This window comes from Muscardinus avellanarius, assembly GCF_963383645.1.
Source record: "Muscardinus avellanarius genome assembly, chromosome: 18".
NCBI classification, from domain to species: domain Eukaryota; kingdom Metazoa; phylum Chordata; class Mammalia; order Rodentia; family Gliridae; genus Muscardinus; species Muscardinus avellanarius.
This window is the reverse complement of record NC_137804.1, coordinates 30807314-31061339: the sequence shown is the minus strand read 5'-3', so window position 1 is coordinate 31061339 and position 254026 is coordinate 30807314. Positions and strand designations below refer to the sequence as shown.

At 43.2% G+C, this 254026-nt stretch overlaps 4 protein-coding genes and 2 pseudogenes across 17 annotated transcripts; 2 read left to right on the top strand and 4 right to left on the bottom strand.

Annotated features, from left to right (window-relative positions):
- Window positions 1-19071: 19071 nt before the first annotated feature.
- On the bottom strand, window positions 19072-31529 carry EAF1 (ELL associated factor 1; the record flags this gene model as incomplete). Its single annotated transcript, XM_080715734.1, has 6 exons — window positions 19072-19118; window positions 21629-21874; window positions 23643-23830; window positions 25740-25876; window positions 28615-28709; window positions 31427-31529. The coding sequence occupies 6 exons, from the start codon at window positions 31527-31529 to the stop codon at window positions 19072-19074; spliced, it is 816 nt and encodes a 271-aa protein (XP_080571860.1).
- Window positions 31530-32696: 1167 nt separating this feature from the next.
- On the top strand, window positions 32697-51569 carry METTL6 (methyltransferase 6, tRNA N3-cytidine; the record flags this gene model as incomplete). The annotated part of the gene is made up of 4 exons (XM_080715279.1): window positions 32697-32921; window positions 33635-33769; window positions 43419-43589; window positions 51522-51569. The coding sequence occupies 4 exons, from the start codon at window positions 32697-32699 to the stop codon at window positions 51567-51569; spliced, it is 579 nt and encodes a 192-aa protein (XP_080571405.1).
- A 10286-nt stretch (window positions 51570-61855) lies between these two features.
- On the bottom strand, window positions 61856-64558 carry LOC308276549 (translationally-controlled tumor protein-like; annotated as a pseudogene). The gene is made up of 4 exons: window positions 64162-64558; window positions 63556-63916; window positions 62507-62534; window positions 61856-61980 (listed from the first exon to the last, which is right to left on the bottom strand). The product of its transcript is annotated as a translationally-controlled tumor protein-like (transcript).
- Window positions 64559-110728: 46170 nt separating this feature from the next.
- SH3BP5 (SH3 domain binding protein 5) lies at window positions 110729-190586 on the top strand (the record flags this gene model as incomplete). Of its 7 annotated transcripts, none has more annotated exons than XM_080715039.1 (9): window positions 110729-110869; window positions 112330-112392; window positions 143336-143464; window positions 174596-174760; window positions 184563-184693; window positions 186779-186821; window positions 187470-187689; window positions 189207-189467; window positions 190381-190586. In XM_080715039.1, 9 exons carry the CDS (start codon window positions 110729-110731, stop codon window positions 190584-190586), a joined length of 1359 nt encoding a protein of 452 aa, XP_080571165.1. The 7 variants fall into 7 exon arrangements, with proteins under 7 accessions (XP_080571165.1, XP_080571164.1, XP_080571163.1 ...); XM_080715038.1 differs by having other exon boundaries at window positions 190378-190586; XM_080715037.1 differs by having other exon boundaries at window positions 184539-184693; window positions 190378-190586.
- A 6587-nt stretch (window positions 190587-197173) lies between these two features.
- CAPN7 (calpain 7) lies at window positions 197174-253824 on the bottom strand (the record flags this gene model as incomplete). 6 transcript variants are annotated; one of them, XM_080715271.1, is made up of 21 exons in its annotated part: window positions 197174-197318; window positions 197405-197497; window positions 199157-199287; window positions 199816-199878; window positions 200931-201076; window positions 205097-205172; window positions 205797-205932; window positions 206225-206324; window positions 207196-207340; window positions 215186-215306; window positions 217953-218059; window positions 219603-219749; window positions 222245-222338; window positions 224058-224143; window positions 224375-224501; window positions 228683-228769; window positions 231819-232019; window positions 234816-234883; window positions 236095-236252; window positions 252117-252225; window positions 253723-253824. In XM_080715271.1, the coding sequence occupies 21 exons, from the start codon at window positions 253822-253824 to the stop codon at window positions 197174-197176; spliced, it is 2442 nt and encodes an 813-aa protein (XP_080571397.1). The 6 variants fall into 6 exon arrangements, with proteins under 6 accessions (XP_080571397.1, XP_080571398.1, XP_080571399.1 ...); XM_080715272.1 differs by lacking the exon at window positions 197405-197497; XM_080715273.1 differs by lacking the exon at window positions 231819-232019.
- On the bottom strand, window positions 246008-248099 carry LOC308276896 (eukaryotic translation initiation factor 5-like; annotated as a pseudogene). Its single transcript has 3 exons — window positions 247889-248099; window positions 246955-247416; window positions 246008-246596 (listed from the first exon to the last, which is right to left on the bottom strand). The product of its transcript is annotated as a eukaryotic translation initiation factor 5-like (transcript).
- Window positions 253825-254026: the final 202 nt, after the last annotated feature.

Sequence of the window (254026 nt, the reverse complement as noted above, 5' to 3'; positions counted from 1 at the left end):
GACTTGGGTTAGCACTGTCAGACACATGTCCATCTGCAGGGCTGGTTTGATTTGTTTTCATCTCATTTGGGAAGCCTGGGGTACGGGCTTCTCTGCCCCTCAGAACTCCAGACATGGAAGATTCTCACCAAGGGCAGCCAGCTGTCAGGTTTCTTGAGGCCTGAGAACCATAGCACAGGGAAGTGGACACGCTCTCGCGATGTGGTGCAAAGCTTTGGACCCACTGAGGGACCTTTTAACTGGCCAGAGCCCAGCCCAGCCTCTTGTGGATATGACTTCCCCACGAAGAGACCCAACTGTGAACGTACTGAGGAAGGCCAAGAGAGCCATGCTTGCCCCAGCGGGGAGCGGACGCTCAGCTGGGCGGCTTACCACGCGAACAACTGCACACCGCCTCAAAAAGTGGCCTGTCTTTTTTGGATGTTTCCCAAAAGGATAACCTCATGGCTCTCTATTCTGAGCTCTGTCTTACCATTTCCTGTTCAGGACACTCACTCCATCGTCTACACCTGGGCAGGCATTGGTGTTTCTTTGTCCTTGGGAAGATACAGTCCCGACTTTCCCCATCCAGGGCCCCACTGCTTAGTACACTCTCGGTGGAGACAGTTTCTGCCTGGATTTCATCTCCTTGCTCCTTGCTGTGACCCCGCTTTTGCGTCTGCATCTTGCACAGCCTTGTCCTTGTGTCTGTGTGCTGAAAGCTTCGTTTTTGTATAGAATCATTAGTCCCGCATGTCTGTGAGCTGCCTTTCATCACCATCTTTCCCAAGTGGGACTTGGCTTTATTTTGGAAAGACATCTCCAGGATTCTCCTGCTCATTACCAGATGAAAGGGTGTTTGTACAAAGATGTTCAGCCAGCCTGAGTCTTGAGGATTCCGGAGGTAGGAGCTGCTGGCCCGGCAGCCTATCCAAGGTGGTCTGCAGGTGTGCCTCGTCTCCCAGACACGACGTAGCCCAAAGGTGGTGTCTTCACGGGCAGGTGCACCGGCAAGCCGTCCCTGTGGCAAGTCCTGGGGCGATCGCTTCAGTGCTGTGTCCCTCACCATACTGGGATTTCCGGGTAGAAAGGATATCAAGAAATAAAGGCAGTTGCTCACCATGGCGCTCTTTTTCTTGAAGGATGGAGCCAGTATTCCAGCACTGCTGGATAGAGTGAGGATTCTGAATTCAATTCTGATTCCTGGATTCTGCAGAGAGTTCTGAAATGTGGAAGCATTCCAGATCACCCGTGGCCAAGGAAAGAAACTGAAGTCAAGAGTCTCAGTTTGTGGGACTTGCCAATGGTCACCAAACTCAGTCTTGGCAGCCCAGCCCTGCCTCTAACCTTAGAATCTTGGAATCTTGCTTAGAATGGGATGTAGATTATCACTGCTCTGAGACCTATGGTTGAGGGGCCCACTCCTTGGAGGGCTGCACTCTGGTCCTCCTCTGCCCCCACGTGCACTCTGGGAGGGGAGCCTGCGGAGCCCTGGTTAAGGACCTGCTGGAGCTTGCACACCTCTCTAGAACATACTCTCCAGATCCCAGAAAACCACAGCTCCCTAGCCAAGATGTCCTGAGCCTGTGCAGGCCTCTTCCCATGTCTGTTCTCCTTGGTATGACCTGCACGCACCTCTAGGTCTGAGCCCGAGGAGCAGCCAGGGAATAGCTATTTGTAGGGATTATAGGCAGAGCTTGGACATGCAGGCTGGGGTTTCCATAGGTGCATATGGGGCCCCTCTCAGTGTGGAATGGGCCAGAGGATACAAAAAGAATAGGGGAAGACTCAGACCTGGACCCTGTTCTCCATGCTCCCACATGTTGGCGCTGGACTGTAGGGAATTAAATATATATATATATATATATATATATATATATATATATATATATATATATCCGGGCGTGGTGGCGTGGTGGCGCACGCTTGTAATCCCTGCACTTGGGAGGTGGAGACAGGAGGATCGTGCAGGTTCGAAGCAGCCACGCTGGCTTAAGAGACCCTGTTTCCAAATTTAAAAGGTATAAAAATAGGTCTGGGAGTGTAGCCTGAAGGTAGAAGGGTTTCCAGGAACCCCAGTACCACACACAAAAAATTATATATATATGAAAGATTTATTATCTTTCTGGTCTTTATGAAAGTATATTTCTTGAGAAGCAGTTAGAACATATAAAATTAGTTTGCTAATTTGGTTATGTGAATACTTAGGCATCTGGGATGCAGGTAGCCACCTGCATTCTTGTTTCCCAAGATAATTGGCCATCAGGAAGCTGAGGTGCAGAAGAAGAGAAGAGCACGTTTCTGGTGTCCAGGTACCTGAGCTGGTACCTGGCTCTTCACTGCTTACAGCCTAAATGTCTTCACCTGAAAGAGACTTTAGACAAGGGCTGGATTTTCTTCCAACTCTAATAGCTTGCAAGTGTGGGCCCTGCCCTCCGCTCTGACAGGGCACTCCATAGGAGTGGTGATGGCCCCTCAGGCTAGGACTGTTAGAAGGAGTAAATGAGAATATAACAGAGTCTTCAGAGAATCAGCTAGTAACCCCAATGAGGCGGTGCCAGTTCAGATACCATTACAAGGTGGTATTTACTGGCTTACACAAATTAAAAGTCTAGTGGGGGGTGGAGCCCAGGCATAGTCCCACTCCCTTTCTCTGCTATTGCATCTCTTTTATTAATTTGATTAGTGTGGTCCTGCGCTGACTGCTGCAGTTTCAAGCTTGCATCTGTACCCTTCAATACACAGAGGAAGAGAGGATGTCTACTTCTTTGGCTCTTAAGAAATTCTTTTCCCAGAATTCCCCAGTAAATCTGGCTTTGAGTCCTCCTTGGTTTGTTTATTTATTTATTTATTTATGTGTGTGTGTGTGTGTGTGTGTGTGTGTGTGTGTTACTGCGAATTAAACCCAGGGGTGTTCTACTTCCATGCTATACCTCCAGCTCTATTTTTATTTTTATTTTGAAACAGGATCTCCCCAGGTTGATGAGAGTCTCACTACTTTGTCCTCGAACCTGTGATCCTCCTGTCTCAGCTTCCCATACGAGGATTACAGGCATGAGCCACCACATCTGACTCCCTGGTTTATTTTGGATCACATGCTTAATTCTGACTTGTCAGAAGAACGGCTTCTGCTGATAGAATTAGCTGGTGTCCTGAACTCGGGTGGCAAAGGCTGACTATAGCTCTTAGCTTATCCACTGCATAAGCAGAAGCACTGAGGCCATGTGAAAACAGAGCAGCCACTGGACTGAATACTGGGAGCGTGGGACTAGGAGGGATGGGTTCTGGGTGTGCACAGTGTCCATTGCACTAGTTGCCTGTCTGGTTTTGTTTATCTTGTGGGCAGCAATAGGTGTTGAGCCACTTGGGCATGCAATTGGAAAGACTGCCCACCCCCAGAAAGCTCTAGATTGATTCCAATAGGGACATACAGAGAGCTGGACTTAAGAAGGATGCGGTATAGTTCAGGAAAAAAGAAGATTGTATTCTCACTTCTGGATTTGAAGGCTGGCTCTGTCACTAACTTCTGTTTAATTCCCCTGCAAAGTTAACTTCTTTAGGTCTCTGTTTTCACATCTATAAACTTAGATACTATGGTTAAAACTTCGAACATGTAGAAACTCTGTAGGAGGCGTTAGATTTTATCTGTGTCATTATCATTTTTAGTGGCTCAGGCCAAATCAGTCATCTCTTTGGAGATCTAGGTGTATTTTTCTTTCCTGTTCAAGGCTGGTTACACCAGCTCACTGTCGACAGCAGTCTGGACCTCAGCCGTGATTGCACAGCAGTAAAAAAGGAGCAGTGGTTCTCACACTCTGCTGTGCTTACCACCAGGAAGAAATAGACTCACAAAGTTAGGTTTGCTGAGTAATTGCAAGGAGATCAAACATCAGAGGAACAGTGGGCATCTCAAAAGACCAAGAAAGACAAGATTAGGACTGGACTGGGGACGGACTGATATTCAGTAGGATGTGCATAAAGCAATAATGTGACGGGATTAAAGCAAAAGGGTGTAGAAAAGGGTGGGCATCAGATGTGTGATGCAAAGCAAACCCAGGACCTGATTCCTTGGAGACTTGGAATTAAAATAAATATGGAATATTGCCCCTGAAAAACCCTCTCAAAAATTCTGCATCTATGCCGGAAATTGAAACTGATTCTCTGTGTCAAAGTGACTCAGGAGGCTCAGATCTTCCCTGGAAAACTCAAGATATTCTTTTCTAATGAACAGAGTTTCAAACTGCAAAGTTCTAACAGCCTGTGGTTTTAGTCACAAAGTTTTAGCCAGGTGTGGTGGCGTACGCTTGCAATCCCTGCGCTTGGGAGGCTGAGACAGGAGGATCACACAGTTTTGAAGCCAGCCTCAGCTACTTAGTGAGGCTCTCAGCAACTTAGTGAGACTCTGTTTCCAAATAAAATATAAAATAGGTCTGAGAGTGTAGCCCAGAGATAGAAGGCCCCTGGGTTTTACCTCCAATACCACACACACCAAAAAAAATCACAAAATTTTACAGTGATTTTTTTTTTTCATGTGGTGAGAATAACAAAGCAAGGCTGGGGAAGTCATTGGAAAGAAAGCAGTAGTCACGCAGAAGGAGGTAGTCATGATATTCAACAACTGTGGCTGTAACCTCGTGAGAAAAACTGCTTTCTGTTAACTTTGCAGCTGGCCAGTGCCTGTAGCAAACTGCATAGTCTGATGAGTAGCAGTGAGACATGGCTGAATTTTACTCTCCCAGCCTGGGCTGATTGTTTCAATATTGAACTGGTTTTTATGTTTTCACCAGTAATGGAGGCCCAAGCCCATCACTGTGATTCTCCTGGCCATCCCAGGACTCTTCACTCTCCACCTACAATAAGCAACAAATCTGTAAGCAGAGTAAGGTCTTTGGAGGAGACGTGGTAACTAGTACCAAGGACCCAGTGCCTGAGAATAGGCTAAGAGACAAGGTTTCTGAGTCTATCTTGAGACAAACACTCAGGTCATCTACTCTAATAGAGACAAAGAGAGCCCATTGGACTAAATTGCTAGAGAGTCTCCAAAATGCATTATGGACCAACCTGTGCCTCAATGACTGCTTTACAGGAGTTGTCTGGCCCCATCTTTATCCCAGAGTACAGTGAACCAATTCAAGTCTTCACTGAAACTCAGTTCTCTCATTGTGCAGTAACCGTCAGCTCATAGATCAAGGACCTTGACCGTCCATCAAGGAGACGGTGACACATGAACTGCCCACCAGTATCACTGTGGGCCCAGAGGTTCCAGCAGGTTTATTCTCCTGCCACTTCCTTTGTGACCATTCTGAGGGCTGTAGATCACACATGACTACGTGTCTCCCCACCCCCACCTCATCCAGCTCCACTTGAGAATAAAGAGAACTCATCTAATCTTTGTGTGTGTGTGTGTGTGTGTGTGTGTGTGTGTGTGTGTACCTCTGGGCTATACTCTCAGACCTATTTTATACTTTATTTGGAAACAGGGTCTCACAAAGTGGCTGAGAGCCTCACCAAGTAACTGAGGCTGGCTTCGAACCTGTGCAATCCTCCTGTCTCAGCCTCCCAAGCACTGGGATTACAAGCGTACGCCACCACGCCCATCTCTCACCTAACCTTCTGAAGTTTCACTATAAGTACTTCTCAGCCCCAGACAACTCCCAAGAAACACAATTTTACCAAAAGAAAAAGTTAGCTATTTCTCCTACCCTCGGTTTTCAATTGCTCCATTATAGAAACAGAAAGTAATACCACATGTAATACTAACATCGGCTACAGGGGCATTAGTATCTCAAGGCTATTTAGTCTGGAGTCACTCTGGCCTCTAATTTCTTCAGGGAGGATGAGGAAATAGCTTGCCTTGTCCTTCTCCCTCTCTCCAGTTTTTCTAGATTTGGTTCTTTGGTGTTCTGACCCACAAACAATGCCACCCTCCACTGCCTGACCCAACCCTAGTGACCAGTAGAATCCTGTGGACATGACCCTACATGGCTTCACAGACCAGCTCATGACAGGTCGTGCAGGTTCTTGGAATACTCATTCTAGCAGAACAACTGGAACAAATCCTACCACTTTGAGACAGCCATGTGGGTCCCATGAAGATGGTCCCCGAAGAGCCTATTTCTAGCCATCCCCACCCCGGTGCCAAATATAAATGGAACCAGCCAGGACACTGCAGCACAGACCATCTGCTGGCTGAGTACCAGACTCACCTCAATTGCAGCCATGAGGAGCCAAGTCTCCTAGCCAAGCCTGGTCCTAACTCTACGAGGGAAAATGATTGTTGTTTTAACCTGTTAGATTCTGGGGTAGTTTGTTACCTAGCAATAGATAACTGAAATTGTGTTTTTAGGAAGAAAGGTAGGAGGGAAGCAAACTACACACAGTATAAAGGAAGTGCCACTGAGAGGAAGCTTTGGCTCACATTTGGCGCCCTCTGCAGGAACCATGATTACAAACTTTGCTACAACATACCAAGTGTTTTACTCTGGCAGAGCTGGGAGCGCCTTAGAAATCATATTGCCCGATGTTCTTGACCATGATGGAGAAATGGGTTGTGTAGATATTGTAGATGGATGGCGTTAGTGGCCCCAATTCTTCCCACCGTCAGGTGTCCATACCATTTCAAAAGTACACTGCGACGCCCCTTGTCGGTGGTGGAGTATATTTTCCCACCCTTTATTCTGAACATGGTCCTGTGATTCCTTTGGCCAATGCGATGTCAGCAGTTGTGACAGAAGCGCTTGGCGCTTCTGCTCTCGCTCTCCCACCTCTGTGTCTTGGTTTCGCCATGACAACATGCCTGGGCCAGGGGCCTGGGAGCAAGGCACACAGAGCAAGAGCTAAGTTGTCCAGGTGTAGTGGCCAGGGCCATCCTGGGTCAGCTAACCCTCAAACTGGCAGGCATAGAGGGAGACAGTCAAGACCACTCTAAATTGCCAATCACTGACTTGTGGGCAAAATAAATGCTTATTTTAATCCACTGAGTTTGAGAATGGTCTGTTACATGCCATTATAGTGGCAGTAGTGAACTAAGGCTAAAACTCCGTGAGGAGATGAACACTGCCACACTTTCCCACTGAACTGGTTCAAGTCTCATTATTTCCACCTGAGAATATAGGTACCAGATACGGAATAAACAGCGGAAGACTGCTGGCCTAGGTCTCAACATAATATCTTACTCAATCCAAATTCAGTCTAGAAGGGGAGTCAGGACCACAGGGACTGGACACTGCCTCAGAGGTGTGGAGGGCAGCAGAGGGCACGATTACCCAGCCAGTTGTCAGCTGGAGTGTGGAATGACATTCCAGGTGCAGGGAATTTGGTGTACTAAAATGATAATAGGACATGTCCAGGAATTCAGTTTAATGTTTGCCTGGTTTTCAAACCCAAAGCTAAACTTGCCTTTCCAGACCAAGTAAAATGGTGACAGATGTGATGTGTGTTGCCAAAGTCACCCTTGAGGTTTTTTGGTTTGGTTTTGCTACCAGAGATTGAACCCAGGAGCGTCCTACCTCCTGAGCTACACCCTACTTTCTTTGTGTGTGTGTGGTACTGGGGTTCCTGGAAGCCCTTCTACCTCCGGGCTACACTCCCAGACCCATTTTATATTTTTTTTATTTGGAAACAGTCTCTTAAGCCAGCGAGGCTGGCTTTGAACCTGCGCGATCCTCCTGTCTCTGCCTCCCAAGTGCGGGGATTACAAGCGTGCGCCACCACGCCCGGCTACACCCTACTTTTTATGTTTATTTTGCTACAGGGTCTCTCTAAGTTGTTGAGAGGCTCAATGAATTGCTGAGGCTGACATTTAACCTGAGATCCTCCTGTCTCAGCTTTCCAAGTACCGCCATTACAGAATTGTACCACCACACCCAGCCATCCTTCACTTTTTTTTTTTTTTTTTTTTTGCGGGTCTGGGGATGAAACCCAGGGGCATTCAACCTCTGAGCTATACCCCCTGCCCTATTTTTTTATTCTTTACTTTGAAACAGGGTCTCACTAAGTTGTGAAGGGCCTCACTAAATAGCTGAGGCTTTCCACGAACCGCGATCCTCCAGTCTCAAGCGTGCGCCACCACACCCAGCTCATCCTTCACTTTTAAACTTCAAACTTTTAGCTTGTTGCTTCATACTTTTGTCTGATTTTAATTGTTTTATTTTAACTGGAACACACTGTACATATTAATGAGGTAATGCTCAACATGTGTACATTAAGTAATGTTTAAATCAAGTTAAACATACTTATCTCCTCAAATCATTTCTCTAGGTGAATACTTTCGAAATCCTTTCTTCTAGTGTTTTGGTTTGTGTTTTGGTACTAGAGGTTGTGCCTAAGGGGCATTACACCTTTGAGCAACACCCCAAGCCCTTTTTATGCCTTTTTTTTTTTTTAGCAGAATCTCCCTAGGTTGCTGAGAATTTCACTACATTGCTGAGGCTGTCCTCAAAACTGCCATCCTCCTGTTTTAGACTTCCAAGTACTGGGATCACAGGCATTTACCACCATACCCAGCTCTTCTAGTTGTTGTTTTTAATGTACAGGACATATTTGTTATCTATAATCACTACTGTGTAGTAGTACCCTGGAGTTTCTTGCTCCTAACTGTGTCTTAGTTCTCCCTGATCGACCTTTCCCCATGCCTCCCCCTGTGCCGACTTTCCTAAACACCACCTACACTCAACTTCCATCAGATCAGCGTTTTTAGATTCCAACATATGAGTGAGATCTTTCAGTGCCTGAGTTATTATACTTAGTGATCTTCAGTTCCATTCTTATCTCAAATAGTATTTCCTTAATCTTATGGCCAAATAATATTCCATTCTGTCAATGCACCACATTTTCTCTATCCATTTGTCAGCTGATGGGCACTTAGGTTATTTTTCTTGTCTTTGCAAATAATGCTGCAGTGAACACGCGCGTGCAGGTGTCTTTTTGACATATTGATTTCATTTCCTATGGATGTATCCAGGAGTAGAATTTTTCTGGGAAGCTTTGTATTATGTTCTACAATGGCTGTTTTACATCCCCATCAACAGTGTGCAAGAGTTCACTTCTCTCCCACCCTCACCCACACTTGTTATCTTTAGTCTTTTTGCTATTAGCCATTCTTACTGGGATGAGGTGGTATCTCGTGTGTGTGTGTGTGTGTGTGTGTGTGTGTGTGTGTGTGTGTGTTTGGGGATTGAACATTCTACCTCTGAGCTACAATGCCACCCTTTTTCATGTTTGTTGTTTATTTTATTTTGTTTTGTTTTGAAATAGGGTATCCCTAAGTTGACGAGGCTGTCCTGGAACCTGAGATCCTTATATCTCAGCTTCCCAAGCACTGGGATTATAGACACGTATCACCACACTCAGCTTCTCCTTGTGTTTTTTTTTTTTTTTTGTTTCTCTGAAAATTAGTGATGTTGAGTATTTTTCATGTACCTGTTGGTCATTTATATGTTTACTTTTGAGAAATATCTATATCTGTTTCACAGTTTTGGTTGTGTTATTTGATTTTTAATACTTTTTGGAGTTGCTTATATGTTCTGATGTTACCTACCCCCTTGTCAGATGTACGTATCACAAAGATTTTCTCCCATTCCTTAGGTTGTCTCTGCCCTGTTGAGTGTTTTCTTTTCTGAATAGGTTGTTTTTTAGTTTTATGTAATTCAATTTGTCTATTTTTGCTTTTGTTTTCCTGTGCTTTGAGGGTCTTGTCCAAAAAATTCTTGCCCATGGCAATGTCCAGAAACATTTCCTTATATTTTCTTCTGGTAGTTTCATGTCTTATATTTAAGACTTAAATACATTTTGAGTGATCTTCGTAACTGATGAGAGATATGGGGTCTATTTCACTGTTCTGAATGTGGGCATCCATTTTCCTAATACAATTTATTGAAAAGATTGTGTTTTCTCCAATGTGTGCTTTTAGCTCCTTTGTCGAAAATCAGATGGCTGTAGATATGTGAGTTTTCTACCAGACTTTTTATTCTGTTCCTTTGGTCTTTATGTCTGTTTTCATGCCAATACCATGTGTTTTAATTAGTATGTTTTGAAGCCAGGGTGCATAATGCTTCCCACTTTATTCATTTTGCTCAAAATGGCTTTGAATAATTTTTGTGGTTCCATGTAAATTAAATATTTTTCTAGTTCTATGAAGAATGCCATTGGTGTTTTGATAGAAATTGCATTGACTCTATAAATCACTTTGAGTAGCACAGACATTTAACAATATTCTTTTAGCCCATGAATGCAAATGTCCTTTCATTTTTTTCTGTGTCTTATTTAGTTTCATCAATATTTTATAATTTTCATCATTGAGATCTTTTACATATTTGGTTAAATTAATTCCTGGGTATCTTTTTGTAGTTATTTTAAGTGGGATTACTTTCTTAGTTTCTATTTCAGATAATTTACTATTGTTATATAGAAAAGCTACTGTGTATATTATTGTATGTTATTTTTATATTCTGTAACTTTCTTGAGTCCATTTATTAGTTCTAATAGTTTTTGGTGGAGTTTTGGGGGTCATCTGTATATAAGCTCATGTCATCTGCAAACAGTGACAACTTCTTTAACTTTTTTTTTTTTTTTTTTGGTCCTGGGGATTGAACTTTGGGTGTTCTACCTCCAAGCTACATCCTCATCCCTCATCATTTTTTATTTTGAAACGGTCTCATAACATTGTGGAGTGTCTCCAACTAAGTTGCCTCATATCTGCATTCCTCCTGTCTCAGCCTCCCAAGTTCTGCCTGACTTCCTTAACAATTTGATTTCTATTATTTTTGGTTTGTGCAAACTAATAAGCATCTTTTGATTAGAACAAACTATTTTGACATGATAGCAAGTTAACATGATCAAAAGGTAGAAACAGAAATGAACAAAAGAACAAGAGAAAACATGTCTATAAAAACACTCTGCAAACTGGGCTTGATGGCGCACGCTTGTAATCCCAGTAATAGGGAGGCTGAGACAGAAGAATCATAGGTTCACAGCCAGTCCTCAGCTACTTAGTGAGGTCCTCCACAACTTAGTGAGACCCTGTTTCAAAATAAAGAATAAGAAATAGAACTGGGTGTGTGGCTTAGAGGTAGAATGCCCCTCTGAGTGGGTATGTGGTCCTGGGTTCAATTCCCAATACCACAAAACAAAAACAGAAACAAGCCACTCTTGGGTTGTGTTTTATTCCTCCTTGTGTTTTGATTTTGTAGAGGGTACTGGGGATTGAACACAGACATTCTACTTCTAAGCTACTCCCCAGTCTTTTTTTTTTTTTTTTTTTTTTTTTTTTTTGCATTACTGGGGATGGAACCCAGGGGCACTCTACCTCTGAACTACATCCTCAGCCCAATTCTTTGTTTTGAAATAGGTCTCACTGAGTTGCAAAGGGCCTAAGTAGTTGAGGCTGTCCATGAACCACAATCCTGTCTCAGCCTCCCAAATGCTAGGACCACAAGCGTGTGCCACCATGCCCAGTTCCCCCAGCCCTATTTTATTTTTATTTTGAAGCAGGGTTTCACTAAGCTGCAGAGGGCCTTACTAAGCTGTTGAGGTTGGCCATGAACCTGCAAACCTCCTGTTTCAGCCTGCCAAATACTGGGATTACAAGCGTGTGCCACCACACCCAGATGCATTTTCAATTTTTGATTTACCATTTTATATCTTCTCATGGTGATTATTGCTTAGCATATTAATGCAGTTATTATTTTTGTTTTAGTCTACATAATAAATAAAATATATGGTTTACACATCATGTTTACAATATTAGAGCATTCTAAATTTGTTTATATAATTACTCTTGCCAGTAAATTTCATGCCTTCTTATACATTTTTCTTTTTCTTTTTTTTTTTTTTTTTTGGTACTGGGGATGGAACCCAGAGGCTTTCTACCTACGAGCTACACCCCTAGCCCTATTTTTTTTATTCTTTATTTTGAAACAGGGTCTCGAGTTGCAAAAGGCTTCACTAAGTAGTGACTGAGACTGTCCGCAAACCTCAACCCTCCTGTCTCAGCCTCCCAAATGCTGGGATTACAAACATGCGCCACCACACCTGGCTCTCATTAACATCTCTTTTAGTTTGAAGAACTGCCTTTAGCTTTTCTGTATAACAGGTCTGATAGAGACAGATTCTCTCAGTTTTTGTCTGAGAAAGTGTTTATACCTCCATTTCTTTTTTATCTTTTTTTCTTTTATTTCTTTTTTTCCTTTTTTTCTTTTTTTTTTATTTTTTTGGTGGTACTGGGGTTCCTGGAAGCCCTTCTACCTCCAGGCTGCACTCCCAGACCTATTTTTACATTTTTTATTTGAAAACAGGGTCTCCTAAGCCAGCTCGCGCGGCTGGCTTCGAACCTGCGTGATCCTCCTGTCTCTGCCTCCCAAGCACGGGGATTACAAGCGTGCGCCACCACGCCCGGCTATACCTCCATTTCTAAAGGATAGTTTCGCTGGGTACAATATTTCCAGTTGACAGGTTCTCCTCCCTCCGCCCCGCTCTCAGTAATGTGAAAATCTGATGGCCTGTATGTTTTCTGCTGAGGAATCAGCTGTCAGGTGAATTAGGGAACCCCTCAACATGTTGTTTCTTTTCTTGAGAATTTTCCTTTTATCATGGACCTGTGACAGCTTTATTGTAAGTTATCTCTGGGTTGAAATGGTTGAGTGAAATTTGACTGATGATCTTCCTGTACCTAGATATTCATACCCTTCTCTAGGTTTGGGGAGGTTGCTGTTATTATTTCTTTGAATAAACTTTCTACCCCTTTGACATTCTGAAGCTTTTTTGTGAACTGCAATAACCCAAATATTTTGTCTTTTAATACTCTTCTAAAGACCCTGTAAACTTTCTTCTTTTTAAAAAATCTTCTCCAACTGTGTTTTTGTTGTTGTTGTTGTTGTTTTGTTTGTTGGTAGGTTTTTTGTTTTGTTGTTGTTGTTTGTGGTACTGCGGTTCCTGGAAACCCTTCTACCTCCAGGCTATACTCCCAGACCTATTTTTATACCTTTTTCTTTGGAAACAGGGTCTCTTAAACCAGTGCATCTGGCTTCAAACCTGCACGATCCTCCTGTCTCCGCCTCCCAAGCATGGGGATTATAAGCATGTGCCACCACGCCCGGCTCCAACTGTGTTTTTAAATAGTTTTGTTTTTGAGCTAATTCTTCTGTTTGATCTATACTGCTATTGATGCCTTCTATTTTTATTGGGAGTCTGGCTTAAACAAGCGTGGCTGGCTTCGAACCTGCGCGATCCTCCTGTCTCCGCCTCCCAAGCCGGGGATTAAAAGTGTGCGCCACCACACCCTGCGATGCCTTCTATTTTTAATTTCATTGAATATATATGTGTGTGTGTGTGTGTGTGTGTGTGTGTGTGTGTGTGTGGTACTGGGGATGGAACCCAGGGACAATCTATCTCAGAGCTACATCCCCAGCCCTATTTTTTATCCTTTATTTGGAAACAGGGTCTCACTGAGTTGCAAAGAGCCTAAGTAGCTGAGGCTGTCTCAGCCTCCCAAATACTGGGATTACATGAGTGCAGCACCATGCCCAGCTTCATTGAGCATATTTTTCAGCTCAAGAATTTGACTTTTGCCGGGCGTGGTGGCGCACGCTTGTAATCCCTGGGCTTGGGAGGCAGAGACAGGAGGATCACGGTTTTGAAGCCAGCCTCACTGGCTTAAGAGACCCTGTTTCCAAATAAAAGTATAAAAAACAGGTTTGGGAGTGTAGCCTGGAGGTAGAAAGGCTTCCAGGAACCCCAGTACCAGAAAATTTTTTTTTTTTTTTACTTTTTATAATTGCTTCCATCTCTTTAGGTTTCTGTTAAAAGTATTGAAATATTTGTTTTCTTCAAGCTCAAGCAGGTTCCTTAAAACAGCTGTTTGAAATTCTCTGCAGTGTCCCATACTTCTCACTGCTCAGTTTCTGGCACCTTAGTTTTGTTGTTGTTTTGTTTGGGTACTGGAGATTGGACTGAGGGACGCTCTACCTCTGAGCTACATTCCTAGCCCTATTTTTTTTTATTCTTTATTTTGAAACAGGGTGTCACTAAGTTGTTGTAGAGGGCCTCAGTAAGTAGCTGAGGCTAGCTGTGAACTGCGATCCTCCCGTCTCAGCCTCCCAGGTATTGGGATTACAAGTGTGCGCCACCATGCCTGGCTCGCACCTTAGTTTGAGTGCTAAGTGATGTCATGTTTCCTGAAAGCTCTTGATGCTTGTTGGTATGCAACGTTGTCTGTGCTTTAACAGATCAGGTATTTGTTCCCATCTTCCGAATCTGGCTTTGTACCTCTTTCATATACTTTAAGCAGGCTGCTTACTAGTCTCTGAGCCTGTAGTCACTTCCACTATTTCAGCACTAGATGGCACCCACATCCAGATTTGCCTGGAGTCCACTTGGTGTTTTAGTACATGGTTGTCTGGGTGTGCATCGTTCAGAAAGAAACAGGAAAGTACTTAGAGATAGTCTTTCCACCACAAGCTTCTCCCTGAGGCCAGGATAGGCCCCAGATGCCTTGTCCAGTTACCAGTCTATGGTTAGAAGCTGCAGGATTCTCCTGGCAGAATTTTGATGGATCACTCCCAGGCTCTAATGTAACGTTTATGGGGACCAAACCCACCAACCCGTGACACTCTAAGCCCACAACCTACCAAGACCAGCACAACACTGAAGTATGCCCAAAGCCCACAACACTACGGTCTGCCTATTGCCATGGTGGACTCAGGGCCCGACTGCTGCAAGCAGCTGCAGGCAGCACTAGCTGGAAGGGATCCAACAGTGGAGAAGGTTCCCCAGCATTGTTCCAGGGGCTCTATCCTCAAGCAGGTTTGGGTATGGGACACTAGGATCTTCCCAGTATTAGATTTAACCAGCCCAGCACTAAGTTCCAGGGCAACATCTATGCTTACTACCCTGCCCTACTCCCAGTGAATGGGGTCTTGCCCTTTGTCAGATTCTAATCTGCCCAAGGTTGGGGTAGTGTTGGTGAAGGCAGACCCTTGGCCACCTGTGCTGATGCTGTCAGGTTGGACTTGAGTCTCACAGCTACAAGGACCTGCAGAGTATAAAAGGTACACGGAGACCTACACCACAGCCAATGGTGATGCAGGCCAAAACACTGTGGTACATGCAGGTCTCTGTCTGGCGCCCAGGCAGTTCTAGAGCCCCATCTGTGAGCACTGGCAATAGCTGCGCTGCCTGAAATTCAGGAATAGGTGGTGGAAATAGTCACTTGGCCACCATGGCTGGTATTAAGGTGGGTTGCACCTGACTCTCATAGCCACAGAGACATGCAGTCCCAAGAAGACAAGTGTGTTTAGGCTCTCTCCACGGTGTGCCCAAAACTTGTGTCTATTGTGCAGGTCCACAGGTCTCTGCCTGATCCTAAAGTTAGGCTAGAGGCTGTGGGTTCAGACTAAGCCCTGTGCTACCTTTCACAACCTGCTCCCTAGCAGGCAGGGTCCAGCTCCTGGCCCTGCTGCCCAAGTTGGAGGAAGGTGGCAGAGTCTGTCAACATCTGGCCTGCCACAGTTCCCCCAGTTCAGTCCACAGGGATTGGCCTGGAAGGAAGAGTCTTGGGGCTTTGCCCAGCACTATTTCACCATGGTGGGCCTGGTGCTGAACTTTGAGTCTAAGGCCTAGATTTAATTCTTTCTCCCAGCCCAAGCAGAATAGCTCTGTCTGTGCTGGGCAGCTTAGAGTTGGACAGGGAAGACTCGACAACTCTTTCCTTCCTGCTCCTTCAATAGTTTGCTTTGTTACACTAAAAGCAGGCACTATGGTCTCTCACCTGATTTCCTTAGATCTTGTGCTGATAGTTTGGGATGGGAATAGCTATTCAACTTGGTATGTCCATGGGGAGAGATAGCTGCAAGAGCTTACTCAGCCACCATCTTGCCCTCACTCCCAAATTTCAAACCTTTTTAAAACTGAAGTGTACTTCATAAACACCAAATAGAAAAGAATCAATTTAATTAACTAATTAGGCTTCGGCACAAAGTATTCTCAAAAGAACCCTATACTGTTTGCTGATTTCTATGAATAAAAACCACCAAGACATTAAAGTATATTGCTGACCTTCATTTTTTATTTAAATATAATGATCTTTTAACAGAATGACAAATCTATATAGCAAATATTTCACATAAATGTAAACATGCATGTCTACTTCATAATTAAGCAAAAATAAACTTTTAGGCACAAGATTTTAAAAATCATGAAAGAATAACACAATAAACCCCAAACAGAAATAACAGAAGCAACAAAAACATGTAACACTTCAATTGGTCTTGTCATCCAACCTACTGGTTAAGGCCTGAGTGTCAGAAATCCTATGTTCCTTGCCAAATGAAAATATCAAGTTTGGCTGTAACTAATATATATCCATTTAACAGACAAAAATTATTTTTCAAAATGTAATAAATACATCATTCATACACATCCCCCCCACACACACACACCCCATTCTGCTGAACCAGCCTCAATAAGAACTATGGAATTTTCAAGTTTTCCTATCATTGAAGCACACCACATAGAAAAACGATTCACCTACAGAAATAAATGAGTGGCATTATTAGAAATATCTAGTTTATTTGAATTATATTTCCCCAAATCATAATTTTACTAAGGCTTCCCATGGCTCATCAGACACTTCAGACTTAAGTCTTCACTCCGCCTAAATTACTCACAGCACAGAAGACACTGTATAAAGAAAAGGCAATCTAACAATTCAGTTAAGACTTCAGTATGGATGTTGTCAGCTATGTCCACGCACCTGGAATGTTTCTCCAAGTTTGTCCTCTGTACTTTGCTGGTTAGTTTTCTCTGCCTCCTCCCTCCCCAGGCTGTAAGGACCTGAATGGGATGGAAGTCCCTGCTTTTAAGGAGCTCACGCTGACCAGGGTTCTAGCAAGAGTCAGTTTGCATAACCAGGGCACTCCACGTGAGGTGAGACAGAGGGAGAGTCCATGAAGATGGTGCCTACAAAACCTCAGAAGTGGGGTTTGTAATGGGGGAGAGGAGTAGCACAGGGACAAGGCACAGAGACAGGAAGCAAAAAGTCCTGGCTAACAGGATACCTGTGAGAAGCATTTCCAAAAGGGAAAGATTCTTTACTCTGGTGGGTAAAGGTGGTGGGGACAGCTGGATAAAACCACTGGAAGCTTTGTGCAGAGAACAAAAACTGGAGTAGTGTCCAGAATAATTGTGCAGTGCTGGGTGGGAACGATGACAGAGAGCATGAAGCTCAGAAAGCTTCACTTACCACGCTCAGTACCACATGCAAGTGTTTCCTAACACAAATTTCTTGACCAAATATGCCAAAAACTACAGTTCTGTCTACATAAATCAAAGCTTTTAGAGAAGGGGCATGGTGGGGGGGGGGAGAGCTTAAATAGATATTTTTAGTTCAAGTTTCTGGGACCTGCCCCAGTTTGAGCAAGTTAGGCACAGTGAAGCAATTCCCATATCCAGTAACAATTCAAGTCTCCCACTCATGACCTTTAACTTCCCTGAGCTTTCATTACCAAGACCAAGTAAATATAAAGCAGTTATCAGCTCACTATAAACTATAAATTTCTACCTGCCACCAAATCTACCGAGCCCTCCTGAAGGGCTGAGGCCACACCACAAGTCACCAGCACACACCTACCACCTAACTTGGACAGAATGGTGCAGGTGTGCGGCTAGGCAAGGGCTCCTTGTCCCATCTCTGGCTCACTGGAGTTACCCTGCGGTTCAAACAGTTGACCTGCAAGGGGCACTCTAACCAAAGCACCCGCCAGGGACCATCCCTTTCCTCTAGGTCCAGACGATGTGCCTCTGCTGGCCAAGAGGTGGAGGCCATCTAAGCGATGGGAGGACAATCATCATTAACATCTTGATGTTCACTGAGCCAGACAAAAGACTACAGACATGGGTTGCTCCAAATGAACACTTACTAGTAACCAGATTCCAGCAACAACGCATCCATTTGGAAACTGCACACTGGGAAGGCAATCTTGTGACTTTCTTCTGGTTTTCTATCAAAAATTCAAATCAGTAGTGATATAAAAGCATAAACAGAAAAACCTGGTCAAAGAATGTGCTCCCTCCATATTGCAGAACTCCTATCTAGATTCTGGTTTCTGGAAACTTACGGCTGGTTCACTTGTTCAGAGGTTTCTTTACCACACCTCTCTTCCACTCGTTCCTCTGTGAAAATCCACTGAATGAAGGTCACTTAGGATGGATCCACATGGAACTAAAAGCCTAAATTTGACTGAGTCACACACATAAGCACAGTGGCGGCTGCTCATTCATTCAGGCTCGTGCATTTAGGGACCATCCAGAACTGAATCCAAGCTACAAATACCCAATGCTTTTGTCTTTCGGATTCCAATAAAAGTGCCAATATTTACCTAAAAGTTCCATGTGTTAGAACCTCTTGACTCTAGCAGAGATTCATGGGAAGGCGCAGTGAGAAGACCCTGGGCGGGACGGGACTCTGGCCAGCAACCAGCTGTGCTTCCCTGTCCTAGTGTATAAATGAGGCCTTGAGCTAGCAGGTCTCCAGAGTCCTGCACAGCTGACACTGGAGGACTCGCGGGCTCCACTGAAGTCCATTTCTACACAGGCTTATCAAGCTGAATCTGACAAAACTTCCTTACCACTTTGTGTCAATAGCTGAAAGTGGTTTTAACATATTTCTATGGTGCAGTTTGAGGTTTACCTCTTCCTCTTTACCCTTCAAAGACTGCTTCATCTCACTGATGCAGACCAAACATGGCTGCTGAGGTTTGAAATCAAATCACTGGCCTGGTGAAGACATGGCCTTTTGAGTAATCTAGTCCAGGGCACATTTGTGTTTTTCATTAACAATATTAACCAAATAGAAATATAATTGTTAGTTCTTCTACAGATCTACTTAAACTTTGAAATAAGAGATTGTTCAAAAATTACATGAGAAAATCATCCATCACCACTAAGTTAAAGATGAGTATCTGAGCGCTCCAGAGCCTCAAACTGCTACTCCAGGTGCTGATCCATAACACCCTCCTCCTGACGGTGGACTCCATGTGGAAGCAGCCCGGTCTTGTAGCATGTTTGTGCACCAGAAAGTCGATTTCGAAAGATCCAGCGTTAGTCATCACTATCACTACCAGACTCACTCAACTGCAAGTCATTTCCTATAAAAAGAAAACAATCAAACCAAAAGTACGGAATTTAAGACTAATTTCTTCATGGTTCTTTGGTTGACTGCCTCAGCTACCACACTGTAGTCAAACCTTGCTAATTCAACTTAACCTATTTTGTCCCATCACCCCATATGGGGAACACATATAAAAAAGTAAATAGGGTACATAATCATTACATAATAATAAGTTAGTATATATGAGCTCTAGTGTATGCTCTCCAACCTATTTGAATGTATCTGTGTCAATATGGTTGCAGTATTCATAAAATTTGAAACTTAAAATTTACTGGGTTAATTAGGGAAGAAAATCAATTTGGCTCATGGAAAAAAACTAGTAGAGTCAACATTTTTAAAGAAATGCTATTTTTGGTATCTGCAAAGCAGAGCAGTACTGCTTATTAGGACAGAGCAAGAGGATCAGGCCAAATAGCCTTTGTCCTTTATTTTTTTTTTTTGGGGGGGGGGTACTAGAGGTTGAACCCAGAGCAATGTCTCTGATCTCACTAAGTTGCTGAGGCTGGTCTTGAACCTGTAATCCTCCTGTCTCAGCCTCCCAAGTACTGAGATTACAGGTGTACATCACCACGCCCAGCTGCCAGACAGCATGTGTGTGTCGGGGGGGGGGGGGGATGAGGGGACTGAGCTTAGAGGCATTCTACCTCTGAGTTATACCCCCAGCCTAATTTTACTTACTTGAAAACAAGGTCTCCCTAGGTTGCTGGTAACTGCTAAGTTATGAGGCTGGCTTTGAACCTACAATCCTCCTGTTTCAGCCTCTGAAGTACTGGGATTATAGGCATGTGCCACCATACCTGGTCCTGCCAGATAGTTTTTAAATGTGTTAATGAAAATATAAATAACTGAAACTCATTTAGTAGAACTGTTCACATTAAGTTACTTTACAAAAGCTAAGAAAAAAGCCGGGTGTGGTGGCGCATGCTTGTAATCCCAGTACTTGGAGAGGCTGAAACAGGAGGACCGGTTCATGGCCAGCCTCAGCTACTTAGTGATCACAAGTTAGTAAGACTCTATTTCAAAATGAAGAATAAAAAAATAGAACTTGAGGTGTAGCTCAGAGGTCAAATGCCCCTGGTTTTAATCCCCAGTTCTAAAAAAAAAAAAAAAAAAAAAAACTAAGAAAATAGCAAGTGAGGCTTCTCAATATGAAAGCTGAATGCTGTTTACACCAGTACAATGCCAATCTAATGTCTCCTTTGGTACATCTCTGTCTGGGACATTCAGAGTATTTTATACCTCAAATCTGAACTACTGAGCTTTACAAAACCTTAGATTCTTACTTGGCATACAGAATTTAGAATTTAGGAGTAATTCAGCATTCCATGTTAATAGGAATGTATAGAACCCCAGCCAATTCCACTTGAATTAAAAAAAAAAAAAAAGTGAACTTGCCTAATCTCTAGGCCAGTTCTCAAAATCTATTCTGAGGACTTGGGGTTCTAGAGCCCTCTCATGGGAATCTGGCCTTGATGCCTTCCTATTCTAACTCCCAACCTGTGTGAGGCCAGATTTTCTTCATATACTTTAACTTATGCTGAAGGCAGAGCATATGCGGCAAAACGCTGAGGTATTTTGGGTTGATACAGGGGAGGGAGGCCTGGTACTGGCAACTAGTGGTCAGGGATGCACATACACATCCTTCAATGCATAGAACACCCCCACAACAAAATTTACCCAGCTCCAAACGTCCCCAGTGCTGAGGTGGAGTACCTTTGCCTGGTCCACAGCAGTAAGGTTAACTAGATTAGCTTCCCCACCATAGCTGCCAGACCTCTCAGACTTCCTCAAAGGAAGGTATAACAGAGGAGAGACCATCCATCAGAACTCCAGAGAGAGAAAGGCATAACTTGCTCTCTCCCCATCTCTAAAACTAAGACATTTTTGGTCTTGTTTTCCTCATAGTTTCAACTGCATTAAAAGCCACCCAAGCTGGGTATAGTAGCACACACATGTAATCCCAGCTACTTGGAAGGCTGAGACAGAATTCCAAGTTCAAGGCCAGTATGAGCAACTTGGTAAGACTTTGTCTCAAAATAAAAACGGCTGGGGATGTATCTCAGTGGTACAGTGCTTGCCTAGCATGCAAGAGATTCTGGGTTCAATCCTAGCACTGGGAAAAAAGAAAAAAAAGCTACCCAAACATTTCAAAAACCTTTCTTCTTTCTCTCTTGCCAAAAGCTAGTAGGTTTTAGAACAGAGATAGATGATTCTTTTTATAAAAGACTTGGAGGCAGAGGCAGTGTGGTGGTGGGTAGCCTCCCTTAAGCCTGGCATTTCCAAAATTCACAAAATCCAGTTTGTGCCAGCAGCAAAAGAAAAAGAGGAAGAACCGATTTTTAGTTTTGTGCCTCGCTTACTTTACTATTTGGCAACACACTTCTTCCTACACCAAAGTCTCTCTCTCTCAGGTCCTAAATGTCTTGGGTTATGGATTCTGTATGAATCAGGGCCCTATCGCATCCTCCCGAGGGAGTGCACACTTACTGAGAGTGTTCATGAGCTGGTTGCTTCCGCTTCCGCTTCCTTGTGGCCGGCTGGTCCCATTGGCGATGGCGGGCCTGCTGCTGTAGGGCTGCTGGAGTGGAGGCTGTTGGGGGGAGGCGGGGCCCTGATCCTCGCCAGCACTGCTGGAGCTGTCGTCATCACTTCCTGAGGAGCCCTCAGAGTCCGAGGAGCTGCTCCCACTGCTGCTGCTCATCTGCTCGATAATGTCAACTTCAGCCCTGAGCTCTGGAACAAAATAGTAGACCCGGTCAGCCCAACAGCCATTCTCGAGGCAGAGCATTAAAGCTTCTGTGAACAGCAAACTGGCAAAGCCAACTGCAATAAGGAATAATTTAAAAGAAGCTCCTGCTTCTCAATTCCTTAAAAACTCACAAATGAAATTACCTAAACCAAGAAATAAAACACCTTTCCAGGGAGGAAATGGAAATGTAAAATTCACCCAAAATAAAAAGCAGGCCAAATTAAGTCTACTATTTTTAGAAAGGCTGAATTATGAGATAAACCCTCAAACAAAAGAGAAATACTACGCTAAAGGGATGGGAAAGTATCTGACTAGAGCTGGAAGGTCTGAGTGCTTGTTTTGGATCTATGTCTAACCAGCACTGAGAAACGGGTGGAAATGAGTTTTCCAAGCCACTCTAGAAAAACAAAGACCAGACAAGCTTTGAGGCCCTTTCCGGCTCTCACGAAGACTTGGGAGAAAAAAACATGGTGAGGGAAGAAAAATGGTGGCATACCATTCCTCTTCTCAACTCTTAAATATTTGACCAAAGGTCACATCTGTCATGTTTTCATTTTCCACAGATGTAAAGTAGGAAAGGAAAAACATGTTTTACCTAACCATTTCAATATCACAAAATATATCAAGGATCCATCAAGAAAGATGACAGATTTTCCTTTCTGAACACACCAAATACTCTAAATGGCTATGGCTCCATAAGCATACCTGGCAACAAACCACTCATGGTTTAATTCCTATTCAACTCCAGTGGAAGTTTCCACAGTAGCATTCTAGAATCCATGGGGGCAGGAGGAAATATAACAGTTGCACAGCACAGTGACTTTATTTGCTAAAAGGCAGCATTTCATTTTTGTGTATATGTGTGGTGCTAGGGATTGAATCCTGGAGCATCCTATTTCTGAGAACTACACCCCAGCCCTGTCGTATTTTTTATTTTCAAACAGTCTCACTAAGTTGCTGAGGGCCTAAGTTCCTGAGGCTGGCCAGGAACCTGCAATCCTCCTGTCTCAGCCCTCCCAGTACTGGGATTACAGGCGTGCACCTCCACACCTGGCTAAAAGGCAGCATTTCTACAGGGTAGAAAAGGCAAACCTGCCAAGAAAAATTCTCTATTTTCCCCTCTCTTCTACTATTATAAATTTCATTTTGCCTATAAAACATAAATATGAAAAATAATACTCAGCGTCATAACTCCTAGAAGTCTAAGGGACCAAACCCACCACTCTCTGGTGAGGAAAGCTTGTCTAGGGTTTGCTATGCCAGGGGGCAAGGTCTCTTTAGGCCAAATGCATTCCCACTGGCCTCAGGGACTCTTGCCTGTTTACACACTTTGAGTCGGCACAAAACATTTACTTGGTAACGGTACTTTAAACAGCTTTCTAACCTAGGCACTGTATCAGTATAGAGCTCAGAAACATCGCACATTTGGTGTTCACCCGACTTTCTTTCTCTGAAGCTTAAAGGTGTGCCATGTGGAGCGTTAGATGGCAACTGTGCTCACTTAAATAGGAAGCCCTGAGAAGAATGCATGCCGAGGCCGCCATGCTCAAGTTGCTGCTCCTGGACTCCTCGTGTGAGGGGCGGGTAGAAACCCTACCCTCAGCAGTTTCTCACACAGTAAGCTCTGAGGAAAAAACGTCAATGGCAGTTAGTGTCCACACTGCCACGTCCATACCACGTCTTTGTGATGTCTGTAAGAACCCGGATGAGTTAATCCGTGTTACTGTCAAAGCTTTAGAAAATGTTCTCTACCTCTTTTGATGTCGTCCAGCTGAGGTTCAGGTGAGGGGTTATCCTTCAAGGGAGAGGTTTTGGGTCCACCTGGAGGTTTTGTCGGAGCTCTGAATGGCATGGGAGGTGGCGGCGGCGGCTGTGGTGGCTGTGGTGGACGAGTGGGCTGCTGTTCCATGCGGGCCTGGATTTTACTGCTCCCCTCAGCTCTGAAATGAGATGGACTCTACATCAGATGGGCAAAACAGTGGTTTCCAAATTGGTCCAGGTGACCAAGCACTTGAAAGTCTCTGCAGAACCCCATGCTCCTTCTAAACAAATGCAAAATACTGTTTGTCATTTTATCATGAGAACTACTCAATCTTATTACTGGAAAATACATCTATTTGACATATGCACTAAAGTTACAACGATGAATACAGGAGATTCTGAATAATCTGGCTCTTGAAATACCAGCCAGCTTACAAATTTTTCCATCATTGATTTATTGTTTGCTCATTATATCAGAATTTACTTCAAACTGAGAAAATTCTATTCATTAACATTTATTTTGCAAATGGATAAGGTGAGTTGCTTTTTAAACCTTAGCCTTTGCACAAATCACCTTGTAGTCTGCAGATTCTGACCTGTTTAACAAGCATTCCAGGCAGATGCTGATACCCCCAGATCACACCGAGCAGGAAAGGCAAAGCGCACCACTGCCAGACGATGAAGGAGGAAGAGCCGCACCTGTGTCCCGCGGGCAATGACACAAATACAGAGCAGCACAATGGTGCGGGAGCCCGCAGCACACTGCCCAGGTGGGACCAGCTCTGTAATCCTCAGTCTCCTCATCTGCTTTGGTTTTTATTTTATCTTATTTATTTTTACTTATTTAGTGTGTGGTGCTAGGAATTAAACCCAGGGACAGTCTACTTCTAAGCTACACCCCCAGCCCCATTTTATTTTGAAACAGGGTCTAAGTTGCAGAGGGCCTGTGACGTTGCTGAGGCTGGCCACAAACCCTCCCAAGTACTGGGATAGGGCTGAGCTCAGGGGCATTCTACCTCCAACCTACACCCTCAGGCTATTTTATTCTTTATTTTAAAACAGGATCTAAGTTTCAGAGGACCTTTTAAGTTGCTGAGGCTGGCCATGAACCTGCAATTCCCCTGTCTCTGCCTCCCAAGTACTCAGTATTACAGGAGTGTGTAACCGCACTCAACTAGAATGAATTTTGACTTTCAAATAAACTCTAAGTGGCTTCATATGAGACATAGAATGCTTGTTGAATTAACTATTAAAGTTTATTATTTAAAAAATACAGGCAATTTTATTTTGGTATTAGTCACTTCAAGTGTACCCTATTTTAAAAAGTAATGTTCTTATGCTAATAAATTATTCAATTATTCTTTCATAATTGTATATGTATAAATATAATTTTTACCCATTAGTCAGTACTATGTCAATAGTCACAAGGTTGATAAAACTGGATTAATTATAAACTATCTCACTTTGCTCCATGACTTTTATGTTTTAGATATTAAAATCAATCTTCTTCTCTCCTTCTCTCCGTTTCTTGTACTGGAAATCGAACCCAGGTGCATTCTACACCTCTGAACTACAACCCCAATCCCCTTTCTTTCTTTTTTTTAGAAACTGGTTCTCACTAGGTCGCTAAGCATGTCACTTAATTTCTGAGGCTGTCCTCAAACCTGTAATTCTCCTGTCTCACCACACCTGGATGCAGTATTTTTTTTTTGTGGTACTAAGGATTGAACCCAGGAGCATTCTACCTCTGAGCTTCACCCCCAGCCCTATTTTATTTTATCTTATTTTGAAACAGGGTCTCACTTAGTTGCAGAGGGCCTCACAGAATTGCTGAGCCTGGCCACGCCCCTGCAATCTTCCTGTTTCAGCCTCCCAGGTACTGGGATTACAAGTATATACCACCATCCCCACCGCATTATTTATTGCACGTGACAAAAAGATACATCTATCGATTAATGTGGGAAGACATAGGTGGAGTTAACATTATCAATATAATAATGAAGGAGTAGATATTTACATCTTTATAAAACCAGGATAATACAAAGGTTCAGAAACATCACATAAGTCTGTATCCGGTTTTCCACATACCTTGTTTTCTTGACCTGAATGTTGCTACTGAGCTTTTCCAGCACATATTCACCAGTGTCATGATTAATAATAAGCACACAGTCCTTCTGATAAGGTCGTTTGTTCCCCTTGAACACAGTCATTGGTGGCGTGGATCCCTATTTGCCACAAAAGTTTAGGATGATCAAAATAAACACCTAGTTTTGAATATCAAAACCAACTTTACAAATGACTCTACGTCATCAAATATTTCATCAGAGGTACTCAGAAAGAACAGAAAGAAGCCGGGTGTGGTGGCGCACACTTGTAATCCCAGCATTCAGGAGGCTGAGATGGGAGGATCATGGTTCACAGACAGTCTCAGCTACTTAGGCCCTCTGCAACTTAGTGAGACCCTGTTTCAAAAATAATTAAAAAAAAAAAAAAAAAAAACAGGGCAGGGGGTGTAGCTCACAGGTCAAATGCCCCTGGGTTCCATCCCTAGTATGGAGAAAAGAAAAGAAAAAAAAAGCAGAAATACCTGATTTCTGTTTTAATTCCTTCAGGCAAAAATAATGGAGAAATAATACAGCAAAAATCTGTGACTGGTTCTAAATAATCAAGAAAGGTTATTATAAAATTTTACATGTTTCTAAGGGACTGAGTTAATGTGACACAAAGAATAGTAAAGTGTAAACTGAGAAAAACAGAGCATTCTCCAAGGGCAGGTCGTTTTCTTCAATAAGTACTACCCAACTGCCTATGCCCTTCAACAGCTCCCCTGTTGCTCTCAGACCAAGCGGTCAAATCTTCCTTCCAGCCATCTGCCTTACACCACCAACCCCTGGGCTCTGGGCACTTCTGAATGGCAGCTCCTCCGGTCCTCAAGCTTTTTTTGTCTCAGGGCTTTAACAAGCTTCTGCCCACTCTGTCTTTTTCTTTTAGTGGTACTGAAGGTTGAACTCTATTGTGCTCTACCTTGAGCTACATCCCAAGCCCCTTTTATTTTTTTTTATTTTTTATTTTTTATTTTTTTGTGGTACTGGGGTTCCTGGAAGCCCTTCTACCTCCAGGCTACACTCCCAGACCTATTTTTGCATTTTTATTTGGAAACAGGGTCTCCTAAGCCAGCGCGCGGGACTAGCTTCGAACCTGCGCGATCCTCCTGTCTCTGCCTCCCAAGCGCGGGGATTACAAGCGTGCGCTACCACGCCCGGCCCAAGCCCCTTTTATTTTGAGAGAAGGTCTCACTAAGTTGCCCAGGCTGGTCTTAAACTCCTTGCGCTACTCCTGCCTCTGCCTCCCCAGTTGCTGGGATTATAGGCATGAGCCCTGGTACACAGTGCCTGCTACATCTTGGCCCTCCTCTTTTTTTTTGTAGAACTGGGGATGGAATCCAGGGGCATTCTACCACTGAGCTACACCCCCAGCCCTATTTGTTTTTTTAAACAGGGTCGCAATAAGTTGCTGAGAACCTCACTAAGTAGATGAAACTGGCCACAAACCTGTGATCCTCCTGCCTCAGCCTCCAAAGTACTGGGATTACAAGCCTGTGCTACCAGGCCCCGCTTGTCCCTCCTTTGAAAATATTCAACCTTCTGATAAACTCAAAGATCATCCCCTTAAGGAAGCTTTCCCTGATTTTCAGAATAGATGCTGTATTTGTTAAACTCCAGATCACATGTTCCACAAAGGCAAGAAATATGCTTGTTTTGTTTAAGGTTACATTCATTGTGACTAGTAATGGACCAGTACACAGCACTCAATTCCTATTTGTCAAATGTAGGATTTAATGCCTTCAGTCAAAAACTGCTTGGCTCTCTGACTATTCATACAGTAAAAATTTAGAATGTGAAGGGACCTTAGGGACCACTTATCTCACCCTTCATTTTACATTTGGGTGACTAAGGCCCAAAGGGAGATGATGTAACCTGCCACAGGCAACAAGTAATCAAAGGGCAGTTTGAATGGGCAAATAATTTTTCCCCAGCACAAAGGTTTCCAGGTTTCCTTTTTAAGAGACTTCATTATATTAGCAGCTATCAAAAACTTACTCTGTTCCAGGACAGCTAAGAAATGCAATGCCACATGTTCACTAAAGAGTACTTTGTGTGGCCCTTTGGGCTCTATGAGCAGAGTGCTGCCCTAAACAAGGCTTCACAAAAGCCTTTCTCTACAGAGTGCTCTATGTCGTTTTTTTTTGTTGTTGTTTGTTTTTGTTGTTTTTTGTTTAATTTTTAGTGTAGGGGATAGGCGAGACTGGGATTAAACCCAGGGCCTTGTGTATAAGGCAAATGCTCTACTACTGAGCTATATCTCCAATCCTCTATTAGACAGGATCTCAATAAATTGCCCTATTTGGCCTCAAACTTGTGGTTTTCCTGCCTCAGCCTCCAAGTAGCTGAGTACAGTTGTACGTTTCAATGCAGATTTTAACTGAGTTCTTCACCCCTAAATTGTCTGAATACTCTAGACCTCTGGTTCCTGCCTGAGACTACCAGCCTATACTTGATCCTTTACCAGACATAAAGATGCCAATCCTGCCTCTGCCTGCCTTTTGGCTACCCCATGCTCATAAGCTATTATGGGTATATATCAGCAGGGTATTTAGGGCTTTTCTCTACAGAGTTGCTTGGGAGAAAAGCCGTGCATGTCTAAGAGAGGGACTGAGTTTCCAGATGGAAACCTTGCCTACTCAGTGGCACATAGGAGAAAGGAAGCTTGGGGTGAATGACAATCATTTTAAATCAAGTCCCCAAGCAGCATAAATTCTATCACACCCATGCCCCGAGTCTTTTTTTATTTACATTGGCAAAGTTTTTACAGTAGTAAATTCAAATTTCAGATCATAAGAACATAACATACAAGGATTTACTGTGATCCTATATTAAAACCAACAACAATGGAACAAACTTACAGGGATATGTGGCAATGTAATTGTGACTTCATCTCCTTTGCCAACTTGAAGCTCTCCTTCACAGGAAGTGTCTATAGATGCTGGTTTAAAATCATCTAAGAGAAGAAAAGAGCATTTCCTACAAGGTTATTTAGAATAATGGATTCCTAGGCATTTCTATTTAAGAATTCAACTTTTTACCACTCCCCCCACCCCAGTACTGGGGATTGAACCTGGAGTCTTACACATAGCAGGCAAGTACTCCACCATCCCTAGCCCTTTCTTGATTTTTTTTTTTTTTTTTTTTTTGTGGTGCTGGGGATGGAACCCAAGGGGCTTTTTCCCTTAGGGCTACACTCTCAGACCTATTTTCTATTTTATTTGGAAACAGGGTCTCACTAAGTTGCTGAGAGCCTCACTAAGTAGCTGAGGCTGGCTTCGAACCTATGCGATCCTCCTGTCTCAGCCTCCCAAGAGCTGGGATTACAAGCGTGCGCCACCACGCCCAGCTCCTTTCTTAATTTTTAAAATTCCAGACAAGGTCTCGCTAAGTTGCCTAGGGTAGTCTCAAACTTGTGATCCTCCTGCCTCAGCCCTCAAGTTGCTGGAATTACAGGCATGTGCCACCACATCCAGCTAAGAATTAAAAATTTTATTACTCACATAAAGAGAACATAAAAATGATTTGAAATTCTTTTAAAAACTATTTTATTATGGAAAACTTCACATATGCAAAAGTAGAGGGAATAATACAACAAATCTCCAAGTACCTTCATCCATATTTAATAATTACCAATTCAGAGATATCTGGTACTTTTCCTCCAACTCCCCTTGGATTATTTGGGTGGGCAATCAGAATTTATATATTGTTTTAAAGCAAAGATATTCCCTTCCCCAAAAGATAGATTAATGCCTCATAATCCCTAATAGGGTGTTTTTATTAAGAGTAGCCAGATATGGTGGTCCATGCCTATAACCTCAGTTCTTAGGTAGGTGAGACAGGAGGATCACAGGTTCAAGACCAGCCTCAGCAATTTGCAAGGGCCCTCATCAACTGAGTGAGAACTTGCTTCCAAATCTAAAATTAGAGCTGGGGTTGTAGCACCAAAGTAGAACACTGTTGAGTTCAATCCTCAACACACACCCCCACTCCAACCCCTACACACACACACACACACACACACACACACACACACACACGCACACACACAGGCAACATAGCATATGAAAAATATTCTTGACTATAACACCCTACATGAAATATGAAAGGCCAGAGCATCCTAACGCTGATTTTGTTCTGCATAAAAAAGAATTTGCCACACTCAAGTTTCATAGCTTTGACAAAGATACTTCTGCAGATGTTCAAAACTGGACTATCTCCAAAGGTTATCCTGCTTGTGTTTATGAGCTGCAGTTAAAGCACAACACTAACAGCCATCTTCACATTAACACACACTTGCAACTCAAACTGCGGGCCAGATGCATGCATGAACTGTCTCATTATCATGCCACACAGCCCTTCATTGGAAGAATACATCAACTTAGTAAACTCAGAAAATGATTGTCTTGTCACATTCCAATATCCTCTCTTTGAAAAAGGTGGATCTGCTGTCAGTTTGGAAGCATAGAAATGGCACGGCAAGAGGCCACACAAAGATGGAACCTCATTATCTAACACACCCTCTTCCTATGTATTGAGTCACATCTATGAGTTCCTATGACAAAAACAAGTGTTAGCGCTAAAGGAAATTAGAAGCCTGTGAATCACAGAGGGATGCTTAGTCAGCCAATTCCTAACAGCCAAATCTACCCAGGACATAAAGTAGAAGCGCCCCCTCTCAATGGAGTCTATAATCATATAGAAAAAGTTTACCATAATAACTATTTTAACATTCCTCATCTGCTCTCTTCTATTCCCAAACATAAATAAAGCTTTAACCTATGCCAGGCTCAGAAATTCTAATTTTATTCTTCACCCACGAGGGGCCTAGTCCAGAAGCAAGGATATTATAGGTGATCTCAAAAGACAAAATCAAATGAGGTACGGAAGCCGGGAAGAAAGGCTCTGGTGAGGCGCAAAAATGATCCAGATCCCTTGACTGTAGAGGGGACAAAGCACATTGTCAGGGTGGCCAGAACCAGGGAGAAGATAAAAGAAATTGGGGGAAAAAGAATTAGGAAGGAAGAGATGAGACTCACAGAAACTGGGAAGCGTCTTTAAATGTTGACAGCCTGCCTGGTGATGTGGCTCAGTGTGGCTAGAACACTTACTTGCACAAGGCCCTGGGCTTAATCTCCAGAACCAAATAAATAAATAAATAAATAGAATAATTAGGGGGGCCTCCAGGGAGGACTAAAGTCCAATAAAGAGGAGGGAAGTGTGGCTCAGGGTGGGGTCTGGAAATGAAATTTTAAAAAGGGGCCAAAGACCCTCGGAATTAATATGTGAGTAAAGAATAGTTGAGCCTGGCGTGGGGGCGCACGCCTGTAATCCCAGAAGTTGGGAGGCTCAGACAGGAGGATGGCAGGCTCAAGGACAGCCTCAGCAAGTAGCTAGACTCAGCAGCCTAGCGAGACGGTTTCAAAATAAAAACCAAAAAGGGCTGGGAGTGTAGCTTGGAGATAGAATGTCCCCGGGTTCGATCCCCAGTACCACACACCGCAGAGAGAAAGGCTGGGAGTGGCGAAAGGTGGTGGAGGATCTGGGGTGGGAAAAGAACTGACGTTGTCGGAGGTTCCCCGGACTGTGGAGGGCGGAAGGACGAGAGGGGGGACGCGAGGCTGCATGTGGCGGCTGGAGCGGCCAAAGGGAAGCGAAGGGAGCGTGACTTACAGCGAATGGTGTGGAAAGAGGCCCGCGGCCGCTTCTCGAAGCTCTCTCCCAGCCGCAGGCAATGTTCCTCGCGGTCCAGCAGCGGGTTCGCGGTTCCGTTCATGGCCCCGCACGGGCCTCGCGCCCGGATCAGCTCTGCCCTGGCGCGGCCGCCGCCCGAGCTTCCGGCGCCGGCGTCCGGGAGGACGGTGTTCCCGGGACACCGCTCCGGAGCGCGCGGAGAGCCAAGCCGGCGCGCGCCGTGGGCCGGAAGCAGGTCTCTGCGGCGGGGAGGGGGGAGACTCTGAGGAAGCCAGGCCGAGGGACTTCCGGCCCCGGGGAGGGACTTCCGGAGCCCCGGCGGAAGTAGTGGGGGCGGAGCCATGGCAAGAGGAAACCCGGGGGAGAATCCCGGCTTGAAGTCCTGCGTGCTGGCCTGTCTTGGCTCAGGGCTTCTCAACCGCGGCTTTCAAGTTCTGCCTCCGAAGGATGGGCTTGGCTGAGAGGTGAGTGCGCCCTGCCCCACTCCTGCAAGTGAACCTAGGGACGGACGACGGTGAGCCCAGTGGAGGACGAGCTTCCGAGCTAGGAAGGGCCCAGGCGGTCTAGCTTATCCCGATTGTCGCGGGAGAGATTCGTGCGGTGTTGACGACCCGAGCGCCTCCGCCTCTGGTAAGCGACTCCTCCTGGTCGTGCGACACGGCGTCTTGTGAGTGCGATCAGAGGCTCGGGCCAACCAGACTTGACTGCATCTCCAACGAAAACATGGCTCTCGGACCCTAAGGAACGATGAGCCCACTTTGTCCGGCAGTTCACTACCCACTTTCAGTTCGGGCTGCTCTCGTGGCTGTTTTTAAGTGACCCCCTTTACGGTCACCAAAAGTTGATGAATATTTTCTTCCCAGAATGTCTCATTTTGTTCGTGGGAGCGTTCTTGTTCTGAACTAAACGGATTTATTGTAATAGTTGACTCATTCTGGTTTGAATTAGAATTCAGTGTATGAAGCAGTCCTAGACATTGAATGTAAGCCCTCTGAAGGTGGAGGCCTGTGTCTTGACCTCTTTGTGACCTCTCTTCCTATAGCTGTGTAGTCAACATGTCGTAAATGTTTGGAAAATGGAACCTCGCGTCTTAAAGAACTGTTCTAGAACGACTAATCAGAATCTCATTATTTTTTGCGGTAAAGTACACTATGCTACGGAGGCATGAAAACCACTAGAAAGAACATTTCTGAGGAAGCCCTGTATTCAATGATAGAGAATCTTCAGCAGTGTTAATTCAACTTGGAAGATGGCTTCTTTGCAAAGGAAAGGAATGCAGGCAAGGATTCTCAGCTCTGAAGAGGAGGAGAAACTGAAAAGAGATCAAGCTTTGGTGTCTGAATTTAAACAGCAAAAACTGGAAAAAGAGGCTCAGAAAAACTGGGATCTTTTTTACAAAAGAAATAGTACTAATTTTTTCAAGGATAGACACTGGACCACCAGAGAGTTTGAGGAGCTAAGATCATGTAGGGAGGTAACCTGATATTTCCTATTATCCTACCTATTCTTCACTTAAAAAATATGTAGAAGAGGTGTGCTTCATTGCATTCCTTTAGGGAATCTGAAATAGAGAATTTTTAGAGCTTAGCAAAATGCTTGGTGTGTTAGAATAGAATTAGACTGGGCTTAAGTAATTTTAGCAATTTCTGGGTTTATTCTGTAGGAGAGAGAATATTAGTGGTCGTTTTCTATTTAAGGTTAATCTGAAAGCTGTAAATACTAAATATTCATGCTGAGTGGTTTTCAGTGACAGGTTGAAAATAATAATAGTAGTAGATAATGAACCATGGCCCATATCTAAGAACTTTACCTGTGTTCTTTCATTTAAACTTTATACTAACTCTGGATATAGTAGTAGTATCCCCACTAGCAGGTGAAATTGATGCACGGACCTGCTTATAGTGATTTGCCCAAATAATAGAATACAGGGGCAGAAGAGGATTTGGGGTTTGAATACAAGTAGTGTAGCTCCAGGAACTGTTCAGTAAGTCATTATGCTGGGCTTTTTTTCTCTGCAACAGACTGCTGTGCCAAATGATGACAAATGAGGTTCTACTATTAACTTTAGCATACTCTCTTGTTTATTGTCTGCCCCATGGTATGAGAGGCTTTGTGGACCCTTTAGTTTGGTTTGTTTCTTCATTATGGAAATGTAATATATGGTAATTTTGAGTTCTCTTTTCCCAGTTTGAAGGTCAAAAATTGACTATACTTGAAGCTGGTTGTGGGGTTGGAAACTGTTTATTCCCACTTTTACAAGAAGATTTGAATATCTTTGCCTATGCCTGTGATTTTTCTCCAAGAGCAATTGAATATGTTAAGGTTAGTGTACCGTCTATGTATTCTCCTATGTTTCTATTAAAATTTTGATCTATCCTCTGTGTTCATTTGTCTAATTCCAGTTCTCTCCCGGGAAATAGCTGGCCATGTAATTTTAATCACTGTAAATGTAATTTTCCTTCCACATATAAATAACAGCATAATAGAAACACAGCTTTACTCTAGAAAAACAGGGAAGATACCATAACAATACTGATATGCTTCACATCTTTTGTTTTATAGACTCCTTTGCTGAACTAAATTATAGATACCAGGATTCACTCCCTCCAAAATAGGGCCTTTTCCTACACAGCCATAATTAGCTTATAATACCCAACAAAAAAGCTATATCCTCTAATGTCATTAATACCCATTCCAGATTCAGATTTTCAAATATCTAGTTCTCTATCAACCTTTCATAGTTTTAGCCTTCATTAGATTTAAATATATATATATATATATATATATATGTTATCACATTTAGTATAACTTGGTTTCTTTACATTATTAGATCTTGCAGTTTTTCATATTGATACATATAGATTACAAGATTGTATTTACCTGTTATTGTCTTTATGGCTGTTTTAATCCAATCAAGGACTACCTCTTACACTTCCATCCTTAGCTTAAAATAATTTCTACCGTGCCCCTATATTTTCCCACACTGATAATTGAATTTTTGGACAGACCAAACCAATCCTTCACATTCCAAATTGGTTTCATTGGTTTTTTTGTGTGTTATTTAATTTGTTCCTCTATATTTCCTGTCATCTAATAGGTAAAATATTTTTGGCAAAATATTTTAATAGAAATGTTATATATTGCATAACACATCCTGTCAGGGGGTAGTAAAGTCTGATAAGTGATACTAGTTTTAATCACTGGGTTAAGGCAGCAACTGCCTAATTGCCCTGTTGTAATAATATTTAATTTACCTTTTGCCATTAATAAATATTTAGGGACACTTGGCAACATGCAAATATCTAGTTCTCCATCAACCTTTCACAGTTTGAGCATTCATTAGACTTTTTTTAAAAATAGAGGTGATATCACATTTAGTATAACTTGATTTCTTTACTTATTAGATCTTGCAGATTTTTATGTTGACAGGTAGATTATAGGATTGTATTTGCCTATTATAATATTCCATGGAATGGGTATGTCATACTTTAACAATTATTCTGTTGATGTTCACTTAAATCATTTCTAATATTTTTCTCTTATAAATAAGATTAATGTGACCAGCATCATACAGGTGCTTCCTAAAACACCTGTGTACACATTTCTTCATTGTAAATAATGAATAAAACAATTCTTTAGAAGAATTTAAGAAGACTTCCGGGAAGATGGCGACCGAAAAAAGCGGGGCTTAAGAGCCCCGCTAACAACAAATCTCCATTACCACAAAATCAGCGCCTTTCAAAGCCAGAAAACAACATCACCAGAGAAACAAAAAAAATCACCAGGCTCCAGAGAGAAAGCGGACTGAGAACAGAGCCACAGAGGAGATCCTCACGCCCGAGGACGCGGCAGCAGGGCCATACTGCCGGCGGCAGCGGCGAACTCACGGGACGGCCACAGCAAGCCGAGGGGAGCCGCTGCGGAACAGCCAGGCGGGATTTCTCGGCGCAGAGGGCATCTAAAGCTTCCAGTGGCTGAGCTCAGCACACGCTGCAGGGATTCAGAGTGGAAATCAAAACCAAGAAAAAAAAACGCCAGCCCCATAGCCGAGGGCGTAGCAGCGGCGCCATATTGCCACCGGCAGCAACAGCCCCGAATTCACCGAATTCAGTAGAGCTACATCTGCGTACTCAAGAACAGTGAGTCAAATTGTGGGCCACAGCGGAGAAATCCCAGTACTGTACTCACTGGGACCTGACCCATTGGGAGAGGGGCAGTGGCAGTGATATCACACCATAGGAGAACGTGCAACCTGGCACCCCCCACAGTCTAAAGCAGCCTCTATCTACTCTCTGGGTCGGAGACTCTGTGATACAACCCAGTAAAGGAGTAGTGGGGTCTGAGATACTACTGACTCGAGATCCAGAGCACCTTAAGTGAAGTCATAGTGACCCAAGGGAAGAACCCAGAGAAGGCACAAACTTCCTAAATCATGGGAAAGAGGAATAATACTGGAGCAATGAATGCTCACAACCCCACAACATCAGAACCCGATAAAACAGAAAATCAGAGATTTCTAGAAGATCAAATCAGGAAAATAACTGTAGAAATAATAGAGGTGCTTCGAAAAGAACTCAGAGAGAGCCAAAAAGAGATAAAGGATGCTATTAATGAAGTAAAGGCCTCAATTCAAAGCACAAAAAACTGATTAGAACACATGGAGAACAGAATCTCGCTCTTAGAAGATGATCATTCCAAAAATGAACGCATAGTTTCTAATCTAGAAAAAAATATCCGACAGCAGGAATCTGATATTGAAGAAATATGGGCCCATTTTAAGAGAGCTAACCTAAGAATAATTGGAATAGAGGAGGGAAAAGAAAGTGATACCAAAGGGATCAACAATCTCTTCAAGGAAGTAATAGCAGAAAATTTTCCAGACATAGAGCAAGAGGTCGATACGCAGGTCCAGGAAACGTATAGAACTCCCTTTAGACAGGATCGGAGAAGAGGATCCCCACGCCACATAATTGTCAAAATGACCAATGTGGAAGCCAAGCAGAGAATCTTAAAGGCAACAAAAGCAAAGGGCCAAGTGACATTCAGAGGCAAACCAATCAGAATCACTCCAGACTTCCCAAACCAAGTTATGAGAGCCAGAAGGGCTTGGAGTAACATATTCCCAATTTTGAAAGAAAACAACTTCCAGCCAAAAATTTCCTACCCAGCAAAACTTTCTATCAAATTAGATGGAGAAATAAGAAGCTTCCATGACAAACAGAAATTGAAGGAATTTATGTCTTCAAAACCAGCACTAGAGAAAATACTCAAAGAGATTAACTACAAAGAAGAAATAGGTAACACACATCAGAACTAGAGAAACATGACTTTCCATCCAACAGACAACTAAGATTGGTTATCTGTGGAGATTCATTATATATGTTAGTCTTTTACCTATCTCTAAAGGGTATTGTTTGCCTTTATTGTTGTTAATTTTTAGGATTTCTAGTTGGAATATTAATATACCTTCAGATATAGCATTTGGGAATATTTTATCCCATTCTATTAGTAACTGTTAACTCTGTTTACATTGTCTTTGGATATACAATTTTTTTTTTATTTTTTAGGGAGTTTGTATACTCTTCTGTTGCCTGTGCCATTGTAATCATATCCAAGAAATCACTGCCAATTTCAATGTTGTGAGGTTTTATGACCCAGATTTTCTTCTAAAAGTTTATAGTCTTAAGATTTATATTTAGGTCTTTTATCTATTTTGAGTTAATATTTGTATATGGGATTAGGTAAGGGTCCAACTTTATTCTTTTCCATGTAATTATTATGTTTCAGCAATATTTAGTTAAAAGATTATTATTTCCACCACCAAATGTTCGTGGAAACCTTGTCAAAAATAACTTGACAATATAGGGAAGAATTTAGCTCTAGGCTTTTATTTAACTCCAATGGTTTATATATCTGCCTTTAGAATAGTACTACACTGTTTCAATTATTGTAGCTTTATATGGTTTGAAATCAGAAAATATACATCTTCTAGCTTTGTTCTTCTTCAAGATCATTGTGGGTACCTAGAGTCCATATTCCATATTAGGATAGATTTTTTTTCTGAAAAATAAATATATAAATATATGATAGTTTCACTTAAAAAAAAAAGAAAAGAAAAAAAATATTCTCTGGTAAGAAAGAAAGCAAAAAGAAATATTGAAATGTTATCTTTAAGTCATCAAAAGCTTGGTATCAGACAAATGAAACTGTTATGTGAGATTATCATTTTTAATTTTTGATAAATTGCTATAATACTAGATGTCAATCACTAAGCCAAGCATGGGAGGGAGGGATAGGGAGAGAATGGGGTGGGGATTGGGTGGGGGCTGACTGGGCAATGTGTGCATGTATGTCTACAAAAGTATGTATCCCACTATGATGTATGAATACAGTGCACCAATTAAAAATTAAAAAAAAAGAAGAATTTAAGTTTTAATAGATAATGCCAAGTTTCCTTTCAAAAAGATCAAACCAATATATAATTTCACCAATAATATAAAGATACCTCTTGGGGAGCCACCCGCCGCGGGGTTGGCAGACCAGAGAAGGAGCGAAGATGGCAGAGTGAGCCGCTTGTGGGCCATCTGGCCTCTCTGCCCAGGGAGGGCCGCCCCAGGGAGGCCCAGTTCGTCTTCTGGAACCTGCAAGGATCCTTAACACATAGGAAAAACATTTCCCTCGCCTTCAGGTGCTTTTAGAGTCATCTCACAGCAAAATTATGAACTCAGGATTTGGCAGGTATTTCTGTTGTCTTCTAGAGTGGATGGATCTGCTTCTTGTATTCAGCCACTTTCCCTGCTGAAATGTGGTTATCTTTCTACACATTACCTCCATGATTTGGAACAGAAAAGACTGCTTTTCTTTTTTTCCACCTCTCGGATTCAACACAGAGAAGCCCTTTAAAATGCAGTTATCCTGCTGAAATCTCCAAGGAGAAAAAAGCAACTCACTTGGGTCTTCTGCTGCAGTTTGTGTAATTATAAGAAAATTATATTGCAAGCTGAAGACCAATAATTAAAATTTGAGATAGGTGCTGGGATTGTGATATTTGTGAATTCCTTCCCTTTTTCCAAATAAGAAGATTTAATAAATTGCAAGTATGGATGGCTTCGAGGTTTTTAAAAAATGTCTTCCAGTTTTGGCAATTATGAGCACAGTTGAAACTGCAGCAGTAAATTGCAAATATTGATTATAGTTTGAAAGAGATGTTAACAAGTTACCTGGATCTCTAAATCCTGGCTCATCCTGTAACAAAGATTTACTGGACCGAAGCCTAAAGACGAGATACCAAGATTGATATCATATCTGAATGAACCATCACAGTGGCTATACTGATTCACATTTTTACATGGATAACTACATTTTTGGATCAAAGGAGGAATTTTTCTCTTGGAGAAGGAAGCTTTTGTTAATTTCTTTTTCAGAAGTCTTGGGGACGTTTGCTCTTAAGTTTTTTTCATTCTTCTAGAAGTACCAGATAGATTATGCAGCAGCTAACCCTGTGAGTGCGTGTTTGTATTTAGTTGAAAGAGTGGTAAAAGAAAACACAGTTTTGAGTCCAGTGATGAAGCCCTGTTGACCTCCCTGAGCTGAGGGGCTGCTGTAGTACACAGTTCTTTCTCCTTTCTGAGGAGTCCTATATAGCACATGAGACTTTATTTTCCATGTGACAAGGCTGGAGGAAAAATGACAAAAGTGTTTTTTCAGTTAAGAAGATGTGATAGACCTTTAAAATATCCTGCCTTCAACATTGGACACACAGGAATGGAGGAAAGTTTCCATATAACTCCTTTCTCCTAAGAAGAAGCAAAAATATCTTATGTAGCACCATATGACTTTTTGACATTTTATATTACATAATTACTTGTTTTTAATAAGCATAAATTACTTCCTTCCACCCCCCCCAAAAAAAAGATACCTCTATTTTCTCAGCATTTGATATCAGTCTTTTTTATTTTTGCCAAAGTGTGGGCAAAAAGTAATATCTCCTTGTTTTGTTTTTTCCATATTACCAGAGATCTTAAAGACCTTGTCATACATGTAAATATAAATTATTTTTTCTTCTGCCAATGAGTTCCTTTATTCTACAATGTTTATTAAAAGCTTACATGCCAATACTGTTCTAAGCACTGAAGCTAAGCAGTAAACAATAAACAAAAATCCCCATCGATGTGGAGTTTATATTGATAAAAATTGTCCCTTCATAAGCTTTGCCCATTTTCTATTTGCTTGCCATTCTTATTTTTAGAATATTTTCTGGATACTCTCATATGTATGTTACAGACATTTCTTTCAGTTTATTTGACATTGTTAATGGTAGCACTTTCCTCACATAGAACTTAGGTCAAATTTATTAATCTTTTCCTTTTGAGGTACTGAGGTTTTATATTTAGTTTAGGAGTTCTTTACTCCTAGCATCTACACATAATCATCTATATATTATTTATAAATTTGTTATGTTTTTTTAGCTAATATGGAAATACTTGGCCATTATGTCTTCAGATTATTTTTTAGCTCTTGTTCTCTTTCTTCCTCTGAGATTCCAATTATATATTGTGTCATACCATTTGCTGTGGCCTCAAAACTCTTAAGTATTGCTCTTTGGGATATTGTCCCAGTTTTTTTCTTCTTTTTATTTTCTATTTATATAGTTTCTGTTGTTCTGTCTTCAGGTTCACTGATTCTTTTCTAGGCAGCAAGCATTCCAACTGATGAACTTTTTTAGAGGCATTATTCATTTCTATGGTCCTGTTTTTGGCTTTGGGCATTTATGTTTTCGTCTTTTTATAGTTTTCATCTCTGAAATTACCTACCTGATCTTGAATGTCTTCTGTCTTTTTCCATTAGAGACTTTAACATGTTAATCGTAGTTATTTTAAAGGCCCAGACTTTTAGTTCCATCATCTTTGTCATATCTGAATCTTGCTCTGATGATTGCTTTTTTTCTGGGATGTTTTTTCTTGCCTTTTAGTGTGCCTTCAACTTTTTTATTGAAGCTGGACATATTAGGGCAATAGACACTGAGGTAATAGGGTTTGTAATAATCTAGTCAGTAGTTGGGCTGTGTTTAAAGTTGTTGATATGGTTACCTGTGAGGTTTGTTGTTGCTATGGGCACCAAAAACTTAAAATTCCTCTGGTGTTTTGGCATTGGGTCTTCCCTTTGTCCTTAAGTAGAGTCTAACAAGAGATTTAGTTGGGTGTAAGAGATGGTATTATTCTATACTGCCCTGCCCCTCTTTGAACTGTTCCTTTTTGAACTTGTGTCAAGGGTGTGGCCTTCACCAGTGTTCTACTTTTATGACTTTTCTTGTCTATCCCTCTGACAGCTGCAGGGTATATCTACTTATGTCCTCCTCTATGCTGTTGACATCATTCTCCCTGCATATTGACTGGGTTTGAGTAGAATGGTTCTGTTCCCCCCCCACCCCACACACACACACATTCATATTCATCCCCCCCCCTCTCTCTTCCCCCTGGAATGATATTCCAGTGTCTTAGGCCACAGGCTTTGGATGACCTTTTCCCTGCATATTCAGTCTTTTCTCACAGGGTATGAGAAAAGGCCACCATCTTCAGAGGATAGTGACAGCCCTATCATTTCACACTAATGCCCATCCTAGCTACCACCATACTGGGGATGAACCCAGAGACATCTGCCATCAAGCTACATCCCCAGCCTTTTTATTTTTATTTATTTTTGTGGGTTTGGAGATGGAACCCAGGGGCATTTGACCTCTGAGATACACCCCCTGCCCTATTTTTTATTCTTTATTTTGAAACAGGGTCTCACTAAATTGCAGATGGCCTCACTAAGTAGCTGAGGCTGTCCGTGAACCGGGATCCTCCGGTCTCAGCCTCCCGAATGCTGGGATTACAAGTGTACACCACCACGCCCGGCTCTAATTTTTGAAATAAGGTTCTCATAAAGTTACCACCGCTGATCTCAAACTTGTGGTTCTTCTGCCTCGGCCTCATCACTTTGCCCCAGTAATGCCCACTCTTAATCTCCAGCCATTTGTCAAGTTTCCATATTGTCTCTCCAAGCTAGAGGCTTCAGCCTCAGGTAAGCAAGTTCTTGGGTCTTGTGTGTACCCAAAGACACTTATCTTTCTACAGATTTTGGGATGATAGTTCTATGACCTTTGTTCTCTGATAGGTTCACACAAAAAACTCATTATTTGCTGTCTTTCCAGCTATTTTCTTGTTGTAAGGATGGGAGCTGTCAATCCACTTCTATATATCCCTGAACTGAAACAGAAAGTCTTTTAATGTATCTGGTTAGCCAGTTGTGCCAATACAGTATATTGAATGAAAAATTCATTTTCCTACACTGAAAAGTATCACTTTTATTGTCTACCTTTTTATCTAACTGTCATCTTTGTCTATTTTTGTCATATAAAATACTAAGTTCTGCCAGGTGTGGTGGCACACGCTTGTAATCCCTGCGCTTGGGAGGCGGAGACAGGAGGATCACGCAGGTTCGAAGCCAGCCGTACTGGCTTAAGAGACCCTGTTTCCAAAAATAAAATGGGTCTGGGAGTGTAGCCCAGAGACCCTGTTTCTAAAAATAAAATAGGTCTGGGAGTGTAGCCCGGAGGGGTAGAAGGGCTTCCAGGAACCCCAGTACCACCACACAAAAAATAAATAAAATAAAAATACTAAGTTCTTTCTATCACATGCAAACACATACGCAAACACATACGTCTGCTTTGGGACTCTATTCTGTTCTATTTATTCTGATCTATGTATCATTTTAAGCCACATTGTTTTATTATTATACTTAGTAATATGTTTTGATGCCTGATGGTCTATCTTCCTCATCATTTTTAAAATTGACTTTAGAGCTGGGCGTGGTGGCGCACGCTTGTAATCCCTGTGCTTGGGAGGCTGAGACCGGAGGATCGCGGTTCACAGACAGCCTCAGCTACTTAGTGAGGCCCTCTGCAACTCAGTGAGACCCGGTTTCAAAATAAAGAATAAAAATTAGGGCAGGGGCTGTAGCTCAGAGATAGAATGCCCCTGGGTTCCATCCCTAGACCCACAAAAAAAATAAATAAATAAAAAATATAAAATCTGTTGGGATTCGATTGAGATTGCTTTCGGATAAATGAAATTATGAGTAAAATTGACATATATTCAATATTGAATTTTCCCACCCAATAACTGTATATATCTATTCAAGTCCTCATTTATATAAAGGAAAGGTTTAATATCTTTCTTCATAATACTTTTATATATGTGTTGAAGTCCACCAACCAAAATATACCAGGTACACATTTGTAGCATAAAGAAAGAAATTAAGTTAGATTTATTTAGCATGTTGCATCAAGAGAAAATAAACCCCAAAATAACTATGGAAGCATTCCAGTAGGGGAATTGGAAGGATTTCCCATAGAGTTTAGGTTTGTAGTGGATGGTTCAAGAAAGGATTAAGGAAGCAGAGGTCAGCTTTATATTATCCTTTTTTTGTATGATTTTTTGTGTGGGGGGGGTGGAACCCAGGGGCATTCAACCTCTGAGCTACATCCCCTGCCCTGTTTTTTATTCTTTAATTTGAAACCGGGTCTCACTGAGTTGCAGACGGCCTCACTAAGTAGCTGAGGCTGTCCACGACCAGCAATCCTCAGGTCTCAGCCTCCTAAATACTAGGATTACAAGTGTGTGTCACCACGCCCGGCTTTTTCTGTATGTTTCTAAAATGCTCAATATTGAATATGTGATAATCTGTCTTTTCTCCGCAGTTAAAAATGACTTACTAAAATATCTTGCAATATCTTCAGTAGCAATATTGAATACTATATGCTTTGTATGTGATCGATGCATTACTCAGTTTTACCCAATAATAATACAGCTTTCGTTTCTATATAGCAGTACACAACTAGAAGTAGGATCTCCTTTTGATGTTGTATGTTTCTGTATAGCAACATAGTGGTTGCATTAGAATTCTCTTTTGGTTTTCCCCTCTCTAGCAAAATCCTTTATATGACACAGAGACATGCAAAGTATTCCAGTGTGATCTCACTAAAGATAACCTTCTGGATCATGTGCCCCCAGAATCTGTGGATGTCGCCACTTTGATATTTGTGCTCTCAGCCATTCACCCCGATAAGATGCACCTTGTCTTGGAAAACATTTACAAGGTCAGTGACATGGGTCCTGCACTTGAGGTTGGACATCTTCTCCCTGTGCTTTCCTTCTTTCGGAAGCTCCTGTACTGCTGAGTCACAGACTCCCGTTCTCACTATGTAGACTGTGTCGTCAGTGTATGGGAAGGAGTCAGAGCTCAGCCAGCCTGAAGCAGGGATGATTTTGCTGCTATGTGGTGTCTGTGGAGTCATGTTCTAGGTGAGAAGAAGTATTGTTCAGTGATCAAGAGCAGTCTTAAGTCAGGTACCTAAATTCAAAACCTGATTTTAGCCAGGCGTTGTGGTGCACGCTTGTAATCCCTGTGCTTGGGAGGCGGAGACAGGAGGATTGCGTAGTTTCAAAGCCAGCATCGCTGGCTTAAGAGACCCTTTTCTAAATAAAAAAATATAAAATGGGTCTGAGAGTGTAGCTCGGAGATAGAAGGGTTCCATCCCCAGTACCACCAAAAAAAAAAAAAAAGAAAAGAAAACTGGTTTTACCACTTAGGCAAATTCCTTTACCACTCTGAGCCTCAATTTCTTTTCCTGTAGAATGCTGAGATAATAGCTCTGAGATTATACAACTTGAGGAAGATTAAATAAGACATAAAGTGCTTAGCACAATGCCTAGAACATGGTAAGTACTCTTTAAAAGTCAGCCATTTTATTTTATTTATTTTTTTTATTACTGGGGCATTCTACCTCTGATCTACCCCCAACCCTATCTTACTTTTTATTTTGAAACAGGATCTTACTAAGTTGCTGTCTTGCTAAGTAACTGAGACTGGCCTCAAACCTGTAATCCTCTTGTCTCAGCTTACCAAGTACTAGATTTACAGGTGTGTGCCACCACGCCCCTCTAAAAGTCAGCCTTTGTTAATGTGCTACTATTACCACTATTGCTGTTAGGATAGGGGAGCCCAAACTATCCTTGCTATTTAAAGGCTACTATAGCACTCAGGAAGTCAAGCTGCACTCATTAAGTCATGTGATGCAAGACAAGCCATATCATCTTCATCTCTGTGTTCCCTGGTCTGTAAAATGGAAGTGTCTTAGAAACAATGTGAGATCATGAATGAGGGTACTTTGTGAACTGCAGTGGAAGCTCTCTTATCAACATAAGCAAATTGTTACAGGGTTGGTAAATTTTAAGTATCAACTAAATAAAGTCTTTGAAAGTGGTATGTTCTTAAACATTTTATTACAACTTAAAATATATTAGTATTTTTTCATCATTCTCTCAACGCAGGGCTAAGGCCTTTTTATTTGGGTTTGGAGCCATTGGTCATTACACAAATTATACACAATAGTTTTAGTTATTTTTAAAGTGGAGCAAGACACTAGGCATGGTGTTACAGATCTGTGATCCCAGCTTCTCAGGAAACTGAGACGGGAGGATTGCAAGTTTGAAGCCAGCCTGGTGAGACAGTCTCAAAATAAACTCAAAAGGGCTGGCAGTTTAGCTCAGTGGTAGAGCACCTATGGATTCAATCCCCAGTATCAAAAATAATAATAATAAGGTGGATCAAGAATTTAACAACAGCCGGGCGTGGCGGCACACACTTGTAATTCCAGCATTTGGGAGGCTGAGACCCGAGGATCATGGTTCACGGACAGCCTCAGCTACTTAGTGAGGCCCTGTTTAAAAAAAAAAAGAAAGAATAAAAATAGGGCAGGGGCTGTGTCTTAGAGGTTGAATGCCCCTGGGTTCCATCCCCAGACCTGCAAAAAAAAAAAAAAAAAAAAAAAAAAAGAATTTAACAAGTTGGGCGTAGTGGTACATGTTTGTAATCCTAGCATTTGGGAGGCTGAGACAGGAAGATCACGAGATCACGGTTCATAGACAGCCTCAGCCACTTAATGAGGTCCTTTGCAACTCAGTGAAACCTTGTTTCAAAATAAAGAATAAAAAATAGGGCTGGTGTAGCTTGGAGGTGGAATGCCCCTGGGTTCCATCTCTACCACCACAAAAAAATAAAAAATAAAATAATTAATAACAATTGGAAAGTAATCTGAAGGTGGATTCTGTTTTTATCCAGGTTTTTGCAGTTTAATTTCTTACACCTAAAAGTTAAAGTTCGTTTGTTTAGCACTTCTTACTGAATCTTTCCCAAGTGATCAACTTGCTTTTTATTAGAAAATATAAGTGCTTCCTATTCTTGTTCATATCTCATTGTTATATATTCAATTAAAGTATAGAATTATAAATTTAGCCAGGTGTAGTGGTGCACACTTGTAATGCCTATACTTGGTTGCTTACATTTATAACTAAATGAATGCTAACTTTCCATGAAAAAAAGTAAAAATAAAAGTATAACTTTGCTTTTTACTGTGTGTGTGGGCAGGGTGGTACTGGGGATAAAACACAGGACCATTCTACCTCTGAGCTTTACCCCCAGCCATATTTTATTTTATTTTGACACAAGGTTTCACTAAGTTGGGAGGGCTCACTTAAATGAATCTACAGACCCTGTCTTAGCCTCCCAAGTACTGGGGTTATAAACGGGCTTGCTAAAATTCACAGCCCCTCGGAGCACCGCAGACCTTTTGGGCCTGTGGACTCTAGAAGTTTCTGTTGTAGAGGAAGGCAGGGGCTGGTGCAGAAGAAGAGCATACAGGAAGAAGCAACAATGTTGATAATAGTCTAAAAGTTAAATCAGTTGACAGATTACGCTTATAATTCACAATTTATGTTATCTGTAGTTTTGTGTTTTCCTGAGGGTTCATATGCATGCAGTAAGTATCCCAATCTGAAGTGTGCCATTGGAGGGATTTTTCCCTCCAGTGCACACTCATGTAAACATTGCCTAGAATCAGAACACGTCTAGCATCTCCCCAGGCTTCCTAGTGCCCACCCCCATTCCTGAGACCCCAGACCACCACTTTTTTCTGACTTCTATCCTCATAGATCAGTTTCACCTATTTCTGAACTTCATGTCATGGAAACATAAGATATGTTTTCCTCATAGTTTTAGTGGTAGCATGGAATGTAATATTAAAAAAGGAAAAATGGCCGGGCGTGGTGGCACACGCTTGTAATCCCCGCACTTGGGAGACAGGAGGATTGCTCAGGTTCCAAGCCAGCCTTGCTGGCTTAAGAGACCCTGTTTCCAAATAAAAAATATAAAAATAGGTCTGGGAGTATATCCCAGAGGTAGAAGGGTTTCCAGGAACCCCAGTACCACCAAAAAAAAAATAATAATAATAATAAGGAAAATAAGGAAAATGAACTTGAATGATCTCAGATGATACATTTCTTTAATAGCAAATTCCACTTCAGTATCCCTCTCTTTGCTTTCCAAATTTTGTTGAAATTGTTTTTCAGCTTATCTGGAATGAATTTATAGCAACAGTCTGATTGCCATTTCTCACTGTCATAGTGACTGGCTCATTCATGTGCAATCATGGGTTTCATCAGGAACTTACTGGAGAGAGAAGCAGTTCTTGGCTTCTGCAACTTTGAGGCCAGCCTGAGCAACCCCAGGACTGCAAAATACTTACATATATACATACTTCCAAACCATCCTGTTGATGGGATAGGCTAGAATAAGATTTAATAAAATTAGTGCCCCCTCTAAGTTCCCTCTCATGTGGTATGTTATATAGTTTGAAAGAATTTTCACATAAAAAGCAAGTGTCACCATATGTATCACATTTCATTCTGAAAATCCTATTGCTGATTCCTTTCCAGGTAGAATGCTGATCTTTCATTCTGGGTGTGGGTGTGGGTGTGTTGGTGTTGCTGGGGATTGAACCCAGGGGCATTTTACCTCCAAGCTATACCCCTAGCCTGATATTTTATTCTTTGTGTTTGAAATAAAGAGTCTCACTAAGTTGTAAAGGGCCTCACTAAGTAGCTGAGGCTGTTCAAGAACCCAGATCCTCCTGTCTCAGCCTCCCAAGTACTGGGATTACAAGCATGTGCCACCACACCCAGCTTTGCCTTCTGTTTTTGAGACATCTGTCTACTCTCTGATATCTTATCTCTGAAAAGCTTTTGCATGGGACTCACACCTGGTCCTGATACAGATCCCCCCCTCCCAGGGCTGTCAGTTGTACAGCCTGAAGCCTTTTGACCTAGTGTGAGTCCTGACTCCTCCACTTAGTAGCTAGTGAGTGACTGTGGACAGATCACTTAACGCTCTTGGGTAGTTTCCCTCATCTCACATGAGAATGATATCAAAATCTTTCCTTTCACATTGAGTGGAGAACCAGTGAGAAAATGTCTGGCAAGCTGTAAAGTACTGGGCATGTGTCAATTAGGAACAAAGTGAGTGAGCTTGTCCTCATTGTAGTACAGTGAAACCAGAGACCTTTTGATCCTCAGAATAAGGAAATCAGCCTGAATCAGTAAAAGTTCAAAACTGGCATCACTTTTTTGTGTGTGTGCTATACTGGGGATGGAAACCAGGGGCATTCTACCTCCAAGCTACATCCCCAGCCCTATTTTATTTTTTTTTAATTTTTTTTTTATTTTTTGTGGTACTGGGGTTTCTGGAAACCCTTCTACCTCTGGGCTACACTCCCAGACACATATTTTTTATTTGGAAACAGGGTCTCAAGCCAGCGAGGCTGACTTCAAACCTGCGCGACTCCTGTCTCCACCTCCCAAGCGCGGGGATTACAAGCGTGCGCCACCATGCCCAGCTATTCTTTATTTTGAAACAGGGTCTCACTGTGTTGCAAAGAGCCTCACTATGTAGCTGAGGCTGTCCGCGAACCCAGATCCTCCTGTCTCAGCCTCCCAAATGCTGGGATTACAAGTGTGCGCCACCACGCCCGGCCTGGCATCACATTTTTTTACAGTACAATTAAATACACTTTGAGTAGTAGCAGGAAGCTAATAAAATGGTAGGAGGGCGTGCATTCATGAGGATAAGACTATTTGGTTTATTGTCTTTCAAGTTTTAAATGTATGACACTTGACCATTCCTGAGTGCTCAAGAAGTACCTCCAAGCTGAGTATAGTGGCATATGGCTCAGACAGGAAGATCACAGGTTCAAGGGGCAGCCTCAGCAATTTAGTGAGACTCAGCAACCTTGTGAAACCCTGTTTCAAAACAAAAAAATAATGATAGGAAAAAGGTCTGAGTGTGTAGCTTGGAGGTTGGATGCCCCTGGGAACGGGGTCTCTTAAGCCAGCGAGGCTGGCTTCAAACCAGCGTGATCCTCCTGTCTCCGCCTCCCAAGCGCGGGGATTACAAGTGTGCGCCACCACGCCCGGTGTGGATGCCCCTGGGTTTTAATCCCCAGTACCATGGGGGAAAAAATGTCGTCGGAGGCTCTTCCAAGTTTTACTCTTCCTTTCGTTAGTACACCCTTTTGTTTATGTTCTATTTATTTATTTATTTATTTATTTATTTATTTATTTACTTTTTGGTGGCACTGGAGTGCCCAGAGGCACTCTGTCTCTGATATAAATCCTCAGCCCTATTTTATTCTTTAATCTTAAAACAAAGTTGCTCTAAGTTGCTGAGAACCTAGGTAAGTTATTGAGGCTGCTCTCGAACCTGCAGTCCTCCTATCTCAGCTTCCCAAGTACTGAGATTCCAGGCATGGGCCACCACACCCAGCTTTCTTCCATATTATAGGTATGTCAGTCAGGCTTCTTTCATAATTACAATAATTAAAAAGTAAGCTATTTTAATTCCTAACTTGATCATATTGTATTTTATTTGGCTGGGCTCCCCAGAGTTACTTGCACCTTGCTTTTGTTTCTTAGGTGTTAAAACCAGGCAAAAGTGTCCTGTTCCGTGACTATGGGCTGTATGATCATGCCATGCTTAGGTTTAAAGCCAGCAGCAAACTTGGAGAAAACTTTTACGTTAGACAAGATGGAACCAGATCGTATTTTTTTACTGATGGTAAGATGAATGGGATCCATGCCTAAAATGTTTTATTCTTTGTTTCTGTTTACTTGTTTGCATTATGGCTGCAGTGCTGGTTCAGGAGGACTTGCAGCTGTACATAGCACACGTGTAACACTCTGGAGCAAGCTCTGATACACACAGGGTAGCCAGCACCTGGGGTGACAGACAGGCAGACAGCCCCCCGTGGAGAGCTCATAGGCCTTCTCTGGTGCCAGTATCTCAATGGTGAGACTGGAAGAACAGACAGCACCTGACATCCACTTGATACCCATGGGAACTCTACAGGGAAAGCAAGGAGGGCAGATCAGAAATTTCACCTTGTTTAGTCAAAATAAATAAGACAGTGTAATGCCATAAGGTTACTTTCACAGGTCACAAAGGCAACAGCCTTTTTGAATAGTGACTGGATCTATTTTTAAATATACAAATTTGCCTTAAAAGGGTATTTCCAAAGTTATTTTGAACAAGAAAATGCTGCATTTCAGTTTTTTACCTAATTATCTGGGCCATTAAATAATTTACCTTCTTAGTCTCTGTTTTTACAAACATTTTTATTTCTTGAAATACTCATTTAGATACTAAGATGAAACTAAAAGTGATTGTCATTAAAACTATAACATCACAAAAATGTTAGACAAAAATTGAAAAGATTTTAATGTTTCTGATTGATAAAATCTAAACCAATTATAAATAATTGGGAAGACACAGTTATGTCTGTTAAGTGCTTCATAGTACATTCTTGGGAATAATGCTCCTAGTCAGTCTTTATTTTTGCTACATAGCCATCTATTCTATTTGCTTCACTTAACATTTAAAAAGTTGAAATGTTAAACTCTCCTGTAGAGCCAGGCATGGTGACTCACTCTTATAAACCCAGTAATTGGGAGGCTGAGGCAGGAGGATTGTAGGTTCAAGGCCAGCCTCAGCAACATAGCAAGACCTTGTTTCTAAATAAAAAGGGCTGGGGGTACAGGTTGGAAATAGAAGGCCCCTAGGTTCAATTTTCAGTATCAAAAAAAAATTCCAGTAGACATATATCACCATCAGATGATTTTTTTTAACCCACTCTGGTCACAGATTTTCTATCTTCTGTTAGGATAAATAAAGTGTGTGCATGCATGCGTGTGTGTTACTTGAAATGAAACTTGGGCATTCTACCTCTGAGCTATACCCTCACACCTATTTTATTCTTTTATTTTGAAACAGGATCTCACTAAGTTGCTGAGGCTTGCTATGAACCTGTGATCCTCCTGTCTCAGCCTCCCAAGTACCAGGATTACAGGCATGTGTCACCACATCTGGCTGAGGTACTTATTAATAACAAATTGAGCATATTCAGACCTTGTTTGAATATAGCCACTGGGATTTTGTTCCTTTCTGCTCGGGGTTTTACATTTGGTAACTCCTTAATAACTCAACTTTTACTGATAAATTTGTTTAGCTGGAGGTTTCTATTTGGGTATAAGACCATGAGAAGTAGGAGTGTGTTCATTCAAAAATCTTTACATTTTTGCCAGGTGTGGCAGCGCATGCTTGTAATCCCAGTACTTGGGAGGATGAGACAGGAGGATCGCGCAGGTTCAAAGCCAGCCTCAGTTACTTAGTGAGGCTCTCAGCAACTTAGTAAGACTCAGTTTCTAAATAAAATATAAAATAGGTCTAGGAGTGTATCCTGAAGTAGAAGGCCCCTGGATTTCATCACCAACACTACCCAAAAAAAAAAAAAGTTTACATTTTAGCATTGACGTTTTCATTACCAAAAAAAAAAAAAAAAACAGCTGGGCGTGGTGGTGCACACTTTTAATCACAGCATTCAGGAGGCTGAGACGGGGATCACAGTTCTCAGACAGCCTCAGCTACTTAGTGAGGCCTTTGCAACTCAGACCCTGTTTCAAATAAAGAAGAAAAAATAGAGCTCATGGTATCACTTGGAGGTAAGAATGCCCCTGGGTTCCATCCCAGTACTGCAAAAAAAAAAAAAAGTCATGCTCAGCCCTCTGCCCCACCTCCTTTCCACTGCAAAGCAAAATGTGATGTTACCAAGACTTTGAGTGTTGTTGACTTATTTGTCTTATAGAATTCCTGGCTCAGCTCTTTGTGGACACAGGATATGAAGAAGTGGTGAATGAGTATGTGTTTCGAGAGACAGTGAATAAAAAAGAAGGTCTCCGTGTGCCAAGGATTTTCCTTCAGAGCAAATTTCGAAAGCCTCCAAAGAAGCTGGACCCCATGACCCTGGGCCTGGGTCACCCAGTTGGCAATTGTGTCTCCCTTTAAAAAGGAGTATTTAAAATCACTATTTTAGTTTATATATTTTTATATTTTAATTTTTTTAATGAACATATATAATTTTTGTATTAAAAAGGAGCAATGGAAAATCCAAATGAAATCCAAATGAAAGTAAAGAAAGTTTCATAGTTTAGCCATGTTGTACAGTTGTAGAATTCCACAGAGGAAAACAGCAGAACCCTTTGGCACTTCAGAGATCCCTGTCATTCCTCATGTGAGTCTGTACAAGTGTACCTCTAGGCATTGAGGCACACAACCTTGTAGGAAAATTAGGCCAGAAACTCAAGTAACACCCATATATATATTTAGCATAAAGGATTGTTCTCTTTTTCCAGGGTCTCGCATTTGCCCGTTTTCTCCCTTTTTGTTCACTGTGTGCCTCTTGAACGCCAGTGTTCCACATGCGCCACTTTTCCTGTCTTTGCTTGAGAACCCACCATGGCTCTCTGCCTGATTCTGACCTGTATAATCAGAGCCAGTTCCAAACCACACTGTTTGCCCTGGAAGAGCGAGGGGAAGGCCACCATTTATCCCCACACTCCACTTCCAGCCAGTGCAGTTTCTCTCAGGAGATAGCTAATATCTAGTTCAGAGTTGAATTTTAGGGCTGTGAAGGGGCATTAGAATGGACCGGGCCAACCAGGCATGCTGGCACGTCTTGGAATCCCAGTAACTTGGGAGACTAAGGCAAGAAGATCGCAAGTTCAGGGCCAGCCTGAGCAACTTAGTGAGACCCTGTCTCAAAATAAAAACAGTTAAGGATATAGTTTAATGGCAGAGCACCCCTGAGGTCAATCCCCAGTACCACAAAAAGAAAAAATAAATTAATAAAAATAACAATAAGATGGACTAGCCGGATTCCCTGCTGAGAAATGAGGAAGCAGTGGCTGGGGGAGATAGAGGCCAGAGCCCAGTAGCTAGTGTGGTGGTATGCAGGGAGAGGCCTAAATTAGTGGTCTGACCTGTCTCCCAAGTATTTCCATATAATAGCTTTCACACTGTGAAATAAAATCAAGAGTGATTTGGTCCACAGGGAAAAAAAAAGGATCCTGAAAACTTTAGGTTTCCCTTTCTGCAGAAAGCCATGTGAGCATTATCTCGCATGTGTGACTAAACGGCAGGGGTAGGAAACTAGGGTCTTCCAACCCAACCCCGTGGGAAAGGAGGGATCCCACTGAGAAGGGCTGGGAGACGGCCATCGTGGTGCTTTACAGCCAGAGCAGATCCTCCTGGTCATTGGCAAGAGGAGGGCCAGGCTGCGATTGACCTGACTGCCATCTGCTCTGACTTCTTGAGCTGTAAGGGGGGCAGATGAGCCCTGTGTCTTCCTGGTCTCTTTGATTTTCTCTCCCTGTCTGGAGGCTGGTAGATGGCTAGTCCAGGTAAGAGCAATACTGATGAAGATCAGTCGTGCAGTGGTTTCTGGAGTTCTTTTTGGGTTTTCGTTTTGTTTTGTTTTTCTCTGGAATCAGCTTATAAAGAAGGTGGACCTCAGGGACAAGCCCAGCTCATCCTGGGGGAGAGGGGAGCCAGGAAGGCCCTGGCTTATCACTTCCAGTACAAGGCACTATCTGCTAAGCCTCCTGCACCAAATGAGCCCCACACCCAGCTTAGCCCTGTGAGGCTGCCCAACACCCCTCCATAAAGTCCTTTTACCCATTTCTCCACTAAATCTGACCACTGTCTGGTGGGCTTAGCGGCCAAGCCTGACAGTAGAAAGTGGTGAAGAGTATGGTGTAATAGAGTGGGTTTGTGTTGCCAGAAGTAAGTTATTTGGGACTCCGGCCTCATCCCTTGGCCTATTTGAACCTCAGATTAGTTTCCTTGTATATAAGATTTGGATAACTAGTTGGGCATGGAAGCATACACCTATAATACCAATACCTGGGAGGCCGAGACAGGATTGCAGGTTCAAGACCAGCCTCAGCAATAAAGCAAAACCCTGTTTAAAACAAAATTAAAAATTACAAAAAGGGCTGGGGGTGAAGCTCAGAGGTTGAATGCCCTGGGTTCAATTCCCAGGTCAGAAATAAAAGGATAACTTATGGTGTTCTCAGAATTAAATAACTGATATGTAGCATTATAGTAAACCCTTAATATACATAGCTATCATTTCCTTCATTCCTCCCTTTTAACATTTTATCGGAGTTTAATATACATGCAGGACGATGCACAAACCAACTGCTTAGCTCAGTGATATGCAAAATGGACCCACCTGTGTAACGGGCATTCGGCTGAAGAAATGGATGATCAGAGTGAACAGAGCTCCAAGACCGTCCCCCATGTCCCCATAATTTACCCTCTTCCTGTATTATTTTAAAATTCTCAAAGGAATTTAAGGAAACTGACAAAATAGGTAAATTATTACAAGATTTTGAATAACGAAATCATAGGAAAAGAGTTGAGGCCAGGAGTAACAGAATTACAAAAGGTTTTACATATCAAATAAATGTGTAAAGATTTACACATGTCAAAGATTTGACTCTTAAAGATTTGACTCCCTAGTGGTTGGTGTAAAGAGGTAAACAACTGTAAACTCAAGAGAACCCAGAGGCAGCTGCACCTGGCTCTGAGGAATCCTTCCCTCTGACATAAAGAGCACATTCAACAGCCTTAACAGTAATAGACACAAGGGTCAAAGCACTTTCTGGTAATTTTTACTCTTTGTAGATGGAAGCCCAAAGAACTATCCTATGCTTGATCTGGTGGAAATGACAGAGATGGGCCATGTGGGTTGGAATCCCTGAAAGATGGTTATTGGTCCTTGTGTCGGTCTCTGTCAATAATGTTCTCAGTTGAGGAATTGATGTGAATCCAGAGACCAGGAAGTGGGATTTTGCTATGAGGTGCACCTAATGGAGGTTGCTGATGCAGGACAGACTGGAGCAATGAACAGTCCCCAATTTTTATCCAATAAAACCCGACAAGCCAGATGTGTGGTACACACCTGTAATCTCAGTACTTGGGAGGCCAAGACTCTAAGATCGCAGGTGTGAGGACAGCCTGGAGAACCTAGTGAGACCTTGTTTCAAAATAAAAAAATAAAAACGGCTGGGGATGTAGCTTGGAGGTAGAATGCCCCTGGGTTCAATTCCCAGTACTGCAAACAAACAAAAACTCCAGGTGCAAAAGTTTCCATTTGGGATATTTAAAGGTGGTTTAATGGCATGCCCACCTCTCACACAGCCAGCCTCTCCATGACCTCACTTAAGGTATATTTGTTGTAAATACACTTCTTGTTAAATGAATGAGGTGGCTTAATCCATAAAGGTTATAGCTGTGAGCAAGTGGACTAGTTTAAGACCCTCAAATTTTCTTAAAAAGCCTAAGCATAATTAAAGTGTGGCTTTGTTCCACTCCCTCGCTGCCCGGTGTCCGTTCTCCCTGGGCACCCTTCCATTGGTGTATGTGAAATCTAGACACCGGTGGAGCAGGTTCTTCCACAGTTCAGTGCCCCGGGACCCAGAGAATGAGACCATGATTAGTACTAAAACTCTGATCATAAGAGCATTTGTTTGAACTGGAGAATATTATGCTAAGTGAGATTAGTCGGTCACAAAAAGCAAAACCTTGGATGCTCTCCCTAATATGCAGAAGCTAGGGGGAAAAGGGGTCACAGGAAGAACTCTAGACGAAGGAGAAACTACAGATGAGCAAATAAGGACACCAAACGGTGGTGGGAGGGGGCAGAGGGAAACTCCCCAGTGCACACGACGTACACTCACAAACTCGGAGTCAGTCACTAAGCCAAACATGAGGAGGAGGGAGGAGGATGGAATGCAGGGAACTGAGGAAGGGCTAAATGAGCGATGAGTGCATGTATGCCTCCACCATCTTGTACCCACTAAGATGGATGGCTACAATGCACCAGTTTAAAAAAACTAAATATGCTAATAAAAGAGATTGTTAGAATATTATAACAAAGCCAGGCGTGGTGGCGCACGCTTGTAATCCCCATGCTTGGGAGGCTGAGACAGGAGGATGGCACAGGTTCGAAGCCAGCCTCAGCTACTTAGTGAGGCTCTCAGCAACTTAGACCCTGTTTCCAAATGTAAAATAGGTCTGGGAGTATAGCCCGAGGGTAGAAAACCCCTGGTTCTATCTCCAGTACCACAAAAAGATAAAATAAGAGAATATATAACAAAGCAGAAGTCACCCATGTATTATCCACAGAAAAAACATTTATTAACCATACAGATCTAAAAGCTAAAAAGATGAAAAATATGTGCCCTAAAATTCTAATCAAAAGAAAGATATAGCCGGGCATGGTGGCCCACGCTTGTAATCCCCGCGCTTGGGAGGCAGAGACAGGAGGATCACGCTGGTTCGAAGCCACCCACAATGGCTCAAGAGACACTGTTTCCAAATAAAAATATATATAAATAGGTCTGGGAGTGCAACCCGGAGGTAGAAGTGTTTCCAGGAACCCCAGTACCACAGAAAAAGATATATTAATATCATAAAATAATAGATTTCAGAAAAATATCTTGGCTGTCAGTTTATCAATAGAACACAATGTTATTAAACCTGTATGAATTTAATAATAGGTCTTCAATATACACCATGCAAATAACAAGAGAATTGAGAAAAATAAACCAGATTTCTGTACTCTTATAAACAATGTCAGAGTATTGGAGTAATGGTGTGAAAATGAATGAAGTAGAAAAAGATCACGTCATTCTACAAACTTTCATTGAGGTCATAAGTATATTTACTTTTCTATTAATTGTATTATACATACAATACATTAAGTTTACCATTCATGACTAATGGTAAGAATAACAAGGGTAATTTTTTTATTTTTTATTTTTATTTTTTATTTTTTTTTTTTGGTGGTGGTACTGGGTTTCCTGGAAGTCCTTCTACCTCCGGGCTACACTCCCAGACCTATTTTTTTTTTTTTTTAATTTGGAAACAGGGTCTTTTAAGCCAGCGCGGCTGGCTTCCAACCTGCGCGATCCTCCTGTCTCCACCTCCCAAGCGCGGGGATTACAAGCGTGCGCCACCACGCCCGGCTCAAGGGTAATTATTTTAAAACTTTATTTTTTAATATTTTCATCAGCAAATTTTCAATTGTCTTGATCACTCAAAGAATTTCTTTTGGCTGGTTCCTTCCCTCTCTCTGTCTTTGGATTTCTAATGTTATGTTTGAATACTATGAAATATCCAAGAATTGCCTGTGTAAGACTAATAATGTACCAGGCGTGGTGGCGCAGGCTCGTAATCCCAGTGTTGGGGAGGCTAAGACCGGAGGATCGCAGTTTGCAGACAGCCTCGGCTACTTAGTGAGGCCCTCCGCAACTTAGTGATAAGGAATAAAAAATAGGGCAGCGGGTGTAGCTCGGAGGTCGAATGCCCCTGGGTTCCATCCCTAGACCTGCAAAAAAAAAAAAAAAAAAAAAAAAAAAGACTAATACTGTACCATGTTGGCCTCCTACACCAATGGCCTATGTTTAAATCATGAGAAGCACTCGCACACTCTTGTCTCCTGCCATTTTTGAGTATGTGGCCAATTCCAAATACAGCTCAGTCTTACCATTGTTTCAGACTATTGCTACAGCCTCGTGTCCGTAAATTGCTTGGAAATATGAGAAACTTCATTCTTTGTGCTTTTTTAAAAAAAATAGTTCTACTTATAAATCTATTGTAATTTTACTGATTTAACTACTTATCGAGCTGTTTAAGATGAAAATATATTTTATATTTATTCCTGTATCAATTTTTGTGTAGATCAAAATTTCCATCTGATAACTTTTTACATGTATAATAGTTTAATTGTAAATATTTTACAGTGCAAATTCTCTTAGAAATAAATACATATTTTGAATGAAAAAAGCATTTGTGAAACCATATAGAATTATGGAGTCAACCATGACAGGTAGGGCCTTCACATACATAAAATAACCACAGAAAGGAAGAAGGTTAACAGTACCAAAAAAAAAAAAAAAATAGTATAAGTACTTCTGGGCATGGTAGTGCACACCTGTAATCCCAGATACCCAGGAGGCTAAGGCAAGAAAATTACAAGTTCAAAGCCAGCCTGAGCAACTTGGCAAGGCCCTCAGTTCAATCCCCAGTAGTGTAAAAATAAATAAATGAGAAAGAAAATAGTTTAAATACTATATTACTACATAGTAGTGTGTGTGTGTGTGTGTGTGTGTGTGTGTGTGATATATATGGTATATATTACATACTAGATCTAGATTTATTTGGAGGTATATGTAATATATATAATTATACTAAATATTATAATTAAATATACTCCAAATGGTAATACTAATATTATAGGATTTGAAGTATGAATATCTGGGTTTAAGTTCAGGATTTGCCCAATACAAGTCACAAGCTTCTCTATACCTCAGACTTCATATGTTGTTTGTTTGTTTGTAGTACTGGGGGATGGAACCCAGGGGCTGCACCCCCAGCCCTATTTTTTTTCTTTATTTTGAAACGGTCTCACTAAGTTGCGAAAGGTCTCACTAAATAGCTGAGGCTGTCCGCGAACCGCAATCTTTCTGTCTCAGCCTCCCAAATGCTAGGATTACAAGTGTGCACCACCATGCCTGGCTTCTTTCAATATGTTTTAGACTGAGGCCTGTAGTGCAGAGCAAATATATATATATATATATATATATATATATATATATATATATTTTTTTTTTTTTTTTGAAACAGGGTCTCTTAAACCAGAGAGGCTGGCTTCGAACCTGCGCAATCCTCCTGTCTCCGCCTCCCAAGTGTAGGGATTACAAGTGTGCGCCAGCACCACCATGCCCAACAAACCAACACCTCTTTAGGCAGGCTCAGTCACTTGAAGGTTCTTACAAAGGCCTGGAACTTCAATTTGCCACCACAAGGTGGCACTAGATACTAAATGGTCCTCTATAGCCCTCTGCCATCTTATTTATTTATTTATTTATTTTATTTGTGGTACTAGAAGTGGAACCCAGGGACTTTTCTACCTCCGGCTATACTCCCAGACCTATTTTATACTTTATTTGGAAACAGGGTCTCACTAAGTTGCTGAGAACCTCACTAAGTAGCTGAGGCTGGCTTTGAATCTGTGCGATCCTCCTGTCTCAGCCTCGGAAGCACTGGGCTTACAAGCGTGCGCCACCATGCCCGGCTCCCTCTGCCATCTTAATTGTGTTTACAGTGTTCATTCTTATTGTCAGTGTGAAGGAAGGAAAATATATGTTACAAATGTGTTTTGTAGGTCAACTTTAGCTCACGCTATCAGTTTTTTCTTCACTGTGGGGATAAAGTGAGGGTGCTTTCACCCAACATTCAGTGTACTGTCTCCTGAAGACAATTTGCTTTTCAACTAAAATTTCTCAACATTTTTAGGCAGTCTCTAAGGTGTCTGCAAGCCCCCCAGGTACACAGGTTGGGGGGAAGGCTTAAATATATACTGGACATCAGTTGAGGATCCTAAGCTTTTTTTCCTTTGGATAAATGTAATATCCCTTTGCACCTCCATTACCCCAAAATATTTCTGTGGATTTGATGTTACTGCTTTTTGGGATTAAGGAAAAGTGAGATAGGGGCTGCAGCATGGGCATTTGTCTCACACATTATTCATAGTTATAGCTTCTAGTTCCCTATTCCACAGTTCCTTTTTCTAGGAAGGAAAAATTGTGAGATCAGCCAAGAGGGTGTCTTGCAGGACCATGTATTCTGTTGGGGAACAAATATTTCATTCAAACTTAAATTCTGTTACTTAGACCAAATGTTTCGTTAAAAATAAAATTCTATTTTATGTTTAAGGGAAGTTTCTGCCCTTCTCAAATGTGTGGCATTTTGTTAAATAGTGTTCCTTGGGTACCCACTGGGTAAAGGCACTCTGGGGTCATTATGACTAGAGTACAGGATTAAGGAAAGAGCACGGTGTGGGCACAGCCACTAGTGGAGAAACAGTTCCAGCCATGTCTTTACTAATCCACAGTAAGACAGCCAGGAAAACAACACGAACTCTCGGAACACCAGAAGAAGAAAAGCTGTAGAAAACTGTCACCATCATTTGGAAAGAATTCATATTTTCACTGTAGAGGCACATCATCTGCTTTGGCCTGGGACTGCTCATGAAATGAGAACAAAGCACATGGTTCCGTTAGAGTAGCATGTAAAGCACATCCAGATCTATAAGAAATATATCAAGCCAGGTGTGGTACCTCAGAGGTAGAATGTCCCTGGGTTCAATTCCCAGTACCAGAAAAAAACAAAAGAAAGAAATATATTGAGACTGGCAAAATAGGACAATTTCTAAATGTAATAAAATTGCTAACAAAATGGGTAAAATGGCCAATTCAGATTAGAAGTATTTATAAATAAAATCAAGATTTTTGTCTCTCAAACTAAGAAAGTTTTAAAAATGATAAAATGATATTCGACACTGGAATGAAATAATATTCAGTGATGGTAAAAGAGTAGAGACTGATCATGAGATATTTTTAAAAAGTGATTTTCTAAAATAACACTACTAGAACTTTCTACAGTTCTCTGCCTATGTTGCCCAAATATGGTAGCCGTTAGTCACATTTGGCTATTAAAGACTGAGGCACTTAGTATCCAGGGCACAAAGGAGCTGATTTTTTTTTTTTTTTTTTTTTTTTTTTTTTTTTTTTGGTGGTACTGGGGTTCCTGGAAGCCCTTCTACCTCCGGGCTACACTCCCAGACCTATGTTTTTACATTTTTATTTTGGAAACAGGGTCTCCTAAGCCAGCACGTGCAGCTGGCTTCGAACCTGCGCGATCCTCCTGTCTCAGCCTCCCAAGCGCGGGGATTACAAGCGTGCGCCACCACGCCCGGCTCTGATTTTTTTAATCATTTAAATTTACACATAAATAACCATGTGATGCGGGGCAGGCATGGTGGCATACGCTTGTTAATACTAACATTTGGGAGGTTGAGACAGGAGGATCGTGGTTCATGGACAGCCTCAGGTACTTAGGGCCTTTGCAACTCAGTGAGACCCTGTTTCAAAATAAAGAATAAAAAATAGGGCTGGGGGTGTAGCTTGAAGGTAAAATGTCCCAGTATCACACAAAAAAAGTGACAAGTGGCTCCATAATAGACATCACAGATCTAGAACACAAATAGCTATCATGCATCAGACTCCTTAGGTCCATATATAACCTTTGATGCATGATGTTTTGAGATCTAATTTAAGGAAATAATCAGGTATTTATACAAAGATTTTGATCACAATGTTGTCAGGACAATGAAAAGGTGGTGCTGTGGTGTGGATAAATGTATGCTCCCAAAGGCCCATGTGTTAGCAGCTTGTTCTTTAGTATTTAATTTCTCTTTGTGTAATCTGTTTCCACTTTTTTCCTTCCTGTTTTGTCCTCCATCTTTATGAGGAGTTTTTCTCAGATACGGTGATCCTTGATTTTCCAATTATTTACTTACTTTAATATAGCGTGTGTGTGTGTGTGTGTGTGTGTGTGTGTGTGTGTGCGCACGCGCGTGTGTGCCTGCACATGATACTTGGAACTGAACCCAAATGCATTCTACCTTCAAGCTACATCCCCAGCCCAATTTAATTTCTTATTTGGAAACAGGATCTCACTAGGTTGATGAAAGTCTCACTACTTGCTGAGGCTATTCCTGAACCTGCAATCCTCCTGTCTCAGCCCCCCAAGTACTGAGATTATAAGTGGGGACCATCATGCCCAGCCATTTATTGTTGTTGTTGTTGTTGTTGTTGTTGTTGTTGTGATTTTACAGAACTGGGGGTCAAACCCAGGGGCATTCTACCTCTGAGCTACACCCCCAGCCCTATTTTTTTATTATTATTTATTTTGAAACAAGATCCCATTAAGTTGTGGAGGGACCAACAAGTTGCTGAGGCTGGACGCAAATCTTCAATCTGTCTCAGCTTCCCATGTACTGGGATTACAAACACGTGCCGCCATGCCTGGCTCATTTAGTGTAATGATAAATGGGGAGCTAAAAAGTTTCTTGAAAGCTGTGAGCACATGAGGAGGAGTCATCAACGCAGGCTTCTTTGTACAGGGATTCTGCAAGGCTGTTATACTCTATGACCCATAGCAAATAATCTCCCAGCTCAGGAGTGTTTCAGCACAGCCTGAACTGGGGGTTGGATTATAAGGATCCAGTTATGCCTGGGATCCAAAGATCAGAGAAAAAGCACTCTGTGCAGTCAGGCAGGGAAAAGGGGAGAGCGCTGCAGAGGGCAGGAGCACAGGAGCAGCAGGCAGGTGGGCCTCTTTGGGAGGCTGAGCTGGGAAGGAAAGACATGAATGTCCAAGTCAACGTGGCTAAAGAGCTAACACTGCCACATCCCCATTAGAGGGACTTTGGATGAGGTCACTCCCTCCCCCATGGCATGGCCTGTGCCCTTTACACATGAGAGTCAGCACCGAGCAAGGGGCCCGCAGAGGAAGGGGAAGGGGAACACCAGGAACCCGTCCTTCCAGTAATGAGAGTCAAAAGCTGCCCACCCGAGAGAGTGCCAGCAGTGTGGTGAACCAGCCTCGTGGGTTTGCCGGGGTGCTCCCTACAGTCCTGGGTGGCAAGAAACCCCTCAGTGCCCATGGAGCTGGCAGCTGGCCACCCTGGGAGCCATGCCCTACCACAGAGCCATGGATTTCAGGCCCTTGTCCTCTTAGCAGGCACTTTGTCCAGGCTACAAACCACACAATTGTGGACGGCAGGCCTGCCACTCAGGGATTTGTTCCCTGTCCTAGACGCGTCTAGTATTAGCACTATCAAAAAGAAAACTCTTTCATCATCGCTGAATTACATACTTTTGTCTAGAAACTGGGCCTGCTGTGTCTGTGAAATCCAAAATAAACATTGGGTTTAATTTTTCTCAAAGAATAAGGACCTTCTCAAAACAGATGAAAAAGAAATAAGGCATAGGGAGGGGAAATGTAGCCAAGCGTGAGACAGGAGCTGGAGCTCAGCCCCATGAGGGTGGCTCTCTGACTCCAAGAGGAAGGCGCCCAGCAGCAGGCACCAGCAGGGAAGTGCCTGCCCTGTGCGGCAGCTTGGCACGCAGCCCCTCACACCGCGGCCTCAGCAGTGCCGCACGTTCACTCTCTCTCTCACTTCCCCCTCTGGGTCTCTCATAAAATGTGTATTTTTTAAACTGAGTTAGTCACTTTTTATTCTTTTGGTAACCTTTTCCAAAGTTTCTTACTTCCGTTGGAGGGGATGAAATGTGCAAGGTCCACCTCTAGCGCTGGTGCTGCTGAGCATGGTCTCTCCCTTTATTGTGAGTCCAAACTAAAACTTTGATTCTTGCTTTTTATATTCCAGGTCCAGACGTAGTTCCTCACTGCATGAGTTTTCTGAGACAGCCTTAGCTTTTTTAGTGGTGATCTATGACCAGTCTCTAGCTTCTCCAGGAACACTACAGGATGAATTTAAACACATATTAAACTAAGAGGCATCCTCTCAAGTGAGTTTAAGAGCACTTTATCTTTAGACAACCTATATGACATGTTTTTTCTCGAATAAAACAATGCCTCCACTTCAAATAAATCACAGTCAAAATAAACGAAGAGTTCAAGATGGCATCAGCCCCATTTGCCTTGAGTCCTGGTGTTGGGTGGATGACAAGCAGCGGCCAGCTCTGATGACAGATCCAAAGTAACTGCCAGATTCATTAACATTTTATTTCTAAATCATCCTTAAAGAAAATCATAGCCAGGCATGGTGGCACATGCTTGTAATCCCAACATTTGGGAGGCAGAGACAGGAGGATCACATTTTGCAGACAGCCTCAGCTACTCAGCTACTTAGTGAGGCCCTTCGCAACTCAGTGAGACCCTGTTTCTAACATAAAAAGGACTAAAAAAATAGGGCTGGGGGTGTAGCTTGGAAGTAGAATGTCCCTGGGTTCCATCCCCAGTACTGCATAAATAAATAAATAAATAAATAAATAAATAAATAAATAAATAGTAGGGCTGGGGGTGTAGCTTGAATGTCCCTGGGTTATATCCCCAGTCCAGGGATAGAAGAGGCTCAGTACTGTTAAAAAAAAAAAAAAAGGAAAGAAAGAAAGGAAGAAAGAAAGAGAGAAAGAAAGAAAGAAAGAAAGAAAGAAAGAAAGAAAGAAAGAAAAGAAAATCATAAATGGAGTCACACCATCCTCACAGTAGTTCAGGAGAGTAACCACAACATCTGGATTCATGTTTTCACCAATTAAAAAAATTGGTAGTTTTTTGTTGTTTTTGTTTTGTTTTGATTTTGTGTGTGTATGTGTGTATGCGTGGTACTTGAAATGGAACCCAGGGGCATTCTACCTCTGAGCTACACCCCTAGCTCAATTTTTGTTATTCTTTCATTTTCAACAGGTGCTCACTGAGTTGCAAAGGGCCTCACTAAGTAGGTGAGGCTATCTGCGAACCTTCCAATGCTGAGATTACAAGCATGCACCACACACCCAGCTAAAAACTGGTAGCTTTTTAAATTAGCAAGGATATGTTTGATTTGTTCTGCAGCCCCAGTCATAAAAGATTTCACTCTTTCTGGTCTCTGTTCTTTAAGCTTGCCGTTGACTGACTTCTTGTAATCTTTGATGTATTTCTTATGGGCTTTCTCTGTGAAGCTGGTTTTCTGCAAGTCATGGTTCAGGACAATGTCCACACCAGTGACCACTGTGCTTTCAGTACCTTCACCCTCAGGGCCTTCAGTGGAGGCGTTTCCACCAACGAAGTGAGTCATCAGTGTTGCCCACTGTCCTGCTGAGGATTTTGCCCTCCACCCCCAGGCACAGCCCATCTGTGACCTCCTGGATCTTGTAGATGTCAGACACGTCTCTCTGTGGCTGATGAGGTCCCATAGACGATCATGATGGCAGCCGAAGGGAGTCGGCACTACCTTAGCAAGAGCCTGGAGCTCGGAGCGAGTGCGGAGCACCACCACGCCTGGCTAACCCCATCTCTCAACAAAATGATTACAGTTTCCTATGCCTTGAAGATACAAACAGTTTGCTTTTTAACAAAATTTACCCTATTTGCTTTAAGAGTATATATATGATAATTCCAATATCTGAACTCTTTTTAGTTCTGTTTCTGTTGTTTCTTTCCTGCTATTTTACATTCTTATCAGATTGTATGCTGAATGTTGGTTTTGAAAATTACATATAGAAATTACCTGAGGCCTATGTTGAAAATACCTTCAGGCTGGAGATGTAGCTCAGTGGTAGAGTGCTTGCCTTACATGCACAAGGTCCTGGGTTTGACACACACACACACACACACACACACACACACACACACACACACAGAGATAACTTTCTTCAGGAAGTCTTAGTATTTATTTCTATGAGTGTCCAGGGATAGAAGTGGCTCAAAACACCTTTAAGCAAATAGAAAGTTCAATATTCCTTAACCCAGACAATTAGTAGTGTCAGCCATACAAAGAAAGAAAGAAAATAAAAGACACACACTCAGACACAAATTAATATGGCAGATGAGGGCTCAAGCGCAGTCTGAGGTCCCCACTGGGCTCCAGGCTAGGACGTGACATCTAGGCAGCATCGGCAACTTTGCCAACAAGGGCCGGGGTAATAGCAAACTCCCGGGAAATCGAGACGCAGCAGGAGCCTGACACAGCACTCAACCCTGTCCCAAACAGGAAGCCAGTGGAGGGACCGCCAGGTTTCACCAGTGAGTGACAGCTGCCGATGTGAGTCCTCTGGGCCTCGCCCAAGAGCATGTTGGGTAGGAGGGTCAGCACCCTAATCTGAGGTAAAGCTTAAGATGAACCGGCAAACGCGCCAATCCACTGAAGAAGGGTTGTTGGGAGGGGGTTGGATTTAGATGTGAGACTTACAAAGATCACTTCCTTTCTCCGGGCCTCGGTGTCTTCATATGTAAAATAGTATGATTGGGTCACACAGGTAAGTAGAGTCCATCTCTGAAAATTTCTGAGATTACCTCTTCAGTAACATATTTCAACAGAATCTTCTGGAGTTCACAACAACTCCAAAGCACGAGAAATGATTCGTGTAATCTGGGGTTGTATTGACTGAATGTGATGCTTGTGCCCCCATGCTAAAGTCACTTGTTGAAGCCCCTACCTGCAGCATGGCTGCATTTAGAGATAAAACCTTTCAGAGGCAATTAAGGCCAGGCAAGGTGCACATCTGTAATTCCAACTACTTGGAATGGTGAGTTGAAGGCCAGCCTTGGCAGCTCAGGGAGACCCCCCATGCCGTCTCACAATATAAAAGGGGCTGAAGATGTAGCTCAGTGGTAGAGCACCTGCTCAGCATGCATGAGACCTGGTCTTTAATTCCCAGTACCGCAAAATAAAAATAAAAGAGGTAATTAAAGCTAAATGAGGTCATATGGGTGGGAGCCTGGTCTGATAGGATTAGTGCCCTTATGAGAAGAGGAAGAGACTAGAGCACTCCCTCGCCGCCTCGCCCCACACCCTCCCATGTGTGCACTGGAGGAAAGACCATGCGAGGAACCAGCAAGAAGGCAGAGCCAGGAGCACAGCCACTGGGAGCCAGGAGACGCCTGGGACCTGGACCTTGACTTCCAGCCTCAGACTATGAGAAACAAACGAGTCTGTTGTTTACGCCAATCAGTTCTTTCTACTGTGCAATGGCAGCCTGAGAAAACGAATACAGGAGGCTTGGGCATGGTCTCAGACTGGAAGCCCAAAGGTCAGTCAGCTACAGAAGTTTGGTCATATATATATATATATATATATATATACTGGAGATTGAATCGAGCTACACCCCAGCCCTGTTTTCTATTCTTTATTTTAAAACAGGGTCTCAATGATTTGCAAAGGGCCTCGCTAAGTAGCTGAGGCTGTCCTTGAACCACAATCCTCCCATCTCAGTCTCTCAAACTGGGATTACAAACGTGCGCCACCATGCCTGGCTTCCATGTAATTTTTAAAGTACAGATAATTACCATGTTGTTCACATTATTGCTACTCAAAGTGTGGTCTGTGGGCCAGCATCACTGGCATCACTGAGAGCTTGTTGGAAGGGCCCACCCCAACCTACTAAATTAGACTCTGTATGTTAACAAGATCTCTAGATAATTTGTGTGTACATTAATATTTGAGAAACATTGGGCTGCTTCAGTGGTTTTCAACCTTGGTTGTACATATGAATTATCTGTAGAGTTTTAAAAAATAATATTTTTAAAAATAATAATAATAGTATTTTGGCTCTACCTGCAAAGATTCTGTTTGGTGATCAGGTGCATAGCCTAGGTGTGTTTGGGTGGGGGTAATAGGGATTGACCCCAAAGGCATTCTACTTCTAAGCTATACCCCCAGCCCTTTTTGTTTTTTATTTGACAGGGTCTCACTAAACTGCTGATGTTGGCCTTGAACCTACAATCCTCCTGTCTCAGCCTCCCAGGTATTGAAATTACAGGCATGCACCACCATGCCTGGATGATAACTACATTTTTAAATACTCTCCAGGTGATTGAGAGTCAGAGATCTAAACTGAGCCACAGAAAAATATGGAAAGCTTTAAGAAATAAAGCTGATAAAGAATGTACTCCTCCCAATTAAAAAAAATTATAAGATGCCTATCATGGTACGTGCCTATAATTCTAGTGACTAGGGGGCGGGGCTGAGGCAAGAGGATTGTCAATTCAAGGCCAGTCTGGACAACTTAATGAGATCCTGTCTCAATATAAAAAAATAAAAAGGAAGCTGGGTGTGATGGCGCACACTTGTAATCCCAGTACCTGGGAGGCTGAGACAGGAGAATCACAGGTTTGCAGCCAGCCTCAGTTACTTAGTTAGGCCCTCCACAACTTACTGAGATCCTGTTTCAAAATAAAGAATAGAAAATAGGGCTGGGGGTCTAGCTCAGAGGTAGAATGCCCCTGGGTTTCAACCCCAGTACCACAAAAATTAAAAATTAAAAAAATTAAAAAGACTGGAGGTGTAGCTCAGTGGTAGAATAGTCCTGGCTTTGGTCTCTAGTACCACAGGAAAAATAAATAAAGCCTATAGATCAATCTCATTTGTGATTAAAAATAAACTCTAGTAATAATAAGAATACAAGACCAAGCAGTTTATTTTAGGAATTCAAGTGATAGTGCACTGGTTTAACAATTAGTTCCCTGAGGGAAGAAGAAAAAAAAAACAGTCCATGTGTATAGCATTTGCCAATTCCTGTGATGTAAATACTCCTATTACAGCCAATTGGAAGCCTCCACATGACCTCATCCAGCTTGCAAGCTTCCCGAAAACAGCAGTTGGCTCTGAGGCCTGTAAGAGTCAGCTGCGGCACATTACCAGCAGTCACCAAATGAACCCATTCTGTCAATACACTGAAGAAATGAAGGCTTCATCTCCCTGGCTCCCCGTAGACGCAGATGTCCTTGTCCTTACTGTTGCTGGCCCAGCTGGCTGCCCCTATTTCCCTTCCCTGACAGTCCTGGCGGATGTGTGAGTTCGTGCCCCCGGCTGTACTCCCCAGCCAGGTGTTGGCCAGCCTTTCTGGGGCCACTTTTCCCCTTGTAGCCCTGGCAAGACCTAGATTGGCTGGGTCCTTTGGAGCCACATGATGAAGCTGTTTCCTCATTTTTCGGCAGGCAGAGCTGACAGGGGAAGCATGCTGCTTCCTTAGTCCATGGAGAGCCTGCTTAGGACAACTTTGCCCTTTCTCAACCCTGAAGGGAACAGAAGAGAGGCGGGGCCATCTCTGTGCCAAGGAATGGGCTTCCTGCCTGAAGACGTTCTTGGCTTGCCTTCCTGTCCCCCGTGGTTCACCTACTCTGCCCTGCATTTCCCCACTTTTTTGGCTCAATCATGCCAGTCTCTCCTGGAACTATAAGCCTCTCAGTATCTTTCCAGTAATTTCTCATTCTGTTTAGATATCCAGGCTCATTTTTGTTGCTACTAAACCATTCCTGAACCTCATTTCTTAACACCACCAGCACCACCACTCCTCTTGTGTGTGTGTGCATGCGTGTGTGTGTGAGTGTGTGTGTGTGTGTGTGTGTGTGTGTGTGTGTGTGTGTGACTGAGGATTGAACCCAGGGGCATTCTACCTCTGAACTACACCCCCAGCTTTTTTTATTTTTTGTTTTAAAAACAGGGTCTTGCTAGGCCAGGCGTGATGGCACACGCTTGTAATCCCCGCGCTTGGGAGGCGGAGACAGGAGGATGGCGCAGGTTCAAAGCCAGCCGTGCTGGCTTAAGAGACCCTGTTTCCAAAGCTAAAAAAGTATAAAAAATAGGTCTGGGAGGTAGAAGGGTTTCCAGGAGCCCCAGTACCACCAAACACACACACACACACACACACACACACACACACACACAACAGGGTCTTGCTAGGTTGCTGAGAGTGTCACTATGTTTCTGAGGCTGTTCTTGAACCTGAGAGTCTTCAGTCTCAATCTCCCAAATTCTGAGATTATAGGCATGCGCAACCACACCTGACTCACTTTGCGCGCATGCGTGTGTGTGTGGTGTTTTACTGGGGATTGAACCCAGAGGCATTTTACCTCCAAGCTACACCCTCATTTTATTGTTTATTTTTATTTTATTTTATTTTATTGTTTATTTTTTATTGTTTATTGTTTATTTTGAAACAAGATCTCAGTAGGTTGTCGAGAGTCTCACTACTTGCTGAGGCTGTCCTTGGGAGAACTTTTGATCCTCCTGCCTCAGCCTCTCAAGTAATGAGATTACAGGCAGGTACCACCACACCTGGCTCTAGATCACCTCTTAACCAAGAGGGCTGACCAGTGTAGGAATCCAAATAGGTTGTTCACGTCAGGTATGATGACAATTACCAAATTCATTTTCTAGACTTGAAATTTGGTGCTGGGACTGAGGTCAGCAGCAGCTTCTAGATTTGACAGCCCTTTGGAATAATCAGGAGGTTTCAAGGATCTCCCAAGAATTTCTGGGAAGAAAACATGTACCAAATCATAGCGATATTCTCCAGGGAATGACATGGCTGGCTGTGAGCTCCCTGCTCCCCAAACCTCTGTCCCTACTATGCAGAAACAGTCTCAGCCCCATCTTAGAGCAAAGATGGTAAGAAATGGGCAGAGTCCTCCATGAGTTTGTCTGTTCTCAGTGGAATAAATTTTATTACTTTACTCACCTGATGTCATTATTGAGCTGTACACAGTGGTACACCCCTGGAATCCCAGTACTTGGGAGGCTGAGGCAGGAAGATGGCAAGTTCAAGGCCAGCCTGGCCAGCTTGGGGAGATCATGTCTCAAAATAAAAATTTTAGCTGGACGTGGTGGCACACACTTCTAATTCCAGCATTTGGAGGCTGAGATTGGAGGGTTGCAGTTCGCAGACAGCCTCAGCTACTTAGTGAGGCCCTCTGCAACTCAGTGAGACCCTGTTTCAAAATAAAAACTAAAAAAATAGGGCAGGGGTGTAGCTTGGAGGTTAAATGCCCCTGGGTTCAATCCCCAGACCTGCAAAAAAAAAAAATTAAAATTATTAAAACGGGTTGGAGAGGCCAGGCATGGTGGCTCATGCTTGTCATCCCCGTGCTTGGGAGGCGGAGACAGGAGGATCGCGCAGGTTCGAAGCCAGCCACACTGGCTTAAGAGACCCTGTTTCCAAATAAGAAAATATAAAAAATAGGTCTGGGAGTGTAGCCTGGAGGTAGAAGGGTTCCATCCTTAGTACCACCAAAAAAAAGGGGGGGGGCTGGAGAGTAGCTCAATGGTAAAATACTCCTGGGTTTGATTCCTGGTAGAGGCGTATGTGTGTGTGTGGGGGGGTAAAATTATTTAGCATCTGTCATGGCCATTGTGTGCTGGGGATAAAGCAGTGAACTGGAGAGACCCTGTGGGCTCTATATTTCTTCAGGGAATGAAAAATGAACATGGAAATTAAAATAAAATTACTTAATTGCTTCAACATAAGTTAGGTGACATGAAAAAAGTAAGCAAAGAAGAAAAGAGGAAGGGAGAGCTGCTTTAGCTCAGAGGTCAGGGAAGGGCATTCTGGGAAGTGAACTGAGGCCTGAGTGAAAGGGAGACCACCTGTGGAGGAGCGTGAGGGGAGCCGGCATGGTGGCTTGGGAGGCTGAGACAGGAGGATCACAGGTTCAAAGCCAGCCTCAGCTTAGTGAGGCTCTCAGCAATTTAGTGAGATCGTTTCCACATTTAAAAAAAAAATTAAAAATAGGGCTGGGGTTGTAGCCCAGAGGTAGAAGGCCCCTGGGTTCCATCCACAGTACACAAAATAAATAAATACAGACAGGCCAGGCGTGGTGGTGCACGCCTGTCCCAGCATTTAGGAGGCAGAGGATCATGGTTTGCGGACAGCCTCAGCTACTTAGCGAGGCCCTTTGCAATTCAGTGAGACCTGTTTCAAAGTGAAGAATAAAAAATAGGACAGAGGATGTAGCTCAGAGGTAGAATGCCCTGGGTTCCAACCCCAGTGCCGCAAAATACATACATACTTAGAAGAAGAATGAGAAGCATGTTCTGAACAGAGGGACGGCAAGCGCAAGGGCCCTGTGGGAAGCGGCCTGGTGTGCAGGCAGCCGGCTGGGGGCCGCTGGGGGCGGCTCAGGGAGCAGGGGCCTTACAGAAGTAAGATTACATCACGCAGGGCTGGGGGTACTAAGGAGTTTGGATTTTATTCAAATGGAAATTGGAATAGGAAGCTGTGAGCAGAGTGGGTCACAAGATGTGATCTGTGGTTTGGAAAGTCCGCTGTGGCCGTCGGGGAGAATAACTGCACGGCGCAGCGTGGCAGCAGGAGCCTGGCGGGGAGGCTGTGGGTGAGGCCAGACACCTGGACCACCGCCCCCATCTGTGCTGCCAGGTTGTGCTTGGTCACAGAAACCATTCCTGACTTCAGCCAGATGCTCTCACTAAAACCCAGAAACACAGCAATTACTTGCCAGGAGGAAAAAAAAATCTGCACAGAAACAGGAGTAATTATAGGGCAATTGATTCCTCCTCACACCTTCACCACTAACTTGTGATTGCTCTGACATTTAATTCCCATTAACAAGTGAGCTACTGTGCCCACCTGCTCTGACATCGCAGTGATTCTTGAATTCAAGCCCTCTGCACTCTCTGCGTCCTCTGCACAGCCCAGTACTGTGGGCTTCCCTTATATAGTGTCAGATGTGTAAGGACTAGACAGATTTTTAAAGGTAAGTTTCACATAAAATTACTTAACTGCTTCAACATAACTTAGTTATCATCTCAAATCCTTTACCACTGTAGAGAATTAGATTCACTCACTTATTCTTCCATCCATCCACCCATGTATTTATTCACTTTATAGACGTTTTGTTGAATTCCTATGTGTCCTGCCCCGTGATGGGTAGATGTTGGAGATACCAAAGCAAAAAGCAGACTCTGCTTTCAAGCAGGGCATGGCCGTCTGCAGATTACATCTTGACTGGCTCTTTAATGGATATCAACACCAACCTAGTTTTGTAGATCACAGAATTAGAGACTCCCACGGAAGGAAGGAAATGAAAATTTACACTCGTTATTGCCTCCCCAGATCTAAGCTCACTTTTTCTCCCACGGAAGATTCCTGTCTTTGTGGATGTGTATCTTGAAGCTGGGAGAGGTCCCATCGTTGGCATAATATTCCGTAGCCCGTTTATAGCAGAGCTGGACTGAAACTCATCCTGCTTGACTCAAAAATTCGTAATCTTTCCATTGTATCATAGTTAAGATTTAAAGAGGTTGATCAAACTCAAATAAAAGGAAGCACTTGGCATGTGCTCCAGGTGCAGTGGTGGTCTTAGGGACTCAGCAGGCTGAGGAGGGAGGGTTCCAAATTGGAGGCCAGCCAGGACGACTGAGCAAGATCCCGTCTCAAAATAAAAAATAAAAAGAGTTGGATGTGGTGGCACACACTTGTAATCCCAGTACTTGGGAGGCTGAGACAGGAGGATGGCAGGTTTGAGGACAGCCTCAGCAAGTAGTGAGACTCTCATCAACCTAGTAAGACCGTGTTTCAAAATAAAAATAAAAAAATAGGGCTGGGAGTATAGTTCAGAGGTCGAATGCCCTGAGTTCAATCCCCAGCACACCACACACACACACACACACACACACACACACACACACACACACAGAGCTGGAATGTGGCTCTGTGGTGGAGCACTACTGAGCCTGAGCCCTAGCACCACAACAAAACACTTAGCATCTCCTACAAAGAGAAGCACTTGGCATGTGCTCCAGCCCTCCTCTGTCAGCGAAGGGAAAGGTGTGTCCCGTAATGACAAGAAGGAAGTCACATGTCAGGAACGATCCTCTCAACATCAAAAGAATCATGAGAACAATAGTAACAAACACAAAGGAACCTCATGGAAAAACTCAACAAGCCGCTTCACCCCACAGAACAGTCACCCCAAAAGGCATTGTAAAAAGGCAGGAGGGGGATAGGGTTTGGAGCTGTTTACTCAGGCAGTCCTGCTGGAGGCAGTGTATTTATTATCCAGCCGCTGGGGGAGGAGGGAGAAGGAATCCCCTAGGACTTCTAGACACAGTCAATCAAATAGTGTCCTCGCCTCTATGGCCAGGAAGAGGGGTCCTCCGGGCAGCAGCAACCATCAGACTGTTGGCAGGCCAGAGATGAAGGAGGACAGATATTTTTACACATGTCCAAAATTCAAAAATTTGAGGACATCCAATAATATTATTTCAATAACAAACATAAATGTATTATGAAAGAGATATCAGTTTTCCATGAAAAAAAAAAAACTTTTTGGTGTGGTCCAGGGGATTGAAGCCAGAGGTATTCTATGTCTGAGCTTCACCCATTTCCTTTTATCTGGTCTCACTACTTGCCAAGACTGTCCTCAAACCCGAGCTCTTCCTGCCTCAGCCTCCCAAGTGCTGGGATTACTGATATGTGCCACCATGCCTGACCTCCATAAAATTTTGTTTTCAAGGTTTGAATTTTTTTCTTTTTATTTATTTTTTTTAATTTATTTTTATTGGTGCACTGTATTCATACATCATAGTAGGATACAAACTTTTGTAGACATACATGCACACATCGCCCAGTCAGCCCCCACCCGATCCCCACCCCACTCCCTCCCCATCCCTCCTTCCCATGCTTGGCTTAGTGGTTGACATCTAGTATTATAGCAATTTATCCAAAATTAAAAATGATAATCTCACATAACAGTTTCATTTGTCTGATACCAAGCTTTTGATGACTTAAAGATAACATTTCAATATTTCTTTTTGCTTTCTTTCTTACCAGAGGATATTTTTTTCTGTTTTTTTAGGTGAAACTATCATGTATTTATATATTTATTTTTCAGAAAAAATCTATCCTAATATGAAATATGGATTTTAGATACCCAAAACCATCTTGAAAAAGAACAAAGCTAGAAGATATATATTTTCTGATTTCAAACCATATAAAGCTACAATAATTGAAACAGTGTAGTACTGTTCTAAAGGCAGATATATAAACCATTGGAGTTAAATACAAGCCTAGAGCTAAATTCTTCCCTATATTGTCAAGTTATTTTTGACAAGGTTTCCACGAACATTTGGTGGTGGAAATAATAATCTTTTAACTAAATATTATTGAAAAATAATAATTACATGGAAAAGAATAAAATTGGACCCTTACCTAATCCCACATACAAGTATTAACTCAAAATATATAAAAGACCTAAATATAAATCTTAAGACTATAAACTTTTAGAAGAAAATCTGGGTCATAAAACCTCACAACACTGAAATTGGCAGTGATTTCTTGGATATGATTTCAATGGCACAGGCAACAGAAGAGAATACAAACTCCCTAAAAAATAAAAAAAATTGTATATCCAAAGACAATGTAAACAGAGTTAAAAGTTACTAATAGAATGGGATAAAATATTTCCAATTGCTATATCTGAAGGTATATTAATATTCCAACTAGAAATCCTAAAAATTAACAACAATAAAGGCAAACAATACCATTTAGAGATAGGTAAAAGACTAACATAAATAATGAATCTCCACAGATAACCAATCTTAGTTGTCTGTTGGATGGAAAATCTTGTTTCTCTGGTTCTGGTGTGTGTTACCTATTTCTTCTTTGTAGTTAATCTCTTTGAGTATTTTCTCTAGCGCTGGTTTTGAAGACATAAATTCCTTCAGTTTCTGTTTGTCATGGAAGCTTCTTATTTCTCCATCTAATTTGATAGAAAGTTTTGCTGGATAGGAAATTTTTGGCTGGAAGTTGTTTTCTTTCAGAGTTTGGAATATGTTACTCCAAGCCCTTCTGGCTCTCGTGACTTGGTTTGGGAAGTCTGGAGTGATTCTAATTGGTTTGCCTCTGAATGTCACCTGGCCCTTTGTTTTTGTTGCCTTTAAGATTCTCTGCTTGACTTCCACATTGGTCATTTTGACAATTATGTGGCGTGGGGATCCTCTTCTCCGATCCTGTCTAAAGGGAGTTCTATAAGTTTCCTGGACCTGTGTATCGACCTCTTGCTCTATGTCTGGAAAATTTTCTGCTATTACTTCCTTGAAGAGATTGTTGATCCCTTTGGTTTCACTTTCTTTTCCCTCCTCTATTCCAATTATTCTTAGGTTAGCTCTCTTAAAATGGGCCCATATTTCTTCAATATCAGATTCCTGCTGTTGGATATTTTTTTCTAGATTAGAAACTATGTGTTCATTTTTGGATTGCTCATCTTCTAAGAGCGAGATTCTGTTCTCGATGTGGTCTAATCGGTTGTTTGTGCTTTGAATTGATGCCTTTACTTCATTAATTGCATCCTTTATCTCTTTTTGGCTCTCTCTGAGTTCTTTTCGAAGCACCTCTATTATTTCTACAGTTATTTTCCTGATTTGATCTTCTAGAAATCTCTGATTTTCTGTTTTATCTGGTTCTGATGTTGTGGAGTTGTGGGCATTCATTGCTCCAGTGTTATTCCTCTTTCCCATGATTTCGGAGGTTTGTGCCTTCTCTGGGTTCTTCCCTTGGGTCACTATGACTTCACTTAAGCTGCTCTGGATCTCGAGTCTGTAGTATCTCAGACCCCACTACTCCTTTACTGGGTTGTATCACAGGGTCTCCGACCCAGGGAGTCGATAGAGGCTGCTTTAAACTATGGGGGGTGCCAGGTTGCACGTTCTCCTACGGTGTGATATCTCTGCCACCGCCACTCCCCCACTGGGTCAAGTCCCAGTGAGTACAGTACTGGGATTTCTCCTCTGTGGCCCGCAATTTGACTCACTGTTCTTGAGTACACAGATGTAGCTGTACTGGACTCAAATTCGCTGCTGCTGCCGCCGGTGGCAATATGGCGCCACTGCCACGCCCTCGGCCGTGAGGCTGGCGTATTTTTTCTTCTCTGGTTTTGAGTTCCACTTTGAGTCCCTGCAGCGTGTGCTGAGCTCAGCCACTGGGAGCTTTAAATGCTCTCTGCGCCGAAATATCCCGCCTGGCTGTTCCGCAGCGGCTTACCTTGGCTTGCTGTAGCCGGCCAGTGAGTTCGCCGCTGCCGCCGGCAGTATGACGCTGCTGCCACGTCCTCGGGCGCGTGTATCTCCTCTGTGGCTCTGAGCTCTGTTCTCAGTCCGCTTTCTCTCTGGAGCCTGGTGTTTTTTTTGTTTTTCTGGTGATGGTGTTTTCTGGCTATGAAAGGCGCTAATTTTGTGGTAATGGAGATTGGTTGTTAGCGGGGCTCTTAAGCCCCACTTTTCTCGGTCGCCATCTTCCCGGAAGTCCCCCATTTTTTTCTTTTTAATTTATTTACTTATTTTGCAGTACTGGGGATGGAACCCAGGGGCATTCTACCTCTGAGCTCTACCCCAGTCCTATTTTTTTTTTTTTTTTTTTTGGTGGTACTGGGGTTCCTTGAAGCCCTTCTGCCTCCAGGCTACACTCCCAGACCTATTTTGTATTTTTTTTATTTGGAAACAGGGTCTCTTAAGCCAGCGAGGCTAGCTTCGATCCTCCTGTCTCTGCCTCCCAAGCACAGGGATTACAAGCGTGTGCCACCAAGCCCGGCCTTATTTTTTTATTCTTTATTTTGAAATGGGCTGCAAAGGCCTCACTCAGTAGCTGAGGCTGGCCACAAGCCACGAGCCTTGAATGTCATCCTGAGCACCGTCGACATCTTATTAGAGACAGTGCTGGGTAGGTTGTAAGGTTTAGAGGCTGGTGAGAAGCACAAGCTTGCATTTAGAAAGTCAATGAAGGTGCAGGGTGAGGGTGGTCTAGGTTTCTGGAGCTGCCAGTGATGGTCTGTCTTCACACCATCCAGCCACTTTGGGCAGCTCAGCCCATACCTGTCACTGTCTAATGACAGAGATTCCACACTTTTATGGAGCCCATTCTAATGTGAAATCACCCCCCATAGAATGATGTGTATATTGGTATGTTACAATTTTGGGTAACATTTTGGTAAGTGCATTGAAGACTCATGTATTGTAGGAGTCTTCACCTGATATCAAGTGGCCTTCCAACATGTGAAGATGTGACGTAAACCATCTTTTCTCCTTCTCTGCATGTAGTGATGTCCAAGCCAAGCCTCTAGATGTTTCTGCATCGCCACCACCGGAGCTTTTCTGGGGGCCAATCCACAGCCAAACCATGGCGCCTGTGCACCCGAGCCCCCGCCCGCCCATAGGCCCTGGCCTGTACTCACCATCAGCGCTCGGGCTGCCTGTGCTGCCCGTGGTCAGAACTCAGCTCCCAGTTCTTCAGCTTGAAGGACAGATGTGCCTCACAGTGGCAGGTTCCCTCTTCATTCTCGTTCAGCCAAGAAACAACTTCACTTCTGTATGTTAAAAACAACTCCCATCATGCTCGCTGAGGCATGCTTTAGTCTAGGTTCTCCCTAAAATGAAACCCAGCGGAGCACCAGGAACAGGCCCCGGGCTTGGGGACAGGTAGCCTTCGAGGATGGAGAGCTGGGGAGTAGGGCTGAGAGTATGGAGAGGGTAGAAGGAGACAAAGGTGCTAATCACACTGGTTGCTGCTGTGGGCCGCGGCTCGCTCTTGTTGGGAAGCTCTGAGGAACTGTGCGGACTCCACCTGTGAGGAACCCAGATTAGGACCCCTCCCTGCTGGCCTCCCCGCCGGCCGAGGGGCCTGGGATGGTCACACTGCCCTGCACTTGGGCTGCTCTGTGCACAGGCGACAGGAATCACTGAAGCTCCAGACACAAAATTAAAAACCCGAGTTGGGGACGTCGAGGGACACCACAGGCTCCAGGTGGGGAACGTCGAGGGACACCACAGGCTCCAGGTGGGCGCTGTCAGCCAGGGTGAGAATGCCCACTCTGGCCACAGCGAAACCCCAATCATGTGCGCAGAACACAAGCAGCGTTTGTGGTGATTTAATCTACTTTCCTTGCCCTCCTATAAGACAAATTCAAGCCGGGTGTGTGGCACACACCTGTAATCACAGTACTTTGGAAGCTGAGACAAGAGGATCACACGTTCACGACCAGCCTCAGTAGTTTAGTGAGGCCCTCCACTACTTTGTGAGGCCCTGTTTTGAAATGAAAAGTAAGATAAGGCTGGGGATGTAGCTCAGAGGTATAATGCCCCTGGGCTCAGGCCCTAGTACCATAAAAACAAACAAACAAACAAAAATAAATGTAAAGCATTTAAAAATAAAAACAGCCAGGTGTGGTAGCATACACCTGTAATCTGAGTACTTGGGAGGCTGAGAAAGGATTGCAGGTTTGAGGCCAGCCTCGCAATTTAACAAGGCCCTCAGCCATTTAGGGGGAATTTGTTTCAAAATAAAAGACAAAATAATAGGTAGGATACCCCTAGGTCCAATCCCCAGAACCATGAATGAATGAATGAGGGCTGGTGTTGTAGCTCAGAGGCACACCACCTGTTGGTTCAAGTCTTAATACCACAAAATAAATAAATATTAAATAAAATAAGATAAAAACGGAAACAGCTCTATGAGCCCCATGATCTGATAGAATGTCTGCTGCTGTTTCTTTTCCCTAAGAAGACAGAATAGACAAAGACCTCCAGTTTGCATGCAGTCAGGGTGGGGCCCATTCAAAGTGCTCCTCACCAAGTTCTGTGCCGGTATTGGAAAGTTGATTTGGTATTAATTTCAAAATGTAAAAGACAGGTCCTGGCTGCTGTGTGGCACTCAGGCAGGGAGGGGAGCCCACCTGTTGCAGAGTTCCCCTCCCCAAAAGTGACTACCCAGTACACAGAAGAGTTGTAGCCCAGGGCCTTCATATTTTAAAGATAAGTTTTACATAATAAATAACTTCTAGCAGATAGAAATAAAAAAGGCTAGAACTCCCCAAGGACTTGGGAGGATGGTAGAGGCCTTCTTCCAGGAGGTCATATACCATGGACCCTGGCTTTGTTAACCCAGTAACACATGTTGGTTGTCACAAAGGCTTGCACCAGAGATCATGGGCGGGCCCACACCTGCACCGGATCAGGAGCAGATGGAAAGACTATTGGTTAAGCAGGATGGGAGATAATGGATCCTTATAAAATCTGTTCTATGTTCAAAAACTTCAGTGTCTTCTTTTCAAGGCACCCCACTGCGTCCCTCTGATGCAGTGCTTTATTATTCTGTCCCTTCTTTCTACCTTTATAAATTTTGCTTAAAAGCTTATAGCAGTATAGTTCTGGCTATTTTTCTAAACTATGAACAAGAACCCACTTATCTTCCACCTCCCGTGTGCTCTCAGGTTCAACCAGTTTCATAGCCAGAGTCACATAAAAGATGGTCAACCCCAGCCCTGGTGTCACTCTTGGGCAGGGCTTGGAGATAGAACTTTCTCCTCTGTCTAAGCTAAGGCTTTGGGAATATTCAAAGCTAAGCTAAAAAAAAAAAAAAAAAAAAAAAAAAAAAAAAAAGGTTCAAGCTCTAACTGTAGTTACTTCCACAGTAGGGAGATGTCTTCAAAACTAGAGAATATGCGGTGGGTATTCTCCCTCCCATGGAGGACGCTCACTAGGAAGAACTCATAGAAGCGACCAAAGCAAGTCTAGGACATGGCAGAGGGCATGGGGCTGTGCAGAGGAGGGCACGGAGCCCTAGGGTGGCCGTGTGACGGAGGCTCCTCATGGCAACAGGTGGCTGTCTAAAGCCTGTGACTCTTAAGACATTTTTTTTTTCTGAAAATTATGTTGCTGCTGGGCGTGGTGGCTCACGCTTGTAACCCCAGCACTTCAGAGGCTAAGACAGGAGAATTGCACAGGTTCAAAGTCAGTCTCAGCTACTTAGTGAGACCCTGTTTCCAAATAACGTATAAAATAGGTCTGGGAGTATAGCCCGGAGGTAGAAAAGCCCCTGGGGGGTTCCACTCCCAGTACCTCTAATCCAAGTACTTGGGAGGCTGAAACAGAAGGATTGCAGATTCGAGGCCAGCCTCATCCATTTAGTGAGACCCTACTTCAAATAAAAAAATAAAATAGGGCAAGCGGGGGGGCAACTCAGAGGTAGAATTCCCTTAGGTTCAATTCTCAGTTAAAAAAAAGTTATTCTGCCAACAAGAAGACCCCATAGCAATGAGGCCATCCTTATAAGAGACAAGCAAGCCAGGCTATGGCATGGGACAGGGAGCTCAAGAGGCCTGTGACCCTTCTGAGCAACTGGAGACATAGGGTGGCCTTTTCTTTCTTTTTTTTTTTTTTTTCTTTTCAGAAAGAAACGGGCATTCTACCTCCGAACTACACCCCCATCCCTATTTTTTATTCTTTATTCTTTATTTTGAAACAAGGTCTCACTAAATTGCAGAGTCCTCACTAAGTAGCTGAGGCTGGCCCCAAACCTGTGATCCTACTGTCTCAGCCTCACAAGTACTGGATTACAAGTGTGCACAACCAAACCTGGCTTTTTCTTTTATTTTGATACTTGGGATTGAATCTCAGAGCAATCTGCCCCTGCTGCCTCTGAGCTGTGCCACCAGTCTTTTTTTTTTTTTTTTTTTTTTTTTTTTTTTTTTTTTTTTGGTGGTACTGGGGATGGAACCCAGGGGCATTTTACCTCTAAGCTACACCTCAGCCCTATTTCTTTATTCTTTATTTTGAAACAGAGTCTCACTGAGTTGCAAAGGACCTCACTAAGTAGCTGAGGCTGGCTGCAAACCACAACCCTCCTGTCTCAGCCTCCCAAATGCTGGGGTTACAAGCGTGCGCCCCACGCCGGGCTCTTCAACTTACTTTCTTTTATTTTGAAACAGGGTCTCACTGAGTTGCTGAGGGCCTTGCTCAGTTGTTGAGGCTGGCCTCGAACCTGTGATCTTCCTTCTCTGCTTTTTCAGTTAGGACTGGGTATACTCACAGGTACTATTTTTCATGATAAGCACCGTGTATTGATGTAATAGCATATACATAGACCTTTACCTACATTTGCTAATTTTATTTTCAGTACTGAGGATTGAGCAGAGGGACTTCCTGCGTATGCTAGGTAAATGCTCTACTGAGCTACATCCTTTTCTTATTTTTTATTTTGAGGCAAAGTCATGCTAAGTTGCCCAGGCTGACCTCAAACGTGAGATTCTCCTGCGTCAGCTTCTCAAGTTGCCAGGATCACAGGTGTGCACCACCACCACGTCCAGCTACATTACATTAGCGTGTGTGTGTGTGTGTGTGTGTGTGTGTGTGTGTGTGTGTTTTACTGGGATTGAACTCAGGGGTATTCTACCTCTGAGTTATACCCTCAGCCCTATTTTATTTTTTATTTTGATACAGGATCTCACTAAGTTGCTGAGAGCCTTGCTAAATTGCAGAGGCTGGCCTTGAACTTGAGATCCTCCTGTCTCAGCCTCCCAAGTAGTGGTTTGCGGGGCTATACCACGATGCCTGGCCACATCAGCCAATTCTCAATACACAACTACACAGTGGCTCTAAGGTCCCCGGTTGACAAGCGAGGCAACTGTAGCTCACAGAGGTTAAGTGATTTACTCAGGATTGCACGACTTCATAAGTAGCAGAGATGAAATTCTACACTGGTTCGTGGGTAAAGATAGAAATATAACTCTTGCTATGATGTCGTAAGGACTTTTTATAGACCCAGGAGCAGCCTCACGGGTCAGCCTGTACCTCTGTGAAATGGTCTAGCAAATGGTACAGAGCTTAGACTTCGAGTCACATATTATCCTGAAAAAACATCATGCAGGGATATTAGATGCAAAATTATTTCTATGTCTTCCTTGTAGTCTGTGCCTAAAACTTTTGTTTTCTTTTGCAGCCTTGGAGATTGAACTCAGGGTCCTGCACATGTTAGGCAAGCACTCTATTACTGAGCTACAACCCAGCCTGTAAATATTATCTTTAAGAACAATAGGTTCTGTGTGCAGGCAATGCTTCTGTTTCAAGTTTGTCATCCAGAGGCTTAATGTTTTCCAAAAACAAATGACAAAATATCAAAAATGACACTTTGTATCCTGTGAGATCATTTATGTCCTGATTACAAAACTCTGCTTATTCTTTGGGTCATGAATTTGTATTTGGAAGCAAATTTCAGAAGTTTGCCAGAACAAGCTTCCTTGAGAAAGCGTGGGAGGAAGAGATGTGTGCACACCCAGGAGAAACGGAACTGCTGGCTTGATGGGTCTGCATGGCTCCTTGCCGTGCAGGGGAAACCTGCTGGAAGTCCCCACTTGCCCCTCTGTGGCTTCAATCTTTCTCTTTCACGATTTTTTGTGCTTGTTTTTTATTTTGTTTTGCTTATTTGTTTGTTCTGATACTGGGGATTGCATCCAGGGGCATTCTACCTCTAAGCTATACCCCTAGACCTTTTTATCTTTTGTTTTGAAATGGCATCTTGCTAGGTTGTTAAGAGTCTCGCTAAGTCACTGACGCTGGCCTCAAACCTGCCACCCTCCTGTCTCAGTCTCCCAAGTACTGGGATTACAGACATGCACCTCCTTGCCTGGCTTGTGGTTTTGTTTTGTTTTGTTTGTTTTTCCTTTGAAGCGATAGACATGGATTTCCGTGGTCTCTTCTCCAACTTCCTGGAGAAATTCCTCATGGGCATCATAGACAAATAATGGAGCGACAAATAGTCGCTGCTTCATGGAACGGATGCATCCTACTATTGAACCTTAAAATACCTTGAGCTGGCAGTGAACATCTATAGTTTTTGTTATGGTTTAAATGATGGAGGTTCTTCTTATTCAACTAAAGTTTGTTGAATAGAAAAATTAAAACTAATAGGCAGCTCACCGAGCTTTAACAAACCCTTATTACAGGATCAGTAGGAGATAGAGACGGGAAAGCAGCATGCTGGCCCGCACGCTGGAGAGCCAGAAAATGGAGCTCTCCCCCTCTGGGAACCCAGCCCGTAAGTAGACTTAGTATTGGTATTTTTCTTATCAGCGTTACCAGGGCAATGGGCTAGTAACCTATTTCTTGGGCAGGTGGTGCCTCTTTGTCTCTGGACAGGGCACTTACTAAGTGCAGGGGTCAGTACTCTGCCTGGCCCTCGCCTCTATTGTATTGGGCAGTATTGGTTGCTCATCAACTCGGGTGCTTTGAAGCCGCACACAAAGTTTACCTTTCCTGTGCCCAGGCCGGATCACAGAGGAGAGGAGGTAAACAGAGGCACCGGTTGCCTCTATATAGTTTCAGGGCAAAAGGCTTCAATTGACTCTGAGTATTTACTATAGGTTAATCATTAGAACGAAGGGCAAAGACAGAGAGGAACTCTGCATTGCAATAGCTGCAGCCCCCTCCCTGCCTGAGCACCTGCACAGCACCCAGGCCCTGACTAGATTTTACATTTTGGAAATTAATACCAAAGCAATTTTCCAATACCGGCACAGTTTTTATTTATTTTAAGGTTTAATTTCTTTTTTTATTTTGGCACAGGGAACCAAACCCAGTGGCACTCTACCTCTGAGATGCACCTCCAACCCATTTTGATTTTTTGCTTTGAGACAGAATATCTCTAAGTTGCCCACGCTGCCCCCAAACTTATGGTCCTCCTATCTGTGCCTTCCAAGTCCCCGGGGTTACAGACATGTGCCACCAGGTCTGGCTGAACAACTATCATTTTAACCAGTTCATTTCACAGCAAAACTTCTCCAAATCGGTCTATAAATGAGTTTTCAGTCTCCACTTGCGCACCCGGCTCGGCTTCCCCTCTACTGAAATTGCCGAGGTCCACGTTCTGGGGAGACCTGTGTCACTGAGTTTGGCAGGCACTTTTCTGTCTGCCTGTCCCTTCAACACACAATGACTCCTTCCCGCCTGAGATGTGTTTGTAAAGCCAGAGTTTCCAGCACCTCTGCCTTGCATCCCCTCCCGCCCTGGAGGCCTCTCTTTCATGGGCCTCTCTCCACCTTCCTGACGGCGGCTCTCCTCGGCCTCTGGCCCACATACCACACACTATGGTTTGGATGTGCTTTTTCCCTCAAGGGTTCGCACGTTGAAAGCTGGGTCCCGATGTAACAGTGGGGTGGCCTGTATGTGGTGGAGCTCATGGAAGGTCACTGGAGGTGCTTCTCCAGGAAGGGACCAGTGGAATTCCTATTGGACACTGGTTACTTTTTGTTCTGTTCTAAAAGAGCAGAACTGGCCTTTCCCCAGCTCCCTGCCTCCGAGGGACAGCTTGCTTCTTGCCTGCACCCCGTCCGTGACTCCAGGGAGCTCTCACTAGAGCCAGCATGTGCTGTGTGAATGTGTAGCACAGACTGTGAGCTAAATCAACTGCTTTTCTTTTTCTTTTATACTGGGGATTGAACCCAAGGGCATCCTACCTCCAAGGTATACCCCCACCCCTGTTTATTTTTTATTTCAAAATTGGATCTCACCAAGTTGCTGAGGGTGTTACTGAGTTTCTGAAGTTGCTTAGGCTGGGCTTGCTGAAATTGTTGAGTCTGTCATTTAACCTGTGATTCTCCTGTCTCAGCCTCCCAAATACTGGGATTAGAGGTATATACTACCATGCCCCACAGCTTATTTTCTTTATAAGTAACCAATCTCCAGTAATATTCATTATAGCAACAGAAAACTGACTAATACTGATGATTCTCAAATTTATATTCTGTGTCCCGACTCAGATATTTAACTGCTTACTTGTGTTTGTCTCTAGGATGCCAGACAAACATCTCAAAATTAACATGCTCAAAACAAAACTCTTGGTATATTTTTGTGTATGTGTGTGGTGCTGGGATTGATCCCAGGGGTATTCTGTCTCTGAGCTACACCCCAGCCCTATTTTATATTTTACTTGGCAACAGGGTCTTGCTAAGTTGCTGAGGCTGGTCTTGAACCTGAGATTCTTCTGTCTCAGCCTCCTAAGTCCTGGGACTACAGATGTACACCCCCACGCCCAGTTTTCTTGGTGCTGTTTCTCAGCCATGCCCCTCCTCAGATCTTTGTCTCGATCTTTACACAGTTGCTCAAGCTAGAAACTTAGAAGTCATCCTTGATTCCTTTCTTTATCTTCTTTTTGGAGTACTAGGGATTGAACCCAGGTCATTCTATCTCTAAGCTGTACCCCCAGCCCTATTTTATCATTGAATGAATGAATGAACGAGCCATAGAAAATGAAGTTTGGAAGGGAGGCAACCCACCAGTCAGGTTATCAAAAGCTTCTGCTTTATTTAGCCCAATAGCTGATAACTGACACCCTCTGGGGAGTCAGCAGGCCATGGGGGAAGGGACCAGAGCCACACCTCTAGAGAGTCGTGCTTAGTTCCAATCGGCCGGCTGAGTCACATGGCAGAGCATAAGTACCAATGTTTTATAGGCATGCTGATTCTCTCATGACATCTGTAGTCTTGCGACCTCTGGAATATGTCTCATGATGTTTGGAATCTTGAGGCACCTGGATTCTTGTATATCTCCACTTCTGGATTCTGAGGTTCTGCCTCCTGTCCCCACTGCAGGGAAGGGAGGGACCCGATCTATTATCCTGGCCTTTTGGTGATATTGGGTGAAGACCGAATCCATAACTCCTTCCTGTTGTCAGGGAGCATTGTAGGGGGCCCAAAGGCCAGGAGAGGTAGAGTCCTTCAGAAGTGGACAGGTGGGAGTATGGCTGCAGCAGGAGTCGAAGGTTACCCTGAACAGCTTGGTAATGTGTGTTCGAATAGACTTTAATGGACAAGGAGCTATTAAAAGAAAAGGCAAATCATTAGAGCGGGTCCCAGGAAAGGCAGGAGCCCATCAGCTATTGGCCCTTGCCCGGAAGGGAAGGAGCCCAGCAGCTGCTGGTCCTTGGAGCACTTCCAGATATGAGGTAGATTGTGACTAGATTTATTAATATGATAGCAGCATTTTTCCTGAGAAAGAGACATACACCACCCTTTTTAGCAGTTTTCTTCATTAGACCAGAACCTTTGATGTAATAGCAGCATTTTCCCTGAGAGACACACGCCACTCTTTTCAGCAGTGAGTAGGTATGGGTCATTATGGTGAAATAGAAAACACGCTATTGGGTCAGGAGCATCCGTAACAGATTTTAGAGAGTTTAATACTTATGGCTGTCTGGCATCCAGAGAAGGAGAGAGAGCACCATACTATATAGACAAGTGGACCTGCTGAAATAAAAGCATTAAAAAGAATTATGCCAAGAAAAACAAAGCTTAGTGGGCCCCAACACTGTACAAGAAAATTTTTCATGAGGCTGTTATAATGGAGCCCTTTTTAGCCGAGACTGGTGATGCCAGTTGGGGCCCCCCAGCAGTTTGGCTGCAGTAGGTGTGGTGAGAATCACTGTAAAAGGCCAAATCCACCATGGTTGGAGATGCTTTGGTTTGGAGATGCAATTTGAAAAGGATTTGATCCCCTGGCTTAAGGGCCTTGACGCCTTGACTGCTGGGTGTGGAGCTGCTTCTTCAGTCCCAGGTTGGGGAAGATATCGGTCAGCATGTTCCCTAAGAAGGTGCCTGAGAAAAGACAAATAAGGGAGATAGGAAGACAAAGGAGGGGAGTCTGAAGGGAGAGCATGATTAAGCACAAACAGCAACCATACAGCAATTCAAAGTCCTCATGAGGTGTGACTTCAAGGGGTGGCCCATATGCAGGACAGAGCCAGTGGTAGGAGTTCAGGCCATGATACCTGCAGATCCAGGGAGAGCTTTGTTAGATGGTTTTTAAGAATCTCATTCATTTTTTTCTACCTTTCCTGATAACTGTGGTCAGTATGGAATGTGGAGCTTCCAAGAAATGCCAAGAGCTTGTGCCACCTGTTGAGTAACCTTACAAATAAAAGCTGGTCCATTATCAGACTGTAAGGAATTAGGGAGTCCAAACTGAGGGATGATGTCCAAGCACAGAACATTGACCACCATGCTGGCCGTCTCATCCTTTGAGGGAAAAGCCTCTACTCAGCCTGTTAGGGTGTCAACCATGGTAAGAAGATATTTTAGTTTTTGTAAGATGGCATATGGGTGAAGTCAATTTGCCAGTCCCGTCCTGGCAAGTGTCCTCTCATTTGGTGGGTAGGAGAAGAGGGGCAAAACAGCAGTGCAAGTAGAACAGGAGGCACTGACTTTACTAATCAGCTGTTGTAGGAGAGGAGAATAAAGCAAGGGTTTTAGAAAATGTTTAAGTGCCATAGGTCCCACATGTAGGGAATTATGTATTAGGCTAATGACCTCTTCGGCCTGAGCCTCAGGCAGAACAATTTGACCTGTAAAAGAGGGTCTGTAGTGTGTGGGCAGGAGAGCTTGCCGTCAATCCCCTGTACCAAAATCGGAAAAGGAAAACTAGGACCTGAAAAGGATGTAAGATCTGAGCAGGCAACCAAAAAGGAGATTGGCTTACTTGCTACCTTGAGAGTTACCCTGGGCTGGCTAGGATGATCGAGGTTGAGGAATCTGGGTGCCGTTAGTCTTCGGCCAGGCCAAGAAGGGCCAGCAGCAGGGCCTGGTCTGGAAGGGTGGTCCCCCTGTGTTGAGGCACCTGGGGCTCACCACTTTTCCAAGGGCATGGTTCCAGTGATTCTCCTTGTCACACGCTGGGCATGGTCTGATTGGTGGGCATGGCCTTGCCACACTTGCTGTCCTCCACCTGTAGGTGGTGCTCCAGAGGGCTAAGCAGCCACTGCCAGCCTCAGGACAGCTACCAGGGATCTGCCTTTTGGTGAAGTCAGATTGTATGCTCTGTCTCTACCAGTTCCTCTCTGGAATTAAAGACTTTAAATGCCATGTTCACCAAATCTTGGATAGGGATTTGAGGACCATCCTCAGCCTTTTAAATTTTTTTCTGAATATCAGGGGCTGATTGCCCAATGAAATGGTTTTCTGGCACCACAGATCCTGCCTCAGTACATGGATCTAAGTGGGTATAGAGGGTAAAAGCCTCCTGAGTTGGTCCCTTAAGGGAGGATGGCAGGGGGGATGGGTTAGAGTGGGAGGCTGTGTTAGGATAAGATAATGGCCAGGGTGGTGAGGAGAGATCTTGTGGATCAGGGTCCTCAGAAAGCAGCACCTGCAACCCAGCCAGGTCAGATGCTGGCTGTGACTCAGCAAAATTGCAGGCTGGTGCGAGCCAAGATGGTGACCACACAATGTCACAAGGTTATGACTGTGTAACATCACAAGATGGCGACCAAGATGGCGACTGTGATGTCACAAGGTAGCGACTATGCACCATCACAAAATGGCGGCTGTCGGGAAAATGGCGGCTGATGGGGGAGAGTGATTAGAGGAACGGGAGTGCAAGAAAAAGAAAGCCTGGACATAAAGGACTTCCGACCATGTACCAAACTGCTTACAAAAGTTGCTGACCGTTCTTGGGCCACTACAACCCATTATCCAACCCATATCGAGGCCAGACAAGTGCTCAGGGAATAAGTCCGCTAGTTTGGAGGTTTGGCTTCACATAATTGGTCTATGGATGAGAACGAAGAACAGGAAACAGGCATCCCCATTTTCCTGATTAATAGTTCGGAAATGGGGGTTAAGAGATTGGGAAAGACGTCTCAATCCCTTCTCAAAACCGGAAGACAACCTGGTCATCCGGAGGGTAAGGCAGGGACCTGACCTATCAATTATTATGTTTTGAAACAGAGTCTTACTAAGTTATGGGGGACCTGGTTAAGTTGCTGAGGCTGGCCTCAAACCTGTGATCCTCTTGTCTCAGTTTCCCATGTACTTAGATTACAGGTGTGTACCATGCCTGGAAATTCTCCTTTTCATATACCCATATCCAGTGACTCAGCAAGACCTAAGGGCTACCTCTCAATATGTGTATCAAATTCATCCACTTCTCTCTGTTTTCTAGTCTGTCCTTCTGTGGTTCTTGCCTTAGTCTTCAGCTGGTTTTCGTGTGTTCACACTTCTCTTCCTATAATTTTTTGCCAGAGTGGACCTTTAAAATGTAGGCGAGACAATGTGGATCACTGGTTTAAAACTCTCCAGTGTCTTCCTCATCACATTTGGAAGAAAATTCAGATCCCTCAAGAAGTCTTACAAGCATCCCATAGTTAAGCCCAGAGGTTGGCAAACTTTTCTGTAAAAGCACAGATGGTATGTTTTTGGCTTGTTGAGTATATGGTCTTCCTTGCTGTGATTCAACTCCTGTGTTAGATTCTACCACAGACAATATGGAAAACAAATTAACTGGATGTGTTCCAGTAAAATGTTACCTGTAGAAATAGGCATTGTGGCCAGGTGTGGTGGTGCACGCTTGTAATCCCAGCATTCAGGAGGCTGAGACCGGATGATCGCGGTCCGTGGACAGCCTCAGCTACTTGGTGAGGCTCTCTGCAACTCAGTGAGACCCGGTTTTAAAATAAAGAATAAAATTTAAAAAATAGCCAGGCGTGGTGGCACAAGCTTGTAATCCCAGCATTCGGGAGGCTGAGATACGAGGACCGCAGTTTGCAGACAGCCTCAGCTACTTAGTGAGACCCTGTTTCAAAATAAAGAATAAAAAATAGGAGAGGGAGTATAGCTTGAAGGTAGAATGCCCCTTGGTTTCAAAACCATACCCACAAAAAATAATAATAATAACTAAAAAATACAATAGGCGTGCTGAAGCACACTTGTAATCCCAGTGTTGAGGAGGCAGAGACCAGAGGATCACGGTTTGTAGACAGCCTCAGCTACTTAGAGAGGCCCCTTGCAACTCAGTGAGACCCTGTTTCAAAAATAAAGAATAAAAAGTTAGGGCTGGGGGTATCACTCTCAAAGGTAGAATGACTCTGGGTTCCAACCCTGGTACTGCAAAATAATTAAAAATAAATAAATAAGAAGATGGCGACCGAGAAAAGTGGGGCTTAAGAGCCCCGCTAACAACCAATCTCCATTACCACAAAATCAGCGCCTTTCATAGCCAGAAAACACCATCACCAGAGAAACAAAAAAATCACCAGGCTCCAGAGAGAAAGCGGACTGAGAACAGAGCTCAGAGCCACAGAGGAGATACACCGGCCTCACGCCCGAGGACGCGGCAGCAGCACTTTACTGCCGGCGGCAGCGGCGAATTCACCAGACAGCTACAGCAAGCCGAGGTGAGGCGCTGCGGAACAGCCAGGTGGGATTTCTCGGCGCAGGGAGCATCTAAAGCTCCCAGTGGCTGAGCTCAGCACACGCTGCAGGGATTCAGAGTGGAAATCAAAACCAAGAAGAAATACGCCAGCCTCACAGCCGAGGGCGTAGCAGCGGCGCCATATTGCCACCGGCGGCAGCAGCAGCGAATTCACCGAGTCCAGTACAGCTACATCAGCGTACTCAAGAACAGTGAGTCAAATTTCGGGCCACAGAGGAGAAATCCCAGTACTGTACTCCCTGGGACTTGACCCAGTGGGGGAGTGGCGGTGGCAGAGATATCACACCATAGGAGAACGTGCAACCTGGCACCCCCCATAGTCTAAAGCAGCCTCTATCGACTCTCTGGGTCGGAGACTCTGTGATACAACCCAGTAAAGGAGTAGTGGGGTCTGAGATACTACTGACTCGAGATCCAGAACACCTTAAGTGAAGTCATAGTGACCCAAGGGAAGAACCCAGAGAAGGCACAAACTTCCAAAACCATGGGAAAGAGGAATAATACTGGAGCAATGAATGTCCACAACACCACAACATCAGAACCCGATAAAACTGAAAATCAGAGATTTCTAGAAGATCAAATCAGGAAAATAACTATAGAGGATTTGCTTTGAAAAGATCTCAGAGAGAGCCAAAAAGAGATAAAGGATGCAATTAATGAAGTAAAGTCCTCAATTCAAAGCACAAACAACCGATTAGAACACATGGAGAACAGAATCTCGCTCTTAGAAGATGATCATTTCAAAAATGAATGCATAGTTTCTAACCTAGAAAAAAATAACCGACAGCAGGAATCTGATATCGAAGAAATATGGGCCCATTTTAAGAGAGCTAACCTAAGAATAATTGGAATAGAGGAGAAAAAAGAAAGTGAAACCAAAGGGATCAACAATCTCTTCAAGGAAGTAATAGCAGAAAATTTTCTAGACATAGAGCAAGAGGTCGATACACAGGTCCAGGAAACTTATAGAACTCCCTTTAGACAGGATCGGAGAAGAGGATCCCCACGCCACATAATTGTCAAAATGACCAATGTGGAAGCCAAGCAGAGAATCTTAAAGGCAATAAAAGCAAAGGGCCAAGTGACATTCAGAGGCAAACCAATTAGAATCACTCCAGACTTCCCAAACCAAGTCACGAGAGCCAGAAGGGCTTGGAGTAACATATTCCAAACTCTGAAAGAAAACAACTTCCAGCCAAAAATTTCCTATCCAGCAAAACTTTCTATCAAATTAGATGGAGAAATAAGAAGCTTCCATGACAAACAGAAACTGAAGGAATTTATGTCTTCAAAACCAGCACTAGAGAAAATACTCAAAGAGATTAACTACAAAGAAGAAATAGGTAACACACACCAGAACCAGAGAAACAAGATTTTCCATCCAACAGACAACTAAGATTGGTTATCTGTGGAGATTCATTATTTATGTTAGTCTTTTACCTATCTCTAAATGGTATTGTTTGCCTTTATTGTTGTTAATTTTAGGATTTCTAGTTGTGTTGCAGACTAAACTCAGTTGGGTCGTTATTGTCAGCTCCCGGTCAAATCCTCAGAAAGATGGGGCAAAAGGCAGGTGAAGTTCTGCAGAAACTTATCTGCAGCGATTCTTTCCCCTCTATGAATTCCTTAAGTTTTTAGGTACGACGCTTTGGAAAGAACCTGAGGTGGACAAAGGCTTCTTGAGCCAATGACACTTTATTACAGAAACCCCAAAAAATTTATACCCTTCACCAGTAAGGTTAATAATAAGAGAAAAGGGAGTGAATGCAATCACTGTGAAATAATAATGAATGACATGTAAACAAAGGTAATAAAACTAGTCCTTCAGCTGGCTGTTGATCTTCGAGAGATTAACTCCTGATCCTCTCCAAGGTCTTGCAGATAAGCAGTTCCAGGGGACGACCTCCAAGGAGAAACAGGCATGCCCAAGGCTTGGGGGCTTCTCGGTGAATCTTCTTTAACTTTCTTGGTACTTTCCATCTTTTGGGCTCAGTTCATATAGCAAGTGTGAGGAGATGTGGTGAATCAGATGGATGCGATAGAGTTTCTTCAGGTGTTGGCATCTTATCTCCTAAATCTGAAAGCTTAAGCAAACTCACAACACAGTTTGGCAGACAAAATACCACAAACAACACCACAAAGTTCTTGGTTTTAATTGTCAGATGTATTTCCTTAACTGCTGAGCACTCTTCTTTAGACAACAAGCCTATTAAAAGCCTATCCATCTTTAATAATCCATTTCCCTGTCACAAACTCTCTGCAACCTGCTTCTAACTTTCTAATTCCTTTCTTTCCCAGTTGGGACTTTCTTATGATAAGCTCTTCTTCATGCAAAAATGCTTTTCTTACTCCTACGGTATTTCCTTTCCTTCATACATATATATTTAGAACGTCTGTCCTTTATTTTGTCATATTCATTCCTAACCATGCGGCCAGTCTCTCTGTCTCCGGGGATGCTCACACTGGGCGTAAAAGTCAACAATCTTTCTCCTTGGCTCTATTGTATTTGGGCAACTAAGTTGTTCATCAACTAAATTGCTTCAAAGTCACACACAAAGTTTTATCTTCTCTGTCTCTAGGCAGGATCTCAAGGGTAAACAGAGTTAGCTTACCGGAGTTAATGGCTTAACCTAAGTTAGTGATAGGAATGAGGGTTGGAGACCCTTTGTGATTGCTGAAGCTGGAATGCTTATCACAGCATCTGAGTTCTAGCCAGTTTTTCATTATTATTGAGCAAAGCCAAGGGCGTTTAGACAAATTATTAGAGAATTTATTTTCACGGACTCAATCTCTTTCATAGTCCTGGTCTCACATCACCGGAGCAATTCGCGTAGAGAGTTAAAAGGAATCATTACCAAGAAAATAATAGTCATGAAGGGTATCTAAAAGTGGGGGGTACTTTGGCCAGAGACGACACCTCCTTCTCGGGGCTTGTTGTCGATTGGCTATGTGGAGTGGGGTCTCAACACATAGATGCCGAGGCAGCAGGCAGTCTTGGCATAGTTGGAATATTAATATACCTTCAGATATAGCATTTGGAAATATTTTATCCCATTCTATTAGTAACTTTTAACTCTGTTTACATTGTCTTTGGATATACAATTTTTTTTATTTTTTAGGGAGTTTGTATTTTTATTTATTTATTTATTTATTTATTTAGGGAGTTGTATTTTTTAGGGAGTCTGTTGCCTGTACCATTGAAATCATATCCAAGAAATCACTGCCGATTTCAATGTTGTGAGGTTTTATGACCCAGATTTTCTCCTAAAAGTTTATAGTCTTAAGATTTATATTTAGGTCTTTTATCTATTTTGAGTTAATACTTGTATATGGGATTAGGTAAGGGTCCAATTTTATTCTTTTCCATGTAATTATTATGTTTCAACAATATTTAGTTAAAAGATTATTATTTCCACCACCAAATGTTCGTGGAAACCTTGTCAAAAATAACTTGACAATATAGGGAAGAATTTAGCTCTAGGCTTTTATTTAACTCCAATGGTTTATATATCTGCCTTTAGAATAGTACTACACTGTTTCATTTATTGTAGCTTTATATGGTTTGAAATCAGAAAATATACATCTTCTAGCTTTGTTCTTTTTCAAGATCGTTTTGGGTATCTAGAGTCCATATTCCATATTAGGATAGATTTTTTTCTGAAAAATAAATATATAAATATATGATAGTTTCACCTAAAAAAATAGAAAAAAAATATTCTCTGGTAAGAAAGTAAAAAGAAATATTGAAATGTTATCTTTAAGTCATCAAAAGCTTGGTATCAGACAAATGAAACTGTTATGAGAGATTATCATTTTTAATTTTGGATAAATTGCTATAAAACTAGACGACAACCACTAAGCCAAGCATGGGAGGGAGGGATGGGGAGAGAATGGGGTGGGGATCAGGTGGGGGCTGACTGGGCGATGTGTGCATGTATGTCTACAAAAGTTTGTATCCCACTATGATGTATGAATACAATGCCCCAATAAAAATAAATAAATAAATAAATAAATAAATAAATAAATAAATACAAAGGGTTGGAGGTGTAGCTTAGAGGTAGAATGCCCCTGAGTTCCATTCCCAGTTCCAAAAAGAAAAAGGAGGGGGGAGGGAGGGAGAAGAAAACAGAGGCAGCAGGCCAGCTTCAGCTTGGAGTCGCTGTTTGTCTCCCTTTATATAGCCCCTTCCTTCTTTTCCAGTCACACCACACCCCATTCTGCCTTGTGCTGTGAGTCAGCCTCAGCCCCCTGCGCTGGGCAGACAGCCCCAGGATGGCTGCCACCTCTTCTCCCTCCTTGTGGTGTAAGCTAACACCACAGCCTCTGGTTACACCGGCCTTGTGAGTTCTTTGTCCAGTGGAACGTCGTGGGTGATGTTCTAGGACTTCCAAGCTGGGGAAGTGAGATTGGCACGTTCTTCTACCCGAGGAATCCAGCCCCCGTGCCAGAAGACCTGTGATCCTCCTATCTCAGCCTCCCAAGTAGTGGAATTACAGGTGTATGCCACCACACCCAGTTCATCACTCCATTTTAAAGCCAAAATCCTGCCCCTGCCCATTGGGCCAGAGGCTGACCATCAGTCTGTCTGTAGTTGCCAGGATACAACAACATGCTGTAAATCAACACAAAGACTTTTGTGAGTCATAATTGTGTGATCCAGGGTGCCACTTCCAGCACCCTGTCTTCTGAAAGTCGGGGATGCACATATTCATTGTATTCCTCTAAGTTGTCACTGCACACTTGGAAGTGGGGAGAACTGTGATGGAGCCCAAGGGACGCCTCTGGTTGAACAGCGACTCAATCGCCACTGGGCGTGGCTCACTCAGTCCCTACTTCTCTGATGGACCAGTGACCGTGCATGTATCTCAAATAAGACAGGGGGTCCTCATTACTGGATACTCATTCCATTCCTGAAGTTACAGAGATGTGTTATTTAGAATTTATTTAGAATAGACTAAGCCAGGATAAAACAAAACAAAACAAAACAGGCCCAGAACATTTAATGGCTCAGCAGAATGGAGTTTTTTCTTTCCTTTTCTCTTTCTTTCCTTCTTCCTTTTTTCTTTCTTTCTTTCTTTCCTTCTTTCTTTCTTTCTTTCTTTTTTCTTCCTTCCTTCTTTCTTTTTTTCTTTTCCTTTTGTGGTACTGGAGATGGAACCCAGGGGCATTTTGTACCTCCAAGCTACACCCCCCCGGTCCTATTTTTAGTCTTTTTATTTTTCATATGTGTGTGGTACTGGAGATGGAACTCAGGGTCATTATACCTCCGAGCTATCCCCCCAGCACAATTTTGAAACAGGGTCTCACTGAGTTGCAAAGGGCCTAAGTAGCTGAGGCTATATATGAACCCAGATCCTCCTGTCTCAGCCTCCCAACTGCTAAAATTACAAGCATGTGCCACCACACCTGGGTGGAGTTGTATATTTCTAGCACAGATTATGAGAAAACAGAATACTCAAGTCAATGGGGTGTTCTCCTCCGTGCAGCCACTCAGAGTTAGTTTCTCTTCACCCTATGGATCTGCCATTCTCCAGGGCCTCCTCGTCACCTACATCTAGTCTGAAAGAAGAAAACATAGAAGGAGCATGTCTGGAAAATCTGTGTGAACTTTGAAGGCTGCATTGAGCCAAATGGTAGACAGGAGAGTGCCATCTGGTCAATGCTGTCAGGAGAACACAGTGGAGTTGGAGGATATCTAGTGGTCTCCATTATTGGCAGCTAAAGTCACCATCACATAAAATTAGTCACTAGTAAACTGAACACACATCCTTTCCTCTTAAAGCCAAGCTTCGTCCTCTGCCCACTGGGTCAAAGTTTTTGTCTGTTATTCTCTTTGGAGTTGTCAAGCTACAACAGCATAACACAATGCAAACAACATGAAAATTGATGGAAAAATGAAACTGTCAACCTTACGAAATAAGCAAGATTTCCACAAGATTGGGAAAGCAATTTTGAGGAACTACCCTCAACATTTGCAAAGCCATCGATACAAGGACATCACATTAGAGGAGAGGAGAGTCTAAGAGCCAAAGGGCTGCTTCCAATGAGAATGATTTGAGAATCAAAGGAGTAAGAGAGACGCCTAGGAAAATTAATAGAGGCCTGTGGGGCATGGTGGCGCATGCCTGTAATCCCAGTACCTGGGAGGCTGAGACAGGAGGATTACAGGTTGGAGGGCAACTTCAGCAATTTAGCAAGGCCCTCAGCAACCTAGGAAGACCCTGCTTCAAGATTAAAAAAAAAAAAAGTAGGTCTGGGAGTGTAGCTCAGAGGTATAATGCCCCTAATGCCACAAAAATAAATAAATAAATAAATAAATAAATAAATAAAACTAAAATTAAGAGTTAAGATAATATGTAAATATATTATCTCAAATATGTTAAGAATTAAGTTAAGAATTAGAGTTGAGGATAATATGTTTATAGACATATTACTGTTTATGATTGGGCTGTGCAAATCAAATCTGAATTGACAAATTTCATATTATATGATCATGTAATTTTATCAGGAAAAATGCATACAAACTGCTTGATGGTTGACTGACTCATTGGTTGTGTTTGCTGTTTTAACAACTGACTGCCATTCTCTTGCCTTGATTTTTTTTTTTTTTCCGGGTCTGAGGATAGAACCCAGAGTCATTTGACCTCCAAGCTTAACCCCCTGCCCTATTTTTTATTCTTTCTTTATTTTTTTTAAGCATTACCCAAGTGCTTGATGTTTTATTTTTTTTTTTTACTTTTTTAAAGGTGATTGTTTTTATTTATTTTTTATTTTTTTTCTTTTAACAATTTTTTTATTAAACATAAATAGTATACATTTAAACTATATTTGGTGCCCTCCCCCCCGCCCCCGTTTTCCCTTCCCCCCTCCCACCAATGGCTATGGAGATCTGTGTGGAGATTCCTAAGAAAGGTGGGAATAGATCCACCATATGATCCAGCTATACCACTCCTGGGTATCTTTCCAAAGGGGTTGAAGTCAGAGAAATACAGCAACATATGCATACCTATGTTCATAGCAGCACAATTTGTAATAGCCAAAATATGGAACCAACCCAGATCACCATCAACAGATGAATGGATAGCAAAACTGTGGGAAATACACACAATGGAATTCTATTCAGCCATAAAGAAGAACAAAGTTATATCATTTGCAAGAAGATGGAAAGCCCTGGAGAACATTATGTTAAGTGAGATCAGCCAAGCACAGAAGGAGAAGGTACATATGTTTCCTCTAATATGCCCAAACGAGGAAACACAAAGGATACCAGTGGGACTCCAGATATTGGAGGGGAAATACTAGCTAAGTTTGAATGGTAAGATAGGAGAGGAGGAAGGCCGATCTATTCTTTATTTTTTGAAACAGGGTCTCACTAAGTTGTGGAGGCCTCACTAAGTAGCTGAGACTGTCCACGAACCACAGTCCTCCTGTCTCAGCCTCCCAAATGCTGGGATTACAAGCATGCGCCACCACATCTGGCTCCTGCCTGGCTTCTACAAGGCTCAATCTCTAAATGTTGGCATGCCCCAGAGTTTTTCCTGGTCCTCTTGCCTTCAGAACCCCCCTCTCCTAAGTGCCCCCATCCATCCTCGTGGGTTTAAGTAGCATCCACACGCAACTGACACTCACATCTACATCTGCAGTCCTGACCATCTCTGCCTACTCCATCTCCACGTAAGTGTTTAGCTTCTCAGATTTAGGTGGTTTAAAATGGGATTCTTAGAGTCCAAAGATTTTTTCTTGTTTCCCTATCTTGTTCTGTAAATAGTAGCATGGGTTGACCATTTGCTCAAGCAAAAACCTCAAGGGTTGGTTTTTTTTTTTTTTTTTGGTACTGAGGATGGAATCCAGGGGTATTGTACCTCTGAGCTACACTCCAGCCCTATTTTTTAGTCTTTTATTTTTGAAACAGGGTCTCACTGGGTTGGGAAGGGTCTCGCTAAGTAGCTGAGGCTGTCCACAAACTGCAGTCCTCGGGTCTCCACTTCCCGAATGCTGGGATGACCAGCGTGCGCCACCATGCCTGGCCTTTTTTTATTCTTTAATTTTTATTGTAATTGCACATGATGGTGAGAGTCATAGTGATGCACTCATGGACACTCATGACACTGTTGTCTGCTTCCTTCTCTGGACCTCCCCTTCTCCTTCTGGATCTCCTTCCACTACTTACTGGTCTCCTGATTTCACGAGGTCCCTTTTCTTTCCTGTTTCTCTCTGGTTTCCACATCTGAGAGAAAACACGTGACTCTGGTTTTCTACATCTGCTGATCTCACTAGCATGATGTTCTCCAGGCCCGTTCATTTTCCCGCAAATGACATAACTTAGTTCTCCTTATGACTGAGTAAAATCCCGTTGTGTGTATGTGCCATATTTAATTATCCATTCAGCTGTTGACGAGCACCTAGGCTGGTTCCATAATTTGTGAATTGTGCTGCTATAAACATGGATATGAATGTGAATCACTATAGTATTCTGATTTTAATTCTTTTGGAAAGATCCCCAGGAGTGGTATAGCTGGATCATATGGTGGTTCCATTCCTAATCTTTTGAGGAGCCTCCATACAGATCTCCGTAGTGGTTGGACTAATTCACAGTCCCACTCACAGCATATCAGAGCTCTTTTTCTCTGCATCCTCACCACCATTTATTATTATCTGTACTCTTAACGGCTCATTTTAACACCTCTGTCCCTGCCTGCCCCACACCTCCTGAAATAGCAAGAATTGTATTGGGCCCAACTTCAAATTATAACCTGAACGGACCGCACTCCATCTCCCCCAGTGCCCTCAGTGACGCCAGCCAGGTGCCGGCACCCCTTGCTGGGCCATCTCAGCCTTCCAGCGGTGCCTCCTGCCCCACTATTGCCATGGTGGCAGCTCCTTTCCACACAACCAGCTACAGGGATCATTAGACAGAAGAACCAGACTGTGTCATCCCTGAGATGAAGTCCACCAATGGCTTCCCACTGTTCACATTAAAATCCACCAGCCGTGGTGGTGCACACCTATAATCTCAGTCCATGAGAGGCTGACATAGGAGGATCACAGATTGGAGGCAAGCCTCAGCAACTTAGTGAGGTAATCAGAAACATATCAAGAAACTGTTTCAAAAAAAGAAAAGAAGAAAGAAAAGAAAAAAAACTAAGGCTGGGGATGTAGCTCAAAGGTAGAATGCCCCTGGGCTCAATTGCAGTACCACACACACACACACACACACACACACACACACACACAAAAGTCCATTCTGTGTCTGCCTGGCCCACCCAGCCCATCTGACTATGCCCACCTCCCACACCGGGCCTCGCCACCTGCAGCAGGCCACCTCAGGCCCTCAGCAGTCGGGTCTCTGCCCTCCACAGCAGGGCTGCCTGGCTCCTCATCATCCAATCTCAGCTTGGCAACCATATCCACTCAGAGGCTTCTCCCATCTAGTGCAGCCCCTTTTGCCCTGTTAGCCTATTTTCCTCATAGCAATTATCTTATTATCACTAGGTGGACATTTTTGGGGGGGACTGGGACTTAAACCTGGGAACATTCTACTTCTGAGCTACATCCCCAGTCTTATTTTATTTTTAATTTTGAAACAGTGTCTCCCTAAGTTGAAGAAAATCTTGCTAAGTTGCTGAGGCTGACCTCAAACCTCTGATCCTCCTGTCTTGGCCCTTCAAGTACTATAATTATAGGCGTGTGCCCCCACGCCTGGGTGCTAGCTGGACTATTCTGTTGTTTCTGTATACCATGTTTGTCTGTGCTCACCCAGACACTAAAGCCCTGTGAAAGTGTAATAACAAAAAATAAAGCCTAGTAACAAAAGAAACTCCATGTTTGATCCAGCTGTGTTAAATGTAGACCAACATCCTGCTTACCCTATGGTCAACATCTAGCCCCACTCCAGACAAAGTTGCAATTTTGTCAGATAATAACAATGGGCCTACCCCCTACCCTCAGCCACCTGTCCATGGCTTTTGCCTTTAAAAACCCCTTATAAGTTCAGCACAGCTCTGGACTGAGTGTAGGACTGTGCCCCTAGACTGGCTAGTCTATTTTTTCCCCCACAGTTATAAACTGATTTTCCGAATTTGGTTGGTGCTCTCTTTCTTCATTCCTGCGACATCGGCCTGGGCACAAGAGCAGGAACTTCAGTTGTGCTCACTGGCATATTTTCATTTTCTAGAGGCTGTCGTATAACAGATGCTCCATAAATATTTGTCCAATAATTTTTATTTTTATTTATTTTTGTGTGGTATTGGGGTTCCTGGAAGCCCTTCTATCTCTGGGCTACACTCCCAGACCTTTTATATATATATATTTTTAATTTGGAAACAGGGTCTCTTAAGCCAGCGAGGCTGGCTCCAAACCAGCGTGATCCTCCTGTCTCCGCCTCCCAAGTGCAGGGATTACCAGCGTGCACCACCAGGCCCGGCTGTCCAATAATTTTTAAAATATAAGAAAAATAAACTTATTGTAATAATTTTAAGTTTCATTTTGAATGTCAAATTTCCTCCAAAAAAACTTCTTTACACTACTTAATTGGAAATATCAGTTTTCTTTATAATGTGACTCATTCCAGAGGCCTTCTCTTATACCAATTCTCTCTCTCTCTCTCTCTCTCTCTCTCTCTCTCTCTCTCTCCTTGTTCTGGGGACTATATCCAGGGGCATTCTACCTCTAAGATATACTCCTAGCCTTTTTTTAAAAAAAAAACAGGATCTCACTAATTTAGTAAGCTGGCCTAGAACCTATGATCCTCCTGCCTCAGCTTCCCAAGTACTGAGATTACAGGCATGTGCCACCATATCTGGCTACCAGTTATATTTCAACAGTGAAGATCTTCTGTCTTCTGTATTTCCTTCCTTGGCCTTCTAGACTAGTAAACTGTGGGATAAGGAAGTGAGAAGGTGCTGATGTGATTTGTTCTTCTTTAACCCAGGCTGAGTCACCATTGATCAGTCATTTTTCTCCCAGGGCAAAGAAGCATCTCTCCCCCTTACCCTCCATTCTAGAAAAGTGTCTGTGTCCTGTTGTGCTCACTGGTCTCAGGGCATGGAACCTTCTTTTCCCTTTTAAAGGAGCACTTTCTGTCTCCCGGGTTCCAGCAACATGGGGATGTGTGCAGGCCTCCCAGAACACCGATGAACAGCGCAGGTCTCCTTTCTGCTTCTCTAGCTGCTCTGGCCTGTAGGTCATCAGTCAGGAGACTTGAATCTGATTCAGTGATGGCACACATGGGAGCGGCCACAGTACAGGCAGCTTGGCCTCACAGCGGTGTCACTGAGCCACTGACTGAAGGTGCCGCTTTGAAAGAGGCCCATCCCCTTTCAAAGAACTGGCTTTTGCAGCTAATTGAGTTCTGAGAACCAATCATTTGAATAAAAAATAATTAAAAAGTTTAAGGTCTACCTTTTTTTTTTTGGTGGTGGTGCTGGGGATTGAACCCAGAACACAGGGATATTCTACCTCCAAGCTATACCCCTAACCTTTTTATTTTTTGTTTTGAAATAGGGTCTCATTAAGTTTTTGCACACTGGTCTCAAACCTCTGATCCTCCTGTTTCAGCCTCCCAAGTACTGGGATTACAGGCATGTAACATTCTCTTCCTCTTTGCCACATGCTGTGGTCCTTGGGGGTTGATAGGAGAAGAAGGGAGAGGGCAGGAAGGCAGAAGAGCCAGCTTCCCCTGAGCACCAGGCGCAGAGGACGCTGGGGCGCAGAGGACGCTGGCCATTTACCTGTGTGTGGTCTGCCAGGTGCAAGCAGACTGTGCATGAGGCTCCACAGAACTTAAGAGCAACTGGGGAGAGAGAGAGAGAGAGAGAGAGAGAGAGAGAGCATGTGTGTGTGGTGTGTGTAAGAGAGAGTGTGTGTGCGGTGTGTAAGAGAGAGAGAGAGAGAGAGAGGGAGAGAGGATGTGTGTGGTATAAGAGAGAGAGTGTGTGTGTTACAAGAGGCAATCTATCCCTGAGCTACACTCCCAGCCCTATTTAATTTTTATTTTGAAACGTGGTCTCACTAGGTTGATAAGAGTCTCACTATTTGCTGAGGCTGTCCTCAAACCTGCCATCCTTCTGTCTCAGGCTCCCAAGCGCTAGGATTACACCCAGTGCAACTGTGTGATCTAAAGAGATCTGCTGCAGCTGGGCATGGTGACACATGCTTGTAATCCCCAGTAGTTGGGAGCCTGAGAGAGGAGGATCTCAGGTTCAAGGCCAAACTCAGCAACTTAGAGAGACCCTGTCTCCACATAAAAATTAAAACCAGGCTGTAGTTCTGAGGTACAATGCCCCTGGACTCAGTCCCCAGTAACACACACATGCATGCACGCATACGGAGATGCTGATCCTCACAGCTCTATGTTCTTGCCAAGCAGAGATGTGAACTGTCTTATCATATCACTCGAATTTGAACTACAGCTCAATTCACAAATTCACAAAGCCCCATGAGAGCTGGAAAGCACATGTCCTGCAATCTGATCCAGCCAGTGGCTCCAGTTTGCAGCCTCGGGCCTGAGGCTTGGTGTAAGATCACAGGTGGAGAGGGCGGCAGGCATGGTTTGTTAGTTACTGCAGGTGGAGTGCAGAGTGAACGCAGATTCATTCTTTTATAGTTGAGAAGGCAGCCTTCATTCTGTAAGAGTTAATCAGCAGATGCAAAGCTAGCTTGCTCTTTCTTTCTTTCTTTCTTTCTTTCTTCCTCTCTTTCTTTCTGGTACTGGGGATTGGACCCAGGAATGTTCTACCTCTGAGCTAGACCCCTAGCTTTATTTTCTTTTTATTTTGAAACAGGGTCTCACTAAGTTACTGGGGTTTTTCTATGTCCCTGAAACTGGCTTTGAACCTGTGATCCTCCTGTCTCAGCCTCCCAAGTACTGGGATTATAGGCATGAACCACCATGCCTGGCATGCGTAAAATTTTTTAAATCTACGTTGCAGGGAATCTTCCTTTAAGTGGCATTGCAGTTTGACAGAAAAAAAAAAAACAAAAAACCTTCATCTTCACAGTGAGGGGTGGCTGTTGCCTTAGGGCACAATTTTTTAATATATACTTTTTTGGTGCAGTGTAATTATACATCATAGTGAGTTCAAAGTGAGGTAGACATACATGCCACAGCACAGCCCTTGCCTTTCCCTCTGGGTCCCCCGTTCCTCACCCTCCCCATACACGTTAGTGAGGTTGGTGGTGACACCTTCGTATATGGACATAGCATTATCTGAACTGTTTTCTTCAACAGCCCTCCTTTTCCTCTCTCCATCTCCCTCCCCGGTTCCCTTTCACGATTCTTCTGGTCTCTCTCCTTATTTATCAAAAGACTTTTGTTTCTTATTTCCTCTATAGCTTCCACATATGAGAGAAAACAAAGGACCTTTGACTTTCTGTGACTGGATAGTCTCACTTAGCATAATATTCTTTAGTGCTGCCCATTTTCCGGCAAATGACATAATTTTGTTCTTTATGGTGGGTAGAATTCCATTGTGTGTATATGCCTCATTTTCTTTATCTGTTCATCTATTGATGGACACCTGGGTTGGTTCCATAATTTGGTTGTTGTGAATTATGCTTCTATAAACAGGGAGATGCATATGTCACGATAGCGTTGTGACTTTACTCTTTTGGAAAGATACCAAGAAGTGATATAGGCAGGATATATGGTGTTTCCATTCTTAGTCTTTTGAGGAAACACCACACTCATCTCCATAGTGATTGAACTAATTTTCAGTTGGGGCACAATTTTTGTGGGAGCCTGTCTTCCCAGATAACGTGTTTGTTGCCTTCCAACTGCTGCGTGGAATACTGTGTGTGTGTGTGTGTGTGTGTGTGTGTGTGTGTGTGTGTAGGTGTGTAAAATGTATTGCATCAATGTTGCTGACCATTTTCAGTTGGCAAGTTTTAATATTAAAAAAATTAAAACTGGGCACAGTGGTGTACACCTAAGTACAACTTCAGGGCCAGCCTGGGGAACTTGGTGAGACTCTGTCTCAAAAATCATAATTTAAAAAGGGGCTGACGATAGAGCTCAGTGGCAAAGTATTCCTAGGTTCGACTCAATCCCCAGTACAGAAAAATAAGTTTGTTTTCTTGCATAAAACACCTATTTCCTTAGGTTTAAACCAGAGAACAGAGAAGGAAGACAAAAACAAGGGACTCATCATGAATTAAATTTGTGTGATGAGCCAGGCGTGGTGGTGCACCCTTGTAATCCCAGCATTCGGGAGGCTCAGGTAGGAGGGTTGTGGTTTGTGGACAGCCTCAGCTACTTAGTGAGGCCCTTTGCAACTCAGGGAGACCCTGTTTCAAAATAAAAAAAGGTCTGGGAGTGTAGCTCAGAAGTAGAATGCCTCTGGGTTCCATCCTCAGTACCCCCCACAAATACACACGCACACATGCACACACACAAACAGGGTTATGTATATATGTATATATCAGGTCTGGAGGTAGAAGGTATACCCCGGAGGTAGAAGTCCCCTAGGTTCCATCCCCAGTACCACACACACAAAAAAGAGACCCCAGGCAATTCATGGTCTCTTTCTATGCTTGTCAGCTTGTCAGGAGGGAAAACGTTGCTCCCTCCACCCACCTGAATTCTGGAGCCAGCTTCCACCTCGCTGCCATCTGCCTGGAGCTCACTCCAAGCACTCTGTCCCCGGCTCCCAGGTTTTCAAGAATTTTGAGGAAAAGACAAACTTGTCTTTACACCACACACACATTCACACACACACACACACACACACACACACACACACACACACACACACACTCTTGCTTTCTCATACATTCATACATAGTCAAACACAGTCACACATATACTCTTCACACTTTCTCATACACACACTGTTGCACACACACACACACACACACACACACACACACACACACACACCAAAGAGCAATTTGGGCAGAGCTGGGAGTCCCTCTGTTCCCCCTGCAGATGGAAAAGTGACACTCGTTGGACAGGCAGGGCTTTGAGTGCTTGCTTATTCAACATACCAAATCTCTCTCCACACCCACAGAAGTAGAAATGCCCCACATCTTCAGCACTCCAGGGTGCACTAAATAAGGAGCAGGTCTCTCCTCTGGACTTTTTTTTTTTTTTTCGGTACTGGGGATGGAACCCAGGGGCATTCTACCTCCAAGCTACCCCAGCCCTATTTTTTATTCTTTATCTTGAAACATGGTCTCACTGAGTTGTAAAGGGCCTAAAGTGGCTGAGGCTGTCTGCAAAATGAGATCCTCCTGTCTCAGCCTCCTAGATGCTAGGATTACAAGGGTGTGCCACCACACCCGACTTCTGAACCCCTTCTTGCTGTCTAACCCTGGAGGGTGGGGCCTGGATGCCTTGTGCATAGCAGAGCAGGACTGAAGCTGGGTGGAGGGAAGGCTGACTTCACCCACGCAGGAAGCTAGATGCCACAGGAAGAGCCCATTGGAGGGGAGTATGCTAACAAGCTCAGAGCCAGTCATTCTTCTCTTTCCAAATTTCAGCCCACTGTCTTATTTTTATTTTCTGTGATACTGGGGATGGAATCCTTAGCTATACCCCTAGTCTTTATTTTTTACTTTTTGTGGTACTGGGGATTGAACCCAGGAACATTCTATCTCTGAGCTACACCCCCAGCCCCTTTTTAATTTTTGATCTTGAAACAGGGTCTCATTAGGTTGCTGAACAATCCTCCTGTCTCAGCCTCCTAAGTACTCAGATTACAGGTGTGCACCACCATGCCCAGCTCATTCCACCAGTCACCTGGGACAATGAGAAGACCATAATTTGGGGTAGGGGTTGGGGAATGAACCCAGGGAGCTTTACCTCTGAGCTGTACCCCCAGTCCTAAGTTGCTGAGGCTGGTCTCAAACCTGTGACCCTCTTCTTTCAGCTTCGCAAGAACTGGGATTACAGGTGTGTGCCACCACCCCTGGCTTATAACAGAACTTAAAAATATTTTAATTACTTCATCTAACAACAATAAATCTATTACATGCTCACATAAATATCGTTACTTTATAAAAATAGTTTCCAAATATGAAAAATAAAAGTCTACAAGAAAGAGAAGGGCATTCTTTTACATTTTCACATGTGGCTTAATAGAAGGCAGCTGGGTTCTTGTGTCTTCTGCATTCAATCTTGTGTGATATTTCTTGTCATGTAGCCCCTGGAAAATTCCAGTGTACATTCATATGAGACTGAGAGTGAAAAAGGCAAGTACTATTTTAGTGTAAAGTTGTTTCAGTCTTATGGGTCCCCTGAAAGGTGTCAGAGACCTCTAGGGGTCTCCATTCCATACCTTCAGAACCACCATCCTAGTCAATACGCTGGATAGAATAAGCATTAAATGTTGATGTGGCTTACAAGCCATTCCCATGGCTTAGCTTGTTATGAACAGGCTCTGTTCCTCTGACATTCACATGCTGAAGCCCTAACCCGCAACGGGATGGTATTAGCAGGTGGGCCTCTGGGAGAGATTAGATCAGGAGGATGGAACCTTCGTGAATGGGATTAATATCCTTTTAAAGAGACCCCAGAGAACTCTCTAGACCTCTGACACGCGAGGATACACTGCAAGGTTGGCAGTCTGCAACCCCAAAGAGGGGTATTACCAGAACCTGACCATGCTTGTCCTCTGCCCTCTGACTCCAGCCCTCAGAAATGTGAGAAATAGATTTATTTTACTTAGAAACCACCTAGTCTGTGCTATTTTTCTATAGCAGCTCAAACCAAGACAGCTCCTTAGTATGTGTAATAGGCAGAATTATAAAATCGATCCATCTCCTACTCCTGGTGTACATTTGGGAACTTGCGACTATAAAGAGATGGTGATTCCCATTCCTAGGTTATATATGTGGCATATGTATGTATGTTATGTATCTCTTACAGATACCATTCTAGTTGGGCCTGACTTAATCAGGGGAACCCTCGAAATGGTCCAGGCCCTTCCAGAAGGAGAGGCTGAGCAAAGCTCATATGCAATTCTCCGACAGTGACTTTGAGGATGAAGTGGCCACCTGGCAAGGACCTTGGCAATCCTGGGAAGCTATGATTGGCTTTGGCTGTCAGTGCAGAATAGGGGGCCTCAGACTCAAAGAGCTCCATTCAGCCAGCCACTAGATGAGTTTGGAAGTAATTCCTCCTCAAAGCTTCCAGAAAGGAATACAGCCTCACCAACACCCTGATTTAGCCTGTGACACCCTGAGCAGGGATCCTAGGCACAGTATGCCTGAATTTGTGGTCTAAAGACCTGTGGGATAATAAATGAGTGTCAAGACATCAAATGGATGACATTCGTTACATTTCAATACAAAACAAACACTATGTGTATTATTTTAAATTAATCTCTAAATTTCACAGGTAATCCTTCCCGTGAAAAATGGAGACATTACTGAGAAACCAAATATCCTTGGATTCTCTTCCTCCATCTCAGCCCATCCTGGGCCCTCCCCACCTTGTCTGCCAAGGGTAGTCTCTCTCCATTAGGTGTCCATCCTTCCAGGTATTTTTCTTTTTGATACTGAGGATTGAACCCAGGAGCATTCTATCTCCGAGCTACACCCCAGCCCTATTTTATTTTTTATTTTGAAATAGGGTCTTATTAGGTTTGGAGGGCCTCACAATGATGCTGAGGCTGGCTGCCAACCTGCAAACCTCCTGAATCAGCCTCGCAAATACTGGGATCACAAGTGTGAGCCACTATACCCACCTCTTCCAGACATTTTTCTGTGTATGTGTATGTATATGTGCCAACAGAAAACACATAGTACTGCTTGTGGTTTATTTATTTACCTTAGTTTATTGAAGCTGGGTATGGTGGCACACCCTTAGCCCAGCTATGATGGAGGCTAAGGTAGGAGTACTGTAAGTTCAAAGCCAGCCTAGGCAACTTAGCAAGACCATCTCAAAATAAAAAACAAAAAGGGGCTGGGAGCCAGATGTGGTGGCGCACACTTGTAATCCTAGCATTTGGGAGGCTGAGACAGAAGGATCATGGTTCAAGGACAGCCTCAGCTACTTAGTGAGGCCCTCTGCAACTCAGTGAGATCCTGTTTCAAAATAAAGAATGAAAAATAGGGCATGGGGTGTATCTCAGAGATAGATGTCCCTGAGTTCCAAGGGTTACTTTACAACACAAGTGTAAAGTGTTCCACCTCCAGCACTGCAAAAAAAAAAAAAAAAAAAAAAAAGAAAGAAAGAAAAAAAGAAAAAATAAATTTTAAAAAGGGGCTGAGGATTAGCTCAGTGGTAGAGTCACCATGCATTTAATCCCTAGTACCAAAAAAAAAAAAAAAAAAAAAAAGAATGGAAGATCATCAGATTGAGATAACTTTATAGCTGGCCCAGATTTCCTAAAAACAAAACATGATCTGAACTGATGTTTTAGGGTGGTTTCCATATATCTGTGGAAGCATTTCTCTCACTCTGTTGCTCTTAGAGCTAGCCCTAAACAGGAACAGTGCTTTGGGGTGGTTGTAAATGTCAGATATGGCGTTCCACCAGCTGAGAAACGTTTACAATCAGCGTAGACATCAGTTTGCTTGTTTTAACTTTTGTCTCAGTTTATTCAGAGAATGGACAAACTGAGGAGGTAGAAAGGAAGTAGGCAGATAGGGAAGAGGCAGAAAAAAGTTAATTTCCTGAGGGGCAACGAATACTAATTAACTTCCAAGGCTCCTAAAAGAGATCAGCTCTTCCAAGGTTCAGAGATAAGAACGACCAAAGCTTCACAAAACCATCTGTTTACGAATCAACAAACCCAGGAGACATCACTGGAGCAAGTCTGACATCCCTACTGAAAGGAGACCCCTCAAAGGACATGCAAATAACACCCCTACTGAAAGGAGACCCCTCAAAGGACATGCAAATACCCTATGCAAATTTTAAGAAATGCCTCCCAAACTCCAACCAATAGAGGACATGCAGATAACCCCTTCCCGTTGGGGAGCTTCTCTCTCTCTTGCAGGTAGCATTAGCTTTGAGAGAAGGTGGAGTACAATTGAAGGCACTTGGCCCAGGCTATACTTGGGTAGTGACCTGAAGGCTTCTGCTGGACATCAAGGCTGACCAGGGCTCCTAGGGATGACCTGCACTTCTTTTCTGGCAGATTGCATGGACTTTGGGAGAAAGCAGCTTGCAACTGAAGGCACTTGGCCTGGGCTACACTTGGGTATGACCTGAAGGCAGCTGCTGGACATCAAAAGTTCCGACAGCCCTTTAAGGGTGTTCGGCCACTTTTCCCTATTTCCTGCTGCTTCCAATAAACCTTTTACTCCCCTTCCTAGACAGGAATCCGGTAAGGAAATGCCGAGTTTCTTCTCAAGAAACTCTCTTTCATCTTAAGGAAACGCTGGGTTTCTTCTTAAGAAACCCCGTTTCAAAACCAGTCATGGGCGCGGTTCAAAGTCATTGGGAAAACCTTCGTGGCTTGTGTTGTAAAGTGACCCTTAATGGCCATCTCATCCCCACTTTTATCTGTCACTGGAAAACCAAGAGGAACTGTGTCTTCAGCAAGGAGCTTTAATACAGCTCTCACAAAATTACCCTTGAGCTGACAGGCAAGGGACAGGTGTGTCCTTTGCAGAAAGGAACTTGTGGCATCTGCTGGCACTGCCTCTGGAGCTAGACAATTTTTCGGTAAGCCGGGATCACAGAACCAGTATGTGGGGCGGACCTAGCTCAGCTTCCAGCAAAACCACCCGAAGCAGCTCTTCCAAGGTTGCTTTGATGGCAGGCTCTCAGAGAAGCTCCTTTCTCAAGTGGCTTGTTCTCCAAACTCAAGCAAAAGACACAGTCTCTGTGTAGAGGGTGTGGATGCTGCATTTCTCTGTGGAGGAGACGTTCGGTGATCAGTGCCAATGTCCCTCCTACTTTGCCAAACTCATCTGACCTTGTCCTGACTTCACAGTGGCCCTGACATTTTGAAACAGCACATGGGCCCCTTCATGCTTGGCCTTTTGTGATTCCGAGTTGGCCAGGCAGCTTTGGCTCCTCCAGTGTTGAGAGTGGGCAGGAAACCTCACTCATTCATAAGCCCTGTACCAGAGCCTGCCCACCTTACACTCGCCACTTCCTCGAAGAGCCCACAGCAGTCACCCAGTTTCCAGCTCGGTGGGTCCAGATGCTTCCTAGCCAGCTACGCAGGATCATCCCACACCTCTGAGGGCATGCGTTTGGGTCCTCTGCCGGATGGCTGTGTGCGCGGAGTGACTCCGGCTGGCTCTCTTAGTATTTTTGTGTCTATATAAGCAGCATCTAAGTTCCCTTTCCTGGGAAATCTTCAAGTATATGCAATCTCTAAAGCTCAACCAAGAAGACACACATGCTTTGGGTGCAGGCGCTTGAGCGAGGCTTGGACTCGTCCAGGGTCTCCGAGTACTGACTTCCAAAGGAGACTCAGAGTGGAAATCCCCCCAGCTTTCCCGCACAGTCAGCTGGCGGCGGCCGAGGGAGGGGCCGAGCCCCCCCCCCCCCCCAAGCTGGCGGACCTGGGGCTCCGGGCTTTTTGTGACGGAGCCGCGCGGGCGCTGCGCTGACAGCCGCCGCAGCCAGGGGGCGGCCGCGCCACTCCCGCCCGCGCGAGGCCCCCGCCCGCGCCCGGCCCAGACCCCGGCAGCTCGCCCCGCGCCCGGCCCGCATGGACGCGGCGCTGAAGCGGAGCCGCTCGGAGGAGCCGGCCGAGCTCCCGCCGGCCGCCCGGGACGCGCAGGAGGACGCGGAGGACGCGCGGATGGAGCCGGGGCTGGAGGAGGAGGAGGAGGTGGACCCCCGCATACAGGTGGCGCCAAGCGGGGTCTGGGGGCCACTCCGCCGGCCGCGCCCGTGGGGGGCTGCGGGGACGCGGCCTGCAGCTGCGGGAGCCGAGGGGGCGGCACAAAAGGGGCGCGGGGCGGGGCCCGGCGGTGGGCTGGGGGTGGGCGGTGGGCTTTGGGCGGTGGGCTTTGGGGTGGGCGTGGGCTTTGGGCGGTGGGTTTTGGGGGGGCTTGGGCTTTGAGCGGTGGGCTTTGAGCTTTGAGCGGTGGGCTTTGGGGTGGGCGTGGGCTTTGAGCGGTGGGCTTTGGGGTGGGCGCCGCCCTGCAGCCGCCCCCGCCCCCGGCCTTACCTGGCCGCCCCGCGGGCCCTGGCCGCCCGGGCTCACCTCCGCGGTGCGGGTCGGAACCGCGTTCCCTTGCGGTGAGGCTGTGAGGCCGGGTGGGCCCGGGAGTCGGGGGCGGCCGATGTGCGGAGCTGACGGGGGCGGGGCGCCAGCGGAATAGCCGGGCTTTTTGTGCCTCCATTTCCAGGAGAGATTATTAAAAAACAATTTCCAAGCCGAGATCTAGGAGTGACAGTTTAACCTCAGTCACCCCCTTAAGCAAAAAGCACAGCTAATTCTTTTCCAAGACCTGTGTTTTTTCTACCCTTTCCATAAATCATTAAAAAAAAAAAAATACCCCTTTTAACCATGCTCTGCAATTTTGGGGCCCTAATTGGTTTTTAGTGCACAGATCAATTAAAAGCGCACTTAACTCAATGGTTGGAGTTAAAATGAATGGTTTTGGCAGGTTAGCAAGATAAAGATCAGGTGGGAAAACCTTTGCATTAGGAATTGTTCTGTTAATTAAAATCACTGGTTTGGACTACTAAATCTTGGGTTGTTGGTATGGGATTGTGTAAGCAAGGTCCTTTGCATAGTAAAAGTGAGTTTAACTTTACATTGGATATTTTTAAAAAGTCAGTTCTTAAATGTTTATTTAGAGAAACCTGATTAAAGCAAGTTAAAAACTAGGTGGAGTAATAGGCAGTTGGAAAAAAGATTTTCATTTCTTTATAGGAAAGTACTCAACTGCTGATGAGTTAATATTCAAATCCTGCCTTTGATTTAAGTGATTTCACTGGTTTGTACTTTTGGCGTGGCCTTGCTTATTTTCATGTATTGCGTTCTCTGCAGAATTCTTGCTCTATGGCACATGCTTTGATTGGGTTACCAAACTGTTTGTAACAGGTGCGTTTATCTGAAGGCACATACCTGGAATAAATATTTGACCTTCCAAGGAAGGACAAATTCTGGGACCTTAAGCACGGCCAATAAGACGCCATCAACAAAAAGGTTTCAGAAATTTTGGCCCCTTGGTCTCCCTGCCAGGCCTTAACTGTGCTCCGTTAGTGTTATTTACTCTTTCCTTGGTCATAACACATTGGACTGGGCTGGGCTAAGAGATTCTGGGAACAAACGGCAGATCTCTTCTCTTTTTTTAGGGAGAACTGGAGAAGTTAAACCAATCCACGGATGATATCAACAGACGAGAGACAGAACTCGAGGTACAGAGAGCGGGGTCCCTGTCCTTGGTGGTGTCAGTCACACTGACACCAGACTGGTTAATTTTGTTTTAATGGCCGGAGGGTTACTGCAGGAGTCGCACACACCACTGAGCCCAGCCTGTGGGCGGAATGCAAGTGGATCCAATTTCACATGTTTTTCATTATGCAGCTCCATGGGGTCCAGAGCAAGGGCCGTGGAGAGCATTACACAACGCTTAACCCCCAAATCTCATGTGTCTGTTGAGAAGATAGAAAGGACCAAGGGGGAAATTAGATGAACTCGCTAATGAAGAAGAATAAGTGAAGTAAAAAATCTATTAAATATTTTGGGGCGGCTCCTTCCATTGTACTTGAAATTTTTTTCATGGTTTCTCAGACTTATACCATTTTTTTTTAACTTTCCTGTCCTAGTAATTCACCCCTTCTTCCACTTCCCTGATCATTTCTTTATTGTCTGCTTGTACGTGGAATATAATCTTAATAATAACAAAAAATATGTTTAGACTGGGAAGGGCTTTCCTGCTGGGGAAAGAAAAATCTTGGGAGACAAGAGCTTGATTTGAATCTCAACCTGAGTGTAAACAAGTTAGCATTCTTCACAGCTACCAATTAGTCAGCACCCCTTTTCAGGAAGGTTCGTTTTACAGCCCTGTAGCAAATGTGAACAACCCTGCTTATGTCCTGTGAATGGCTGTCTGTCAGAGGAAATGCAGAGAGCTGTTGGGAGAACCTATTTCTATAGTAGAGAAATAGCAGGAAAGGTCAGCAGAAAGGGCAAGAAGCATCTGGTCCCTCCGTGAGGGTGTGGGAGATAGGAATATCATGTCAGGAATTCACTGGCAGCTGTGATTCCTGATGGCATGCTTAGCCCTGGAGGTACCAGATCTGTGGTGACTTTTGATAAATTGAGTCTCTTTGTGAAGCTGGGCAATTAGAGCCTCTCAGAATCTTGAATTTCTCCACATTAAACAGAATTCCTGCCATTCCTATAGAGTATTAGCATTTACAAAATGTTTGGGTCACATTCTTTTTGTTGTTCTTTTTTATGGTGCTGTGGGTGGGACCTAGGGCCTCAAGCATGTTAGTCAGCAATGCCCCTAGCCCTACAAAATGTCTTTACAAGCATTTTCTTTTTCTTTTTTACACTACTGGAGATGCAACCCAGAGGCATTCTACCTCCGAGCTACACCCCCAGCCCTATGTTTTATTCTTGATTTTGAAACAGGGTCTCACTAAAGTTGCAGAGGGCTTCACTAAGTAGGTGAGGCTGTCCTTGAACTGTGATCTTCCTGTCTCAGCCTCCCAAATGCTGGGATTACAAGTGTGCACCACCACTCCGGCTTTACAAGCATTTTCTCATTCTACCCTGTCACAGCAGCCGAGAGCTGTGCAGTCCAATATGGTAGCCACGTGTATCATGTGACTATTAAAGTTTATAAGGTTAAAAGTTCAGATCCAGCCAGGCATGGTGGCACATGCCTATAATCCCAGTACTTCTTGGGAGGCTGAGACCAGAGGATGGTAGGTTCAAAGCCAGCCTTAGCAATTTAGCAAGACCCTGTTTCCAAATAAATAAAAAATAAGGCTGGATGTGTAGATTGGAAGTTTAGTCCCCAGCGCGCGCACGCATGCGCGTGTGCGCACACACACACACACACACACACACACACACACACCAAAGAAAAACAACAAAAAAAGCAAAACAACAACAAAAAAAACTATTTCGAGAGCTCAGTAGCCATTATATTGGGCAGAGCAGAGGATACAGGCGTCATCATAGAAAGTTTTTTCTGCCTGGAGCAGCAGAGATGGCTTCCTTTCCAAGTGAAGAGCTTGGTGTCTCATGGTTCAATGTTATGGCAGAGCTGGGTCTCCCATCCTAGACCCAGGCATTTTCTATATTCCTTCCAGCTCTTGTATTCTGCTGTCTCAAATAGGAGCAGATAGGTTGGAAACAGCCTTTGTTTTAGTAAGAGGGATTGAACCTAGGGGTGTTCTACCTCTGAGTTACACCCCCAGCCCTACTTTTTTTTTTTTTTTTTTTTGATACTGGGAATGGAACCTAGGAGCATTCTACCTCTGAACTACACCCCCAGCCCTATTTTTTATTCTTTATTTTGAAACAGGGCCTCACTGAGATGCAAAGGGCCTAAGCAGCTGAGGCTGTCCACAAACCACGATCCTCCTGACTCTGCCTCCCAAATGCTGGGATTATAAGCATGCACCACCACACTTGGCTCCCAGCCTTCTTGTTTTTTATTTTAAAATAGGCTCTTGCTAATTTGCTGAGGCTGGCCTTGAACTTACAATCCTCCTGTCTCAGCCTCCCAAGTACTGAGATTGCAGGCCTGGCTTAGTTTTAAGCAAAACATTAGGTTTATATTTTTTGTGTGCTACATGCCTGCCACCGTGCTAGGAAATGAACAAGGTGGCCGCATATGACACCTTCTGAGGGTGAAGCTGGTTCATTTGTTCAACTCTCGTTAACCCTGATTTCTGAATTCCGTTTGTGAATACACTTAGGTATTTGTGTGTCACAGGAAGCCACCAGACAGGTGTTTCCTGACCTGCTTTTTGTCACCCAGGAGCCCTGTGTGGGGTGAGCTGGACCATGCGAGGGTGAGGAGGGAGCTGGGCTGGAGGTGGGTTGTTGCTAGCTGGCCTACTCATGGTATTGTTTTAACTGAGATTGACTATGAGAAATAGAGTGCAAGCCCCAGGAGTAGAGACTCCCTAGTAGACACATGAAAAAGAAGAAAGAATTTTAATATACTGCTTTAACCCAGAATATCCAAGATAGTATAATTCCAGCATGGAGTCGATATAAACATGAAGCCGGGGGCTAGGGCTATAGTTCAGTGGCAAAGCACTTGCCTAACATCAGCAAAGCCCTGGGTTTACTCTAAGGATTTTTTTTTAGGTACTAGGGATGGAACCCAGGGGCATTATACCTCCAAGCTACACGCCCAGCCTTATTTTTTATTCTTTATTTTGAAACAGGGTCTCAATAAATTGAGGTCTCATTAAGTAGCTGACTAGTCATGAACCTGTGATCCTTCTATCTCAGCCTCCCAAGTACTGGGATTACAAGCCAGCGCTACCACACCCGGCTTGATCTAAAGATGTTTGACATCTGCTTTTGATGAAGTCTTCAAGATTTGTGCATATTTAGCTGGGTGTAGTGGAGCAGGCTTGTAATCCCAGTACTTGGAGGGCTGAAACCAGAGGATCACAGGTTCAAAGTCAGCCTTGGCAACATAGGGAGGCTCTCAGCAACCTGGTGAGACCTTGTTTCCAAATAAAGAATTAAAACGAGTCTGGGGGTGTAGCTCGGAGGTAGAATGTGTCAAGGTTCAACTCCAGTACCAAAAGAAAAAAGAAAATAAAGATTTGTGCATATTTTACACTTAAAGCACATTTCCATGGGGATTGGACACATTTTGAGAACTCAGTAGCCACATGTAGCCTTGGGCAGCATAGGTCTAGTAATAGATATATACTGTCAAACCACAGTCATGCTGCCCGGATGGACCAGTGGCCGCTGCTGGGGAATCGCATCATTCAGTCAGGCTCTGGGAACTTTGTGCCTGTGCTTTGCTGGCCACTGCAGATGCATAGATGAACAAGACAGACACGGACCTTACCCCTTAAGAACTTATGTTACCTGGAATGAGGGAGAGGTGATGATAATTACTGGTTGTAATAACTATAGTAGGGATGGCATGACAGGCCACAGGAGCAGAAGCCTGCATGCAGAGCAGCAGATGGAGCGCTGGGGGTGGTGGGAGGGAGCATGCCAAAGGATGAGGGGCAGGAAAATGAGCTGTTTCAGAATATAGCCCATTCCTGTGATTCTGGGTAGTTGTGTTCTACAAAGTTGCAGCCACTGAATTTGAAAATACAGAACCATTGTCCCAGCCTGGTGTGATGATATAGGCTTGTAATCCCAGTACTTGGGAGGCTAAGATAGGAGGGTCCCAGGTTCTTAGCCAGCCATAGCTACTTAGTGAGGCCCTCCACAACTTAGTGAGACCCTGTTTCAAAATAAAGAATAAAAAAAAAAAATAGGGCTAGGAGTGTAGCTCAGAGTTAGAATGCCCCTGGGTTTCATTCCCAGTACTGCAAAACAAAACAAATCAAAAACCCGAAAACATCAAAAACTATTGTTCCTAGGAGAAATGTAGGGTTAGGTTTTCATGAACCTCTTGTCACAACATTTTATCAGCTGATCAATACATATCCTTGTAGTGTGTGTTTCTGTTTATTTATTGGTACTGGGGATTTTACCCAGAGGTATTTTACCTCTGAAAATGCTATACCCCCAACCCTTTTTATTTTTGTATTTTGAAAAGGGATCTTACTAAGTTGCTGAGGCTGGTCTTTTGAATCTATGATCCTCTTGTCTCAGCGTTCTAAGTACTGATATTACAAGCATGTGCCACCATACCTGGATGTGTGTTTCTATTAAAAACATGTATTTGCCGGGCATGGTGGTGCATGCTTGTAATCCCAGCATTTGAGAGACAGACAAGAGGATTGCAGTTCGAGGACAGTGTCAGCTACTTAGCGAGGCTCTTTGCAACTCAGTGAGACCCTGTTTCCAAATAAAGAATAAAAAAATAGGGCTAGGGGTGTAGCTTGAAGGTAGAATGCCTCTGGGTTCCATCCATAGTACCACAAATAAAAATACGTATTTAACATTATTTTGTCTTTGTGATAAAACCCAGGGGTATTCTACCTCTGAATTATACTCTAGCCCTATTTTATTTTTATTTTGAAATGGAATCTCTAGGTTGATGAGGGTCTCACTACTTGCTGAAACTGTCCTCGAACCTGTGATCCTCCTGACTCAGCCTCCCAAGTACTGGGGTTACAAATGTACACCATCATACTCAGCTGACATTTATTATTGATTCACTAACACTGAACTCATGGTCATCTAGCATATTTTCTCCATAAGGCACATCACAGCCTTAGGAGCAAGAACAGCAGATAGTTCTGTCAGTACTTCCCATTTTAACAGCAAAGACGTCAAAAAGAAGAAAAAAACCACAAAAGTGTGGAACACATGGCATTAAATAGACCATGACAAAGGCACCTGTTTACAGGCTGAGTACTGAAACAAGGCCGAGTGTCGCTTTGTTCAATATCAGCTGGGAAGGTGCTTCTCGGGTGATGTATTTTTCACTGCTCTGTGCATCTGAATGAATCTAAAAACACCATGAGTATTGATTTTAGGGTTATGTATAAATTTTTTTTTATTTTTGATTTTTTAAATTCTTTTTTTGAAACAGAGCCTTACTGAGTTGCAAAGCACCTCACCAAGTAGCTGAGGCTGTCTTTGAACCACGATCCTCGGGTCTCAGCCTCCTGAATGCTGGAATTGCTACCATGTACCACCATGCCCGGCTCCACTTTGCTTTTTGATTATGGTCCAGGGGTGTTCAGCACCTCTCCTGACTCTGATTAAGCTGCATTGGTGACCACAATTGTGGCAGCTGGCAATTTGCTCACAGAACATGGCATGGTTGTCTTTGGGCAAACACAGGCGAAAATATATTTCTGGGATTAACTTTAGTTTTCCATTCCTTGTCTTGGTATTTATTTTTTTTTGTTTGTTTGTTTTGTTTTTCTGTGGTACTAGGGATGAAACCTAGGGGCCTTCTACCTCCAGACTATACTCACAGACCTATTTTATATTTTATTTGGAAACAGACTCTCACTAAGTTGCTGAGAGCCTCACTAAGTAGCTGAGGCTGGCTTCAAACCCGCGGGATCCTCCTGTCTCAGCCTCCCAAGTACTGGGATTACAAGTGTGCGTACCACACCCAGCTGTCTTAGTATTTAAATCAAAGATTGCAAATAGTTTTCTGGGTTTGCCTCTGACCTTATTTGAACAATGTTGGGTTCTGATTTGTATAAATTAGAAAGGCAGCCTTCTCAGGCTTTAAAGGGAAGGTACCTTTTTTTTTTTTTTTAATCAGGGAGGCCTTTGGATGCAAACTTGTATTTCATTTCCCACAAGCTAGATTTGGTGGTGCATGCCTGTAATCCCATTATTTGGAAAGTTTGGCCTGGAGGATCATAGATTTGAGGGCAGCCTCAGTAGTTTAATGAGACCCCAGAAATTTAGCAAGACCCTGTTTGAAAATAAAAAATAAAAAGGGCTGGGGTGTAGCTGGGAGGTAGAATGCCCTTGTGTGTGTACCCCCGCCCCACAAGTCCCTGCCCTCCCAAGGCTTGCAGAAGGGGGAGGAAATGGAACAAGCAGTTAAAATTCACAGTGGATCACATGGTCATTGATGGTAAGAAGAAAAAGCCAGAATGGGACTAGGCTTGTGGGTGCTTGGGCACAAGGGGAAGGCATGGGGCCCTGTGCTAAACATCGCTGGCCTGAAGCTGATGTGGAGAGAGCAAGCCTGGGGTTCCTGCAGGGAAGAACACTCCTTCCAGACACAAAGGCCAGTGCAAAGGTGAAGCGTGGCCATGCGTGCTGGGGGCCATGGGGGCCAAGAGCCAAAGTGGATGAGTAATGAAAGAGGACGGAGAGACGACCCAGAGAGAAATGGGCTATTCAGGTGTGCAACAGCCTTGCCAGGCAAGGTAATAAAGGCAGGAAGCTCATGTAATTTAAAAATGCACATTATATAGAGCTATCTTTCTTCAAATATTGAGACAGACGCTACAGAGACGTTTTAAAATCTAATTAGAACCAAAATTTGCAATATTCCATGCCAATATGAATATATATGGATTCACATATGGGGGATATTGAGGCTAGAACCCAGGGGCACTTACCCCTGAGCCCTGTTTATTTTTATTTTGAAGCAAGGTCTCACTAGGTTTATGAAAGTCTCACTACTTGCTGAGGCTGTCCCTGGACCTGTCTTAGCCTCCCAAGTACTGGTATTACAAGTGTGCACCTCCACGCCCTGCTCCTTTTTATTTTTGATTTTGAGACAGCACCTCACTAAGTTGCCAAGGCTGGCCTTGGACATAGGACAGTACGCCCTCAGCCTGCGGAGTGGCTGGGATTACAGTGTGCTTCACTGTGCCAGCATGAGAATTGTATTTTTAACTATGCGTGTCGGGAGTTTCCATCCTTTCCCCTGCTCACTCAGACCTGGCTGTCCCAGGCTGGGAGGCAGGCAGAGCGAGGAGGGAAGGGCCCGGGGGGCCTGGTTGCTGCTTGTGGCTTTTCTGGCTTCTTCAGCCTGCCCTGCCCCAGAGAGGCAAAGCAGCTAATTGTAAATGTTTGTATTCTTCCCTTAATGCTCAGGAAGGGAGAGCTTCTGGGCAGTCTTGCACCCAGAAGTCTGTCTTCCACAACCCCTCACACTAGAAACCAGCAAGCATTTTCTTTTAGCAAAACAAAAACAAAACAGAAATGGTTGGGAAATCAGAAGTAGGAGAGGGAAGGTGGGAGTGAATTGGAAGCAGCCTGGTCTCTAATGAATTACTAGCACAAATCAGAAGAGAAAGCCGGCGTGGTGGCACATGCTTGTAATCCCCGCGCTTGGGAGGTGGAGACTAGAGGATTGTGCTGGTTCGGAGCCAGCCTCGCTGGCTTAAGAGACCCTGTTTCCAAATAAAAAAATATAAAATAGGTCTGGGAGTGTAGCCCGGAGGTAGAAGGGCTTCCGGGAACCCCAGTACCACCAAAAAAAAAAAAAAAAAAAATAGGGCTGGAGGTATAGTTTATAGGTAGAATGCTATGGATTCCATCCCTAGTAACACACACACACACACACACACACACACACACACACACAGTTGTTGGACATGGTGGTGCATGCCTATATTCCCAATATTTGGGAGGCTGAGACAAGAGGATCACAGATTTGGGGCCAGCAGCAACTTAGCAAGACTGTTTAAAGAAAAAAAAGTGGTGGAGGTGCTGGGATGTAGCTCTCAGGTAGAATGACTCTAGGTTCAGTCTAGTTCCCCCACACACAAAAAATTGAAAAACAGGACAGTGTTGTCAGATGCTAGCAAGACCTTCTAGACCCGTGTGTGTGTGTGTGTGTGTGTGCGCGCGCGCATGCGTGCACACACACGGGAATGTCTACTAGAGAAGGAAGATTGTATGAGACTTCTGGCATGCTTGGAAAAATGTACTAGAGATTGTTCAAAGCAATAAATAGGTGAGAGGAAGCAACCAGTAACTTTTCTGAAGCTGGCACTATATTCTAGGCCTGGGCATAGGCTGCCTGGTCTGCGCTTGGATTGGCCTGGTCATTCACAAGTGAGGTCTGGTTAAAGTGAGCATGGTCCCTGCACACTGAGCTCCTCCTATATGCTGAGCCCTGTGAGGGCACTGGCGGCCTCGGAGGTCCACAAGACAGATGCACCCTGCCCTCATTGAGCTTTGCCAGCCCTGGATTCAAGCATGCTTATATGAAGCAGGAGGTGCCAGTTCCCACAGACCCCGGGGGCCATCAAGGCTTAGCTGGGATGGGACATCAGAGACAGTGGTGGAGGGAGAGAACTTCAGACAGCAGTCTCTGCCCTCTAAGGCTGGGGAGCTTCGGGGAGGGGTGAGCGTGTTGTTGAGAGGGACGTTGGCAACTGGCTGGTTGTAAAGACAACTAGAGGGCTGTGCTGAGCACCCTCTGGGTAACCTGAGCAGGGCTACCGCCACCCCGCAGCTCTGACTGCGAGTTCGGCCCTGAGGGTATTGGCACCGGGGGACTTGTGCTGCGGCAGTCCCCGCCTGCTCACTCACCTTTAGGCTGGTAGGCAGGTGAGGAATGGTCTGAGGCTGGTAGAGTGACCTGGCTGGAGGATGGCTGGCTGAGCATGGCTCTGGGGCGAGACTGCCTGCCTTCCAGCCCCAGTTCACTCGGAGCGGGTCTCTCAATCTTGTGCTTCACTTTCTTCATGCATAAAATAGGGCTGGGTCTCAACCTCCATTGTGAGATGACCAAACCCCAAAGCTCCAGAAAGGGGCAGGTGGAGGGAGGCCAGCATCTTGGCATCAGGCGACATAGGGTAAAAGGGGTACTTGGCACCTTGAAACCCGTCTTACCATATGTGACTGTGGAGGCTATGTTTTTTATTTTATTTTATTTTATTTTGGTGGTGCTAGGTATTTAACACAGGGTATTCTACCTGTGAGCTATACACTCAGCCCTATTTTATTTTTTAATTTGGAAACAGGGTCTCTCTAAGTTACTGAGAGCCTTGCTAAGTTGCTGAGGCTGGCCTGTGATCCTCCTGTCTCAGTCCTCCAAGTACTGGGATTAGAGGTGTGCACCACTGCACCTGGCTGGGGCGTTTGTGCCCACATCTTGGTTGGCCTGGAGGGTGGAAAAGGTGCTGCAGGAGAGTACTTTAAGAGTGGCACAGCCTGGGTGGATTGAAGAGCCTCCTGGGTGCTTGGTTGGCAGGGAGGGCCGGGGCCGCTGGGTACCGGTCACAGGCGAGGCTCCAGTGTGGTGCCCTTGGGGCCAGCCTGGCCATGGAGTCAGGCAGTGGCTCTGTCTCCTCCCCTTCCAGGCCTACCTTGACCTTTCTTTGTCAGAGAGATCGGAGCTGAGCAGGGGTCAGGGAGAGGCTTGTACTGGCCATGATTTCAGCAAGATGGACTTTGCAGTCAAAGCGTCAGCAGGGCTCTGCTGCGCCTGTCTGCTGGGGTGTGCAAGTTAGCTTGTTTCCCAAGCCAGACCTGTCTTGTTAGGGTGTGTCTTCTCCTGTCATCTGCCTGGCACATCGTGCTTAATAGATGGTTGAGTGGATAAAGAACTGCAGATTGCATGTAATGTCCTCATCCCAATAAAGGTAACACATATTACTGCTTCTGTTGGCTTAGAGTTGGATGAGGGTTGCCTTTTGTACTTGCTGGGTGGGTTGTCTATCTTAGAATGTCTTTTCTGCTTCTTTTGGTGTCTTAAATGTCCTTTAACAGTCATGACAGCTAATAATAAGAAGCCCTAGGGTCTGTCCTACGTGCTGTGAATATACAACTCATTAGCTCCTCAGAATGACTTTGTGAGATAGCTATTACTGCTTCCATTTTGCAGGTAACAAAACTAAGGCATAGTACTTCCAAGAGTCAAGCTGTTCTGACTTTGCGGAAAATTGTGACATTGGTAAAATTCAACCTTCTCTCCTCCTCAAAAGCCTGTCCACTTTGAAGGTGTTTGTGCCTGAAAATTTAAGACCCACTCTGCTTGAGGATGTTAGCTTTTCTTTTTTTTTCTTTCTTTTTTTCTTTTTGTACTGGAGATTGAACCCAGGGGAATTGCACCTCTGAGCTGTACCCTAATCCTTTTTATTTTTGAAACAGGGTCTTGCTAAGTTGTTGAGAGTCTTGCTAAGTTGCTGAGGCTGGCCTCAAGCCTGGGATCCTCCTGTCTCAGCCTCCTGAGTATGGAGATTATAGGTGTACATGCATCATGGCACTCAGCATATGTTAGCTTTTTTTTTTTTTTTTTTTTTTTTTTTGCAGTACTGGGGATGGAACCCAGGGATATTCTACCTCTGAGCAACACACCCAGCCCTTTTTTTTTTTTTTTTTTTTGGTGGTACTGGGGTTCCTGGAAGCCCTTCTACCTCTGGGCTACACTCCCAGACCTATTTTTACATTTTTATTTGAAACAGGGTCTCCTAAGCCAGCGTGCGTGGCTGGCTTCGAACCTGTGCAATCCTCCTGTTTCTGCCTCCCAAGCGCGGGGATTACAAGCGTGCGCCACCACGCCCGGGCCCCCAGCCCTATTTTTTATTCTTTATTTTGAAGCAGGGTCTCACTGAGTTGCAGAGGGCCTCACTAAGTAGCTGAGGCTGTCCTCGAACCGCAATCCTCTTGTCTCAGCCTCCCAAATGCTGGGATTACAAGCGCGCGCTCCACCACGCCCGGCTATATGTTAGCATTTTAAGAGTGACCTTCTGTATTAAAAAAAAAAAAGATGCCATGTGGATTTGGACAACTGGCTGTAATCTATTTAGGGAGGAAAAATAGGTAAAATCAAATGTGAAATATATATATATATAAAACCCACACATACAGTAAAAGAGTGTGTGCATAAGATACTGTGGTATACAATAGAGCAGTCTTAGTGTGGGCTCAAGACTGCACTGCTTGTTGACAGTTAAGATGAAGTCTACAGAAATTGAGAACAAGACTTCAGACATTTCTTCTGAGCAATTTGATGTTGCTGTGACATGCAAGTGACATTTCATTATCTAGTTTACTTTTATCATGTTCAGTAGAAGTGTTGGTTCACAATGGGCTGGGGAACACCCCACAAAAATCTCTACGGCACAGCTGGAGAAGACAGCTGTAGGAAAGGTGAGCCCAGATGCTGGCAGTGGCTACTGCTATCATTGAGGATGCTAGTGGTTATTATTTTTCATTTCATAGTGTTTTAAATGACTTATAATGGCCATATTTTATAATTTTCATAGGCAAGAGGTAGGGGGTAGGGAATGAAGCCTATGATGAGAAGATGCTTTATGAGCCAAAGAAATGAGTTTCTGTAGAAGGATCATTGGTAACTATGAAGGCTCTTGGGGAATACTTCAGATTGACAGCTTCTTCCTAAATTGTGGACAAGCTGTGTTGGTGATGGGTTTGCTTAGTGAATTACCGTATTGTTAAGCTCTCTTCATGATCATGTATGGAGAATGGAAAGTACTTTAAAGGCGTTTTAGAATGTCCTACAGCTAAAAAGCTCCCATGTATGTGCTTATTTATAAAACACACACAAAAAAAGCACCAAAATATAATAGTGGGAAAAGCCGGGCATGGTGGCACATGCTTGTAATCCCAGTACTTGAGAGGCTGAGACAGGAGGATCGCAGGTTCACAGCCAGCCTCAGCTATTAATGAGGCCCTCTGAAACTTAGTGAGACCCCGGTTTCAAATAAAGAATAAAAAATAGGGCTGGTGGTGTAGCTTAGAGGTAGAATGCCCCTGGGTTCCATCCTCAGCACCACACACACAAAAAGTAATAGTAGAAAACATTTCAAATGTTAAGAATATGTAGGTATTCACACTTAGTTGCTATATTTAAATATTTGCATCATTTCTAAATGGATAAAGACTTGTGGGCACATATAGGTTCAAGTCTTACATAACCCAATTCACTGCAGCCTCTAGCAAAATGATAATAGCATGGGTTATCGCCTTGAACATAGAAATAGCTGTCTAATAGTGAAATTGACTATGTTGCCATAAATATTGGATATCTTCCTTTAAAGCTGTAAATACCCACAAGATAGTATACACACCTTCCTGAGTCCTTAGCTGGAACCCATCTTAGGGTCACAGGTGGTGGCTATTGAAGTACAAACAGATAATTTCTACAATCATGGGGCAGTCTCCCATGATGCCTTTCCTCTGACTCTTCAGAGTGCATGGGGGTCTCAGACTCAGAAAAAGACAGGCGGAGAGCTGATGGACTTGTGGCCATCACTGTGGTAGGTAAGAATCTTCAGTCCCAAGTTAACCGCACTCTGGGCCCTTTGGACCCTTTTAATATTGAGCTGCTCTTGTCCTTCTCGGCCTTTATTTATTGCAGGGACTTTTAGGTGTGTGTGTGTGTGTGTGTGTGTTGGCGGAATGAATTAAACATCTATTCACCCTCATCCTTTCACAGTTGTCTTTGCTCAGCCCTTCTCTCTGAGAATTTCTTAATCTGCTTGTGGCCATATATTTTCAAAGTTATAGACTATATGGTGTGTGTGTGTGTGTGTGTGTGTGTGTGTGTGTGTGTGTGTGTGTATGTTGCTAGGGGATTGAACCCAGGAGCATTCTGCCTCTGAGCTATACCCCCAGCCCTAGTTTATTTAATAATTCTAACAGGGTCTCACTAAGTTGATGGGGGCCTTTTTAAATTGCTGAGGCTGGCCTTGACCTGTGAGCCTCCTGCCTCAGCCTCCCAAGTACTGGGATTATAGGCATGCACCACCGGGTCCAGATTTCCAGTGGTTTTTAACTGAGGGTACCATGGCATTTTGCAAAGCAACTCTTAAAGAGCTTAGTGACCTGACCTGTTTCATTTCCTTGAAGGAAGATGGAAAACATTTGGTTCTATTCTTGCCTGGGTTTTCCTTTGCTGTATTTTGCTGGATTATCTAAGAGATATTAATGTTTGTGCTCACTGAAATGTATTGCTAGCAGGGAGACAATGAAAGGAATATCCACTGTTTATTATTACTGCAGTTGAGCTCACATAGTATAAACACTTTTCTTGTTGGGCATTAAATCCAAAAGCTTTATGAATGGGGTTTGGCTGTCATCTACCTTACCCTTTTGTTGCCAGGCTGCAGAAAGGTTCCGGGTGCTTTTGATAGATTCAAACCTTCTTTAGTTTTTGGCTTTATTGGGAGGAGAGATGAAATTATATTGTCCTTCTTCATGATTCTGGTTATTTCTTCTTTGTGTATGTGGTACTGGGGATTGGACCCAGGGGCATTCGACCTCTGAGCTACTCCTCCATCCCTATTTTTTTATTCTTATTTTGAAACAGGGACTCACTAGGTTGATGGGAGTCTTACTAACTGCTGAAGCTGTCCTCTCATCTGCCGTCCTCCTGTCTCCGCCTCCAAGCACTGGTATTAACGGTGTGTGCCACCACGCCTGGCCAGCTAGTATTTCTGCCTAACAAATTACCCCTAACCTTACTAGCTTAAAGTAGCGGTCTTATTTTGCCCCTGAATTGTAGGTCAGGAATCTGGAAAGGACTGGGTAAGGGATCAGCTAGGCAGTCCTTGCTTTGGGAGTCTCGTCATAGTTGTGGGCAGGGTCATCTGTGGTCATCTGGGGCATGCCCGGACATACCCATGGCCTACTCCTGTGTGGACAGCAGATGCTGGCCCTTGGGTGGGGGATCAGCTGGTGTCAGCAGCCTGAGTGTCCACAGTGGACTTGCCAACATGTTGCGCTGCTCGCAGGAACTTCCTCTTTGTGTACAAGTTCCCCTAGTGTTGGGGTCCCACGTGGACACTTCACGACTTTTTCTGTCTGAGCTTTTGGAACTTCCAAAGCAACACTTCTGGTGGATTCTATTGGTCCAAGCACAGACAGATGCAAAATTAAATTCTCCAGTTGGAGCTATGTCAAAGAATTCTGGGCTATATTTGAAAATTGCCACAGTAATCATGGTGCTGTAGAGATAGCCACTCATTTTAAGGCCTGAGGACATGGGCTTTCTTCTTTCCTGGGCAAATTTCATGAATAGCTGCATTTCACAAGGTCTTCTCGAGGTGCTTTAATGCTTAACTGGCCAGCAAAGCAAGGACTTTGATTAGCACTTCCAGTGACCCAAGATAAGTCAGCCACATGAAAGCAAGAGGGAGAGGGTTTAGCAGTGCTATGGGACTTGCTGAAGAGAATTCTTTGCTGCTTTGCCATCTCTTAAAAATTTTGCCTGAGTTACAGGGCATGGTGGTACATGCTTCTAATCCCTGTACTTGGGAGGCTGAAACAGGAGGATTGTAGGTTCAAGGCCAGCCTCAACAAGTTAGTGGGACCATTTTTCTAAATAAAAATTAAAATAGGTCAAATAAAATAAATAAAAATAAAATAGCTCAGAGGCAGAATGAGGTAGAATGTCCCTGGGTTCAAATCCAGGGCCAAAAAAAAAATTTTTTTTTTTTTTGCCTGAAAAAAAATTATGCCATGGCTTCAGTGCCTATTGAAAAAAATATTAAGGTTCCCTAGAGCCAAAGGTACAATTATGTGCCACTCATGGTGGCATATACTTGTAATTCCAATACTCAGGAGACTGAGGCAGGAGGATTGCAGGTTCAAGGCTAACCTCAGTAATTTAGCAAGACTCTGTTTCAGAATAAACAGTTAAAAAAAAAAAAAGGATGAAAAAAAAAGGCATAGCTCAGAGGTAGAATGCCCCTGGGTTCAATCTCCAGTGGCGGGGGTGGGGTGGGGTGGGGTGGGGTTACAATCATTAGACCTTTGGTAAGCTGGGGAGTACAGGTTCTGAAACTCCTTAGATAGCTCAGACATTGCTGTTTCTTTCCCATCTAATCTCTTTTCCCCAGTTAGAACTTGTTTAAAAAAATCCACACTCTAACACTGAAATGTGGAGTCCCAAAAGCATAGGAAAACTTTATTTTGCAGCTGAGAGAAAGTAAACTACATCATGTGTAACAGAGGACGGCAGGGTCTCTGGAACTCAGGAGAGCTGGGTTTACCTCTTAAGTTGTGTAGTTCTGGCAAGCTAGTGGGGTTTTTGTTTGCTTTTTAGCTCTCTGGGTTTTCATTTTCTTCTGTCTAAAATGCAAAAGGCAATACCATTTTGGCAGGGCTGTTGAGGATTAAATAATGTGTTTCTCAGAATGCAGCTTGGTCCTGGTGTGTAATGTTCAACCAATGTTGGTTTCTTTTATCCACCCTTTGTCATTGATTTACTAATGGTGCTTATGTAAAAAGAGCTATTTAGTGGAAGCTAATTATATGCTAATTAGTGTGCTGAACACTTTATATAGTTGACCTCATTGTTCTCATATCTGCCCTTGATGATGTTGATGAGAAAGAGGCGTTGAAAGGCCAAGTCACAGCCCATGGAGGTGGAGCCAGGGTTTAAGTCTCCGAATCTGGGGCTGTAGCCCAGGTGCTTTAATAATGTTTGGTTGGGACACGGGGGAGGTATGATCTGATGCTCCCACTGAGGTTGGTGACATGGCAGAGCACTGGTCTGCAGTGTAGGGGATCAAGTTTTCCATCTTTGCCCTGTTAGTCACCAGGGATCCATTCCTAAGAAGAGGAACCTGCCTCCTGAGATGTCAGTCGCTCCACTGTGAAATGCAAGCGGCTGAGCTAAATAGGGCCAGAGTCTTTTCCAGCCCCATACTCTGTTGCTCTGGGATTTGGATTTGAATCTAGCCGCATGCTGAGTATATCCTAAAGCACCTCAGTCTCAGCCTTGCAGGAAATACAAAAGCGTGGTCATAAGTCTGTGCTTTAATAGGCTGAACTTTATATTTATTTATTTATTTATTTATTTATTTTGCAGTTTTGGGGATGGAACCCAGGGACATTCTACCCCCAAGCTACACCTCCATCCCTATTTTTTATTCTTTATTTTGAAACAGGGTTTCATTGAGTTGCAAAGGACCTCACTAAGTAGCTGAGGCTATCTGTGAACCTTAATCCTCCTGTCTCAGCCTCCCAAATACTGGGACTACAAGCGTGTGCCACCACGCCCGGCTCAACTTTATTTTTGTTGAAATAATACTTGTGCACAATTTTCCAAGGCCTGAGAAGTTATAATGAAAGAAGAAAATCATATGCCTCATGAAAGAAAATCCTATGCTGCTGTTTCTGTGTGTGTGTAAAGTAAGAGCAGCAGACTTTGACTTTTGTCTTTTGCATCCTGAACCGTTGCTTTCTTTCATTCCAACTAGCCGTGGTCGGGGGAGGTTAGAAAAGCCAGCAGCGGGAGGCACAACCTGCCTGGAATGCAGTGGGTGGGCACCCGCTTCCAGCAGAGACCTTGCTCTCTACAGCTTCCCACGCTGGGCTGTGAACACACCGTGTTGCCCTGATTCTGCAACTTAGGCTGATTATACAGTGGACCTTGTATTTCCTAACAGCTTGGCTGGTGGTTGAAACGCTATTGTGATAACAGTATCCACCAACTGTATAACCTGTCTGAAATCTAATGACTGTGAACTTTTGGGAAAAAAATAGTGGATCTTGAAAAATTATGTTACATCTCATAATATGGCATAAATATGGAGCTAGTTCAGTTGTTGAATTCAGTAAAGCACTGTAGTTTTAGCAATTCTGCCTCCTCTTACTCAAAGAATCCTGTGGGGTTAAGAACATGCGTGTTGCCATGACTGACAAGCACTAGGTCCTGCCATCTCTGTGTGAGCTGTCAGGTTGCTGTGTGACTCCTCCTCGGGGCCTGGTAGAACTGACCCCAGCTGGGTGTCCCGAGGGCTAATGAGCTTTTTCCTCTTTCTTTGTGGTGCCTCGGACCTTGGGCTGTTTGTTCTTCTGTAATTGATTCAGTTCCGTTTTGGTGGTTTGTGCCCACGCAACATCGACAAAAAGATGAACTGAAAGTGAGTCTTTTCCACCTTAACAGATGTTCTACAAAATAACTTGACCATATTATTAAAATGAAAAAATGGCCGGGTATGGTGGCATACGCCTGTAATCCCAGTACTTGGGAGGTGAGACAGGAGTACTTGCAGGTTTGAGGCCAGCCTTAATATTTTAGTGAGACTCAGCAACTGAGTGAGACCCTTTTTTGAAATAAAAAGTAAAACTGAGCTGGGTGTGATGGCACATGCTTGTAATCCCAGCATTTGGGAGGCTAAGATGGGAGGATCGCGATTTGCAGGCAGCCTCAGCTACTTAGTGGGGCCATTTGCAACCCAGTGAGACCCTGTTCCAAAATTAAAAATAAAAAATAGGGCTGGAGTTGTATCTCAGAGGCAGAATGCCCCTGGGTTCCATCCCTAGTACTGGAAAAAAAAACAAAAAACAAAAAAAACCCAAACCAAAACCATCTGGGGGTTATATATAGGTCAGAGATAGAATGCTCCTGGTTCAATCCCTAGGACCAACACATACTCACACATACACACAGTCTGTCTGTCTGTCTGTCTGTCTGTCTGTCTGTCTCTCTCTCTCTCTCTCTCTCTCTCTCTCTCTCTCTCTCTTTCTCTGTCTCTCTCTCCCTCTCTCAGCCATGAAAGACAGACAAGTTATTTCAGATGAAAGGACAATGGATATATAGGGCAATTAAATGTAACTTGTGAATCTTGGATGGGCCTGGAAAAACTTTCCCCCCTTTGTAAAAGATATTAGTGGGTTAGTTGATAGAATTTGGATAAATCATTATATTAATAGTACTATATCAGTGCTAATTTTCTAATTTTGGTCACTCAGTTACAAAAGAGGATGACCTTGTTTTTATAAAATATACACCAAAATATTCGGAGTAAGGAGTTATTATATCTGTATCTTACCATTCTTATTTTTCTTGTTTATTTATTTTTTTTTTTTGGAACTGGAGATTGAATCCAGGAGCATTCTACCTCAAAGATACACCCCCAGCCTATTTTTTTTTTATTTTGAAACACAGGCTTGCTGAGTTCCTGAGTTTGGTCTTGAATCTGTGATCCTCCTGTCTCAGCCTCCCAAGTACTGAGATTATAGGTCGTACCATCACACCTACCTTGAAGTTGTTTTAAAATAAAGAGCCCCCCCATTTCCAGACTTAGCAACTCTTATAACTCAGCTTCCCAATGTCGCCTCCTCCTCTTGGCTGTGGAACCGCGGCACTGGCCCAGGGATGCAGGGGAAGAGCGCAGTGCTCACCCGGGCAGGGAATGCTCTGCGTCAGGTCAGGGCTCTAAGCCGGAGCCTTTCTGCCTTGGAAGGAATGGGATCCACTAAAGAAGTAGAAGAGCTTTGTTGACTCGGAGAGAGGAACTTGCGCACAAACTCATCACAACACTCAAGTATCTTTCCTTTTTTCCTTCTTTCCTTGTTTGTTTAGAACCAGGATGGGCAATACAACACCATGATGAGAGCTGAGGTTAGGGACAAGATCTGGCCTGTCACCAGGTGCCAGGCCTGGAACTGTGGTGCTGTGTTCTGTTAGACGGCCCTGGGCTCGTCCTGCACACACACTTGGGAAAGGTCCCAGGTGTCATTCATGGAGCCCGAGGAGAACTGCGTCATGGGTCTTATGCGTAGCGACACCACACATTCTGGCCAGCCCTGCCAGGCTTGGTTTATGCCTGAGGTCCCAACATAGTCATCGATGGTGCCTCTCCTCGCTCTCAAAAGTGCCCTGTTTGATTGATAAACTAGACAACTGTGTCATTACAGATGACAGCCAGGACCCCAGGTAATTGCCCACCCCACTCTCCTGCTACGTCCAGTCCTCTCCATTTACTTACTACTCTCTCTGGTGCCTTTGTCTATCTGCTCTCCTTCCTCTACCCCCCATCGAGATGGGGGGCTTGTCGAGAACATGGCACCAAGGTCCCCTGTTGTGTGGGTGTCGGTCATCACAGAAGGAAGTAGTGGTTGGCAGACCCCAGAAGGCCTCCAGTGCTGGAGTCATGGCTGGGTCAGCCCTGGCTCCTGAGTCCAGCCTTTCTGGCTCATCTTTCTTGGTCCCTGCCCTGCTCTGGAAGTCTTTGAGCTTCTGTCTCCATTGCAACAATCTTAAGGTCAAAGCAGATTAGCCTGGTTTCCATTCTCATCTGATGGGCAGGTTGAAGAGCCAGTGGGCCCGGGCAGCCCGGTGCCTCCCTCACAGGAGAGGCTCCAGGGCTAGGCTGTGCCATCTAGTGTGCCACCTACTAGCACATATGCAGCTCTTTGAGTCATCACTTAAATTCATCAAAATTACTTGGGTATGTTGGCGCACACCTGTACTTGGGAAGCTAAGACAAGAGGATTAAGTTAGAGGCCAGACTCAGCAACATAGTGAAACCCTCAGCAACTTAGTGAGACCTTGTTTCAAAACAAAAAAAAATAAAATAAAAAGGACTGGGGGTATACCTTGGCGGTAGAATGCCCCCAGGTGCAATCCCTAGTACCAAAATACATACATGCATACTTACATCCATCAAAAATTAAAAAGCTGGTTGCATGCACTCGCCATGCCAAGTATTCCTTTAGCCAGCTGTAGCTGTGGCTTCTGTACTGGACCACAGATACAAGCACAGCATCCTTACAGAAAGCTTCCTCAGACAGCATGGCTCAGCTCCTCCCGTTCCTCTCAAGCACCATTTGAAGTGGCAACTTCGTGTGTTAACAGCCACCAGGAGTGCTCTTGAGACCCTTCAAGATTGATGGGTTTAGAAAGCATGGTTTTATCAACTCGAAGACCGTGCAGGCTCCTCATCACCGGTGAACCAGAACTTTTCAGTGGTGCTTTTTCTCTTCATTCTAGAATGTTCCTGCCGTCATTCGAGGATGCTGCTTCTCTGGCCTGTTAACTCTGTTGCCATCATTTTTGCCACGTCGCGTACAGTGTGTGCTGCTTAGTCCATGCTGTCCTTTAAGCTAGTGCATACTTTTACTTCAGTTTGTCTGAAAAGAAAACTTCCTATGAATAGTAGAAAACCATCAAAGGAAAAGACATTTTTGCCAAGCAGGCTTTTTGTTGAAGATTCACATATGTAGGGTGGGGTCTAGCTCACAAGGGCTCATCTTGGTGACTTTCACAGCGACATTATATTGCTTCTAGTGGATTCACTAATTTGCTTGTAAAATTTCAGCAGATTCCCTTCCCTGTGACAGGCTCTGGACCAGCTTCCCCTTTATTTTAAAAACCAAAAAAAAAAAAAAAAAAAAAAAAAAAAATCTAGTACTGGGGATTGAACCCGGGGCAAGTGAACACGCTAGGCAAACACTTTACTACTGAGTTACACTCCTAGCACTTTTTAAATTTTATTTTGGGACAAGGTCTTGCTAAATCGCTAAGGCTAGATTTGAACTTGGGATTCTCCTGCCTCAGTTTCCTGAGTATCTGGGATTCCAGGTGTGTGCTACCATGCCCAGTAGTTCCCCCTTTCTTAAAATGGACATTATCGCTGAGTATGGTGGTGCACGCCTGTAATCCCAGTACTTGGAAGGGTGAGACAGTAGCATCAAAAGCGTGCGGCTAGCTTTAGCAACTTAGGCCCTCGGCAACCTAGTGAGATGCCCTTTTAAAATAAAAAGGGCTCTGGGGCTGTATTTTGGAGTTAGAATATCTTTGATTCAATTCTCAGTACCAACAGGGGGTGGGAAGACAAACCTATTACATGTTAGCATAAATAATACGGCCGGGCGTGGTGGCGCGCTCTTGTAATCCCCGCGCTTGGGAGGCGGAGACAGGAGGATCGCTCAGGTTCGAAGCCAGCCTACCTGGCTTAGGAGACCCTGTTTCAAAAAAAAAAAAAAAGGTCTGGGAGTGTAGCCCGGAGGTAGAAGGGTTTCCAGGAACCCCAGTACCCCCCCCCTCAAAAATACGTTTCATGAAAAGAACCATTTCCTTAAACAAAAAACATAATGAGAAACAATTGTTTTACATATTTTATTTTTGCAAGTCCCTTTAATGTGTGGCATATAGAAGAGCCTGTTCTCCTGTCTGCTTCTGAGTTCCGCCTCCATGGGTGCCACATGTCACGTTTTCTCGGGAAACTCTGCTGACTGCTTTCACGAGAGGATGGAGGTGAAAAAGGCCAACAAGTGTTTAATATAAAAATGGGTTCACCATGCCGGGCATGGTGGCGCACGCTTGTAATCCCAGCATTCAGGCGGCAGAGACTGGAGGATCGTGGTTCGCAGACAGCCTCAACTACTTAGTGAGGCCCTTTGCAACTCAGTGAGACCCTGTTTCAAAAAATAAAGACTAAAAAAATAGGCCTGGGTGTAGAGCTCGGAGCTACAATGCCCCTGGATTCCATCCTCAGTACTGCAAAAAAAAAAAAAAGAAAGAAAAGAAAAAAAAAGAAAAAAAAAAAATATATATATATATATATTTTTTTCACTTTGCAGACCTCCCGAAAGCTTTCAGGGGATGCCTCCTCCCAGTGACACCCCTTTCCTTACTCTGGGGACCACTGGTGGTGAAGTGATTGGCACATGGGACTAAAAGACAGGTGCAGTGTCCAACATGAACCGACCTTCCCAGCAGCCTCAGGAGGAGAGATCACTGTCTGTGTCTTACCTGCAGCCTAGGGGTGGGGATTCTTGCTGAGCCTGTCCTACAGGATCTTTGTGAGGCTCGCCTCCTGTCTGCGAAACTTCTGCACACACTGAAGTATAGAGAGAGAGAGAGAGAGAGAGTGTGTGTGTGTGTGTGTGTGTGTGTGTGTGTGTGTGTTACCAGGGATTGAGCCAGGGGCATCCTGCCTCTGAGCTACACCCTCAGCCTTATTTTGTTTTGTTTTGTTTTGTTTTGAAACAGGGCCTCACTAGATTGCTAAGGCTGACTTTGAACCTGCAATCCTCCTGTCTTGGCCTCACAGCACTGGGATTACAAGTGTGCACCACCACACCCTGCTTGAAGTAGTATATTTATAAATGGCATTATCGAGGAGCCAAGTGTGGTCACCTCTAATATGTAGGACAGTTATTTTTAAAAGGCAACATCCTATCATCCTATCATCATCTCACTTGGTCTGAGGAAACCTTCATGAAGGGAAAGGCCATCATTCTCAGTTTATAAGCATTGATTAAGGCTTGGTCAGTGAGTTGGACAGAAACAGGGACTGGCCCCCAGGGTGGTGACAGGGACACACTTGTGGCTAAGGAACACTGGCTCTGGCCGGCTTGGTCAGTCTGAGCTCTTATCTGAAACATTTTTGACACACTGACACAATCAGACTGGGAAACATGCCGTCAGCAATTCTTTGCTTGAATAAGCTACCCTCAGTCTGAGTCACCTAGCAAATAAGACATGGTTTTCAGCTGTGAAGAGCTGAGGCTTGTCTCCACAGAGGGAACCATTTAAGAACATTGTGAAGGACTCATTTAAAAATCAGCGGATAGCCAGGTGTGGTGCACACGCTTGTAACCCCAGCATTCAAGAGGCTGAGACAGGATCACAGTGTGCAGCTAGCCTCAGCTACTTAGTGAGGTCCTTTGCAATTCAGTGAGACCCTGTTTCAAAATAAAGAATAAAAGAAAAGTGTGGGGGTGCAGCTCGGAGGTAGAATGCTCCTGAGTTCCATCCCAGTACCAGAGGCCTGTTTTCCTTGACTGGTGAAAGGCCTGACCTTTCTCCTAGAGGAGTTTGTCCTTGTGAACTCTCCCCTCCAGGAGTCGTTTCCTGTAGGAAAAACAGTTGACTACCCCACTCTGATCTTAGAGGACACATTGCCTGTAATTGTAGAACTGCCTTTAAACTTTTCTTCCTTTTTCTTTTGTGTGTATGTTACTGGAGATTGAACCCATGAGCATTCTATCGCTGAGCTACACCCCCAACCCTATTTTATTTTATTTTATTTTATTTTGTTTTGTTTTATTTATTTATTTATTTATTTATTTATTTATTTTGTGGTACTTGGGGTGATTTTCTACCTCCAGGCTCTACTCCCAGACCTATCTTATACTTTATTTGGAAACAGGGCCTCACTAAGTAGCTGAGGCTGGCTTTGAACCTCTGCAATCCTCCTGTCTCAGCCTCCCAAATGCTGGGATTACAAGCGTGCACCACCACGCCCAGGTTTTTTTAAATTTTGAAACAGGGTCTCGCTAAGTTGCTGAAGCTGTCCTCGAACCTTCGAATCTCCTGTCTTGGCCTCCTGAGTACTGGAATTACAGGCATGTGCCACTACACCTGGCCTAAGCTTTTCTTGAACTAGAAAATGGGGAAGAAAGCACATGTCCAGTTGTGGCAAGCTGACATTAAGATGTGGCAACTATTACAATGGATTTAAAGAAATCTTTACAAAGTTAGGTTTAGTTAAATTTCACTCACTCTGTTCCTTATAAACATATTTTTATTGGCAGGGACATAAGCCCTCTAGGATTAACTTTGTTTAATTACATTGCCATGCCATGCTATGAAATATAGATGGGCCCTCCCTTCTCTATCTACATTAATATGGTTACCTGAGGTAAAATTTTCAGTCTCTCTTTTTTTATTTTTGTGGTACTAGGGATGGAACGCAGGCATTTTCTACCTCCGGGCTACACTCCCAGACCCATTTTTATATTTTATTTGGAAGCAGGGTCTCTCTAAGTTTCTTTTTTTTTTTTTTTTTTTTTTTGCGGGTCTGGTGATGGAACCCAGGGGCATTCGACCTCTGAGCTATACCCCCTGCCCTATTTTTTATTCTTTATTTTGAAACAGGGTCTCACTGAGTTGCAGAGGGCCTCACTAAGTAGCTGAGGCTGTCCGTGAACCGCGATCCTCTGGTCTCAGCGCCCCCGAATGCTGGGATTACAAGCGTGCGCCACCACGCCCGGCTCTCTAAGTTTCTGAGAGCCTCACTAAGTAGCTGAGGCTGACTTTGAACCTGCCTGATCCTCCTGTCTCAGCCTCCCAAGTACTGGATTACAAGCGTATGCTACCACGCCCAGCTTAATTTCATGATTTTTAAAGGCTTAATTCAATTGCAAGTGATAGAAATCCAATTCTAACTATCTTGAACAAAGCAAAAAGCAGTGCTGATGGTGGAAGGGAGCAGTCTGCCTGCAGGAGAGGAGTATAGGGCTGGGAGAGAGGGCATTGCTGGGTCCTCTGCGCCACATGCCACTGGGCTTGGCCCGTCCTCTTCTTCTCTCCTCCCTCCATCCTTGTCAGGCTCCCCGTCATGGTGCCAAGATGGCTGCTATCCACTCCGAGTTTTCATTCTATCCTTTCAGCCATCTCAGTGGGAGGAGGTTTCTTTTTTCCAACAGTTTCAGGGAAGTTCCAGAATAGAGGTTCCAGAATGGAATTTCAGTATTGGTTCTGATGAGTTATGCTCTCCCCACCCCCAAACAATCATTGTGGCTAGGAGTGTGCCTATGCAGGGGGCACAAGGCCACTTCTGGGACCAGCATTTCTCAAAGGAAGATCAGGATTGGTAGGCGGGGCAGGTGGGAGAGATTTGGGGTTGTGGACTCCCACACCCCAGTACTTTTGAGGAATTGTTATTCACGTAGCTGTGATCTGGAAAAGTGAAAGAACTGGGTTTGTTTGGTCTTGCCAGGGAAAGACAGGCCTTGTGCTTAGACACCTTGGTGGCTGGACATCAGCCAGCCATGGATTGTCCCTGGCATACAGCCTCATTTCAGAGGGAAATGCCCCTGTCAGATCAGTCCCCTGGGTTCAGTATCCTGTGGCCACACACTTGATACAGATGATGGCGGAAGGGTGTTGCCCAGGCTGGTGAGCCCTGGTAGATGACCCAGGGAGTCTTCAAAAATGCTCTGCAGTCAGATGACAGTTTTGTAACACCCAGTCTGATCAGGTCATGCTCCTGTTAGTAAAAATTCACCATGCAATCTTACCACAATTAAAAAGAAAAAAGAAGTCAGGTATGGTGGCACATGCTTATATATATAATCCTAGTACTTGGGAGGCTGAGACAGAAGGATTGCAGGTTCTTGGCCAGCTTCGGCTACTTAGTGAAGCCCTCTGCAACTTAGTGAGAACCTGTTTCAAAATAAAGAATAAGATTCAGGTGTGGTGATACACACTTATAATCCCTGTACTTGGGAGGCAGAGACAGGAGGCTCACAGGTTGAGGCCAGCCTCAGCTGCTTGAGTGAGGCTCTCCGCAACTTAGTGAGACCCTGTTTCAAAAATAAAGAATAAAGGCTGGGCATGGTAGCACATGCTTGTAATCCCAGCACTTGGGAGGCTGAGACAGGAGGATTGCACAGGTTCTAAGCCAGCCTCAGCTACTTAGGCTCTCAGCAACTTAGTGAGACCCTGTTTACAGATAAAACATAAAATAGGTCTGGTGGTATAGCCCAGAGGTAGAAAGCCCCTGGGTTCCATCTTGGTACCACACACACACACAAAAAAAAAAAAGAATAAAAAAATAGGGCTGGGGTGTAGTTCGGAGGTAGAATGTCCTTGGGTTCAATCCCCAGTACTGCAAAAATATAAAAGTAAAAATAGGGCTGGGAGTGTAGCTCAGAGGTGGAACGCTCCTGGTTCTACCCCAAGTACTGTAAAAAAAAAAAAAAAAAACAAACAAAAGCAAAGACAAAGACCAAAAAACAGTATGTGGTGGTACCTGACTTTAAAAACTTGGAAAGCCGAGAAGGGAGGATTGCAGGTTTATGTACAGCCTCAGCCACCTCACGAGGGTCTCAGCAACTTAGTGAGACCCTGTTTCAAAATAAAAAATAAAAAAGATTGGGGATGTAACTAAGAGGTAAAATGCCTCTGGGTTCAATTCCCAATTCAAGAATAAATAAATAAATAAACAACAAACCATCCCCACAAGAAGATTCTATTTTCTCATCCCCAGTCTTCTCCCGTAGATGGAATTTTTGTACCAGGTTAATATATTTTAGCTGATTGTTGAGGTATTTACTTTTGGGACTCTGAGTCATATATGTTGGGTGGCTGTTTCTTGGTTTTTTGGTTTGCATTATTGTCTGCTGAAATCTGCTATAGAAGATGAGATGTTTGCTGTTTCCTCCCATCTCTACCACATAACCCACTTTTCTCATCCCTGTCCTGTTATAACAGAATTATATTGTGGTCAGTATGGAGACATCTAGTAAACTATGATTTCTATTTTGTTGTAGAATGCATTCTTCAAACATTTCTCAAAAGGGGTATATGAGAAATAAAAACTGTGAGATATATGTTTGGGGAAAAAGCCAATCATACGGAGCCAGGTTAAGAGGTTTGATTATGAGATGATTTAAAGTCAAAGGAAGCGAAGCCAGGCGTGGTGGTTACGCCTGTCATCCTAGTCCTTGGGAGGCTGACACAGAAGAATTCAGGTTTGAGACTAGCCTCAGCAATTTAGCCAGATGCTCCGAAACTTATACTCTCTTTCAAAAAAACAAAACAAAAAAAATATTAAAAAGGACTGGGAGCCAGGCGTAGTGGTGCACACTTAAAATCCCAGTACTTGGGAGGCTGAGACAGAGAATTGCAGGTTCCTGGCCAGCCTCAGCTACTTATTGAGGCCCCTGGCAACTTAGTGAGACCTTGTTTCAAAATAAAAAAATAAAATAGGGCTGAGGGTGTAGCTTAGAGGTAGAATGCCCCTGGGTTCAATCCTCAGTACCAAACAAAAACAAAAACACAAAACAAAGGAAGAGAGCAGGAGAGGAGGAAGCAGATAGAATCTCAGTCATGAATTAGAACCAGAACATCTTCTGCAAAGATATAAGCAAAATACATCCCTGTGCTCCCCAGCACCTCCTGTGGCTCCCATTGTACTTGGGATGAAGTTCAGGTGCCTTGGAAGGGCACTCGTGCCTTCCAGCTCCAGCCCCAGAAGCCGTCCTGCCCGCCGGCTCCCTTCCTGCTGGTCTCTGGCCTCTAATGCCACTCGTCCTCTTCTTGGAGGCCTGGCGTGGTTAACACTTTGCCTGGATGATCTTCCCAGTCGGGTTTCTGTTGTGCCGTGTGCCTGCCTAGGTCTTAGTACTTAACCGTAGAACATCGTGCTTGCTTATTCCTCCTGGACCGGCAGCCCGGCTCTGTGACCTTGAGCAGGTTACCCAGGTTCTCTGTGCTCCAGTCTCTTCCTTTGTAGAATGTGGATCACACGGATGCCCCAGCAGATGAGGTGACCAGGAGTGAAGCTCTCAGTCATGTCTGCCACCTAGGAGATGTCAGTCTGTGCTCTGCATACCTCTTACAGCACAGAGGTAGAGCTGGTGGGTTGTAGTCACCAGTGCCCAGTGTAGGTCTTGACAAATCAAGTATCTCCGGGGCTGAGCAGAAAACCTGAGTGAGGGGACAGACTGGGTGGGACTTCTGGCCTGGTGGGAGTGAGGGCCCAGTGTTTCCAGGTCAGCTTGCTTATTTGTGTGTTTGTTTTTTTTAATTATGCCACTGGGGTCTGAACCCAGGGGCTTTCTACTGAGCTACACCCTCAACCCTATTTTACTTTTTATTTTAGAACAGGGTCTCACTAAGTTGTTAAAGCTAGCCTCAAACCTGCAATCTTCCTGTCTCAGCCTCCCTAATACTGCTACTACAGGCATATGTCACCATGCCCAGCTCTGATCTTTTTTTTTTTTTTTTTTTTTTTTTTTTGGTGGTACTGGGGTTCCTGGAAGCCCTTCTACCTCTGGGCTACACTCCCATACCTATTTTAAACTTTTTAACTTTTGGAAACAGGGTCTCCTAAGCCAGAGTGGCTGGCTTCAAACCTGTGCAATCCTCCTGTCTCCACCTCCCAAGCGCGGGGATTACAAGCATGAGCCACCACGCCTGGCTGATCATTTTTTTTTTAATGAAAAATTTGAACCAGATGCCACCTGGCTACAATCCCAGCAATGCAGAAAGCTGAGGCAGGAGGATTATAAGTTCAAGGTCAGCCTAGGCAGTTTAGCAAGACCCTGTCTCAAAATAAAAATAAAAAAAGGATTTTATAAGTAGAGCTGGGTACACTGGTGCATGCCTGCTGAAGTAGGACGATCACAAGTTTGAGGCCTCTGTGCAGTAATTTATTGAGATCCTATTTCAAAATAAAATAGAGCCCTGGATATAGCTCAGTGGTAGTATGCTTCTGGGTTAATCTCTGGTACCACATACACACAAAAAGAATTTTATAGATGTGATACAAATGGCTCATAGGCTTCCACAGAGGGAGATTAATCAGTGTTGAATCTGTGTCTCTGGTTAAACTCCTGGCCTTTGACAACAAGTTACCTCCCACTTACTAGAAGCTGTTCTGCGGGCTTTTGCTATTCCCTTGCTACCGCCAAGGCACCCACAGCCCTTCACCTGGAGGAGAAGTCTAGCCGTGTTCTCTTATCTTCAGACACTGTGGCAGGTGATTCTAGTCTCAGCCCAGTAGGAGAGAAGGCAGACAAATCACGATGATGCTGATACTGATGCTGATGACCACACAGGACTGGGGACAAAACCTGTGTCAGAAGTGGGATGTGGACTCAAGAGCCACATAAGTCCTGTGGGGGCCATATCCTCATATCCTGCAATGCCAGCAATGTTTTCAAACCCATCTCTCAAGCCCATGGTTTGAGATGACAGAGGGGATGATTTAGAAAAACTGATCAGAGACTCTTTCACCCCCATGAGGGCCCTACAATTCCACATATAAAAATTGACTTCCAGAAGGTTAATTGTGAGGAAGGCCCTTTCCAGCCAATGGAATGTTTTACCAGCCGGGTAGCTGTTGGTCTTGGGAAAGACCCCTGGCTCATGCTCACGTGTTATCCTCCTCTGAGTATTCATTTTCTCTTTCTCAAACTCATGTGTGCACACATGCATACTCATGCGAGTACACGCATGCGCATGTGCACACACACATACACACAGTGGTATAGTTCCATCAAGAAAATGCCAAAGATAAAAGGATTATAAGAGAGAATGTATGTATTGACCTGATCCCCTGGTAAACTGTGCTTCACCTGGGACTAAATTTCTTCATTATTTTTTCTTTCTTATATCTCATGGACCAGTTTCTTTTAATTTTTTCCTTTTCTTTTTCTTTTTCTTTTTCTTTTTCTTTTTCTTTTTCTTTCTATACTGGGGATTGAACCCAGGGGCTTTCGACCCCCAAGCTATATCCCTAGCCCTTTTATTTCTGATATTTTGTGAGCCCAGGGGCATTCTATTTTTGAGCTACACTCCCAGCACTGTTTTATTTTTCATTTATTTATATTTTTGGTGTTACTGGGGTTCCTGGAAACCCTTCTACCTCCGGGCTACACTCCCAGACCTATTTTATATTTTTGTTTGGAAACAGGATCTCTTAAGCCAGCGAGGCTGGCTTCGAACCTGCGCAATCCTCCTGTCTTCGCCTCCCAAGTGCGGGGATTACAAGCGTGCCCCACCATGCCCGGCACTGTTTTATTTTTTATTTGGAAACAGGGTCTCACTGCATTGCTGAGAGCATCACTAAATTACTGAGGCTGGCCATGAACCTGTGATCCTACTGTCTCACCCTCCCAAGTACTGGGACTACAAGCCTGTGTCACCACACCCAGCTTGATTTTTATTTTGAAACAGGATCTCCCTAAGAGTCTTGTTAAATTGCTGAGGCTGAGCCAGGCATGGTGGCGCATACTTGTAATCCTTGCTTGGGAGGCTGAGACAGGAGGATCGCACAGGTTCGAAGCCAGCCTCAGCTACGTAGTGAGACTCTCAGCAACTTAGTGAGACCTTGTTTCCAAATAAAATATAAAATAGGTCTGGGAGTATAGCCTGGAGGTAGAAAGCCTCTGGGTTCCACCCCCAGTACCACAAAAAAAAAAAAAAAAAAATGCTGAGGCTGGCCTTGAACCTGCGATCCTCCTGCTGGACCAGTTTCTGAACTTTTATGATGTGATTAAGCTTGGCATCATCCACTTTCTTGGTCCTTCCAGACACTTGTAGAGGCCCAAGCTGCTAGTTGCTCTCACCAGGATGTTTGGACATCCTAATCTCTTGCTGTTCTCCACATTCTGGAGTGGTACCACACTAGACCTGGTCTGGTGCAGGTCACTCCTGCTGGGTGCCATGACACTTGCCCCATTCCCATCCTGCACTGGTGTGTCTAGTATGGGCTGTAACATTTGCCCCACCAACCAGACCAGTATCCCAAGAGCAGGACCATATCCAGGTCCCAGCATAGGGTGGATAGGGTGGCATATGGTCAATTTGTGCTCAGAGTGTAAGGTTAAGTGAGTCGGTGGTTGAGGGCCTCCAGGGAGTGTGGGAAGTGGCCCCATCATATGGATTGAAGCTAAGCTGCCAGAGGTGGCCAGACTCTGGACATTCTTCCCAAGGACCTGGATAGCAGGGTTTTTTTTTTTTTTTTTTTTTTTCTTTTTGTAGTACTGGGAATTGAACCCAGAGCATTCTACCTCTGAGCAACAGCCCTAGCCTTTTTGAAACAGGGTCTCCTTGAGTTGTTGAGGATCCTGCTGATCTGCCAGTGCTGGTCTTGAGCCTGCAATCCTTCTGTCTCAGCCTCCCAAGTACTGGGATTACAGGTCTGTACCACCATGCCCAGCCTAAGTAGTATTTTTAGATCTACACTGTGCTGTCTAGTACAGTAGTCAATGGCCAGATTAATTTTTGAAATTCAACTATAATTAATTAATTAAATTACAAATTCATTTTCTCAGTCACAGCAGTGGCTAGCAGTAGTCATTCTAAGTCATTTTCACCCTGGCAGAAGTCCTTGCTGAATGCTGTGTGTATGTCTCTGTTACTCTAAACCTTATGATACACCAATAAAAAAGTAAGTTCTTTGGAAGGTGTTGACCTGGACACTGTCTTGGAGCCAGTTGGGGTCTGCACGGTGAGGAGGGGGCATCTCTGGCAAGGCGAGGCAGGCTTTCTCCTGACCGTGTTCCTCATCACCCTGCCCGCAGGATGCTCGTCAGAAGTTCCGCTCTGTCCTGGTCGAGGCCACGGTAAGGCTGGACGAACTGGTGAAGAAGATCGGCAAAGCTGTGGAGGACTCGAAGCCCTACTGGGAGGCGCGGAGGGTGGCGAGGCAGGTAAGGCCGCTCTGCACACCGCTTCCTGCCTCTGCTACATTCGGGCGCCTTTTGGTGTCTGGATCTCTTGCTGAAAGTTGGAAGCACTTGTGCTGTGTGAGCTGGAACAGTCCTGATTTGCTCAGGGCTGCATTTGGGGATGGCCTCTTATCGCGCCCCCGTCTGCCTGGTTCCAGCTTTGAACACTGTTAGTAAGCTCAGGTGCTGGCATGAGGATGACCCTGTGAGTGGCTGCCCTCTTGCCATCTGGCTTGGCACCTGCGTCCCTGAGTTGGAGGTTTGGAACATCAGGCAGGTCCTCCTCCTCTCCTAGTGACTGACCTGAGGCAGCGGGGGGAACCCTTCTTGGGGCGCTGGCCCTGTGCTCCAAGACCCAAATAAGGAACCAAGGCCAGCAAGGGGTGGCAGGGGAAAGGGATGGCGACAACCAGGCAGTTGCTGCCGACTACGTGGAGCCTGGTTCTGGCTTCACAGTGTGCATTCCTTTGGTCTCCACTAATGTGATGCTGAGAGCCAGGCCCTGTGAACAGGGAAGGAATGGAGTCCCAACAGTTAAGGGGGCCTGCTGAGTGCAGGCCTGGGCTGGGGGCTTTTTATATACCTTCTAGCCTTCTTGGGCTTTCAGCCTGGTGTGTCTTCAGCCTGAATCACTAGCTCCGAGCACTTTGAGATGAGAGCTCAGATTTCCCCCAAAAGATTTAAGCAGTTGGTCCAAGTCATAGTTTAGTAACAGGTGACCATCTCTTCGCACCTTCTATGCAACGGAAGATACTGCCCCCCAAAGCCTCCACTTGTGTGATGTTCAGTGAACAACTACAAAAGTGTTTTTGAGCATCACTGTGTGCGTCCAGTATGTTTTAGGCATCATGAGGGAGCTGTCAGTAGGGGAACTTCGGGAAGTTAGGCTGCAGATATCTAGGAATGTGCGGAGATGAGACCCATGGAGGATGAGGGGCCGGGGCTGAACCCTTCCTCTTCTTTCCGGTACCTCTCAAGTTTCTCATTTTGGGGTTCTCCTTGCTGCATTGGCATCCCACTGAGAGCCTATCTTTTGTACTCTGAAGTTTCAGATTGGACCTTGCCATTTAAGCCATGTTGTCTCTGTTCCCAGACAGAATGGCTGCCTGGGACTTTTCCTTCTCTGGTCTGGTGAATTGGGCTGTATTATATCAAAGACCTAATTACTGGTTGGTCTGCACTGAGCTCTGAGTAGCCTCTCCTTTTCTTACCTCCCTCTGGGCCCCACCCAGGCCTCACATGTCCCAGGGAGAAGAGATTCTTCTCACATACTAACTGTGGTCCCCACAGGTTTTAGAACCTTGAGACATCATCCCTCCAAAGTGCCTGAGGGCCAGCAGTGTTTCAATCCCCCACTGTAGCCTAGGGAATAGATCCCTGACTTGAAACTCGTAGGTTCAAGTTAGCCTCGAGGAGGAAATTCTGATAATTCCATTGACATCTTGAATAAATACCAAGGGTATTAGGAATCTCCTTCCTGAAAGCCTTTAACACTTGAATTTATTGTCTGCTGATTCTTAGCCTTTGTCTACTGACTGAGCATCTCTAGTACAAAACTCTAAAATCTGAAATGCTCCAAAATCTGAAATCTTTTGAGTACCAACGTGATGCTTGGAGTGAAAAAGTCTATATTATGAAACTTAGTTTTGTGCACAAAAATAACAGAATTTTATGAACTTGTTTTCAGGCTATGTGTATAAGGTGTTTATGAATCATAAATGAAACTCCTGTTTAGACTTGGGTCCCATCCCCCTGATATCTTATTGTGTATATGCAAATACTCAAAAATCTGAAAAATCTGAAATGTTCCTGATCCAGATCACCTCAGATAAGGATACTTAACTGGTACTAACAGCAGCCCACGTTCTCTTTCTGAGGAGAAGACTAAGGCAGGTCTGTGGAGTCACTGCCTTGGAGTTGCGGTTGAGGTTTCTCTACCCAGAGTTTCCCTGCCTGGTCCCCTGAGCTCAGGTTTCAGTGGTGGCTCAGGGACCTTTGTGTTGTGGGCCACTAGACATGGACCCTCTGCTTCAGGCCTCCAGCCCCAGGTGATGGGTGGGGTCCAGCCTGCTCCCACTCAGGGTCTTTGAACTTGCCATCCCCTCATTTGTCCCACTCACCTGTCTCCTTCGGGTCTCTGCTCCAACAGTGCTTTTTATCAGCAAGGTCTACACATTTAGAATGCAAACTCAGCCCATCACCTCCACCCCCAGCCACTCTTCCTTGATTTGCTTTTCCTTCCAAGCACTTCTTACCCTCTGACTTCTAAGTTATTTGTTTAGATTAAGTGAAACGTTGTTTTGCTTTGTTGCTGTGTATAACAGGCAAAGGAATGAATGAATGAAAGAACAAGTAAACGAGGGGCTGAGGAGCCACTCGGCACAGGCATTCCTTGCCTGCCGCCCTTGATCGGCTTTTCCACTCCCTGGCCCCTTGTAGCACGGTCAGCAGTGGGTGGGAACACAGCTAGAAAATCCAGCTTCATCTGGGTTGGCTTCATCCAAATCTCACCCTGGTGGGGATGGGGGAGAAGCCCCCAGTTGGCTGTCACACATCCTAGAATAGATGTCACACCATTCCTTTTTTTTTTTTTTTTTTTTTCCCCTTATACCCCAGACCTCTTGGATGGGAACAGAGGTAGGAGGGAGCTGCCCTGGGAGGCTCCCTGGCTGCTGGAAGTAGTGGATTGTGGTATTTCTCCCTCCTTTCACTCCCTTTCTTGACCAGCTAGGACAATCCATGACAATTAATAAGTCCCTTGGGCAAGCCACTCAGTCATCAGGGCTCACCCGGGCAGCTGATTCCCAGGTCCTGGGGGTGACTAATGGGATCCTGGTGGGCAGAGGCTCAGCTGTGGCTGCAGACCCTCTGGGACTCCTCCCTTCCTGCAGGTGGGGAAGGAGAAAGAGTGGAGAAGGTTTCCAGCGATCACTGCCCTCAGCCCAGCCAGCCTCTTTGGTTGCTAGCGGAGTAACTGGGAAGACACTCAGAGGTCGAGGCTGGATGTTATACTTCCTCTCAGGATGGTGGCTCACCTGAGCTTTACTTCCTGATGTAAAGGGGATAGTGTCCGCCTCCAGCTGCTGCCAAGTGGAGCTTCCTGTTTTCTTCCTCTGGCCTGTTCCCACCCCCTTCCTTTTTATATTTACAAACCTGAATGTGCACAGCAAGGCTGGTGTCTGAAGATGCCTTCAAAGCAGTTCTTTGAGTGCATGCCATGAGCCTCAGTATTCTTATCCATGAAACTCTGATGGTCAAGGGACCATCACTGTTCTATGCCTGTGAAAACAGAATCCTTGCTTGAGCTTTGGGAGTCTCAGTTTCATGTAAAAAAGGAAAAAAAAAAAAAGAAAAAAAAAGGCCAGGCATGGCGGCCTATAATCCTGGCTTCTCAGGAGGATCACAAGTTTGAGAACAGCCTCAACAACTTAGACCCTATTTAAAAGTAAAAATAAAAAGGGCTGGGAGAGCTGGGCATGGTGACAGTAATCCCGGTACTTGGGAGGCTGAGACTAGAGGATCGTAGGTTCACAACTATCCTCAGCTACTTACTGAGGCTCTCTGCAACTTAGTTAGACCCTGTTTCAATTAAAAACTAGAGCTGGGGGTATAGTTCGGAGGTAGAATTACTCTGGGTTCAAACCCTAGTACCGCAAAGAAAGGGAGGCTGGGAGTGTAGCTCAGTGGTCTTTACTGTGTTCAGTTTTCAGTAGCACGCGCGCACACACACACACACACACACACACACACACACACAGACACACACAATTGGGATGTATCATAGACGTTTTAGAAGATAGACAAAGAAGCTGGACATGGTGGCACACGTTTATAAAAAAAATAGACAAAGGAAAAAAAAGGTTCAATACCTCCTGTTACATGTGATGTATATTCTCTATTCTCTTTCTACTTTTAAAATCAGATCATATTGTAGTTGGTGGTATTATATTTCTGGAATGCCTATATCTATCCATCCATCCAGTATTTCACCCAAACAATGGAGAGTACTTACCTACTCCTTGTAGAAAACCTTTTCTTTCTTTCTTTTTTTTTTTTTTCTTTTTGGTGGTACTGGGGTTCCTGGAAGTCCTTCTACCTCCAGGCTACACTCCCAGACCTACTTTTACATTTTTATTTGGAAACAGGGTCTCCTAAGCCAGCGCGCGCGGCTGGCTTTGAACCTGCGCGATCCTCCTGTCTCTGCCTCCCAAGCGCGGGGATTACAAGCGTGCGCCACCACGCATGGCCCGAAAACCTTTTCTTTCTCTCTTTCTTTCTTTCTTTCTTTCTTTCTTTCTTTCTTTCTTTCTTTTTTTTTTTTTTTTTTTTTTTGCGGTACTGGGGATGGAACCCAGGAACATTGTATCTCTGAGCTACCCCTGGACCTCTTTTTTAGTCTTTTTAGTTTTGAAACAGGGTCTCACTGAGTTGCGAAGGGCCTCACTGAGACTGTCCGAGAACCACAATCCTCCAGTCTCCACCTCCCGAATGCTGGGATTACAAGTGTGTGTTATCACGCCCAGCTACGTAGAAAACCTTTTCTATAACATGGTTTTCTGTAAAGAGTTTATAAAGATCTGTAGTTGTTAGGCCTGTAGGAATGGTATCTGTCTACTAAAAACTTGTGTTGACTTTGTTATTCCTGATGTGAACTCACTTTCCTAGCAATGACTTAGATCCAATCCTGTGATCTTGAAAAATAAGTCCGTGTTCTGCCAAGAGGACAGGATATTTTCGCTATGCTGGGTTGGGGGCAGGGACTGGCTTTCATTTCTTTGGGGGTTTTTGTGCTTGAGCCCGAGCTTGTTTTTGAGGCTGCTGTAACATCTGTCAGCCCATCTGGCCGGCAGCGTGGGTGAGTACAGACAAGGAGCTGGCCCTGTGACGCAGGAGTGCTGAATGGCAGAATGTTCCTCGCATTGTTTGCTCTCCAGTGCCTAACTAGCCCAGCTGTGGCCTTGGACCTGACATTTTTACTGCTGTCATTCCAACCTTTGTTATTTTTTTCTTTTTTTTTAAACTGTAAAACATATATATATATATATATATATATATATATATATGACATAAACCTTACTCGTGTGTGTGTGTGTGTGTGTGTGTGTGTGTGTGTGTGACTGTGTGTGTGACTGTGTGTGTGTGTGTGAGACTCTGGATAGCACCCAGGGCCTCACACATACTAGGAAAGTGCTCTAATGCTGGGTAACATCCTCAGCCCTTTTGTTTTTAGTTTTGAGACAGGCGCTCCCTAAGTTTCTGAGGTGTGCCTTGATTTACAATCCTCTTACCTCAACTTTCTTGATTGCTGGCATACACCACTGAGCTGAGCTATTTAGCATTTTTTCATTGTACAGCTCAGCACTATTAACTATGTTCACACTGTTCAACCCTGACCACCACCTATCTTCATTTTCTCAAATAGAAATTTTTTTCTCAAATAGAAATTCTATATCCATTGTACAAGTGTCTTCTACCTGGCCTGGTAAGCAACCACCTTCCTTCCTTCCTTCCTTCCTTCCTTCTTCTCTTCTTTTCTTCCTTCCTTCTCTTCTTTTCTTTTCTTTTCTTTTTCTTTCTTTTGTGGTATTGGGGATTGAATCCAGGAATATTTTACCTCTGAGTTATTTTTATTTTGAAACAGGATCTTGCTAAGTTACCATACACTGCCCTCAAATCTTTGAGCCTCCTGTCTCAGCTTCCCAAATACTGGGATCACAGGTGTGTGCCCCACTCTTCAGCCTCTGCTTTCTATTTCTATGAATCTGAGTCCTCTAGGTGACATCTTAACTATGAGGAATCTCACAGTGTTTGCCTTTGTGCGACTGGCTCATTTGACTTGGCATAATGTTCTCAGTGTTTGACGGTGTTGTACCATTTATCAGGATCCCCTTCCTTTTTAAGATGGAATACTATTCCTTTGTATATAGCGCATTTTGTGCATCATTTATTTGTGGGTTTGAGAAACCTGGTTTTTTTTGTTTGTTTGTTTTTTTGTTTTTTGGTGTTACTGGGGTTCCTGGAAGCCCTTCTACCTCCAGGATACACTCCCATGAGCTACACTCCCAGACCTATTTTTTTACCTTTTCATGTGGAAACTGGGTCTCTTAAGCCAGCGTGGCTGGCTCCAAACCAAAGCGATCCTTCTGTCTCCGCCTCCCAAACGCGGGGATTACAAGCGTGCGCCACCACGCCCAGCTTGAAACCTGGTTATTTTTTAAATGGTTAAAATGAGTCAGAAGAGAGCAGAGCACTTTGCCACTTTGAAAGGCAGCATAAATGCAAAATGGTGAGGGAAGGTCAGTGCTTCAGATTGCCTTTTGAGTGTCATGAGACCATGGAAGGCCATGCTCCACACTTAACCTACTTAGGAAAGTAGGTGAGTGGGGAAAAGTTTGAACTTTTTAGAATGACTTGGCCTGACCTCTGAAGCCAGATTCCCAGCTTCAAATTCCCACGTCACCACTTAATAGCAGTGGAACCTTTGACAGACCACTTAATCTCTGTGTCTCAATTTCTTCGTCCACAAAATGGAATTATATAACAGTTTTTGCTGCAAACCAAACCATTCGAAAACTTAGTGGCTTAAAACATGTCAGTAGATTATGATTGTGCTGGGCAGTTTTTCTGACCTAGGGCTTTGCAAACACACAGTTGGCATGTTGGCTAGGGGCTGGCTAATTTTGGATAGCCTTATCTGTCAAGCAGTTGGTTGGTTGTCTGGTGGGATAGCAGGGATGACTGGGCTACATGTGAGTCTCATCCAACAGGCTGGCCTGGTCCTTTTGCATGGTGTTGAGATCTCTGGAACAAAAAGAGTACACCCTTTTCAAGTCTGTTTGTTCCACACTTATTAGCATCCTACTGGCCAGAGTAAGTCACATGGCCAGTCTTGATTTAGAAGATGGGGGAAAAATAATCTTCACCTGTAGAGTACTACATACATTTGTGTTATTTACTATAATGATTGATCAGCACATGTGAAGCATATGGATCAAAGAAATGTGAGGTGTATTGTTCAAGGTGTTTGTTTCAGTGGTGGGGATTGAACCATTGAACCAGGGCCTTGTGCATGCTAGATAAGCTCTCTACCACTAACCTACATCCCCCAGATGAACTTCTTCTATAATCAAACAGTATATACCTGCTGCTTTAAATTAAAGAGAGACCACCACTACTATAACAGCAGCAACAAATAACTGTAGGGGCAGAATAAGAAACAGACTGAAGCTCACTAGAGGGAGAAATATGTAAGTTGTAGAGATGGTGCAGGAAAGTGACCCAAGTAGACTGGACACATACTATGATGCTTGTGAGGACTGAATGTGCAGAGGATCAAAAATTTAGGAGGAGGAATGCTAACTCAGCTTTTCGCCTGATCCAAAGAGCTCTAAACCCAAAGAGATAATGGGCAGAGCCTTGAACAGATGGAGAGTCACGTTCCCAGGGAAATGAAACTGTCCAGGACCTCGCATCACCCTCCAGATTCTTACATTAGTTGCAGAGGAACAGAGATTCTAGACATTGACGTTCTAGAAGGCCCTCCTACGTGGGGAACCAGTGGCTGAGATGCTGCCAGGTGGGAATACACTTAAAGACATGTCAGGTGTGGGAATTTACTTTCTTTTCCAGGGATTTTTTTCTTTCAGTTTATTATTATTTTTCTTTCAGTAGTTATTTACTGGGCACCTACTAAGTGGCTGACACTGCTTCAGGCACTTTTGTGATCTATCAAGACCAGAACAAACATCCCAGCCCTACGGAGTTGACACTTCCCTCTTGGAAGTCTTGTCAAAGTGTGTGGAATGAGATATGTTGAGCAAAGGTACCATTAAGATGGCAGGGGAGGGATGACGTGACCGGAGAGAAGGCCCTTGCAGCATCAGCCTGGCCCACGGTCCTGACTGAGACCGCGGGGCTCTGGAGCGAGAACCTTGCACTGTCTTTGAGAGCTTGATTAAGTTCTAAAGTCACATGTGGTGCTCTGCTTTAATGGCATCATTGTTTTTGGGTTTTGGTACTGGGAATGGAGCCCAGAGGCATTCTGCCTCCAAGCTGTATTCCCAGACCTTTTTATTTTGAAACAGGTCTCCCTAAGTTGCTGAGTATCTCACTAAGTTTTTGAGGCTGGCCTCAAATCAGTGAACCTCCTGTCTCAGCTTCCCAGATACTGAGAGTATAAATATGTGCTACCAAACCCAGCTGGTCCCATCGTTTTTTTTGTTGTTGTTTGTTTGTTTGTTTTTTGAGCTGTAACAATGTGTTAGTGCCCTGCTGCTGCTTTGAGTGGGGGATACCAATAATTGCCTTTTTTTTATCCCCATTTTATAGTTAGGAGGAAACTAATGTCAGAGCACCAAGACCAACACTTGGGCCTGCACATAACCCTTTCTGGTTTGGAGGTCTGATCTGAGAACATGGAGCAGGCAAATGCTGCAGGTCTTTGTAGCTGGCACCCATGATTGGGTCACAATCTGATTATCCAATAAGAAGCTGCTGGAGAGTGGGGACTGGGCTTCTCAAGACGGTGAGGTGCCTGGGGGAGGGGTGTGTGGGGGCCAGATGCCAGGGGTGACAAGGAAGGGGAGACCCACCGAGAGCAGGAGGACTTGAGCACTGTGTACCGGGCCCTCTCTAAATTTGAACATGCTTGAGGGAAATTGTTTTTGTTTTTCTTTCTTTTTAGAAGAAGAAACTGAGACCCGACTTACTGGGCAGCTGGCTGGTCACATCCTTTGGACCTAGCAACGAGGTGCTCTGACCTTCACCTCACTGAGGGAGGGACAGTGACTGAGTTTGGGGAAGTGACGTAATGAGACAGGCTGCAGGCAGGGGAGTGACTGACATGTAGGGAGACAGCCGGCAGATTTGGCTCGGATTTGGCTTGTCCGTGTAGCCATTTCGCTGTGCGCCCCCTGCTTTTTCTGGGCCATTTCACCAAGAGGCTCTTGTTTGGGGGGTGCAGCGCTCCTGGAAGCGCCTCCAACCCCCAACCTCGTGTTCCGTCCAGCCCCAGCCCCAGCACAGCTTTGTCGCACTGGAGGGGGCACTGGGGGAACTCAGTGACGTCTGTCCCTGTGGCCCTGGCCACAGCCTGGCCTGCGGGTGGCCCCAGGCTGGCTCCTGGGAACTGCGTCACCCTGCGGCTGGAGGCAGGGCTAGGGCAGGGGAGCGCGGCACTTGTTCCCAGGCAGAGTGATTGATGGAGCGAGGTGAAGGGACCTCTCTCCAGCCTGGAAGATGTGTCCAGCCTTGTTTTGCTCCTTCTGTGGAAGGAGCAGCTATACTCTGGAATTCTACAATCTTGATTAGGATGAGGTTGGGAGGTAGATGAGTGGCCCCTGGCCTAGAGCAGGAACTCAGCCATGGACAAAAGTTCCCAGCCCCTGGAACTGGAGGAGCGTCCCGGGCTGGGGTAGGCAGAGGGGTGCTGACCTCAGGTTTCTCTTCTGGTGGTGCCTGGGCCACTTGCATTGACCTTCCCTGCCTGGCAGGAAGCCCTGCACAATGGCTGGCAGCAAGGTTTAGGCCAGGCAGAGTGAGGCTGGGCGCCCCTCCATTACCATGTTAGCTGGAGCTTGGCCACAGACAGCTTGCCTTTTCTTGTCCCCCAGGCTCTTTGCTGAGGCCTGGCTGGTTCCCAGCACATGCTGCTGGGTAGGCAATATGCCTTCTGAAGCTCACAGATGTGGGTGTCGCCACAGTGGCCACCACAGTGGTCGGAGGAAGCAAAGTGTGGAGTTTATCCTCTATCAAACCATAAAAATCCTTTAATATTTGCCCCTACTCCCAGGATAAGAATTGAACCCACGTCCCCAGCATTTATTATTTTTAGTTTTGAAACAGGGTCTAAGTTGTGGAGGCAGTACTCAAACTTGTAGTCCTCTTACCTCAGCTTCCCAAGAACCTGGGATTCCAGGCATGCGCCATCACAACTGGTTCACATGCTTAACTGCTCTCTATAATAAAATTTTGGTCTCGACATGGATGGCCCCCTTTCTTTTCTCTCTGCAAACCATAGTTATTTCCTGGGAAGAGTAGCAGGGTGATTGATGTTTCAGTTGAAGAAATGAGCTTAAATGTAGTTCTGCTACCAGTTTTGACAGCACAGATAAACCTCTTTCTTTACATTGCCAGGTGACGGAGTTTGGTTCCGGGCCAGGTGGCTTGTTCTCCCAAGTGTCTGGCCACCTCTCCACCCCTCTCCTGACGGGGGTACCCCTATTCTCCTTCCTTCTCTCACCTCTCCTATCTACCCCTCAGTTGGAACTTCATATTCTCCTGCTTCCCTTGTATGGAAACCCACCCTTCAGAACCTGGTGAGCTTATTCTCACGGAGAAGTAAATGATTGGGCGAGGTGTGGTGACACACCTGTGATTCCAGTTCTTGGGAGCTGAGATGAAGGGTCTCAGGACTGAGGCCAGCATGCAGTAATTTAGTGATATCATCAGCTACTTGGCAAGAACCTACTTCAGAATAAGAAACAGGGCTCAGAGTTTAAAACACCCCTGAATTCAATGGCCAGTACAAAAAAAAGTAGGTGATTAGTGTGATTCAGAGATTGAAGGTTTATCTGGACTTTCAAGTTCTGGTTTGAAAGCATTCCTGTAGCTTGGGCCACTCTGCTTCTGACTTGGTGGGACTGCTTGTTCCTAGCTCAGGGTTTATCACAGGGCAGGAGCTTCTTGTATGTATGGGAAGAAGCTACACATGTTACAGCAAGCGAGAAAAACATAGAAGTCTAGCTCTGGGCAGACTTGTCTTTCTTCTTGCTTGCTTTTGCTGGGGATAGAACCCAGAGCCTGTACATGCTAAGCACTGGGTCTACTACTGTGCTACACCCTCAGCTGTAGCAGTTTTCCTTTCTGTGTTGTGAAACCTCCTTGTTGAATTTCCATGTAAATTTGAGTTTCAGATTTAAAAAATAAATATCTGACTGGGTGTGGTGGTACACACTTGTAATCTCAGTAGTTGGGAGACTGAGAAAGGAGGGCCTCAGGTTCAAGAACAGCCTCAGCAAGTAGAGACTCATATCAACCTAGTGAGACACTGTTTCACAATAAAAATAAAATAAGGCTGGGGGTACAACATGGAATTTGAATTTCCCTGGGCTCAAACTTCATTACCCCCTCAAAAAATGTAGTAATGAATAGATTCATTTCCCATTGCCACATCTTAGGTGTGAGCCGTACATCAAGATCACCCTCAGCAACTTACTGAGACCCTGAGCAACTTAGTGAGACCCTGTTTCAAAATAAAAAATAAAAAAAACCTGGGGTATGAAGCTCATAGATAGAATGCCCCTGGGTTCAATCCTTAGTACCAAGGGGGGAAAATGTATGTGTGCCCAGGCAGTGTTTAGAACATGCACTAAGGTTATTTGTTTACCTGACATTCAAAGTTAACTAGCAGTTGTGTACTTTTACTGGCTAAATCTGGCAGCCCTCTCAAGGAAGAAGAAATGTGTGGTGTTGAGGCATCAATCAGATGGAGAGAGTAGCTTGGGGCCAGATTACCTTTTTCCAGTTTCTGGATTCCTAGCATGTGGAGATCTGCAGAGATCTGGTCCGCAGTTGGCCAATTCTCAGGCTGCAGCCTTGAGCGGGCATGAGGGAGGACAGGGCAGGAGTGTCCTGTACACTGAGTCGCACTTAGCCTGCTTATGCAGCTGTGCCAGCGACTCCCAGACCTGGTGTTCTAAGAAAAATGGGGTTTCAAAGATAAAGTTCTGTGGCTAATATTTTTTTCTCTACCTTGCAAATCTTCACTAACATGATTGTTGAGAGCTGATTAGTCCCTGACAGAATTCCAGAGGGCTTTATGGGAGACCATGTCAACTGGATTTCCTCTGAAGAATCTTCTGAAATGTGGATTCCTCAGCTCTTCCTTCCTCTGACTTTCCCAGCCACTACCTGGCTTCTGTCTCTTTCCAGCCTTTTCCTCTTGACACTTCTTGACCATTTTTTATTCATCCAATTATTTATTTGTTTGTTTCCATGTTCATCTTTTCCATTTAAGAATTTCCTAGACACTGGGGAGCTCTTGTTGTCTTAGAGGAAAGAGGCCTCTCAGTTCAGGTTGATGGGCAGCTTAGGGAGCCTCACTTTATACATTTCACTTTGAAGAAATGGTTTAAGTAAATGCAAGAAAAAGATACTGTTTGCTCATTAGTTAAGGACCCAAGTGCATAGTTAAGCAAAGTGTGTACCCTTTACTTACCTTTACTAGGCCCCTTGGCAAAGTATTGTGCTCTAGAGAATGTTCTGGACTTTTTTTAATCATCATTGTTATTATTTCTACATAGTAGAGTCTTGATGGCCTGAGCTTCTCCCATCCTTGGGGTTCAAGTCTCATAATCTCAGCCCCAAGCCAGCTGAGTGAAAGTTCTCTTTGTTCGTTTGTCCATACTGGGGATTGAACCCAGGGGTGCCCTGCCCCGTCAGGAACCAGGTGGCCATGCGACCCACAGAGCGGGTGTGGGGTTTCTCTGCAGGGAAATCCATGCCTGTGCCTCTGTTCATCATCGTCCTCCCTCGGTGGAGTCATGGAGAACTCCCTTTTCCTCCGGTCATGTTGGAGTTGCATAAGGAAATGCCAGCTTTCTACAAAGTTCTCAGTGTATATGTGTTTGTTTTATAAAGTCACACTCCATAAAACTTAGACTTCCTTTAAAAAATACTGCCAGGCATGGTGGTGCACACTTGCAATTTTAGTACTTGGGAGGCTTAGACAGGAGGATCTCAGGTTCCAGAACAGCCTCAGCAAGTAGTGAGACTTTCATCAACCCAGCGAGACATTGTTTGAAAATAAAGATAAAATGGGGCTGGGGGTACAGCTTGGAAGTTGAATTCCCCTAGCAATCTCAAGCCCCCCCTCAAAAACTAAATACTAATGAACAGACTCGTTCCCCATTGCCACATCTTCTGTGAGAGCCTCTGTCTTACCTGGGCTACAGGGAGAGCCTCTCAGCTGCTCTTCTGCTTCCTGATCCCATCGTGACCCACCCCCACCCACCCCACCCTGCTATAAATGTCCTTACCAAAGCCAGTTCTGAAAAGAGGGACACATGTGGATGGGTGCGTACATTACAAACACAGATCCCTTCACTTACACGCGTGCTGTGGGTTGGTTCATAGCCAGGAGCTAACGCCTTATGGCCCTTGCTTAAGTACCAGCCATTTTGTGCTGCTTCTTGTGTGCACATTCTAAGTTTAGGGGAGGGGTGCTGGGGATTGAACCCAAGGACCTCCTAACTACACCCCCAGCCCTTTTTATTTTTTATGTTGAAGCAGTCTTGCTAAGTTGTTGAGGCTGGCCAGGAACCTGTGATCTTCCTGGCTCAGCCTCCTGAGCCTCCTGGGATTACAGGCACGTACCATTATTCCCAGCTTTGTTCTAAGCACTTTATTAACTCCCTCCCTTCTCATTTTGCACACAAGGAAACTGAGACACAGGGGACTATAATAAAGTGCTCAGGGTCACACAGCTAATGAATGGCCTGGCTAGCATTTGCCCTAGCAGCTGGAGTCCCGGTCTGTGTGTCTAGAGTGTGAGCCCCTTGGGTGCAGAGATAGCACCTTTCCCTTCCTGCATCTTCATGCTGTTCCTAGTCTAACTTATGATGTGACAGGCTGCTAAAATAAGTAGAGGACTTTTCTCCCATGAGTTCAGAAAGGCAAAGTTTTCCCTCAGACTTAGATTATCATTGGAAGTGAAGAGGGAGAGTAGAGGGGATTTAGCCGAACCACAAGAGAAAGGCATTCAACCCCAGGACTCAGAACATACTGCTTGGGGACTATTCAGGTAAGTTTTTACATCAGCATTAATGGGCATTTCCACAGATAGATGCACCCAGGGAGACATTTATCTACTTGTGTGAGTCCAGGAGGAAATTAAAACATAAAAGCCTTAAAATAATTGGCCACAAGAGAGTTGTTGCAGCTTGTTTGTTCTACAGCTGGGTACGTTAATTAAATTTTTTTTGTGTGTGTGGGTCTGGGGATAGAACCCAGGGGCATTCGACCTCCAGGCTACACCCTCAGCCCAATTTTTATTCTTGATTTTGAAACAGGGTCTCACTGAGTTGCAAAGGGCCTCACTACATAGTAGCTGGGCTGTCCATGAACCACAATCTTCCTGTCTCAGCCTTCCAAATGCTGGGATTACAAGCTTGCGCCACCATGCCTGGCAAATTAAGTATTTTTAAAATGTTTGTAACATGTCAGCCACTGCGCCAGACATGAGAAGTAAAAACCTGGGTAACATAGTTCTTCCATGAGGCATCCCTGGACGCTAGCTGAGATCTTGCTGCAAAGAGACCATAGAGATTTCGCATACTGTGCATGAAGGAGAGGGCTATGATGCGGGACTGTTTTACTGGAGCACCTTGGCTCCAAGGCTCCCGAGCCTGGGGACTCATCACAGAGCGCATGTTGGTTTCCCTGGTTTGAGTTATCCTGTTTCCTCTCCTCCTGATCTCTCTCCTGTGCCCTTTGTGGGCCTCTGCAGGCCAAGGGTAGAACACTCAGCTTCCAAGCTGCAGAGTGAGTTGATGCTAAGTCCCTTTGTGTACAGTGGGTGCATCCTGATCTGGGTGTGGTGGTGTCTGCCTGTACTCCCAGCTACTCCAGAGGCTGAGGCAGGAGGAGTGAAAATCTGAAGCCGGTCAGAGCAACTTGGTGAAACCCTGTCTCAAAAATAAATAAATAAATAAATAAATAAATAAATAAATAAATAAATAAACGCCAGGTGTGGTGGCACACATTTGTAATACTAATACTTGGGAGGCTGAGGCCCAAAGATCAGTTTTGAAGCCAGCCTCAGCAATTTAGGGCCTTTGCAACTTAGTATTTAAAAATAAAATAGGAGCTGGGTGTGGTGGTGCATGCTTGTAATCCCAGCCTTTGGGAGGCCGAGACCTGAGGATCATGGTTCATGGACAGCCTTAGTTACTTAGTGAGACCCTTCACAACTTAGTGAGACCCTGTTTCAAAATAAAGAATAAAAAGTAGGGCAGGGGGTGTAGCTCAGACGTCTAATGCCCTTGGGTTCCATACCCAGACCCTCAAAAAAAAAAAAATAAAATAAAATAGGATTGAGGGTGTGGCTTAATCCCAAGTATCACAAATAAATAAACAAATAGGTGTGTACTCTGTGTCTGTTGATAGCAGCTCATTTGGAGTAAGGCCAAAAAACTCCAAAGTTGTGCAGGGTGCAGGTCAGCAGGAGACCAGTTTCAGCCAATAGAGAGAAGTTCTCCATTTGAAAGGCTCCTTGGTAGACCCCAGCCGGCAGGAGAGGGACATTGGCCTTTTGGTTGTCACTGTTATTTTTGTACTGGGGATAGAACCCATTCTTACCTCCATTCTTACCTGAGTTATTATTAAAACTTTCTAACTGGTCTCCCACTTCCAACCTCACAAAGCCAATTTCGTGTGTGTGTGTGTGTGTGTGTGTGTGTGTGTGTGTGTGTGTGTTACTGGGGGTGAAACTCAGGGGCTTTTCTACCTCTGAGCTATACCCCAGCCCCCCTTTTTTTGGAAAAAAAAAGGTTCTTGTTGAGAGCCTTGCTACGTTGCAAAGACTGGTCTTGTCTACCTTCTATCTTTTGAGTATTTGTCTTGGAACTGGAGGAATGTTAATAACTTTGAACCCACTTAGTGTAGTGTTGGAAAGCCAGTTTCCCTGTTTGTTGAATGCGTGTCCAGTCAAGGGGGAGGAGAGGACGGATGGACTCTCTGGCCTGTTCCAGCTGCCTCTTTTCTCTGAATCCTGGGGTTAGCCTCTCTCTGACATTCTTACTGATATCTTGTAATGATTGGCTGTCTTTATAACCTTAGAAGACTCCCTTAAGAGTCTGAATATGATTAGAGGAAGTTTAGGGTCATTGTTTCAGGAGTGGTGGGTGCTTCACGGACTACAGACTGGTACGTAGTCCTGCTGGGCCAGCAGAGCAAGGCCATGCCTTACTCAGCAAGGTAGGTATATAGAAGCCAGGATTATTCCTTCTAGACCTCTAGGTCACTCCTAGAGGACCCCCCCTCGGGGGTGAGGTGGGGATGGAGAATATAACAAAAGTCCCTAGAAGGATGGATTTGGAGGGACAACTGTTCACCTCTAAGTTAGTTTTCTTAGTGATAAAGTATAAACTGTAGCCAGGCATCATGGCCCACACCTGTAATTCCAGTACTTGGGAGGCTGTGACAGGAGGATCACAGGTTCACAGCCAGCCTCAGCAACTTGGTGAGAACCTGTTTCAAAATAAAGAATAAAAAAGTCTGGAAGTATATCTAAGCAGTAGAATGCTCCTGGGTTTATTCAATCTCTGGTAAAATACACACACACACACACACGCACACACACACACACACACACACACACACACACACACACACACACTGCACGGCTTGCTTTCATAAAGCTATTCTGCAAATTCTCCTATGTTCCGCTGCTGTTGGGCAGTTCAGGCTGTCTTAAATGAGTTTTCTATTAGGTGCTGGGAAACTTAAGCTTAGTGGGAGTTTAAAAAGGGAAAACGAGTATGGCTAGAAGAACAAGACTTTACTCAGAGGAAGAGACTGAGAATGCCAAGAATATGTTTTTAAGCCTAGAAAAAGTCATAAGGAAGAAGATATGCTTATTCGGCGTGCTGTAGTAGAGCAGGTATGCACAGAAGATGGGACATTCAACATGGGTTTTAAAGGATGTGCAGTCACCAGGCGGAGAGGGGGAGGGCGTGTGTTCCTGGCAGAGGGAGGGGTGTGTGTCAGAGCCGGGGGTGTGGTGAGCAATGGGTCTTACTGGGTGGAAGAAGAATGAGAATCTACTGTGGCCTGATTTGGGTGGGGGGGCATTAGTTGTTAGGCAGGAGGGTGATACCACCAAATGTGCACATTAGAAAGATCAGCGTGTGTGTGTGTGTGTGTGTGTGTGTGTGTGTGTGTGTGTTTACTGAGGATTGAACCCAGAGGCATTTTACCTTCAAGCTACAACCCCAGCCTTATTTATTTGGAAACAGTATCTCTCCAGGTTGATGAGAATCTCACTCCTCGCTAAGGCTCTCCTCGAACCTGTGATCCTCCTGTCTCAGCCTAAGTATTGAATTACATGTGTGTGCAACCACACCTGGCATTACGATCAGCTATTCTAAATGCAGTTATGTGAGACTGAATATATACCATGTAATGTTGAAATTGGCCTCGTGAGCTGGGCGTGGTGGGGCACGCTTGTAATCCCAGCGCTCGGGAGCCTGAGACAGGAGGCTTGCCCAGGTTTGAAGGCAGCTCAAACCTGTTCTTAGTGAGGCTCTCAGCAACTTAGTGAGACCCTTTTTCCGAATAAAGTATAAAATAGGTCTGGGGTAGTATAGCCCAGAGGTAGAAAAGCCCCTGAGTTTCACCCCCAGTAACACACACACACACACACACACACACACACACACACACACACACACGAAATTGGCTTTGTGAGGTTGGAAGTGGGAGACCAGTTAGAAAGTTTTAATAATAACTCAGGTAAGAATGGAGGCTGTATCCATCTGCTGAGGCTTCCTTTGAGCTCATTTGTTAAGAGATGGGGATGGGGAAGGAGTAAACAGGGCTCCAGAGTCAGGGTACAGATGGTGGTGTGGACTGATCTGAGGGTGGCCTGGTGGATTCTGTGAGTTCTACCAGTGAGCTATATTCCCAGCCCCATTTTGCTTTTTTACATTGATACAGCATGTCACTGAGTTGCCCAGGTTGTCTTCAAATTTGTGATCTGCCTGCTTCAGGAGATTTTCTGGGTTTCCAGGCATCTGACTAGTCAGTCTTGTGCGCTTCAGCACTGGGAAATGGAATAACACAGGGCCCTGTTTGTACTTTTTCTCTCTGGCAGTCTGGATGTCATCCCCAGGCTTCTTCCCTCTAGCTGTGTGACTTTGGATGGATGCCTTAACCTGTTTCTTTTGGGTACAAAATGGGTAAAGCAGTCCTTAACCTGCAGGGCTACAAGCTAAACTCCATTTGTTAGCACCCGGCACACAGCAGGGACCTAGTAAACACCCTGCTCAGCTCCTTGTATTCTTCCTCAATGAGGCCAGTAGAAGTGGGGCTATGGCAGGGCGGCCCCCCAGTGCCCACAGTTTGGTCTGGGCCCTCGTGGACCTGGAAAGGGCTTTGTTAGGATCACTGGCTGGGTAACTGCAAGTGGCCATATACCTCTGTTTCCTCCTCTGTCTCTGCCAGCGATGGAGAAAGAGCTGAGGGCTTTATGAGGATCACACGTGAGTGGGCTGGGCGTGAGGGTCGGAGCTCCTCCAGTCTTGTGAATGTGTCTCACTCGGGCAACATTCTGGTTCTTGAACTTGTCTCATTGCTGGTCTTGTGGGTATTTCATTGTTTTGGGTTTGCTTATTTACTTGTTGACTTACTAACCTTTGCTCTAATGAGGGCAATATTTGACAAATATTTTTGGTTTCCCTATTCTTAAGTGAGTAGCATTTTCTTGGTTTTTGTGATTACGTGGCAGATAAATAGCCAAAGTGATCATTGTGACTAAAGGCCTCCACAAATGCCTTTTACAACCTTCTATTATTGAATTTGTCAACGATACATGAAAGTAAGAGAATAATTAATGAAGCTCACATGCTTTTTGCCAGCACTAATTGAGAACATCTCACCAGACACATTTCATCTTCCTTCTGCTCTGGTTTTCCTTCTTGACTAGTTTATTTTGTTTGTTTTGCAGTACTGGGAGTTGAGCTACAGCCCCAGCCCTTTAAAATTTTTTTTTTTTTAATTTTTGAAACAGGGTCTCACTCTGTTGCAGAGGCTGGTGTTGAAATTTTGATCCTCCTAACTCAGCCTCCTGAGTTATTGAGATTACAGGCATGCACCATGGCAGTCGGCATTTTTCTTTTTCTTTTTTTTTTTTTTTTTTGGCACTGGGGGATTGAACCCAGGGACATTTTACCTCTGAGCTTCACCCCTAGTCCTTTTAATGTTATTTGGAAACAGAGTCTTAAGTTGCAGAGTGTTTTGCTAAATTGCTGAGACTGAACTTGAACCTGTAATTCTCCTGTCTCCCCCCCCCCCCAAGTAGTGGTATTACAGATATGTGTCACCACTACTGGCTGCTCCTCCTTGGCTATTTTAAAGCTATTTATGTATAAATCACTTCAACCCTCAGTACTTAGTTCCTACAGGTAGGAACCTTTAAAAGATCCCATCTGTAAAGATGCATCTTATACCTAATATCCTGCTAATAATAACTTTTTTATATCATCTAGACCCTGTCAGCTGCTTTAAAAAATACGTTCTTGTGATTGGCTTAAAGCATATGAATGGTAACAGCTGTCATTTGGGATTTCAGTAAATAGTGTGAACCTCCCTCTTCTCATTACACTGTTGCTTAACCCAATGACACAGTTTTAAGAGAGAACTACAGGGCAAATAGCAGGCCAACAGCTGATTAAAAAGCAAATCAAGCATTTTGTAGATTGTCAATGGGAAAATTGCAAGCATACACTAATAAGGAAGATGGCAAAATAGCTTTCAGGCTCTCTAGCTACCCTCTTAAAGTGTGCGTGTGTCTCCAGGCGCTGTGTATGGAGCACACCCTACCCATAGCCATGTATCTGCAGTGCTGTAGCTGAGTTTCCTGGGCGTTCTCAGAGGCCTTGGCATTCTGATCCCAGAAGTTCAGTGACTGGCTCAAGATTGTAAACCCAGGATACAATGGTCATTGTTGGTGTCTAGAATGTATCCTGTTCTTCCCAGTTCTCTGGACGCGATCCATAGTGGCCCTTATTGTCCTGATGATCAATGCCACCTCTGTGTGGGGCATTGGAATGTGCCTTTTGTTAGCATTCTGGGTGGTGAGAGCTGGGGTCACTGGGGATTAGTGAGCCACGGGGCCTGTTTGTCCATGTGGTGCTGGTAAGAAGTGTGGACAGCTTTGCTCACAGTCCCCAGATAGCGGGCTGTGCCCACACAGAGCCTGGTGACAGAGAGCAACTGGCCACCTGGCTCTTCCTCTGGAGGGAAGGACAGAAGGACAGTTCTAGGACTGAAGCTTTGCCAAGGGCATCTGATGCCTCTAGGTCCCTGACTCCCAGTTTGGCTGGCACAGGAGTGTTCCCATCCACCCACCCCTCTTCTCCCTTGTGCCATCCTTCTGGTGAGATACCAGCAGCTACTTATTACCTGCAAAGGACTGACCCAAAGCACAAGTACAGAGCATGTGGGTTCCTGCTCTCCCTACCTGTGCCTTAAAGCAGCACATTGCAGTGTCAGGCAAGATCAGGCCAGCTCTACTGTCCTGGTCTGTAGCATGCACCCTGGTGGAGAGATGATGTAGCTCCCTTGAAGGAGGGAGGGAGGGAGGGAGAGAGAGAGAGAGAGAGAGAGAGAGAGAGAGAGAGTGTGTGTGTGTGTGTGTGTGTGTGTGTGTGTGTGTGTTGTACTGAAGATTAAACCCAGGGGCATTCTACCTCTGAACTACACCCTCAGCCCTATTTTTTTTTTTTTTGAAACAGGGTCTCACTAAGTTGCAGAAGCCTCATGAGGTTACCAAGGCCGATTTTTGAACCTGCCATCCTCCTGTCTCAGCCTCCCAAGTACTGAGATTATACCACCATGCTCAGCATGGTGTGTGCATCTTTCAGTGGCTGTACTTTGAGTGTCCTGGGAGTGACAGTGTGGGAGGCGTGGCCGGAGGCAGAGTGTGAGGGGATGGGGGAGGAGTGCGGAGATGAGGGGATGCCCTTGCTGGTCTTGGGGGAAATCCATAGCAGAGAAGCTCAGAATTAGGACACACTTTAAGAGTGTGGAGGTGACCTACCTGCACATATGTCGTGGCACAGAGACGGTGACAGATTTTGACTCCAGGGCTGGGTGTGTGGCTGGTGGGCATAGGGAGAGGTCCTGGATAGCGTTTGGTAGAATGAACAGACCCTGTCCCTTTGAAGAGTCCCTTTCACTTGTCAGATTCTTGGATTTTATCTATAAAGTGAATGGTTGGTCTACACCATTTTTATGTCTGTGAGCCCAGAGACGCTGTGATTTGATTCTGTGGGTCTGTGTTTGCTGGTGGCTCCCTGGGGTGCTCTTGGGTGCTTTTGGACCTTGGGAACTGCCGTCCCTCCGGCTCAGACCAGGACCTCTGGACAGTCTGTCCCACAGCAGCTAGTCAGTGTTCCAGTCCAGTCTGAGCGAGAGAGCAGGAGGGAGCTCTGGGAGGATGGGGTACACCTTCTGGTGGTGGCGGATGGGAGGAGGCTCAGCATCCGTCTCTGTGGCAACAAGTAGGATTTAATCTAGGGTGCACTGGTGCTGGAGGCCCAGCTGTGAGCGGCTGGTGGGCCTCACACAGCCAGTCATGGCGAAGGGGATAGGAGTGAGAGGGAATCCTAGAAATGAGCTGCCTGATTTGGGCTCACTTGCCCTGCACCCTGGGGAAATGGTCTGGGAAAGCCCCCCGCCCGTCAGCAGCCTCGAGCTGGATAGAGGTTCTGTAAGGCGAAAGATGGTGCCCACCTAGGCAAAGGGACAGGTGCTGCAGGAGTGGAACGTGAGACAGCCGCCCCCCCGCCCCGGTGTGCTCTGGAAGCATGTGCCGCTGCGTGCAGAGGCCACCAGCAGGCTCCTGCCCAGCACCAAAGGTAAGCAAAGGAGGACTCCGTCTTGGGCCACCATCCCTGGCCTCCCCCGGTTGAAGCCTTTGAGTCAGACCCCTGGCAGTCCGAGGCAGTGTGCCAGGGAGTGGGTCAGAATTTTCAAATATGTGCAAAGTACAGAAAAGAAAATTATGCTCTATAAACTGACCATCCGCTACAGTAACGATCTCTGACCAATCTCCTTTCCTCCATGTCAGCCCCTACCCCCAACTCTCTGTGTTTTGTTTCTTTTATTCTTTTGGTTTGTTTTTATTTTTTGTAGTACTAGGAATTGAACCCAGGAGCATTCTGACTCCAAGCTACACCCCCCAGCCCTATGCTTTCAATTCTTTATTTTGAAACAGGGTCTCACTAAGTAGCTAAGGCTCTCCACAAACCTGTGGTCCTCCTGTCTCAGCCTCCCAAGTACTGGGATTACAAGTGTGCACCACCCTTCCCTGCTTAAAGCAAGTAATAGCTTTAAAAATTTTTTATTTCTTTTATTTTTGTAGTACTGGGGATTGAATGTAGGGGTATTTTTGCCACTGAGCTACCTCCCCAGGCCCCTTTTATTTATTTTTTATGTTGAGAGTCCGGCTAACCTGAGGCTGGCCTTAAACTTGTGGTCCTCCTGCCTCTGCCTCTCAGGTCACTGGAATATAGACATGCTCCACTGTGTCTGGCTAATTTTTATTTTTAAATAGCTCATCTTTAACCTCTGGACAGAACAAAACTGCCTGACCCCTGTTTTCCCAGTCCAGTAGCTGTGCAGCCATTCAAGATACAGAGGCCGGTCCTGAGACTCCAGGCTGTTCACAGTGTCCTCCTGCTTCTCTTAAGGATACATTTTTACGTGGGGCTTTAATTTAGTTTATAATGTATATTGTTGGGATAAAATATCTACATAATATTAAACCAGTAATGTCTCAGACCATATATGGTAATCTTTGGGACTATGTAAAAAATTATGTTTGGCAATTTTTATATTATTAATTTTTGACAGTTTTTACATCTGTTAAAAAAAAAAAACTGGAAGCACGCCAGACCCCTGGAGAAACCAGGGCCCGGTCTCAAGACCCTGGGCCCCAGGCGGGGGTCAGGCGGGGCATGCCTGAGCCCAGAAGAGCCAGGGCCCGGGTCGCAGGACTCTGGGCCCCAGGTGGGATCGCGCGGAGCATGCCAGACCCCTGGACAAACTGGGGCCCAGTCACAAGGCCCTGGACACCGGGTGGGGGTCAGATGGGGCATGCCGGACCCCCTGAGAAACCGGGGCCAGGTCGCAGGACCCTGGGCCCCAGGCGGGATTGCGCGGAGCACGCCAGACCCCTGGAGAAACCGGGGCCCGGTTGCAAGGCCCTGGGTCCCGGGCGGGGGTCAGGCGGGGCACGCTGGACCCCTGGAAGAGCCAGGGACCAGATCACAGGACTCTGGGCCCCAGGCGGAGTCGTGTGGAGCACTCTGGACCCCTGGGGAAACCAGGCCTGGGTCACAGTGCTACTGAGTGCCTGATCCACAGCCTCCTCAAACAACACATACTGTCTTCTCTTATTTAAAAAAAAAAAAAAAAAAAGGAAAAGAAAAAGAAAAAAGAAAAATATCGGAGAGGGGTCAAGAAGGCCGTGGCGGATGCCAGGATATTGGAAATGCATACAAAACTTATCCAAATGAACTGGAACTTATGGAAAAATTCCCCGCAAAGGAGGACTGCTTCTTCTCTACATTCTTAAGAATCTTGGACATTACCTGTAAGGAGAGAGTTTAGCGGAGACCTAGGAGAAAGGCGGTGTTGGAAGCGGTCTCTGCGATGGCAGTGGAGACTTGTATTCAGGAGAAGCAGAAATCGGATCCTACCAACCTTATTATTTGGAGAAATTACATCAAATGTCGAATGCTACCGCCGCGCATGCTTAGGAACACTGGACAACATTCAGAGTGGAAAAAGAGCTGGGGAAAGATTTGAAATGGTGGAGGCAGTGGCAATGGCAGTGGCCAGTACTCAGGCGAGGCAGAGATGTGATGCATGACACCTGGAACCTTTGAAGTAATAACCCCAGAGGCAGAATGCTACCACCATGACCCTCGAGAACGTGGGACAAATGGCCGGGCGAAGAGGGTGCTTTGACTGGAGCCTGCCAAGGGGTGAGGCCGGCGACGGACACAGCAAAGCTGGGATTGGAGCCTGTCGTGAGGCAAGGCCAGTGCTGGAGCCTCCGAGGCCGGGATCGGAGCCTTTCGTGAGGCAAGGCTGCTATTGAGGCCTCCAAGGCCGGGATTGGAGCCTGCTGAGGGGTTAGGCCGGTGCTGGGGCCAGCGAGGCCGGGATCGGAGCCTGCCGTGAGGCAAGGCTGGTGCTGGGGCCTCCGAGGCTGGGATCGGAGCCCGCCGAGGGGCTAGGCCGATGCCACGGACAGCGGCCAGCATCGGAGCCTACTGTGAGGCAAGGCCGGTGCTGGGGCCTCCGAGGACGGGATAGGAGCCCGCCGAGGGGTTAGGCCAGTGCCGGGGCCAATGGTTGGCATCGGAGCCTGCCGTGAGGCAAGGCCACTACTGGGGCCTCCGAGGCTGGGATCGGAGCCTGCCGAAGGGCTAGGCCAATGCCGGGAACAGCAACCAGCATCGGAGCCTGCCGAGGGGTTAGGCCGGTGCCGGGGCCAGTGGCCGGCATCGGAGCCTTCCGTGAGGCAAGGCCGCTACTGAGGCCTCCAAGGCTGGGATTGGAGCCTGCTGAGGGGTTAGGCCGGTACCGGGGCCAGCGAGGCCAGGATCTGAGCCTGCTGTGAGGCAAGGCTGGTGCTGGGGCCTCCGAGGCTGGGATCAGAGCCTGCCGAGGGGTTAGGCCGATGCCAGAGCCAGTGGCTGGCATTGGAGCCTGCCGTGAGGCAAGGCCAGTGTTGGGGCTCCGAGGCCAGGATCAGAGCCTGCCGAGGGGTTAGGCCGGTGCTGGGGCCAGCGGCCAGCATCGGAGCCTTCCGTGAGGCAAGGCCGCTTCTGAGGCCTCCGAGGCCGGGATCGGAGCCTGCTGAGGGGTTAGTCCAATGCTGGGGCCAGCAAGGCCGGGATCGGAGCCTGCCCCAAGGAAAGGCTGGTGCTGGGGCCTCTGAGGCTGGGATCGGAACCTGCCGAGGGGTTAGACCGGTGCCGGGGCCAGCTGGGATCAGAGCCTGCTGTGATGCAAGGCTGCTACTGGGGCCTCTGAGGCCGAGATCAGAGCCTGCAAAGGGGTTAGGCTGATGCCAGGGCCAGCGGCCAGCATCGGAGCCTTCTGTGAAGCAAAGCCGGTGCTGGGGCCTCCGAGGCCAGGATTGGAGCCTGCCAAGGGGTTAGGCTGGTTCCGGGGCCAGCAGCTGGCATTGGAGCCTTCCGTGAAGCAAGGCTGCTACTGAGGCCTCCGAGGCCAGGATCGGAGCCTGCCGAGGGGTTAGGCCGGTGCTGGGGCCTCTGAGGCCAGGAGAGGAGTCTGTCGAGGGGTTAGGCCGGTGCCAGGGGCAGCAAGGCTGGGACGGAGCCTGTCTTGAGTCTAGGCCAGTGCTGGGGCCACCGAGGCCAGGATCTGAGCCAGCCTAGGGGTTAGGCCGGTGTGGGGGCCAGCAAGGCCAGAATCGGGGCCTCCCATGAGGCAAGGCTGCTGCTTGAGCCAGCGAGGTCTGGATCAATCCACCGGGTAGCCAGGCCACTGGCCGTCAAGAGTGGGATTGGTACTTGCAACATGGCATGCACAGAGAAATATCACAGAAAATAAAAACCAGATGCTTCCCCTAATCAGCAATAACTAGGAGGAAAGGGGCAACAGGAAGAGGTCGAGCTTTAGAAAGGGCCCTATAGTGAAGCAACTAAGGTGACCAATCAGAGGGTATGGAATAGGGGAGGATGGAGCCTCTTTAAAATGTAGGAGGTAAATAAACAAATGTATCTGAGTTAATCACCAAACAAGCATGGGATCGAGGGAGAGGGAGGGAATGGGATGGGGGCTGGATGAGGGCTAATTGGATGATGTGTGCAGGTATATCCTCTCAAGTCTTGTACTCCAATGTGATATATGATTACAATGCACCAATAAAAATAAATTTAAAAATTAAAAAAAAAAAACTGATCCAGCGGCTTGGGTTTAGTTGAGTGGTGGAGTGCTTGCCTAGCATATTCAAGGGCCTGGGTCCCATCCCCAGTGCCGGGGGTGGGGGGGACTGATCCAGGGAAACCGAGTTAGGTGGAAATAGGGAAAAATTCCATGATATAGGTTAGTAAAGTTTGACATAGATAAGACTGTTCAGTAGATCAAATTTTTCATTTTGAATTGGGAATAGATTAATCCTAATGAAAGTAAACTTGGCTGTATACAGGTGAAAAATTAGAAAACCAGATATTAAAAATAATCAAGTGCTGTGCATTGAGAGGCTGAGACAGGAGGATTGCAGATTTGAGCCCATTATCAGTAATTTATTGAGACCCAGTTTCAAAATTTAAAAAATTAAAAGGACTTGGGGTATAGCTTAACAGTAGAAGGCCCCTGGGTTCAATCCCTAGTACAGAAAAGAAAAAAAAAAGGGGGAAAGGAAAAATAATAAAGGAACTAAATGGGCTTAACCAAATTCTCTGTAGTAAAAAAAAAATTTAATACCGAACCTAGGAACATTCTACCTCTGAGCTACACCATTTCCATCTCTATTTTATCAAAGTATCACTAAATTGCTGAGGCTGGTCTCAAACCTGTGACCTTCCCCATCTCATGGATTTGGATAATAACTCTGTCCTTGCTAGCTCTGTGATTGTGGTCAATTTATTTAACCATTCTGAAGCCTTGGTCCCCTATATATAAAGTAGGGATAAAAATTGGCCTGCATTGCTAGGACTATTTGAGGTTTACGTGAGGAGACACCTTATACATGTTCTGGCATAGAATAAATGTTATTTGCTCTGATTGTTTTCTTTGAAATCATCTGTATCTAGACTTAGAGGTTAGTTAGTCAAGTAACTGGATGGGGCTGGTCTTGCGGGCTCTCGCAGCACTTGGGTGTTAGACATCCGCATGAGGCCTGAGGTCGGGACCCCGTGGGAGGCTAGCAGTGCCCTGTTTGGCTGGAGCTCCCATCTGTTCTCCAGCCCTCAGCAGCTCCCCTGCTGTGCTTGCTGACAAGTAAGCTACATGAGTTGCACACATCAGGAGTATGTAGGTATAGGGCTCTTATTCAAATAACATATGAACACCAGGCCCAGGTCCTTTATTAGGGTCTGAAGGTCAACTTTACTGGTTGCGCCAAAGATTTCCAGGCGTCACATTTCATATGATGGTGAGCACTGGCCAGTCGGCTCTCTGGGATTGCCAAATCCACTTTTGACTTTGGAGGCCAAACGTCAGGTGATGACAGAGAAGCAGTCTCGAGGGAAGCTTCTCCCCGAGGTGATCACGGATTCAAAGCCAGCCTGAGCAACCTAGTGAGACTATCAGCAACGTAGTGAGACCCTATCTCCAAATAAAGAATAAAATAAAATGGGGCTGGGGTCTAGCTAGAAGGCAGAATGCCCATGAGTTCAATCTTCAGTGCCACAAAAAAAAAGAAAAAGAAAAAATAATTCACTATCAACGTGCCTATTTTTCTGACCACATGGGAGCCCTTTATTTAGATGTGGCTCCATCTCCAGGGCTTATTTAGATGTGGCTTAGCCTCTAGGAAGAGATTAATAAATGTCACATAGACTGTGCGCTGCTAGTGAGGGCCAATAGGACGCTGTGTCTCCTCCGGGGCTCCTGCCAGGTACTCCTTGTGTGTGTAGTTTTAGAAAATGTTTCAAGAAACATGATTACCAGCAGGCACCTCAGAACTCCCAGAGTCTGCTCAGTTCCAAAGCTGCTTCTATATTTTTAGGTGTCTGTTAGAGCAGCACCCACTTCTAAGTTTCCATGTCTGTCTTAGTCTATGCAGACCGCTGTAACAAAATACTCACCTGGAGGCTTAGGCAGCCGACTCCATTTCTCACAGTCCTGGAGGCTGCAGAGCCCAAGGCCGGGTGCTGGTAGGTTCAGTGTCTGGTGCGGCTGTCATCTGGCTTGTAGGAGGCGGCCTTTGCACAGTGTGCTCACGAGGCTTTCTTTGGAATGTGTGAGTGGAGAAGGGAGATCTCTCTCTCTTCCCTCCCTCCCTCTCCTCCTCCTTTCCTTTCTCAATCTTCTGATGAAGAAGGACTGAGAAATGGAGTCGGCTGCCTAAGCCACCAGGTTAGTATTTTGTTACAGCGGTCTACATAGACTAAGACAGACATGGGCACTTAGAAGCGGGTGCTGCTCTAACAAACACCTAAAAATATCCGAGCAGGCTCTGGAAGTTCTGAGGTGCCTTGCGGCAATCATGTTTCTTGAAATATTTTCTAAAACTACACACACAAGGAAGTGCCTGGCAGGAGCCCTGGAGGGAGATAGAGCGTCCTATTAATCCCTTCATAAGGGTTCCATCTTCATGATCTCATCCAACCTAATCTCTTCCCAAGTCCCTCACCTCGTAATGCAGTCACGCTGGGGCTTGGGGCTTGGGGCTTGGGGTTTGGGGCTTTGGTGTGTAAATATTTCAGGGAAATGCAAGCATTTAGACTACCAGTGGGAGCTTTCCTGGAAGTCCTGTGCTGCACCCACTTACTTACCTCTCATTGGCAGCAACTCAGTAATGGGGCATGTTGCCTCACCCTGGCACGTCAGCTCTCCCCAGAGCAGGTAGAAGAAAGCAGGCCGCGAGATAGATGAGATGCCACGTGGGCAGGTGATGGAGATGCACCACCCCACACCTCTGGGCTGCGTAGGCTGAGCCCTGCCCTTAGGGCCTGAGCTACACCACATGACAAGGCCAGTGTGCTTCTGATGCCACCGTGCAGGAGGGAAGGAATCTTGCAGAAACTTCAGGAACTTTCCAAGAGCTTGGCAGAGAGCATGCTGTGAACGGCCACATCACGCAGCTTCCTCTTCCCTTTTTGCAAAGGAAGTTTCTTATCTGGCACCTGCCGGAAGTGCGTCATGGATGTGAAGAGGTGTGGGAGTGAAGGTCCCAGGAGGGCATCTCTTTTCTCATGTGAAGAAAGAAAGTTCATAATTCAAGCAGTAGACATGGGGAGGAGAGTTTTCTCTTAAATGTTGCTGAGTTGGAAGTAAGATTTTTCTAAACATCAAAGACAAATACAGATCCCATTCTAGAAAAGTTAGGAGCCTGTGGGATGAACCATCACCTCCTGTTTGGTTTGAAGCTGCGGGCCATCTACAGGTGGAGGGAGGCACTGTGCTCTCTCCCTCTCTGCAGCCTCTCGGGCCGATGGAGGCCCAGAGTGCTGACTGCGCGTGGAGGGACGAGGCTGGCTGGAGGCCCAGGTTGTGCACTTGTGGTACACTGTGAGAGTGTGAGGTGTTTCTGGTTACTTCTTAGTGGGTCGGTCATTTCTAGAGAGAGTGAGCATCCCTGTCCCCACTGTGTAGCTGAGGCACATTCTGTGGACGTGTGTGGCTGGGCCCAGGGCCACACAGTGGGTCTACAGCAGGCAAGTTCATGGGCCACTTGGTGGGAGTGTTGACATTCTTTCAAGAGCTCCACACTTGATTTCCTTCATAAAAATGTGTTCCCAGGCTTTGTCAAGTCTCCAACAGATACTATATTTTATGATATGTCTTCAGAGCCTTAGTTGTGTCCTCTAGACCCCCCATCAACCCAGGAGCTGCAAGTCACCCCTGTTCTTAGATCCTCAGCTCAGGATTGTCCTTTGTGGAGAATCCTTCCTTGGCCACCTCTGTTAGAAATTTCTCGTATTGTATTTCCCTCCTTCCTGGGGTTCTCATGTACGACTCTGTATGTAGCACAGACTTGTGAAGGTCTGCTCTCTGTGTTCATTTCTGCCTCCAAGCAGAGTTCTGTGGGGATATCTGGTGGGTGGCTGGGATACTGCAGTGGTCCCCAGGGTGTGGCTTGCTGGCACTCTGTGGGGAATTTAGGGTGAGCCTGCAGAGTGGTGACCCTCCTGAATCGTTGCTGATTTCTGGCACAGTCAGTCACACATCTGTAATCATGACCTCCCCCTTGGGGAAGGGGTATCTGCTGTCCAAAAGAAATAGCATTGAAGCCAGACATGATGGTCCACACTTGGGAAACAAGAGGACCGTGGTTCAAGGACAGCCTCAGCTACTTAGGCCCTTTGCAACTCAGTGAGACCCTGTTTCAAAATCAAGAATAAAAAACAGGGCTGAGGGTGTAGCTCTGAGGTAGAATGCCCCTGGGTTCCAGTCCTAGTATTGCAAAGAAAGAAAGGGAGGGAGGGAGGGAGGGAAAGAGAGAGAAAGAAAGAGGGAGGGAGGGGGAAAGGGAAGAGAAGGGAGGGAGGGAGGGAGGGAGGGAGGGAGGGAGGGAGGGAGGGATAGCATTGAGTAACTTATGTCTTTCTACATTTTCTGATAGTCACAGAAAAAAATAAAATGAAACAGATGAAATTAATTTTAACATTTAACCTAGCATATCCCAGTATGATTTAATCATGCAGTCAATATAAAATTATTAGTGAAACAGTTACTGTCCTTTTTATGTACCAAGTCTTTAAAATTAGAGGAGACACTGGGGAGTGAAACTGACAGAATCATGTATAAATATATAACAATGAATCCCACACCTGTTCAAAACCAGCCTCAGCTACTTAGGCGCTCAGCAACATAGTGAGACTCTATTTCCAAATAAAATATAAAATGGGTCTGGGAGTGTAGCCCAGAGATAGAAGGCACCTGAGTTCCATCCCCAGTACCACACACACATAAAAAAGAAAAAAAAAGAAAAACAATCCCACCATTCTGTATAATTATAATGCACCAATTTAAAAACCACATTGATCTTGAAAGAAAAGAGAGGTGTTTTGCTCTCAGTTTGGATTAATCACATTTCAAAGGCCCAAGAGTCGCTGTGGCTGGGAGCAGCTTTAGATACATGCTCAGCTGCAGTTTAGGGTTGACTTCCCCACTTAATGCACCCTCAAAGCATCAGTTGTTAAAATTTGGTCCTTCTGTTGGCCTGGCTGGTGTCGTATGTGGCCTGTCACTGGTGTCGGGGAGGTGCATAAGTGGGGGGACTGCCTGGTAGTGACAGTGCTGGGCCGATGCACACACTGCCAGGGGCTGGTCACAGTCTGCTTCTAGCCAGCCTGGGGTCTTGGGGAGGCCTTTGGCCACAGCTCCCTGGCCGTAGGATGAGGCCGCAGGTTCTGGTTCTCATATGAACTGAGTCTTGGGTCTGGGCAGGCAAGGTGTCCACCTGAGCCTTGTTAGTGAACAGTGCTTCTGAGAGGGCTGCAGTCTATTGGGTCTCAGACTGAATTGTCCTTCCATCGAGGTGGCCACTTTCTATAGGGGACCTGCAGGGTCAAGAGGTAGAGACAGACAGGGCGTGTCTCAGATACTTTGGAGTTGTGTGGCGAACCATGGTGGGGGGCTGCTAACACTGCCTGAGGCTTCACAAGGCTCTTTTTCCCACAGGCTCAGCTGGAAGCTCAGAAAGCCACACAAGACTTCCAGAGGGCCACGGAGGTGCTCCGGGCTGCCAAGGAGACCATCTCCCTAGCTGAGCAGCGGCTGCTGGAGGATGACAAGCGGCAGTTTGACTCGGCCTGGCAGGAGATGCTGAATCACGCCACCCAGAGGGTAGGAGCCTCACCGCCTGTGCCCGAGAGTGGCGGGGAGATCTGGGGCTGTGAGCATGTGTGCGTAGTGATTTCCCCCAAGCACAGGCAACATACTCCTGGGGTGCCAGAAATACCTAAGTCTTAAGTTGTCTTCTCCATGTAGTCTCTTGGCTGGGCCTCGCTCTAAGCCATATTCAAGGCTGACAGTCACCCAGCGACAAGTGGAGCTCCTCCTCTATATTGTTTGGGGATTCTCTGGTCCAGGTCGTCCTCGAGGGTCCTGATAGCAGACTTGGGCTTCCTAAAAACACCACACTGTTTTCCAGGGGCTGCTCCACTGAGCCTGAGACACTGTCTGGGTTTGAATTGCAGTTTGAGGCCCTTAAATAACAGGCTCAGCTGGGCATGGTGGTATGTATCTAATCCCAGGGACTAGGGAGGAGGGCCCTGCCTCAAAAGTAAAAAGTCACAGGCCGTGCTAGATGTGCCTTCAGGGTGTCTGTGCTGGTGGTAGAAAATGGGAGTCATGATGGATTAAACCAGAATCAGAGGGGCACTAGGCCTGGCTCTCTGGGGTGAGGCTAGGATTTGGGAATCCTATATATAGCAGGAAGTGTATGATCTTTATCCAGTATTTGATTCACTCAGTTTTGTTTTGTTTTTGTGTGTGTGGTACTGGGGATGGGACCTAGGAACATTCTCCCTCCGAGCTACACTTCCAACCCTATTTTTTATTCTTTATTTTGAAACAGGGTCTCACTGAGTTGCATAGGGCCTTGTTTAATGGCTGAGGCTGTCTGTGAACCACCGTCCTCTGGTCTCAGCCTCCTGAATGCTGGGATTACAAGAGTGTGCCACCACGCCCGGCTGATTCACTCAGTTTTATGCTTGCTGTTTGACTCTTTACCAGTTTCCAGGACCACCTCCCTGATCACATTGCTCAGAATCAGAAATGATAATATACTATCTTAGTTTATTTGGATCTCTGTAGCAAAAAACTGTAAACTGAGTGGCTTAGAAACAACAGAAAGAGCCAGGCGTGGTGGCGCACGCTTGTAATTCCCATGCTTAGGAGGCTGAGATAGGAGGATCACACAGGTTCAAAGCCAGCCTCAGCTACTTAGTGAGGCTCTCAGCAACTTAGTGAGACCCTGTTTCCAAATAAAATACAAAATAGGTCTGGGAATATAGCCCAGAGGTAGAAAAGCCTATGGGTTCCACCCCCAGTACCACCAAGAAAAAAAAGAAAGAAAAAAGAAACAACAGAAAGTATTTCTCATAGTTCTGGAAGCTAAAAGTCCAAGATGAAGGTGCCAGCAGATATGTTTGGTGAGGACTCATGGTTCATAGAGGGCCTTCACAGTGTGCAAACACCAGGAAGACAGACAGGTACTCTCAGCCCCGCTATTCTTTTTTTTTTTTTTTTTTTTTTTTTTTGGTACTAGGGCTTGAATTCAGGGTCTTTCTACCTCTGAGTTATCCCTATTTTATTTTGAAACAGGGCCTCACTAAGTTTCTGAGGCTGGCCAAGAACCTGCAGTTCTCCTGTCTCAGCCCCCCAAGTACTGGAATTACAGGCGTGCATCGCCATGCCAGGCCACTTTTCTAAGGGCACCAGTCCACCCTCATGACCTGATTACCTCCAAAGGCCCCGCCTCCTAATGCCATCACACTGGGGATTGGGATTCAACATATGAATTTGGGGGAAACACAAACACGGGAACCAGAGTGAACAGGGAAAGGTGCTCAGCTCAGCAGAACTGGGTTTGCTCAGGTTGTGAGAAATCTTCCTGGCTGCCCTCCTCTCCTCCAGACATGGCTACGTTCTTGGCATCCCTTGCCACCCACGTGGGTGTTTTCTCAGTGCTGCCCCATTCCGTGTCTGTAGAACAGTGTAGGCACAAGGCCAGGGGTTGCCGCAGGGTGGGTGTGAGCTTCAGTTAGGTGGCTGCCACTGTTCCCTCCCAGGCCACGAGGAACCGAGATGCAGAGGGGTGCAGCCCCAGCTCTGGTCTGGGTGGCTGTTTGATGAGAGGCCGCCTGTGGGAATGGAATAGAAAAGTCAGGAGTGGATAGAAATGGCCTCTTCATTTTCAGTGTCTCCTGCTACAGCGGCTTAAGTCCTAGGGGAACTGATGAGTAAAGATTGTCTTTAGCATCCTTACGTAGATAACCTGACACACACATGACTTCAGGAGTCAAATCTGTGTCGACTCTTGCCATCCCTGCCTGAGACACTTGGGCCTGGCCGCACTTTGAGTAACAGTGAGCCTCCTCCCCCTAGTAGACATGATGCTTGGAGAGCTACATGCAGGGTAGGACACTTCCTGGGTCAGCTCATGTCGCAAAAGAGAGATTGGGAATCTCATAAATTTATAATCTAAAGCCTGATAGATGTTAAAAACCAAAAAAAAAAAAAAAAAAAGCGAAAAGAAAACTGAAAGAAAGAAATTAGTTGCAGGTTGGCCTTTCCTTTTTTTACCCCTATCACTGCAGCTGAAGAGCCATATCATCCTATAAGAAAACATTTCAGAAATCATTGAGTCTGTTCCTTTAAAAGGAACAAAACAGCTGGATATGGTGGCACACACTTGTAATCCCAGTACTTGGAAGACTGAGACAGGAGGATTGCAGGTTCAAGGCCAGCCTCAGCTACTTAGTGAGGCCTTCCGCAACTTAGATCACGTTTCAAAATAAAGAATAAAAATAAGGCCGGGGTGTAGCTTGGAGGTAAAATGCCCCTGAGTTTGTTGAGCATGATGGCACATGCTTGTAATCCCCGCGCTTGGGAGGTGGAGACAGGAGGATCGCCCTGGTTCGAAGCCACCCTTGCTGGCTTAAGAGACCCTGTTTCCAAATAAAAATATAAAATGGAAGCCGGGCGTGGTGGCGCACGCTTGTAATCCCCGCGCTTGGGAGGCAGAAACAGGAGGATCGCGCAGGTTCGAAGCCAGCCGCGCGCCCTGGCTTAGGAGACCCTGTTTCCAAATAAAAATGTAAAAATAGGTCTGGGAGTGTAGCCCGGAGGTAGAAGGGCTTCCAGGAACCCCAGTACCACCAAAAAAAAAAAAAAAAAAAAAAAAAAAAAATATAAAATGGGTCTGGGAGTGTAGCCTGGAGGGAGAAGGGTTTCCAGGAACCCCAGTACCACACACACACACACACACACACACACACACACACACACACACACACACACACACACAAATATATATATATCTCCCTGAGTTTAATCCCTAGTACTGTAAAAAGAAAAGAAAGAAAACACTAAACACTGGGCATGATGATGAATGCCTGTAATCCCAGAATTTAGGAGGCTGAGACGGGAGGATTTTAGGTTCAAAGCTACCCTAAGCAGTTTAGTGAGACTATCAGCAACCTAGCATGACCCTGTTTCAAAACAAAAAAATAAAAAGAGCTGGGGATGTAGCTCAGAGGTAGAACATCCCTGGATCCAATCTCCTGTACCAAATAAGGAACAATTTAAGCTCCTGCCTTTCTGAAAATCTGTTTTCTCAATTCTGGTGCTCTAGTGGATGGGGTTGGCTGCCTCAGGAGGGAGATCCTCGGATCTCCACATTGTATAATTCAGGGGACACCATTCACTCCATATTATTTGGAAATAATATTCATATTATTTGGAAATAATATGTTTTGGAGTTGTGTACTGCATAAGCTATGGAACTGGACAAGGTGACCCTGGACCTCCTGAGGGCCCTCGGGGCTTCATGGTGGCCTGGGAGGGTCATCTGAAATGTGCTTTCCCTGTGGCTACTGAGGGAAGGGCCTCACTAAGTAGCTGAGCCTGTCCTCACTAAGTAGTTGGCTTTCTTGGTTGTGGGGCCTCTATAGATTAGGAGGGGTTCTGTGTCACAAGCCAGAATTTCTGCTCATGGCTGGTGTTCTCTTCCCCAGATTCTTTCATAGTTGCATTGGCTTCAAAGATTTTCCTTGAACTGATGAGTTAAAAAATGATAATCTTGCCGGGCATGGTGGCGCACGCTTGTAATCCCCATGCTTGGGAGGCGGAGACAGGAGGATCGCACAGGTTCGAAGCCAGCCTCACTGGCTTAAGAGACCTTGTTTCCAAATAAAAATATAAAATAGGTCTGGGAGTGTAGCACGGAGGTAGAAGGGTTTCCAGGAACCTCAGTACCACCAAAAAAAAAAAAAATCCTGTTCTAGGGAAACAGAGTGGCAGAGTATAGCTCAGTGGTAGAGCAAGCATTTTATATGTGTTATCGGTTCAATCCTAGGAGTGTAAATAACAACAACCAACAAAGAAAACAAAAAATTTTTTTTTCAAGAAATAAAACCCATAGCTGGGCATGATAGCACACGCTTGTAATCCCCGCATTTGGGAGGCTAAGACAGGAGGATTATGGTTCGTGGACAGCCTCAGCTACTTAGTGAGGCCCTTCCCAACTCAATGAGACCCTTTTTCAAAATAAAGAATAAAAAATAGGGCTGGGATGTAGCTCGGAGGTAGAATGACCCTGGGTTCCATTCCTGGTACTGCAAAAATAAAAAAATAAAAAAAGAAAGAAAGAAAAGAAATAAATCCTGTGTGTTGGGAGGCAGAGACAAGAAGACTTCCAGTTTAAGGCCAGCCTCAACAACTTAGCAAGAACATGTTTCAAAATAAAAAGGGGCTAGGGATGTAGCTAGGAGGTAGAATGCCTCTGAGTTCAGTGGAAGGGAGGGAGGGAAGGGCGGGCAGGCTATAAACACCCCACACCATGACCATGGTCATTCAGAAATTTGGCCTATAGTTCATGTTCTTTAATGGACTGTTCAGAGCTCAGTTCTTTTTTTTCAGGTCATATGTTCCTGTTTGATTTTGAAATAGCCTCAGGTGACTATGAACCTCTGTCTGGTTTTAGCATTATCTCCTAAAGCTTCTAGGGGCTAGCATGCTCAGCTTGCTAAAAGCTGTTGCTTTAAGATAATGAAGGATCTAAAAAGCATCTCCTGCCTTGTCTGACTTCTGGATACTCTGGGAGTCCAGTTTCTTCAGGGAACGGGAGCTTCACATCACCCTGTGTTCTGGTCATCTGTAATCTAAAAGATTGACCATGTAACTTGGAGGATTTGTTTTCTTATGGTTTGGGGTTCAGCCCATGTGAGGCCGGGGACCATGGCTCTCAGGGCATGGTGGTGGCAAGCGGAGAGAGGGAGAGCCATCGGGCTGGGCTCCTCACATCATGAGGCCTGGGAGCAAGAGAGAGAGCAAGGGAAGGAGGAACCCCGGGGGACCCACCCAGTTAGTCCACTGCAGTGGATTTACCCACTGCTGGATTACAGCCCTCGAGACTCAGCTACATCAACTCCAATTAACAAATGAGCTCTTTAGGGGACATTTTATAGTTAGATAACAACCCATTCTTCCACATGTCTGCCCCGAGGTCATTCACGTGCCTGTTTCCATTCTCCTCACACTTGCTGTGGTGGCTTCGGGCAGTCAGACTTGGACCAGAGTTGAGTCTCTAATGTATACAGCACAACGCCTTGCACCAGTGGGTGCTTAGCATGTGCAGTTCTGAATTGAATACAGTGTGGTAGAATGGAAGAGTGGCTTGCAGACATGCAGGCAGAGTTCTTGGAGTCCAGACCGTCATGGCGAGGGTCAAGGTGCAAGCCTTGCCTGGTTGCTCGGGCCAGCCCACACTCCCTCGGGGGCTCGTCACTACTGCTTCCCCAGTGGCTCTGCGCCGTCCCTGCTGCTTTGGCCCCAGGCCTGCTGCCGTCACTACACACACTCCAGACCCCACTCCAGGCTGCAGATGGGGAGCTCCTTGGTTACCTAGGAGACGTGCCAAGGTGATGCACTCAGTGGCCCTTTCCTTTAAGGCAGGAAGCTGAATTTGTTTGTGTGGTCTCTTTGAAGAGCTGGAGGTTGTGTGCATGTGTGGGGAAGGGGAGATGCAAACCAGATAGGGTGTCTGATGGGGGGGGGGGTTGCCCGCTGCCTCCTCAGTCTTCACTGGCAATATTGCCAAGTGCGTGGAGACTTCTGTGTGTGTGTAATTTTAGAAACCTGTGCTTCTGTTTGCAGCCTTGGGGGCTGAGGGAGGAGGAGGGCCTACTTCCTGCAGGGGGCTCTTTCTGTTCATTACCTTGAATTATAGCTCTTAGAACTCTGCTTAAAATGCATCAGACCGCTCGCTCCTAAAGGTTGGCCCTGCCTCAGATCCTTTTGTGCTACAACAAATCACAGCCAGTGTTTTGTCTTTGATAAGATTGAGTTGTCAAAAAGGTTACATGAATAAATCTTTAGCACTTAAGATTTAAGACAAGACCAAACAGTAATTGCAGTTTCTCCAAGGGTGAAGATATTTTTAGTGCATTTTATTTCATTGTTAAATATTTGGTGTTAGAAGCAGAAGGAAAGGATTCTACCAGCCCTTTTATCTTGGTTGAGAGTCTTTTTTTTTTTTGGTGGTACTGGGGTTCCTGGGAGCCCTTCCTCCAGGCTACACTCCCAGACCTATTTTTATATTTTTATTTGGAAACAGGGTCTCTTTTTTTTTTTTTTTTTTTTTTTCGTGGTACTGGGGTTCCTGGAAGCCCTTCTACCTCTGGGCTACACTCCCAGACCTATTTTTACATTTTCATTTTGGAAACAGGGTCTCCTAAGCCAGCGCACGCGGCTGGCTTCGAACCTGCGCGATCCTCCTGTCTCAGCCTCCCAAGCGCGGGGATTACAAGCGTGTGCCACCACGCCCGGCGGAAACAGGGTCTCTTAAGCCCGCGCGCCTGGCTTCGAACCTGCGCGATCCTCCTGTCTCCGCCTTCAAAGCGCGGGTCCACCACACGCAGCGGTTGAGAGTCGTTTTAATAATACTTCACCTCTTACCACATGGCTCATTTCTTCCCCTTTCTCCCTTCTGTGTTTTAGTTAAATTTTATTGGTGTACATTATAATTAAACATAATAATGGAATTCATTGTCACATATTGGTACATGTGCATAATTTGAGTTTTCTTTGTTTTAAAAATTACCTCAAAGCCAGACACAGTGACATATATCTGTAATCCCAGTACTTGGGAGGCTGAGACAAGAGGATCATAGGGTCAAGGCTAGGGTAGTAACTTAACAAGACTCTGTTTCAAAATTTAAAGATGAGTTGGCAGTGTAGTTCAGAGCTAGAGCATCCCTGGCTTCAATCCCCAGTAACACGCATGATATCTATCTATCTGTCTGTCTGTCTGTCTCTCTCTCCCTCTCTCCCTCCCTCTCTCTCTCTCTCTCTCTCTCTCTCTCTCTCTCTCTCTCTCTCTCTCACACACACACACACACACACGCGCGCGCGCGCGCACACACACACACACAGACACACACACACACGAAGCCTTTGTTAAAAGATATACATAAGCCAGACGTCGTAGCGCATGCCTGTAATCCCAGTACCTGGGAGGCTGAGACAGAATCACAGGTTTGAATAAGGTAAAAGAATCAATGTGGTTCAAATGTAAAATGTTCTCATGGTAGAGCTTTTATTTAAAGGATTAAGGAGGGACTAATATGCAAGATATTACAACAGTTTGTGAGAATTTTTTTAATTCAAAAGAGAATCCAAAAAACTCCTGCTCATATAGAGAATCAGGAATGCTGAAATGGATTTACGAACAGGCGCAAAATTGGTTATTATTTACAGGGCAATTGATAATCAGCTGCATCTCTACTAGGACACAGTTCATCTTGGTTTCTCTGGAAACATTTCCTTTATGTTTTCAACAATTTACAGCATTGTAAAATAGCTCCAAGTCCAAAGTCAGAGATGACTAGAGAACATCCCCAGACAGAGACCCAGTAACTATGCCTGTATCAAAGTCTTTCATAGTTTTCCCTTACACTTTTAAAAAATACTTATAAGTGTGACTAAGTGTGCGAGCCCAGGGCTAACTGTGGCTGTGACTGGAGGAGATGCTAGGATGCCAGCGACCACCTGCTGTGGGATTCTCCTTGTTAGAAACAGATCTTAAGGGCGTATTAAATAAAAACTCACGAACCCACTTTACTTCTGCGCAGAAGGGCGCACGCACACCACAGAATCGAGACAAGCATACTGCACGGCCGCCCGAGCTTCCTTTTCTGCTCCCTAATGCGCAGCCCACTGCGTCACCCCATCAGCAGGGTGAGAACTCACAATTTAACCCAGTTGGCCAGTTTCCCACTGGGCAAGTTTTTTTTCTTCTTCTTCTTTAGAACAAAGGAGAACTAGGGAACCTCTACCTCTGAGAGGAAAGCATATAGGCACCTGCACAAAATGTTACAAACGCTAAGGTTTCAAAATGAATACGGTCATTTTTTATATGACCTTTTAACCTCAACAGAAAAGATTGTTTTTCTTCTTTCAGTTTTCCTCTCTTTTATTATACATTCCTATTCTTTTCTTCGAATTCTGTTAACATGAGCTGACTTTCCTGATCTGTGTCTGTAAGTAAGAAAAGGTTGTCATTGTATAGGAGCAGAAGCTGCTTGGTGATGGCTGTCTCTCTACGTCTCTGGACTAATTCCCTACATACAGCTTCCTACCAAAGTCATCACTCCTGCAACAATGACAAGGGAGGTCCTGGTTGTAGCTTCAGTTATTCAAATGTCAAGTCAGCCCCTCTAGATCCTGATTTTTTCTGTGCCCAGCTGATGAATTCTGGTTGCTTGGGGAAAGACCAAGCAGCTTCTTGGCTCCATCGCTCTCAAGCCTGCTTTTGTGATTCTTCACTTTGGTATTTCTGGTTCCTTGATGTCTCTTAAGTCCCTGTTTGTGCTGTGTGGCCAGTGCATCAGCCCTGTTCCAAAGCCGCTCAGAATGGCTCCCTAGACCCAGGAGGCTTGAGCAGAATTAGATGTTGTTTGAATCCACATAGTTCAATTTTTTTTTTTTTAGATTTTTATTATTTATCTGTTTGTATGTGGGGCCGGTACTGGAGATTGAACCCAGGAGTATTCTACCTCCAAGCATACCACCAATCCTTTTTAAATTTTTTAAAATTTTTATTTATTTATTTTTGGTGGTACTGGCGTTCCTGGAAACCCTTCTATCTGTGGGCTACAGTCCCAGACCTATTTTTATATATTTTTTAAATTTGGAAACAGGGTATCTTAAGCCAGCAAGGCTGGCTTCGAACCTGAGCGATCCTCCTGTCTCCGCCTCCCAAGCTCAGGGATTACAAGTGTGCGCCGCCACGCCTGGCGTTTTTGTTTTGTTTTGTTTTGAAACAGGCTCTCACTAAGTTACTGAGTCTTGCAACATTGCTGAGGCTGTCCTCAAGCCTGTAATCCTCCCAAGTACTGGGATGACAGGTGTGCACCACCATACCTGGCTTTTATTTTTTCTTTCCCAGTCCTTACCCCAGCCCATATGGCCATTTAATCTTACCTGACAAGGCTTCTTCAAAATAGATCAATAGGAGCTGGGCGTGGTGGTGCATGTTTGTAATCCCAGTACTTGGGAGGCTGAGACAGGAGGGTCACAGGTTCAAGAACAGCCTCAGTAAGTAGTGAGACTCATCAATCTATCAAAAGACCCTGTTTTCAAACAAAAAAATAAAAAATGGGCTGGGATGTAGCCTGGAGGTAGAATGCCTCTGGGTTCCATCTTCAGTACCACAACACACACACACACACACACACACACACACACACACACACACACACACACGATTAATAGGAAAGAAATATTGTTTTATTGGGAAGTTAGTTTAATCTTAGTCTGTCTACTAATTTCCTCAAAGAACATTTTTTACAGTGATATAAGTAATACCCCAACCAGGGGCTGCTCGGGGCTTGACCATGCTGACCTCTGCTGTTGTTCCAAGGTCATGGAGGCAGAGCAGACCAAGACCAGGAGCGAGCTGGTACACAAGGAGACGGCAGCCAGGTACAACGCCTCCATAGGGCGCATGCGGCAGCTGGAGAAGAAGCTCAAGAGAGCCATCAACAAGTCCAAGTGAGTCTGGCAGCAGCTTCCCTGGGTGCAGGGCCACCCTCTCCTGCGACTTTCTAATCTTTTATGCACCATACACTCGGGGGGCAGACTTGAGCAGGCCTCTGGTATCAGCCTTGAGGCCTCAGCAGAGCCCTCTCCCCAGACCTCCTTGCCCTCATGGTTCTCTGTGACGCCCAGAACCACAGACAGAGGGTGCTGAGGGCTGCCTGATCCAGAAATGGCCAGCTTGGGAGACACAGAAAGAATTTCTTTATACGGCCGTAGCTTTGGGGGATTCCGGCTGTACCTTTGCTCTGCGCTGACGGTGTGGGCAGAGCCTGCCCCTGGGGGGTCGTATGGGCACCAGTTGTGTTCACACTTTATGTCTGTGTCGACCAGGAGCTGGTGAAATACTACAAGACTGGCTTAAATGGAACTTTTTGCAAGCTCTTCTCACGACTGCCCCCATCTATTTTTACAAAATGACAATTGCATTTGGGACAAGCACCTGCTTCATTTGCAGTTGCCGAGCCTCCAGGTAAAAGGGCAGGACTTGACATTGACCTGGCCCCAAGGCAGACCTGGAGGACCATGTGTGTGCCGGGTACTGAACGCCTGCCCTTGGAGCATGGACTCCAGTCCCAGCTAGGGGAGGCTGGGCTGCTCAGCCCCCCTCAAGATGAGGGAAAGGTACCAGCCCAGGGAGGAAGAGAACCAAGTAAGAGCTGGAGGAGCAGCATCGAATGGTGAACATGGTGGGTCTTCCAGTCCCCACCCCAGGACACACGTCTCATGCACTTACCTAGTCACGATCGTCACTTCACCTGTTAAAAAAGGCTCCTGTGGAGCCAGGCGTAGTGGCGCACACGTGTAATCCCAACATTTGGGAGGCTGAGACAGGAGGATCGCAGTTTGTGGACAGCCTCAGCTACTTAGTGATGCCCTTTGCAACTCAGACCTTGTTTCAAAATAAATAATAAAATATAGGGCTGGGGGTGTAGCTCGGAGGTAGAATGCCCCTGGGTTTCATTCCCAGTACTGAAAAAAAAAAAAAAAGACTCCTGTGGCCCTACCTGCTAACCTTTCCAAACTCCTAGAAGCATGAAGGAACAGATCTTTGTGTCCGAGGGGGCTCCTGGCCACCCATGGGGATGGAGACACACCTGTGTATTCCACAGAATGGCTCCCAGTCCTCCACTGTGCCCACGCTGCCCCTCCAGCTGTCACTGGTCAGCTCTATTCTCAGATATGGACATGGATGCTATGTTTCTTTTGCCTGGACACCCTCCCTGTGCCGGTCTTGTGCCCAGCAGTATTCTCTCTGCGCCTGAGAAGGCTGGTAACTGCTCCTTTTGGTCACTTTGGGGAGCCTGTGCCTACCCCTTCCTAAGTCTGAGACGTCCTGTGCCCATCAAGATCCTGCAGTGTCCTTGGCGTCTGGATGCTGAGGATGCAGGACCTGGGAGCTTCATGGAAGTGAACAGCTCAGGAGGAAGGCATGGGTCTGCCTTAGTGCCCAGATACCAACACACCTAAAATGAGCTAGTCTCTTCTGGATGTCCCAGCATGCAGCGCACTGGAAGAGAGCTAGTGCCTCATGTCATCTCTCTTGCCTGGGACCTGGTCTTATACCTCTAGCCCTGGCCACAGTCCAGGAGAACCAACTGGAGCTACAGCTCATGGCAGCCCCTCCTTGTACAGTGAGAGAGAAGTGGTCTAAGTAGCCCCTTCCCAGGCTATTCTGTTCTTCATTCCTTGGAGAGCAGACCCACACAAACTTCGCTGTGGGGAACACCCTGTGTGGCCTTGAATAGCCTCTCTGGGGAAGAAGGTGAACCAGGGTGCATGATGTCCATGTCTGAGATGGGCCTCCTGTCATAGCCGCTCTGGATGGGTCCAGCAGCTCTGTTTGGTGTCTGCCTATCAGGCCCCGGGGCCAGGAGCATCACCTTCATCTCATGGCCTTGTCAGAGTTCACTAAGTCCTACAAGGATGACCTGGCCAGCTGTCACCAATACCTCTGACCCATCTTGTAGTGTTTACTGTGGTGTTTACTGTCATACAATGTGGCATTGCTCTTATGGTTTTCCTCCCTGTCTTCTGCAGACCTTATTTTGAACTGAAGGGAAAATACTATGTGCAGCTCGAGGTATGTGCAACCCTGGGACTTGTCAGAGATGAGCTCTTTCTGCCCTTGAAGCTCCACTTTAATGTGGCAGCAGGCTTTCAGAGGCCTCACTTGCTTTAAGGAGATAGTAGAGCACATTCTTTATTGAGTTTTCATGCTTCAGAATGGTCTTCATGGTACGTGAGGCCAGCTCTGTCACTTGGTGACTATTGTACAAGTTTCTCATTGTGTATTCCTAGGACCCACACTACCTGGAAACTTCCTAGAAATGTAGGTTCCAAGGTCCCACCCTGGAACTACTAAATCAGAACCTCTGGGTGGGGGACAGCACTGTGGGTCTTATCTGCCCTCCAGGGGATGGGAGAGAAGCTTGAGAACCACTATTTAGGGACTGGGGCTAGACCATGGGACACATTCCCTTCCTGGTGGGCTCGTAGTCCCTGGCAGGTTTCTGGATGTTGTAGCTTGTCACCTGTAAGGCAGTTGGGGTGGTGGCTGGTTCTATCTGGTGAACAGTGGCTAATAAAAGTAGCCAGGCCCTCTCTCAGTCATGTCTTGGGGAATTACTTGACATAGAGTCACCGCAGAAAATGTCCTTGATCCTGTCATTCAAAAGGCATCTCAGGGCCACAGGGGCAGTTTTAAGTTAGAGTCTCCTCTCCTATCCAGCAACTGAAGAAGACAGTGGATGACCTGCAGGCCAAGCTGACCCTGGCCAAGGGCGAGTACAAGACTGCCCTGAAGAACCTAGAGCGGATCTCAGATGAGATCCACGAGCGGCGGCGCTCCAGTGCCATGGGCCCTCGGGGCTGTGGTGTGGGGGCCGAGGGCAGCGGGACATCTGTGGAAGACCTGGTGAGCAGCCAGTCAGAGCCGGACGCTGTCTCTGGTGAGTCAGGCAAGTGGGGACCACAGCTTCTATGATCTGCTTCTATGGCTGCCTTGTCCCAGGGTCCCCACCCTTTCTGTCCACCACTGAAGGCTTTCAGAGCTGGGCAGCCATGCAGGCTACTTCTGGCACCTACTAAATATCATAGTCAGAATCCTGTCCTCAGAGGAGCTTGGAAAATGTTTTACCTCCATCCCTGAGAGTACATATTAGAATGTTCAAAATTCTGCTAAGTCCTGCAGGAAAGAGTTGTCTGAGAACAGGGACTTTTGAGTCAGATTTGATCAAACCCTAGACTTCACATCATTCCTAGTACATGACATAGACAAGAGCTGAACTTTCCATCTCAGTGTCTTGTTTGTTTTATGCAGGGTGGTGCACCCAGTATACACTCAGCAGGTGGCGCCTCTTGCTGGTGTCTGGCCAGAGACCTTTGTTCCCAGGGGCACTGTACCGCTGGAAATTATAGTTTTTTGACTTGGCTTCTATTTCATTAGTCAAGAAAGACTCCCAAACATTTGAACGTTTCACTTCTTTTCCTTTTCTGTGGGATAATTCCTGTTGGCCCTTTCCTCAGAAATTCTTTCCATCAGCAAATACTTAAGTGCCAATCCCAAGGTAAAGGGAAGTATAATTTAAGCAATGACTGGGTGTCAGTTATGTTAATGTATCATCTCATAAATCCTGTATGGCGAGGATCACAAAGACAGGTGGAGAGACTAAGTAATTGGACAGGGCCTGTGTGGCAAGCAGTGGTGTTGGGTTCTGAATTCAGGTCTGAGCCCATTTTCTGTCAAGAGTCAATGGTATGAAATGCTACAGACTCTTGAGAGATGGAGGATGAGGACAGAGAAGTAGGGAAGATAAAAGCAGGGTATGTGCACGCTGAAAGCAGAACAGGCGAGGGCTGAGGAGGCACAGGGACCATGGAATAACATGCCCAGGCCTCAGTTCCCTGGCCCACAGACTAAGGGCCATGCTGCAGGACACTGAAAAGGTTCTTTGTTCTTTGTAGCAGTGATCTAGACAGACTTTGAATGTGTCTCCTATGAGACGATGAAGTTACCTGGAAGAAACAAAGGCCCCACAGACAGATATCCCAAGCAGGGCTGCTTCTGCCTGGAAAGGACAAAGTCCTTGTCATCTTTGAGGAACTGGCTTTGTTTGAGATAGCTTACAGCAGGTCATCTCCCCTGTGTGTGGCTGTTTTGGACTGAGGTGGGGAAGAGGTCCTGATCTGTGGCTGAATTCCTCACCCTTCTTTAGGAAGCGTCCAGTGATACTGATTTCTAGGGCAGGTTTATGGTTACTGTAAGGACAGTGTCTACAGGGGCCAGCTGCTTTAGAAGCTGGAAGGAGGGCTTGGGTCACATTCCTTTGTTAGGAGCCCACAGGGACGGAGACTCTGTAGTCCCCAAGCGATGTCCAGTGGCTGCCAGTAGAGCATGTTTTGCAAGTGTTTAAGGAACTAGCTTACTATCTCTCAGACCCCACATGACTGTCCTCTGTCATCCTAGTGGCCTCAGAGGCTTTTGAAGATGACAACTGTAGCAACTTTGTATCTGAAGATGACTCGGAAACCCAGTCTGTGTCCAGCTTTAGCTCAGGCCCGATGAGCCCATCCGAGATACCTGACCAGTTCCCTGCAGCCACAAGGCCTGGCAACCTGGATCTGCCCAGCCCCGTGTCCCTGTCGGAGTTTGGGATGATGTTCCCAGTGCTGGGCCCTCGAAGCGAATGCAGTGGAGCCTCCTCCCCCGAATGTGAGGGGGAACGAGGTGAGTTGCAGCCCTGTCCCAAGTGACCCACTGCACTTTCAGCTGATCTCTTACGTTCATACTTCTGCCAAGTCTGGGAGCTCAGTGTGGCACTGCTGGGTGTGTGTGCTTTTGGCGGTGATCTCTAAGATTGTTTCCAAGGGCTGTTCTCAGGGCTCCTGGCTCTTCCCAATCAGCTCTAACAGGTCCTATGCTTCTCCTCTGAACAGTCTCCTTGGCACTCACCTGCTAGAGACATTTGTTTTTTAGCTACAAAATGAGAATGACAACATTGATCTTTTTTTTTTTTTTTTTTTTTTTTTTTGGTGGTACTGGGGTTCCTGGAAACCCTTCTACTTCTGGGTTATACTCCCAGACCTATTTTTATATTATTTTTTATTTGGAAACAGGGTGTCTTAAGCCAGCACGGCTGGCTTCGAACCTGCGTGATCCTCCTGTCCCCGCCTCCCAAGCATGAGGATTACAAGCGTGCACCACCACATCTGGCCAACATTGATCTTTAAAGACAAGGAAATATAGCCGGGCGTGGTGGCGCACGCTTGTAATCTCTGCACTCGGGAGGCGGAAACAGGAGAATCGCGCAGGTTCGAAGCCAGCCTCGGCTGGTTTAAGAGACTCTGTTTCCAAATAAAATATAAAATAGGTCTGGGAGTGTAGCCTGGAGGTAGAAGGCCCCTGTGTTCCCAAAGTATCACCAAAAAAAAAAGAAAAAAGAAAGAAAGAAAGAAAAAAAGACAAGGAATATGTAAAACACAGGTATAAAAGCGCTAGCAGTTATGAGCTGGAGAACCTCCTCTGATGGGCACTGTGGCAAGCGCTGGGAATTCTCAAGAGCTGGGCTGGCTGACTGGCTTGTGACTCACTCACTCTTAGACTTGATACCCACTTGGTAACCTTTGTATCTCTACAGGAGACAGGGCAGACGGGGCAGAGAACAAAACAAGTGACAAAGCCAACAATAATCAAGGTCTCGGCAACAGCAGTGGCCGGGCTAAGCACCAGAGCACCGCCTCCCCTGAGGGCCAGGCCTTGGAGACCCGGATGAAGCAGCTCTCCCTCCACTGCTCAAAGGGAAGAGACGAGGTTATTGCTGACATAAAAATGGTGCAGATTGGCTGATCCATCCAGGTGTGGCCCACATGCATATCAGTTATTTATATGTGAAACTGGAGAACATTTGTGCCAATAATCATTACTCTATGCCAAATCTTACGTATCTACTCTGAACTGCACTAATGAAGCTTCAGTGACCTTGAGAGCTGAAGAATTTCCTTCTGGTGAGAGCCCTGTTTTTCAGAGCAGAGCTGTTGCAGGTGGACTGTGACCAGGGTCACAGTCATTGTGAAGTGTCCCCTGTAACAGCGTTGAGGAAGCAATAACTGGTTCCTGTGAAAGACCCCAAGCCAGGAAGAGGGCTGGAAGCTTAGCCAAACTGGGGGCCACAGCTTGCGTCTCTGTCCCTTCTCACACTGTTTAGTTGGGAAAACCTGAGATGTTCTCTCATTATATCCCAGGAAATCTAAATGTTTTTTAGGAAATCCACACACAAGAACTCAAAATATTCAGAGCACATCTTTTCAACCTAGTGAAGGCTTAAAAAATATGCAAGAATATCCATTTCCATTACCTCTGGTGTTGAGATAGCTTTTAACAAAGCATGTATGCTGATACTCATTAAAACCATTTCCTAGGAAGGCTACCATGATTGCACTTTTTGGGGGAGGAAAGGTGAATGTCGGTAGGGGTGGGGATGTGGGTAGCAGGGACGTATTATAGAAGGGGACTTGTGGCTATGGGAGAGAAGGTTCTAGAGCATAACCTTATCCTGCCAGCCAAGGGGATTTATTCTGAGAAGTGCATGTGAAGAATGGTTGCCATTGTTATACCTAGATTGACAAGGTGTTAATTTCTCTGTAGTTTGTAACTTTAAAAATAATGAAATTTTTTAAGGGTTATGCTGCACTAGTATTCCTTAGAGGAAACTGTCCTTCAAGCTAGGAAAGGGAGTAGGCATGTGTTGGCAAAGGCTGTTAAATAGAAGTAATGGAGTCTGTTATGCTAATAGTCTAAGTGTTAAGACAGCTCTTTAATGTTTTCATGGTTATGCATATTTAAAGCACTATGTTCTATTTGTCCTGTTTTGTTGAAAATACTTAGCATTTCTAAGAGGAAGCAATCTCATTTCAAGTTGTCTGTTAATTCTGTCACAACTTATAGACTTTAGTTGTTTGTATATCTCTTCATATTGTAGTGGTTTCTCCTTTTTTATTGACTGACAAAGTATCCTAATTACAAGGTTATTTTGTATTTCATACCTTGAGTGTAATAAAAACTGCTTAAAAAACTTTCCTTTTGTGGGTTCAAATATGAAATCCCAATGTTGCATAAATCTGTTTTGGCAACTCTGTTGCCATAAAAAGAAGTATGGGATGCTGTACAGGTCATCAGAACTAGTTGTTAGTTGAAAGTCTGAAATCCTAATAATTTAAACCCGAATACCAAGGTCTGAATTAGGTTTTTACTTTCGCTCCTGCTAAAGCCCAGCAGTGAGGAGAGACACGCAGGGAAAGGTGGTCCTGCCAAGGAGGCTGCGCCTCACGGTGCCATCTCCTGGGGGCCAGTTGCGCTACCTGCTCTCCTCTAGAGACTGATTTAACTGATTTGTGTACATTTGGGCATTAGACTCTTAAATGCTTCCTAGGAGCCGGGCGTGGTGGCGCACGCTTGTAATCCCAGCATTCAGGAGGCTGAGACTGGAGGATCGCGGTTCGCGGACAGCCTCAGCTACTTAGTGAGGCCCTCTGCAACTCAGTGAGACCTGGTTTCAAAATGAAGAATAAAAAAATAGGGCAGGGGGTGTACCTCGGAGGTCAAATGTCCCTGGGTTCCATCCCCAGAGCCGCAAAAAACCCAAAACACACACACACAAAAAAAAACACCTCCCGCCGGGCGTGGTGGCGCACGCTTGTAATCCCCGCGCTTGGGAGGCAGAGACAGGAGGATCACGCAGGTTGGAAGCCAGCCGCACGTGCTGGCTTAGGAGACCCTGTTTCCAAATAAAAATGTAAAAATAGGTCTGGGAGTGTAGCCTGGAGGTAGAAGGGCTTCCAGGAATCCCAGTACTACCAAAAAAAAAAAAAAAAAAAAAAACTCCCTAGGTGTTTTTTGTTTGTTTTTTGTTTTTTTGGTGGTACAGGGGATGGAACCCAGGGGCTTTTATACCTCTGAGCTACACCCCCAGCCCTATTTTATAATTTATTTGAAAACAGGATCTCACTAAATTAAAAAGGGCCTAAGTACCTGAGGCTGGCTTTGAACCTGTGCAATCCTCCTGTCTCAGCCTCCCAAGCGCTGGGATTACAAGCATGTGCCACAACACCTGGCTTCCCTAGATGATTTTAAAATGCTTTCATGGAGCTGGGCATGGTGGCGCATGCTTGTAATCCCAGCATTCGGGAGGCTGAAACTGGAGGATCGCAGTTCACAGATAACCTCAACTACTAAGCATGACCCTGTTTCAAAATAAAGAGTAAAAAAATTGGGCAGGGGGTGTAGCTCAGAGGTCAAATGCCCCTGGGCTCCATCCCCAGACGGGCAAAAAAAAAAAAAGAAAAAAAGAAAGAAAATGCTTTCATGGTTGAGAATCATCAGTTATCATGGACCTTTTCTCTAGTAAAAACATTAGAGTACTTTGACTTAAACTGTGGAAATGCACATTTAAAAGTTTAAATGAAGCTGGGTGTGGTGGTGCATGCTTGTAATCCCAGCAGGAGGATCTGGCTTTGCAGACAGCCTCAGCTACTTAGTGAGGCCCTTTACGACTCAGTGAGACCCTGTTTCAAAATAAAGAATGAAAAACAGAGCAGGGGGTATAGCTTGGAGGTAGAATGCCCCTGGGTTCCATCCCCAGTACCACAAAAAAAAAGTTTAAATGAGTGCATTTCATATTAAAGCATGGTATGAGAAAAGGTGCATGGCTAGTCAGTCAATAATCATGATTAAGATGTTTTACCTAGTAGTATTTCATATCAGAAGTTCGTGAAAACCCCCTCTCCTAACCCCCATACTGGGGACTGAACCCAGGAACACTCTACCCTCGCTAAGTAGCCGAGGCTGTCCACAAACTGCCGTCTGGTCTCAGCCTCCTCCCGAATGCTGGGATTACAAGCGTGCACCCCCACGCCCAGCTCTGGCCTCAAACTTTAAATCCACTTCTTCAGCCTCCTGTGCCACCTGCCTAGCTCTTTTCCTATGTCTTAAAATAACTACTAAACAGTGTACTTGAATTCCAGGGAGCCTCTATTCTCAGTCTCAGTTCAGTTTTCATGTAAAATCCTCTTGTACTGTGGATTCTACCCCTAATAAAAACAAGGAGACTTTCTTGAATTATTAGCAAAAACTATTCCCTACCATTGAGGTGTTCACCCCCCCCTTTTTTGGGGGGGTGCCATTTGGAAAAACAAAACCAAAATTGGGTTAGTGTCAAGTTCCTCGGAAATGAGCGTACAGTGAATTTCTGGCTTGAAAATCTGTTACCCAGAGTGTTGTACTTTACATTTGCTTTTTGTATATGGCAGCTACCAAAGAATAGTTTATTTTAGAATTTACCTCTAAGTGGAGAGAATGAAATGCAGAGAATGGAAATGGAATGGAGTTTTCTAAAGCCTGAAAACAATCAAGGTATAGTGCTGTATCCCTTATTTGGGCCTTGGGACTTAGAATAAACTGCCTTCCTGCCTCAGTTCCCCTTCCCGTTGCCTGCCACTTGCTCGTCCCCTGCGCTAGGCAGAGAATGCAAACCACCTTTGGCTCTGGTCCTTCTATTTACATTTCTAGTTGCTGCAGTCTTACTTTCTATGCTCTGACATCTAATTCTCTTCTGGGAATCTCCTGTTCTCTTAACCTCTCTCCCTACCCCCTCTTGTTTTCTGGTATCTCCTGTTGTTACTCTTTACAGTTACTGCTTTGAAAAACTTAGTTACTTCCCTAAAATCAGTTCTTAATCATCTTGAACTCACATTGACTTCTGTTTTGGGGGTGACCTCAGTATCTGTACCATAGGCTGATACCAGATCTGAATTTTTCTGGAAAGTTTTACTTTTAAAATTACCTTCTCTGACTCTGGGCATCTGTGCATGTGCTGAAATTAGAACCTGAGTCATCCTTCATCTCCCTCTGGCAGTCCCTGACTCATTTTTTCTATTTCAGATCCGTCCCACGGTTGTGATTCAGAACTTCACAAGGGCCTGGACTGTCTCCCCTCCCTGTCACCAGCTCATTCAGTCATTCAGTGCTGGTGCAGGTCTGTGCGCCGCAGCTCGCCTCTACCCCAAGATCGGAAGGAACGGAGATGCTGCGTCAGAAGCCACTGAAGAGTAATTCATTAGTGATTAGAAATTTCTCTCTTCTTGCAGAGAATGGAAATAGAATGGAGTTTTCTAATACTGACAAACTGATGAACCTGCGGCGTTATCTGAGGCTTGTTTCCTTAGCTGTAGGAACAAAAAAATAGTGCCTATATTTTCAGTCACTAGGAAGATTAACTACTGGCTACTTTTATAATCTGCATTTTGAAGCTTTACTTTCAAGGTTCAAGTTAAAATACCAATTCTTCAAGTAAGTTTTTACACTGGTCCTGCCAGAATTAATCTTTCCCTTACTTACACCATAGCGTTCTATTTGAAGTTCACTATAGACAAAGGTTCACATTATAGAGCTGACTTTTGAGGGTAGGGATTATTTCAATTTGCATCATGTGTTTATAATAAAAATACAGCTTTTATGATGTGGACACAAATCCATGCATTTCCACCAAAAAATAAATTTAGCCAAATTAGTCCACTTAAAATTAGTAGTTAATGCTAGGTCCTGGGGCAGATGGTTAAACTTCACCGAGTCAAGAGGCTGAGGCAAATTTGAAGGCAGCCTCTGCAACTTAGCAAGAACTTTTGTCAAAATAAAATAGAAGACTGGAGGTGCAGCTCAGCGCACAGCACTCACCGAGCATGAATGATGCCCTGGATTCCCAACACTAGAAAAAAAAATTACTATGCTAAAATTTTTAAAATTTGTGCTAAAAGTCTTACATATTTATCAAAGTGAAATCTCATTTATGTAAAACTCTGACACTGTTCCCCCTGCCCCCCCTGATACTGGGGATTGAACCCAGGGGCATTCTATTCCAAGTTCTCTAGCCCTTTTTATTTTTAGTTTTTGAAAACATGTCTCATTAGGTTGCTGAGGCTGGTCTCAAACCTGCAATCCTCTTGTCTCAGTCTCCCAAGAACTGGGATTACAGGCATGTGTCACCACACCTGGCAAACCACTGAATTTTTTTGTGTGGTGCTGGGAATGAAATCCAGGGGCCTTCCACCTCCAGGCCACACGCCCAGACCTTTTTTGTATTTTATTTGGAAACAGGGTCTCAGTAAGTTGCTGAGAGCCTCACTAAGTAGCCAAGGCGGGTTTCAAACCTGTGTGATCCTCCTGTCTCAGCCTCCCAAGTAGTGGGATTACAAGAGTGCCCCACCATGCCTGGCCAAGCCATTCAATTTTTTGAAGCACGTATTTCCATACAAATAACCTGTTCTCTTTTAGATGGAACACACTAGATAAAATATTTTAATAAATCAAGTTCTCTAAACTGTAGCTTTCATAAGTATAAACATTTTATTTCAATTAAAGGCAATAGAAATACAAAGTAAGAAGTTTTGATAATTATAAAGTAGAGACAATGAAAAAGCCCACCCTATCAATTTTCAGACCTTTAAGATCTCAAGCATCATCTGTTCTGATGGATTTTTATGTAAACAGCTGGACATTTACCCAAAACTAGTTCTTGACAATACACATTTTCTGGATGCTATATAACCCAATCACCATAAGTTAAATTCTCAATTACTTTCTTCAAAGTGATGGTACCACAAGAACACTGAACTGTGGAGCAATTTTTAAAAGACTATATAAACTAAACTGTAATGTCTTCATTATCTCAGATTACAACTTGTCAACCTGGTAAATGTAATTGCAATGGTGCAATTACACTTCAGTAGTAGGTGTCTAACCTTGACAACCTGCATTTTTAAGCCTGAGCATCCTCATGCTAAGCTAATTAATACTTCTAAAAGTTTTATCCTTTCATAACTTCTGGGCAACAATAAAAATTTAATATCACAAAGTCATAAATACAAAGGTAAAATTATAGTGACATGATTCATTTGGTAATCAGTTGCCCAAGATTGTGTACAGTGCAGGTTTAACTTACAACATGCTCTATAAAAATGGGAAACATAATGTAAATATTTCAGGATCTTAAACCTGCCTGCCTGCCATTCCACTCAACAAGTGTTAGGTCCCTCATTTTCCTCATCTGGTCTCAGCTCCCTTGGCCTCTTAGCAAAAGCATCTCACAGTGATGACTGAGTGTAATCTTTAATTATGCGTAATTTTTACACAGTGGCCTCTAAATGCAAGCCACCTCTCTCTATATACAAAACGATGTAAACAGTACTTCTAGGTTGATTAAGGTAGCTCCAACTATATACAATTCTTACCACACACCATGACAAGCACCAGATTCCACTGTAACACATTTTTAAATTTAGTTCTTTTCCGATTGTTGAGTTTGTCATCCCAAACATGTTCTCCTCACTTGAAGACGTGACATTTGGTAAATCTAAAATCCAGTAATTGCTGAGATATCTCCATCACTGAAGTTGTGTTGTCTTGATGGGGATGACACTATTAAAGTCCAAGAAAAAAGGTCCTTCTTGTTTAGGCAAGAAAGTACTGGGAATGATATTGAAGATCCCAGCAGGTATATTTTCTAATTCCAGGTAGCAAAATCCACACCTGTTTTTCAGGGAAAATGAGAGTAAGATTTATAGACGATGCCACAAAAAAGTATAAACTCAATACAAACAAAATGCCAGTATTACCTATAGTCACCACTCGATTTCCTCTGAAAGCCATGGGGACCAGGATCTCCCACAGTAGACACTGTGACAACCTCAAACCCAACACTATATTGCCTAGTGTTAAAAATGAAAAGCATTACTGTGTTAGTAAATAATCACAAATAAACACATGCTTTAAGATAAGTGCAAATGAACTAACAGATCAAGTACATGCTTTTGTGTGTGGGTGTGGTACTGGGGATTGAGCCCAGTACATTCTACCTCCAAGCGATACCCTAGCCCTATTTTATTTATTTACTTAAATCTTGAAACAGGATCTAACTTGCCAAGGGTGGGCCTTGAACCTACAATCCTCCCATCTCAACCTCCAAAGTACTGGGATTACAGGCATGTACTAGCAAGCTCAAAATATGCTTTTTCTGAACTTCAATAGGAGAAAACAGTATTTTGAAAACATGTATACTATTTTTTACTCTTAATTATATGAGGCATTTATATTTTTAAGTTGAAGCCATAAATACTATGTGTTAAGCTTATTATAAAAGAGACCATATTTTTACCACAGGCTGCCCAAGGAATAATTTAAAAATAAAATGCTCAGCCGGGCGTGGTGGCACACGTTTGTAATCCCAGCATTTGGGAGGCTGAGACAGGAGGATCACAGTTTGTGGATAGCCTCAGCTACTTAGTGAGGCCCTTTGCAACTCAGTGAAACCCTATTTCAAAATAAAGAATAAAAAATAGGGCTGGGGATTTAGCTTGGAGGTAGAATGCCCCTGGGTTTGATCCCCAGTACCACAAAATAAATAAATAAATAAATAAAATGCTTAATTAAACTTAAAAATGAAAGTGTCACTTTAATAGGCAGATAAGTCTATGAAGCAGGAAAGAAAACCTTGGAATAAAACCTAAATGTACAGAAATAAATCAGCATATGATAAACTTTACGTTCCAAATCAGTGAAAGGAAGGTCTAATTTAGATGTTGAGGTGACAAAAAAAAAATTTTTTTTAAATGTTAAATTAGCCGGGCGTGGTGATGCACGCCTGTAATCCTCGTGCTTGGGAGGCTGAGACAGGAGGATCGCACAGGTTCAAAGCCAGCCTCAGCTACTTTGTGAGGCTCTCAGCAACTTTGTGAGACCCTGTTTCCAAATATTAAAAAAGGGCTGGGAGTATAGCCCAGAGGTAGAAAGCCCCTGGGTTCCACCCCCAGTACCACCAAATAAATAAGTAAATAAAAAATTAAAAAATGTTAAATTATATTTCACACCAAATACACGTCTGTATAATCTTCTAGACGCTACTGATATGACTTTCATTTTAAGTTTGTGCTCCACCTAGAACTGATTTTTAGATTTGATGTACGACAGATCTAATTACTACTACTTAGACATGGATACCCAATTATTCCATACCATTCACCTCAGGTTTTTGGTGTGGGTTTTTTTGTTTGTTTGTTTGTTTTTGTTTTGTTTTGTTTTCTGGTACTAGGGATTGAACTCCTGGGCATTCTACCTCCAGAACTATGGTCCCAGCCCTTTTTTATTTTGAAACATGTTCTCACTAAGTTGTTAAGGCTGCCTTGAACCTAGGATTTTCTTGTCTCAGCCGCCCACGTACTGGATGTGCACCGCTGTGCCCAGCCCCCATTCCTTTATAATCCTGTTGTCACGAATCAAAGCCAGGGTTTGCACAGCCATCTCTAAGCTGGGACCCACTTGGTTAGTTTTCATACAGTGTGGCTGCTTTAAGAAAGCTGCTCTTCACAAACCTTGGTCCTCTCAGCTCCACCAGTAATGGCCCCGTCTTTTCCATATGGAATTGGTAGATGGGGTTATTTTTGTGAGTCTCTTGGAAATTTCCACAGCCTCCAGCACTCTGACCACTCCACTTTCCATTAATCTAATAAAATAAAGCTTTTGTATTAGGAAAATTTTACATTTTCTGATTCCACTCTAAAGACAGAGCTCTCCCCACCTTTTTAAAGCATTTCTCCACCACCCTCTCCGGTCTTCATTTGCCACCAGCCACCAGTGGAGTCTCCATCCTAGCCAGGCTGCTTCGCTACACTCCATCTCTCAGCCTGTGACCGAGCTGTTCTCTCTGCTGGGACTCTACCCACAATCTTCTCTACATATCTACTGCCCACACTACAAAGTTATTTTCAAACTCTACTTTAAAGGTCCAGCCACTTCTCTAACAACCAAGGTTTGTGTTAATCTTTTTTCTTTGAATTACTTGTTTCTATCTACAAAAACACCTAAGGAAGCTCAGTGAAGAGCTTGAAAGGCAGAGGCTACTTATATTTCCCCCCTGTATTCCAGACAAACCCAGAGTATTTTTATTTCCTAATAAGTGTGAAGAACAAAGAAGGGAAAGGCAATTCTAAACAAATGCGGAGATTAAAATTCAGAGAAAGAATTTTCTTACCCGTTTTGATAAGGTGTATGGTGAAGGAATCTTTGAAAAAGTAAAGCTGCATGCTGAATATACCTATATTTAAAAAAAACAGCCCAGCACAAAAAAAAGATTATACTGAGAAACTTCATACTTATAAAAACATCAAAGTAGTAAAAATATATTGGGTTTATTATAAAACTAAAAAATGAGTTGGCATACACCAGATATTCTATAGGCAGCATGGGATCAAGTTAGGTTTAATGAACTGGGAAGCTAAGGATCTTAGCTTTCTCTGCTACTGTGTGTAACTCGGGACAGATCAACTTTTCCAGGCCTTGGCTTTTGCATCTGAAGAATGAAGGAGTGATGGCAGCTCCCACTGTCCTATTAAAAATCTATTCAAATTGGACTTCACTTCTATATGGCAAATAAATCTAAGCAGAACAAAATTACATGCACGCTTGTAATCCCACCGACTTGGGAGGCTGAGACAGGAGGATCACACAGGTTCAAAGCCAGCCTTAGCTACTTAGTGAGGCTCTCAGCAACTTAGTGAGACCCTGTTTCCAAATAAAGTATAAAAATAGGTCTGGGAGTATAGCCCAGAGGTAGAAAAACCCATGGGTTCCATACCCAGTACCACAAAACAAACAAACAAACAAAAAAAAAACCTGAGTTTATTAGTTCAAAATACCGTATTACCTCAGGACTATTACTGTAAAAGTGAAAATGTTCATTCAAAATGTTATTCAAATTAAGTTGTTGCTTCTCAAAAATATTGTTTACAGGAAGCATAATTTAATATTAATAAATATATTTAAAAAGAGAACAATGGCCAGGCAAGTTAGTGTATGCCTGTAATCCTGGAACTTGGGAGGCTGAGACAGGAAGATCTCGGGCTCAAGGTCAAACTCAGGAAGTAGTGAGATTTGCATCAGCTTATCAAGATCCTGTTTCAAAGCAAAAATAAAATAGCTCGGAGGTAGAATTCCCCAGGTTCTATCCCCAGTACCACACACACACACACAAAGATGATAATGAATTTCCAGAAATAAATTTTTCTTCAGATAGTCCCATTTACAATGCAGAGCATGTTATGTACTTTATACTACTGAGTTTTTTCACTGTATGTTGGTTTTACTCACCCGTACTGTGTAATGGATTGTATTCTGTTTTTCATACTGAGAAACCACTAGTGTAAAGGTGTGGGTTCCAGGCATGGTCAACTTTATCTTAGTCAAATAATGAGGGCTATTAATTCGGATTCCATCAATGTATGGAGGCGGGTCAGCTGCAGACAGACAAGTAAGTTTACAGAAAAGGAGACTTTAGATTCTAAAGTTATATACTTGCTAAAGGTAATTAAATGAATTGACATGCCCTGAAATGATTCATGATATTAGTGATTATTAATTTTTTTTGTATGTGTGTGGGCTAGGAATTGAACCCAGGGGCATTCTACGTCCGAGCTACACCCCTAGCCTGATTTTTTATTCTTTATTTTGAAACAGGTTCTCACTAAGTTGTGGATGGCCTAAGTAGCTGAGGCTGGCCACGAACCCAGATCTTCCTGTCTCAGCCTCCCAAGTACTGGGATTACAAGTGTGTACCACAATGCCCGGCTCAAATTATGATTTTAATTTGAAACTTTGGTTTCAAATAGTGTCTAACAAAAGCAACACTACTATATATTCTATGAGTCATAACAATACTTGCTATTTGCTTTGTTTTACATCTCATTAATTCTCAATATGTGCTTTATTTTTCTCTAGTAAAGAATTTTAAAGTCAAGATTAGCTTTTTTTTTTTTCCTTTTGAGGTGAAAAAATTCTTAAAGATACAAAAAAGCAGATGGACATGGTGGCGCTCACTTGTAATCCCAGTACTTGGGAGGCTGAGCCAAGACGATCACAGGTTCATGGACAGCCTCAGCTACTTACTGAGGCCCTCTGTAACTTAGTGAAACCTTGTTTCAAAATAAAGAATAAAAAATAAGGCTGATGGTATAGCTCAGAAGTAGAATACCCCTGGGTTCAATCCTCAGTACTGAAAAAAAAAAAAAGCATATATATATCTATATCTATATATTCCCCATCACTCAGGGCTTGGGGTCTAGTAGTTTATTTTTTTAAAAGTCTTTTCTAACAACTACCCTTCTCCTATTCCCTTCCACTGATAGATTAAGTGGGCATCTTTTCAGACTTTTAATACATATACGCACAAATATATCAACCTGAAAATGGATGAGTTAACAAAGTTGTTTTCTGTGTGAGTAATCTTGGATTTGAAAGCATTTCAGAATTTCAGATTGGGGATGTTCAATTTGTAAAGTCCATGGAAACATTCTAAAATCCGAATATAATCAAAAATCTGAAATACTTCTGGTCCCACGCATTTGAGGTAAAGAATACTGACAGTGTGTGTGTAGATATAGTATATGTCTTATTTTATATCTTTCACTTTTCACTCAACATGTTTTTATGACCTACACTGTTATACAGATAGTTTTATTCCTTTTAACTACCTGTATAATACTCTACATTATGAATATGAGATTTTTATATATGCCTCCAACTGGTTATTCAGAAAAATTTAGATGTTCAGATTGTCTCTAATATTTTGTTATTATGAACAATGCTGCATGGTATGGTACATTATTTGGTAGTCTCAGCAGTCGTGCTTGATACAATAAAATCAATTTAAGTATGCCAATTAGTACCTGTCATTTAAGGTCAATGCTACACCTTCATTTAATTTATCTAAGAACAATGAATATTTGTAATGTGACCTATTCAAGGAACTAAATATTTTAGTATTGCAAACAAGTAATAAGTCTATTACAGGTGGGAAGAGAAAAAGAAGGGACGTATCTGTGATCTTGGTTGAGGTTTTTAACTAATGCCTCAGTTTATTCTTATATCAATGGGGGACAGGGCCTGTCCTATTTACTTCAGGGTACTGTGGTGAAAATAAAACCATAAACCTGAAAGTACTCTGAAAAAGCAAAATCACAAATAATACGCCTTCATATGTAAAGAATAATCTTAGTTTAAAAAATAAAAATAGCTGGGTATGGTGGCGCTTGCTTGTAAACCCAGCATTCAGGAGGCTGAGACAGGAAGACCACGGTTTGCAGCCTCAGCTACTGAGGCCCTTTGCAACTTAGTGAGACCCTGTTTCAAAATAAAGAATAAAGAATAGGATGAGGAGTGTAGCTCGGAGGTAGAATGCCCCTGGGTTCCATCCCCACTACCACAAATAAAAATAATACATGTGTGTGGGGGGTACTGGGGATGGAACTACCTCTGGGCAACACCCCCAGAAATATATTGTTTTAAATTTGGAAATAGGATCCCACTAAGTTGTTGAGAGCCTCACTAAATTGCTGAGATTGGCTTCGACCTGTGATCCTCCAGTCTCAGCCTCCCAAGTATTGGGATTACAGGCATGAGCCACCATGCCCAGCAGTAACAGATACATTTGAAATTGAAAAGCTATATAACATTTTCATGCTAGGAATATATGCATAATATTTGTTTTAATTTTATAATGACCAACATATAAAAAAATTGGTATTTGTCAGCAAATCTATAATGTGCCGTGCACTACTCCAGGATCTAGGGCTAGCCCTGCCTTCAACACAGTGTAATGGGGAAGAATGCCATATTTTCCTATGATTAAGCAAAATGAGACATAAACAACTTTTGATCATCTCTCCCATCACTGCCCATTTCTTTTTGCACTGCCATCTTGAAAGAACTGTCAACAACTACTTACATCACAGTCTCTTCTTAAATCATTCCACTTGGGCTCTGAGCCTTATTCAAGGTCAACAACAACTGACAGATTTCTAAGTCAACTGTCTTCTCCAACCTAATCTTGGCTGACTTCTCAAACACAAACAAATGCAACTTGGAGCATTGCCTTAGCTTGAGTTGTCAAACCTCACTCTACTTCATCAAGCACTTTGTCCAAATTCTTTTTATAGCACCTGGTCCTCTGTCCAACCTCAAAATACAGGAGAACACAAGGGTCACATCCTAGGTGTTCAACTGTTGTCAAAAATGATTACTATACAGTCCTACCTTCAAATGCCATTTCTATGCCCCTGACTCCTCAATCTGTACCTCTAATACTATCCTCACCGCAGAACTATACTCAGAAATCCAAACTGCTCACTTGACCTTGATAATTTTCTCTTGGATATCTAGATATCTCAAATTTAACAAATAAAAAACTGACTTGACTTTTATAACACCATGACAAATCTCCTCCCCACATATGACCAATACTTGCCCATCTGAGTAACTATTACATCTTTCCAGAGCTAAGGAAAAAAAATTATTAGAATCACCCTTTGCCGGGCATGGTGGTGCACGCTTGTAATCCCAGCATTCAGGAGGCTGAGACCAGAGGATCGCAGTTCAGACAGCCTCAGCTACTTAGGTCCTCTGCAACTTATTGAGACCCTGTTTCAAAATAAAGAATAAAAAATAGGACAGGGGGTGTAGCTTGGAGGTCAAATGTCCCTGGGTTCCATTCCCAGACCCGCAAAAAAGGGGGTTGGGACTGGGTTTGACTTGGTGATCAAATGCCCCAAGTTTAATTCCCAATAAAAAATGTAGCTTAAATATCAGAAATTGTGTGTGTGTGTGTGTGTGTGTGTGTGTGTGTGTGTGTTTACTGGGTACACCCACAGGCATTCTACCTTCAAGATGCACTCAACAGCCTGATTTTATTTCTTACTTGGAAACAGTGTCTCACCAGGTTGGTAAGAGTCTCACTACTTGCTAAGACTGTCCTTGAACCTATGATCCTCCTGTCTCAGCCTCCCAAGTACTGGGATTACAGGCATGTGCCACCATACCTTGCTCTTCAGAAACAGAATTCTGAAGTCTGGCGTGGTGGCACATGCTTGTAATCCCAGTACTTGGGAGGCTGAGACAGAGGAATCACTGTTTGAAGCCAGCCTCAGCAGCTTATAGTAAGGCTCTCAGCAACTTAGTGAGACCCTCTCTACAAATGAAATATAAAATAGGTCTGGGGGGTGTAGCCTGGACCACAAAAAAAATTAACAAATAGAATTATGACAGAGATTTCTTAATTTTACAAGTTGCTAACTTCCAGAGTCTCTAAATCAAACACAAATCAAAATAAAACACACACCTAAATACCTGCCCATCTACCTGTTTTTACTAGTCTATCAGCAGAATTATTGATTGCTACGCATCATCTATATAAAATTATTTTCCATGTTATTCAGGTAAATACAAGATATCTGTTTTGCTGTTTGCCTGGCTAGTACACATACCTGGGTAATAAACCTTTTTTCCATCAGTCTTGTATACAACCATTGTGATAAATTCTCGATTGTTTGCAAAATCATCCTAAAATCACAAAGAATCCAATGTGGTTAGGAAAATGGGTTCAAAATGCTCTTTACTTAATATAAAAAAAAACTTTAAGAGCATTTTTTCAGCTATTTGGTGCTATAAAAAGCAGATTTTTTCTGAGTTAAACTATTTCAGTACAAAAAATAGATGACTATATCATTTGAAATATAAGATTCTAAGATATTAAGATTATGGTTAACTTTTTTGAATTAGAACTAATGATTCAACATTTCCACCCTCCTTAGAACATTATAATGCTACGTTTGTAAAGCAGGCATAATAAACCCCTAAATTCTCACTTTTTGAAAATCATAAACTCCTTCACAATTTTTTTCAAATGATTTATGAACAAGATTTATAAGTATATGATTATAATACATCAATTTCCTTAGAGGAATATATTCATTTATCTGAGAAGATTCTATTTTCAGGGAACCTATATGATTATAACACATTAACTTCTTTAGGGGAATATATTTATTTATCTGAGAGGACACTATTTTCAAAGCACCTATGTAAGTTAAACAGGGTGGTAACAAATTATGTCTGATTCAAAATATGGTCTGAATAAATTTAAAAGACTTTCTATATGGGGTATTATTAGAAGGGAATCAGTACCTTGTCTGTTATGTGTCTACTAAGCAAAACCCAAACTGCAGCGCCCCCTTGCGGACACTGCACCTCCAGTTTGTACTGGGGGTTGTTGGCCAGGCTATAGGCATCTTTCACAGGTCCTTGCTTAGCATCCCAAGTACTAAAAGATAAAGTCAATAAAGAAGAAGGTAGTGATTACATTTCTCACAGAGCTAAAATACAACACTACTTTAAAAAGTGTTGTGTTTCAAATACAATTATGCTATTAGGTTTTCAGGGTTTTTTTTTTTTTTAACAATTCTTTCTATATTCCTCAAGAAATATAGAAAGATGACTATTAAAAGATCTGTGGGCATAACAAAAAGAATGCTAGTTCTAAATTAGCCATTACATTTCAAACTTTAAAAGTGAAGAGCATTATAAAGCATATTCCGAAATTTTTATAAAGTTACCTGTGAATACATGTTGATTCTTTAAAAAGACTTGGATTCCAACTCAAATATATCACATCATAATACTGGCAGAGGTCATCCCAGGAAATCCAAAATATTCCTGAAAAGTAAATGTCTGTATTAATCTTAAAAATCTTAATGATATATGGCTTAAGTACATTTCACCCTGTTTAAAAAAAAAAAAAAAACTTCTTAGTTGGGCATCATGGCACATTCCTGTAATCCAAGCTACTCAGGCAAGACTGCGAATTCAAGGTCAGCCTGGGCAACTTAGCAGCAATCTCAATTTTTTTTTTTTATTAAAAAGGTGAGGGTATATCAATTAGTGGTAGAGCACATGCTTGGTATGTCCACAAGAACCTAGGTTAGAGCAGCAATACTAAACAAAAATAAGTATTTTTTTCCCGTGGTACTAGGGATTGAATCCAGGATACATTCTACCTCCAAGCTACACCCCCAGCCCTATTTCTTAGTTTTTTGGGTTTTTTTTTTTTTTTCTCTCTCTCTCTCTCTCTCTCTCTCTCTCTCTCTCTCTCTCTCTCTCTCTCTGTGTGTGTGTGTGTGTGTGTGTGTGTGTGTGTGTGTGTGTGTGTTGCTGGGGATTAAACCCTGGAGCATTCTACCTCCAAGCTACACCCCCAGCTCTATTTTTTAGTTTTTTTTTTTTTTCCCTGTGTGTGTGTGTGTGTGTGTGTGTGTGTGTGTGTGTGTGTGTGTGTTACTGAGGATTTAACCCAGGGGCATTCTACCTCCAAGCTACACCCCTCCCCCGGTTTTTTATTCTTAATATTAAAACAGGGTCTCAGTAAATTGGGGAGAGCATTGCTATGTAGCTGAGGCTGGCTGTAAACCCATGTAGCTGAGGCTGGCTGTAAACCTGTCTCAGCCTCGCAGCCTTCCAATTTAGCCACCATGCCCCGCTGAATTTTTTAAAAACATGTTATTTGACAAAATTATAAAGACATATTTACCATTATCTATTTTCTGAGCTGTTCGGGGATCAAAGTTTAAGTACTTCTGCAGCTCTGGAGTCCAGTTTTTTACATCATTTTCACTGTATCTTCCTTTCCAACGTAAATGGCTCCAAGGATTTTTCAATTGGATAAATCGCAAGCCCTGTAAGAAAGAAAGAAAGAAAGAAAGAAAGAAAGAAAGAAAGAAAGAAAGAAAGAAAGAAAGAAAGAAAGAAGATGGAAGGAAGGAAGGAAGGGAGGGAAGGAAGGAAGGAGAAAGAACACTAAGTTATAAGTTTACCATAGTATTGGTTTTATCATTCTCTTATTAGAATGAATCTTGAGTACTTATCAATTTTTTCCCTTCAAATTAACATTTCCAACACTTTCACCAGATCCCATGTCTGATCAAAAACTATAGTTATTTACCCCCTAGAGCTATACTGTCCAAAACAGTAGTCACTGTGAGGTTAGATTTAAATAAAATTTAAAATCAGTTCCTTAGTCACATTAACTGCATTTCAAATGTTTGATGACCATGTATAACTACAAGATTATGCACTGGACAGTACAGGTACAGAACTTTTCCACCTTACAGGAAATTCCACTAGGCAGTGCTGCCTTAGAGCAGTATTTCCTGCCTTCTCAAAGCCCCCTCTGCCCCAGCCCCACTTTACTTCCCCGTATTCATATCCCAGGTCACCTTGGTTCTAATCACTCTTTCCTCTCAGAATCCCACAAATAAAACTTAATTTTGCTTCTAAAGGGTGATATTAGCTCCTGCTGCTCCCCTTTCCTGAAGGTCTTCTCTGATTACTTCTCTCAGTGAAAACAGAAACAGTGGAAAAGAAGAAAGAATCTTGACTCAGGAGTTGCAATGGGACAAAATTCCAGCTTTATCAGTTTATGGGCTTTCTGTGGGTCACTTACACTCTAAGCATTTGTTTATTACTATGTGAAAAGGATCAGCACATCTCCCTAGAAGACAACAATGAGGATTAAAGGAGGTAACAGAGGCAAAGTATCTAGCACTTAGTAATTTCCTTCTTTTAACTACTATAACTCCTCTAAACTTTATAGTGCTGGCAATCTTCATTACATTAAAATAAATGATATCCTATCTTATATTGTTTCCCCACATATACAATTGCAGACATCTTCTCAATAAGCTCATAAACTCTTTGAAATGGTAACAATATATTCTTTTTTTGAAGTCTCCACTAAGCTTATGGAATAGTGTTAAAGTTATGGTAAGAGCTCCATAAATACTGGGTTTGTCTACAGCACTTATTACACTGATTCAGAAAAATAAAAGAGCTAGAAATTCCAAAAGACTAGAATTGTTACTTCATGCATTCCACTTAGAAAATTATACAATTTTTCTAATGATGTCCTAAGCAAGACTGACTGGGATATTTAAAATAAAACAATCCTCTCTGACATTCCTGTTATTTTAAAGGAGGTAAATTGTGGCCCTAGGTAGATGTGATTTCTAGACTTGGGTAAGACTCATTTTTCACAGGTTATATTCATAGAAATTTCATTAATATAATTATTTTCTCAATTTCTTCTCCACCACCTATACCTCATTATACATCATTCAATAAATATTTAACTTTTAATTTCTTTCATTCATAAAACCTAGCTCTGCATCAGGACAGCTCCCTTATTTGACTGTAGCACTTTCTAAAAGAGAAACACAAAGAAAAGAAAAATTCTTCTATGCTTTGAGAGACAGATCCCAGACATCAGGGACATTCAAGGATAGATGGCTATATTTTTATTACAAGTAGAACACCAACAATTCAAAGGACCCCAAGTAGGGAAAGACTTGCTGAAGAATTATTTTAATTTGTTTTATGCTGAAACATTCTGTTTTTTCACAGTTATTTTTAAGTAGCAGCAAAGAAAAAGCCTTGGATGAGTTCAGAAGTCCTATGATAAGATTTGTCTGGACTGAAAGACAACAGTCTAAACCAGAAATGTACTTAACAGTAGATTGTTCCTGAAACATAACCTTCAGGAGGAGACATAAAAATTATCCCCGGGGTAGGCCAGGCGTGGTGGCGCACACTTGTAATTCCAGCATTCAGGAGGTGGAGAACGGAGGATCATGGTTCCCAAACAGCCTTAGCTACTTAGCGAGGCCCTTTGCAACTCAGTGAGACCCTGTTTCAAAAAATAAAAATAACAGAGACTTCCGGGAAGATGGCGACCGAGAAAAGCGGAGCTTAAGAGCCCCGCTAACAACAAATCTCCATTACCACAGAATCAGCGCCTTTCAAAGCCAGAAAACAACATCACCAGAGAAACAAAAAAAAATCACCAGGCTCCAGAGAGAAAGCGGACTGAGAACAGAGCCACAGAGGAGATCCTCACGCCCGAGGACGCGGCAGCGGAGCAGCACCATACTGCCGGTGGCACCGGCGAATTCACGGGACGGCCACAGCAAGCCGAGGGGAGCCGCTGCGGAACAGCCAGGCGGGATTTCTCGGCGCAGAGGGCATCTAAAGCTCCCAGTGGCTGAGCTCAGCACACGCTGCAGGGATTCAGAGTGGAAATCAAAACCAAGAAAAAAAAACGCCAGCCCCATAGCCGAGGGCGTAGCAGCGGCGCCATATTGCCACCGGCAGCAACAGCACCGAATTCACCGAATTCAGTACAGCTACATCTGCGTACTCAAGAACAGTGAGTCAAATTGCGGGCCACAGCGGAGAAATCCCAGTACTGTACTCACTGGGACTTGACCCAGTGGGAGAGGGGTGGTGGCAGTGATATCACACCATAGGAGAACGTGCAACTTGGCACCCCCCACAGTCTAAAGCAGCCTCTATCGACTCTCTGGGTCGGAGACTCTGTGATACAACCCAGTAAAGGAGTAGTGGGGTCTGAGATACTACTGACTTGAGATCCAGAGCACCTTAAGTGAAGTCATAGTGACCCAAGGGAAGAACCCAGAGAAGGCACAAACTTCCGAAATCATGGGAAAGAGGAATAATACTGGAGCAATGAATGCTCACAACCCCACAACATCAGAACCCGATAAAACAGAAAATCAGAGATTTCTAGAAGATCAAATCAGGAAAATAACTGTAGAAATAATAGAGGTGCTTCGAAAAGAACTCAGAGAGAGCCAAAAAGAGATAAAGGATGCAATTAATGAAGTAAAGGCCTCAATTCAAAGCACAAACAACCGATTAGAACACATGGAGAACAGAATCTCGCTCTTAGAAGATGATCATTCCAAAAATGAATGCATAGTTTCTAATCTAGGAAAAAATATCCGACAGCAGGAATCTGACACTGAAGAAATATGGGCCCATTTTAAGAGAGCTAACCTAAGAATAATTGGAATAGAGGAGGGAAAAGAAAGTGAAACCAAAGGGATCAACAATCTCTTCAAGGAAATAATAGCAGAAAATTTTCCAGACATAGAGCAAGAGGTCGATACGCAGGTCCAGGAAACGTATAGAACTCCCTTTAGACAGGATCGGAGAAGAGGATCCCCACGCCACATAATTGTCAAAATGACCAATGTGGAAGCCAAGCAGAGAATCTTAAAGGCACCAAAAGCAAAGGGCCAAGTGACATTCAGAGGCAAACCAATTAGAATCACTCCAGACTTCCCAAACCAAGTTATGAGAGCCAGAAGGGCTTGGAGTAACATATTCCAAACTCTGAAAGAAAACAACTTCCAGCCAAAAATTTCCTACCCAGCAAAACTTTCTATCAAATTAGATGGAGAAATAAGAAGCTTCCATGACAAACAGAAACTGAAGGAATTTATGTCTTCAAAACCAGCACTAGAGAAAATACTCAAAGAGATTAACTACAAAGAAGAAATAGGTAACACACACCAGAACCAGAGAAACAAGATTTTCCATCCAACAGACAACTAAGATTGGTTATCTGTGGAGATTCATTATTTATGTTAGTCTTTTACCTATCTCTAAATTGTATTGTTTGCTTTTATTGTTGCTAATTTTTAGGATTTCTACTTGAAATATTAATATACCTTCAGATATAGCATTTGGAAATATTTTATCCCATTCTATCAGTAACTTTTAACTCTGTTTATGTTGTCTTTGGATATACAATATGTTTTTTTTTATTTTTTAGGGAGTTTGTATACTCTTCTGTTGCCTGTGCCATTGAAATCATAACCAAGAAATCACTGCCAATTTCAATGTTGTGAGGTTTTATGACCCAGATTTTCTCCTAAAAGTTTATAGTCTTAAGATTTATATTTAGGTCTTTTATCTATTTTGAGTTAATATTTGTATATGGGATTAGGTAAGGGTCCAACTTTATTCTTTTCCATGTAATTATTATTTTTCAACAATATTTAGTTAAAAGATTATTTTTTCCGCCACCAAATGTTCGTGGAAACCTTGTCAAAAATAACTTGACAATATAGGGAAGAATTTAGCTCTAGGCTTTTATTTAACTCCAATGGTTTATATATCTGCCTTTAGAATAGTACTACACTGTTTCAATTATTGTAGCTTTATATGGTTTGAAATCAGAAAATATACATCTTCTAGCTGTGTTCTTTTTCAAGATCATTGTGGGTACCTAGAGTCCATATTCCATATTAGGATAGATTTTTTTTCTGAAAAATAAATATATAAATATATGATAGTTTCACCTAAAAAATAGAAAAAATAGATTCTCTGGTAAGAAAGAAAGTAAAAAGAAATATTGAAATGTTATCTTTAAGTCATCAAAAGCTTGGTATCAGACAAATGAAACTGTTATGTGAGATTATCATTTTTAATTTTTGATAAATTGCTATAATACTAGATGTCAATCACTAAGCCAAGCATGGGAGGGAGGGATAGGGAGAGAATGGGGTGGGGATCGAGTGGGGGCTGACTGGGCAATGTGTGCATGTATGTCTACAAAAGTATGTATCCCACTATGATGTATGAATACAGTGCACCAATTAAAAAAAATTGTCCATGTACATATTTATCCTGGTATAAGTTTATTTTTAGGAAATATCACATTAGAATAATATGTTGGATAACATAATATTTTTCCTACCTCTGGTAATAATGTAGAATACCCAAGTAACAACATCAACAACCAAAATGTAAAAACAAAAAACAAAGAAACAAAAGAAGTAAAGAAGACAATTTACATTTTATTTGGTACACTATTTTGTGAACAAGATTAATTTAATAAGATGATAACCAATTTTAAATAAACTTGTATAATTGCTGAGTTGATAAGAAATAGAGTAAAATAAAATGTCTAAAATCTTAAAAAAAATAATAAAATAAATAAATAAAAATACTAAATAATAGGGCTGGGGGTATAGCTCAGAGGTAGAATGCCCCTGCATTCCATCCCCAGTACCGCAAAAAAAAAAAAAAAAACTATCTGGGGGTAGGTCGTGGTGATGCACGCTTGTAATCCCTGTACTTGGGATACTGAGACAAGAGAATCGGGCAAGTTCTCGGCCAGCCTCAGCTTCTTAGTGAGGCCCTCCGCAACTTAGTGAGACCGTATTTCCAAATAAAATACAAAATAAGTCTAGAAGTATACCCTGGAGGTAGAAAGCGCCTGGGTTCCATCACTAGTTACACACACACAAAACAAAGACCCAGGGGAAGGATAGCTGGGACTAAGATGAAGATTCTAGAACACTCAAGCAGATTCAGAGAGAAACAAAAAGAGTAATACATTTGTGGGCAGATTAGTAATACTAACAAGACAATTTTATTAAGAAAGTCATAAATGGTATAAGATTGTGGGTGGTTTTAATCAAAGACTGAGTCTATGTATAAAAAAATAGTTTCTAGAGATAAACGCCTGAATAAGAGACACATGACATTTTCTTATTTTGCAGTAGTGTGGAATGAACCCTGGGGAGCTTTACCTCTGAACTACATCCCAGCCCTTTTTGTTTTTTATCTTGAGACAGGTTTTGAGTTGCCCAGGCTGGCCTTTGTTCCTTTGTTCCTCCTCTATCAGACTCCCAAATTCTGGGATTACAGGTATGCACCACCACACCCAGCTCATAATACCTGTTAATACCAAATGATTATATTACTGGTTTGTGGATTTAGTATATTTTTACCATCAGAATATGCTCCTGCCTATTTTTAAGTTTACTGTAAAACAGTATGCCTCATTAGGCCACATACATCTTGTGTTTACCTCATATCTCAATTGTATCATTTTCTCCTATCTTTGAGTTGATCTCATATTGTTTTGTTGATCACAGGCCCTAGGAGCCATGGGTATGATACACATACACACACGTACAATATAGCCTATCTATAGGTTATAACACTTAGGTTTGTGTAAATATACTGGTATTTGCGTAACAACAAAATCACTCTAACAACAAATTTCTCAAATTGTATCTCCATCTTTAAGTGAGCTATGACTTAATTCTATGTGCTTCGTTTTTTAAAAATGTTGTAATACACAGAGGTGACTTTGTTATTACTGACTGATCATGTTTTTCTAATTCATAAAGCTTATCAAATTTTCAATTAAAAATAACTAGTAGTCAGGTGTGGTGGCGCACGCTTGTAATCCCAGCATTTGGAAGGCTGAGACCAGAGGATCGTGGTTCGAGGACAGCCTCAGCTACTTAGTGAGGCCCTCTGAAACTCAGTGAGACCCCGTTTCAAAATAAAAAATAAAAATATATGGCAGGGGGTGTAGCTTGGAGGTCGAATGCTCCTGGGTTCCATCCCCAGACCTGCCAAAATAATAAAAACAACACCACCAACAACAACAACTAGCAAGGCCCAGCATGGTGGTGCACGCTTGTAATCCCAGTACTTGGAAGGCTGAGACAGGAGGATCCAGGTTTGTGGCCAGCCTCAGCTACTTAGGTTCTCTGCAACTTAGTGAGACCCTGTCTCAAAATAAAAAAATAACTAGCAAGCTGAGGAATAATAAAATTACACATCCGAATACCTTAGCCCAAGTATATGCCAAGAAAGGGACTAGAAGGCCTGAAAGCATGTAAGGAAGGACTTCAAGGAAGAGAAATACTTGTTCCCACAATCCACTGGTAAGCATCTTGCTATTTTTCCTCCTTTCACAAATTCTTATTCAGTGTCTACTCTGCTCTACAACTCACTACTGCAAATAACCCAAACACCTATATGCAGTCTGGAACCTTGGGAGCTCTGTATTCACCTCAATCCTGATACTTTTATGGACAAGAAAAAGAGATTTAACAGTGTTTCTGTTTTATCATCAAAATCTGTGCTGTCACAATCTGTGCTATTAAGTTGTTTAATATAATATCTAGAGTTGTTTAAAAACTACCTTAAACCTTAACTTTTTAGTACCCAAAAGTCATTTCATTTCCCATTTCTCTTTTTTTTCTTCAGTACTGGGGATTGAACCCAGGGCATTCTACCTTCCAGCTACACTCCAAGTCCTATATTTATTCTTTATTTCTAAACAGGGTCTCACTAAAGTTGCGGAGGGCCTCACTAAGTGCTGAGGCTGGCCACAAACCTGTAATCCTCATGTCTCAGTCTCCCAAATACTGATATTACAAGCATGCACCACCACACTTGGCTTATTTCCCACCTCTTAAAACTCAAAATTTCCAATGAAAGAGATTAAGTTGTTTAATATAATACATTGCTGGGCGTGGTGGCACACGCTTGTAATCCCCGCGCTTGGGAGGCTGAGACAGGAGGATCACGCAGGTTTGAAGCCAGCCTCAGCTACTAGTAAGGCTCTCAGCAACTTAGTGAGACCCTGTTTCCAAATAAAATATAAAATGGGTCTGGGAGTATAGCCCGGAGGTAGAAAGCCTCTGGGTTCCACCCCCAGTACCACCAAAAAAATAAAGTTAAATAAAATTAAATTAAATTAAAAATATATACATATATAATACATAGAATTTTTTTTAAAACTCTACCTTAAACCTTAACTTTTCAGTATCCAAAAGTCTGATGATCATTTGGGATCCTTGTAGGATGTCTTATCAAATAAGAGGGGAAAAAAAAAAAAGTTTAAGTCAAACCTTAAATTCTCTAATATCCAAAACTGCATATGCATGTGTGGGAACCAGGCCCCACTTCTCCCCTTCAGCTTCAGTCATCATTCCAGTTGATGCAGTGATAAGGACATCGCCTTTGTGAAATCTATAATGATGCCAAAGACAAGTAATTAAAGGTAAACAAATTTACAATCTCAGATAAACACCATCTTTCCCTTTAGTGTAATGGTTTACATGAAAATTTCCACAAATATGAAATCTTTTTTAAAATGGGATATTCTACAAATAACCCAATCAAAAATGGTCAAGTGAACTAAACAAGACACTTCATCAAAGATAAAATGGCCAATAAACGTATTTAAAAGTATTCAACATCATTAACAACAAATTAAAACAATTTAGCTACAAATTAAAACTACCCTGAGATTTCACCTAACCCCAATTAGAATGGCAATCATTAAAAACACAAACAACAACAAATGTTGGTGAGGATATAGTGAAGTGGGAACTCTAGTACACTGTAGATAGGACTGCAAATTAATGCAACCACTTTGGAAAACAGTATGGAGGATCCTCAGAAGAATGGGAATGAACCTACCATATTATCCAGCAATACCACTTCTGGGTATCTACCCAAAAGAATGGAAACCAAACTACCAAACTAATGTATGTGTATCTATGTTCATAGCTGTACAATTCACAATTGCCAAACTATGGAGCCAGCCAAGATGAATGAATTACAAAACTATGGTGTATGTACACAATGGAATTTTTGTTTTTTTGTTTTCTACACAATGTAATTTCACTCAGACATAAAGAACAAAATTATGTCATCTGCAGGGAAATGGATGGAACTGGAGAACATTATACTAAGTGAGATTAGTCAGTCACAAAAAGTAAAAGATAGGATGTTTCTCCTAATATGTGGAAGCTAGAGAGAAAAAAGATCATAGGAAGAACTCTAGACAAAGAAGAAGAAACCACAGATGAGCAAATAAGGCAACCTGAGGGGGTTGGGAGGTGGGAAGAGGAAAACACACTAATGTACATGACGTATATTCATAAACATATCAAAGTCAATAAGCCAAATGTGAGAATGAGGGAGCGGGAAGGAATGAGGTGGGAAGTGAGAAAGGGTTAAATGAGTGATGTGTACATGTATGCCTCTACCATCTTGTACCCCATTAAGATGTATGACTACAATGCACCAATTAAAAAATTACATAATAAGAAAACGGGCTATTCTTAACACCTCTGAGGTACCTTTGAGAAGAAGACATTTTTAATTCAAAGCATGTCAGACATTATCATATTTCCTTTTTGTCCCCCAAGACAACTTAATTCTTAGGCAAAAATCTATCAATGACAAAAAGCAAATGCTAAATTTTCAGTTTACAAATAAGGATGAAGTTGTGAACTATCAAATACACTTTCTGAAAAGAGGTAATATTTTATCAAATCACTGAGCTCTTTGGGATCCTTGTAGGATATCTTATCAAATAAGAGGGAAAAAAAAAAAAGCTTAAGTCAAACCTTAAATTCTCTAATATCCAAAACAGCATATGCATGTGTGGGAACCAGGCCCCACTTCTCCCCTTCAGCTTCAGTCATCATTCCATCATTCCTTTAATAAACATGTATCATATTGTCTGAGCAATTTCCCAGTCCACACATGTGGATTATTCTCTTAAAGCTTAAATTCCCAAGCTACTTTTTTCTTACTTTTCCGGGAATCAGTAAGTACTCATAATTGTCAAACAATTTTTCCCTATTATACAGGCTAACTGTAGCAAGCACATAAAGTCTATTTTATTTATTTTTTTTTTTATTTATTTTTTGTGTGGTACTGGGGTTCCTGGAAGCCCTTCTACCTCCGGGCTACACTCCCATACCTATTTTTACATTTTCATTTTGGAAACAGGGTCTCCTAAGCCAGCGCACGCGGCTGGCTTCGAACCTGCGCGATCCTCCTGTCTCCGCCTCCCAAGCGCGGGGATTACAAGCGTGCGCCACCACGCCCGGCTAAAGTCTATTTTAAAATCTTATAACTAGCCAGGCGTGGTGGCGCACGCTTGTAATCTCAGCACTTGGGAGGCTGAGACAGGAGGATCGCACAGGTTCAAAGCCAGCCACAGCTACTTAGGCTCTCAGCAACTTAATGAGACCCTGTTTCCAAATAAAATATTTAAAAATAGGGCAGGGGGTGTAGCCCAGAGGGAGAAAAGCCCCTGGGTTCCACTTCCCTGTACCACAAAAAATTAAAATAAAAAAAAAATAAAATCTTATAACTAAAAGAGACAGCTTCTACAATCTCTACATAAGGCATGATGTTAGTTTTAAACAGCCTTTTACTTGCCAGGCATGGTGGCACATACTTGTAATCCCAGTATGTGATAGGCTGAGATAGGAGGATCCCGGGCAGACAGCCCAGCTACTTGGTGAGGCCCTCTGCAACTTAGTGAGACCTTGTTTCAAAATAAAGAATAAAAAAATAAAAAATAAAAAATAGGGCTGGGGGTATAGCTCAGCCTTTTACTGCCCTCCACAAAGCCAAATGTAGAGGTGCAATCTGTAGCCCATGGGGAAAATGAAGCGGAAGGACTGAAAGTTCGAGGCCAGCCTAGATAACTTGACAAGACCCTGTCTCATAATTAAACATAAAAAGGGTTAGGAAGTAAGTCAGTATTGGCGCGCCCCTGGGTTCAATACCCAGTAAAGAAAAAGAAAGGAAGAAAGTATGAAGAAGAGAGGAAGGAAGGGATGGAGGAAGAAAGGAAGGAAGGGAGTTTACCTTTGATAAAGCATTCTGAAAGAATTATCCTTACTGAAAGTTTGGCTATCAGAATGCATAGCAATCCTTTCTGGTATCCACCCAGTCAATGCATGAAGATCAATATTCTGCAACATAAACATTTCAGAACTGTCAAATGTTGTTTTCAAGCTCTTAATTAAATCCCTGATATAATTATTAAATCTGATTGATTTGGTGTAATTGTGATAAGGACAAATAAGAAAATAAAGTTATCTTTCTTCTTTCTGATCTTTCTGAATATAAGAAAACTTTACTGATAAATATGATTAAAAACTCAAAATATGTAGGAGTGTGGTGGCACATGCTTGTAATCTCAGTACTTGGGAGGCTGAGAGAGGATCCAGGTTCGAGGCCAGCTTCAGCTACTTAGTGGAGCCCTCTGCAACTTAGTAAGACCCTGTTTCAAAATAAAGAATAAAAAATAGGGCTGGGAGTATAGCTTGGAGGCAGAATGCCCCTGGGTTCTATCCCCAGACCCACAAAAAAACAAAACAAAACAAAAAAAAACCCTCAAAATATGTAACAGAAAAAAATGTTTTGATGATGGCATATAATACCATGGTGAATTCTAACATTTTATGTTCATTCCCATTCTTCCTCTAAGCTACACTGAGTAAATTAATAGGTAATAGATTAGAAAATTAAACTAAAAGTAATAGGAAGTATAGAGCAACTGCCTGTGCAGGCTGGGATGAAAACAGTGACCTTTACATTTTGCCTGGCATTTAAGATACAGAAGAGTGGAGGAGGCCTGGTATTAAGGCAGGGAAACTAATTAGGCATGAATAATGAGTGATTTGCATGTGTAACTTCATTTAATCTTTACAGATTCTAAAATATGGATATTATCCTTATATTGCAGATACACAAAGAGGCTAAGAAAGGTAAAAACATTTTCTAAGGCCACAGAGTAATCAGTGTCAAAATTTGAATAATATCAATCTAATTTCTGGTTTGTCTAGTGGTTTATTTCATACAACTAAAGGACAATGGAAGATAGCTCAACTTTATAGGTTAGTTAATTCAAGCTGAAGAAAATAACTCCTTGACCTTGAATTTACAAATCAAAATATATATATAAAGATGTTAATATGACACATCTTTTTGAGCTCACCAGGTTGCTCTGAAGAGGTGCAATGTAATTAATTGGCCCTGTATCTCAACCTAACAGCAGACACATTTAGGCTTTCCTGGATACAGATTTTACACAGTGTGCTACAGAGAAAATATCTACTCCCATGGTAATGGGACTGGTCAACATTTCTCAGGATTGGTAATCTGCTTTTTTTTCTCATAAACAAAAACATCTATAATTACCAAGTGTAAAATACAGTCATATTAAGCCAGGCATGATGGCATATACTTGTAATCCCAGTATTTGGGAGGCTGAGACACAAGAATCACAGGTTCATGGCCAGCCTCTGCAACTTAGTGAGGCCCTCTGCAACTTTAGTGAGACCCTGTTTCAAAATAAAATATATAATAGGGCTGGGGTAGTGTAGCTCAGAGGTGGAATACCACTGGATTCAATCCTCAGTACCCCTCCCCCACCCCATACACACACACACAAAAAAATTCAGTCATATTAGACAGTGTAATTCTGTCTGGATAAAACTATCTATTACTTACTGAGTTGGATCCTGGGAAATCATATCCTCCCATAACTTTCATGTATGCTTTTTCTATAAGGGACACCCATAATTCACTTTTGTTGTTTGAATAAGAACACAGCAATTCTCCCTTATGATCAACAGGTAACTGGTCATCAATTATCACCTGGAGAAAGAGTATATTAATTTCCTTAGGTAAAACAAAAAACCTTAAGATCCTGTCTATTTAGGGAAAAAATACCATTTATATATTGATAAAAGGCATAATATACCTATTATTAAGATAGTGATAGTTTTATGTTTCTGGATTTGTGGGGGGGGGGTCTGGGGATGGAACCCAGGAGTATTTGACCTCTGAGCTATACCTCCTGCCCTATCTTTTATTCTTTATTTTGAAACACAGTCTAAGTTACAGAGGGCCTCACTACATAGCTGAGGCTGTCTGCGAATTTGGATCCCCTATCTCAGCCTCCCAAATACTGGGATCACAAGTGTGCACCACCATTCAGGGCTACCATATTTATCATTTTAATATGATACCTTTATTCAGTTTACAAGCTAACCTGTCAGGTGAGCCACTGGCTATATGTCAGGTAACTACTATCAAAATTATTAGAAATTCTAGAATGCACATTATTTTTAAGATAATTACAGAAGAACTTAAGTATTAAGATAAAAAATATTATTGCCTGTCATTTTAATCTAAAACTGTAAAAGAAAACTCATGCTATCCAGAGTTGTGAAAATAGAAAATTATGACTAAAAAACATATAAGTAACAAATAAAACAAACACCACAAAAGATAGTGTCTATATTAAAAAGTGATATGGAAGACATAGAGTAAGAAGAACTTTTATCTAATACTAGACTATACAACTGTATTTTGAAAGATTCTTTACACAAAATTTAGTTTCTTTTTAATTGGTGCATTGTAGTTATACATCTTGATGAAGTTCAGAGTGTAGAGGCATACATGCACACAGCACTCATTTAGCCCTTCTCCTGTTTAGTTCTTAAATACTCAGTTACGAGTGACTCTCAAAGGGTGCTCCCAGACAAGAGCAGCAGCATCACCAAGGAACTGGCCCCATCCCAGATGTATAAATCAGAAACTCTGGGTGCAAGGCGCGCGCACACACACACACACACACACACACACACACACACACACACACAATATATATATATATATATATATATATATATATATATATATATATATATATATATTTTTTTTTTTTTTTTTTTTTTTTTTTTTTTTTTGGTGGTACTGGGATTCCTGGAAGCCCTTCTACCTCCAGGCTACACTCCCAGACCTATTTTATACTTTTTTATTTTTGGAAACAGGGTCTCTTAAGCCAGCACGGCTGGCTTCAAACCTGCGCGATCCTCCTGTAGCCTCCCAAACGCGGGGATTATAAGCATGCGCCACCACGCCCGGCTAATAATCTATATTTTAATAAGCCCTTCAGGTGACTCTATACACACTAAAATAATTTTCAGACTGGAATCATCAGAGGAGTTTATTCTAATGCAGGTTCATATTCAGTAGGTCTGGAATCAGGCCTGAGATTCTGCAATTTTAACAAGTTTTCAGGTGACGCTGAGATTAACACACAGCCTGAGAGTAGACAGGTGCTTAAATTAGAGCAGTGTAACTAAAACTATGCATACATTTCACAAAGGAAGTAAATTTAAAGACTTTTATATGTTATGTCTACATTATAGGAAAAAATAAAAACTTCTGACCTAACAGACTTAGTTTGTCTAATTCCTTCCTATCAAAAAAGAAAAAAAAAATTTTTTTTTGCAAGTCTGACCTCTGAGCTATACCCCCTGCCCAATTTTTTATTCTTTATTTTGAAATAGGGTCTCACTGAGTTGCAAAGGGCCTCACTAAGTAGCTGAGGCTGTCTGCGAACCGCGATCCTCCTGTCTCAGCCTCCTGAATGCTGGGATTACAAGCATGCGCCACCACGCCCGGCTCCTATCAAAAATTTTAGAACTGAAGCTGGGCATCGTGGTACTCGCTTTAATCCCAGCATTTGGGAGGCTGAGACAGGAGGATCATGGATGGAGCCAGCCTCAGCTACTTAGGCCATTTACAACTCAGTGAGACCCTGTTTCAAAATAAAGAATAAAAACTAGGGCTGGGGAATGAAGCTCAGAAGTAGAATGCCCCTGGGTTCCATCCCTAGTACCGCAAAATAAATAAATTAATAATAAGAACTGAATTTAGATTGAAATTTATTTGAAGCATTAACAATCCTTAGTTCAATGTTACTTATTAGAATTTTGTATAAATTTTCAAATTTTAAATTAAAAACAATTACAAAAGACTATAAACCAGGAGTGGTGGTGCATGCCTAGAGTTCCAACTACTTGGAAGACTCGGGCAGGAGGATGGCTTGAATCCAGGAGTTGGAGACCAGCCTGGGCAACATAGCAAGACCCTACCTAAAAAACAAATTATCATACATTTTATTTTTAATATTTAACATATGATACTATTTGGCAGCACATATACAATACCACAGACTCAAAGTCACCTGAACTGATTTTAAAGATTTTTGCACAAGTAACATTTTTTAACTGCTTCCAATCACAACGCAAAGACAAGGGAAAAGGAGAAGTTTGGGGGAGGAGAGAGACAGTATTCACCTTTCTCGGGACACCATTGAGGTGAAGTTTCACCATATACTTTCCACATGGATTATACTCCGGTTCACCATCCTTATTCTGAGGGTAGATTATGCTTTTGCAAGGAAAATAAATATTGAAGTAATATTAATATTCAATATCAGTTAGTATAAAAGACATTTCATTTAAACACAGGCCATTCATTTAGACATGTTATTGTCTTTATAATTACATAAAATAAACAGAATGTTTTCCTATAATAGACCTACATAAATGATTTTGCCCTAAACAAAATGCTCATTTGTTTACGGTAAAATATAATTTAACAATGCTATAAATAAATTTAAAAAGTATTTTATGAGATCATAAAAATAGAGCATATATTTCACAATATGTTGAAAAGTGCCCAGTTTCAAATAAGTGGATATATGTTAAGACAAATAAACTTTTACCACTTACTTCAAGAAGCAAAGACTGTATCCACTACTCACACCTAAGGCACTAAGTACAAATCTGATAAAGTTACATAAAATTATACAATAAGATACTGTAAAAGCTATCAGTATCAATTTTCTTTCAAAATAAATTTGGACCAAATCAAATATATTGCAAATTACTTATCCATCATCTCTGTACTCTCAAGACTTAACAGCTTCAAGAAAAGCTGAATAAAAAATTATAATGCTTAATAATTTTACACTGAATGGTTTAGGATAACTTTTAAAATGTAAAGAAAAATACTTGAGAAATATTTTAACACATACTAAAGCAGTTCTAGCTAACAGAAATATGTCATTTTATATTTTCCCATTCACATTCTAATACCCATTTTAATAGTTTTACTGGCACAGTGGCACACACCTGTAATCCTGGTACTTGGGAGGCTGAGAGAGGAGGATCACAGGTTCAGGGACAGTCTCACCAAGATTCTGAACAACCTAGCAATACTCTACCTTGAAATAAAAAATAAAATAGGTTTGGGGTATAGCTCAGAGGTAGAATGCCCCTGGGTTCAATCTCCAATACCAAAAATAAGCAAATAATTTTAACAAATTTTGTTTAATCCATTATTCCAATATCTATTCAATATAAAAATCTGAGATATTTTCCAATCTTACTTTTTTTGTTAAATTTCCAAAATCTCATGTTTATTTTTATAATGAATTAAGCCATCTTAATTCAGACTAACACATTTAAGTGCTCAAATAGCCACATGAAGCTATCTGACCATATAGTAAAATTACAAACTATTAAAAATGTGATGCACCCTCTTTACTTTCTCTGCAGTTAAGGTCAAAGTTTTTAATTTGCAGTTAAAAGACAATTTTATGGACTGAGAATGGTGGTACATGCCTGTAATCTCAGTACTTGAAAGACTGAATCAGGACTGCAGGTTCAAAGGCAGCCCCAACAACTTAGTGAGGCCCTTAGCAACTTAGCAAGACACTATTTCTTTTTCTTTTCTTTTCTTTTCTTTTTTTACCTTCAGTACTGGGGATGAAACCCAGGAGCATTCTACCTCTAAGCTACACTTCCCAGCCTTGTTTTTTATTCTTTAGTTTTAAACAGGGTTTCAATGAGTTCCAAAGGGCCTTACTAAGTAGTAGCTGAGGCGGTCTGCGAACCCAGATCCTCCTGTCTCAGCCTCTTGAATGCTGGGATTACAAGCATGCACCACCATGCCCAGCTTTGCAAGACCTTATTTCAAAATAAAAAATAAAATAAGCTGGGGTTATAGCTTAGAGGTACAATGCCCCTGAGTTCAATCCGCAGCACACCACCAACAAAAAAAGACATTATAAAAAGGAATAAAGGGACAAATACAAAATTTTACCTGGTAATCAACTTCTTATTAAACCGTCTCTCATAAGCTGCACTGATAGCCAGTGATGCCACAAAGGAACAATCTGACACTATTGTCTGTTAATAAGAACAAGGTAATATTTCTTCATTCATGAACCACATTAGCACAATATTGATATAATGTACCTAACACCCGATTTTTATACTAAATTTCTTGACTGTTTTTCAAACAGAAAAATATTATAAATGTACATATGTAAAATCTGAATACATAAAATTAGGGGGAAAACGCCAGTATTCAATTTTCCTTAAAATGCTAACTTTCACATAAAGTAGAAAAATGTTTACCTGCTTTATGCTAAAACTGGACACAGTATATATCATTGTGGGATTGTTGGTGAGATCCTCTGGTCGTACCCATTTGGAAAAGGTAGCTTTTTGTTTAGGTGATAATGGTAGCTTGCCCAATCTATCACTGAGAAAATAATACAAATTAAAATTAATCTCAAAAGATGACTCAAAGCCAGAATTAAATTTCCTAGACATTGTTTTTACTTTTGAAGTAGTCGATCAATAGCTATATTTTTATCTTCCTAAAGTAACTCTCTGGTCAAATCTAGCTCTTTAAAATTAAACATAGAGCTGGGCATGGTAGTGCATGCTTATAATCCCCACACTTGGGAAGCTGAGACAGGAGGACTGCACAGGTTCGAAGCCAAACTCAGCTACTTAGTGAGGCTGTCAGCAACTTAGTGAGACCCTGTTTCCAAATAAAATATAAAATAGGTCTGGGAATATAGCTCAGAGGTAGAAAAGCCCCTGGGTTTCACCCTCAGTACCACCAAAAAAAAAAAAAAGGTTAGTTAAATGCAGTCAACCTGCACATCCTTACCAATTAAAATATATATATAGCCGGGCGTGGTGGCGCACGCTTGTAATCCCCGCGCTTGGGAGGCGGAGACAGGAGGATCGCGCAGGTTCGAAGCCAGTCGCGCGCGCTGGCTTAGGAGACCCTGTTTCTAAATAAAAATATAAAAATAGGTCTGGGAGTGTAGCCCAGAGGTAGAAGGGCTTCCAGGAACCCCAGTACCACACACACACACACACAAAAATATATATATATATATATATATATCCGAGCGTGGTGGCGCACGCTTTTAATCCCCACGCTTGGTAGGCAGAGATAAGAGGATCGCGCAGGTTCGAAGACAACCGTGCTGGCTTAAGAGACACTGTTTCCAAATTTTAAAAAGTATAAAAATAGGTCTGGGAGTGTAGCACAGAAGTAGAAGGGTTTCCAGAAACCCCAGTACCACCAAAAATAGATAGATAGATAGATAGATAGATATACAAACACACACACACACACACACACACACACACACACACACCTAAAAACAAAAGTATAACCAAAATTCATTTATATTTACTTTGTTTTATTTTGGTTTTGTGGTACTATGGATTGAACTCAGGGGCATTCTACCTCTGAGCTACACCCCCAGCCCAATTTTTTATTCTGTATTTTGAAACAGGGTCTCACTAAGTTGCAGAGGTCCTCACTAAGTAGCTGAGGCTGTCCGCGAACCTGTGATCCTCCTGTCTCAGCCTTCGAAGTACTGGGATTACAAGCGTGCACCACCACGCCCGACTCTCTAGACTTTTAATAAGCTAATATCAGTTGGAAAAATCTGAGTAGAATATGGCATACAACACTTCCCAAATATTTTTGGTCATATCACAGCATTTCTAGTTCGAGGTAACATTTTGGCACCCATATAGTATCAGGAACTAAACAGAAAAGGCCAACTGAATGTAAAGGAATTTAAAGATCACTTTTATAAATTTTTGAAGGGAAAAATCAAGGCTTATTCAAATTTATAATTACTTAGCATTATTAATCTGCCATATGAACCATAATACAGAGTAAGTTAAAAACTGTCTAATATTTGTTCTTTCAGTCCACTACTGAATAACTAAATCAGTGTTTACATCCAATGTCCTATCTTAGAACTTTAAAGATATCCAAAATATTTTGTAAGCCAGGCATGAAGGCACATCCCTGGGATCCCAGTACTTGGGAGGCTAAAACAGGAGGATTGCAGGTTAGAGGACAGCCTCAACAACTTAGCAAGACTCTCAACAACTTAGCAAGACCCTGTTTTCAAAATGAAAAATAAAAAGGCCTGGGGATAGAGCTCAGAAGTAGAGCTCTCCTGGGTTCAATCCCCAGGAACACATACACACACAAATACAAATATAATGCTTATTTTATGATTTTAATAGTACTATATGACCAGAATAAAAAAAATTTAGTACTGAGAATTGAACCCAGGGACATTCTACCTCCAAGATAGAATTCTACCCCAGTACTTATTTTTTATTTTGAAACAGGGTCTTGCTAAATTGCTGAGGGTCTAAGTTGCTAAAGCTGGCCTCAAACCTGCAATCCTCCTGTTTTAGACTCCCAAGTACTGGGACTACAGGCATACACCACCATGTCTGGCTAAAAATTGTTTTAAATAATTCAATCTGTAACCAAAGGTAACCATTCATAAAAGTTTTTCCTGTCAATGTTATCTAAATTTTAAAATGTTTACTTTTATTTTTTTCATTGATTATTCTCACTATAAAATCTAGATGACAAGAAAGGGAAAACCTTGACATTTAGTTTCAGTATTACTGATTTTCCTCCAAATTTAATTAATTCACTAAGTATTCATTGAGTACTTATTACATACCAGATATTGGGCTAGAAATGTGATGCAGCTTAGTTAAAACAGACATGGTTGGTCTGTCTGTCTGTCTCTCTCTTTGGTGGTACTGGGGTTCCTGGAAACCCTTCTACCTCCGGGCTACACTCCCAGACCTATTTTATACTTTTATTTGGAAATGGGTCTCTTACGCCAGCGCACTGGCTACAAACCTGTGTGATCCTGTCTCCGCCTCCCAAGGTCAAGGATTACAAGCGTGCGCCACCACGCCCGGCAACATAGTCTCTCTTTTTGAAGTTTATAATCCCCAGAAGAAGACATGAAGTAACCAATAATAATCAAAGAAAAAATTCCAACGGTGACAGTTGCTATGCCTAAATTAAAGGAGTTTGTGCTCCTTTATGTGTTATATTTTATTTTTCCAATTGTTTTGTTATATTTTATTTTTCCAAAAATATTGTGAGCATTTCCCCCATGTTATAAATTTCCTGAAAACCTGACTGTTGTTCATCACTATATATTCTTCTTATGGACATTCTTTTACATAAAATATCTGAAATATCACTTATTACAGAAGGATTGAAACTAAGTTTGCATCTCTACTTGGATATGTCCTTTCAAGAACTCACTAGAATAAGTGTTTCATTTTTATAACATTCATGAATATCTTATATAATCTTTTAGTATACCCCTAAACACTTTCTTAGAAATGGTTTCTCAAAGTGAAATTAGTTTTAAATTTTTCTAAATATCTAAAATGTATTCAAGTTATATAATTTAACATTTAAAAACTAATTATTTCCCAGCAGTTAAGCGTTATTATGCTGTGCATTCTATATAAGAATCACTCCTAAGTGTTTCATATTTTATTAACTCATTTAATCATCACAGTAATACTATGAGGTAGATTCTATTACCATCCTCCTTTTTACAGATTTAACTTCTCCAGCATCACACATGATTTCAAACTATCAAATTTGCCTATAAAATCCATGTTCTTAGTTGGGCATGATGGCACACACTTGTAATCCCAAGTGTGGATTACTTGAGAGGCTGAGACAGGAAGATCACAGGTTCAAGGTCAGTCTCAGTTACTTAGAGAGGCCCTCTGCAACTTAGTAAGACCCTGTTTCAAAACGAAGAATAAAGAATAGGTCTAGGAGCTGGATGTGGTGGCAAACTTGTAATCCCAGTACGTAGAAGGCTGGGACAGGAAGATCATGTCTCATGGACATCTCAGCTTCTTAGTGAGGTCCTCTACGACTTAGTGAGACCCTGTTTCAAAATAAAGAATTAAAAAAAAAAAAATAGAGCTGGAGATGTAGCTCAGAGGTAAAAATGCCCCTAGGTTCCAATCCCAATACTGCACCAAAAAAAAAAAAAAAAAAAAAAAAAAAGGGCTGGGTTATAGCTTGGAGTAGAATGACCCTGGGTTCAATTCCTAAAACAGTATTTTTAAGGCTTTTGACATAAGCTGCCACTATCCTGGAAGGCCATGCTAATGAACATTTTTAGAAATAACTATCTTTCTTGAATTGGATCTTCTTGGTAAACAATGATACTGTCATTCTATTCCAGTTTGCCATTCAATTCCTTTATTGGCTTGAATTTCGGCTGTGATTCAATTATCAATTAAACAAACGTTTACTTAGTACTTGTCTACACCAGGATTACAATAGGAGGCGCTCTGAATACAACACCAGGCAAAAGGAGATCACTGTGAGTACATGACCAGCTGAGGAAAACCAAGGCGCCTGTGCCCTGCTGCCTTACCTCTCCCCACAGCCACACCTCCCTTGCTGCCTTACCTCTTCCCACAGCCACACCTCCCTTCCAACATCAAATTTTAATTTTAAGGAAATAAACTGAACTTCAGGATACTGAAAAAGTACTGAGAATTTTTCAAATGATCTTTGAAGTAAAACTTATAATAGTGCTTACTTACCAAAAAGGCATTGGATAAGCAAAACGTTCTCTCAAATCAACACTCATAAAAGGAACATATTCTATACCATTTATTTTTGATGTTGTCCTATAAAACACAAGAAAAAAATCCAAGATAAACATTCAAGTCTACCTTAATTGCCAATCTTATTTAAATTTTTAAGTATTAAATGACACAATATGATAATATACTAAAATAAACCTAGAACCTCATTTTGTGTGTGTGTGTGTGTATGTGTGGTACTGGGGGTGGAACCCAGGGGCTTCTCTACCTCCAGGCTACACTCTCGTACCTATTTTATACTTTATTTGGAAACAGGTTCTCACTAAGTTGCTGAGAGCCTCACTAAGTAGCTGAGGCTGGCTTCGAACCTGTGCAATCCTCCTGTCTCAGCCTCCCAAGTGCAAGGATTATAAGCATACACCACCACGCCCGGCCGAACCTCATGTTTTTTGAATAAAATTTTCATAAAATACCAGAAAATAAATAAATTTGATTCAATAACCTCCCCCCACCCTCTCTTTTTTCTTCCATTCCTTCATTAAGGATTGAGCCCAGGGGAATTCTACCTCTGAGATGGAGGCAGAATATCCTACTTTATTTTGAAGCAATCTCAGTGGGCATGGTGGCACACACTTGTAATCCCAGTACTTGGGTGGTTAAGAAAGGAGGATTACAGATCTGAAGCCAGTCTCAGCAACTCAGCAATGCCCTCAGCAACTCAGCGAGACGCTATTTCAAAATAAAAAATAAAAAAGGTCTATGAGTGTAGCTCAGAAGTATTATGCTCCTGGGTTCAGAAAGAAAGAAAGAAAGAGAGAAAGAAAGAAAGAAAGAAAGAAAGAAAGAAAGAAAGAAAGAAAGAAAGAAAGAAAGAAAGAAAGAAAGGAAGAAAGAGAAAGACAGACGGAGAGAGAGATGGAGGAAGAAAAGGACAGAGTCTTGCTAAATTGCTAAGACTGGCCTCCCACCAGCAATACTTCTGTCTTAACCTCCTAAGGCAGGGACCACAACACCTAGCTAATAAGTATTTTGTTTTGTTTTATTGTTTTGTTTTTGCTGGTGATGGTACTGGGGATTAAACCCAGAGGCATTCTACCTTTGCGCTATACTCCAGCCTGATTTTATTTCTTACTTGGAATCAACGTTTCACTAGGTTTATGAGTGTCTCACCACTTGCCAAGACTGTCCTAGAACCTGAGACCCTCCTGTCTCAACCTCACAAGTACTGGGATTACAAGCATGCACCACCATACGCAGCTAAGAATATTCTTTAAAAACTAACATCCTTCACAATGAAACTTTAGTCTTAGGTCAGGCTTTTCTAGTGTGATGAATGGGTCCTTTGTGTCCACTACTAGGACACAAGCCAACTCTATTCTAAGCCCAAAGGGACAAATCAATTGCTGTTATTTTGGAATTTGAAAAACATGGCATTTACAATTCTGAAAAATATACTCTTTATATTTCCTGGTTATGGGACTATAGAATGGGTAGAAGAAGAAAATACCAGAGAGATCAGCTATGAGTCTATTGACAGATGAAAAGAAAGGAGGGTTGTAGTAACTTTGCTTATTTTCTCCTTGTTTTGTATAGATGTGTATGTATACTATTTCTCTCTTGTAACTATTTTAGAGCAGTTACACAGTAACATCACAATTTAGTCTTTAGGTTACAATATTCAGTGATTTGAGAATTAAAACAGCAATAGATACAATAATTAGGGGTGATGATGAGAACTTCTCACTTGTATGAAGGATAGTTATATTTTATAGGTGGAAATATAAAGTTTCTGTTGTAGTATGGAATTTCAAATGTGTGTAGAAGGACAGATGTTGAGTAGCCAGTGTTCAGTGCATTTAGTGTCTCTCAGCTCTGAAACTATCCTTCTTTGTCCTGCTTTGTGTTGTTGATTCATATGCAATTTTTCCTAAGCAAAGGAAGCTAGATTAGTAGAATTAAAATCTTCAGCTGAAAAGAAAGATGCTCTCAAATGGCTATGACCTAGGAAGGAGCCCTTTCAACTTCAGTTTTAGAAAAATTAAAAGCACCTACATGACTTGCATAGCTCTGTGCATGCAACAATAGTTCAACTTAAAACAGTCACATAGGCTTAAAATTTATCCTATCTACACTGGTTCAGAAGGCAATCAAGGATTTCCACGTTACTGTGTTTCACACTTTTTTGTGTGTGGTACTGGGGTTCCTGGAAACCCTTCTACCTCTGGTCTACACTCCCAGACACCTATTTATACATACATACATACATACATACATACATACATACATACATACATACATATATATATATATATATATTTTTTTTTTTTAACTTGGAAACAGGGTCTCTTAAGCCAGCGCGGCTGGCTTCAAACCTGCGTGCACCCTCCTGTCTCCACCTCCCAAGCGCGGGAATTATAAGCGTGCACCACTATGCCCGGCTGTGTTTCACACTTTTAATATCTCGAGCATGCTTTCAGACACAAAGAACTGTTTGCCTAGATGAAGGGTCTGGAAACAATTTTTGCAAAACCTAGGTGACATATAATTTAGGTTTTGTAATGAGGTCTCTAGCACATATTCTTCTGTTTCCGTTTTCTTTAAAAACCTTACAAAATGAGATCTGGAGGAAAACATACCAAGTATATGTACATGTATGTTCCTATCACTATATACCTCGGCATGATGTATAATTATAATGCCCCAATAAAAATATTTTTTTAAAAACTTCCAAGAAATGAACAACTATTCATAGATCAAGACTTGATTTCTAGCCGAAACTGCTGTTTCAAACTAACAATTTTTCCCCCATTAGAGCTTTAGTCATGAAATTGCAAAGACTTTCAGTTGTATTCTTTAACTTTGTTTCCTAACCTTCAGGGCTCAAATTTTGTAGAACGCCAGGATTTACAGAAAAACATATATATGTAGGTAAAGAAATCCCAATATTAAAATATATTAAAACCAAAAGATTTTAACTATTCATTTCAATTTGTAACTATAATTGACAATTATATAATAACATAATACATTATAACAAAGACCTAAACACAATTCAGCAAACCAGATGAGAATAAAACTACCTGCATTGATGTTAACAAAATTCTTCAATACAGTGAGTTATAAATGGACTTACCTAAGCACTTCTATTTCTTCTGCTGTATATCTTTGTCCTTGTGCATCACATGACTGTGGACTTATAAATGGCTGAGGTCTTTCAAGGAAGGGATTAGGTCCTAGTGGGAAATGTGTTCTCATTGGTGGTGGCTTTGGTTTAATGTTTGTGGACTTAACTTTGCAAAATGGTTTTGTCAAAGGCTCACTCAATGCTTCTGCTCTATAACAGAGACACAGAAAAGAAAAATAGGTTTCTTTTCACATTTAAGCTTTTAGGAAATAAAATTTACTTTAAGAATTAGTCAAGCATCCCTAATGGAAAATTAGTATATAAAATTCTTACTTAAGCCGAGCGTGGTGGCGCGCACTTATAATCCCAACATTTGGGAGGCTGAGACCAGAGGGTCGCGGTTCGCGGACAGCCTCAGCTACTTAGTGAGGCCCTCCATAACTTAGTGAGACCCTGTTTCAAAATAAAGAGTAAAAAAAGGGCAAAGGTAGTATAGCTCAGAGGTAGAATGCCCCTGGGTTCTATCCCCAGACACACACACACACACACACACACACACACACACACACACACAAAAAAAAAATAGATTAATAATAACAATAATAATAATAAAAATAGGTCTGGGAGTGTAGCCCAGAGGTAGAAGGCCCCTAGGTTCTATCCCCAGTACCACAAAAAACAAAACAAAAAAATAAAATAAAATTCTTGCTTAGTAGTCAAAACTTTACTTACGCTACTCTCAAAAGTAAATATTCTTGCAAATAATTTTCTACTGACATTAACTGAACACTTAGCATATATCAGACAAAAAAGTATAAAACAATCCCTACCCTTAAGGTGCTCATGGATTTGTAGGGAAATAAAGAATTTGCATCAAAATGATAGATGCCAGGATGAAGGTATTACATGTAAATGAAAGCACAACAGAAATTATAGATAGGAAGGGGAGTAAGTCAGGCCACTTTGAATTGATTCATGAGTATCAACTCAAAGGAGTCATGTTGGCAGTGAGAAAGAATTCTTAAATACAAGGAAGAGCATGTACAGAATGTGAAGTATAAAACAGCACAGTGAGTTAATGTAATTTCAAAAGAATGGATATAGCTCCAAGAGGCAGCAGTAGATGAGAGAAAAGCAGGACCTGAATCACGGAAAGCCTCGAATGATATGCAAGGAAATTTCAACTTTGTTCTGTCAAAAAACTGTTAGCTAATAAAATAGAAGTTCTTAACCTGAGGTCTATATATGAATTTCAGGAGTCTTGTGAACACTCTGTAATTATATGTGAAAAATATTTACATGTTTTACTAAGGAATAGATCCATAACTGTCAATGGATCCTCAAAGAACCCATGACAGACACACACACACACACACACACACACACACACACACACACACACACACCCTTTGCTTAGGATGCATCCAAGAATATTGGATGAGTTGTCTTCACAGGTAGTAAAAGTCAGCTATGATTCTGAATGATGAAAGAAGTCAAGAGGAAGAAAACAACTATGTGTCAGGTGTTTACATCTTTAATTTAGGTAAGCAAACTACTGATGGTGAGTAAAAGGAGGGATGACATATCTCAATGAAAAAAGAGCTGTGTATTGTTCATCTACTTAGAGTCTCAAAAGGAGATTAATTTTAATAATTCATTCTGGAAATATAAAGGCAATTTCCATCCTTTTCTTTATCTACACGCTTTCAAAAAATCAAATCTACTCATTCTCTCAACAAGTACCTAATGAGCACATACTATATGACACCAAACAAAATAGGAAGAGACCTTACATATGGAGGAATGTGTGTCAGAAGGAACACGGACATTAACTGATGAATTTCATTTACCTTAGAGAGTGGTAAGAACTATGGGAAAGAAAAATATTACGCAGGATAAAAGTGCTAAAAGATTATTTTTAAATACAATGATTAGGCCAGGCCCCACTGGAAAGTCAACACATGAGCTCAAGGTGAAAGAGCCATACATATGGTATAATTTGGGGAATGTGTATGAATGGAAGCAGGATTATTCTCAATCTATTTTTTGGAGTAGCTTCAGTAGTCTTCTGAAAGTTCTCTTTTTTGAAAGTCAGATACTAGACAACACAAAGTAATTCTTTCATTTTAAATATCTCAGTCATTTCTGTTCTTTATATATATATCAAAAACTAAAACATTTCTTGAATCAATGAAGGAAACACTTCCATTGACATTATGAGAATACTAATGTCTCATCACCCTGGATGGGAAAATAGGGATGGGAGGAAGCCGGGGGAAAGCCCACCAAGTGCTGTGTGCATGTATGTCACCATCTCTATGAACTGCATTATGATGTGAGACTATAATGCACCAATGAAAGTATTAAAAGTAAAAAATAAATAAACAAAGCCAGGTGTGGTGGCGCACACTTGTAATCTCTGCGCTTGGGAGGCAGAGACAGGAGGATCGCGCAGGTTCGAAGCCAGCCTCACTGGCTTAAGAGACCCTGTTCCCAAATAAAAAAATAAAATAGGTCTGGGAGTGTAGCTCAGAGGTAGAAGGGTTTCCAGGAACCCTAGTACCACCAAAAATAAAAATTAAAAAATGGAAATAAATAAACATTTCTTGACTAGCTATTTCTTGAGTTTAAAGCAAGAAAACTAGAAAGAAAATAAATTCATCACAGGAATAAGGTAGACTCCTACACCTCAATTTCAAAAATGAAGGTTTGAGCTGGGCATAGTGGTGGACACTTGTAATCCCAGTACTTGGGAGGCTGGGACAGAGGATTGCACATGTTCGAAGCCAGCCTCAGTTACTTAGTGAGGCTCTCACCAACTTAGTGAGACCCTGTTTCCAAACAAAAATATAAAAATAGGCCTGGGGAGTATAGCTCGGAGGTAGAAGGCCCCTGGGTTCCATTCCCAGGGCAAATAAAAAAAAAAGGTTTGTTATTATGACATCAACTAGATAAATCTGTTAGGTAATAAGCGACATAAAAGAGCTCAGGTGATCAAAAACTCACCTATCTAGGGCCTGTCGAGCCAACTGTTTCAGTTTATTTTGCAGAGTTTTATCGGCAGTTTCATAAGACTTAAGAGAAAGAAACAGACATTCAAAAGCATATTTTTAATTGATACATGATATTTCTACACAAAAATATTTATAATACACATTATTTCTTCAAATTATGAGCAAATATAGTATTTTATTGTTATTTTTCAAGGTTATCATTTAAAATAGTGTTAAGCAGGGTGTGGTGGCACACGCTTGTAATCCCAGCATTCAGGAGGCTGAGACCAGAGGATCACAGTTCACAGACAGCCTCAGCTACTTAGCAAAGCCCTTCGCAAATCAGTGAGACCCTGTTTCAAATATAAAAAGACAAAAAATAGGACTGGGGGTGTAGCTTGGAGGAAGAATGTATAAATACACATTTTATTTAAAGGTGGTAAATGCACCACAACCATGGTACTATGGAAGGCTGAATGGCAGAAACCTAGATGACAAGCACTTACTGGTGATCTCGGGTACCTATTGAAATCAGGTTAGATGATGTCTCTGAACAAAACGCCTGACCAAAATCTGACACTGAAAACCAGACTGGCACCAGTCTCCACCTCTTTACCTCTTCCTACCAAATGTACCATCACTCTCTTAAGCACTAGATGCCCCTTGAGTCCCAACCAAGGCTCTCCAGGGAGCAATACAAGCCACCCATCATATAAATTTCACATTAAAAATAAAATACTTCCAAACCACTACTTTTTTTATTGTATGAAATTGGGAAAAAAATTCTAAATCTAAATTCAAAGATTTGTGATAATGAATTCTTCCTGTGGTTAATATTTTTAATTAGAGTATAAACAAGTTAAAAATATTACCTTTAATTAGAAAGCAAATTGCTCAGTGACTAAATAGTGATAAAATTTTTAGCAAACCATAAAAAAACTATTAACTTTCTATTCTTCCTCATCTTTTAGTGAAGATTAACTTACACTTATACGATAGAATAATTTTTGTCTTCGCCGGGCGTGGTGGTGCTCGCTTGTAATCCCCGCGCTTGGGAGGCAGAGACAGGAGGATCGCGCAGGTTCGAAGCCAGCCGCGTGTGCTGGTTTAGAAGACCCTGTTTCCAAATAAAAATGTAAAAATAGGTCTGGGAGTGTAGCCCGGAGGTAGAAGGGCTTCCAGGAACCCCAGTACCACCAAAAAAAAAATAACTTTTGTCTTCAAGGATTTAAATAATATTCATTAGTTAAAGGAAGAAATTTCTTCCAACTTTAACTTGAAGCTAAACTTACGGTTTTCAGACAGAGATCCACAGCTTCTGTATACAATTCTATAGCATCCTCAATATTCTCTTTTTCATCTTCATCAAAAGCTTGTGTAACAAGAAAATGAGCACGCTCTAGGTCCAATTGATGTTTTGACTTCAAAGGATCAGCACTCTTTGACTGAACTAGGACAGAAAGAAATGAAGAAGGAATACTACTAAAAATACAGCCAGAGAACAAAATACCATTTTAATACACTTAAGACATTCTTTACCAAATTTCTATAATTCTTCAATTAAAAGCTTAACAAGGCCGGTTATCGTGGTACACACCTATAATACCAGTACTTGGGCGGCTAAGACAGGAGGATCACAGGTTTAAGAAGGATCATAGCTTCAGCAACTTGACCCTGTTTCAAAACAAAAATAATTATTAAATAAAAAGGACCAGAAGTGTTGCTTGGAGGCATAATGTCCCTGGGTTCAATCCTCAGTACCCGCCCCACACAACTTAAGGTATTGAAAATAATCCTCAAAAAGATTTTCTCCTTTTTAATTTTAAAGCAAAACAAAACAACAAAAAAATTCAGTTGTTCATCACACCATAGATACCAGAGATCAGGAACATTAAATATATTAATATATTAAAATAATATATTTCTCCCTGAATTTCTATCTTCCTTATTTTTTTTCTTCTATTAGCACTCCCTTCATCTGAAAAATAAAACACAGTAGTCGTCACTCGCATTCTCCTCCCACACTAAAAACAAAGCAAAAATACTAAATCTTGGAAAATATTAAGTCTTATAAAACTCCATTATATTTTAAGATAACTAATTTTTTTAAACAGACAATAACTATGTACTATACACTAGGCCCTATAACATATGAGAGTTTCTGCTTTTCCTAGTTATCTAGGTTAAGAATAAGCTCTCACAATTTTTACTGTTCTTTGAAGTAACTATTTCCATTTTTTTATTTTAGCATTGTTTTAATCAAGTAATGTAGTTGTCTGAAACAGGAAATTTTAAGACAATTCAATAGAGCAAAGTGAAAGTCACTCTATTAGGATAACCTCTGTGAATAAGTTTCAGATTGGAGAAGTTTGGATTCCACTGAAGTCTGGCGCCAGACTAAACACTAGTCTAAGCCCAAACACTTTCCTTCAGAGAGAATGTAATGGCTCTTGGACAGAACCTCACCAGCTTGACTTAACGGGGTATGCTAAGTGGGGTCCACAGGGCCACCAGCACTTCTTGTAGAACCTAGTGTACGACAGCAAACCAGCCCGGCAAAAGACATCAAAACAAATTTGGTGAGTCTGCAAAAGCTCCTTCTCTCTGGTGTGACATAGCACATTCCCTGCAGATTTATTGCTCCTGTTTCCCTACTCACCAGAATCTATCAAAAGGCAGGAGATCGAATCTTCTCTCCAGTAAGACTACTAAATTTTAATTCTTCAAAATATCAAGCCAACAAGGTTTTATTTTTATCAAATGTTTGTATAACTTCAATGTGTAAAGCTTTTAAACACGTTACTAAAGTCTCAATATGTGTGAAATGGGTAGCAAATAAGAGGTGAATAATGTGAGCCAGTGAGCCACACAAAATTAAACACATGGACTTCTGATGTCCAGAGGGCACTTTTTGTGGAAAGGAAGAAGTGCCAAGTTTTTACCTTGAGGATAATTCAAATATAGCAGAACCCATACCAAGCCAGTGAGTTTCTATCAGTTGGCTGGGTAAGGAATTCACCTGTGTATGTCCAAATCCAAGACCCTGGACAGGCTAAGCCAGGCCCTGGTCACCTGAAACCAGGGGTCATCATCCAGACTTCTTGGATGGCGAGCTATATTCAGTGTAAAGTACAAATTATCCCAAGTCTCACACCAAATATAGGCTCTGACTTAGAAGCTTTCATTTCTCTTTAAATAAAACTTTGCCGGGGGTTGGGTGAGGGGGTACGGGGAGGGAATCAAGCTTGAAACATATAACACTTAGTTTGGCAATATTGCAACCAAAATTTAAAAAGCATAAGCTAAGTGTTCAAGTGTAAAGGGCATTAAAGAATAAACCTAATAACAGAGAGGGAAAAATACCACACCGAACACAAGATACAGTATGTCTAAACAAGTTGAAATTATAATTTAACTCGTAAGGGTAAATGCTAAAAAAAATTATGCTCACTTTCTGCTAGAGACTAAGTACACCTTTTCCTATTTCCCCCAAATAAAATTTAAGTTTATTAATTAATCACACCTCAAAGTTTGAGTTTTCTCTCACTACAAAGCAACCATTACAAACACTAAATTCATTTGGTTTTCTTTATATTTTTTAATTTTTTAAATTTATATGTGGAACATATTGAAAATGATATACATTTAGACTGTGCTTGGTGCCCTCTCCCTTTTGCCTTCCCCCCTTTCAACAATTAGTGTCCAGGTTAACCATGCTATATTCATACTTTTACACATATTCAAATATAGCTCCTCTATTAATCAACCTCAGCCTTCTTCCTCTCCTATCCTTCCATTCTAGCTTTTCTGAGATTTCCCCTCCAATATCTGGAGCCCCTCTGGTATAACCAATACTCCCTAGTTTGGGCATATTAGAGAAAACTTATGTCCCTTCTCTTTCTGTGCTTGGCTGATCTCACTTAACATAATGTTCTCCAGATCTTACCATCTTCTTGCAAATGACATAATTTCATTATAGCTGAATATAATTCCATTGTGTGTATTTTCCATAATTTTGCAATCCGTTCGTCTGTTGATGGAGACCTAGGTTGGTTCCGTATTTTGGCTATTACAAATTATGCTGCTATGAACATGGGTATGCATGTTATTGTACTTCTCTTATTTCAACCCCTTTGGACAAATACCCAGGAGTAGTATAGCTGGATCATAGTCCCAGTTTTCTAAGAAATCTTCACACTGATTTCCATAGTGACTGAACTAGTTTGTGCTCCCACCAACAGTGTAAAAGAGTTCCTCTTTCCCCACATCATCTCCTCACCAGCATTTGTTGTTATTTGATTTCTTTTATGCTTGCCACTCTGACTGGGGTTAGGTGGAATCTCAGCATAGTTTTTATTTGCATCTCCCTGATGGCTAATGATGTTGAACATCTTTTCATGTATCTATTGGCCATTTGTATCTCTTCTTTTGTGAAGTGTCTATTCAGTTCACTTGCCCATTTCCATTTTTCTTTCTTTTTTTTTTTTTTTTTGTGGTGGTGGTACTGGGATTCCTGGAAACCCTTCTACCTCTGGGCTACACTCCCAGACCTATTTTTATATTTTTATTTGGAAACAGGGTCTCTTAAGTCAGCAAAGCTGGCTTCGAACCTGTGTGATCCTCCTGTCTCTGCCTCCCAAGTGCAGGGATTACAAGCGTGCGCCACACGCCTGACTCAGTTGCCCATTTCTTGATTGGGTTATTTCTTTTGCTAGTGTAGAGTTTTTTGAGCTCTTTGTATATTCTGGATATTAGCCCTCTATCAGACTGGTGGCTGGTAAAGATCCTCTCCTAATCTGTGGGCTTTTTTAGGTTCTTGGTGGTTTTCTTTGATGAAAAAAAACTTTTTAGTTTGATGCCATCCCACTTGTTAATTCTTGTTTTAATTTCTTGTGCTTTAGAGGTCTTGTTGAGAAAATTACTGCCTGTGCCTATATGTTGAAGTGTTGAGCCTATGCCCTCCTCTAATAACTTCACAGTCTCTGATCTAATTTCTAAGTCTTTGATCCATCTCAAATTGATTCCTGTGCACAGTGAGAGGTAAGGATTTAGTTCCATCTTTCTACAAATGGATAGCCAGTTCTCCCAGCACCATTTGTTGAAAAGGCCGTCTTTTCTCCAGCGTATGAGTTTGGCCCCTTTATCAAAGATTAATTGACTATAGGTGTGTGGGTTTATTTCTGTATCTTCTATTCTGTTCCACTGGTCAGTATGCCTGTTGTTATGCCGATACTATGTTGTTTTTACTACTACTGCTCTATAGTATAATTTGAAGTCAGGGATTGTGATGCCTCCTAAATGGTTCTTATTGATGAGAATTGCTTTGGCTATTCTATTTTCTTTCTTCATATAAAATCTATGACTGATTTTTCTATGTCTATGAAGAATGTTGCTGGTATTTTAATAGGAATTGCATTGAATCTATAGAGCACTTTTGGCAGAATGGACATTTTGATAATATTTATTCTGCCTATCCATGAGCAAGGGAGATCTTTCCATCTTCCAAGGTCTTCTTCAATTTCTTTAATGTTTTATAGTTTTCTTTGTAGAGGTCTTATATCTTTGATTAGGTTTATTCCTATGTATTTTATTGGTTTTGAGGTTATAATGAGTGGAATTTATTTCTTTCATTGTGGATTCATTGTTGGTATAAAGAAAAGCAACTGATTTATTTAGGTTGATTTTGTATCCTGCAACTTTGCTGAATTGGTTAATCAGCTCCAGTAGTCTTTTGGTTGAATTCTTTGGGTCTTCTAGATAAAGGATCATGTCATCTGCAAATAAGGATAGTTTTAATTCCTCTCTTCCTACTTGAATTCCTTTGATTTTTTTTTCCCCCTTATTGCTGTGGCAAGAGTCTCGAGGACTATATTAAAAAGGAGTGGTGATGGTGGGCATCCTTGTCTTGTTCCTGATTTTACAAGTAATTCTTGCAGTTTTTCCCCATTGGCTTTGGGTTTATTGTATATTGTCTTAATGATGTTTAAATATATTCAGTCTATTTTCTGCAGTGTTTTAACATAAATGGGTATTAGATTCTGTAATAGTGTTTCAGCATCTAATGATAAGATCATGTGGTTTTTTGTTTTCAGTTCTATTTATGTGGTAAATAACGTGTATTGATTTGTGGATGTTGAACCAGCCTTGCTTTTCTGGGATGAAACCAACTTGGTCATGGTGTATAATTCTCTTGATATGGTTTTGAATGCAGATAGCTAGTATTTTGTTTAGAATTTTTGCATCTATGTTCATTAAGGATATTGGTCTGTAATTTTCCTTTCTTGAGGTATATTTGGTTTGGGATTAATGTGATACTGGCCTCATATAAAGAATTTGGGAGAATTCCATCTTTTCAATTTCCCTGAACAAGTTGTGAAGTATTGATATTAGTTCTTCACTGAAGGTTTTGTAGAATTAAGCTGGAAACCCTGGGCCTGGGTTTTGTTTTTTTTTAATGGCAGAATTTTTATTGCTGTTTCTATTTATTTGCTTGCAATTGGTTAGTTTAGGCTTGCTATGTCCTCTTGATTCAGATTAGGTAGGTTATATGTGCTTAGAAATCTATTGATTTCTTCCATGTTTTCCAGTCTATTGAAGTATACATTTTTTTCTTTCTTTCTTTTTTTTTTCTTTTTTTTTTTTTTTTGCGGGTCGGGGGGGGGTACCCAGGGGGGTATTGACCTCTGAGTTATACTCCCTGCCTATTTTTATTCTTTATTTTGAAACAGGGTGTCACTAAGTTACAGAGTGCCTCATTAAGTAGCTGAGGCTGTCTGCAAACCACAATTCTCTAGTTTCAGCTTCCCAAATGCTAGGATTACAAGTATGCAGCACTATGGCCGGCTAGAGTATAAATTTTCAAAAGTTTCTGATAATCCTTTGAATTTCTCCACTATCTGTGGTGCTACCTCGTTTTTCATTTCTGATTTAATAATTTGAGTTGATTCTTCCTTTTGGTTAGGTTGGCCAGAGGTTTGTCAATCTTATTAATCTTTTCAAAGAACCAGTTTTTTGTTTTGTTGATTCTTTGAGAATTGTTGTTTTTGTTATTGTTGTTGTTCTCTTTTTATTTCTGTTCTGATTTTAATACTTTCCTGCTTTCTGCTGGCTTTGGGATTAGACTACTGCAGTCTTTCTAGGTCTTTGAGTTGTGTCATTAGATTGTTTACTTGGCGACTCTCTGTCCTTCTTATGTGGGAACTCCATGCTATAAACTTAACACTGCCTTCAAAGTGTCCCATAGATTTTGGTAAGTTCTTCTCTATTTTCATTTATTTCCAGAAATTCTTTATTTCTCCCCTAATTTCCAATCTTACCCACTCGTTGTTCAATAGTATTTAATTCAATCTCCATGTATTTAAGTAGTTTCTTTTGAGTTTCCTGTTGTTGATTTCTACTTTCATTCCCTTATGGCCTGAAAAGATGCAGGGAATTATATTACATCTTTTGAATTTGCTGGTGTTTGCTTTGTGGCCCAGGATGTGATCTATTTTGGAGAAGGTTCCATGGGCTGCTGAGAAGAATGTATATTCTGTTGTTGCTGACTGAAATATTCTGTATGTATCTATTAGGTTTATTTGATTTATAGTTTTCTTTAGTTCTGAGAGTCTTTACTCATCTTTTGCCTTGATCGATCCAGTGGTGGTTGTGTTGAAGTCTCCCAATACTGTATTTGGGTCTATTTGAGATCTCATGTCCAGGAGGGTTTTACAAATGTGGCTGTACCCACATTTGGGGCATAAACATTTACTATCATTATATCTTCTTGGTGGATTGTTCTTTTTAATAGAAGGAAGTGCCCTGCTTTGTCTATTCTGATGTGTCTTAGCTTAAAGTCTGTTTTCTTGCATAAGCGTGATGCTACCCCTGCCCATTTTTGGTCTCCATTAGCATGATATATCTTTTTCCATCCTTTCACTTTCAGTCTGTGAATGTCTTTGGCTGTAAGGTGAGTTTCTTGCAGACAGCATATATTTGGGTTGATTTTTAATCTATATTGCCAATCTATGATTTTTTGATTGGTGATTTAAGTACTTAGAGATATTATTGAAATATGATTTTTGTTTCCTATCATTCTGTGTTCTATCTTCTGTTTGGTATGTTATTTTTCTTTACTTAAGATAGCCCGCTGATCAACTTCATCTCTTCTCTGGTTCTGAAATTTGTATCTTTTTTCTTCTTTATGGTTTATTTCTTTAAGTATTTTCTCTAGTGTTGGCTTTGTATTCATGAATTTTTTGAGATTCTGCTTATCTTCAAACACTTTTGTTTCTCCGTTAATTTTGAATAATAACTTTGCTGGATACATCAATTTTGGTTGGAAGTTGTTTTTTGCCAGGGTCTGGATCACATCATACCAGTCTCTCCTGGTATTCATGACTTGGATTGTATAGTCTGGGGTGATTTTTATTATTTTGCCCCTATATGTCACCCATTCTTTTGTTCTCACTGCTTTTAAAATTCTTTCCTTGGCCTCTATGTTGGTCATTTTGATTATTACATGGCGTGGGAGGTCCTTCTTTGATCTTGTCTTAATGGTGTTCTATATGTCTCCTGAAAGTATAAGTTCAAGTCTCTTTCCATGTTTGGAAAATTCTGAGATTATTTCTCTGAAGAGATTACGAATGCCCTTGGTCTGTACCTCTATCCCTTCTTCAATGCCTTTTACCTGTAAATTAGGACATTTCATGTTTTCCCATAGTTGTTGGATGTTCACATTTTGTTGCTGTAATGACTTCTGTTTTGAATGAACTTTTAGTTCTGAATGCTTTGTTTTGAATGAACTGTCTTCTAACAGTGATATTATATTTTCCATTTCATCTAATCTTACAGAATTTCTTTCTATTGCTGTCTTCATTCCATTTATTGACTCTTTAATTTCATTCCAGACCTCTTTCTGATTTTTTCTTAGTGTCTTAATTTCCTATTTCATTTCCTATACACTTGTTTTGAGGCCTTTCATCATATCGAAGATCAGGATTCGGAATTCTCATTCTTGGCATTTCTTGTAGGTCAGTATTCATGATTTCCATTATTTCTTCACTGTTCCTAGTTCTCATACTTTCAGGATTCTCAGGCTTTTCTGATGTTTCGGCATCTTGTCTTTTGTGGATATTATGTCTGATCCAATCTTAATAGTAGGAATTTAGAGTTGTCAGCAGGTAAGCAGAGGAGTCTCTGTTCTCCACAGCTAAAGCTGGGCTGGTCTCACTTCTCCCTGTTCAATTGGGAGGTCTGTAGTGATCCCAGAGATCCTACTAGTTGGGTCTAGTGTTAAGCATAGGTCTCCCCCCACCCACACTTTCCACAGATCAAAGCCTGAGTCTTTCTCAGCCTCTGCTATGTCCAGTAGCAGACTCTACTCCTACCTCTCAGATCCAGGGAGTTTATCGGGGTTGCGGGAGACCCTGGGGGTGCCAGGCTGGGTAATTTCCCATGGAACTGTAGCTTCACTTATGGTGTTATTGAGAGCTGCTCTGGATCTCTGGAGAGTATGGTACTCTCAGCCACCACTACTTCACTGGGTTGAACTGCAAAATCTCAGACCCAGGGAGTTTATCATGGCTGCACGATTCCCTAGGGGCACAGTGATGGGAGTTCTCCTGTGGGGACTGCAGTTTCACTTACGATTTTGGTGCACATTGGTCTGGATCTCTGATGGCATGGTGAGCTCGGCTACCACGGTGCCCTCAGCCACGAGGGGTGTAGGTTTCTTTTCTGGTGTTGAGCTTGACTCTGGATCCCTTGAGGGCTTGGTCAGCTCAGCCACACTGGAAGCTGTAGCTGGTATTTGTCCAGGAAGAACTGATGACTTACAACCCGTGGATCTGCAGCTGCTCACTTCAGATCCCTGTTTTCCTTTTTGTCTCTGGAGTCCAGAGCTGTGAGGCATGATGGTGCTGGTGTAATGCCTGCTGCCTCAAGGCAGGCAGATTTTTTTCTGTTGTCTGCAGGCAGATTTTTTTTAAGTCTTCTAATCTTATTCTCTGTCCCTTGTATTTATTGTTTTTATTCCTCTACTGATAGTATTTTCTAGCTTTGTTTTGTTTTGTGGTACTGGGGTTCCAGGAAACCCTTCTACCTCCGGGTTACACTCCCAGACCCATTTTTTTTTTTTTTTTTAAATTTGGGAACAGGGTCTCCTAAGCCAGCAAGGCTGGCTTCGAACCAGCCATCTCCACCTCACAAGCGCGGGGATTACAAGCGTGTGCCACCACGCCCGGCTATTTTCTAGCTTTGTAGAATGCTGTTTTTGAAGCAATGGAGGTTGGGTGTCAGCAGGACTCATAAGTGCTGCTTCTCTCAGTTGCCATCTTCCAAAATGTTAATTTGTTAATGTAATAACTTCTACGGCTCATCCAACGTGGAATGTACATGACTTCAAAGACTATAATTTTGGGCAAGGTTCATAAGCTGAAAAACCACAATTTCAAGTTTTCAAAACTAATTCTTAAAATTACTTGCAGGACATTTAGGTCAATTTTACTTCTCAGTAAAATTTATCAGCATACCTCGGCGCAAGAATTATCAAATGCCAATTTGAGGGACTAGAGTTAAAACTTTAAAAGCACTAGATTCCTTAGTGGCTGACTCATTATAAGCAAGTTTGCTTTTATAATCTGCCGAAGACCCCTCAGCACCTAACAATTTCTACTAGGCACCAAGGACCCTGGTCAGGTTGTGTCAGTACATTTTAAAAAGGAGCCAATTAGCCGGGCGTGGTGGTGCACGCTTGTAATCCCCACACTTGGGAGGCGGAGACAGGAGGATCGGGCAGGTTCGAAGCCAGCCGCGCTGGCTTAAGAGACCCTGTTTCCAAATGAAAAAATATAAAACTAGGTCTGGGAGTGTAGCCTGGAGGTAGAAGGGTTTCCAGAAATCCCAGTACCATAAAAAAAAAAAAAGGAGCCAATTACTTCAGCGTAAGTCATTCAAACCTTTTTTTGTAAATCTATAAATGTGATCCAAGTGTTTTCATCACTAGTTTTTCCAAAAGAAACATGTTATAAATAAGCAAATTATTTATAACTCACTGATGTGTATATGGACTTCCTAGATGTCTCATTGGGCTTAATTACAGACCACTCACAGTAATGGATTTTTAGTATAAGGTGCAGCATGATGTGAAGCCTTTTTTTAGCTTTTACACATACAAGTTGCACTTCTTGGCTGATAATGGAAAAAATCTGTAGCATTACTGTTAAGCTAGGTTGCATCTGCTCTTTTAAATGCATCAACATCAACGCCATCATCCTTGTTTTCAAACTTCACAGTTTCAACTTCCACTACACTGGCAGTCTTCAAATACACCACCTCAACGTTCTCATCTCCATCTTCTTCACCACCTGAAGATTATTCCTCTGCCTCCTTCAGTCATTTTATAAATGGTTCTGCTTTGACACAAATCTCTTTGGCAAGTTCTTTTAAGACATATTTTTTGGATGCTTTTCCATCAGCTGATGACTTCCTCTTCTGAAAGGTCTATGTCATACATCTCCTTCAAGATATGTGGAATCTTAAGAGATGAGCTAAGCTTCATGCTTGCTACCACACACTCCAAACCACAGAGAAGGTACCTAAGCTTTTTTCTGACTAACAAAATCTCAAGAAATGGTGTCTGTTTCTTAATTTAGTCTCTAATCTTCTCATTATATAGAACCTCAGTCAGAACAAGAGGACCCATGACTTTTACATCCAGTCTTTCTGCTTCTGTTACAGTTTGTCAGATGAGTCAGTGATACCCTCTTCTCTCTTAACAAAAGCAAACAAGATATTGACATGCTCTTCTATGGTTCTTTACAAATCGAGTGTCATAATTTTTTATTTTATTTTATTTATTTTTTTTTTTTAGTGGTACTGGGGTTCCTAGAAACCCTTCTACCTCCGGGTTACACTTCCAGACCTATTTTTATACTTTTTCATTTGGAAACAGGGTCTCTTAAGCCAGCACGGCTGGTTTCGAACCTGCGCGATCCTCCTGTCTCAGCCTCCCAAGCACGGGGATTACAAGCATGTGCCACCACACCTGGCTATTCTTAATTTTAAAACAGGATCTCATTGAGCTGCAAAGGGCCTAAGTTGCTGAGGCTGTCCTCGAACCACGATCCTCCCGTCTCAGCCTCCCAAATGCTGGGATTACAAGTATGCACCACCATGCCCAGCTGAGTTTCATAATTTTTGCAGGGACACTAATTTCATCCATTCTGCACCCCTGAGCTTCCTCAGTGGTATCCTCCCCTCAATCTTCATCTCTTCTTCCACAGTATGGGAAGGAAGACTAAATGCATTTGGTGATATCTCACTGCTGGATACAGAGCCATTTTCCTTGTCTTTGCCTATTCTATTTTTCTTTTCCTTTTCTTTCTTTCCTGTACCACTATCACTATTCTCAGGTGGGTTTTTGAGAATGAATATTCAGAGTTTATGATGTATGTCAGTCATGCTTCAATAGCCACAGTCTTTATAAGAATTACCTACTGTTTTTTTCTCTGAACTAACATGCAGATCTGTCTCAGGATTCTCTCACTCAGGACAGAGAATACATTTTTTAATAAATTCATCCAAAATGTCTTGCAGCTTATTTGCCTTATGAGATCTATTAACAATATAATGGTCTTTTTTTGTTGTTGTTTTCTTCTGCAGTATTGGGGATGGAAGGGACATTCTACCTCCAAACTACACCCCCAGCCTTATTTTTTTGTTGTTGTTGTTGTTCTTTATTTTGAAATAGGGTCTCAGTGAGTTGTAAATGGCCTTTCTAAGTAGCTGAGGCTGTCCGTGAACCATGATCCTCCTGTCTCAGCCTCCCACATACTGGGATTACAAGCGTGCACGTTCATGCCCAGCTTTAAAAAGTGACTTTTAGCTGGGCATGGTGGCACACGCTTGTAATCCCTGTACTTGAGAGGCTGAGGACAGGTGGATCGCACAGGTTCAAAGCCAGCCTCAGCTACTTAGTGAGGCTCTCAGCAACTTAGTGAGATCCTGTTTCCAAATAAAATAAAAAATAGGTCTGGGCATATAGCCTACAGGTAAAAAGCCCCTGGGTTCTACCCCCAGTACCACCAAAAAAAAAGAAAAAGTCACTTTTAACATCAAACTGGGTCTGTTTCCCCAGCTCACAATCAAAATATTTGGTGAGATACATTGGAGGTCAACTCTGCGCCTGTGCAACATCAATCATGTTGACTATAACTGTCTTGATTCCAATTTCTTTGCCCCCGACCCTGGCAATCAAAGGGAGCACCTTGTAGCGATAGAACTGGTCTGACACGCTGTAGTTCGTGTTAACAGACATTTTGGCTTATTAGTGGCTTTATGAATAAGATGACGAGATCTTTGATTGGAGCTTTTTCGTACCTTCTGTCTGGAGAAGAGATGACAAATCACCGCAAGAGTTCTTGGTCTCTAATATGGAAAATTTTTCACCACTGAGGCTATAAGCTTCTTGCTTGTATGCCATTTCCCCCAATACAGGTACCAGTGGCTATGCAACAGCTTGTTTTCATCAAAAAAGACTTGTAAACCCAATGCCGGTTGCGGGGAGAGGGAGTTAGGAGGAAAAGGGACTGAAAACTGGGTCTGAGCAGCGGGGAGGGCAGCAAGCGGAGGGGTGGCAGGGAAGGTACCCAAGGAAAAGCAGGAAGGCTGACCCAACAAAGTTTACATTCATGTTTGCAGTGCCAAACCTGGCAAACTCTGGAATGTTCTTGCTTTCCATTTGTTTCTTTGGGTTTTTTTGTTTTTTGTTGTTGTTGTTGTGGTGGTGGTGGTGGTGGTACTGGGATTCCTGGAAGCCCTTCTACCTCCGGGCTACACTCCCAGACCTATTTGATATTTTTTTTATATTTGGAAACAGGGTCTCTTAAGCCAGCACGGCTGGCTTCGAACCTGCACGATCCTCCTGTCTCCACCTCCCAAGCACGGGATTACAAGCATGCGCCACCACGCCCGGCTCTCCATTTGTTTTTAATTTAAAGAAATATACTTACAAGAAACTTGTAACCAGAATAAATAAAAGTATCTTATAATGAAACAATAAAAAAGATGACCCAATTAAAAAAGGACATTCATATGGTTAACTGACATATGAAAAGAAGCTCAACATCATCAGTCATCAAATAAATGCAAACCAAAACCAAGATGAGATGTTATTTTACACCCATTAAGATAGCTAAAATAAAAAAAGAAACACAGTAATAACTATTGGTAAGGATGTGAAGGAACTGGAACCCTCCCATGTTCCTGGTGAAATTGCAAAATAGTTTATCTGCTTTGAAAAACAGCTTGACAGTTCTTCATAGAGTTATACTATAAGTCACTCCTAGTATACAAGAGAAATAAAAGCACACTTCCATACAAAAACTTATACTAACATGTTTATAACAGCCTTATTCCTAATAGCGCAAAGTGGGGAAAAACCAAATACATATCAATTGATGAACAGATAAACTGTGGTATAGTGATATATTATTAACCATAAAAGGCAAAAAGGTACTGACGCATCCTTCCACATGGATAAACCTTTAAGCTCAGTGAAAAAAGCCAAACAAAAAAAGGATTAGAAGATTCCATATTGAATGATTCCATTTATATAAAATATCCACAACAAACAGAAAACAGGTTAGTAGTTACTAGGGATGGGGGTTAAGGAAATGAAGAGTGACTGCTAATGGATAAGAGATTTCTTTTGGGGTGATGAAAATATTCTAAATTTAGATAATGATATTTACATAACTCTGGAAATTTATTAAAAACCAATCAATTATATACATTAAAAAGCTAAATTTTAGCTGGGCATGGTGGTGCACACTTATAATCCCAGCATTTGGGAGGCTGAAACCAGAGGATTGCAGTTCATGGACAGCCTCAGCTATTTAGTGAGGTCCTCCACAACTTAGTGAAACCCTTTTCCAAAATAAAGACTAATAATAAAAAAATAGGGCAGGGGATATAGCTTGGAAGTCAAATGCCCCTGGATTCCATCCCCAACACACACACAAAAAAAAGGTAAATTTTGCCAGGCGTGGTGGCACACACTTGTAATCCCAAAACTTGGGAGGCTGAGACAGGAGAATCACAGGTTCATAACCAGCCTCAGCTACTCAATGAGGTCCTCCACAACTTAGTTAGACCCTGTTTCAAAATAAAGAATAAAAAATAGTGCCGAGAAGTATAGCTCAGTGGTAGAATGTCCTTCGTACTGGGGGAAAAAAAAAATAGGGCTAGTGGTATAGCTCAGTGGTAGAATGCCCTTCGTTCAATCCCCAGTACTACAAAAAAAAAAGGGGGGGGGTGTCAATTTTATGATAAACCTGTTACTCTTAAAAGCTTTACATTTTGTTAGTTTAAGGGTATGTGCTAATGTTTTTATAATTTATAATTAACTAATTAACACTCTCTGATGTGCAAAACTCATTTATAAAATAAGACATCAAAGCTAAAAAATATTAAACTACCCAAACAAGGATTTCTTAGTCCTCACATATTCTTTGTTGTGAAGAAACATCCTGTATACTGTAGAATTTTTAGCACTACCCTAGACCCCTATCCAATTAAATGCTAATAGCAGACTCCTCTACCTAGGAATATGTTAACCAAAAATCTCTCCAGACATTGTTTAATGTTCCCTAAGGGGGCAAAATCTCCCCAATGAGAACTACTGATTTAGCTTAAGGTTTCATGGCTACAAATGAAAGAATAGAAAATTAACTTAGATCTGTTAATTCCAAGCCTTGATCTCTTTATACTAGTTAATTTCAAACTGTGTTACCTTTCCCCACCTCAAAGTGAACTTATCTTTAAAGAGTTTGACTATCAGCAAACTATTCATTTCAATTTCAATACTTGGGGTTCTAAATGACCTTTTTATTTGGTAAAGGACTCTACTGCTTAAAATATGAATTAAATAAATAAGAAAACCATTTATTCTTCTACATATTATGTACACTCCATTTACCGAACTAAACTGGGAGGGGGGCAATTAACTCAAGTGATCATCCAGCCCCAGCTTCCCAAGTACTAGGAATAAATGCATGCCTGCCTTAAGTATAATTTTTTTAGGTTAACCTATATTTAAAACAAAGTGAGAAGAATTATTTTAATTCTTTAGAAAAAAAGTGAATTTATATTTTTTCCATTTTTAAGAATTTCAAAGGTTTAAAGAACACAATGGCTAGAATAAGCAATAATGTATGGTGTAAGTATGACTATGTGTACAAAGGGAAGGAAACAATGGAAATATGCATTTAAGTTACCGGAGTTTCTATTACTAGAATAATAACCCTATATAATCTTGCCCTTCTAGAGCAGTCTGCTTTAACATTTAATCAAACATGTTTCTGAAAAAGATTTTCATAATAATTCAAATTTTATACTTTTATCTCTCCACTCTAATTAAAGGCTTCCTGAGGGCTTATCTACCATCTACTTCTTATCACAGAACCCAAACATTCACTCAAAGGCTACTGAAATAAAGGAAAATATCTATGGAAAAATAGGAAGAGCATAGAAATAGGCATTAAAGGTTACTTCCTATATTTCAAAGATAATTTTATTTTAAGAGTTTATGATACAATTGTACTATTTATGAAAGAAGACAAAATAAAGAACTTCTTTTACTTGGCTGGGCAAATGAAGCTCCTTTGAATTACACAGTAGTTTTTATTTCTTTTGCAGCACCGGGAATAGAACCTGGAGCCCTATGCATGCTAGGCAAACATTCTACCACTGAAAGAAACCCCACCTCCATAAAATATTTTATATAACTTTGTATCAAGTGAAGCCAGATATACAGGCAGTCTTTATTTTTATTTTTATTTTTATTTTTGGTGGTACTGGGGTTCCTGCAAGCCCTTCTACCTCCGGGCTACACTCCCAGACCTATTTTATATTTTTATTTGGAAACAGGGTCTCCTAAGCCAGCGCGCCCGGCTGGCTTCGAACCTGCGTGATCCTCCTGTCTCCGCCTCCCAAACCCGGGGATTACAAGTGTGCACCACCACACCCGGCCTTATACAGGCAGTCTTTAAACATTGAAAGATTAGTCACTTAATTTTAATATCAGAAAAGGGCATGTGTCAGATATTTAAGAAGCAAACTCTAAGAGGGTCCTCATACTAACTTTGCCAATGTCAATTGGATTTTATTACCTCCAAGGTTCCTTTTGTGACCATTTATGACCATATCATGATTAAAAAAGGAATGAGCAGAAAGAGGGTGAGGACCAAGATCTACAGATGAAGAACCCAAGGGAATGGATATGAAGAAAGAAAAGAAAAAAATGTAGTGAAAAGTTTAGTAGTTTTTAACTAACCTGCTGAATGTAGAGCTTGAACTCTTTCCAGATATTCACTTATTTTTTCTTGAATATGTTCTAGGCTCGATCCTGCCATTTCAGCATAAATTAAGGCTTGTGCAGCTTCCTAAAAAATAAATATAGAATTCAAAGAAATCTAACGGATACATTACAATTTGAATTTTTGTTACCAATTTCTAATTTGCTAGTGGTTTCTATGAATGACAAAGCAAGAACATCTTTAAGATACTTTTTTTCATAAAGCAAGTAAGTTATATAATCCTCCAACACTCTTCCATTTTCCATGCTCTCAATTTTCCCATAAAGTTAAAAATTTAAAAACTCAAGTATGAGGGACTGATCACAAACACTTCTTGAGAATAGCTATGGTTTACATGCTATCTGTGTAGGTACCATCATTATCTAAATACATTATCGTTACACTTCAGTAATCTTGTCTTTTATATACAATATATTATATTTCAGCGTGTAATATATCACCCCTTTAATTGTGAATATCAATATCCTTATTTTGCTTTTAAAACAGCCAAATTTTAAAATATACTTCCTATGTGACAAACTACACTATCCTATAAGAAAACCATAAGAAACAAGAAGCACTGTATAGTTTCTCTTGCTTTAGAAAAAACTATTTTTATATGGCACTATTTCAACCTATTTTCAAAGTCATTTCACAGAACTAAAAAACTAAAAACATAGGCATTTTTAAATAACACCTTATGCAATTGTCAAAAAAGGCCAAAAAGAATGTTTCTGAAGCACACCAAGTCTCCAAACATAAAGATTATAAAAGTAAAAGCAATAAAATATTAGAAGCAAATCACACTTTACTGACAGCACATGTTCTTTTAAAAAAAATTACTACTGCATTATTATGACATTCTTTTAAAAAAAAAAGTGATAATATCATGAGGATACAACTATCTTCACATCTGGGTAGAGCGTTTGTAAATCCACAGGATTGGAGAGCAGAGAATGAACTATGAAGACCAAACCCTTTGGTTTAGCAATTCTGCCTCCAGTAGTTAATCTAAAAGAAATACCAAGCTAATGTTTAAATTATTGGTTATAAGGATATTCATTGCACCATTACGTATGATGCTGAAAAACCATAAGAAAACTGAATGTCCAATAGTAAGTAAATTATGGTGGGTACATAATGAAATACGGTGCAGATATTAAAATACCGTAACAGTAAACCGAATGGCTTGAGAACGCGTTAAAAGGAAAATAAAAGGTTTAAAAAATAGTATAAAGAGTACGAGCCAAGTTCGTGAAAAATTATATACACGCACATGTGCATAGAAAAACAACCACAAATATATCAAGTGCTAGGGTATAAGATGGATTTACTTTTATAATTTACTTTTTATTTCCTCAACAAACATGTGTTATTTTGGTACGGATGGCCCTTCCCCCTGGCTATATCAGTCTAGGGACAGCAAGAATTAGCCACTAACTCCCCAGCCTAACACCGCCATAGGCAGCTCAGGCCGGCCTCCCGCGAGCCAGAGGCCGGGGAGCGCTGGGCGCCGGAGCCCGGGGCGTGGGGAGCCGGCGGGGGAGCCGCGCCGCTCGGCCTCGGCCTCGGCCTCGGCCCTACCTTGTAGTAAAACACCGCCTCGGAGTAGCGGCCTTCGTGGTCGCGCTGCACCGCCAGCCGGGCGAACTGCACCGCGTCCCGCTCCAGCGCCGTCGGGTCCATGGCGCCCAGGGCCCGGAGCTGCGGGAGAAAGCCAGGCCCTGGCGCAGGACGGCGCTCCGCCGCCCGCCGCGAGGGCTCCGCAGCTCAGCCAAAGGAGCCGGAAAGTTTACGGTCGGCGGTGGAGAGAGCAGAGCCTGCCTCCCGAGCTGGGGCCGCCGCAACGCTGCGCTCGCACGGCGCAGCCTGGCTGGGAGCCGCCAGG